General features: G+C 40.4%; 8 protein-coding genes across 15 annotated transcripts; 7 read left to right on the top strand and 1 right to left on the bottom strand.

The window, feature by feature from the left end:
• Positions 1 to 3191: 3191 nt before the first annotated feature.
• LOC134225122 (protein stum) lies at positions 3192 to 234288 on the bottom strand. 4 transcript variants are annotated; one of them, XM_062704922.1, is made up of 11 exons: positions 233661 to 234288; positions 209798 to 210238; positions 112807 to 113378; positions 97711 to 98175; positions 95049 to 97649; positions 24569 to 24902; positions 4494 to 4726; positions 4314 to 4428; positions 4150 to 4248; positions 3864 to 4086; positions 3192 to 3799 (listed from the first exon to the last, which is right to left on the bottom strand). In XM_062704922.1, exons 3-11 carry the CDS (start codon positions 113280 to 113282, stop codon positions 3654 to 3656), a joined length of 4692 nt encoding a protein of 1563 aa, XP_062560906.1. In that variant the 5' UTR covers positions 113283 to 113378; positions 209798 to 210238; positions 233661 to 234288; the 3' UTR covers positions 3192 to 3653. The 4 variants fall into 4 exon arrangements, with proteins under 4 accessions (XP_062560906.1, XP_062560905.1, XP_062560904.1 ...); XM_062704921.1 differs by having other exon boundaries at positions 209798 to 210332; positions 233445 to 234288; XM_062704920.1 differs by lacking the exons at positions 209798 to 210238; positions 233661 to 234288 and adding exons at positions 153770 to 153836; positions 153907 to 155474.
• LOC134220645 (uncharacterized) lies at positions 28600 to 30027 on the top strand. The gene is made up of 3 exons (XM_062699747.1): positions 28600 to 28922; positions 28987 to 29616; positions 29679 to 30027. Exons 1-3 carry the CDS (start codon positions 28716 to 28718, stop codon positions 29883 to 29885), a joined length of 1044 nt encoding a protein of 347 aa, XP_062555731.1. The 5' UTR covers positions 28600 to 28715; the 3' UTR covers positions 29886 to 30027.
• On the top strand, positions 72478 to 78907 carry LOC134220646 (uncharacterized). Of its 2 annotated transcripts, XM_062699748.1 has the most exons (4): positions 72478 to 72628; positions 72694 to 72762; positions 72825 to 75345; positions 78837 to 78907. In XM_062699748.1, the coding sequence occupies exons 3-4, from the start codon at positions 72927 to 72929 to the stop codon at positions 78893 to 78895; spliced, it is 2478 nt and encodes an 825-aa protein (XP_062555732.1). In that variant the 5' UTR covers positions 72478 to 72628; positions 72694 to 72762; positions 72825 to 72926; the 3' UTR covers positions 78896 to 78907. The 2 variants fall into 2 exon arrangements, with proteins under 2 accessions (XP_062555732.1, XP_062555733.1); XM_062699749.1 differs by having other exon boundaries at positions 72478 to 72762.
• On the top strand, positions 136603 to 139993 carry LOC134220647 (uncharacterized). 2 transcript variants are annotated; one of them, XR_009981988.1, is made up of 3 exons: positions 136603 to 137068; positions 138435 to 139629; positions 139865 to 139993. XR_009981988.1 is itself a non-coding variant. In XM_062699750.1 (2 exons), exons 1-2 carry the CDS (start codon positions 137013 to 137015, stop codon positions 139552 to 139554), a joined length of 1176 nt encoding a protein of 391 aa, XP_062555734.1. In that variant the 5' UTR covers positions 136603 to 137012; the 3' UTR covers positions 139555 to 139913. The 2 variants fall into 2 exon arrangements, 1 of the variants encoding a protein (XP_062555734.1); XM_062699750.1 differs by having other exon boundaries at positions 138435 to 139913.
• LOC134220648 (uncharacterized) lies at positions 142616 to 143419 on the top strand. Its single transcript, XM_062699751.1, has 3 exons — positions 142616 to 143064; positions 143136 to 143216; positions 143276 to 143419. The coding sequence occupies exons 1-3, from the start codon at positions 142713 to 142715 to the stop codon at positions 143404 to 143406; spliced, it is 564 nt and encodes a 187-aa protein (XP_062555735.1). The 5' UTR covers positions 142616 to 142712; the 3' UTR covers positions 143407 to 143419.
• Positions 148223 to 153432, top strand: LOC134225123 (uncharacterized). The gene is made up of 2 exons (XM_062704923.1): positions 148223 to 148587; positions 148781 to 153432. Exon 2 carries the CDS (start codon positions 148787 to 148789, stop codon positions 153290 to 153292), a length of 4506 nt encoding a protein of 1501 aa, XP_062560907.1. The 5' UTR covers positions 148223 to 148587; positions 148781 to 148786; the 3' UTR covers positions 153293 to 153432.
• Positions 160923 to 162380, top strand: LOC134222627 (uncharacterized protein K02A2.6-like). The gene is made up of 2 exons (XM_062701788.1): positions 160923 to 161199; positions 161611 to 162380. The coding sequence occupies exons 1-2, from the start codon at positions 160923 to 160925 to the stop codon at positions 162378 to 162380; spliced, it is 1047 nt and encodes a 348-aa protein (XP_062557772.1).
• LOC134225121 (uncharacterized) lies at positions 176713 to 183157 on the top strand. 3 transcript variants are annotated; one of them, XM_062704916.1, is made up of 2 exons: positions 176713 to 176964; positions 177036 to 183156. In XM_062704916.1, the coding sequence occupies exon 2, from the start codon at positions 177044 to 177046 to the stop codon at positions 181814 to 181816; it is 4773 nt and encodes a 1590-aa protein (XP_062560900.1). In that variant the 5' UTR covers positions 176713 to 176964; positions 177036 to 177043; the 3' UTR covers positions 181817 to 183156. The 3 variants fall into 3 exon arrangements, with proteins under 3 accessions (XP_062560900.1, XP_062560902.1, XP_062560901.1); XM_062704918.1 differs by having other exon boundaries at positions 177039 to 183156; XM_062704917.1 differs by having other exon boundaries at positions 176954 to 176964; positions 177019 to 183157.
• Positions 234289 to 281295: the final 47007 nt, after the last annotated feature.

Below are 281295 nucleotides of genomic sequence, written 5' to 3' on the forward strand. Positions count from 1 at the left end.
GGGCGAAAGGGTCATTTGGTCAAAAGGGTCGTTTGGCCGAAAGGGTCATTTGGGCGAAAGGGTCATTTGGTCAAAAGGGTCGTTTGGCCGAAAGGGTAATTTGGTCGAAAGGGTCATTAGGCCGAATAAGAAGTAAGAAGAGAGACTTTTAAATTCTCATTCCTCATTTCTCACTTCTCACTGTAAAAAGTGAGTAGTGCAAAGTGGATAGGGAGATGTCTCACTACTCACTTCTCGCTTCTCACTTTTTACAGCAAGAAGAGATAAATGAGGAGTGAGAAATGAGACGTTTCGCTTCTTACTTCCAATTTCTCACTTTTCAAATGACCTATTCAGCCAAATGATCTATTCGACCAAATGTCCTATTCAGCCAAATGACCTTTTCGGCCAAATAACCCTTTCGGCCTAATGACCCTTTCGGCCAAACGACCCTTTCGGCCAAATTACCTTTTCGGCCAAATAACCCTTTCGGCCGAATGACCTTTTCGTCCAAATGACTCTTTCAGCCAAATGACCTTTTCGGCCAAATAACCCTTTCGGCCAAACAACCCTTTTGGCCAAATGGCATTTTCGGCCAAATGACCCTTTCGGCCGAATGACCCTTTCGTCCAAATGACTATTTCAGCCAAATGACCCATTCGGCCACTTGACTTTCGGCCTAATGGTCTGTTCGGCCAAATGGTATATTCGGCCTCGTGGCATTCGGCCAAATCACCATTCCTTATTTCGTAGACTCACAAAAGCAGTCCTAGCCTACTTGATGCGTGCTTATATGTTGATCTTTGTTCCACCGTCCGGCGCTAGCTGGCTGTCTAGATGTTGAGTCTCCACTGTTCACCCGGCGATCGTAAAAGTGAGGGAGTGTTTCGTGTGGCCATCCAACGATTTGGTCGAGTTGACGTTGATGGTAAGACCCGTCATAAAGGAGCGTTCGGCCAGGTCGTTCAGCTTACTCTGCATATCAGAGCACCGTTGCGCTAGTAGAGCGATACCATCAACCCAATAGAAGTCGTTTAAATGCTCCATAGTAATATGCTGCCAGAGCAGCTCGCGGTTTGGTACACGGTCAACCGCACCTACCAAGATCTCGTCGATTACGATGCGGAACAGTAGCGGTGATAGAAAACAGCGACACTCAGACAAACCTCCGTTATGCAGGACTCTGCACGTAAAAGCTTCGTACTGCGCTTCGATAAGGCAGACGATTTTGTCCGAAACTCACCAAGGGCGCCCACAGGTTTTCGTGGTTCAGACGATCGAAAGCTTTTTAGTAGTCAATGAATACCAAATTGGAATTCGTTGACCTGCTCCAGGACGATACGGAGTGTGACAATATGGTCCACACAAAATCTTCCGGGGCGGAATCCTACTTGCTGTCGTCGGAGAGTCTAGTCTATTTTCTCTTGTATCCGATTTAGGATAACTTTGCATAGAACTTTGAGAACAATGAACAGTAACATGATGCCCCACCAATTGTTGCACACAGTCAGATCCCCTCTTTTGGATGCATCATTTACGTAGATAACATGAGGTCAGCTTTGAGCATCTCTGTTGAAATCCGATAGACCCCGGGAGCCTTGTTGGATTTCACGCTTCGGATAGCTGCCTCAATCTCCTGCAATGATGGAGCTTCGGAGGTTACGCGGGTAATGTGTTGCACCCTACACGGAACCGCGAAACAACTCACTTTATGGTTCCTTTCACTCAAATCCGCCCTTGCGTGGAAAAAGCCAAAAATAAGTAAAACGCGAAAAAATCCGGTGAGTACTTTGCCTTTACTCCCGTGTTGAATTTTCACCCACTATGAAGTTTCACCAACTCAAATTTATGTTATTTTCACTCACTCAAGACTATGGTGAAAACAACTCAAATTTGGCTTCTTCCACGGAACAGCACACGTTGGGTCGATGCAGCTCTCTTTGTTTATAATAACATTCATGAGAGGGAGTGAGAAAACTACTTACTTTTGAGTTAAAAATTTGAACTTCGTACTCATAGTTAATTTTATTTTTTCTGTGTAGGTGGTTCATGCCGAGATGTTGATGGTTGGTTTGGTGGGCGTCGAAACTTGAAGAAGTTGTTTGAAGTGCTCGAACCAACGTTGAAGCTGGTCAGTCAGTGAGTAACTAACCTGTTGCGTTTTTCACCGGCATCCTCGGATTCATCCTTGCTGCACTCATGCGTGGAGATATCTTAGAGAAGGCGAATATTGTCAGTTGTTGCAGATTTCTTCCCTTCGTCGGCCCGGGATTCCACCCACGCTCGCTTGTCCCGTCTGCAACTTCCTTCTCTAGAGCCGAAACTGCTCTGGTTCTTGTCCGCTCTATCGCGTTTTTTGTTTCTCTTTCTTCTTTCTTATTGGCATTACATACCCAACTGGGACATTGGCGCCTCGTAGCTTGAATACGAGATTTTTAAGCCAATTTACCATACGTATTTCATGACGCTAACACGATGATACTTTTATGCCCAGGGAAATCAAAAAAATTCTAGATCGGACCGGGAATCAAACCTAGCTACCTTTATCATGATCTTACTTTGCAGCCGCGCATCTTACCGCATGGCTAAGGAAGGCCACTTTTTGTTTCTTCCTGCCAGGTTGCATCTGTCACCCACTCTTTCCGCTGAGTGCGAAGCTCACCTAGGTTGTTCTCGCTTGTTTCGATAAAGGCATTCTTGATAGCCGTCCACTGTTCTTCTACGCTGTCAGCTTCCAGAACATCCGCTGCCCGAGTTCTTCAACGAACAATCTTTTAGTCGGCATGTCGCCATCCGTATCCCTCCTACGGCCACTGAATCCGAGAAAATCAAAACGTTCTGTCTCCATTTTCGGCTAATGCAGATGTGGCCGATTTGATTTTTAGTGTGTCCATCTTGAGACACCACTGGATGGGTAAAAATCGATTCACCAATCACCATGTCGTTATTGTAACATACTTATGCTAAAAGCTCGCCGTTTTCGCTCATTTCTCCAAAACCATGACACGCTCATAGTCTGCGTTGTTAGAGCCGATCGTCGCGTTTAAGTCGGCCGTGAAGATCTTGAAGTCAAATTTCGGAACTTTAACCACGATGGTTCACTGTAAACATTCTCATTGTCTTGTAACTACATCGGGAGCACGTAAGCATCTTATGGGACAACGGCGTTCGGATCAATAAAATGATTTTTATTGTCAATTTGCAATGTAAAATGTGAAAAGACATAACTTTATTTTCCCTTTTTTTCATTTCAACAAACTCTCGTTAGTTCGCTCATCAACTATTGGAAATAGACATAAGTTCAACGGTAGAAAGTTGCGTATAAAATCGACATCCGAAGCTCTGCTCCTTACAAATTGTTACAGGTGCCGATCGTTTGGACTCCGCCCAGAGTATTGCGGAGTCGTCCCTTTTTAAAAATATGATACAAAAGTTGTGTGATTTTGCACAATCAACGGCGATCAACATCCATTAGGGCTGAATGAGATTCGGGTTTACTTTCTCCAAGGTTCGTAGATAGAGTAAGTAAGGTGGTGTTTCGTGCTGGTTTTAGTAAAAGTGTGTTTTGGTGTGGTTCGATTGCGGTTGTGAGTTTTAGGAATTTCATAGGTAGTTAGGGTTCAGGGGTTGGATGGAAGGCTGTGGAAGTAAGCTGAATGACCTTCCTTTGTTGCTTATCGACCCGTTTCGACGTCTCTCCGGTGATTTTGTGAAACCAGTGCAACAGGCGGATTGGATCCTCCCGTTTGCTGGGACAAAGTGGTTTGTTCTTCGCCTTCCTGTTGGGCGGCTTCCATCTCCAAAATTTGTTGGTGTTGTTCTGAAATATCGGAGTCAAGAGATTGATGTTCTTCGGTCCGTGATTTGATTCTGCGGATACTTACTTGCCAACCGCACCATGATGGTGCCCCACCAGATGGCCCAGCCCCATCCGACGACGCAAAAGATGATGGTGAAGCATTGGGACACGCCCACTATGCAATTGATGATGAACGATCCGATGCGACCCTTTATCGAGTCATGTTGGGAAAAGCGTGGTTTTCCAATGCAAAGGCACAGCCCACCGGACAGGATGGTTCCCGAGCCGGGTATCACAACGTTGAGTACCTGCAGACATCGAATTTAGAGAATTATTTCTTGAACAGATTTCGTAAAGTCATCGTCTTCTACCAAACAAAAGTAAGCCAGACAAATTGGAAGTACAGGAATAGCCCCTCGCATCATAGATGAGTGTTCTACCAAAGACATATCGATTTTCGGTCGCAGGTCCTGGAATCAAACTGACATGTTTAGAACAGAGATAACATGAGTGTTAAAAGCAACGTATCGCATACCTCAGGTGGTATCGTTGGAGCTATGCTTTGCTTTTTGCTGAAATTGCTCGTCCTCCGACTCCCATTAGCGTCCTTCTTAGGACAGCACATCATGCAACAGCTCAGACAATTGAAACTGTAAAAAAATACCCAAATTAGTGACAAATTTACCCCACAAACCACGTCACCTTTAGCACCAACCTGGACTTAACCTTCGGTTTCGGTTTTTTCGGTTTCTCCTGCTTTATGGGCCGCGTTCGTTTGCAACAAAAACAACACTTGACCGTCTCCATTTCGGCCGGTTCCGATTGCATCTTGTGTCGTTGGACCACTTTGTTGCCCTTGCGGAATCGGCTACAGCACAGAAGTCGGCTCCAGCAGGACCGACATCGGGACGGCTTCTCCTCAGGTTCGCTGTCGATCGATGAACGGGGCTGCGAAGAAGACGAAATAAATTACATATGTTAATGTTGCTTAATGCTGAAGGTTTAAAACGTATCACCGAGAAGACTAATATATGACATAACGAACCTTCACACCTTTTATCAAACGTTCGTTTTTTATGTGATTCTATAATCTCTACGTACAATTATGTTAAGCGTTGATTATGCAAGCAAATTGAACAACTCAATTACATTTAATTGGCTCTGAATTCACTCTGAGACCAGCTATCTCTCTAAAGAAGAACATAAGAATAAAACCGATTTCTTGGTGGTCATATACTGTCTCACCAAGTATGGGCCCTGAGAGCAGTCTGAAGATCTGAACAATGGATACTACACTATCCTGAGCCCGGATTCTACCACCGGCTGACCCGATTCAGTGGCAGGGTCGATTCCCGGTGGCGGTCTAGGCATTTTTCCGTTTGGAAATTGTCTCGTCTTCCCTGGGCATAAAAGTATCATCGTGTTAGCCTCATGATATACGAATGCAAAAATAATAAATTGGCTCGATTAATAACTGTTGAAGTGTTAAATGAACACTAAGCAGCGATGCGGTAATGTCCCAGTGACGGATGTAATGTCAATAAGAAGAAGAAGAAGAAGTTGGCCTTATTTCGAAGATACCTCGTGGAACTATCTCGGAAATTCCTTCATGAATTCTATCGGAAATTCCTCGAGATATTCACTCGAAAAATCGTTTAAAATTTCTTTGGAATTGCCTCCAATATTTTTTAGAATTTCCACCAGGATTGCTTTCGGAAATACTTTTATTAATTTCTTTGGAAGTTTCTTCAGGAGAAATCCTAATTTCTTTGGAAATTGTTTTACGAAATACTTTATTTATTTGTAATTTAATTCATCTGACATAAATAGTCTTAATGAATATGCCAAGGTTACATAATATTCAATTTTCTTATTCTGTAAGCGAATTGAGATGCCGACATACCAAAGTCAAACATATGTTCAACGGAAGTAAACATGCGGATTATTGCACAAATTGGCTGGCTCAATCCATAAAGAGTGCGATGAAAGTTCGGTTGCAACAGAGATCGCTGTCTTAGCATTCCTCCTGAAGTCATAAAGTTAAGCTGCGACAAAAGACAGGGGCCATTGATGTCAGCGTTGACCATTTTGACAACAAATGTTGCTTGCTGCACCTTACGCCTCCGATCGTGGGTTTCTAGCAGGGTTTCGACTTTTCGTTTCAATGAGACCAAAGCAAGCGTTTTTAGGGCCAAGGGAAAATCTTGTTTCGTTGTTTATGTTGAGGATCATCTTCCACCCATCAATCTTTTCTCTAGAATTAGCATTGGAAGATGAATGAAAATCTTGCCTATTAGGTGAAAATCCTTTTTCGTTTCATTACTTTTACCTCTCACTCACTTTTCGCGAGAATTATCGCAGAACAATTACAAAATTGTATGGCCGCGCTGGAATTCGAACCCAGAATAGTAACAATAATAGCCATGTGAAAGCGTTAAGCTATTTGTTCCACATAAGCTACTACCATTTGCATTGATGATGCCACGAAAAGACTCGAATATGAAAGAAAAAGAGCAAACCAACGTTTAGCGGCAATCGAAGTGAGCGAAAAATTGTTATCACTCTCCAAGTTGTTTTTTTCCCCGAAAAGCGATCTCCCCGAAAACTTTCGTGAGGGAAAATCATGTGCTCTTGAGATTGAGTGAGCATTACGAACCCTGGTTTCTAGGCCAAGTAGATGACATCTGTCGATATACGCTGGAAGGTTTGCGGGAGCACGCCACGGTAGATGTTTGAGAGCTATCCTTTTCTGGACCCGCTCAATTCGTAAGTTTTCCACGTTACGTCGTTCGGCGCCCAAACAATAGAAGCCGTTTTCAGAATTGGTCGCACGAGAGCACAATAAAGTGTTTTAAATAGTGCGGATCCGTGAAATCCTTGGATATTCTTGAGATGAATCCAAGCTGTCGGTCATCTTTACTGAGTCTAATACAGTCGGAAAGGAAATGCGAAAATGCGCTCCGTTCGAACGATCGATTGAAAATTAAGGCTAGAGGCTCCTCGAATGCATTAGCACATCGATGGAATACGACAGCAGAAACGCCATCAGGCTCAGGTGAAAAAGAATTCTTCATCCGTTTAAAAGAATTCAAAATCATCGCTGGCGTTATTTCGAACATATCAAAATCCACTGCATTCAGAACAACATTTGAAGCCGTCAAATTAGCCTCGATGTCAGTAGATGATTCTGGTTCAAAAACGGATGCAAAATACTTAGCGAAGAAGTCACATGCTTCTTTCGCGCTAGTTGACTCACTGTTATCAAAAACCACTTTATTCGGAACGGACGGGTTTTTTCTCTTACTGTTTACAAAGCTCCAGAAAGATTTCGGGTCCCGCCGTAAACCAAACTGGACTCTAGAGACATGTGTTCGCACCTATTCGCGAAGTTTTTATGCCTTTAGACAGATTTAGAATATTCTTCTCGCGCTCTTTTTTACACACATACACTGCCTAGATAGTCGTGTGGTGTCGGCAGTTGGTTTTCTGGCCAAGAATAACGCTACGGATTGCCTGTTCCAGTGGTAAATGTCCACCATACAGGTGACCCCCAGTTTTCGGTGTGATGCGGCTTTATGCTTACCGTGCCTACGAATAAATGGTTAGGGGGGTTTAATAAGAACCTAACCGTAAACGGAGCTTGTGAAGCACCAGGGCCCCCTTCACAGTATTTTAGCCCTCGCTGCGCTAACCGGAGCTATGGCGTAGTTGACTTTTTACTTCTCCTTCTCCGAGATAATCGGCTACTCTTATACAACCTCATCGTGAGGTTAAATAAGAGTAGGGTTATGAATATGTATTTTAATTAGTTTTCAATAAATTGTCGCCTATATGGATTCGCATTATGCGTTTTTCTACAATGTGCATTGTGTATGTTACCTATATGGATTCGCATTATGCGTTTTTTCACAGTGTACTCTGTGTCTCGTCCTTGACGTTTGGCTTCGGCTACTCTTGTTCAATCTCAACGTGAGGTTAAATAAGAGTGGGGTTATGAATATGTGTTTTACTTAGTTTTCAACAAATTGTCACCTATATGGATTCGCATTATGCGTCTTTCACAGTGTACTCTGTGTCTCGTCTTTGACGTTCGGCTTTGGCTACTCTTGTTCAATCTCAACGTGAGTGTGGGGTTATGAATATGTGGTTTACTTAGTTTTTCAACAAACTTCCACCTATATGGATTCGCATTAGAGTAGAGTGGGGCAAGAGTGCGCGTGGGGTAAGAGTACGTTTTCGATTTTTTGAAGTTATAAAAAAAGATAAACTAGCAGCACTGCATCAGTTTGACAGGTATTCTGGCCAACTATTATCATGTGTAATTGTGAACGATTTGAATAAACAACAAGGGAGATATGGAGTTAGATGACTTTTTGGTCATTTTGCTAAAAATAAATGGATTTCCGCAACTAGTATTTCATTACCATATATACGTTCAATCAGGTGAACATTATGCCATTTCGATAACCTATTGTATAGAGTACTTTATGGTACAGAACACCAATCCGGTTGGTTTTCCAAGAAGTCAAAACCATTACTTGAATACTTTTTGGCACTGTGGGGTAAAAGTACGCAGGAACCAGTACGGCAAGAGTACGCATATGAATGTTCAAGTTATGATGTCAAACCCGTATCTCCGGCCGAAACAAGACTTCTTCCAAAGCGTAAAGATCCACGACTAAGAAAAAAGGGACAGAATTCGAAATTATCACAAGTTTTTAGGATAAGTTGAAGTAATTCGGTGTTAGAAAGGACTTCAAAGGCGATCAAAGCACTGAAGCGAAATAATGAAATTGCATTAGGACTTGTTGTACACCTAAACATAGTACGAAAACACTATTTCTCGCGCTTAGTTTCATAGGGGCGTAACTGTATTGATCGATTTCTCTTAATCGATTTCATGTTTTGTTAATAACTCAATTGTTTCAAAAGCTACAATCCTGATTATTGATTCCGGTGCAAGATACAATCATCCTTTATCCCACCAAACCATGAAATTATCGACAAACTAGCGCAATTCGGTACAATAATAAAAAGAAAACGTCGACGAAGAGAAATCGATCAATACAGTTACGCCCCTATGAAACTAAGCGCGAGATTTCATCTAAATGATAATTTCATTTCATCAAAAGAAACATTCATAAATTACGCAACGTTTAGCTGGGAGGGGTTGCGAGATGTGTGACGATCCATATATTTTTTAGAGGATTCATACAAATAGTGTAAGATAGGGGAGAGGGGTGATGAAATAGCAAAATTTTACGTTACGTGATTGGTGGTCTTTCTTTAAGGAAAATGCCTTTGTATACGCCACGCGAAACCTGATATATATTTTTACCTCTGTAGTTTTTTGTATATATAAAAAACCCTGATCAATCCACCTAGCGGTGATGATGCCTTTCTCGCTCGTTCAAAAGGGTTGACAAACATATTCTACAAGTCTAATATAACACTAAATAGGGCTTATTTTTCACATTTGTTTATGGCAGCCCTTACTTTGTACCGTTAAATGCACAACAACGATCCATAAATAACATCTGAATGTTCCATAAAACGCTACTTTAAATCCATAAAATAGTTAGGGCTTATCCATAAAGAATAATTTTAAGATCTATAACTAAGCATAACTAAGTGAAAAAAAAAATCAAATAATTGGAAAATAGGTATGTACCTTTAAACATGATCAAGAAAAACAATATCATTCCTGCTATTTTCCCATGAGCGTATGACAAATGATCTATAAATGTTTTAAAAATTATCCATAGAAAACTACATTTAATAAAAAATACAATTTTGCGCAATTTTTATCGTGATTATGATCCATAACTTCGGTAATATGATCCATAATTTTGGTCAAATGACAAATTTTCGAGTGTTTCCCGTTTTGAAGTCAGAATCCAGCTTAGGCTTCTGGCACCTTCTGGAATAGTTCGATTCTTCATCATATAGATAAGAACTCATTTTTTGCTGATGAGCAGTTCCGTTTTTGTCATTGATATTTAACCACTTTTCAACTAAAATTTACGAATTTGATCAGACTTAATAAAATCTTCTCTTCAGATTTTATTAAGTCGGATCAAATTCGATACGTTTCTTCATATGGAGAAAATTTCGAAGTGATTAACCGAAGGTTTGATTAAAGCTGATTAATTTTAATTTGCTTTTGTATATATTATACTGAACAGAACTAAACTTATTTATCAGATCACTCAGATCTACAGGTAAACTCCTGTACAAAATTTGATAAATTACTCGTGACAGAGCTGGTGTTACCTAAATCAGCATACTTGTGCCAATAATGTGTCAGGGAATCAAAAATCGTTGTTTACCTTAGTGTAATTTGTAATGGATTATAGCAAGGATGTTTTCGATCATTTAGTAAAATATGTTCGATAATTTAGTAGTTTGTCAATAACTCATTCCAGAGGTTAAATGTCGAAAAATATTCACACCAGAAGTTCACCATAAAACACGTTTTAAAATTTAACTTCTGGTATGAGTCATCGACAAACTAAATGATCAAACTTAGATTACTACATGATCCAAAACATGCTTGGATTGTAGAAAAGTTTGGATACATTTTCCATTGACTTGCCAAAAAGAAAAATTTTCTCCGAATCCTTCCGAAACTCAGCTTCTCCCACATAATCCGAGTGCTATTTGAAATCTTCAAACAGATATGTTGTCACTATGAATGGGGTTCCAATTAATTGGTCTAGCGAAGTACAAGATTTAGGACTTATGTATAGCATGAATTAATTAACTATCAAATACCACACAGAAGGTATGCAAGCGAAAAGTTACGAATATAGTAAGTTAATATTTATTAAAAACAAAACCATTTACTAAAATAAATTGTTTGATTTACAAACTAATTGTTAGGCCAGCCATGTATTACATATACTGTGCCAATATGAATTATTTGTTGCAACGCCAGGAAGAATGCATTACAGTGGATTCGAATCAAATGTTGAAATTGAGTCTGAAGTTGCTTCCCTGCACACCAAAACATTATGAATATTAGGTGACATATCTGAATGAATTGACACAAAAGCACACGTAACGTAAACTTAATCGTATATGTTTTTCAACGTCAGATGATTTAAATATGCCACGGAACCTAAACACAGCACCAGATACATTGCCGCACGAATGCACAAGCAGCCGATGATCAGTGCAAATTGCGTATAACCTGTTATACTTCGATCACCTCTCATCTAAGAAGTAAAGATAGCTGAGGGATATCGTTCTAGGCTCTCACTCAGAGAGTATATGTTCGACGCTCGTTCGGTTAACTTTTTTTTTCAAAAACATATTTATAAACAATTTTTATTTTCTATAACTCAATATAAATTTTTTAAAACGACTTCTCTGCGTTTAAGATTAAAACACCGATTTGTCAAATCTGAGAGCCGAGAGCACTCGGCACTCATCCTGACCCTCTTTTTTTAACATATTTTTTTGGTATAATACAAATAAATTTTATACAATTTTTATTTTACAAAATGCCAAATTTTTAAAACGACTTCTCTGCGTTTGTAAACAAAGATTAAAACATCGATTTGTCAAATCTGACAGGCGAGAGCACTCCCACGCAATCCAACACCACCAAAAGGTAACCGAAGAATTTACCTATATGTTAGACTACATATCTACACTACACAAGTCTTTTAATCGAAATAATTAGACTTTCATGTTGCCAATCTAAATGAAAATTAAATTTCGAACCCGAAAAATCAAATCACTTTCGGCTAAAATGTGTTTTAACGTTTTACCAATCATTTATAAATTGACGCCCTATATCCCTTGCCGGGTGAAATAAAAAAGCATCATCCGGTCCCCATTTTGTTTACTTATACTGACTAATAATGACCAATAAAAAAATAATGTTGTTATCATTTAGTATAAGTTATTACACACTAGTGCTTTAACTCTGTTATTAGGTAAATTAAAAAAAAACTGTTGGGCAGAGCTGTCGAAAAATATTCGCACCAGAAGTCCACCATAAAACACGTTTTGAAATTTAACCTCCGGAATGAGTCATCGGCAAACTAAATGATCGAACTTAGATTACTACATGATCCAAAACATGCGTGGATTGTAGAAAAGTTTGGATACATTTCCATTGATTTGCAAGAATGAAAAATTTTCTCCGAATCCTTCCGAAACTCAGCTTCTTCCACATAATCCGAGTGCTATTTGAAATCTTCAAACAGATATGTTGTCACCATGAATGTTCCAATTAATTGGTCTAGCGAAGTCCAAGATTTAGGACTTATACTAATGACACACTGGTGGTATTCGTACCATGGTACAAGTTGTACCACTAGTGTGTCACCTTGTACCATGCTGGTACAACGTGGAAAACCATGGTACAATATGTACTAGGGTATATAACCGTGGTACTTGTACCATCAGTGTGTCTTTAGTATTATGTATAGCATGAATTGATTAACTATCAAAAACCACACAGAAGGTATGCAAGCGAAAAGGTACGAATATAGTAAATTAATATTTATAGAAAAATCAAAACCATTTACTAAAATAAATTGTTTGATTTACAAACTAATTGTTAGGCCAGCCATGTATTACATATACTGTGCCAATATGAATTATTTGTTGCAACGCCAGGAAGAATGCCTACAGAGGATTCAAATTAAATGTTGAAATTGATTCTGAAGTTGCTTCCCTGCACACCAAAACATTATGAATAATAAGTGATATATTTAAATGAATTGACCGAATTGACACAAAAGCACATGATGTAAACTCAATCGTAATGTTTTTCAACGTCAGATGATTTAAATATGCCACGGAACCTAAACACAGCACCCGCGCGTTGCCGCACGAATGCACAAGCAGCCGATGATCAGTGCAAATTGCGTATAACTTGTTCTACTCCGATCACCTCGCTTCCAAGAAGCAAAGATAGCTAGGGGTATCGTTCTAGGCTCTCACTCAGAGAGTGTATGTTCGACGCTCGTTCGATCTACTTTTTTTCAAACACATATTTATAAACAATTTTATTTTCTATAACTCAATATAAAATTTTTAAAACGACTTCTCTGCGTTTAAGATTAAAACATCGATTTGTCAAATCTGAGAGCCGAGAGCACTCCACGCAATCCAACACCACCAACAGATAGCCGAAATCTTCACCTATATGTTAGGCTACATATCTACACATGTTTTTAAATCGAGATAATTAGACTTTCGTGTTGCTAATCTAAAAGTAAATTAAATTTCGAACCCGAAAAATTAAACTATTTTCGGCTAACATGTGTTTTAACGTTTTACCAATCATTTTAAAATTGACGCCCTATATCCCTTGCCGGGCGAAATAAAAAAGCATCATCCAGCTCCCATTTTGTTTACTCGCTTTCGTCAGGGCCAATGCGGTGTGTTGGTGATGCTTCCTTCTGCGATATTCATCCGATGGCAAGCGACTGAAGGGAATGCAGTGCCGTTCGCTCCCGCCGAAATGTGCTTGCATAGCGTCCTCACGCAAACCAACTGCGCTCCCATACGCTTATTGCACGCCACAAAAAAGATACCACTTGAGAAGTTCACTCGTATATAGGGTATGCGAGCGCATGATAGCAAAATAATAGAAAAAATGGGCCTGATTACGCTTAGTAAAGAGAAACATTATTAATTGTTGAACAGATTTCTCTTCGTTAAAGGTTACCCAAATAAACACTTATAGGGCGATCATGCCCTCAGTGGAGACAATGGGTTCTTAATAATATTGTTCATCATTGCATTACTGAACGTTTTCTTTACTTGAAACGACACGTTGTAATTATGCCATTATAAACACTAATTGAAAACAATAATTTCCCCAACAAATTGGCTTTCCTACCTATATACTGCCGCCGTAAGCGTTACTGTTCTATATTTTCTTCCAAGCAAAATCAATATTGGACTATTATGCTTGCGACGGCAGTATAGTGGAGCTCATTTTACCTCCAAGAAATTTAGATGAATTATCAAGACGAAATTAATCCAATTTCATTTCTAGCTAATTCAAAGTTTGTCTATTAGTTAATGCATTAAAACTACCAATTTCGAATTATCAAATACATATTTTCTTTCATTGATTCAATAATACTTCCAATATTGGTACCGTCACCCTAGCAGAGTGAACTCTGTGGCTTTGAAAAGAAATGAACATATACCAATTTGATGAATACTGTACGACTTATATTTACTCATACCAAGAGTGATCCGATGGTTATGTGGTACAGCAAGCGCTTTCCACCCCTGAGGTCAGAAGTTCGAATCTTGGTGTCAGTATAGAACATTTTGCTATTTTTTTTTACGCAAATACAGTTTTTTGGCCATGACTCCAGATTGCGATGAGCTATTGATCTAATTTTTAATTGCAAACAAAGGGACTGAATTCCGCGTCGACTGCAACTTGTTGCGAGCCAATCGGACAACGGGAAGTTCAAAAAAGTGTGTCTACAAAATTTGTACACATACACACATACACACACACACACACATACATACATACACACATACAGACATCACCTCAGTTCGTCGAGCTGAGTCGATCGGTATATAAAAATCGGCCCTCCGGGCCTCCTATCAAAATTTTGTTTTTGAAGCAATATTATAGCCTTTACGTACACTTAGTGTACGAGAAAGGCAAAACAATGGTTTTTCGTATGAAAGTGCACATTTTTAGAACCCCCTACCCCTTTAAGAGTTACGTAATCTTTAAACATTCTGTAATATATCTTCTATATAATAAAAATGAAATGGTCTGTTGTCGTATCCGCATAACTCAAAAACGGCAGGATGGATTTTATTCATTCCTTCAGCAGTTATTGCAAATTTTGCGCCGTGTTCGACTCCCATGCAAAAAATATTGTCCCACCAAAATATGTTCCCACCAGTTTCTCCATATATGGATGACGTCTGCACTGCAAGAAAGAGCTGTTTGGGGTGTGAGATAAGGTGCAAGAATGATGTTTTGGATTGTGCTTTCGCTGATTTCTATACAATTGGACGTGTGAGCATTTGTTTTGGTACTTCGACAAATTTGCACGGTAGTCTATTCTTCGGTGAGAAAAGCAATACATTCGTTATAGTTTCCGACGGGTTTATATATTTCGTCTGTAGAAAATCATTAGTTAAGTTGAGTAATCATGAAATACTAAAATGAAGATTTGTATGGAAATTTAGCAAAGGAACTTCTCAACGCGCATTTTCGCCTACTATGCAGGACAACGTCTGCCGGCTCGACTAGTGCTCATTAAACATCAATTAAATGTTATCAACTCTTATTTGTGTTAATATATACTTAAAGTACATGATTGGATAAATGCGTACTCTTACCCCACCCGATGCGCACTTTTACCCCACCGGTGGGGTAAGAGTGCGTTTTTCACTTGTCTTGCAATAAGGGTTCTACTAGAACGAATCTCAATAATTTCAATATTTTTTCCACTGGGTAACATCTGAGAGAGAGAAGACAGCTCGCTTTATTTACGTTCATCCTAATGTCACCGCGATCCAGTCACTGCGAACCGAAAAAGTAAACACTGCGATGCCACTTCAAATGGTCGTAACCAAAATTATTTATTTGGAAATTTATGTTTGCAAGTTTTCTTATATCTAGCTACAGTGAATTGAACTCGTAATTATCCATGTGAATGATCCCGTATTATGAGAAATCGGTTTTATTCCACGTTAGGAAGTTCATAACCATTAAAATCAGCTAATTCCAACAAGTTTTTATTGGAGTGAAAAATGTTGCTTCCGACGTTATGAAATGTTACTTTCATTTGTTGAGTTTCCACGTTTTCCACACAAATAAAGAAGAAGAAGACATAGTAAATAAACGATCTGTCAGTGAGCTGGCTTCTCTCTCTCAGGGTAACATAAAGGAAGAGTATATGAATCATCGACACTGATTTGATATGCAGAAGCTTGCTTCATAAGGGCCACATGATCGATTAAAAACTAAGTGCGTACTCTTGCCCCACTCTACTCTACATGTACAATAGCGCCGTCCTCATCGTGAGAGTTAGGCACGCTGGTTTGGCTTGGCTTGGGTTTGCTTTGTGCTGCCTAAAGGTACAATAGGACGACGGTCAAAAAAGGTCAGCAGCAGTGTTGTAAAATGTCATTTGCATTCGTTTGTATAATTTTCCCAGAACTTTTTTCAGAAGGTAGCTATCAATTCATAATGTATGACGAACTTATAGCGCTCAAATGTGCCTACAACTTTGTCTAACAAAACATTGCTGTAAATATGTAATCTGGGGCGTGGGAGGCAAAATGTCATTCAAATGACATTATGTCAAATGACACGTGACATTTTGTAGAGTTTTCACTCTCCAGCCTCAGATGTTATATTTAGAGCCAAAAATATAGCCCTACTCAAGCGTTATGAGTACATCTAAAATTATGGAATAAATTTGGTTTCTAAAGAAAGTTATGAACAAATTAGTCAAATGACATGCAGATGACATTTTACAAGCCTGGTCAGCAGACAACAATTGTGAGTAGATGCTTTCTGGTACCTTGATGGTACAATTGATTTGAATTGGTCGCGTTGCAAGATTATTCATAGCATCAAAAGGCTTCGCTTGCTTTCATCCTGATCGAGTTCTGTTCGGTAGTAAGGTGGTACTTAGGTAAGTAGTTGAGTCGAGCTAATATTGATAAATTGTGTGTGGAAGATGTCGCCTAGTTTGAGGACACTTTCCCGCCAAGAGCGGTTTTATTTGGACACCATGACCAACATAAAGCGTTTCGTGGAGAATTTTAATGTCGAGCGCGATGTAGGACAGCTTGAGGGATGGAAGCAACGAGCGGAAGTATTGTATGCCGATTTTCAGGCAAATCGCTTACAGATTGAATTGTTCGGCGAAGATACCGATAAGAAAGATACGGATGAAGAGGATGCAAAGATTGCAGAAGAAGCTAATCGTCTAATTCGTCAGGGGTTCGAAAATGATTTTGTACGGGTTCATAGTTTTTTCACTAGTGAATACCGTAAACAGAGCCGTAGCGTGAACTCCCGGCGCCCTTGGCGAAGTGTTTTTGGAGCGCCCCTCTCTTATCAAGGAAAAATGTGCAATATTCTACAATCAAATAACATTTTAAATCCCATTTTAAAGTTTTATAAATTTGTATTATCGAGGTTTTCTTCATTATTTTTGCTCATCTTGTAGAACAGTAAGATTAAAAAGTTTAGTGGATTGAAGATGCTTCATATAACAAGCAGTATATTAGGCGGTATGTCTCTGGAAAGTTTTTAAATGTTGTGAGCTTTTACACTAATTTGCAAAATATGGTAAGATATGTTAGGAACTTGGCAGAGTCTTGGGCATTTCTGGATCCTCGTATGGAATCTGTTGGAACATCCAGGCTCAAAGATCATTAAAATTGCTGAAAGTTTTTTACTTACAGCTCATAGTGTCCTAACGGCTGTTTCTTGCTCTTAATGGAAGGAACTGACTTACTTGCAAGTATATCGCAGAGAAAAGGGATTTGAAAATCGTGACAAATCATATACAAATTTCAAATGGTTGGAACAAGAAAATCCAACTTTGAAGTGGATCGGTCGATAAACGAAATCGCTATCGGATTTCGGATCAAGAAAGATACAACATAAGAATGGGTCTGTCAGTGGTTTGGAGGTACTTTGTTGGGTCAATAACATCCAACTCTGAAGTGGTCGGAATCGACATCGGAAGCAGGAAGGCCATGTGGTGAAATGAGGCTATGAATGCTTTGATAGCACATGCCTTGGCACATGTTGTATGTATTGCGGATAAATTTTGCTAAACTACGAGAGCTTTGAGAAATGATAACCAAAGTAGTCATTTAAGCATGCACATTATCACTGCTTATCGTAATGCCGCCAGGTCAAATGCGGCCATGATGATAATTTTTCGAACTAAATGAAATTTTTCTGAATGAAATGAGCAAATTTGTCTTAAATCTACACCATCCTTATCCTTACCCCTATACCCGATATAAGTCATTAGCGCAATAGGTCTTTTAGAATTTTGGTCAACACCTGTGGCTTTTGAATATACGTTTTCTATACTTTTTCTTAGCCCCTTGTAGCCGGTTCCAAAAAGCTCAGAGAAACCGAAATGGCAGTCAAAGTCAAAACCAAATCATTCGACTTGTTTATTTGAGATAGAAGAAAGATTTGAGTTCTTGAGCTTGAAATATCTCCGCCATAGACCTTCGGACTTTGTCGGTTTGTTATTATTTGTATAATAAATTGTAGAATAAAATTGTTCTGTATTCCATACCGTAGTTCTCGATTCCGGCGCCCCCTGAAGGCTGGCGCCCTTGGCGGGGGCCAACCCGGCCAACCCCACGCTACGGGGCTGACCGTAAATTTACCACACCACAATCAATATAGGGTACGACGGTATAATGCGCCCCACCTGGCCAAAACGCCCCCCTTTGATTTCTAGGAAACTATAACTAATTAAGGGTCAAAATCAGTTGGTACCTATAAGTATTTGTAAACCCATTATACTATGTGAATTTGGAAGTATTTTTGTATTACACAATGAAAATAATAGCAAAATACAAAAAGTTACAGTTTTGATGTAACTTTTTATGTTTGTTAGCTCAACATTCTGGAGCGACTCTGACATACTGTCCACAAAAGTTGCACTGGAACACTCAGTAGGGCAACAAAATAACTTTTCTCAGTGGTTAATATGATAACAAATTGCTTCCATCTTCAAAAATGTAACGATTTTCGAAAACATGTTTCACTGGCCAAAACGCCCCAGTGTAGGCAGGACGATATGCCCTTACCTATTGGACACAAGCGCAGCGAGCCTGCAGTAGTTGCTTCCAAATTGTTTGGAAAATATTGAAATGTTATTTACACCTGCTTAAATGGACCTATGTTGGTTTTTTAATGTCAAGCGCATAAGGATTTGTAACCTTTTTATTATGGGATTGATAAAATACTAATGAAGGTCTGTGGAACGTCTTTGGCTAAGGTGGGGCGTATTGCCCAGGCACTTGTTGAAATCCATTTTTTCGCGACTTTTCGAAAAAGCTTTATTACGTGTTATCTGTAATATTTTAATATGAATACTCACGGGCAATGCATTTGCGACTTCCTGGACTACCAAATAACACAAAGTTTTCATAAATTGCGTTAAAAAGTAAAAAGTTATCAAAGAGTTGCCTTAGGGGGGGCATATTATACCGTCTTACCCTATAGTTCCTGCTACTACCAGTGCACTATTTTTTTTATTTCTTGGAATATTGACATGTTATGTTTTACAAAGTTGTAGCGTAGCTTATTCCAATCAATTTTGCTAAAAAAAACTTTTTCTGTAGCTCTTAAGTTGGCTGATTTAGAGCAATTTTACCTAATTGGATTAGGGTGTGCTTCAAAAAAACAGTATTTTTGATCTAATTTTTTTGTTTTAGATTTCTCGAAAAAGTCGTCTTCAGGTGACTTTTAGAGCTCAAAAAAATGCAACTTTTGATGGGTAAATATGCACAATATCTTTTTCCGATCAAAAGTTATAATCGTTTTTCTGTCAAAATTACATTTTTTTCATAAGTTGATGTCTCTGGTTAGGGCAGACCAAAAAAATATGTTTACACGGCATTTGAAAGATAAATTAATATTCTTTATTGTGTCAAAAAATTGGGGATATGTTATTTTTTTATCTCAAGTTTTACCAGTTTTACTAAAATCATGTTTTTTCAAATAAATTAATATAACTCGACAACGGAAAAAGATACAGACGATATTCTTATAGCAAAACACGCGTTTTGAAAAGCCCCAAAAGTCTTCAGAAGATGACATTCGTGAGAAATGAAAAATAAAAAATCTACAGCTCTAACACTTTTTATAAGTTTTATCATTATCATCGTATTGCAAGATTTACGAGAAAAGATGCATTTTCGGTCTGAAGCATACTTTTAAGAAACAAAATTTGTTCTACAAAGTTGTTCTGGATACTTGGGCCCTTATTATAGAGTTACCGAAAAATAAGGTGTGCCATTTTATAAAAATGTAAAATTTTAATTTTTTTTATTTTGCGGAATATTGATGTAAAATGTTCTACAAAGTTGTAGCGCAGCTTTTTCCAATCAATTTTGCTATATAAACTTTTTATGTAGCTCTTAAGCTCACTTGTTTAGAGTAATTTTACTTACCAGGATTAGGGTGTCCCTCAAAAAACATGATTTATGATCTGCTCATTTCATTTTTTATTTTTCACGGATGTCACCTTCTGAAGACTTTTGGGGCTTTTCAAAACGCGTGTTTTGCTATAAGAATATTGTCTGTATCTTCTTCCGTTGTCGAGTTATATCAATTTATTTGAAAAAACATGATTTTAGTAAAATTGGTGAAACTTGAGATAAAAAAATAACATATTTCCAATTTTTTCACATAATGAAGAATATTAATTTCTCTTTTAGATGCCATGTGAACATATTTTTTTGGTCTGCCCTAACCGGAGATATCAACTTATGAAAAAAATGTAATTTTGACAGAAAAAAGATTATAACTTTTGATCGTAAAAAGATATTGTGCATATTTACCCATCAAAAGTTGCTTTTTTTTGTGCTCTAAAAGTCACCTGAAGACGACTTTTTCGAGAAATCTGAAACAAAAAAATTAGATCAAAAATACTGTTTTTTTTTGAGGTACACCCTAATCCAATTAGGTAAAATTTCTCTAAATCAGCCAACTTAAGAGATACAGAAAAAGTTTTTTTAGAAAAATTGATTGGAATTAGCTGCGCTACAACTTTGAAGAACATAACATGTCAATATTCTGAGAAATAAAAAAAATATTTTCTAATTTTTTTTATATGATGGGCCACCCTATTTTTTGTTAGAACCACAATGATGGCCTTACTATTTCGAACAATTTTGTAGAACAACAGTTTTTTCTAAAAAATATAGTTTTGGCGTAAAATTCATCTTTCCGCGTAAATCTGTATCCTGGACCATAGTGCAGTGATGCAGGAAACCTATTCAATCACCCTTATTCCCGTATAAAGCTCCCCGAAGTAAAACTTCTCACGTTTTCTGGGTGCGTATCGGAGTGGATATCGTTTCGTGACACGTTTAAGTCCCTAATTGACTACAATCCCCAACTTTCGCCTATCGATAAATTGTCGTTCCTCGTTGCTTCCCTTTGCAAAGATGCTAGGAAGGTGGTCGATTCCGTCGAGCACACACATTATCCAGTCGCCTGGAACCTACTAGTGAAGCGATTCAACAACAAAAAGTTAGTCGTCAGAACGTTGATTGATGCTCTATTTTCGATTGGGCCCCTCAAAAGGGAGTGTTATGAGTCGCTTATGCATCTTGTCGATGATTTTGAACGGAACCTGTGTATGATCGACAAGATGGGCATTCCCACGAAAGACTGGAGTGTGTTGATAGCGCACATGGTTTGTAGTAAACTCGATTCGTCCGCGCTGAAGCAGTGGGAAACGTACCACAAATCGACAGAGGTTCCCAAATACGAAGACGTCATCACCTTCGTACCCATCTAACGGTGCTCCAATCGCTGACTCCGTCGAAACCACGCTTGTTAGATACACACAAACCGGAGTCGTACCGGTCACAGAAGTCGAAAATAAATACAGTTCACACAGTTACTAGTACATACTATTTCGTTAAGAAAATTATTTTGAGCTTTTTAGTGGAATGTCTTCACTTGTCATAAGACGAGTTTGTACATCCCCACCACTTTTTTTTTATTGTCTTTATTAATGAGGTTTTCGGCCCTTGACATCCCCACCACTTAATTGTACCTTGACAGATACGTATTTCGACCTCAACAGTAAGGTCGTCTTCAGTGTCTCGTACGAGTCGAGTCAAGTACGAGACACTGAAGACGACCTTACTGTTGAGGTCGAAATACGTATCTGTCAAGGTACAATTAAGTGGTGGAATTAAATGGGATTGTACAAACTCGTCTTATGACAAGTACTAGTACTAGTTCATCGCCAAGTTCTTGCCCGTTCTGCTCTACGTCTCCTCGTTCTCCATTCAAGTGTGAAGCATTCCCGAAACTTTCGGTCGTCCAACGTTTCGAGCAGGTGAAAAAGAAAGGTTTGTGTATCAACTGCTTCTAATCCAACTAGTCAGAAATTGCTCATCCGGTGTTTGCAGAGTATGTGGCCAGAAACATCACACAATGCTACATCAGTCGCAAGAGCGTTCGTCCACTCTATCAAAGCCAACCAATTCTGCTGCTATTTCGCTACCTTCGGCATCGAATTCGTCAATGCAACCAGCACAGTTCCGTCAATCATCGACAGCAGAATCTCAATCGCCATCAAATGCCAGCCAATGCCACAAGCCTCATTTCCATCACGCTCGTCGGAAGTTTTCGAACTGTTCCCAGCTACTGTGCTGCTACAAACCGCCATCGTCAAGATCTTCGATTCACACGGACACACCGATTGTGCCCGAGCATTACTCGATCCCGCTTCACAGCTAAGCTTGGTTACGGAAAATGTCGTCCAGAAACTCCAGTTACGCCGCTATTCTGATCGCCAAGAGATGGCGTGGAGGAAGCAGACAATACAACCACTAAGCTTCGAGTAGTTTTTGAAAATGTGCTTTGAAAAAAGAGAAATAAATTTACCGAAAAATGAAAACAAAATGAGCTGTTGATGCCAATCATGATAAGAATGACCACCAAATATTATTTTTTCAGTACTTTCAGTATTTTTCGATGTACTTCAATCGAAATGAAGTGCGCGTTCGATTCTATGGTGAAAGCTAGTGAAAAAATTAGCTTAAACACCACGCGCCAGCGAAATAATGTAGTTCTGGGCAATAAATTAAAAATAGTTACAATAACAATATCATACAAGTCTACTGAAACTATTGATATTCCACTACAAAATATTTGTAATTTATATCAATTAACTAGAAAATGCTTAACGAGGTGGAAATATAGTTTAATCGTGAATTCCAGTGATAAATTTAACCGGCTTGTAAATGCTTCTCCATTTTCAACATGGCCATCATGATTTTCGATCAGAAAAATATTGCTCTTATTTTACACCGTTATAAACTCTTTGCAATGCAAATATTCTTATTGGGGTTGTTCATTTGACCACATTATGACTTGAAATTCTAGCTGTGATCGAGCTTTAAAAATAGGATTTATTAAGCTCTTCATTACAATCGCAGAGCTGCTTATAAGATCAATTGGCATTTGACATTTGAAGTTTTTTTCAGCGGATTTATGAATAATTTATTAATGGCAATAAGATCGCCGATAAAACTAAGCAACTAGCCGCGATGATTGCTGTCATAAATCCGTTATAAGCATTAAATAAATTCAACCAGAATGGAAATTGTTACTTGGGCAAGGATGGGTCGGAAGAATATCCCCTCGCTGCGTTCACATTAGCAAAGGATTTTTACATGGACGACATGTTGACCGGTGTCGACGATGTGGACGAAGGTGTAGAACTCTGCCAGCAGTTTCTACAATTGATGCAGTCGGCCGGCATGAGCTTGCGTAAATGGACATCGAATTCTCCAGCAATTACCGCCCACATACCAGCAGAGCTCCGCGATGAACGAACTACATTTTCGCTGGACTCGTCTTCTGCTCCAATCAAAACATTGGGGCTCCAATGGCAACTGGTGGACGACGTGTTTCGATACTCTGATCTCAAATGGTGCAATGAAGGGCAAATTCCTCGACGAATCGTGCTATCGGATACGGCTCGTCTTTACGATCCTCTCGGTCTTATCGGCCCGGTTGTGGTGCTCGCTAAATTTTTCGTTCAGGCTCTCTGGCGAGCTATGAGGAATTGGGACGACCCGTTAGACGAAGCCGGACAACATCACTGGTTGGAGTTCCGTAACAGTTTAGATGGGCTATCGGCGATTAGCATTCCTAGATAGGCGATGCCTGCTTTAGTTCTCGTGTCCACTGAAGTGCATGGTTTCTGCGATGCCTCGGAGAAGGCATATGGAGCCTGCATCTATATACGCACAGTTTCGACAGACGGAATGATCGCCGTTCGATTGCTGGCTGCCAAATCCAAGGTGGCCCCTATCGGCGATTACAAAAGGCAGAAGCGCATCTGTTTACCACGCCTTGGGCACTCATCAACCCTTCTCCCGAGCCCTTTGTACTACAAGGTTCAAACAAGTACAGCGTTGAAAGTCAAGGCAATTTTTTGGACAGATCGCAAATCGAGTCTCCGAGGTGCAACATCTCACCGCCGCACCGGTGTGAACACACAGGCGCCCCTAGCTATCGGAGACGGACAGTCAATCTAAGAGAAAATCCTTATTTTGTTTTAAAAACATGAATGCCCCGGGTGATGATGGTCTTTTTTACAAGTTATAAAAAAAAATTCCTGAGAGCTCTTTATCCTTTTTGGTTAATTTATTTAACAAATGTTTCCAAGTGGCACACTTCTTTGATAAATGGAGAAACGCCAAAAGTATTCCAATTTTGAAGCCAGAGCTGAGGCTTCTTGTTATCGCTCATTCATTTTGTTTTTTTTTTCAGTATCAAGCAGTGCAATATTTGCTGAAGAGGAATTTAATTTTCACTATGGGCCAATAGCTCATCAGCTATTAAGAGTTACAAGTTGAATTCTACTTAACAAATCTGAAACATACAAGATTGAGGTTGCTCTTCATGCTATTGGTGTTCGCATGAAGGTTTGAATGTAAAATTGATAACTTTACTAGAATACAACTCTTTTCAAACTCTGTCGAAAAATATAGTACTACAGCATCAATCGTGTCCCTGTTTTTCATTGCAATACTCACCACCAGCTCCCTGGATTTGTTCCGCCGGCAGCCGGCGCAGCAGCTCAGCGACTGCCAGCAAGATTTCTTCGGTGTGGCCGCCGGAGGTTGCGCTTCCGCCGGGGACGTCTTCGACCGTCGACAGCTGCGGCAGCAGTTCAACCGCTTCCAGAAGGAACCACCGCCCGCCGCTTTGGGCTTGGCTTTCGGCTTCGGCTTCGCGTGGTCCTTGCCGCGACACCGGCCACAGCAGGAACTGCAGCTGAAGCAGCGCTTAAACGGCAGGCACGTCTTGGTCCAGCACGGCCCGCAGCAGGTACAACATTTCGATTTTCCAGTCTCGTTAAATTCGTCACTGAGGATGGGAGGAAATAGCGAATGGAAATTGATAATTAGCTCTGGGTAATAAACTAAACCGTAGAAGATTCATCCGTAGAAGCTTATCCGAACAAACCACCATGCTGCTCCATTAGTTTTCACTTCACCCAAAGAGATTTGCGAGTAGGTAACATTGATGCATCAATGCCATGCGGGTTGTTATCCTCGCGGTTGATCTCCCACTTTACTTCTGTGCAAAATAGTTCTGCAAAGTTTCGCAATGAAATTGTTGTCACGCTATCTGACAGGGACATATCCTCCTGTTAACTATTTGTCCGCGTCAGAGTTCCGGTGTCCTTTGACTCCCAGATCAAGGAGAACGGTAAGGTGCGTGATAAATTCGCCAGGTTTTCTTTCGCCGCTTATGCATGGAAAAGTTGCATACGAGCAATGTGTGCCTTTACAGGACAAAGGAAATGAACTCGTAACCGTTGGCGATTTATTTTCCCGTTTTCTTAATGACATTATAACACGCAAGGAAGTTGAGAGTTCACAGTGCAATTGATACTTGGAGTGTCATTCAAGGAACCGTTTTCTTTGAAATATGCTGCTGAGTATTATTTACTAATCGTGTTCTAATTTATGCAAGGGATTTTTTTCTGGATCAGTGTTTGAATATTGTGCCTGGCAGAGGAGTTTAGCATGCGCTGGTTTCTATTCTAAATGTAGCTTAACTTGGCGAAAAACGGCACGGAAGGGTTGCCAAGGTATTTAATAATGTATCAAATGAGCTGAACCATTCTAAAGTTTTTTAAAACATAGTCTCTTAAAATCCATTTGTCCACAAAAGGTGTTATAAACATTGTCTCAACATAATTTGGTCCACACCACATACTGTCGCTATTTCATGATATACATTTCCTTACACCCTAGTCACTTTTGAATAACTCGTTCTATTTTAAGACAAATCAAACGATCAAGCAACCCTTCCCGTTTTCTTGAGCCATCTGTCAAAACAATAGAAATAATTGTTCGTCACCGCAGAACGCCAATAGTGAAAAGTAAGTTGTTTTTATATTTTGGGATATTAATCTTAATGAAAGAACTTATTGAAATTATATTTTGTTTTCCTCGCATAAAGGCGATAATGGATTACGAGTCGTTCGAATTGAACCCAACATCACTAGCTTTATGTGTCGAACCAGCTGGCCAAGATTTAAACGATGACACCGGCGAAAGATTTGACGAGGAAACGTTTGAAGAACGATTGATTGAAACCGATGAAGAACTGGCCATTAATGATTTAGCCGACGCCGACTTCAACGACGACATTATTGAAGAGCTACTAACCGACGACGAAGCGTCTCCATCAAAGAATCCCAAAACACAGCTCTCTTGTTGTCTGGAGATTCATCAGCGACTGTTCAAGCAAAAAAAGAAAACAGAGGCAGTGGAGACCTGTACCATTGACGCGGATGATGTTGATCATTTTTTCCGTAAAGTATGGAGAAAGTGCGTCAAACATGTTCGAAAAGAAATAGCGTATCAACCTGCTTGTAACGGTGAAGATGCGATCGCAGAGTGGGTGACAAACCAGCCAACGTTTTCGGATAAAAACAGGTTCATTGTTTTCCACGATAAAGATCAGAAGAAATCGTTCGCTTGTGATCAGATTACTGAAAAGCTGCTCAGCAAGTGGCGAGGAAGAACGATCCACGTATTGGTGCACCCATACTCTCTAAGCATTGTGAGCCAGAAGGATTACGATTTCGTCTGCAATCGTTTGCTAAATACAGGGGCAAAAGATAGAGCAGGAGCAGATACAAATCTTAGCTTGATGACATTGGTTGCGAAGCTCAAGAGGATTAATAACCACCGATATGAAGCGACAGAGAGTGCGTATGTTCAATGGGCAAATTATATTCAGCATGCACCAGCTCATACGCGTGAGGAACTTTTGGATGGGGAACCTCCAAAGCAGTATGCAAATCTATTCACCGAGATCAACGGTCCCACTGCTTCCAAATGTTTAAATGCAGTGAAAAGTGACGCGGGAATCGCCGAAAACATGTTGGATCGCTTCGATACTGATTTTGTCGCTTTAAAACAACAGTTCGACAAAATCGTTGACGCAGTGGATGATTTCCGGAAGCTTCTAACTGAAATGGATCAACGACGAGATGAAAGAAAGGCGATGCTGACAATGATGAAGAACGCAGTAGCAGTACAGGAAACTGACTTCTCAAGATCGGTCGCCGAGCTGGTAACTGATGTGCCTAATATATATTATAATAAACAAGATCTGTACATAAGCACATCTATTCTCATCATTTATTGCCTTAGTAGGATCAAAAAGGCCCCCAGGAAAATATCCGCACTTTTGAAAAAGTTTTTTCGATGGGTATTTTGTAAACCTTTTAATGGCGTGTTCAATACCTAATGGAACATCCTGTGGGTTGTTCATTTGTTGTTTAATGAAGCGTTTAATCAATCCGAATATGATTTCAATTGGGTTTAGCATCGGGCAGTAAGGGGGAAGAAAAATAATCATAATTCCCAGTGATCGGAAATAACGGACTATGTTTGGGTCAAGATGAATCTTGGCGCCATCCATTATCCAAACAGAGTTTTCTCCGGGGTACTATAAACTTTTCCGCTCAATGCAAATCGACGACATGCTTCAAAAAACAGCTTCCGAGTGAATGTTCCTTCAACACTACAAGATTCCAAAACACCTTCTTGTCCATGGAAACAGAGCAATGACACGCGTGGACGTCTACAGAATTTAGCTCTCTCTACAAGAGGTTTTCCAACTGGGGAGTATCCCATGTTCCTCTGCAAATCGCGGTTGTCGAAGCTAACCTCATCGATGAAAACCAAATTGTGTATGTCCCACTGGAAGGACTCCATCTCCACTTGATACTTTATTATTTTGGAACGCCTAATTTGGATTGCCCGTTTCTCCAACACTTTTCGTGTGAATCCGATATGCTTTAGGATTTGACAAATAGTTGCGGTACTAATGTTCTGCTTGAATACATCGCGATATAATTGCTGCGCTTCGTCCAGATACAGTGTAGGCTGCTTATGATACAGATTTCTCACCCATTCTATGTCACTAGGACCAAATTTTCGGGTACCGGCCTTCGAAGGTTCCAAAAACAGCCATACTCTTCGTATTCATCAATCCAGTTAGAGATCGTGCTGTGGTGTTTTCCGTAGATTCTTGCCAGTTCCAACCGTGAATATCCAAGGATGTAAAATCCATACATACAATGATGTTTAGTATCCGTTGATGCGTGTTTAGAAATTATTTCTTTTCTCAACTGCGTCGCGATTCGAAACATTCTTCAACAAAATATTTCTTTAATGTGAAAAAAGAACTAATGTTATTGCTTTGTGTTTGACACATTCATTAGAATGACAGTTTCGCTATCTTGATTTTATTTTGTCGCCAACTTGGCGGAGCGCTATCTTTGCTAATCTTCGCTGCAAGGCACAATAACATTTTATTAGTTACACAGATGTCAATTCCGAATTACTTTGCAATTTGAGTGCACATAATACACGATAAAACATTTCTCGGGCACTGGTAATGCTTTCGATTGTGGACATTTGCATTTACGCAAGAATCAAGGCTAAATAATTATCGGCATCAATGGCTTTTCTCATGTGAACAAGTTTTGAATGTTTGAAAGGTGTGAAACACAGTTTTTATAAAAGTTTTATATAAATAATTATTAAACTTGGATCGTAGCAGCCTTATAGGCTGTTTTCGTTATTTTTGACACGTAATTTTACCGGAGTTCTGTACACTAAATTTGTCGTATAACGGTAGAACTTTTTAAAAATGGCCTTTTCGTCCCAGCGAATGTTTTTAACTGTACCGTTTCGTAATGAAGAGCCCCCTTTGCCTGATAGGAAGCGTAGCGATTGTCAGCTAAAATCCTACGAATCATGCTCCGATGTGAGGGCATGGTCCTTAGACCCAATGGTTACTTCAAAATTCTTGTTGGACGTTACGCACAAAGCACGCTTCCAGAGAAAATTACCACGGGTAACAACAAAAATCTGTAGCTCCCAATTACCGTAGATCGATTACTATGAACGCATATTTTCAGCCAAGCGGTGACTACCGGCTAACAAGGGCATACCTTCAACATCTAACCGTTGAAGAGCTAGTCGATTACGTCATGAGTCTCATGTTAGAACTCAAGAAACTGAAATCCCTAGTCCAACAAATCGAAGTTGAACGCAAGGATCTTGGCGAACAGCTGGTGTCCGTTCAGCAGATGGCCGAGACATGCGAACAGCAAAAGGAGGAACTGATTCTCGTCCAGCAGCGCTCGACAGTTTTCGATCCGAATCAGATGGATCAGGAGATGGTCGAATTGCGAAACATGATTCTAGCTTTAAAGGACAAAGCCGAACAGTACGATAGTGTGGCGAAAGAGAACGCCTGCTTGAAGCAGAAGTTCCAGGAGTATTGCGGCGAGAAGCAGCGTGAACCGAGGTCCAGTTTTGACGAAGGTGCTTGCGGCGATTCGATTCCGGAGACTTGCGAGAAGCTGAAAGCTGAGCTTAGGCATTATAAGCAAATTTATGGTGAGATGAAGGTGCAGAAGCGGTGCCTGATGGAGCAACTGCAGGTGGCAAAATTGAGAGAGTCAAGATTTTGCGAGATGAAAAAAAGATTAGATGACGAAGAAAGCAAGCGGATTGCTTTGCAGAGTCAATTAGACGACTTATTGGTAAATTATTTTTAGATTTTATAATAAGTAATACTTTAAACAACCAAAGAAATTTATGGCAGATCGAACGTGATTGTCAAAATCTAGAGCTGAACCGGAAGAATGAATACATAGTTTTATGCAATAGGAGGTTGGAAAAGGTGGAACTCGGTACTAGGCGACCATCAAGTGCTCCTATAGCACAAACTTATCAACGACAAAGTATCCAGAGGGTTTCAAGGCGGTCAACGGTACAAGAAGCGTCTAGTAGGAAAGGAAGCTTTGAGTAATCTTTCTAGTAGGATGTTGTACGGTATTGCGTGTCTTATCAGTAAAGTTAATGTTTTGTAGAGTATCCAGTATTACTAAATAAATAAACAAAATATGGTTGTACATAGTGCAGTCATATTGGTAATTGATTTAAATAAGAGTTTGGTGAGTAATCTTGGAAATAGAAAATGTATAAAATCTGCATTCATTCATTTATTTAAGCATGCTGAAGCAGCCTGTGCCGTACAAAAAAGATTTCTACTTTTCACTCGGTACACGGTTACACCACAGACAAACAGACGTAACACTAGAAAAATTACCATCGACCATGACTTCAACGATCCATTTGAATTTGATTGATTGCGCAATTCACAACTAGAGGCGTTAGTGTCGTAATCCTTCTGGTTTGACATTTCACTCCAGCGCCTTCTGGTGACGATGTCATACGAAGCATCGTTTCGTGTAACATGCTCGCAAGATGGTGGTAGAGTAGTTTAACGATGGATTTTTCAGAAAAATGTTCAAGCTGTTACGTCTGTTTGTCTGTGGTTACGCGTTGCCAACCACATAGTCTACAGAGGGTTCGCAAATCATCTTCATTCGTTCGCTGCGCACTTTGCCTGCCCTTAGGATCGCTTTAGAGAACTATTTTTAGTGATATACTGTCTGACGGGTTTTCCACGAAAGGCTGAATCACATAATGCTGAAAACTCATAAGGCTGAACACGAAATGCTGAAAAGTAAAAATCTCACATAAGGCTGAAATAACAAAAGGCTGAAACTCAAAAGGCTGAAAAATAGTGAGAATCAATTTTAGTGGATGAATTCACATTTGTCGTTAATAGGGGCACAAACTAAAATGATCCGCAACTTTGCGACTTCTTGCTGTCTTTCATTTTGTATACGGAATTCTTATTTTTTAGCCTTTATAGCTCAAAAATTTTTGAAGTAACATAGAAAGGAACAAGATTTTATTGTTCTTGGTTCTTGTATTTGGTTTTTGATTCTTGCCAACATTAGGGTTTCTTACCCCATTCCCGGCCTAACATGCGTACGACTGCATTATTTCATTGATATTTATGACAGGAAGCAACTTTTCCTGAATTTTGTGGGCTGTATATTACTGCATTGGATTTCACTTCTGCTTAAACAATAGCTATAGCTAAATATTGTTCAAAAAAGCTTTTATTTGATTTAAATTAACGAGGTGCAGCACTCATTTCAGTCATAGCGATTGCCATTCTGGCATACATAAAACTAGTTCCCGGCCTAAGCAAACTTTCACTCAATCTCTCAACATTTTACTCTCATTCTCTCTCGGGACGCTAGAAAATGCGACGTAAACAAAAATATGCACGTTCCACGACAACATGATGCATAATCATTTTTATTTGGTTGAGAATATATATTTACTCATCCAAATACATAAAAACAATATTTTTTTCACCTTTTGAAATCGAGAGAATTATAAATAACATGATAGCGTCAACGTAGACATTTCTATTTTTCTATTACAGATGAAGGATCATATTCATAATGGTGGTGGTTGATCCCTAGAAGTTATGCCTACCTCCGTTCTGCTCATGATCTTAAGTATCTTGAGTTGTCAGCACTCATTATTATATAATGTGGGGGGCTTGCGTGAAATAGAACTTGAAACAAATGAGTGTTTAGAACAGGTATCCACCGGTTGACACTAAACGGATCAACTTAAAATATAAACTTTTGCTTATGCAATCTGATAACTTTTATTTATTTTTCACGCATCAATTTCTTAGGAGCTTTATTTTAGTGGATATTACATAACGCAAGAGAGGGTTTAAACTCTGCGTTATATTGCATGAATTCCCCGATTCGATGCGTTATTACTACAGTAATAGCTGTTTCGGGGTAGTTGGGATCGAGTTTGGATAACTAAAGTAAACATGATTTATTAAAGCATGTGCACGTAAATGTTGTAGTGTACTTCTTAAATACTTTACGAACTACCGAAACGTTCCATTCATATGACAGCTGATTCTTTTAGAAACGAATGTGCTGCTTCAAATATGTTTCAATTCTCGTCAAAATTGATAAAATTACGTCCAATCCTTTGGATATAACATAAGTGTTTAATATAGACAGTTTTTGGTGATGTTTAGGCAAATAATCTGGTAGCGACACGGCAAGTATTTCCGTCCATCGTCGTAGGTGCTAAAACCAATGAAAGCAACGTTCATTTGCTGGAACTCCACTGTAGCAGAACGTTTCTCCTGAGCTTACGATTTGGTACGGATGAGTTTGGGAAAAGGTGTCTCTTATATTGGTTTTCAAGACTATGACGAAAAGACGAAAATGCTTGCCTTAACCCTATAGAATAAGACTGTGTGAAAACTAATAGTAATAACAATAATAGGAGTGACAAAAGTTTATACTTGTTAAGGGGGTCAATTATGTGACGAGTAATTTTATATTTATATTACAGAGAAACAGATGATGCGTGGAATTGGGTGAAAATTTTCGAGAAACTGATTTAATTTTATTTTGTTTTAAATGTAACGTATCTTTGGAGCAGTTGTCCAGTGTTTGGAATGTTTCTTTAGTGACTTTAATATCAACAAGAACTTTATTTGGACAATTACTAATATTCCAGGGTCAATTGGCGGAGGCCCTTTTTATTATTTTTGTTACAGACGACCGGCATTTGAAGAAAACAAAAATCCATATGAACAGAAAAATTATACTCCCACCAAACATAGACGGAGCTACAGATATCGGTTGAAAGAAAGGCGTGGAATCGAACATCTAGGGATGCAAGGACTAGCATCCATCCGTGGTGCACAATTACCATACTAATCATAATTCATTTGTCTCGTTTCAGCAAACGCAACTCTTCTCCACTAATATTTCCCTTTCCTGTCAACTCTCTTTTCTTTAATGTATCCGACACTTGTGGGACTGGTTAAGCCCAGCGCCTGCTTGTGGTTGGAAACCGGTGTACTATACGGTCTAGCGCATGCTAACGGTGAAGGCTTGGTAGGTCTTCACCTAACTTAAGTGTAGATGGGCGGACAGTGTCTGCCAGGGTGAAGGCTGATAAATTACAATTACAATTACAATTACAGATGAAGGATCATATTCATAATCCTGGCCTTTTGGCAGCACGGTGCGGCTAGAAGTTCTTGGGCCGAGGTAAATTTTTGTTTGGTTTGAGAATACATTTTCAAATGTATTCTAGTATGTTTAAATAAGTTCTAGTGATATGTTCTAGTGATAAAATTGAAGTGCGTTGTCTAGCATTATGGTGTAGTGAATAAAAGCTTGAAGCAATGATTGTATCGAGCACTGTGACGATTTTCAAGTAGGTGTTTATTTGATGATACCGCTTTGTAAAAGTGGAAAGAATCACTCCGGCTCAGTGGTGTGGCATCGGAGAGCGAAATTTTGAAATCTACATTTTTATTTTCTACAATTGGATCAATTAGGAATGAAACAAGTGATTGAAAAATATTGAGTATTGTGAAAAATAAATGGGAGACCTTTTAAAAATTATCAATCATAAGCTTACGGCTTCCAAACAGTATAAATCATTAGTTTTCTGTGCAGTGAGCCGGGAACCGGGTCCATAGGCCCAAGTAGTGATTTACCCTACTTTCTTTTTTTTATTCTTTATTATTTTTTATTCTTTATTCTTCTCTCTTCTTCCTTCTTCTTTTTCCTTCTTTTTTCCTATTTCCTTCTCCCTTTTTTCTTCTTCCTTCCTTTTTATTCCATTTTTTCTTCCTTTTTCCTGTCCTTCCTTTTCTTCCTGTTTCTTTCTTCCTTCTTCGTTCTACCTTCTTTCTTCTTAGTTCTTCCTCCATAGTTCTTACTTCTTAAATCCTCCTTCCTTGTTCCTATTCCCTTCTTCCTTCTTCTGCCTTCCTTGTTCCTTCTTTCTTCTTCATACTTCTTCTTTCTGGTTTCTTCTTCCTTAATTTTTCTTTGTTCTTCTTCCTTCTCCATTTTTTCCTTTTGCTTTTTTATTTCTTTCTTCTTCCTTTTCCTTGTTTTTTCTTCTTCTTTCTTTCTTCTTTCATTTCCTTGTTTTTTCTTCCTTTCTGTCTTCTTTCTTCTACCTTCTTCCTTTTCCTAGTTTCTTATTTCTTTTTCCTTATTCCTTTTTCTCTATTCTTTCTTCGTCCTACCTTCTTCTTTCTTCCTTTTCAAACTTTTATCATGTTCCTAAATTCGTCCTTTCTTCTTCTTTCTTTTCTTTCTCGTCCCTTGTTTCTTCATCTTCTTTCTTCTTTCGTCTTGTTCTCTTCTTCCTTCATTTTCCTTCTTTTTTCCTTCTTCCTTCTTTTTTCTTTTACCTTCTTCCTTTTCTTTTTTTCTTCATTCTTGTCCCTTCTTCTTTCTTCCTTCTTCATTCTTCCATTTTATCCTTCCTTCTTCTGTCTTCCTTCCTCCTTGTTACTTCTTGTTTCATCATTATTCCTTCTTCCATCTTTAGCTTATTTTTTCCTTCTTCCTTCTTCTATGTTCTTTCTTCAATCTTTCAAATTTTTTACTGTGCAATTTTTATCTTTGTGCAATTTTTATACTTTATTCTTTTTTTATTATTTATTCTTCATTTTTTATTCTTTATTCTTTATTCTTTATTCTTTATTCTTTATTCTTTATTCTTTATTATTTATTATTTCTTCCTTATTCTTTATTTTTTTCTTCTTTATTCTTAAGTCTTTATTTTTTATTCTTTATTTATCATTCTTTATTCTTTAATTACTATCCAACCCTTTATCCAACTACTCAACATAGTTGTACAACATATCGTATGGTTGGGATTCATTTCATCCCATCAATTTCAGCCTTTCGATACATTTCAGCCTTCTGATACTTTCAGCTTTTCGGGATTTCAGCTTTTTCAATTCAGCCTTATGAGTATTCAGCCTTATGTGTTTCAGCCTTTCGTAGGACACCCTGTCTGACATTTTGACTATCTGCACGTTCGACTTTTGTGACGTGATCGAAGGATGGTTTTCCCAACAAGCTGATGCAATTCGTGGCTCATTCGCCACCTTCTCTACTCAACCATAGATAGGTCTAGAAGGTCCAGAAGAAATTCGGAAGAAATAATCTTCGAAATTAATAATAATCACCTTTAAAATTCATTTCCAGCAAAATGCAGAAGAATTTCTCGAGGAAACGCAGAACAATTTCCCACGGAAATGCAAAACAATTTCCCGCTGAAATGCAGAAGTATGTTCCATGGAAATGCAGAAGAATTTCTCGAGGAAATTTAGAATAACTTTCCGCGGAAATTCTAAAAAAATCCGCGTTGTGGTAATGAGATATTCATCTGATATTTATATCTGTGCCTATGCACGTGTGTGATGACAGATCGATATTATGGGGTGGAAGGAGTTGGAGAACAACCATGATTGATAGCGTCTGGAACTACGGATACTTACTTACTTACTTACGGATCCTGTACACCTCCGGTGGTGCAAAGGGCCGACTTGAAAGATCTCCATCCTGAGCGTTGCCCGGCTATCGCTTCAACCTGTTGCCAGGTTAGATTTCGGTCGACTTCTTTTATTTCTTTATTGAGGCTTCGCCGCCATGAGCCTCTGGGTCTGCCTCTGCTGCGATGTCCCGCTGGGTTCCGGTCTAATGCTTGTTTACAGATTTCGTTTCCGCCCCTACGTAGAGTGTGGCCGACCCAGCCCCACTTCCGATCCTGAATTTCTGTTGCTATCGGCCTCTGGTGACAACGACGATGGAGCTCATTGTTTGAGATCCAGTTGTGAGGCCACCAGGCCCGAATTATATACCGCAGGCATCTGTTAATGAACACCTGCAGCCGTTGAGTGTTCTCCACTGATACACACCATGTTTCGCTAGCGTATAACAGCACAGATTTCACGTTAGAGTTGAAAATTCGTATTTTGGTGCGTTCACTTATCTGCCTGTTTTTCCAGATATTTCTTAAACTCGCAAAGGCAGCCCTTGCTTTCTTGATCCGTGCGCCTATGTCGATCTTAGTACCGCCGTCCGACGCCATTTGGGTACCAAGATATTGGAAGCTTTCAACATTCTCCTCTGGTTGCCCGGCTACTGTGAAACTAGAAGGAGTCGCCGTGTTTACATCCAACGATTTGGTTTTGTTGACGTTGATGACTAAACCTGCCGAAGAGGAGCGCTCGGCAAGGTCGTTGAGCTTACTCTGCATATCAGAGCGCCGTTGTGCGAGGAGTGCAACGTCATCAGCCAATTCGAAGTCGTTTAGATGCTCCATGGTTATAGGCTGCCATAACAGCCCGCGGTTTGGTTCACGGTCAATCGCACCTACCAGAATCTCATCGATTACGATGAGGAACAGTAACGGTGATAGGATACATCCTTGCCTCACACCAGCTACGACCCGGATAGGGTCGGACAGGACCCCATTGTGCAGCACTCTACACGAAAAGGCCTCGTACTGTGCTTCGATGAGGCCGATGATTTTCTCAGGAACTCCCTTGCGTCTCAGGGCGCCCCACATATTCTCGTGGTTGAGACGGTCGAAAGCTTTTTCGTAGTCAATGAATACCAAGTAAAGGGACTCTTGGAATTCGTTGACCTGCTCCAGAATGATGCGGAGCGTGACAATATGGTCCACACAGGATCTTCCGGCACGGAATCCGGCCTGCTGCCGCCGGAGAGTCGCATCGATCTTCTCCTGAATCCGGGCTAGGATAATTTTGCACAGAACTTTGAAAACGGTACACAGCAACATAATGCCTCGCCAGTTATCGCATACAGTCAGGTCACCCTTTTTGGGCACCTTTACTAAGATACCTTGCATCCAGTCGACCGGGAAAGTTGCGGTGTCCCAGATATTATGAAATAAACGATGCAGTAGTTGAGCGGATGTCATGGGGTCAGCTTTGAGCATCTCGGCTGATATGCGGTCGACCCCTGGGGCTTTATTCGATTTCATGCTTTGGATGGCTGTTTGAATCTCTAGCAGTGATGGAGCTTCGGTATTGACGCGTGTTATACGTCGGATCCTAGGCAGACCATGCCGAGGTGGTGATGGCCTGGCTGGCACTTGAAAAGTTGTTCGAAGTGCTCGAACCAGCGTTTCAGCTGGTCAGTTGGGTCGGTCAATAACTGATCATTCGCGTCTTTCACAGGCATCGTTGCATTCATCTTCGCCCCGCTTAAGCGTCGTGAGATATCGTAGAGGAGGCGAATGTCCCCGGTTGCGGCGGCTCTCTCTCCTTCGTCGGCCAGAGAGTCTGCCCACGCTCGCTTGTCCCGTCGACATGAGCGTTTTACTTCCTTCTCTAGAGCCGCGTATCGTTGGCGGGCTAGAACTTTGGCTCCTCTGGTTTTTGATCGCTCTATCGCGGCTTTGGCTTCTCTTCGCTCCTCTATCTTTCTCCAGGTCTCATCGGTGATCCATTGTTTTCTCTGGGTGCGTAGTTCGCCCAGATTGTTCTCGCTGGTGGCGATGAAGGCATTCTTGATGGCGGTCCATTGGTCTTCCACGCTGCCACCTTCCGGAATATCTGCAGCACGCGTCTCCAGTTCTTCAACGAAGGACCGTTTCACCGTGGCATCTTCCAGTCGGCGTGTGTTGAATCGTCGTCCAACTCTGTCCTCCTGCCGACGAATCCGCGCAATGCGCAGGCGTATTTCGCCGATGAGGAGGTGATGATCAGACGCGATATCGGCACTACGTTTATTCCGTACATCAAGAAGGCTCCGTTTCCATTTTCGGCTGATGCAGATGTGGTCGATTTGATTTTCTGTAAAGCCGTCACGGGAGACCCACGTGACCTTGTGAACCGGTCGATGAGGGAAGAGCGATCCCCGATCACCATGTCGTTATTACCACAAAATTCTGCGAACAGCTCTCCGTTTTCGCTCATTTCTCCGAGACCATGGCGTCCCATAATGCGCTCATGGTTCGAGTTGTCGGATCCGATCTTCGCATTGAAGTCGCCCAAACAGATCTTGATATCACCCTTCGAATTCTATCTACGACGGCATTGAGTTGACTGTAAAGTTCTCTTTGTCTTGCAGATCGGCAGCATCGGTTGGCGCATAACATTGGATTATAGTAAGGTTTCGGACCCGTGTTCTAAATCTGGCAACGATTATCCTTTCACTTATAGGTTCCCACTTCATAAGCGCAGAGTGTGCCTGAGCGCTTAGTAGGAAGCCAACTCCGCGTTGCCGGGGAGCGTGTTCACCTCGTAAACCAGAGTATAGCAGAACTTGTCCCGACGGCGTTCTGTGTTCTCCAAAGTTTGGCCAACGGACTTCACTCAGTCCCAGGATCTCAAGCTTCATGCGGCGTGCCTCATTGGCAAGTTGTGCCAATTTACCCTGCTGGGCTAGGGTTAAAACGTTCCATGTTCCTATTCGTGTCCGTTGTTTCGCGCTAAGAGTCGTCGCCGTAAAATCAGTCCGTATTCTTTCATTATCGGATTCTCGAACAAATTGATGTTTCGGGAACAGTAGGTTGTTGGCCCAAGGTTCCCTACCCCAGCAGCACACATGTTCTGCACAGGGTACTGCAACTCATATGTGACCAGATTCAGTCACAATTAAGTTGCTGTAACATTTTTTGTCTGACTTGTGCTGCTCGGGTATCCACCGGGATGGGGCTGCCATCTTAGGTATAGCTTCCGGGGAATAGCATTTCATACTCAGCCGCTGGATGCCAGAATAGACGCTGTTGGAGCCGCACCTCCTTGGTGGACAGACGCTCGATCAGTCGGGTCAAATTTGTTTAAAGTCCTACCCAACACCAGGACTAGGCTAGTGCGCTTTGAGCGGCACACGGTCGCTTTGATAGGGCCTGCTTGGGGACACATGCAGCTTTTTATAGAAGTTCAACAGAGCCCACTGTCGAACCCCACCACATCCTAGGCAGACCCCACAGGACGCACCCTCTCACTCTAGCTGATGTCAGAAGGACAACAGTGCCCAGGCTGCACTACCAGCTAAGTACGCAACCCTTAGCTGGCGGTCAATTGTCATCGGAAGACCCGTGGAAGCGTGAGTATTGGAACTTGTGAGGACCAGAGCTATGTTAGGCGCCCCTTCCCGGATGTCAACTCACCATTTCGCAGCCCGGAACTACGGATAGTTGTTACAAATTGGCGACGAGGATTGAGGAAAATTCTATTTAATATTGTATTTTGAACAAATTGACGAAGAATCAGAAGTGAGAGGTAGGTAGCTATTGTGGAAAGGTAAAAAATACGAATAATTTACATTTAATCAATAGTTCACAGGGGATTTCGGATCCTTTGTTCGTGAAATTTGTGAAATTTAAAGGCTCCGCGACACGACAGCGGCGAATTCCGCGACAAGAAAGCGGCGAATATCGCGACAAGTAAGCGACGCAATCTTCGACAAGACAGAGGCAATGTAAATATTTTACACGAGTAAACAAACAAAAAATCACCTCTGACAGAGAGAAGGAACAAATGGTATACCTGGAAGCGGGGTTTCGAGATTTGTGTCCGTGCAGCAAAGGTAACGGTTGCTGCTGAGAAGAAGGATCTTCTTTTAGCTCAAGGCGGATTTGAGTTGCAAGAAATATTTTTCAATATTCCTGGTGCGGGGGCTGCAAAATGGTGGGTTGACATCAAAGAAGGAGCGCCCAACAGAGTTCTGGTCCCCACAAGTCCCTATCTCACGCTTCCACGGGTCGTCCGATGACAAAAAACCGCCAGCTAAGGATTGTGTACTTAGCTGGTAGTGCAGCCTGGGCACTGTTGTCCTTCTGACATCAGCTAGAGTGAGAAGGTACGCCTCGAGCGTCTGTTCACCAGGAGGTGCGGCTCAAACAGCGTCTGCCTGGTACCCAGCGGCTGATTAACGAAATGCTGTATCGCGTCAGCTATACCTACCCGAGCAACACACATGTTGTAAATCAGTCTATTTTACACATATACGACTAAATTTGGTCATATATGAGTTATTTCAACCAAATCAACGTGAATTGTGCTGCTAGGGAAGGTGGCAGCCCCATCATCGCGATGTAGGTAACGCGACCCCGGTAAGGTAGCTTACTGAAGCCTCTCAAATACCACGAAAAATGGAGATAGAAGAAAAAGAGAACGTTATTTTTGGCAACCGACCCGACAACGAAATAAGAACTATAATCGGAAAGTCGGTACCTGTCGGAATGTCAGGACCCTAAATGAACCTGGACGAGTCAGCCTTCTGGCTCGTGAACTGCAGAAGGTTGAAGTGAACGTGGACGCTATTCAAGAAATCAGATGGCCTAGATCCGGAAAACGTGAATTCTGAGCCGTTGACCCCACGCCCATCACTGCATTCAAGTATAACATCTGTCACAGCGGCGGCGAAAAAGCAGAGCATGGAGTTGGTTTCGTAGTGATGGGCAAGCAGATGAAGTGAGTGATGCGGTGGAAACCCATTAGCGAACGCATCTGTGTGTTGAGGATACGGGGCAAATTCTTCAATTACAGCCTAATCAACGTTTACGCACCGACAAACGATGAATCCGACGACGTGAAGGACACGTTTTATGAATGTCTTGATAAAGCCTATGGAGAGTGCCCAAAGCATGACGTGAAAATTGTTATCGATGTTCTTTGCACGAAAGAACATCCGAAAGCACACCTGGAGACACCCAAATGGTGAAACTTGCAACCAGATAGACCGTGTTCTGGTGGATGGGCGCCATTCCTCGGATGTTATCGATGTGCGAACATTCAAAGGTCCGAATATTGACTCTGATCACTACCTCGTTGTCAGTAAAATTCGATCACGGTTGTCAACTATATCGAACGACAGATCACAGCGAACGATGCGTTACAATATCCAGCGATTGTCGGCGGAAGGAGTATCGGCTGAGTACCGCCAGAAGCTCGACGAATGGATAAGTGCATTCAACGTTAGCGACAACATCAACGATCTATGGGAGTCGATCCATGGAGCGGTGAGCACAACAGCACGAGAAGTGGTAGGCACTGCACAGAGGCGACCCAGGACGGGTTGGTTCGATGTGGAGTGTCAAAGAGTGACAGACGAGAAGAACGTTGCCAAAAGCCGGATGTTGGTGTCGGGTACCCGATCGAATAGAGATCGGTACAAGGAAGCAAGAGCAGCCGAAAAACGAACCCACCGCAGGAAGAAAAAAGAGTACGAAGAACAAGTTATAAGTGAGGCGCAGGAAAAAATGGAGCAGAACGATATGCGGAGGTTTTATGAGTCTGTCAATGGCGTGCGGAGAAAGACAGCGCCATTTCTCGTCATGTGCAACGACCATCAAGGAAATTTTCTGACAGATGAAACCGAAGTGGCTGCCAGGTAGAAGCAAAACTTCGAGACTTTGTTGAATAGAGGAAGTGACGGTGCATCGGTGAACACAATAAATATTAGCGACGATGGACAAGCAGACAAGTGGAGTCACCTACACTAGATGAGGTTAAAAAAGCTGTTAAAGAGCTGCAAAACAGTAAGGCTGCGGGGAAGGACCAGCTCCCGGCTGAACTTCTCAAACATGGCAGTGAGCAGCTTTATGAAGTTCTGCACCATATTATGTCAAAAATATGGGAAGACGAGGAAATGTCTGCTAGCTGGTTGGACGGCCTCATTTGCCCACTCTTTAAGAAAGGACACAGACTGGAGTGCGCCAATTACCGAGGAATAACCCTCCTTAATTCGGCGTACAAAATTATGTCCCGTATTCTGCTCAACAGATTGAGTCCGCTTGAAGAGTTCTTCGTCGGCGAATACCAAGCAGGTTTTCGTGAGGGACCATTAACGACGGATCAAATGTTTACGTTGAGACAATTCCTCGATAAATTCCCAGCGTACAACTTCAAGATACATCATCTGGTTATTTATTTCGAGGCGGCTGCCGATTCAGTGAAACGGAATGAATTATGGCAAATTATGCTTGAACATGGTTTTCCGGCGAAACTGATACGGCTGATTCGTATAACGTTGGACGGATCGAAATCAAGTGTAAAGCCCCAAACGCAATACAACGGAACGGCGACGGAAACGGCAAATTTGACAGAAAATATATGTTCTAACTGTCAAATTTTCCGTTTCCGTCGCCGTTCCGTTTGGGGCTTAAGGGTTGCGGATGAAATATCGACGTCATTTGTTACCTTAGATGGATTAAAGCGGGGTGATGCACTGTCTGAAAGTTCCTCCATGAATTCCTCCGGAAGTTCTTCCTGGAATTCCTCAGGAAGTTCCTCCAAGAATTCCTCCGGAAGTTTCTTCAGGGATTCCCTCAGAAGTTCCTTCAGAAATTCCTCTGGAAGTTCCTCCACGAATTCCTCCGGAAGTTCTTCCAGAGAGGAACTTCTGGGGGAACTTTAGGGGGAATTTCTGGAGGATCTTCTGGAGGAATTCCTGATGGAACCTCTGGGGGAATTCCTGAAGGAACTTTTGGAAGAATTTCTGAAGGAACTTCTGGGGGAATTCCTGGATGAACTTCCGGAGGAATTCCTGGAGAAACTTCCGGAGGAATTCTTGGCGGAACTTTCGGAGGAATTCCTAGAGGAACTTCAGGAGGAATTCCTGGAGGAACTTTCGAAGGAATTTCTGGAGGACCTTTGGAAGGAATTCCTGGAGGAACTTCCGAATGAATTTCTGGAGAAACTTCCCAAGGAATTCCTGAAGAAACTTTCGAAGAATTCCAGAAGGGACTTTGGGAGAAATTCTTGAAGGAACTTCTGAGGGAATTCCTGAAGGAACTTCCAGAGGAATTGCTAGAGGAACTTTCGAATTCTTGGAGAAACTTCCTAAGAAATTCCTGGAGAAACTTCCGAAGGAATCCCGAGAGAAACTTCCGGAGAAATTTCAAGAGGAACTTTCGTAGGAATTCCACCGTAAGTTCCTTCTGGAATTTCTTTGAATGTTCTTTCAGCAATTACTTCGGAGATCCCTTCAGAAATTCGTCCGGAAGATCGTCTCACAATTCTTTCGGAAGTTCTTTCAGTAGTTACTTGAAAAACTCTACGGGAATTCCTTGGGAAGCTTCTCCAAGCATTTCTGGGGAAATCCATCCAGGAACTCCTAGGGAAGAAATGGATTCCTTTAGGAATTCCTCCAGGACATCAACCAAAAATTCTTTCTACAAGGAATACCTCGGAAAGTTTCTCCAAGAATTCACCCAGAAGTTCCTGCAGGAATTCCTCTAGACGTGTTTTCAGTAATTCCGCGGGTTGTTTCTCCAGGAATTCCCCCGGAAGTTTATATAACAATTCTTCCGAAAAATCTTCCAGGAATTCCTCGGAAAGTTCAGGAACTACTTAGGAAGCTGCTTTAGTAGTTTTTCCTGAAGATCGACCAGAAATTCTTTCGTGAGTTTCTCCAGAAACTGCTCGGGTAGTTCCTTCAATAGTTTCTAGCAGCACAATATGAACCGATTTTGTTGCTGTTACTCAAATGTGATATGGAGACTGTAGAGGTAACATAAACCTTCGTGTCACATGTGTGCTGCTCGGGATAGAAAGATCTTCCAGAAAATCCTTAAAGCGTTCCTCAACCGAATTCCCGAATTCACCCAGCATGTGCGGCTCACATTGATGTGTATCTAAATTAAACTAAACTGCACTTTCAGTGCAGCTGCTATAAATAAATGTTTATAGCAGAAGGATGATACCGATACCCAACCTAATAAACGGTCCGGCGTTTGTCGGCCTCTTTTGATCGCAACCCTCCAAGCGTTAACACGCATTTCTACAGAACTCCGAAAACCCTTATTCTACTGTCCTCCGCTGGTGATTAATACTTATCAACATCAGCATCTGTTCGCCTGATCATCGTCCGAATTTTTGCGAAAATTTTGAACCTGTGAACTCTCAGAACGTCGGCTCAGGAGGCACGAGACAACACGGACCGGAACAATCGCAGAAACCACAGTGACGATTAGGGACCAGTTTTTAGAAGATCGGTACGTACAATTGCAAATCGCTTAACTTCATTATGTGGAAAGCACATTTGCTGATGTTATGAAGAAATGCGGATTCGTCATCGTACCACTGCAGGAAGTGTGTTGGAAGGGATCGATGGTGTTAATGTTTGAAGCAATCATACCATTTACCAGAGACTACGACAACACATGCGAGCTGGGCTGGGAACAGCTTCCATTAGTGATATGCAGGTACACTGTGGAAGCACTGATGATCATAGAGCATTGTACACGCAGCTCAAACGCGGGTACGGCAGTGGCTACAAGCTACACCATCAAAATTTCCATGGGTATTCGAACGTTCAAGTTTGCCATGTGAGCCGACTTGAAAGATCTCCATCCTGCGCGTTGCCCGGCTATCGCTTTAACCTGTTGCCAGGTTAGATTTCGGTCGACTTCTTTTATTTCTTTATTGAGGCTTCGCCGCCATGAGCCTCTGGGTCTGCCTCTGCTGCGATGTCCCGCTGGGTTCCAGTCTAATGCTTGTTTACAGATTTCGTTTCCGCCCCTACGTAGAGTGTGGCCAACCCAGCCCCACTCCCGATCCCGAATTTCTGTTGCTATCGGCCTCTGGTGACAACAACGATGGAGCTCGTTGTTTGAGATCCAGTTGTGAGGCCACCAGGCCCGAATTATATACCGTAGGCATCTGTTAATAAACACCTGCAGCCGTTGACTGTTCTCCACTGATACACACCTTGTTTCGCTAGCGTATAGCAGCACAGATTTCACGTTAGAGTTGAAAATTCGTATTTTGGTGCGTTCACTTATCTGCCTGTTTTTTCCAGATATTTCTTAAACTCGCAAAGGCAGCCCTTGCTTTCTTGATCCGTGCGCCTATGTCGATCTTGGTACCGCTGTCTGACGCCATTTGGCCACCAAGATATTGGAAGCTTTCAACATTCTCCACTGGTTGCCCGGCTACTGTGAAACTGGAAGGAGTCACCGTGTTTACATCCAACGATTTGGTTTTGTTGACGTTGATGACTAAACCTGCCGAAGAGGAGCGCTCGGCAAGGTCATTGAGCTTACTCTGCATATCAGAGCGCCGTTGCGCGAGGAGTGCAACATCATCCGCCAATTCGAAGTCATTTAGATGCTCCATGGTTATAGGTTGCCATAACAGCCCGCGGTTTGGTTCACGGTCAATCGCATCTACCAGAATCTCGTCGATTACGATGAGGAACAGTAACGGTGATAGAATACATCCTTGCCTCACACCAGCTACGACCCGGATAGACCCCATTGTGCAGCACAAGACAAGACAAGGACAAGTGGACAAGACCCCATTGTGCAGCACTCTACACGAGAAGGCCTCGTACTGTGCCTCGATGAGGCCGATGATTTTCTCAGGAACCCCCTTGCGTCTCAGGGCGCCCCACATATTATCGTGATTGAGACGGTCGAAAGCTTTTTCGTAGTCAATGAATACCAAGTAAAGGGACTCTCGGAATTCGTTGACCTGCTCCAGAATGATGCGGAGCGTGACAATATGGTCCACACAGGATCTTCCGGCACGGAATCCGGCTTGCTGCCGCCGGAGAGTCGCATCGATCTTCTCCTGAATCCGGGCTAGGATAATTTTGCATAGAACTTTGAGAATGGTACACAGCAACATAATGCCTCGCCAGTTATCGCATACAGTCAGGTCACCCTTTTTGGGCACCTTCACTAAGATACCTTGCATCCAGTCGACCGGGAAAGTTGCGGTGTCCCAGATATTACGAAATAAACGATGCAGTAGTTGAGCGGATGTCATGGGGTCAGCTTTGAGCTTCTCGGCTGATATGCGGTCGACCCCTGGGGCTTTATTCGATTTCATGCTTTGGATGGCTGTTTGAATCTCTAGCAGTGATGGAGCTTCGGTATTGATGCGTGTTATACGTCGGATCCTAGGCAGATCATGCCGAGGTGGTGATGGCCTGGCTAGCACTTGAAAAAGTTGTTCGAAGTGCTCGAACCAGCGTTTCAGCTGGTCAGTTGGGTCGGTCAATAACTGATCATTCGCGGCTTTCACAGGCATCGTTGCATTCATCTTCGCCCCGCTTAAGCGTCGTGAGATATCGTAGAGGAGGCGAATGTCCCCGGTTGCGGCGGCTCTCTCTCCTTCGTCGGCCAGAGAGTCTGCCCACGCTCGCTTGTCCCGTCGACATGAGCGTTTTACTTCCTTCTCAAGAGCCGCGTATCGTTGACGGGCCACGACTTTGGCTCCTCTGGTTTTCGATCGCTCTATTGCGGCTTTGGCTTCTCTTCGCTCCTCTATCTTTCTCCAGGTCTCATCGGTGATCCATTGTTTTCTCTGGGTGCGTAGTTCGCCCAGATTGTTTTCGCTGGTGGCGATGAAGGCATTCTTGATGGCGGTCCGTTGGTCTTCCACGCTGCCACCTTCCGGAATATCTGCAGCACGCGTCTCCAGTTCTTCAACGAAGGACCGTTTCACCGTGGCATCTTCCAGTCAGCGTGTGTTGAATCGTCGTCCAACTCTTTCCTCCTGCCGACGAATCCGCGCAATGCGCAGGCGTATTTCGCCGATGAGGAGGTGATGATCAGACGTGATATCGGCACTACGTTTATTCCGTACATCAAGAAGGCTCCGTTTCCATTTTCGGCTGATGCAGATGTGGTCGATTTGATTTTCTGTAAAGCCGTCACGGGAGACCCACATGACCTTGTGAACCGTGGAGCGATCCCCCGATCATCATGTCGTTATTACCACAAAATTCTGCGAACAGCTCTCCGTTTTCGCTCATTTCTCCGAGACCATGGCGTCCCATAATGCGCTCATGGTTCGAGTTGTCGGATCCGATCTTCGCATTGAAGTCGCCCAAACAGATCTTGATATCACCCTTCGGAATTCTATCTACGACGGCATTGAGTTGACTGTAGAAGTTCTCTTTGTCTTGCAGGTCGGCAGCATCGGTTGGCGCATAACATTGGATTATAGTAAGGTTTCGGACCCGTGTTCTGAATCTGGCAACGATTATCCTTTCACTTATAGGTATTTTAAGTGTGTCTTGGTAAATGCTTGAAGAAACATTCCTTTTTTATACAAAAAAGCAGTAATATAATCAAGTGCTTTGTCATTCAATTCGATGCCAGTTTTCCTCCACAATTAGAATTTGCTTATTCCGATTCCCGCTATAACATCTTCTGAAAGTAATCTGAATTGTCATTCGAATTCATCCAGCAATTCATTTGGTCATCGCGTGATGCTCATACGGATGGTAATCATCCATCGGAAAATCAATTGAATGATCATCATCCGAAATATGGAAGATAATCGTTAAGGGGCATAGACAAATTACTTTACAGTCGTTTTAAGGAGGATGTTTTGGTTCAGTGTAGTAAAAATGAAATTAATCGCAAACAAAAATAAACAAAATGGAGAAAAGTTATCAAAACGTCATTCTACTTGCGGAATAATGCATCTCAGTGCATTGTTCCGCAAGGGAAGACGTTAGTCTGTGTTTTCTTTACTGAAATACGCCCGCTATTGCCTAATTATTCGATTTCCTTGTGAGCTCCGTACTGTTCAAGGAATTTCAGTAGCGTAATCATTTCTTGGCCACTACTTGTCCTATCCTGGGAGCTGCGGATAGAGTCGAAACGAATGTCAAAGAATCTCCAAAGTAAGATGTCAAAAAGTATCCATCGCATGGAGAGAGGTTTTGTGCATTTTGAGCGAAGACGAGAGAGTACACGTATAAATCAACTCATACTAAATATAGCTCATTTTCAACTAATTTCAATTTACTGGCGTCATTTTAAATATATCGACGGATTTAACATAACTGGAGGGTATGAATTAATTTAACATTCGACACGTTAATATATACGATGCGGTAAATTGACGAAATCTTTGTAATTTAATTTTATAAAGATAAACATAATGATAATTCAATGTGAGAAAATCGTAACGTGTACGGTGAACACTGGGAGGAAATTTGCGAGTTTCAAGCAAAATATCTTGAACAAATGATTCGATCGAGTCCGCAGCTCTCAGGTCCTATCTATTTGCACAGTATTTTAGAAGTCTATACCACCCTTAAGAAACATGGCATGGAAAACTTATCGAGTCCAACCGATGGGCATCGATGGCGTTATCTGCTAAACTAAACAACATCTTCCTGGATGAAAATTTGGATTTTGAACTGACCCGAGTCAATAACATTTTCAGTCGAAACACGTTGAAGTAAAAAAATGAGCCATGGCAAAGGATTCCACCAAAAACGCTGGTTCGATGGTTTGGTGTTCAAGATCTATTAGTGCGCAAATTTTCCAGTTGTTTGTTGAAAATCATACCCAGGTTGATTAGGGCCTCTAATATATGACAATGGCATCAAGTCGATACCAATTAAAATGTTGAATCTCTGTAGTTGCTGATGTGTACATTTTAGGGTCTTTGTCATTACATACATTAACAGTTTAACGATTTATAGTTTTAAAACTTATATCACTAGACCGTAATACTATACCTACTACATGTAATAGATTTAACTTTTAATATATATCATACTAAACACCATTAGGAAACTATATGTCTGTTGGTATACTGCCAAATAAACAAGCTCTAACTGCAATTTATATTCATCATTCTTGTGAATCACTCAACTCATCCCACGCTCTTCTCAATTTGTCAGACATTTTTGCAGGAATCGGACGTTTTAGTGCTTATCACACATCGCATAATTGACCAATACACAATGCTTTTAATTATCCAAATTTCACTTTTCCTCTTTGTAACGACCGAAACCTTTTACTGCCTCGAGCTTTTACTCGTCAACCGGGGGATTTTCTACTGACTTACCTTCAAAATTTCAGTCACTGGGAAATTTGTTGTCCCCGAATAGAAACGAAAAGCCACCCACTATGTTGTACATTCACGATTGCAATCGAAAGCTAGGCGCCACTCATACACGCACTCCCACAAACGCCCACTCAAATCCGTGTCGCCAGCTGCCCGTTGAAAACGACGAATTTATAAAAAAAATCAACCTACACATAGGACCGGGATTAACCGACTAATCGCGAAATTGGAGTACTAAATCCGGCGGTGAGATTTTACCTGTTCCACACCTGAATTAATTCGCTCTGGCTGTCGTGTAGCGAAATGCTGTAGACGGTCCTGCTGTCGCTGTTGAAGCCGTTCATAGCGTGGCTGCGATCCGTTTCGCCTTCGTCCTTTCGGTCGCTTGTGGCGTGTTCTTTTCTATGTGTGTACGCCCGCCTTCTTACTGTGGTGGGTTGCAATTGTTGGAGGCGAGCAACCAGCTTCGCATTCGGAATCTGCCCTCGTTGGAACCGCGCGCGTCGCGGACTACAATATTTTAAAAAGCACTAAACTCCCAACTCGAACCGGCACGATAGCGCACAACTGAATGGCCTTTCGATGGGCAGTAAAATGTTGGTGGTGGCTTTCTGGGGGTGAAGAAACCAAATGCCAGGCGACTATGACCGACCGACCAGGCAGCTGCTGTGTGGTTTGTCGTTATTGCAGATTTGTGGTCGGTATTTCTTTCAACAACCCGAGAATTTTTATTCGCGAGTATAATGAATGGAGTACCGTAAAGTTGCACAGTGGGAGAAATTTGAATAGAAAACTATTTTAGGCTTTTATTGTGGATTGTCTTCGCTTGTTATAAGACGTTTCATTCATTTTATTGCACCACTTGATCTAGGGGTGAAGTGCTAGACAATTATCCCGTTACTAGAGGATAGAGAGTGGTTCTTCACGGAGTAAATTTGTTCATATCATTAGGCTCAGTGACTCAATCCTAAGGTGTCAGGCGATTCGTACCAAGGAGACGCATGGTCTGAGGGGCTAAATAAATGACAGGCTACTGACGGAACCTGTAGGGTACCTGGGTACCCCCACGATAGTGTCCCTTACCGCGTTATACGCAGATCCCTAGCGTGGAGAACCCCCTGTCTCGTGAGACTTGTGAAAATCAAAATGATGCACAAAATTTATTTAAAAATAACCAACAATTTTGTGAAGAAGAAGAGGCTAGCGATAAGGTGGACCCTTTCGCTAGAAGAAGTGGCCTTAACAAGGTCACCCCTGCGATCGCCAAGGCTAGGACACTAAGATGTATAGCGCCACTCTGAGCAAGATCATCAAAGAAGTGATGACCGACCATGGGGAGGGTGGTGGCCCAAAATGGATCTGATCCCAGACATTCCGGATATGATCATGTCTCTTTTGGGTAAACGCCGCCCTTATGACCTAGTCGTGGTGGCGAAGCAGGAGTCTATTTAAGCTGGAGGAGGCGGAGAGAAAAATCCGACTCTTTACCGAAGAAAGGGAATTGGCCGTGAGCCAGGCTGAGAAGGCTGACAAGGAGGCGGAACGTAAGATCCGTCTCCTTACAGAAGAAAAATAGCTGGCGGATAGTATGAGTTACAGTACCTCCGAAACGGAAGGTGGGTGTAGAACGCAACAGGTCTTTCTGGTCGCCGATTCTAACGAAAACAAAAAATAGCATCTTCGAAGAGAATTTTCTAAATTGATTCAAAATAGGTCGTGCGACACTTCAAACTTCATGATTTTACAAAGCAATAATGGGAATGATATTTTTAGGGTTCCTAGCCCACTCGGATTAATTCCGGCCACAATCCGGAGAACCTACGGAATGGCCATTTTAAATGGCCTCCAGTTCCAGTAGACCAATTAATACAAACTCCAGAACAAGAAAACATCTGGTTTGGGCAAAACTGGGTGGAATATCGTACGCATGGTCTCTAGAGAACGTTATGGACATGAATGGTTGTTCTTTTTCTTCTTCTTCTTCAATGGCTCTATATTCGAACTGGAACTTGGTCTGCTTTTCATCTTAGTATTCTATTAGCATTTCCTCAGTTATTAATTGAAAGCTTTTCTATGCCCTCTATAGCATGTGTATGTATATTGTGTGACAAGAATAATGGATACACTATATCCAGGGAGTCGAGGATATTTTCAACCCGAAAGCATTCTAGATTGGACCGAGAATCGGTTACTGGAGACCCCATCGGTTATCGGTTTTATATTGGCCAATTAGACTGAACGAAGAACAGTTTGGTAATCCTAGAGCGTCTGGTTTGGGTATAACTTTGATGTAAAATACGCCACGCCGCTACCGTCAAAAATGAGAAGGCGCGCAGCCGCATGAAAATTCTACACGCCGCCGAATATTTTTCACCACGCCAATGACTATTGAAAGACTATTAAACCAATGTGTTCCTGGAAGAGCTTCCGGAGGAACCTCTGGATATATTCCGAGAGGCTTCCTGAAGAATTTCTGAAGAAAATTTCTGAACTATTTCGTGGAATGAAATTCCGGAGGAATTCCTGGAGAACCTTCTGAAAGAATTCCTTGAGGACGTTTCGAAGGAATTCTTGGAGAAACTACCTGAGGAATTCTTGGAGGGACTACCGAATGAATTCCTGGAGGGACTACCGAATGAATTCCTGGAGGAACTACCGGAGGAATTCCTGGAAGAACTATCGAAGGAACTTCCGGAGAAAGTCTTTGAGGAACTTCCGGAGAAATTGCTGGGGGAATTTTAATATTTTTTTTAGGAATTCCTGTAAAAGCTTCCCGAAGAATTCTTTGCTCACTTGCAGCATATACGAAAAAATGGTTTCCAGATGTGCGAATTGCCCAAAAACTTACATTTGCGCGAGGAAAAACGCGAGGTGAGGCTGTCATTTTTGGACCCTGTCGCAATTCACCTTAAAATCAATTTGTGTGGTACATTTAATAAATTTTGCTTTATGAATTCCTTAAGCTTCTAGATTTTTTTTCGATTTTTTTTCGGAATCACTGGAAATGGATTGCGAGTGTTTCGACTATGCGTCCAATTTGGGAATCTCGACCTCATTCAGTAGCCGCTAGGTTGCGAAGGCCGACGGAGGTCCTTCAAAGCTTAGTTGGTGAAAGCACCAGTCTAGTGTACTGAGGGTCGTGGATTTAAGTCCCATTGAAGGGAAAGTGGATACCTCCAATACATTTTTCAAATCAATATCTTCCACATAATGTACATATTCACATATGAGTTTTCAGATCACCTAACAAACAAATCTATGTAGGATTAATTCCAAAACACTCCCAAAGATTTGCTTCAGGATCCCTTGACAGATTGCTTTGAAATCCTTCTACGATTTGCTTCTACATCCTCGGAACATTGTCTACGAAATCTCTAAAACATGCACATTGGAATTCATGGAGGATTTCCGAAGGAATCTCTGGAACATTCCCGTTGGAACTCCTGGAACATTTCTCTAGAACAGCGGTTCTCAACCTGGGGTACATATACCCCTGGGGGTACCTTCGCTGGTTTTTAAAAAAGGGGTACCTTGAATCAGTGGCGTAGCCAGAAAATTGGTCTGGGGGGAGTTTTCTGAACTTTTTTTTTTCGAAAAAAAAAATTCTTCTGAAAATTTTGTCTCTGTGGGGGGGGGGCGGGTATTATGTCCAAAACCACCCCAGTGGCTACGCCACTGCCTTGAATAAAAATGCGTAATGGCGGATGTATTACAATAAGCCTCCTTTCAAAAGGCTCGGAAGCCTCCTTTCATGAGGCTCGGAAGCCTCCTTTCAAGAGGCTCGGAAGCCTCCTTTCAAGAGGCTCGGAAGCCTCCTTTCAAGAGGCTCGGAAGCCTCCTTTCAAGAGGCTCGGAAGCCTCCTTTCAAGAGGCTCGGAAGCCTCCTTTCAAGAGGCTCAGAAGCCTCCTTTCAAGAGGCTCAGAAGCCTCCTTTCAAGAGACTCAGAAGCCTTCTTCCAAACAGCTCAAAGGCCTCCTTTCAAGAGGCTCGGAAGCCTCCTTTCAAGAGGCTCGGAAGCCTCCTTTCAAGAGGCTCGGAAGCCTCCTTTCAAGAGGCTCAGAAGCCTCCTTTCTAGAGGCTCGGAAGCCTCCTTTCAAGAGGCTCAGAAGCCTCCTTTCAAGAGGCTCAGAAGCCTCCTTTCTAGAGGCTCGGAAGCCTCCTTTCAAGAGGCTCGGAAGCCTCCTTTCAAGAGGCTCGGAAGCCTCCTTTCAAGAGGCTCGGAAGCCTTCCTTCCAAGAGGCTCGGAAGCCTCCTTGCAAGAGGCCCGGAAGCTTCCTTGCAAGAGGCCCGGAAGCCTCCTTGCAAGAGGCCCGGAAGCCTCCTTGCAAGAGGCTCGGAAGCCTCCTTGCAAGAGGCTCGGAAGCCTCCTTGCAAGAGGCTCGGAAGCCTCCTTGCAAGAGGCTCGGAAGCCTCCTTGCAAGAGGCTCGGAAGCCTCCTTCCAAGAGGCTCGGAAGCCTCCTTCCAAGAGGCTCGGAAGCCTCCTTCCATGAGGCTCGGAAGCCTCCTTCCAAGAGGCGTCATCCTTCACGGAGGCTTGGAAGCGTCCTGTCAAGAGTTTCAGAAGCTTCTCCTTCCATGAGACTGGAAAGCTTTCCATCAAGAGACACGGAATCCTACTTTCAGGAGATTTGGAATCCTTTTAGGATGCTCGAATGCCTCCAAAAGTCCTTAAAGTCTTGTAAGAAACTGGATGCATAACTTGTATAAATTTGAATTGAAAAGTTCAACGGAATACCGAAGATCATTATTGATTTATTGGCATTTATCGGTAAGTACAACATCTAAAGCTCAAAGTAAGAGGGAGCGCAACAATAAAGAACAGTATGGATAGGTGTCACAAGCGAGCGCCGAGTATGAAGCGAACAGAAATTGAAATTTTAGTAGAGGGCCAGTTGTGAGAACAGCATTGTTGAAATCGCTGTTATTCTGCCTAACGTCCACCCAGGAACGGCTTGGATAGTAGCATGGTGACTACTCTTACCAAGACAGCATGGTGCTTATTCTACTCGTATCACCCATTGCTATCCCTGTTACCCTTCCACTTGTCACATCCGCATAGCATGAAACGTGGATTATGATTGCCTTTGGTCGCGTTGTTCCCCATTTGGTAAATAGTCCAGATGGTTAGCGCGTCAGTCGAGACGTGTGGAGGGTCCGGGTTCAATTCCCGTCTTTGACCGAAGTTTTTTGTATGGTTGCTGAGGTAGTCGAAGTATACAGCATTTCACTCCTCGATGAGGGCAGTGTAAAATTAGATTCAATGTAGACAATACTAACACATAATCAGTTCTTATTTTCTCGTGACCGGAGACCTAATACAAGGGCCTGCCGTTTACTTAATACAATCTGTGCATATGTCGCAAATTATGACAAACTGTACGCGAAACTAATGTGAGATTGCAATAAAATGTTGCAATCTCTGGTTGGGTGTACGAGCCATGGTATATGACTGACCATATGTTATGTTGTTGTTGGTACTAAACGACACGTACATTAAAACATGGTTATAGTTCAGATTTCCCAGCAAAAAAAAAATCAACTGCACTGATGAAAATAAAAATTTGATTAAAATAATTACTTTCATTCATTCGCATAAGGCTTTAGCAATTTAAGATGCATAATCAGCATTAGCAATTGAAGATGCATAATCAACATCAGTGTTAATATCCATTTTAGATTAGAAAATTTCGCCATATTATATAAGATGAGATGGATAAGACATCCGTAAAGAACTATGAAAATCGGTCGAAAGACGCCTCACGGTGTCCTAGTAGACCGTTATTCTAAAATAAAAATGTCCATCAAAACCAAGTACAGGGCTCGATTCCTGTGGTAATTCTGCACCTCTGTACCAATTTAAAAAAAAATCCCTTGGAGGAATCTCGAGAAATCTTGATTTGAAGTTAAGAAATTTTAAAAGAATCCATATAAGAATCCAAAAATATCACCAAAAACCCTGATTAATCCACCTAGATAGATATCTCTCAATTCTTCTTGTACCTGCCGGTCGGAAGTAACCACCAGCTTTGCAGGGTTGCTGTCCGGCATTTTTGAAATATGCCCTGCCCATTATTCATATGTACAACATGTGATAGATTTAGTTCGGAAAAGGTATTGGGGGGTAACCGCCCCTTCGGTGGGGTTTGATCCCACGACCCCAGTTCGCATGACAGGTGCTTTCCCTACTAAGCTACGAAGGACCTCCGTCGTCCACCGCAGCTTAGTGGGTACTGATGAAACCAAATTCCCAGCACCAGGTACCAGCCGATCTCTCGCAATACATTTTCAGAACTAACTCTCTCATATGTATTTTTGTACACATGCCAACCAAGTAGGATGAGTATTAAGTATTGTCCGGCTCCTACACACTTGCTTCATCAGCAATGGCGCTCAATGAAGTAGGGTTGTGTGAGGTTGTGCCAGTTTGGTCGTCAGATCCCGACCCGACCATTAATTTAGTGTTTATGTTCATAATGGAGAGAAGTAAGACCAGAGTTCGTGTAGAATAATAGTAGTTAGAAGCTGTTATACTCGATCACAGCACTTATTAACCGATCTTTGCTGCCAACTCTCGTCAAAGTTCTAATCAACGGACTAGAAAAAGCATGTTGGTAAGCCAAAACCTATTCCGGTACCTCTACAGAACTCTGAAACATGATAATTCAATATATGGTACTTTGACGTGAATGGAAGCTGCTAGCAAAGCCATCAATTGCTTCCTCAAAACCATGTTCGAGTTTCAAAGAGCTGTATTTTGCGTACACTTTTTTGAAATCAATCAGAACCTGCTGATGGAAATATTAATTAGAAAATTGTTAATGTTTAAGCAGAGGGATGACGATAAGCAAAGGTTGATTTTGTTTCTTTATTAAAGTGTTCTTAAATTGAATATTTTATCTTCGTCGTAACCGAAAACCCAAAAGAATATGCTCAAAGCTTGTAAATTTTTGCCTTTCTCGTATACTAAGTATACGTAAAGGCTATATGTTCGCTCCAAAAATGAACTTTTTACAGGAGGCCCGGAGACCCATAGTGTTATATACCAATCAACTCAGCTCGACGAATTGAGGTGATGTCTGTTTGTGTGTGCGAGAGAGTGTGTGTGTGTGTGTATGTGTGTGTGTGTGCGCACCAAAAAGCAAAAAGTTTAGCTCACTTTTTTTGCACTTACCCTCAACCAATAGGTTGCATTCGACCGAAGACCACTTTATCAAGAAGACTGGCAGCTCTGGCATTTTTCCATACAAGCGGTCAACTTCATTGCCGACAGAGCCTCTTCTGAGTTGAAGTGGTAGCTTGTTATCTGTGTGGTAGTGATCTTAGCTGACAAAAGTAAATGGGATCTAATAAAGGTGCGGAGGAAGTCGATGTGTTAGTTAACTGTCAACAAATAACTTTTAGAAGGAATTTTCCACAGTAGGTAAAAGTAGAATTCTACTCTAAATTGTGTCGACATCGCGAATACGATACAATACTTGCAATCGCAATATGATAAAAAAAATTGTCATGAAGCGTGTATACTAACTAACTATTTTCGCAAATCGCCAGTACAAATCAATTAATATTGGCCATCCACGATTATGCCTTCATTTAATTGCCTAGTTCTGGCTATTAGTCAACCGGCACCACGAAGCCTCGCCGCTTGGTTCGCCGGGTTACAAAATTCCTCTTTTATGTTTATTTTGCTGAAGAACTACCAACACAAGCAAACGTAGATGAACCCCGCACCTTTATTATTTGCAATGGAATATAGCTGTCAATTCACAAAACAAACCACACGGAATCACAAATCAGCTCAGTTTTGTACAGGCAGAAAAATTCCTCGTGAAAATGAGTTTGAAACAAAAAGATTATTATTATTATTTTTATTAATGAGGTTTTCGGCCCTGGGCCTGTTCACATCGCATAAAACAAAAAGAGTTTTTCGTGGCAATTCAAAAAAAACACAAGGGACTAATTCGGAATTATTATTTATATGAAAATCTCGCATGGGCAGTTCCTTAATACTTAACACCAATCAAGAGAGAGAGAGTCAGAGTGTAAGTTTAAAGTTGAGGCTGTTTACTTAGTTTTGCATGCTTTAAACTTATTTCTTTGGGGTTTTTTTTTGAGTTCTTATCCGTTTGTCTACAAAATAAAGTGTTGTTTTTAAAGTGTTGTTGTTGTTTTAAAAACGAATTTGAACCTATTGGAACGGTTGAAACATCAAAACAAAACCTGAAAAGCGATAAAATGAGTTTTATTTGCATCGGAAAATTATTAATCTGTCAAAATTCTGGCTTGCTCCAAGGTAGCATAATCAAGGCTAGTGAATTAACATTCTCAATATTTGCCGTTTTTTCTATATATTACCATCTAGTTTTGTTATCTATCATCTGAATTTTCTCAATGAATTAGTAGCAAAGACTGGTTTCCTTCCGGTTTCCTGGTTTCCTTCTGCTAATGTATATGTGCAAACAGCCAGCATGAGTTAACCGCCGGAAATTTGTATGGCGAAAAACATCTAACGCGGGTTTTCTCAAAGTTAGGGATTTTCAAGGAAAACTATTTGGTACTATTTCTGTACACGCCCGTTTCAAATTACTCAAAGACTAAGTGAAATTGACGTCTTTTTTCTGACGGAAATCTTTCTCATTTTTTCGTAAAAAGTGGAACTAATCAAAATTTGAGTAGTTCCACTTTTTAAGAAAAATTTAGTAAGATTTTCGTGAGATAAAAAGATACGGCAATACAATTTCACTCAGTCTCTGAGTGAAGAGTTCATTTTCTACTATGTCTAGGATAGCATAACCTTTTCGAACTTTTGGGTTTTTAGGCAAGGTAATGAAAAAAATTAAGAAAAATCTAGAGAGTAAATTGTTTCAAATCAAATCATGAAAACAGTCTTCAGTCGAAATGTGAAGAAAATTAGCAGGTCCGTACGGAAATTGATATAGAGTCGGCATTTTAATCGTCAGCTCAAGACAAAACTCCGAATATTATTCGGCTTGAAGTTATGTTGATCTCATAAAATTGAAATACGTTTAATCTCAGTGTACTTCTCGAGAGTTTTTTTTAAGCATAATTTAAATGTGGTTTTGATATATTTTGATTGATCGTGTAACTGAGGATACAGTGTCAATTCACTCACACAAACTAACATAGTACCACCTCGGCTCACCGACAGCGCTGCTAACAGTGTCGCCCGATTTCAGGCTGTGTTGCCAGTCTTCTTGATAATGTGGTCTTCGATTCGACGCAGTATACTGCCCCATTGTTTCCTATTGAAAATTGGCCAGATCGGATTATGGGCTTGGAAGTTATGGCCAAAATACTTTTTCTCATAAAAAAGCGCGTGAAAAAGTCTAGCTCGCGTTTAATGCACTTACCCTGAACGGATTCCCTCACAACAGGCTGCATTCGACGCAGTATCCTACCCCATTGTTTCCTATTGAAAATTGGCCCGATCGGACGATGGGATCAGAAGTAATGCCCAAGATCTTGCCCAAAATACTATTTTTTATATGCAAAAGACATCAAGACATCACCACCGCTAGGTGGATCAATCTGGGTTTTTTCTGTCTCTTGTGCATTGTGTTTGCATGCCGAGCTCACTCTTGAAAATCGTAGCTTTTCCTTACCGCCACCTTTGGAGTCATTATCAGTCTGATGATCCTTTTGCGGGGAAATTTCAGAATATGATAAAGCTCCATCAATTCAATTGTTAAAGCATCTGACGAAGATCTTCATTTCATTTATTTAGTTAACATCTAAACAGATAACACTGAATCAACAATTTGACGCCACAATGCACGGTTCGAGGCCGCATCTTTCCATCCTCGGATACGCCCCACGCTCGCCAAGTCGTTCTGCACCTGGTCTGCCCATCTCGCTCGCTGCGCTCCACGCCGTCTCGTACCTGCCGGATCGGAAGCGAACACCATCTTTGCAGGGTTGCTGTCCGGCATTCTTGCAACATGTCCTGCCCATCGTATCCTTCCGGCTTTAGCTACCTTCTGGATACTGGGTTCGCCGTAGAGTTGGGCGAGCTCATGGTTCATTCTTCGCCGCCACACACCGTCTTCTTGCACACCGCCAGAAATGGTCCTAAGCACCCGTCTCTCGAATACTCCGAGTGCTTGCAAGTCCTCCTCGAGCATTGTCCATGTTTCATGTCCGTAGAGGACAACCGGTCTTATTAACGTCTTGTACATGACACATTTGGTGCGGTGGCGAATCTTTTTCGACCGCAGTTTCTTCTGGAGCCCGTAGTAGGCCCGACTTCCACAGATGATGCGCCTTCGTATTTCACGACTAACGTTGTTGTCAGCCGTTAGCAAGGATCCGAGGTAGACGAATTCCTCGACCACCTCGAAGGTATCCCCGTCTATCGTAACACTGCTTCCCAGGCGGGCCCTGTCGCGCTCGGTTCCACCCACAAGCATGTACTTTGTCTTTGACGCATTCACCACCAGTCCAACTTTTGTTGCTTCACGTTTCAGGCGGGTGTACAGTTCTGCCACCTTTGCAAATGTTCGGCCGACAATGTTCATGTCATCCGCGAAGCAAATAAATTGGCTGGATCTGTTGAAAATCGTACCCCGGCTGTTACACCCGGCTCTCCGCATGACACCTTCTAGTGCAATGTTGAACAACAGGCACGAAAGTCCATCACCTTGTCTTAGTCCCCGGCGCGATTCGAACGAAGTGGAGTGTTCGCCCGAAATCTTCACACAGTTTTGCACACCATCCACCGTTGCTTTGATCAGTCTGGTAAGCTTCCCAGGGAACCTGTTCTCGTCCATAATTTTCCATAGCTCTACGCGGTCTATACTGTCGTATGCCGCCTTGAAATCAACGAACAGATGGTGCGTTGGGACCTGGTATTCGCGGCATTTTTGAAGGATTTGCCGTACAGTAAAGATCTGGTCCGTTGTCGAGCGGCCGTCAACGAAGCCGGCTTGATAACTTCCCACAAACTCGTTCACTAATGGTGACAGACGACGGAAGATGATCTGGGATATCACTTTGTAGGCGGCATTAAGGATGGTGATCGCTCGAAAGTTCTCACACTCCAGTTTGTCGCCTTTCTTGTAGATGGGGCATATAACCCCTTCCTTCCACTCCTCCGGTAGCTGTTCGGTTTCCCAGATTCTGACTATCAGTTTGTGCAGGCAAGTGGCCAGCTTCTCCGGGCCCATCTTGATGAGCTCAGCTCCGATACCATCCTTACCAGCGGCTTTGTTGGTCTTTAGCTGTTGAATGGCATCCTTAACTTCCCTCAAGGTGGGGGCTGGTTGGCTTCCATCGTCCGCTGAACTGACGTAGTCATCTCCTCCGCTGCCTTGACTTTCACTGCCTGTACTCTCAGCGCCATTCAGATGTTCCTCGTAGTGCTGCTTCCACCTTTCGATCACGATCACACGTTCATCCGTCAAGATGCTCCCATCCTTATCCCGGCACATTTCGGCTCGCGGCACGAAGCCTTTGCGGGATGCGTTGAGCTTCTGATAGAATTTGCGTGTATCTTGAGAACGGCACAGCTGTTCCATCTCCTCGCACTCCGCTTCTTCCAGGCGGCGTTTCTTCTCCTGAAAAAGGCGGGTCTGCTGTCTCCGCTTCCGTCTATAACGTTCCACGTTCTGCCGGGTACCTTGCTGCAGCGCGACCGCCCGCGCTGCGTCCTTCTCCTCCAGAATCTGTCTGCACTCTTCGTCGAACCAATCGTTCCGTCGACTTCGACCCATATACCCGACGTTGTTCTCCGCTGCGTCGTTAATGGCTGCTTTGACTGTATTCCAGCAGTCCTCAAGAGGGGCCCCATCGAGCTCACCCTCTTCCGGCAACGCTGCCTCGAGATGCTGCGCGTATGCAGTGGCGACATCAGGTTGCTTCAGTCGCTCTAGGTCGTACCGCGGCGGTCGTCGGTACCGAACATTGTTGATGACGGATAGTTTTGGGCGCAGTTTAACCATCACCAGATAGTGGTCAGAGTCGATGTTAGCGCCACGATATGTCCTGACGTCGATAATGTCGGAGAAGTGCCGTCCATCAATCAGAACGTGGTCGATTTGTGATTCTGTCTGCAGTGGTGATCTCCAGGTGTACCGATACGGGAGGCTGTGTTGGAAGTAGGTGCTGCGAATGGCCATATTCTTGGAGGCGGCGAAATCAATTAGTCGTAGGCCGTTTTCGTTCGTCAGCCGGTGAGCGCTGAGCTTTCCAATAGTCGGTCTAAACTCCTCCTCTTGGCCAACCTGAGCGTTCAAATCTCCTATGATGATTTTGACGTCGTGGCTTGCGCAGCTGTCGTACTCACGTTCCAGCTGCGCGTAGAATGCGTCCTTATCATCATCAGTGCTTCCGGTGTGTGGGCTATGGACGTTGATTATGCTGAAGTTGAAGAACCGGCCTTTGATCCTCAACCTGCACATTCTTTCATTGATCGGCCACCACCCGATCACGCGCCTTTGCATATCGCCCATCACAGCTCGTGTGTGTTGCCGCAGCTCTGGTAGATGGTATGATTACACAGGGGAACAAAATTTAACCTTTTGCGGGTCCTCAGAGCCAATTGATGTGTCTTCAGTAGATTTTGGCTCGCTGAATCCGAATCTGCCCTCAGATATGCTCTAACACGTCCAAATTTCGAGATATAGCTAAATTAATACCGCTAATTTTAAGAAATTGGCATTTGTCGAAGGACTTCCATGAAGTATATTAATATAATTTTAGGTCAATCAATACCCGAAACGATAAAAGCATATCTGATCTAATGAATTTCCATCAGATTTGCACGTTACAATTGTTTTCAATTGTTTTACTTGAATTTAAGTTCAGTGAATTTAATTTAAAAATATTCCATGCAAGTCGGTTTCAAAAACTTGCATGCAATCGCCATCACCACCAGTTCGAAGCCACCAAAAATTCAACAACATGCGGCCAGAGGAACTGGGATATGAAAATGTTGAATGAAGTATAGAGATACTAGTCAGTTTGTAAATATATGTTTCATTCGACTTTTAATAAAATATACTTTTTTTTTATGCTCAACATTTCTCCTATTCCTAAAATGTTATTCTGCTCGATTTCTAGTTGTTTTTTTTTTCGATCGATCAACTTCCAATAACCACACGTAATCTATTAACATGTTGCAATTGTGTTGTGCTCAAGGAATGTAAAATAACAACATTGCCAATGACAACAACATTGTCCTCTCTTGTAAATGTTGAGACGAACTCAACTCGCAATAAGCGTTTGTCCCAAACTGCAACAGAATAGGACAATGATCGCCTGCCGTGCATTTTGAGAAGCAGTCGGTTTCCGATGATGTTTTTGGTTAAATAAGTATCAGTTATCATAGTTTAGACATTAATTTAACCATATGTTGACATGATTTGTGTTTTACTTCTGAAATATACAAGTTATCGCAGTTTGAAAAGTTCACAACAATTACCTCTCCATGTTTGTTACAAATTAAACGGAACGCAACAATGTCTTTATCCTCTGCAGATGAGGACAAAGAGTTATCGCTTTTCTCTTTTGTCGCTTGTTTTTTTTGCATTTTTCAGCGACAATTACATTCCTTGGTTATGCTAGAATATAGTGAGAACATGATGATCCATAAAGCTCCTTTCTTTTAATCAACAAGGAAAAAGATCGGAGTGTAATTTTAACGTATTCAAATCATCTACTAGAAACTAGATCCCCTACCAGAGCATTCAAGCCACATTGACTAATAAAATACATTTCAGCACTCGGAAAATAAGTTGAAACTTAACCATTTTGTAACTTCATCATAAATTCTCTCATTCATGCCGTTGTTTTGTTAAATTAGAGAAATATCAGAGTGCTGAATTGGCGGATCATCCAACCATATGCTAACATGTTGAACAGCACACAAGTGGAGCGGAGCCCAAGTTTTTTTTTCTGGCGCATAACTTTGCGTCTTAGCACATAACAAAGCTTGATAAAACTTGTGAACTTTTTCTTTTTTCAATGTTATAAGCTGATCATAGTTTAAAGAAATTGCATTGGGATTATTGCAACATCCACGCAGCATTTTCAACGCGAATCAAATACAAAGTCCCCCACGCACGAGTAGGTTGTTGACGTTTTCCGGTTTCTGTTGCGTAGCCGTCAACATCGCTTCAGCTTGTATGCAATCATACACAAGAACGATCGAAAACCAACTTATCGATTCGTTGATTGATTTTGCTAATTCCGCCCAAATTTCTATCATAGGAATATTGGAATGATCATAAATAGCAGGAATAATCAAAATACCTATATAGAACTGCGTACAGTTCTCGTACTTGCTTTATTCGAATGAACATAATAAAGGAGCATAAATTGACATAAAATGAATAATTAAATACACCATATCACTTGTGCAATAATCGAAAATTTATTTTTTTTATTAAAATTATTAAATTTATTAAAAAATACAATATCATATTTATATTCAATAGAAGTTACTTCAATGAAAACATATTATTTTTTTCCTTGGGCAAACTATTATATTGAATTCTTGTTACTTTCCTCTCAAAACCGTTCACAGGAAATAACCAGGCTTGTATACAAGGTGGCTTGCATAAAACATATTTTTAAATAACTTTCACTAGCTAAAATTGCAGATAAATCACACTTATTATGTTTAACTTGTTCAAAATGCACCACATTTCGAAAGATTATATATTTGTGATCCATTTTGGACCTTGATTGACTAGTAATTCTTTCTATAGGGTTAACGATGGTTGTTCCAAAATGCCCAAAATCATTGATTTTACGACATTTGTTGAGGTATATCTTAAAATCTCGACGTGTTAGAGCAAATCTGAAGTCAGATTCGGATTCAGCGAGCAAAAATCTACTAGGGACACATTATTTGGTGTTAGGGACAAAATCTTGTTGAGCTGTGTTACCTCTAAACGTTCGCACCATTGATCCCTTCCAACAAACCTCCTGCAGCGCTACGATGCCGAATCCACGGTCCTTGAGCACATCGGCGAGTATGCGTGTGCTCCCGATGAAGTTGAGAGATTTGCAGTTCCACGAACCGAGTTTCCAATCGCTAGTCCCTTTTCGTCGCAGTGGTCTTCGCCGATGGTTCCGGTCCGTACTCTCTTGTTGATTGTTCGTTGCTTATGATTTTTAAAGGCTGGCTTGCAGGGCCTGACACCAAACCCCCTAAATTTCCGGAGGACCATTCCTCCTTATTTCCGGTGGACCATGGTGCACAGTTTCACTTAGAGTCCCTCGCTGACACTCGGACGATGATCAGCCGCCCCTAACATGTTGTGAGCCGATCCTGACATGGAGAACAGACGCTCAATAAGATTTGCACCTCCGGAGAGGAGCAAACCCCCCCTTCCCTGTCAGCATACGACCATAGTTCCCACCGGGGTTGGTTACCCGATCTTCCCTAAGGTTGCTCTATCCCGGCCAGCACCGCGGGGAGGTAGGGATAGGAGTTGCTGGGTAAGAGGCTAAGGACCGCGAGATGGGGTCTATTTTATTCATTCAGGTACGCGAAGTGCCAATGGTACGCTTTACCCAGCATTTGCCGTGCTCTTGCGAAGATCTAACCTGTTATATAATGCTAAGCAACTACACTACTTAAAATAAATCTTTTAGCTATTAGTTTTTTCATCATTTTTTTTCCGAACTCCAATCTTTACTTCTGATGCTCGAATACATTTTTGAATACAATAAAAAAATACAAACTTTAATCTGAATGGCATTCAATAAAGAATCTGCAGCCTGCACGTGAATTCATGAATGGTTCTGAACGAGAGGTAGTATTCTTGAAGATAGACGGCTTCAAGGCATACAAATAAAAAAATACCTTAGTCAGTTGGGTGAGCTTAATCAGTTGTAAAAATTTATAATGGTAATAAAGGCAACAAATGCAAACTGGTTGAAAACAACTTGGATCACTTTTTGGACGGCTTTGAAGGTATTTTGGGGATATTATGTATTGAATTAAAATATTTCTCGAGATTCCTCCTAGGGATTTTTTTAAAAATTGGTTCAGAGGTGCAGAATTACCACAGGAATCGAGCCATGTACTTGGTTTTGATGGACATTTTTATTTGATAATAATAATTTTATTTTATAATAAGCAGTTTGAAAATTGAGTTCCCATGATTTTCTTTTTTTTTTAACTCTTTATTAAAGTTTTTTTAAATTTTAAAATCAAGTTCAACACATAAACCCATGATTTTCTGATCACGGTGTTCGACGTATTGAAGGAACATTAGAAAATATTCTTGAAAAAAGTTCTAGATTATTCCTAAAAAAAAGGGATGGATCTTTAAAGTTATTCTTAGGAAAACGCACGGAGGGCCAATTAAAAAGAACAAGAGCGATTCCTAGAGCACAATAATAATTTTGAGGAATATTAAGTGACTACAAAAAGAAACTTAAAAAAACGTTTCGGAACAACTTCATCTGCTTTTTCAAAACTCTATTAGAAGTTTTATAAGAATTTCACCAAAATGATCAGAACTATTGGAAAAAAATTGTGAATCTTATTACCTACTTACTACTTAAGTTTTTGATGTGGCAAACATGCTTGTTAGAGTAATTCAAATTTAGACTGTTTTCGCTTCCCTACATACTTCCTACCCAAAAGATTTTATTTTCCATTTAAAAAGTCCTCTTAACTTGAGTTTATTTGGTTGCGTCTTTTGAAGTTTTGTATGAAAACTAATTTAGGAATCGTCATTTATGGAAAAGACAGTACCTTGAGGAGCCCCATGAACTATTTTAATAAAATCAACACGTTGGCTTCATAGAATACTTCCTAACCTGACAGACAGTAAACATTGCTCAAATAACTTATAAAACTAAATATTTCTTAGGCAAACATAGTTTCCACGAAACTGACACCCACTGTGCATTGCGGAGTTTTCGAACCACGAACTACGGTCAACCTTATCTGGCTAGGTGAGCATAAAAATTTCTCATTAGAAAAACCCGTTAGCCAATAGCAACGGAGGTCGGTCAGTACACGAACAAAGACTTTTCTCACTTGGTAATGCCTTCTCCTAGCAGAAAAATTACTTGTACAACTTTTTCAAACCACTACTGCACGTAAATTCTTTCATTTCAATTTTCTTTTCACGAAAAACGCACACATGCCACTTCCCGTCCACGTGATTCAGGAAAATGCCAGACACGAGAAGGTGGTCCCGCGCGCGCAAAACTGGGTGACCTCGGCCCCGACCACCCACAGACCATGCCCACACGAAGCGAACCGGCTCGAGTGAACGAACAAATAAGCGTGCTGGTAAAATGCGGTCAATGGAAGGTGCCTTCCGCTGGACGAGTGCCGCCGGCCCAATGGACACGGACACGGGGAAATGGAAACGACCGGAATATCGATTCGTGACACTTTTGGGGACTCGAACGCGCGCCGCGAATTCCGGCTGCACCGAAACGCCTGCGTTTCTACGATTTGCAGCCAGCTCCGAAGATGGTCAAACGATGAGTGGCCGTCGCACGGTGTCCTCATGTGGCGCGCGGTTCGTCCTCCGGGGAGCGCTGCTTTGCTGCATGGGTGGTTGGTGAGTATTGCGATAATTTGAGGGTGCTTGAAGGAAGCAGGTGGAGATGGACGATGGGGGGTAGGTATCCTTACCGAAAGGAGGTCGCATATGGGCTAGTAAGTATTGGGGAAGATAGCCATAGAATGTTTAGTGAGAGTTATTGTGGAAGAATTCCGAATCAGTTTAACCTCAAAGCTAAAATGCCTTAATAAAGAAAACTCTTAGATATCTGCAAAATTACATAAAATTTCACGTGGAAGCATCTTGTAGATTTTATTTTGCGTGTAAAAAGCGAGCCTGTTTTGGCAAATATTCCATTCTTGACCACATTCCCCTATTGCCTTGCTACCAGGTATAGTTAATTTATGCGACCAAGAATGGGGCTGCTGGTTGTTGAAAGGATTGTAAATTAGGGGAAAATAATAGCGAAATTGTGAGCAACCAACTAGGAAAAAAACGACTGTTAAATTAATCTCGACTTCAACGATGGATCCAGCGTGACTTTGCGATTGTGATCAATACGTTCAATATAATCTTTAGTATAGTGAGTCACAAAAATAGATTAGCCCCATCCAATCAAACTGCCTTTGAAAAACGTAATCATCGTCTGCAGTCAGATGTCGCATTAACACATTAGAATTACATAATAGATAGAACATTTGCCAAAAAGAAAACAGTGGCGGAATCTATTCTTAGAACATGCGCCAAGACTGACACCACTAACCGAACGACAACGTATCATGTCAATAGTGCTTCCACGATCCGCTATATGATTTTTTTGCAAACCGGCGTTTAGCCGCCGTGATAATAAAAATGTGATTTTATACCGTGTGATTTATATATATATATATATTCGCTATATTTGTTAACATCATTAAGAACATGCAAAATTAAGGTGGTTGCTCTCTATACCCTTATGATAATACTTACCTGGTATAGGGGTTACCGTGATCACCCTTATGATAAGAGATCATTTTCTAATTACAATACTTCCTGTTAACTGGTTCCTTATCGGGTCAGTGAAAAACCTCCGGTTTGGTGTAACTGAACAAAATTTCCATGCAAGCATAAGACTCGCATGATCGAATACAGAAGTGCCATTCTGAAGAGCCCCTTTTTACTTTTTCGTAAGCCAATATGCATTCAGAAAAGCCATACAATCGAGCATAAAACGGTTTTCTAAGTTAAAAAGGCTGTAGGTATCAATTGAACCCCTTTGCCAAACCCAGGGGCACCGTTTAGTCTGAGTTTGTGATCTTGTACTCTCAGGATCGACCACGAGTGCTGTTCAAGAGTTTCTTCGCTTGAATTGTCCTTTCCCGTCAAAAATTGTATCTCGTTTTATTGTCTCAGTCGATTCTTTTGCTTATTTAAGGTCAACTTTCCCAAAGAACACATATTTTTTAAAACCTGAAAACCCAGGACGAACGGATTTTTTTCAAATGGCCGCATTCAGCACCTGATCGTCGGAATTCCTCGCGTTTTTTTTCCTGTTCGGGTGTTGCACTGCGACCTGTTATTAGATCTATTGTAGCGTTATACCCGTACCCTTAGTGTTTAAGTGCATGTCGAATTACTTCATTACTATCGATAAGCAATGCAGTATCGGTTTCGATACAGTTGTTTTTTTGTTTTCTCAAGAGCACCATGACAAGGTCCCGCTATTTACACCCTTCACAGAGAGCAATCCCATTGAAGGCGCGCCCCTTATCAATAGTAAATCAATCCGTGTTCACGCCCGAAACTTATCAAATCAACCATCAAACCATCAAACCATCTCACAAATATATGGTAATTTAATCTTATCAGCAATATATGTACAGTAAAGGTCATATTACATTTTTCTACTTCCAAGTATGCAGAAATTATTGTATGGCTTCCCATAACTGTAACTTGCATTGAGCTAATTTTGATAAAAAAAACCCAACTTAATTCACCGAGTGGTGACACTGCCTTTCTCGCATTTAGCCAAGACACCAACCTTATATGGCGCTTACATAGTTCGATACCATTTTCTTAATAACTTTTAAACGCAATGGTTGATCGTTATCAAATTCAATAGTGATCAACTAGAGTTTGACCCCCGTAGAATGCAACTTGTTGCGAGAAAATCGATTAAGAATTACTATATGAAAAAGTGGCTAATGTTTTTCAGTTTTCGTGTGCACACACACACATACACACGGACAGACAGACATTTGTTCAGCTCGACGAGCTGAGTCGATTGGTATATAACATCATGTATCTCCGAGACTTCTATAAAAAGTTCGATTTTGGAGTGAAATGATAGCCTTTCGGTACAACTTTGTTGTACGAGAAAGGCAAAAAGTATGCTCGGTAAACATCAGAATATTTTCTTTAAGGCTGCGTCTTATTACACGAAATTAACATTACTCAAAAGTGACAAGATTATTCTTGACAGACATCAAATAATTTTTGACAGATGTCTTATTGGAAAGCTTCCACAGATGGTGCGCCTTCGTATTTCACGACTAACATTGTTGTCAGCCGTTAGCAAGGATCCGAGGTAGACGAATTCCTCGACCACCTCAAAGGTATCCCCGTCTATCGTAGCGAACATCACAAGCATGTACTTTGTCTTTGAGGCATTCACCACCAGTCCAACTTTTGTTGCTTCACGTTTCAGGCGGGTGTACAGTTCTGCCACCTTTGCAAATGTTCGGCCGACAATGTCCATGTCATCCGCGAAACAAATAAATTGACTGGATCTGTTGAAAATCGTACCCCGGCCGTTACACCCAGCTCTCCGCATGACACCTTCTAGCGCAATGTTGAACAACAGGCACGAAGGTCCATCACCTTGTCTTAGTCCCCGGCGCGAATCGAACGAACTGGAGTGTTCGCCCGAAATCTTCACACAGTTTTGCACACCATCCATCGTTGCTTTGATCAGTCTGGTAATCTTCCCAGCTGTTCTCAGAAAGCTGTTCTCGTCCATAATTTTCCATAGCTCTGCGCGGTCAACACTGTCGTAAGCCGCCTTGAAATCAATGAACAAATGGTGCGTTGGGACCTGGTATTCACGGCATTTTTAAAGGATTTGCCGTACAGTAAAGATTTGGCCCGTTGTCGAGCGGCCGTCAACGAAGGCGGCTTGATAACTTCCCACGAACTCATTCACTAATGGTGATCGTTTTTAAGAACTCCTTTGAATAATTCCACAGAAACTTCATCTGGAGGAATATACCGAAGCCGTTCCAGCATTTTTTGGAGTATACCTTTAGTATATCTGGGGGAATTTCGAAATAAATTTCCGAAGCAATTTTTCGAGAAATAGAATGATTTATAAAATTATTCTTGAAGTAATTTCCACGGAAACTTGTCGGCTCGAATATACCTGAATTACCTAAGAGACTTCCGGATAAACTCCCTGCGGAACTTCTGGAGGAATTCCTGGAGAAACAACCGAAAAAAATCTTGAAGAAACTTGCTGAAAAAAATTGATGGATCTTTTGTAGGAATTCTGGGAAGATTTCTTGGAGGAAATTTCCGAGGAATTCCTGGAGAAGCTTCCTGAAAAACTCCAGGAGAAACTTCCCAACTTATTTCTGGTGAAACCTTTGGAAGAATTTCTGAAGGGACTTCCGGATGAATTTATGTAAGAACTTCTAAAGAAAATCATAGCGGAGCTTCCGAAGAATTTTCTGGATGAACTGCCGGAGCAATTCTCGGAGGAACTTTTGGATGAGTTTCCGAAGAAATTTACTGAGTAATTGCTGGAGGCATTTGGATGGAATTCATTTGGAATTCCAGGAAAATTTTTTGGAGAAACATTCTGAGAAATTCCTGGAGAAGCTTCCCGAAAATTTCCTAAAGGAGCTCCCGGAGGCATTCTTGGAAAAATTTCAGAAGAAATTTTCAAAGAATTTCGGAAATAATTCTTGGAGAAACTTCACGAGGATTCCCTGGAGAAGCTTTCCAAAAAATTCCTGAAGGAGTTTCCAAAATAATTCCTGGAGAAACTTTCGGAGGGACTTCCAAAGGAACTCCTGGAAGACCTTCGGAGGGACTTCTTTGAGAACCTTCGGAAGAAATGTGTTGAGGACCTTCCGGAGGAATTCCCGGAGGAACTTCCGGAGGAATTCCTGGAGGAACTTCCGGAAGAATTCATGGAGGAACTTCCGGAGGGATTCCTGGAAGAACTTCCGGAGGGATTCCCGGAGGAACTTCCGGAGGATTTCTTGGATGAACTTCCAGAGGAATTCCTGGAAGAACTTCCGGGGGAAATCCTGGAGGAACTTCCGGAGGAATCCCTGGAGGAACTTCCGGAGGAATCCCTGGAGGAACTTCCGGAGGAATCCCTGGAGGAACTTCCGGAGGAATTCCTGGAGGAACTTCTGGAGGATTTTCTGGAGAAAAACGAGATTCCTGGATGAACTTCCGGAGAAAATTCCTGGAGGAACTCCCGGAAGAATTCCTGGAGGAACTTCCGGAGGAATTCCAGGGGGAACTTCCGGAGGAATTCCTGGAGCAACTTCCGGAGGAATTCCTGGAGGAACTTCCGGAGTAATTCCTGGATGAACTTCCGGAGTAATTCCTGGAGGAACTTCTGGAGGAATTCCTGGATGAACTTCCGGAGGAATTCCTGGAGGAACTTCCGGAGGAATTCATGGAGGAACTTCCGGAGGGATTCCTGGAAGAACTTCCGGAGGGATTCCCGGAGGAACTTCCGGAGGATTTCTTGGATGAACTTCCGGAGGAATTCCTGGAGGAATTCCTGGAGGAACTTCCGGGGGAAATCCTGGAGGAACTTCCGGAGGAATCCCTGGAGGAACGTCCGGAGGAATCCCTGGAGGAACTTCCGGAGTAATCCCTGGAGGAACTTCCGGAGGAATTCCTGGAGGAACTTCTGGAGGATTTTCTGGAGAAAAACGAGATTCCTGGATGAACTTCCGGAGGAATTCCTGAAGGAACTTCCGGAAGAATTCCTGGATGAACTTCCGGAGGTATTCCTAGAGGAATTCCTGGAGGAACTTCCGGAGAAAATTCCTGGAGGAACTCCCGGAAGAATTCCTGGAGGAACTTCCGGAGGAATTCCAGGGGGAACTTCCGGAGGAATTCCTGGAGCAACTTCCGGAGGAATTTCTGGCCCAACTTCCGGAGGAATTCCTGGATGAACTACCGGAAAAAATCCTGAAGAAACTACGGAGGAAATCCTGGAGGATTTGCCGGAGGAACTCCTGGAGAACCGTCCGGAGGAATTCCTGGCGGAATTTCCGGAGGGATTCCTGGAGGAACTTCCGGAGAAAATTCCTGGAGGAACTCCCGGAAGAATTCCTGGAGGAACTTCCGGAGGAATTCCAGGGGGAACTTTCGGAGGAATTCCTGGAGCAACTTCCGGAGGAATTCCTGGAGGAACTTCCGGAGGAATTCCTGGATGAACTTCCGGAGTAATTCCTGGAGGAACTTCCGGAGGGATTCCTGGAGGAACTTCCGGAGGATTTCTTGGATGAACTTCCGGAGGATTTCTTGGATGAACTTCCGGGGGAATTTCTTGAGGAACTTCCGGGGGAATTCCTGGAGGAACTTCCGGGGGAATTCCCGGAGGAATTCCTGGAGGAACTTCCGGAGGAATCCCTGACTGCCCAGGTGTTGAGAAAACTGCAGAGCACATACTGTTCGTATGTCTTCGTTTCGACGTCGAAAAAAGAGCTATGCTAGACGTTTGCGGTCGGGCTCGGGACACAATCCCGGATACCCTTATCCAGAGGATGTGCAAGCGGTGGAGAAGTGGAACGCAGTTTTGACTGCAACCACTCAGATTGCTTGCAGCTTGCAAAGAATCTGGCGCGCCGAGCAGCAGTCGACAAGCATGACTAACTTGTGATTAGTTAGTTAGAGAGGTTTGCACATGTCGAGGTAAGAGTGTCGCAGCGGGTGGCAACCGCAGTCGCCACCACGAGGCATGGCTGCACATGCCGTGGTAGGAGGGTCGTAGCGTAGAACTGTTGGTACCTATCGCTATCGACACCTCGAGGCATGGCAGAGGAGAGTAGAGTGAACACCCAATTCAGACTCGCATGGCATGTCAGAAGTGGGAACCTAAGTAAGTCCCACATGGTGTGTCAGAGCGTGTGTCAGGAGGAGTGGCAGGGTGTGTCAGGGGGTATGTTAGAGAGAGCACCCAAGTAAGCCTCATACGGGATGAGTGTCTGTGTGAGCGTGAATGAGCGAGTACGTTAAGTACTGCCCATCCCCCAGAAGTAATGCTGGGAGGCAGTTCCTGGGGGAACCATGGTATTAGTAGAGAGGGTAACTCATGTAACTTCCTGAGTAACCTAACTGTTGCCGAACTCTCTGGGCACATGTAAGGTGATGCTACCGACCACTCCCTCGAACGCCCGTGACTGAAATAATTTGAGCAAACGTCAAAGTAGCAAAACGAAGTTTGTGAAGCTAGTTTAAAATTAAGTAACTTGATTATTTGCAGTTTAAGTACGCTATATCTCGATCGTAATAACTTTATTTTATCGAGGTGAACGATTGTTACGTTCAAAATACGTTAATTTCAAATCTATAATACTATGTCTAATTTTACAGAATATTCTCACCCGAGGGAGCAAAACATAACCTCGATTAATGCCCGCTTAACGTGGTGAACACTGAAATGTATACTTCCGTATTTGTGAACATTGTTAAACCTATAATAATCCATAATAATAAATTTACAGCTTTGAAGCTGCCGCACTGGCAACTGCAGAACGGTGTTTGAATCGAAGGGCCACCTCGGGTACGAGAACAATCTTCAAAGATTTCATTTCCGAGACGCCACGATGGAAGATTCCTCGGAAAACAGACACTGCAAGAAGTGTACTAGACCAGACGATGCCGACAACATGGTCGGATGTGACGCTTGTGATGCGTGGGAGCACTACGGATGCGCAGGTGTCTCCGATTCCATAGCTGGATCGAACCGCTCTTGGACCTGTGAAGCTTGTAAACTTAAGGCTCAAGCAGCTGCCGGATCCAGCTCGACAGCTTCAGCCTACACATCTGCATCAAGCAAAAGGTCGAGACAGGCGCAGCTCCGTCTAGAATTACTAGAACAACAAAATAGAGTCAGGATGAAGAAGCTAGAAGAAGAGGAACGGTACTTGAAGGAGAAATTTGAATTGCTAATGCAACTCGAAGAGGAAGATGACCTGATCAGCAACAGAAGCGAAGTAGATTCAAGATCAAAACGTGATAGACTGGAAAAATGGCTAGAACAAGAAAATATAGCAGTGTCGGATGTTGGAAACGAAGTCGGACTCGGTGCAGGGGAAGCAGTAGAAAGTTCAAACATAATAAAGTCGGTCCCCGGAGGATTACCTATGGCAATTCCTGCCTTCGAAACACAGTCAGTTTTAAGGAAGTTGGATAAACAGGTCTCCATTGGACGCGAATCGCTAACCGAATCTTCCTCACCGATAAAAAACACGACAACGGTCAAATCTCGCATTAATCACGAAAATCAAGCACTGACGTCCAATGCTAATGGTACTTCACCAGCTAATGTAACGCAGCAATTCAAATCGATTAGTTCCAACGCACCGGTCAAGCATAGTGCCGCACCGTTACCGATTTCAGACAAATTGGATGCGGCAGACTTGCAGCGAAATGAGTCACAACTGCCACCGTTTACAACATTTCCGAAACCTCATCCAGCGATGTCATCGATAGAACACACATCACCGGATAACTATCATGTGAACCCCGGAGCGTACGGACCAACACCGTCACAGCTCGCCGCTCGACAAGTCATGCCAAGAGACCTACCAACTTTTTCTGGAGACCCCGAGGAATGGCCTATATTTTATAGTAGCTTCCTCAACTCCACGCAAGTCTGTGGCTACAGTGACGCAGAAAATTTAGCCCGACTTCAACGATGCCTCCGTGGAAATGCACTGGAGTCCGTGAGGAGCCGCTTGTTGCTTCCTTCCTCGGTGGACAGTGTGATGGGAACACTTCGAATGCTATATGGAAGACCAGAAATCCTCATCAACTCGCTCTTAAGACGCGTGCGGACTACGCCTGGTCCAAAGGCGGAAAATCTGAAGACAATAGTTGATTACGGACTTCAAGTACAGAATCTCATAGACCACATGATCGTTTCACAACAACACAAACATCTAGAGAATCCGCTACTACTCAACGAGCTGGTGGAAAAGCTACCGACTAGCTTTAAGCTGCAGTGGAGCGGCTTCAAGCAAGCACATACGGATGTCAACTTGGTGACTTTCAACAGCTTTATATCAAATTTAGTGTGTTTGGCTTCAGACCTGTTGGTAAATTCAGATGCATACCAAAACCACCCGAAAGGCAATCGTCCAGATAAACAAAGGGAGAAGCTATTTGTTCATGCACAGGATCCACCGCACGGGTCCGACGATCAAGAAAAGTATTCTGAAACCGCACCACAAGAGCGGATGGATAAAGGTTGTTCATATTGCGACGCAACCACACATTACATTTTTGATTGCCAACCCTTTAAAGCCATGACCGTCGAAGCTCGATGGAAAGTTATTCATCTGAAGAATCTCTGCAGAACTTGTTTGGTGACGCATCGGAGATGGCCGTGCAGATCAAAAAGAGAATGTGGCATTCAAGGTTGTCGAGCGCGCCACAATCAACTACTGCATGCTCCGCAGCTAGAACAGAACCCCATCGCTAGTAACGACGTGCAAATCCATCAGAACCATCACCAAAGTCACACATTCTCACTGTTCCGATACGTACCTGTGAAACTATTCGGGAATGGCAAGACTGTCAATATATTTGCATTTTTGGATGAAGGGTCAAGTTCAACTCTACTCGATGCCGAAGTCGCCGGGCATCTAGGCATGGATGGACCGTCTTCATCCCTTTGGCTTTCATGGACGGGAAACGTTTCGAGAGAAGAGAAGGAATCCAAGTGCATAAGTTTAACGATCGCGGGAGAAAACTTGCAACAAAAATACACCATCGATAATGTGCTGACCGTCGGCGAGCTGAATTTACCGAAGCAATCCTTCAACTACGAAATTCTGTCTGTTCAATATCCACACTTGATTGGGCTACCATTGCAAAGTTATTCCGATGTCGCACCTCGTATGATAATCGGACTTGAACACGTACGTCTGCTAACTTCACTGAAAACACGAGAAGGACGAAACGAAGGACCTATCGCCGTCAAAACCAGGTTGGGCTGGTCCGTATTCGGGAAACAATCAGGTAAACCAAAACAAACGAAAAAATCGATCGTTCATCACCATGAAATAATGACCAACCAGTCGTTACACGACGCTATGAGATGCTACTTCGCAGTTGAGGAGAGCGCTGTTACTATCAGACCTGCAGCTGAAGAAGAAAAGCGCGCACTGCAAATTCTAGAACGGACAACCGTTCGACATGGTAATCCGGTAAACCGCTATGAGACCGGACTGCTCTGGAAAATAGACAACCCAACGCTTCCAGACAGTTTTTCCATGGCAAAGGGTCGTTTGAAAAGTCTGGAAAGGCGCATGGAACGTCACCCAGAACTTTCCCTAAATGTACAGCAACAGATAGCGGCTTACATAGAAAAGGGATATGCGCACAAAGCGACGTCTGAAGAACTTCGACGAACAGACCCCCGACACGTGTGGTATCTTCCACTGGGTGTGGTAACTAGTCCAAAAAAGCCTGGAAAACTTAGACTGATTTGGGATGCAGCAGCAAAGGTGCAAGGTGTTTGCATAAATGACATGCTACTCAAAGGACCCGATCTTCACGTGTCGTTGATAGCAGTAATCCTTAGATTCCGGGAACGCAGTATCGCAGTTTGTGGCGACATCTGCGAAATGTTCCACCAAATTATGATTCGACCAGCTGATAAACAATACCAACGTTTTTTGTGGAGAAACAATCCTGCCGAAGAAATCGGCATATACATAATGGATGTCGCCACGTTCGGTGCCACATGTTCACCCTGTTCGGCACAGTTTATTAAAAACAGAAATGCTGAAGAACATGCCGCGGCCTACCCACGAGCTGCCAAAGCTATCATTGAAAACCACTATGTGGATGATTTTCTTGATAGCACAGATACGGTGAAGGAAGCAATTCAGCTCGTAGATCAAGTCAAAACTATACATGCAGCCGCTGGGTTCGAAGTAAAGAAGTTCAAATCGAATTCACCGGAGGTTCTACATGCAATCGGAGAAACAGGTGTTTCGTCTGGAAAGCCAATCAACTGCGACAAGCATATGACGGCCGATCGAGTATTGGGATTGGTATGGGATCCAGTAAATGACATATTCACATTCGACGTATCATGTCTAAACAACCAAATGTTGATTAGTGGGTGTATAACGCCAACGAAGAGGCAGGTGCTTCAGCTAGTTATGAGATTATTCGACCCGCTAAGATTTATTTCCCATTATACCATCCACGGAAAAGTTATTATGCAGGAAATCTGGAAATCTTAGATTGTATCGGAGGGCGACGATGCACGTTAATAGCTTCCAAAACTAAAGTGTCGCCACTTAAGCCACTCTCAATCCCTCGATTGGAACTGCAAGCGGCTATGATGGGATCCCGCCTTATGCAATCCATCTGCTCATCAATGACGCTCCCGATAGACAAGAGATTCTGTCTGACAAGAGATTCGAGCACTGTGCTGGCCTGGCTTCGTTCAGATAGCCGAAAATATCATCAATTTGTCGGATTTCGCGTTGGAGAAATACTCTCGTCTAGTAACATCGATGAATGGAGGTATGTACCCAACTGTCTAAATGTCGCTGATGAGGCCACGAAATGGAATTCTGGGCCAACATTCCACGCCGGCAATCGCTGGTTCTCCGGGCCGGAGTTCCTGTTGAAAAATGAGAAGGACTGGCCTACTGATACTGTCCTGTGTTCCTGCACCACGTTACCGTAATGCTACAACTCATTGATGTGTCCCGGTTTTCTAACTGGAATCGGCTGTTAAGAGCTACTGCATACGTGCATCGTGCAATTAGTATTCTGCAAAAGAAGTTAACCTACAACGAAAGATGTTCAGTATTGCATACACGTGAAATTCAAGCAGCTGAAAGTACGCTATTACGACAAGCGCAGGCTCAAATCTATACCGACGAATTGGCTATAATGATGAATGACGGGACAATTAGTAAATCTAGTCCCCTTTATCGTTTGAATCCCTTTCTCGATGCAGATGGTGTTATCCGGATGGGAAGCCGAATAGAAGCTGCTCCAGAGGCGTCATATTCTGCTAAATTTCCTGTAATTTTGCATAAGCAACATCCCATCACTATACTTATCACGGATAGCTTCCATCGACGCCTACTTCACGGAAATAACGAAACTGTGCACAATGAAATGCGACAGTCATTTTACATAGCTGGACTTCGAAATCTAATCAAGAAAATAACAAGAAACTGTCAACGGTGCAAGGTGAGAAATGCAACTCCGAGGGCACCAATGATGGCGCCACTGCCTAAAATACGGCTCACTCCTTTTATACGTGCGTTTACATTTGTCGGAGTGGATTACTTTGGGCCACTAGAAGTAAAGGTAGGACGAAGTGTTGTGAAACGGTGGATAGCCCTTTTTACGTGCCTCACAGTGAGGGCCGTTCACTTGGAGATTACACATAGCCTCTCTACACAGTCGTGCATTATGGCATTCAGAAGATTCATTGCACGTAGGTGCACCAGTTGAAGTGTATTCCGATAATGGTACCAACTTTGTTGGAGCCAATCGCCAGCTAACGGAGGAACAACAGATAATGCAACACAATAACCGTGAGTGCGCTACTACTTTCACGAATGCATACACCACCTGGCACTTCAATGTTCCAGCTGCTCCACATATGGGTGGACCGTGGGAGCGCTTGGTGAGGTCCGTGAAAACGGCTATGAAGGTAATATCTGACAACACAGTATACGCCAGTGACGAGATTCTGGAGACGATACTTTTGGAGGCAGAGGGGGTTATCAACTCAAGACCCCTGACGTACGTGCCATTGGACGACGCAGATGATGAGGCTCTAACGCCAAATCATTTTCTTTTGTATGGATCAAGTGGAATAAATCAACCGGAAACAGCTCTGGTAGATGAGAACAGTAGCCTACGAGATCGCTACAAACTCACGCAGAATATGGTGGATAAATTTTGGCGAAGATGGATACTTGAGTATCTTCCTATGTTGACGCGACGTACTAAGTGGTTCGAGAGTGTCAAACCGATTGAACCTGGAGATCTCGTAATTATCATCAATGAGAAAGCAAGAAATACCTGGACGAGAGGACGAGTTCTAGAGGCAACTAAGGGAGTAGACGGCCAAGTTAGGCGGGCGAAGATACTGACAGCTAATGGAATCATCTCACGGCCGGCAGTCAAGCTGGCGATACTGGATGTGAAGCCGAGAAAACAGGAAAACCTGGATGGACATTCAGGAGCTGGGGAAGCTCACGGGGTGGGGGATGTTGCCGAACTCTCTGGGCACATGTAAGGTGATGCTACCGACCACTCCCTCGAACGCCCGTGACTGAAATAATTTGAGCAAACGTCAAAGTAGCAAAACGAAGTTTGTGAAGCTAGTTTAAAATTAAGTAACTTGATTATTTGCAGTTTAAGAACGCTATATCTCGATCGTAATAACTTTATTTTATCGAGGTGAACGATTGTTACGTTCAAAATACGTTAATTTCAAATCTATAATACTATGTCTAATTTTACAGAATATTCTCACCCGAGGGAGCAAAACATAACCTCGATTAATGCCCGCTTAACGTGGTGAACACTGAAATGTATACTTCCGTATTTGTGAACATTGTTAAACCTATAATCTTATATATAAAAATGAAATGGTCTGTGTTCGTATCCGCATAACTCGAAAACGACTGGATGGATTTTTTCATTTCTTCAGCAGAAACATTCGTTATAGTTTCCGACGGGTTTATATGATATTTCCTAATGCGAAAATTACGAGTAAAGTTGAGCAAATCGTGAAAAACTAAAATAAAGATTCGTATGGATATTTCGCATGGGCAGTTCACAATGCGTATTTTTGCCTACTATGCAGGACAACGTCTGCCGGGTCGACTAGTAATCCATAATAATAAATTTACAGCTTTGAAGCTGCCGCACTGGCAACTGCAGAACGGTGTTTGAATCGAAGGGCCACCTCGGGTACGAGAACACTAACTGAGTGATAATTTCAGGTGTCTGTTTGCAGATTTGCCTTCATCCCTCTATAAAAAAAAATGTAAATAATGTCCATGTCGAGTGGTCAATACCCGGAAAATAGGCAATTAACTTTGATTGAACTAGTTACTTTTGTTATGCATACGTTAGAGCACTTGAGGGTATAAAAAGCCTTGGCTGTTATTGCACTTATCAGTATGGACCCAGACCCAGCGGTACCTTCTCATTACTTTCTTTTTCGTGAGAAAAGCACCTTCACAATTAGCTGATTTGATATAGTGTTTTTTTATGCTTCACATGCCGCCACGACACCATATTCTATAACTACAGATGGCAGTGGCACGTAACACAGCTTACCGCGGCCGCCACCAGGAAAGAACGAATAAGCATAAACAAAATGTTGTGGCACATGTGAGTTTTAGTTCGGTTGTAACCACTAGAGGGGAAGTGATGGTGGCAAAAGCTTCAACGATTTTAAAGACCTCCTTGGTCGCCTTGATTGCTGCATAAAATTTGTCGGTCATTTATATTCCTTCTCCGAGAAAACAATATGCTATATAATATGGATCAGCAGAGGAAGCGATCGATACCACACAGGAAAGTGGACAAACAATTTGGAAAGTTTAAAGTTTGACCAGGGAGGCACAATTGGAAATTACGTCGCAACATGTGGGGGCAATCCTATCCAAATATTGATTTTAATTTATTTTGTTATTTTAAAGTTAGTTGACTGACGCTCAGCACGGAATAAACATGTACGCAAATTGTTTCATGCATGAAGGTAGTAGTAACATTAATTACCTCCAGTTTGGTTGGTTCGGATCAAAAATGATGATGAACTAACATTCCTTTGAAAAGTTTACCGAAAAGCTTAACTCATGGTCATCAACTAAATGACCGGAACAGAACAACAATATCTAAAGCAGAAGCCAGTCAAAGTTAATCATCGCGTGTTCTGCTTTGGTAAATTATGTTTGCGGTGCAATTTTCCCGCCGCGTCGAGTTGATGTCGGTTGAGCCTAATTATGATTGAGTAGTTTTCGAAAGCATGATGCTGTATTTTCTTCATTTAGTGGAAGAACGATAGCTGAAGTATTTTTTGATCCACTTCGCTTAAATATTTCTTCAAGGTTACTTCTATTGGAAAATCAGACAAGCGTTGCAAGGCTCTGTATTATAAGATAGAATATAATGCTTTTATCCTCTAAATTAGAAGATAAAGTACGTGCTACTATACAATATGTGCATGTTTTGACGTTTTTAATGCTTTTGTGCAGATATGGAAAATCGGTTTATCATGCATCAATCAGGTAAATGGAATCACTCCATATGACATAAAATGACGAACCAAACTTTCGAACAAATACGATTCGTTCAAATCGTTTTCCCATTTGATTTTGCTGGTGTAAACCAGAATGCTCATCGGCTTTCGTTACAAAGCACGTTCGTACGTAAACAAGAATAAGGGTGAATACGAATCGATCCAATTGGCGTCGAATAAAGGAGCATGGTAGGAATCTTGGAATCTTGGACCATGGAACTGCCGTAAGTCGCTAGGTTTTGCAGATTGCGACAGGATAATCTACGGAAGCCTCCTTTCAAGAGGCTCGGAAGCCTCCTTTCAAGAGGCTCGGAAGCCTCCTTTCAAGAGGCTCGGAAGCCTCCTTTCAAGAGGCTCGGAAGCCTCCTTTCAAGAGGCTCGGAAGCCTCCTTTCAAGAGGCTCGGAAGCCTCCTTTCAAGAGGCTCGGAAGCCTCCTTTCAAGAGGCTCGTTAGCCTCCTTTCAAGAGGCTCGGAAGCCTCCTTTCAAGAGGCTCGGAAGCCTCCTTTCAAGAGGCTCGGAAGCCTCCGCGCCCGCCGAGCGCTACCCTCCTTCCCAGAGGCTCGGACGCCCCCTTTCAAGAGGCTCGGAAGCCTCCTTTCAAGAGGCTCGGAAGCCTCCTTTCAAGAGGCCTCGGAAGCCTCCTTTCAAGAGGCTCAGCCTCCTTTCAAGAGAGCTCAAAGCCTCCTTTCAAGAGGCTCCAGCCTCCTTTCAAGAGGCTCAGAAGCCTCCTTTCAAGAGGCTCAGGCCTCCTTTCAAGAGGCCCGGAAGCCTCCTTTCAAGAGGCTCAGAGCCTCCTTCAAGAGGCTCAGAAGCCTCCTTTCAAGAGGCTCAGCCTCCTTTCAAGAGGCCTGGAAGCCTCCTTTCAAGAGGCCTGGAAGCCTCCTTTCAAGAGGCCTCCAAGCCTCCTTTCAAGAGGCTCAAAGCCTCCTTTCAAGAGGCCTGAAAGCCTCCTTTCAAGAGGCCTGAAAGCCTCCTTTCAAGAGGCCTGAAAGCCTCCTTTCAAGAGGCCTCAAAGCCTCCCTTCAAGAGGCTCAGCCTCCTTTCAAGAGGCCTCAAGCCTCCTTTCAAGAGGCCTCGGAAGCCTCCTTTCAAGAGGCCTCAGGCCTCCTTTCAAGAGGCTCAAGCCTCCTTTCAAGAGGCTCGGAAGCCTCCTTTCAAGAGGCTCAAGCCTCCTTCAAGAGGCCCAGCCTCCTTTCAAGAGGCCTGGAAGCCTCCTTTCAAGAGGCCTCAAGCCTCCTTTCAAGAGGCCCGAAAGCCTCCTTTCAAGAGGCCTGAAAGCCTCCTTCAAGAGGCCTGAAAGCCTCCTTTCAAGAGGCTCCAGCCTCCTTTCAAGAGGCCTGGAAGCCTCCTTCAAGAGGCTCAGAAGCCTCCTTTCAAGAGGCTCGGAAGCCTCCTTTCAAGAGGCCTCAGAAGCCTCCTTTCAAGAGGCCTGGAAGCCTCCTTTCAAGAGGCTCAGCCTCCTTTCAAGAGGCCTGGAAGCCTCCTTTCAAGAGGCTCAAGCCTCCTTTCAAGAGGCTCAGGCCTCCTTTCAAGAGGCCTGGAAGCCTCCTTTCAAGAGGCTCAGCCTCCTTTCAAGAGGCCTGGAAGCCTCCTTTCAAGAGGCTGGAAGCCTCCTTCAAGAGGCCTCAGGCCTCCTTTCAAGAGGCCTCAAGCCTCCTTTCAAGAGGCTCAGAAGCCTCCTTTCAAGAGGCTCGAGCCTCCTTTCAAGAGGCTCAGAGCCTCCTTTCAAGAGGCTCGGAAGCCTCCTTTCAAGAGGCTCGGAAGCCTCCTTTCAAGAGGCTCGGAAGCCTCCTTTCAAGAGGCTCGGAAGCCTCCTTTCAAGAGGCTCGGAAGCCTCCTTTCAAGAGACTCGGAAGCCTCCTTTCGAGAGGCTCGGAAGCCTCCTTTCAAGAGGCTCGGAAGCCTCTTTTCAAGAGGCTGGGAAGCCTCCTTTCAAGAGGCAGAAGTGTGACCGGCGACGAGAAAGACCGCATTGTGCTTTCGTGCTGTGCGGTTCTTTTTTCTATTTGCTGAAAGAAGTTTTCAATATTACCCGAAGCTATTTTAATTTCTACAGTGTTTCTCGGCGCTATTTGTACCTACCAGGGTGTTGCTAGCTCATTCACTCACCTGTCCACAGATGAAATTTTCTCCACCATTCACTTTATCCAGAGAAATTACAGTGCGGTGCGATACACTCCGGCACAAGCGATGATGCAAAAAAAAAATATTATCCTTCTTCCCATGTTTCGCGAAAATCAAATGCTGCTTACTTTGCCTCTTCAAACTGATTGCATACGACGATGCCCCACGATAAGTAGTAAGTTCAATACAGCAGTTTTTCTATTTGCCCTCAATCAGTTCGTGTGGTGGTGCGGTGGTAGTGAGTGCCATAAACGTTTTAAAATTGTTTTGGGTTCGAATCCCGTCGCGAAACTCTCGACGGTGTACAACACGTGTCGGAGTCGTCCGCCGCGGCTAAACATTGGGCGGCTACAAGACGGTAGGCTAGCCCAAGACTACACGCAGCAGCTGGAAGTGGCACTCCCAACGGAAGAGCAGCTAGGCGCAGCATTTCTTGAAGATGGCTGGAGAGATATTCGATCCGCCATTGGAAGCACCGCAACCACTGCACTAGGCACTTCTTCTTCTTCTTCTTATTGGCATTACATCCCCACACTGGGACAGAGCCGCCTCGCAGCTTAGTGTTCGTTAAGCAATTCCACAGTTATTAACTGCGAGGTTTCTAAGCCAGGTTACCATTTTTGCATTCGTATATCATGAGGCTAACACGATGATACTTTTATGGGAAGTCGAGACAATTTCCAATCCGAAAATTGCCTAGACCGGCACTGGGAATCGAACCCAGCCACCCTCAGCATGGTCTTGCTTTGTAGCCGCGCGTCTTACCGCGCGGCTAAGGAGGGCCCCTAAGGAGGGCACTAGGCACGGTGGCTCCGGATCAGAGAAACGACTGTGTTACCGAATAAGCCAACAATAAGCCCACTGACGCGTCTTAGTTTTTTTAAATACTAAAATCCCCGGATGTGAGACTATGCATGAAGTACCCAAAGGCGGAACACACAGGTAAATTGCCGACTATCTGTGTATTCCGTCTTCAGAGTGTAAACGACTAACGCTACGGCAGCCCTGATCCAGCGGGCGAACTTGAGACGTCAGAGAGATATCCGGGGCGAGGAAAAAGAGGAGAAGGAGAGGAAAACGAAAAAGCGGAAGAGAACGAGGCTTTTGGGGTTTGACCGTTCAAGAAGAAGGACGTTTTTTTGAAGAAGGAGTGAGGAAAGTTTCCCCAGGAATCGCGGCTCCTAGTGCAACCCAAAAAAGAAGCCTGACGGCAAGTGTCCTCAGCGAAGAAACGTTAGTGTTCCCGGTAATCGCGAGTTAGCTTTGTGCTGCGAAGACGCCGTGCTCATTCGCGTGGTTTTCAGCCTGTGCATACGGCACAGAGTGCCCTAGGGAACCGACGACAAGTGCGATCACTCCAACGGGAGGAGAACCAGCCCACAAACCGTGGCCTCTTGCTTCCGCGGCTCTATGCCATCGTCCTTTCGGTTGGCACTGCGAAAACCACAATCTGTTCCTTGCGGGGTAAACGCCAATCCCCTTGCTCACCCACACGAAAACCTCCAAGCAACCCGTTTCGACCCCAGGAACCTAGTACTCTCCAAGGTTCCATGTTTCTCGGTTGGGGCGGTGACGGTAGGTGGTCGAGAACCGGCGCAGTGACAATCCTTGGTCATTCTCTCGGCTAGAGAGAGCAAAACCCACCCCGAGTGACCAACACACCCACGACCACGTGTCCATCTGGCTGGTCACGTTCAACGCGACGGAATACCATAACATTTGCAGTTGGACGGCACAATTTACGATCAAGAACCATGATACTCATTCTTGTAAAATAAAATACAGAATGTTATGCTGAAAACCGCGAGAAGATTAGAGTTTATTACGCAAAGATATTGGCATTTTACTGGAGTGTTGTAGGGGTGAATTTATTTCTTTTCAAAGGTAAAAGAAACGAAATTTGCTCAAACCCCACTGCAGAGAAATGCTAATAACTTAGCCGGGCAAACTCGAATCTTCTCGCGGTTTTCTGCATAACATTCTGTATTAAATTCTCTAAGATCTGAATGAGTATCATAGTTCTTCATCGTAAGTTGTGTAGTCCAGCTGCAATTTACTGTTTTTGGATGTTTCTGCATACATTTTTCCATATAAACTTCCAACGAGTTTAGCACTGGCCAAACGTTGACCGATTTGGCTGAAATTTTGTCCAGAGCATCAGGCCATCAAATAGAATCGAATAAGAGGGCGGCCCATCACAAAAATTGAACAAAGTTTTTCCCATACTAATTTGAGCCACCCTAGTGCCCACACATCATCTATTTATCGACTTCAAAGCCGCATATGATACAATCGATCGGGACCAGCTATGGCAGCTAATGCACGAAAATGGATTTCCGGATAAACTGATACGGTTGATCAAGGCGACGATGGATCGGGTGATGTGCGTAGTTCGGGTTTCAGGGGCGTTCTCGAGTCCCTTCGAAACGCGTAGAGGGTTACGGCAAGGTGATGGTCTTTCGTGTCTGCTATTCAACATCGCTTTGGAGGGAGTAATACGAAGGGCAGGGATTGACACGAGTGGTACGATTTTCACGAAGTCCGTCCAGTTATTTGGTTTCGCCGACGACATTGATATCATGGCACGTAACTTTGAGAGGATGGAGGAAGCCTACACGGATATTTAAATTCAAAAAAGCTAGTTAGTTTACTATTCAATCCTTCTGAAGTTTTCTCTAATTTTAATTATTACAAGGATTATGAATAAATCTAGCTTTGCTTACTTTTTAAGCATCGCAATTATTTACTGATATATAATCTTTCAAATGCATTACCGGCGTAACCTTGGCGCTTGGGAGTTGAGAAAAAAAAACTCATTGCGCTTTTATCATTCAGCAAGGTAGGTCAAATCGCATCAGCCACATAAATACTTTTGTTTTTTCAGGTTTTTTCCTGCTTTTTGGTCTGTTTATTTATCTATAGTTCAGTCCGGTTCCCCACAGGCAGCAATAAGACTGAAAAATTAAACCGTTCACCAAAACTCATTTTGCGCACTTGTTCCGGAGTCGCACCAAACCGATAATGAGATCCCACAAATAGTTGCATAAAGTCAACTGCTTTTTTCCATGACACCCAAGTTAAAACGCGTTCAAACTAATCAACGAAAAGTCTAGACCAACATTTGAAAAGGGCGTAACAGCCAAAAATTATTCCTTCTGATTCTTCGTCTACATATAAAGCTATGTATATGGACGAAAAATCAGAAGGAATAAATTTTGGCTGTTACGCCCTTTTCAAATGTTGGTCTAGAAGTCTGCAAAATATCGAACTGTGATCAAGAGGAACGGCACAAATTTGCCATGCCGAAATCCCCCACAAATACGACACATAGGGACACGGCAGGTATTTTCGTCTGTTCGTCATAGTCTCGAAAACCAATAAAAGAGACGCTTTTTTGTAAAACTCATACGTACCAAATCGTAAGCTCAGGAGAAACGTTCTGCTATAGTGGAGTTCTAGCAAATGTACGTTGCTTTCGTTGGTTTTAGCCCCTACGACGATGGACGGAAATACCTGCCGTGTCCCAAACGCTCTCAAAAAACATGCCGTTTTTCCTGTGAAATTTGCCATCTATTTCGGAGTTTCACTGCTTGGAAAACTTGCATCATTCCACTTGACCGTAATCACCCCATATTTAACAATTCCACAATGTTGCCCACTTTTCGCACCAGTTTTGTTAATGATTTAATTGAGGTTTCAATCCCGCGAAGATCCCACCTTTTACATTAAATTGTAGCCGCAACAAGCTACCTCGACCGAACGGCGAATTTTTGCAAAATGCGATGATTTTTACTCTTATCAGAATGTTGGGTTGGCGAATAACGTCAGATTCACAATTGTTTTTCTTGATATTTTGTTTTGAATTGTTGACATTTTGTTTTCATTATGATGCGTCGCGACGCGTCGCTTGAAAATCATATCATATACCCTTCCAATGATTAAATCAATTTTAATCATCAAAAAATTAAATAAAAAATAATCCTTGCAATGAGTGGATAGACCAAATATGGTTTTTGATTAAAGTTTAATTTATTTAGCTTTTTTTTATTTTATCCGGAGTAAAGATTCCCCCAAACACACGCGATGTGACAGTCGCGACGCGATTCTATCGCTTGGCGACAGCGATTCCGTCGCCGTTGGTATGGAAGCGTAAATAGAACATTGCCTGCAGCGACCCAACGATAGAATCGCGGCGACTAGTTGTCGCCGTCGCGGCGATGAAAACGCTTATGTCTGGGGGAGCCTTATGACTGAAAAGCGTCAGACCGCATCGTGCTTTCGTGCTGTGCGGTTCTATTTTCTCTCTTTGCGGAAGGAAGTTTTTAATACTACCCGAAGCTATTTTAATTTCAACAGTGCTTCTCTGCGCTATTTGTACCCACTGATCCCGTTACGATCTTTGCAAGGACCCGCGCCTTCGTTTTACGTTGGACTCGTTTGCGGAAGTAAAATTCCGGCAAGCGGTGGTAATCCTGCAGGGACACCGTTCTGGGAAAAAAACCTCTTAGAAGGTCACGTCTCCACGCTCAGCAATGAGCATTAATAAAAACAAGAGGAAGGGAGAGTCTCTGAATTCTCCACTTCCTTCAAAGAAACAAGGTTTCCAGACCGTCCTGCCAAAGCGCGGAAAAAATAGAAGGAAGCTGGAGAATTCAGATATTCCTTCTAACTCTAATATCGGAAATAATTCTTCCCCTATCGAACTGAGCAATCAGTTCGATTTGATTAATGATGATATTGAGCAAATCGAATCTACCTCTAGCCCAGGTGATTCGATTCATGCGAAAAAGCAAAGGATTCCGCCAATTGTGGTATCTGTTGCCGAGTTTTCTGGCTTTAGGAATGAGATTTTGAGTAACCTTCAGGGGATCAAGGTTTCATTTCAGATTGCTAGAAAGGGTGACTGTCGCGTTTTGCCGGGATCCTTTGACGATTGCAAACGTCTTCTTCAGTATTTAACTGAAAAGCGCCATAAATTTTTCACATACGACGACAAAACTGAGCGATTGTTCAAAGTCGTTTTGAAAGGTCTCCCTAGTGACGACAAATCACTGGATGAGATTAAAATTAAAATTTCTGAATTACTTGGATTTTCACCAGTCCAAGTAATTAAGATGAAAAAGAAATCTCGCTCTGGTACTTCCCAGAAGGGTATTTCTCAAGAATTTTATTTAGTTCACTTTAACAAAAATGAACTCAACCGTCTAAGACGATTCCACTAAAAGAGCTTTATATATTTTTCCGAAAAATGAACTAAATAATATGAAAAGTTTCGAAAAGGCCTGTATTATGTCCCATGTCCGTGTTACATGGGAACATTTCCGCAGGCCTGAAGGAAATTTCCAAATCCCCACTCAGTGCCGTAAGTGCCAAAAGTGGGGTCATGGAACCAAACATTGTCACATGGATGCTAAATGCATGATTTGTGGTGGAACCTCTCACGCCAAGGACGCATGTCCTGTGAGAGAAGATTCCAATCAATTTAAATGTGCAAATTGTGGGGGCAATCATAAATCCAATTTCTGGGAATGCCCTTCACGCAAAAAAGTTTTGAATTCCCTTGCAAAATTGATGACGGGAAATTCCAATCGGATCCCAGATTCGACGGGTAGAAATTTTTCAAACGCTCAAATTTCGAAACCAGTTACCGGTCGAGCAATTCATACCCACCACAATTCACTAACAAATTTTGCCGCTCGTCAACGGGTAGCAAGCACTTCAGCAATTTTTCCAATGTAGCTAAGTATGCAAACATCGCTGCTGGTAGACAAAATATTTCTTCTCAAAATGAGGTTTATACCCATGTCCCAACGGAAAATAATGGCAATGTTGCCGATTCAGGTAGCATGACTGCTTCCGATTTTGATTTTTTAACTGAACAATTGCATCACATGATTGATGCAATGTTCAAAGCAAATACCATACCAAAAGCTGTTCAGGTTGGTATAAAGTACACACAAAAAATTGTTATCGGACTCCGTTTCAATGGATCCAAATAATTGTGTGAAAGTTCTAAATTGGAATGCCCGCTCTCTAAAGGGTAAGGAAGATGAATTATTCAACTTCCTAACAGTTCATAATGTGCATATTGCCATTATAACAGAAACTTATTTAAAACCAGGACTCTCCATTAAAAGAGATCCAAATTATTTTAGCTACAGAAATGATCGTCTTGACAGCGCCTGTGGTGGGGTCGCCATTGTCATCAATAGACGTATCAAACATAAATTATTTTCTTCGTTTGAAACCAAAGTTTTTGAAACCTTGGGAGTTTCTGTTGAAACAAATTTTGGTCAATTTTCCTTCATTGCAGCCTATTTGCCTTTTCAATGCAATGGGCAGCAAAATAATTTGTTGAAAGCTGATCTTCAAATTCTGACTCGCAACAAATCAAAATTCTTCGTAATTGGTGACTTCAATGCCAAACACCGTTCATGGAATAATGCTCAAAGCAATTCCAACGGCAAAATTTTATTTGAAGATTGTTCTGCGGGATATTATACTATTCAATATCCCAATGGCTCAACTTGTTTTTCATCCACTCGAAATCCTTCGACAATTGATTTGGTTTTAACGGATTCAAGTCAGCTGTGTGGCCAATTGGTAACTCATGCTGACTTTGACTCTGATCACCTTCCTGTGACATTTGAAATCTCACAAGAAGCCATTTATAATCCAATCAGCTCTACTTTTAATTATCATAGAGCTGATTGAGATTTATATGAAACGTATATCGATAGGAATTTTAATGTTGATATTCCTCTCGATACCAAAAGTTATATTGATAATGCTCTCGTATCTTTGACAAATTTAATTGTCGAAACCAGAGGCATTGCAATTCCAAAATGTGAAATTAAATTCAACTCCATTATTATTGACGACGATCTTCAGCTACTGATCCGAGGCGAAGGCAATACCAAAGAACTCGCGATCCCGCGTTGAAAGTTATTTGGCGAGATTTGCAAAATGACATTAAAAAACGTTCCGCTATTCTGAGAAATACCAACTTTGAGAATAATGTCTCGAAGTTGGATCCCAGTTCGAAACCCTTTTGGAAATTAACGAAAATTCTTAAAAAACCTCAAAAGCCAATTCCAGCGCTTAAAGAGGGAAGTAAAATTTTATTAACAAATGGCGAAAAGGCTCAAAAACTTGCTCAGCAGTTCGAGAGTGCCCATAATTTTAGTCTAGGTCTCACTAGTCCAATTGAGGATCAGGTTACACGAAGCTTCGAAGACATTCTCAACCAAGATAATGTTTTTGACCCTTCGTTGGGAACTAATTTGGATGAAGTGAGATCTATTACTAGAAAATTTAAAAATATGAAAGCCCCGGGTGATGATGGCATTTTCTACATACTTATCAAAAAATTTCCTGAGAGCTCTTTGTCCTTTTTGGTTAATTTATTTAACAAATGTTTTCAATTGGCATACTTTCCCGATAAATGGAAAAACGCCAAAGTTGTTCCAATTTTGAAGCCGGACAAAAATCCAGCTGAGGCTTCTAGTTATCGCCCTATCAGTTTGCTTTCTTCAATAAGCAAACTGTTTGAAAAGATTATTTTAAATAGAATGATGGTTCATATTAATGACAATTCTATTTTTGCTGATGAGCAATTTGGTTTTCGCCATGGGCATTCAACCACTCATCAGTTATTAAGAGTTACGAACTTAATTCGGCTCAACAAATCTGAAGGATATTCGACTGGAGTTGCTCTTCTTGATATAGAGAAAGCATTTGACAGTGTTTGGCATGAAGGTTTGATTGTAAAATTGATGAATTTTAATTTTCCTCTGTACATTATTAAACTGATCCAAAATTATTTATCAGATCGCTCACTGCAGGTAAACTATCAGAATTCTAAATCTGATAGATTACCTGTAAGGGCTGGTGTCCCCCAAGGCAGCATACTGGGGCCCATTTTGTATAACATTTTTACTTCTGACTTACCTGATTTACCACCAGGGTGTCAAAAATCTTTGTTTGCAGATGACACGGGTCTCTCTGCCAAAGGGCGTAGCCTTCGTGTCATTTGTAGTAGATTGCAAAAAAGTTTGGATATTTTCTCAACTTATTTGCAAAAATGGAAAATTTCCCCGAATGCTTCCAAAACTCAGCTTATAATTTTCCCACATATCCTATCCACTTATAAACTATATCCACTTATAAACAGAAAATCAAAACGTTGTCTTAATAACAAACTTTTGATTTACAAACAAATTTTTAGACCAGCCATGTTGTATGCTGTGCCAATATGGACTAGTTGCTGCAATACCAGAAAGAAGGCACTTCAGAGGATTCAAAATAAAATTTTGAAAATGATTCTGAAGTTGCCTCCGTGGTATAGTACCAATGAACTTCATAGAATTTCTAATATTGAGACATTGCAACAAATATCCAACAAAATAATTTCCAATTTTAGACAAAAATCGTTGCAATCTTCTATTGCAACGATTAACTCCTTGTACCCTTAGTATAAAATAGGTTAAGATTAGTTTAAGTTGAAAACATTGTAATTCCTACATGGTTCAATTCAACCAGAGGAAAAATTCTAACTGCCAGAGGCAATTGAAATGTATTAATAATAACTAAAAAATAACATAGCAAATAAGGATGATAGTGTTAAGAAAACACGGAACACCTAGTCTAATGGAACGTACACACGGTCAAGCAGTTTGACCAACATTGACTCCACCTCTCGTTTATTCAAACATCCATCAAGTTTTGCCAACAGCGGCACGAACAATCAGTTTATTCGACCAACAATATCATACACGAACGACCGAAGCGCCAACTTGAACACCAACCATCAAAAAATATATGGGGGTTTGTGCAACTTCACTACAAATGTTCAAACATGTTCGGCGAACCTTGACTCCACCCCCGACAACTCAAACCAAAATCAAACCGTTTTAATTTTTTCCAACCGAGCCGCCAACTGTCAAATGGTTGTTCGAACAACTTCACACACGTTCAAACAAAGCAGCAACCGAAGCGTTTTCTTGGGGGCGGAGTCAATGTTCGTCAAACTGCTTGACTGGTGTGTACGTTGCATAAAATATGAATGTATGTATTAGATAATTAGCAAATAAAATTAGTTAAAAAAAAAAAAAAATCTCTCATTTCTTTACAACTTTGTTTAATATACATAGGGGAAATGACGGTTTTGGCAGGTTTTGTTTTATTATTGTCAGGGGGGTTTTCTATAACGAATTATGCTCAAATCTGGGCAAAAAAAAATTTTGCACGTCAAAGAATATTGTGGCCGAATTTCATAAAATTTTATTTCCCTCAGATGAATTTTTCCTAGATGATCAAAATTTTGAAATTCCATGCAAATTGTACGAAAAACCATTTCATCGAAAAGATTGAATTTTCATTTTCGAAGCATTTCAATTTCATCATGACGTTTTGACTCGTAAAAAGAAGAAGAAAACGAATATAAATTAGCAAAAATTGGGCTGTCTATTCCTGTGTGATGCGCGGTCGTACAAATTCCAACTTTGTTTATATATATATATATATATATATATATATATATATATATATATATATATATTAGACCTCTTCATGTTTTCAAAAAGTATCAAAACATCAATCGGTCAGCTCAGCATCACAATTCTTATGCTAAAATAAGTCTCCTGTCAAATTTCAGGGCTAATTCGGATAAACTTTCGAGGTGGCTCAAGTCGATTTAGTGTTTTTGGGCTATTTTCAATTTTGGAAAAAATCTAACAAGAGATATAAACGTCGAAAACCATCGCAACAACCTCTATACGAAAGCTTTAGGTGTGCTCTACAAGTCTTGTGAACATTGCGATTCGTTTCGTTCACGTTTTGTCCATGTTAAAGTGATTTTCAAGCTTTTAAGTGTACAAAAATACTGTTTCCCCCCAAAAGTCGTTGTTCTACAAAATTCTTGAGTTTATGACAAATGATTGCTAATTTATTATATTATTATTCCTCTTTTTTCCCTGGAAATTTGAGTAATATAATTGCCCATGTGCGATTTACCGTTAAAATCTTAAAATTCAGAAGCTGAACATTTGTAATTAATTTGCACGTTAGGATTTCTTCAAGCAAGTTGTTCGAACAAAACATAAATTAAATTTTATGATATTTGATGCTTACAACAAACGACTTCCAAATTTTGTTAAATTCATCATATGTCTGCATGCATTTAACATTGAGTGCATTGTAGTAACAAGTGAAATCGAAGCTTCTTTGTTCGAACAACTTGTTTGAAGAAATCTCAGCGTGCAAATTTATGACAAATGTTCTGCTTCTGATTTTTAAGAATTTAACGGTAAATCGCACATGGGCAATTATATTACTCAAATTTCCAGGGAAAAAAGAGGAATAATAATATAATAAATTAGCAATCATTTGTCATAAACTCAAGAATTTTGTAGAACAACGACTTTTGGGGGAAACAGTATTTTTATGCACTTAAAAGCTTGAAAATCACTTTAACATGGACAAAACGTGAACGAAACGAATCGCAATGTTCACAAGACTCGTAGAGCACACCAAAAGCTTCCGTATAGAGGTTGTTGCGATAGTTTTCGACGTTTATATCTCTTGTTAGATTTTTTCAAAAATTGAAAATAGCCCAAAAACACTAAATCGACTTGAGCCACCTCGAAATTTTGTCCGAATTAGCTGAAAATTTGACAGGAGACTTATTTTAGCATAAACATTGTGATTCTTGGCTGACCGGTTAAATTTTTGATACTTTTTGAAAACATGAAGAGGTCTAATATATATATATATATATATATATATATAGATAGATAGATTTCTACATTATTTTATTTGATCTCTATGTTTAGTATTATTTACTTTAAGGATCAAGGAAAATTGGGCAAAGAAAACAGCTTTCTGAATGATTCACCACCGGCGGTGAGTCGTCTGTCTCTTTCCGTCCTTCGTAAAATTGTGATTGTGCTAGTGCAAAACCGTGCAATATGACAAACAATCATTAAAAAAAATACGGATTTATGTGTGGTGTGTTGCCAATCTTCTTTTTCCCTTAAAGAAAGGAAGTTGTGGTAGTGTGTATGATTATTTTTGAGTGTTATTATCGAGTAAGAGCCAATGTCATAATTAAGTTGAGTATCAAAGAGTACAAATCTGGAGACCAACATTTCAAAAGGGCGTAACAGCCAAAAGTTATTCCTTTTGATTCTTCGTCTACATATATAGCAATATATGTGGACGAAGAATCTTAAGGAATAAATTTTGGCTCTTACGTCCTTTTCAAATGTTAGTCTACAATGTATTATGTAATTCTTGTAACACCATGGTCAAACATAGAATTTTTTGCATTATTGGCAGTTACTGCAAAGTGTCCAACAAAACTGTTGATGAAGTGAGTTTATCGTATCGTAAAATCAAGCCTATATTACCAATTTCCAAACGATGATGATTGATTCATATAGGGAGAATGACGGCTTTGGCAAGTTTTGTTCTATTATTGTCAGGGGTTTTTTATTACTGATTATGCTCAAATTTGGCCCAAACATTCTTTCAAGACAAAATTTTCAAAACGACTTATCTGCTTTTGTAAACAAAGATTCAAGCAACGATTTGACGAATCTGATAGCTCTCCCTCGCATACCAACACCACCAAAAGGTAGATGAAGGTTTCCGCTACCTGTTGATGGTGTTGGTTTGCGTGGGAGAGCTATCATATTCGTCAAATCGTCGTTTGAATCTTTGTTTACAAAAGCAGATAAGTCGTTTTGAAAATTTAGTCTTGCTTTGCATATCAAAGAATATTGTGGCCAAATTTCATAAAATTCGGTCGGCAAAAACCCCCTGACAATAATAGAACAAAACCTGCCAAAGCCGTCTGTTCCCCTAACTGTATTTTAATAGCAATCTCCAAATATTTTTGCAATCGTGACTCCACTATAGCAAAACTTACCTCCTAAGCTTACGATTTGGTACGGATGAGTTTGACAAAAAAGTGTCTCTTTTATTGGTTTTTGAGACTATGAAGAAAAGACAATAATGGCTGCCCTAATTCTACAGGTGGCTGCAAGGTCCAAGTAAACTGGATGTTGGTCACGCGAATAGGAGCGACAATAGCAATTTTATACTTTTGCATCAACTTCTCGCACGCAATCAAACATCTCACCGTGCATTGCAACAGAGACGTCTGCATTTACTTTGCATCTTTCGTCGCTCATAAAACCAACGCAATGATGCCTCTCTCACAAGAAGACAAGACATCAACTCCACCGAAAGCGACGAACTGTCTGACATCCATATTCACTATGGGGGTGGGTACTCACCTATTTTCCTCCTCGCCCTGATGTCGTTGCATCATCATCGAGTCGGTATTGGCACTTGGTTCGTTTCCCTTTACGTTCGAACTGCCACCCTTCGGATCCGCGTCCGGCGACTGCCCTTTGGCCCGCTGTTCGTTGTACTCGTTGGAAACCTTCTCCCCTTCCCCTACTCCGGCCACCCTCATCGTATGCGTTGCCGAAGCCGTTGTTACCGCTCCTATGGCTCCCTTCATCGATAAACCGTGGTCGGTTTCCTCGTGTTCTTGGGAACCTTCCTGCACTTTGCCCATCTGAGGCATCGAGTCGATCTTTTTCATTTCGCTACCATTCGACGACGGCCGGATATTGATAAACGACCGCGCGTGCACAATGCTTTTCATCGAGATGGAGCTGTTGTTCTTGCTCAGCATACCGCGACGCTGCGGTTTGGTACTGCCCGGTTTCTCCTTGATACTTCCGTCCGAACCGAACTCGCCATCCGCTCCTGTGGGTGTTCCAGGTTTTGCCGACATGTTTTTCACCGACGCTGACTTCAATCGGCCCATACCGGTACCGGGTCGGGAATCTCTGCCCCCGGAATCATCGGCGTCCTGCGGCTTACGAGTTGCGCTCTTCATACTGAGTAAACTAAGCAAGGATCCTTTGCTATGCAATTTCTTACTGAGTGTGGGCGTCGGTTTGGTAGATCTTTTTCCACTATCTGTGGGTGCTTCATTCGTGGAATCATGAGTGTTTTTTGTCGATTCCACATCAGACTTGTGGCCGCCACCACTACCAGGGGTATCCGCGGCAGCTGCTGATGAACTGCCAACCTTCGATGCCATCGCTTCAATCTGATGAAGACTAGTCTTCGATTCGGAACGTTTCCCATGGAGAGACCCCTTCGAGTCGCTCTTTTTTCCCAGCTTTAGAATAGACTTACTGCTGTCACTCTTCTTCAAGGACTTTTCCGAGTCCCGTTTTTCTATCACTTTTTCCGTAGCAGATTTCGCCCCAGTCTTTTGCTTTAATTCTCCTCTACTATCAGCCTTCTTAAGCAGATTTTCTGTTGATTGTCGGGTTTTCTTGTCTCCCTTAAGCATTTTACCATTTCGATCTCCTGCTTTTGCATTCTTCTCATACAATCGATTCATTTTTTTAATGCTATCTACATTCAAAGCGCTAGTTGAGCTGCTTCGCCTTAGTTGTTTTCCCTTCGGCCCAGATGCTGATTTTGGAGTTGTTTTGGCACCTGCCTTTGCACTTTTCTCCGCAGCTCGTTGACTAATCCTTTCACTAGCTTTTCCGCTTTTGACTCCACCTGCTGTCCTACTCCCGGTACCCGGTTTTGCACTTTTTTCGCCGCCTTTCTTCGCACTTACCACTCGGCTGACCTTTGTCGGTTCCTTCGTCGTTCCTTTTTTGCTTCCGCCTCTGAGGCTCGAAGCGAGATTCAACGCACCCCTCAACATACCTCGTTTCGGTTTCTCATCTTCCTCGTAATAGTCGTCGTAGTCATCTTTAGCTCCGCCTTTTTTCGACTTTGTTTTCGTCGGCACACTTTTTTTCTTTGGGGTTTTCTTCTTTGGACTGTCCTTCTTATCTTTCACACGATTTCCTTCCGAGTCTTTTCGTCGACCATCACGTTTAACGTCCGGTTTCGGTTGGGCTGGCTCTTCTTTGGCTTTCTTCTCCTCTTCCTGGTCAGACTTTTTGCCGTAATCGATAATGGCTTTGGCCAGATTGAATCCCCTCCGCTTGGGAGGTTCTGGACGCTCTTTGCTATCCTCACGCTTGGCGTCTCCTACAGCTACTGCCGCTATGGCTGCCCCCATTGCTGCACCGACAGACGCCAAACCACCCTTCTCCGCCCTCGTAGGTGATACGCTCTTGCCTTTCAATCGTCCTGGGGATAATAAACCGCGTATGTTGAACACTGGCGTCCGTAAGTAGCTGGCCTTCTCTTTCGTTGGTGAGCTTTCTTTCTCCAAGTCGATTTGCGAATTTTCCATAGAGCTTTTGTCTGGCACGGGAGAAAGCGTTGGTCGTACTGAAAAAGGTCTGTAGAACATTTTCAGGTTCCGAAGTTGATGTTCTGGAATGTCGATCGTGTCGGTTGTTTCGGTCATCGTTGTTGACGATTGTCCGTCGTCGTACACTCCGGTAACTGCTAGTTTGGCACTTTTGTCATTATTTGGTTGTTTCGTAGGGGATGGAGTTTCTCGGTTTAATATGCCAAGAACTCCCCTCTGCTTTCGGTTGGGGTTTGGAACGTTGATGGTGGCTGTTTTACTCTTAGACTTTTTGCCGGCTCCAGCACTCTTTTTAGAAACTGATTTTCTCCGCTTCCCCAACGACTTTGGGGAAACCTGTGAAGTGGTACTGAATCGACGTTGGTATGATAGAAAAGGGTCATCCGACGTGAGATTCAGCTGATGACCTCGGCTGTTTAGGAAGGCACTATTTCCAACAGAGCTGGCCGACATTATTCGTGGGCCGACCATCTGTTGTTTGGCTGAGTATGGCAGGAACAGTCCCGACGAGGTGTCGAACGAGTTCGACTTGGGCAGACTTTCGTTAATGATTGTAAATGAAGGCTTCTTGTGTTGGCGTCCTTCGGGAACCCTAAAACGAAAAGCTTTATAGTATCGACCTTCGTTATATAAATATGTCGTGCTGTTCTCACCTGAAATTAGACCCGGTGGTGATCTTATCCGTGAGAATAGGTTTCGTTGCATCGAGTTTGTGATAGCGCAACATTCGTTCGTACACGCTCATGGCATCTGCTGAATTGGTAACATCCGAACCTCCTAAATAGATTGCGGATCCATCATACGAACGGGGCTCCATCATTCCGTGACCCAGGATGGTAAAAGTGGATGGTTTCAGCTTGTCGACCACCTCATACCCACTGAAGGTTGACGGGGCATACAAGTTGTCACTCATCGAATTACGACGAGCTTTCAGTGCAGCTGCCCGAGGATTTTGGAAGACACCATTCTCGATCGTACGATTCAGGTTGTTGTTGGTGAACTGTTGGACATCGACCACTGCTTGTGACGTTTTAGGAATTAGACTATCATTGTACTCGTACTCTGAGAAGTTTATCCAATCGTTGTGCTTCAACAGATCCATGTCCTGTAGAATAGGTCTGAAAAAGAAGCAGAGGAAATGATTCATTATTGAAAAATAGAATACCATGAATTTTGCAAAAAAAAAAACAAATTTCAACACGCCGACGGCATAAACAAGGATTGAAACCCGAACCACTCAAAATCCAATCGAATACCAATCCTAATCCAAATCAAACACAAAAAATAATTAAGGCTGAATGAGCTAGCCTTTGAACCGAAGAAAACTATTTTTGGCCATATAAGCGCTTTACCAATCTACTATGTTTTTCGGGAATCCAATCCAAATCCAATTCAAATCCAATCCAAATACAATCCAAATCCAATCCAAATCCAATCCAAATCCAATACAAATCCAAATCCAATCCAAATCAAATCCAAATCCAATACAAATCCAATCCAAATCCAATCCAAATCCAATCCAAATCCAATCCAAATCCAATCCAAATCCAATCCAAATCCAAATCCAATCCAAATCCAATCCAAATCCAATCCAATCCAATCCAAATCCAATCCAAATCCAATCCAATACAATCCAAATCCAATCCAAATCCAATCCAAATCCAATCCAAACCAATCAAACCAATCCAAATCCAATCCAAACCAATCCAAACCAATCCAAACCAATCCAAACCAATCCAAACCAATCCAAACCAATCAAACCAATCCAAACCAATCAAATCCAATCCAAACCAATCCAAACCAATCCAAACCAATCAAACCAATCCAAATCAAACCAAATCCAATCCAAACCAATCCAAACCAATCCAAACCAATCCAAACCAATCCGAGTCCAATCCAAATCAAACCAAACCAATCCGAATCCAACCAAACCAATCCAAACCAATCCAAACCAATACAACCAAACCAATACAAATCCAAACCAATCCAAATGCAATCCAAATCCAATCCAAACCAATACAAACCAATCCAAACCAATCCAAACCAATTCAAACCAAACCAATCCAATCCAAACCAATCCAAACCAATCCAAACCAATCCAAACCAATCCAAACCAATCCAAACCAACCAAACCAATCCAAACCAATCCAAACCAACCAAACCAATCCAAACCAATCCAAACCAACCAAACCAAACCAAATCCAAACCAACCAACCAAACCAATCCAACCAATCCAAACCAATCCAAACCAATCCAAACCAATCCAAACCAATCCAAACCAATCCAAACCAATCCAAACCAATCCAAACCAATCCAAACCAATCCAAACCAATCCAAACCAATCCAAACCAATCCAAACCAATCCAAACCAATCCAAACCAATCCAAACCAATCCAAACCAATCCAAACCAATCCAAACCAATCAAACCAATCCAAACCAATCCAAACCAATCCAAATCCAATCCAAACCAATCCAAACCAATCCAAACCAATCCAAACCAATCCAAACCAATCCAAACCAATCCAAACCAATCCAAACCAATCCAAACCAATCCAAACCAATCCAAACCAATCCAAACCAATCCAAACCAATCCAAACCAATCCAAACCAATCCAAATCCAAACCAATCCAAACCAACCAAACCAATCCAAACCAATCCAAACCAATCCAAACCAATCCAAACCAATCCAAACCAATCCAAACCAATCCAAACCAATCCAAACCAATCCAAACCAATCCAAACCAATCCAAACCAATCCAAACCAACCAAACCAATCCAAACCAATCCAAACCAATCCAAACCAACCAAACCAATCCAAACCAATCCAAACCAATCCAAACCAATCCAAACCAATCCAAACCAATCCAAACCAATCCAAACCAATCCAAACCAATCAAACCAATCCAAACCAATCCAAACCAACCAAACCAATCCAAACCAATCCAAACCAATCCAAACCAATCCAAATCCAATCCAAACCAATCCAAATCCAATCCAAACCAATCCAACCAATCCAAACCAACCAAACCAATCCAAACCAATCCAAACCAATCCAAACCAAACCAAACCAAACCAAATCCAAACCAAACCAAACCAAATCCAACCAAACCAATCCAAACCAATCCAAACCAATCCAAACCAATCCAAACCAAACCAACCAATCCAAACCAATCCAAACCAATCCAAACCAATCCAAACCAATCCAAACCAATCCAAACCAATCCAAACCAACCAAACCAATCCAAACCAATCCAAACCAATCCAAACCAATCCAAACCAATCCAAACCAATCCAAACCAATCCAAACCAATCCAAACCAATCCAAACCAATCCAAACCAATCCAAACCAATCCAAACCAATCCAAACCAATCCAAACCAATCCAAACCAATCCAAACCAATCCAAACCAATCCAAACCAACCAAACCAATCCAAACCAATCCAAACCAATCCAAACCAATCCAAACCAATCCAAACCAATCCAAACCAATCCAATCCAAATCCAACCAATCCAAACCAATCCAAACCAATCCAAACCAATCCAAACCAATCCAAACCAATCCAAACCAATCAAACCAATCCAAACCAATCCAAACCAATCCAAACCAATCCAAACCAATCCAAACCAATCCAAACCAATCCAAACCAATCCAAACCAATCCAAACCAATCCAAACCAATCCAAACCAATCCAAACCAATCCAAACCAATCCAAACCAATCCAAACCAATCCAAACCAATCCAAACCAATCCAAACCAATCCAAACCAATCCAAACCAATCCAAACCAATCCAAACCAATCCAAACCAACCAAACCAATCCAAACCAATCCAAACCAACCAAAACCAATCCAAACCAATCCAAACCAATCCAAACCAATCCAAACCAATCCAAACCAATCCAAACCAATCCAACCAATCCAAACCAATCCAAACCAACCAAACCAATCCAAACCAACCAAACCAATCCAAACCAAATCCAAACCAATCCAAACCAATCCAAACCAATCCAAACCAATCCAAACCAATCCAACCAATCCAAACCAATCCAAACCAATCCAAACCAATCCAAATCCAATCCAAACCAATCCAAACCAATCCAAACCAATCCAAACCAATCCAAACCAATCCAAACCAATCCAAACCAATCCAAACCAATCCAAACCAATCCAAACCAACCAAACCAATCCAAACCAATCCAAACCAATCCAAACCAATCCAAACCAATCCAAACCAATCCAAACCAATCCAAACCAATCCAAACCAATCCAAACCAATCCAAACCAATCCAAACCAATCCAAACCAACCAAACCAATCCAAACCAATCCAAACCAATCCAAACCAATCCAAACCAATCCAAACCAATCCAAACCAATCAAACCAATCCAAACCAATCCAAACCAATCCAAACCAATCCAAATCCAATCCAAACCAATCCAAACCAATCCAAACCAATCCAAACCAATCCAAACCAATCCAAACCAATCCAAACCAATCCAAACCAATCCAAACCAATCCAAACCAATCCAAACCAATCCAAACCAATCCAACCAATCCAAACCAATCCAAACCAATCCAAACCAATCCAAACCAATCCAAACCAATCCAAACCAATCCAAACCAATCCAAACCAATCCAAACCAATCCAAACCAATCCAAACCAATCCAAACCAATCCAAACCAATCCAAACCAATCCAAACCAATCCAAACCAACCAAACCAATCCAAACCAATCCAAACCAATCCAAACCAATCCAAACCAATCAAACCAATCCAAACCAATCCAAACCAATCCAAACCAATCCAAACCAATCCAAACCAACCAAACCAATCCAAACCAATCCAAACCAATCCAAACCAATCCAAACCAATCCAAACCAATCCAAACCAATCCAAACCAATCCAAACCAACCAAACCAATCCAAACCAACCAAACCAATCCAAACCAATCCAAACCAATCCAAACCAATCCAAACCAATCCAAACCAATCCAAACCAATCCAAACCAATCCAAACCAATCCAAACCAATCCAAACCAATCCAAACCAATCCAACCAATCCAATCCAAACCAATCCAAACCAATCCAAACCAATCCAAACCAATCCAAACCAACCAAACCAATCCAAACCAATCCAAACCAATCCAAACCAATCCCAAACCAATCCAAATCCAATCCAAACCAATCCAAACCAATCCAAACCAACCAAACCAACCAAACCAACCAAACCAATCCAACCAATCCAAACCAAACCAATCCAAACCAATCCAAACCAATCCAAACCAATCCAAACCAATCAAACCAAATCCAACCAAACCAATCCAAACCAATCCAAACCAATCCAAACCAATCCAAACCAATCCAAACCAAACCAAACCAATCCAAACCAATCCAAACCAATCCAAACCAATCCAAACCAATCCAAACCAATCCAAACCAATCCAAACCAATCCAAACCAATCCAAATCCAATCCAAACCAATCCAAACCAATCCAAACCAACCAAACCAATCCAAACCAATCCAAACCAATCCAAACCAATCCAAACCAATCCAAACCAATCCAAACCAATCCAAACCAATCCAAACCAATCCAAACCAATCCAAACCAATCCAAACCAATCCAAACCAATCCAAACCAATCCAAACCAATCCAAACCAATCCAAACCAATCCAAACCAATCCAAACCAATCCAAACCAATCCAAACCAACCAACCAATCCAAACCAATCCAAACCAATCCAAACCAATCCAAACCAATCCAAACCAATCCAAACCAATCCAAACCAATCCAAACCAATCCAAACCAATCCAAATCCAATCCAAATCCAGTCCAATCCAAAACCAATCCAATCCAATCCAATCCAATCCAATCCAATCCAAATCCAATCCAAATCCAATCCAAATCCAATCCAAATCCAATCCAAATCCAATCCAAAACCAATCCAAATCCAATCCAAATCCAATCCAAATCCAATCCAAATCCAATCCAAATCCAATCCAAATCCAATCCAAATCCAATCCAAATCCAATCCAAATCCAATCCAAATCCAATCCAAATCCAATCCAAATCCAATCCAAATCCAATCCAAATCCAATCCAAATTCAATTCAAAAACTCATTGAACTGCTCAACAATCAAAGATATATCTTCAACTCACCGATACGAAAATTCAGTTTTTGGAACTGAATAACTGATAGTTGATTTCATTTTCGATGCCAACCGTCGTTTTGCTTAGTGACCGACTTTTTCCCAGCCCAGAAATCTAAATCTATTGGTAAACAAGCGAATCGGCGGCGCTTTTCTTCCTTCATTCTTCCTCAAGAAACTTCCCCAACAAAAATGCCTACTCTCAGTCAGTCTTATGACAAGGCAGTTGGCGCTGTTGATCCTACTCGTCATTGGTGGTGGCCGCCTAACCAAAGCAAAAGTCCGAAGTACACCACCAGGTTCTCATTCAACTAGATGACCAGTGTGGCGTTAGTAAAAAAGGAGGTCGACGGTGATTAAAGGATATCTAAGGTAACATTTTTTCCATGTCTCCCCTTCTCCACTACAGCTGCTATGCCTCCGTGCGTTCGTCCAGTTTTCACGCAACCACACAACACAATTTTCATTCGGTTTATGCAAATGAGCAAATGAGCAAATACTTAATTTGAAATATGCCGTTCCCAACATTTGTCGTTTTCTTTGTATGTTTACATCTGTTTTCATAATTTACCGACTGAATTTTCCCAAATTTATCGTATGTCTCGCTCGATTTCGATTATCTATCATATATAAGACACGATGCCGGTGAAATCCATATCTTAAAGCATCTATTTTGCCCAGCAGCATTAAATTGTTAAATAGCATTGTTTATACATCTTACTTGTTCGCCATTTTGATTAAAACATGGTTTAATTTCGAAACATTGAATGTTTAAGTAGCGGATGTTTATTATTATAAATATAATCATGAAAAAACAATGTTAAAATACATTAATCGTGTTTATAATAAGAAATTTCATAGAAAAACATTAGCTGTACGCTCAATTTTGTCACATCTAATAGGCGTATTTTGAGATTATTTTCAAATAAATGAACTTTAGAGAAAAAATTTCAACCATTTTATGTACGCATGCATTGAAGGAAGGGATAAATATTGAAATGCATTAAAAACAACCGAGCCAACAATTAAATTTCCTTTGGAATTTTTGAATATATTCATCTAATCCATGCTGTACGCTCAATTTTGAGAGTGACTGTAAAAAAAATCATTAGTTATGATTAAAATTACTCCAATTCGTCAATTTTTCTAGTTTCTGAATTTTTATTTTATTTCTAAAAGAGTGACTATAGAGATTTTATAACAACCTTTATCTAATCACTTAAAAAACAATCCACACGAGAAAACTGTTCGTCTAATTTTATAAAATTGCTTAATTCTTCCATGTTGCTTATTTTTCTAAATTGTCTTATTTGTTCAGATTAATCCATTGGCGTAAAAAGGTGGGTTTTGAAAAGGTCAATTAAAACAAGTTGCAAAAAATATTAAATGAAATAGATCTACGGTACTAGTGCAATAAAGTAGGGGAGGTGGTTCAGTTGTGGGCACCCCCACGTATCTTTTGACAGACAGCAGATACTGTTATTCTGACATCTTTCATTCATTTGCTATCGAAACACGATGTTTTGTGCAGAATACCGAACTAGATAGACACCTCTACTTTGAACTATAAACAAATAAATTCTTCGCGTGCTAGCGAAGACGGTGATGCCAAAGTCTACCCAGACTGAGGCTCAAGTATTCGCGGGCACGTCGGGGGTGACTGCTCCAACGGAGCGGACACTCAAACGGGGGAAACAGTCTCCAGGGGATGAGCTCTCTGAGGGCCGCTCCAAAACGCAGAGGGTTACTACACCGAAAAAGGGTAGTGGGGCTGGGAAGCTGAACCCCGGCCAGGTACCTCCAAAACCGGGGGACCTGGACCTGGGACCTGGGAAGGACCTGGAAAGTTCCGTCCACCCAGGAAAGACGGTGGTAAGGGGTTACGGCAGGCTGAGAGATCTCAGCCGCCAAAGACCAGGTAAATGGAGAGGGATGACGCCTCCTGGGTCCTGGTCAAGAACAAGAGGAAATCAAAGACGTCAAGGGCTGAAAAGAAGGCCCAGGCGAATGAGGGTAGCAAGAAGTCTAGGGTAGGCGCCAATCGCTCCAGGGGCGATGCCATAGTCATCAAGACGGACGCGGCTAAGTACTTGGACGTCTTGAAGGCGATGAGGAGTGCAAGCTCGGTGAACCAAATGTTTCCAATTTGAGTGAAGCCAGTCGATTGAATAAAATTCTTGCGAGGTCCAAGGATTTCCAAGTTGGCGAAATTCGCAAGCCAAATGGCGACTACACTTCTTCTGAAGAAGAATCGTTAGAGCACTTATTTGATACGCACTTCCCTGGATGTGTCGATATAACATCTTCGGATGATCCTGATGTCTTTTCATGTAGCTATGGGTCTTGGGCTCAAGCACGTAGAATCATAAATACTGAATCGATTCAATGGGCACTTAACAGTTTTGCTCCTTACAAATCTCCAGGGGAGGATGGGATTTATCCCGTTCTACTTCAGAGAGGTTTTGAACATATCAAACATGTTTTGAAAAAGCTTTTAGTATGCAGTTTTGCTACTGGGTATATTCCCATATCCTGGCGGGATGTCACTGTAAAGTTTATCCCAAAAGGAGGACGTGCTTCGTATGAAGAAGCAAAGAGTTTTAGACCCATCAGTCTGACCTCATTTCTTCTGAAATGCTTAGAACGTATTATCGATCATCACATTCGTGATGACTGTTTGGCAAACATGCCTCTTCATGTTAATCAACATGCTTACCAATCTGGAAAGTCCACCGTGACTCTTCTACACAAGGTTGTGTACGATATCGAGAAAGCATTCGCTCAAAAGCAATCGTGCTTGGGTGCTTTCTTAGATATTGAAGGTGCTTTTGACAACGTGTCTTTCGATGCAATATTGGAAGCCGCACGTTGTCATGGGCTACCTAATATTATTACCAAATGGATTCACCAGATGCTTAAAAACCGACATCTCTACTCGACATTACGTCAAGCAGCGATTAGGAAATTAAGTGTCTGCGGATGCCCTCAAGGGGGAGTATTATCTCCACTTTTGTGGAATCTCGTTGCAGATACGCTATTGAGGTTACTCAATAATGGCGGTTTTCGTACCTATGGATTTGCCGACGACTATCTTACATTGATAGTGGGTGTGTGCATTACTACCTTATTCGACCTGATGCAAAATGCGCTTCAGGTAGTTGAAAGTTGGTGTCGCCAAAATGGCCTTTCGGTCAATCCGAATAAAACATCTATTGTTCTTTTCACGGAAAAACGTAATCGTAATGGTATTCGTCCATTACATCTTTTTGGTTCTGAAATCGATGTAACTGATCAAGTAAAGTATGTGGGTCTAATTTTGGATTGAAAGCTTTCCTGGACACCTAACATTGAGTTCAGAATCAAAAAGGCGTGTATGGCTTTCGGTCAATGCCGACGAACCTTTGGTAAAACTTGGGGTCTTAAACCCAAATATATCAAATGGATTTACACAACAGTTGTACGACCAATTTTGGCTTATGGATGTCTTGTGTGGTGGCAAAAGGGGGAAGTGAGCACAATTCAGTCTAAATTATGCCATCTTCAAAGGATGTGCCTAATGGCAATGACTGGTGCGTTCTCTTCAACTCCCACGGCTGCTCTCGAAGTTCTCTTCGACGTGGCCCCACTACACATACATCTCAAACAAGAAGCATTTTCTTGTACTTACCGACTATGGGTACTCGGTTTTATGGAAGAGAATTCTGTAAACTTCGTTGTTACCGCTTATGGTTAATTGGGACAAAATTTTCCTTGCTCCAAGTGATCTCACACACGTTAGTAGTTTTCCTTATAGGACATTTTCAACACAATTCCCCTCGCGGGATGAGTGGACATCTGGCTATTTAGAGAGAAGTATGTCGGACAGCATTGTTTGTTACACTGACGGCTCCCTCCTCGAAGGTAGAGCAGGTGCATGCGTCTATTCGCGTGAGCTGAGATTGGAACACACTCACTGGGTACACACTGCACTGTCTTTCAAGCGGAAATATTTGCCATCATGTGTGGAGTGCAATCTGCACTGCAGCAACGCATTATGGGCAAAGTAATATACTTCTGTTCAGATAGCCAAGCAGCTATTAAAGCTCTCGCCTCGGCCAACTCAAGGTCGAAGTTAGTAATCGCATGTCGAACTCAAATTGAGGAACTGAATTCAGTAAATACTTTACACCTTATATGGGTACCTGGCCATTCTTCCATAGCTGGAAACGAATTGGCTGATGAGTTAGCTCGTAATGGAGCATCGCATGACTTTAGTGGTCCTGAGCCAGCTATTCCAATATCCAAGTGTTGGGTGAAGCTTTTGATCAACTCCTGGGCTGTCACTCAGCACAAATGGCATTGGAGTAGTCTGGATTCATGTCATCAAACAAAATTGTACATCCGGGAGCCATCTCCAGTAGTAGCAAGCTATTTAGCTAATCTGTCTAAACAGAATTGCAGTGTCTTAGTCAAGGCCTTGACAGGTCACTGCCGACTGAACTATCACATGGCAAATATTCAACGCGTTGAATCATCTGTTTGTGATAGTTGTGAATCCGATTATGGAACTTCTTATCATCTAATATGTAACTGCCCACTGCCCAGTCTATGCACAATTGCGCTTCCAAATATTTGGTAAACACTTACTTAGTGAAATTGACTTCAGACACCTGAACCTTCAGAGTATTTTGTTGTTCATAACCCGTTGTGGTAAGGAGCTATAAGCTCTTTTACACATATGTGTTGTATACCTTCTTCAAGGGCCCTTTTCCAAACATTCCCTTTGTTCTCCCGTCCACATTCCTTTCCTTTTTGTTCACTTCATTTTCCGTCAGGTGTGTGATGAAAAAGGCTGTGAAGGCGATGGCACAAATCTCCCAAATTGAGGTGAACGTGCCCCTGGAGCCGACGTTCTGATACTTGATACCTAGTTCCGTCCTGAGCTACAAGTCCCTGGCCTCCTGCACCGCAAGGCAATATGGATGCGGCCGAAATGGTGACTCCGGTGACGAACGAAGAGTTACTCGCGGTGGCCAAATCCCTGGTAACGAACAAAGCTCCAAGGCCTGATGGAGTTCAGAACAGCGATCTCAAGGCAGCAATCATAGCGAACCCGAACATGTTCAGGATAGTTATGCAAAGATGCCTAGATGAGTGTAGATTCCCTGAAAGATGGAAAAGACAGAAACTGGTGTTGTTGCCGAAGGCCGGGAAGCCGCCGGGCGACCCATCGGCGCATAGACCAATCTGTCTTATAGACACGACGGGCAAGTTGCTAGAGAGGATCATCCTCAACAGGCTGACCCCGTACTCAGAGGGTACGAACGGCCTGTCAAGCAATCAGTTCGGTTTTCGCAAGGGTAAGTCCACGTTGGACGCTATTAACTCGGTGGTAAAGACCGCCGAGATAGCGATCCAACAAAAAAGGCGAGGTATTCGATACTGTGCGTTAGTGACACTTGATGTGAAGAACGTATTCAACAGCGCAAGCTGGGATGCCATCGCGCTCTCGTTACACCGGCACGCGGTGAGCCCCGTATGCCCTGAATGCCCAGGTGTTGACGAAACTGCAGAGCACATACTGTTCGTATGTCCTCGTTTCGACGTCGAAAGAAGAGCTATGCTAGACGTTTGCGGTCGGGACACAACCCCGGATACCCTTATCCAGTTTCGACTGCAACCACTCAGATTGCCTGCAGCTTGCAGAGAATCTGGCGCGCCGAGCAGCAGTCGACAAGCATAACTAACTTGTGATTGGTTAGTTAGAGCGAAAACAGGCTGAGCGCGGGGAAGTGAAAGAGAGGTTTGCACATGTCGAGGTAAGAGTGTCGCAGCGGGTGGCACCCGCAATCGCCACCACGAGGCATGGCAGAAGAGTGAACGCATAGGTGTTAGTATGGACTGCACATGCCGAGATAGGAGGGTCGTAGCGTAGAACTGTTGGTACGTATCGCTATCGATACCCTCGAGCAGCACAAGTCAGGCAAATCTGTGTCAGGTGTCAGGGTGTGTCAGAGGGTGTGTTAGAGAGAGCACCCAAATAAGACTCATATGGGATGAGTACCTGTGTGAGCGTGAATGAACGAGTACATTAAGTACTGCCTATCCCCCAGAAGTAATGCTGGGAGGCAGTTCCTGGGGGAACCAGGGTATTAGTAGAGAGGGTAACTCAAGTAACCTTCCGTTGCTTGGGTGGGTTTAGTGGGTCCGGCGTTCCGTCAACCCCACTCCCTGAGTGATAATTTCAGGTGTCTGTTTGCAGATTTGCCTTCATCCCTCTATAAAAAAAACACAAACACACATACACGTGAAAAGCCAGCGGGAGAAGAGGAAGAAGCAGAAGGAGAATCTGGAAAAAAAAGAAGAAGAAACAAGAAAAACGTCAAGGGTGATGCCTGATCATAAAAGCGTGCGATAAAACGTTGTACGTAGCGATCCTAAAGAAGGTGAGAGAGGACTCGGAGCTAAAAGACTTGGGTGAGAAAGTGGTGAGAACTAGGCGTACCCAGATGGGGGATCCTACGATCAAGACCTCGGCCATCCGGGAGCTCATTGCCAATTCATTGGGCAGTGACGGTAACGTAAGAACTCTAACGCAAGAAGCAGTGGTCGAGTGCAGAGACCTGGATGAGATCATGACGGAAGATGAATTGAGGGATGCACTGGCCTCACAATGTAAGCTGGGAGAAGTGCAAATGACGATTTGACTGAGGAGAGCGTACGGTGGTTCACAAGTAGCAGCAATTCGATTGCCAGCAGAGACTGCCAACAAAATGGTGGAGGCGGGCAAGGTCGGTGTGCCCGTTGAGATTCGCCTCACGAGCCATCAAACAGATGGAGCGATGCTTTAAATGCATGGCGTTTGGCCACCAGATGCAAAACTGCAAAGGCCCGGACAGATCCGGTCTATGTCGATTTACAATGTTGTGAAAACTTATATGTGAATATGTACATTATGCGGAAGATATTGATTTGAAAAATGTATTGGAGGTAACCACTTTCCCTTCGATGGGACTCGAACCCATGACCCTACACGGAAGAAATAATGGGGTCGAAGTAGTTTGCCTTTACTCCCATGGTAAAAAAGTACCCAACGGAAAATTGATTTACCCAAATGGAGGTTTATTTCACTCAATTTCGACCTCAGGTAATAAAACTCAAAATTGGCTTCCCGTATTGAACTGGCGTCATTGGATTGTTTCGCTCTTTTGTTTTTGACAACAGAAGAAAGAGTGGATGATAGAGAAGAGAAAAAATAACTCAAAAGTAAGTTTAAAAAAACTCAACGCTGGGTACTTTTTTTCTTCCGTGTACAGTACGCTAGACTGGTGCTTAACCAACTAAGCTACGAAGGACCTCCGTCGGCCTTCGCAACCTCACCTTCGCTCAAAAATTCCCAAATTGGACGCATAGTCAAAACACTCGCAATCCAACGCAACTTTATCATGCGGTCGGGTCGAAACTTGACGACCGAGTGGCAAATAGCTCACACAATCTCACTTGATCAGTACAGTGGATGATTACGAATGTGTGTAGCCACCAGACATTCTAAATACTCACGCTCCTCTAATGTGAACGTGTACTATACACATGTGGAAGTGTTGGCTTGACAAATGGATTGCGAGTGATTTGACTATGCGTCGAATTTAGGAATTTCGAGCTCATTCAGTAGCCGCTAGATTGCGACGGCCCGCGGAGGACCTTCGTAGCTAAGTTGGCTAAAGCACCAGTTTAGCGTACTGTAGGGTCATGGGTTCGAGTCCCATCGAAGGTAAAGTTGTTATCCCCAATACATTTTTCAAATCAATATCTTCCACATAATGTACATATTCACATATGAGTTTTCACAACATTGTAAATTAATGTCCAAGTCGGGTGTTTGATCTCCGGAAATAGACAATTAACTTTGATTGAACTATGCCAATTTCCAAAAGAGTTTCGAACTGGGATCCAACTTTCAGACATTTATTATCCATGGCAATATCAACATCAAAATTTTGTTATCGATACGTGGTTTATATAAATCCGAATCAGCTCTATGATAATTGAAAGTTGAGCTGTATGAATGGTTTCCTGTGAGATTTCGAACGTCACAGGAAGGTTAAGGGGGGTCCCGTAGCGTAGTTGGCTACACGTTCGCCTTTCAAGCGAATGGTCATGGGTTCGATTCCCAGCCCCTCCACCAAAACCCTGGTCAGTCGCCGGATGCGCAGCCTATGCGGTGGCATATTGGGGTGCACGCTTCACCGTCACGGCTGCCTGATGACGACTGACAACTTGTTCTTCTCGGAGGCATTCCTCCAACGTTACCCGGATAAATGGCAACCGGACAATGCAACGATCATTGGATACACGACATGGACAAAACGAACACAATGGACTCACGACGAGATGGACCAGCAACGACAACAACAATGAATAATGTAAAAATCTAAAAATAGATTCTGTGTGGATTCTGGCTGCAGAATACCACAGTAGATCTCGGCACAGTAGCGGTTAAGTAACACAGAGTGCCTATCAAATAAATAAAGGAATAAAAAAAAAGGAAGGTTAACCCTTCCGTTACCAACCCCTCTTTTGAAAATAAAAATAAAAATCTTTTTATGTAACCTTTTTGTCTTTTATTATTTTTTATCGCAACTTTCACCAAAAGAAGCGGAATTTATTCAAGTTTTAGGAATTTTATAGATTTTTAGGATTGGCCACTCGGTTCCGGATTTATTCCAGATTTAAAATTGGTTTTAGCCAGTGGCGTAGCCAGAAAATTGGTCTGGGGGGGGTTTTCTGACCATTTTTTAATTTCGAGAAGGTTCGAAAAAAATTTTTTCTTCTAAAAATTTTGTCTCTGGGAGGGGGGGGGGTTATGTCCAAAACCACCCCCGTGGCTACGCCACTGGTTTTAGCTTTTGGCCAATTCTCCAATGATTATTTTAGATATTTTGATTGGAAACGGCGCATAAACTATACCAAATATGATCAGGAATTTGATTGGTCCAAAATATGACCTGAATTCTGAATTCCGGACGTTCCGCCGGAACCTGTTACGGGGTCACTTCACGGAAATAGGCGAATACCATCATGCGGCACATCAAACTTCATGATTTCAATAGTTATGGCATTCTATGATAGTTTTGGACGTCCTGGACCCTCCTGTACAGCATGATGGTATTCGCCTATTTCCGTGAAGTGACCCCGTAACAGGTTCCGGCGGAACGTCCGGAATCCCGAATACAGGCCATATTTTGGACCTATCTAATTTCCAATCATATTTGGCATAGTTTATGCGGCGTTACCAATCAAAATACTCATAAAACTTGAATAAATTCCGCTTCTTTTCATGAAAGTTGCGATAAAAAATGTTAAAAGACAAAAAAGTTACAGCCAAATTTTTTTTTTGTTTTCAAAAAGGGGGTTGGTAACGGAAGGATTAATATTGGATTGCAACGATCCTTTTCGTGACCTCGAAGCTCCTTTCTGGTTATCAATCTTCGATTGTTCAGAAAACATAAATGTATGTAATGTATTTAATTCAGTACTGCCAGTTTCTTCTAAATGAATGCGTCCAACAGTTCAAAATTGTTTTCAAGGATTTTAGTCGCTCTCCAGATGCAAATGGCACTCACCTGTTCCCAATTGCATCCAATCCCAAGTTGGCGGACCGCGTCCGCTGGAACCTCCGGCTCGGGTCGACTCCATAGTTGGTCACGGTGGTATTTCCGAGTGAAGCTTTCGCCCCACTGCTGCTCGTTGTGGCCGACGAAGACCCTCGCTGAGCCGTGTACTCGTTGAACAACCGATCGCGCTCAGCTTGCCGTTGCTTCTCCTGCTCGTTGTACAGCTTCGAGTGGTACAGTTCGATGTTGTTCTTGAGGCTTTGATACAGATCGCCTCCCTCGAGCAGATCCGAATGGCGTGTGGCCGGCAGAACGGGATCACCGAACAGGCTGGTCTGGGTGTCATCCGTGGATCTTTGATTTTCCACCGATGATGACGGTGATGAGGTGGTATTGTAGTAGTAGTCGAACCGCGATCGCGACGGTCCAGCTGATGCAGTTGCATTGGAGTGGTCATCATTCCGGCCGAACATATTCATACTCATCGCATGGCGCTGAGGCGCAAAGTTGCCGGCGGGTGGCGTCCGTTTTCGGTTGGGGACTGGTGTGGTGCGTTGCTAATCTCTGACGTCGTCAGCCATCTGGAAGCAAGGCAGAGAAAGAAAGATGTGATGTGATTTCCATCCAGAACTCAAATCCCCATAATCTAATTCTAAACATTGTTTAAATTAAATATAGTTCCTACGCATCCTACCACTTCTCCCTAAGCCCCAAACGCAATACAACGGAACGGCGACGGAAACGGAAAATTTGACAGCTGGCCCATATATTTTCTGTCAAATTTGCCGTTTCCGTCGCCGTTCCGTTGAATTGCGTTTGTGGCTTTAATGTAACAAAAGGGTAAATCAGGGTGAGCTGCCACACCTTTTAAAAAATCAATATTTTTCCAAAGCAATACGTTTTCTCATTGTTTTTGATAGTTTAGGGAGGTTGTATACTATTTCGCCGAAAACCACTTCGCGGAAATTTTTTTCGTGGTACGACATTTCGCGGAATGTATCAACTCTCCGAAACACATTTCGCGGAATGCACCTTTTTTCCGAAAGACATTTCGCGGAATGTACCTTTTCACCGAAAGTCATTTCGCGGAATGCCATTTGGCGGAATTCAGTTAGAATAATTATCTTTGAAATATTTACAGATTTTTGTTTAATTACATGCAATTCTTTTGAATTGTGATTTAAATAATGAAAGATGATAATTCTTTCTTTGAATGACCGCATCCGGTCGATATAACACAAAGTGAGAAAACAATGCCTTATTGAAATGGACATGTTTGCTCGGTATAAAGAAACGAAAGAAGGTAGTCCCTTTTATGGATTAACGCATCTGTCCAGTATAAAGCAAAGGGAAAGGTTATGCCTATTTTGAATAGATGCATCTGCACTAGAGATAGTCGGGTTTCATATTTTGCAAACCCGAACCCGATTTGTAAATATCCTTCAAACCCGGACCCGGCCCGAACCCGGAATAGTTTTCACTTGAGTACCCGAGAAGTTTGGTATTCGTAAACTTGTACTTAACCCGAACCCGACATAATTTAATTATTCAAGCTCGCACTAAAGTTTTGCCAGGAAAATTCAAACTTGATATTTACTGGTTCTTTTTAAATCGAAAAAAAAAATGTAAGCCCAAACAACGAACAAGCTTAACAATTAACAAAACTGAATAAAATAATATTCAGTATTTTATTTCTTAAACCCGTACCCGACCCGAACCCGATATTGTACTAATTTTCAAACTTGAATCCGACTCAAACTCGTCGGGTACGGGTTCGATTCGAGTTTCGGGTTTCAAAACCCGAAACCCGACCATCTCTAGTCTGCCCCGTATAAGGCAAAATCAGTTGATAATGTCTTCTTTAAAAGAACGCGTCTGCCCGGTATAAGGCGAAGGGAAGAGTAACGACTACTTTAAATGAATGCATCTGCTTGGTATAAGGCGAAAGGCGTTGATAATGCCTTCTAAAAAAGAACGCGTCTGTCCAGTGTCAGGCGACGGTAAGAGTAACGTCTACTTTAAATGAACGCATCTGCTTGGTATAAGGCGAAGGGAGGGGCAATGCTTTCTTTAAGTGGATGCATCTGCCCGGTATAAGGCGAAAGGAGGAGTAACGCCTTCTTTAAATGGATGCACCTGCCCGGTATAAGGCGAAAAAAGTTGATAATGCATTCTTTGAATAGATGGGTCTGTCCGGTATAAGGCGAAAGGATGGGTAATGCTTTCTTCAAGTGGATGCATCTGCCCGGTATAAAGCGAAGGTAGGGGTAACGCCTTCTTTAAATGGGCGCATCTGCTCAGTATAAGGCGAAAGGAGTTGATAATGTCTTCTTTAAAAGAACGCGTCTGCCCGGTATAAGGCGATGGGAAGAGTAACGTCTACTTCAAATGAACGCATCTGCTTGGTATAAGGCGAAGGGAGCGGTAATGCTTTCTTTAAGTGGATGCATCTGCCCGGTATAAGGCGAAGAGAGGGGTAGCGCCTTCTTTAAATGGATGCATCTACCCGGTATAAGGGGAAAGTAGTTTATAATGCTTTCTTCAAAAGAATGCGTCTACCCGGCATAAGGCGAAGGGAGGGGTAATGCCTTCTTTAAAAGAACGCGTCTGTCCAGTATCAGGCGAAGGGAGGGGTAACGCCTCCTTTAAATGGATGCATCTGCCAAGTTAAAGGTGAAAAGAGTTGATAATGCTTTCTTTGAATAGATGCGTCTGCCCAGTATAAGGCGAAAGGAGGGGTAATGCTTTCTTTAAGTGAATGCATCTGTCCGGTATAAGGCGAAAGGAGTTGATAATGCTTTCTTCAAAAGAACGCGTCTGCCGGTATAATGCAAAGGGAGGGGTAACGCCTTCTTTAAATGGGTGAATCTGCTCAGTATAAGGCGAAAGGAGTTGAAAACATCTCTTTAAAAGAACAAATGTACCCGGTATAAGGGGAATGAGTAAGTAATGCCTTCTTTAAATGGTAGCGTCTGCCCAGTTCAAAGCTGGCAGACGCTACCATTTTTCGGTATTAAGTGAAAGGAAGAAATAAATGAATATTCATAAAAACGTCTATCTGTAACAAAGTAAAGAGAGGAGATAATCCCTTCATTATATCTGGCCCGTCTAGCAGATGTAATAAAGGATTTGTAAGAGGCAATTGAAATTTTGAAAACTACTTCTACATATTCTGGGAAGACTTCCTTATGCATGTAACTCGGCTTAGCAGGTAAGCAGGTAATAATTGTGGACGTACTGAGTGAACACTAAGCTACTATTATCAATATTCCGCGAAATGGTGCATTCCGCGAAATGGTACATTCCACCAAAAGTCATTCGGCGAAAAGGTACAAACCGCCAAATGTCGTACCGCGAAAAGTTACAAACTGCCAAATGTTATTCCGCGAAATGTTCAACCGCAAAAATGAATTCCGCGAAATAGTTTTCGGTGAAATGTTATACAATCGTTTAGGGATCCTACAACATTGTGTAGACGTTATTTGCAAAACAAATAAAATCGGACTGTACTAGGTATTTATATTTTAATAAAAAAGTCAAATCCGGGTGAGACGCCACACCTCAGGGGAAGAGGGAAGGGTCATTTGGCCGAAACCCATTCTACCGACTCTTTCGGTCGTTTGGCCGAAAGGATCATTTAGCCGAAAGGGTAATTTGGCCAAAAGGGTCATTTGGCCAAAAGGGTCATTTGGCCAAAAGGGTCATTTGGCCGAAAAGGTCATTTGACCGAAAGGGTCATTTGGCCGAAAGGGTCGTTTGGCTGAAAGGATCTTTTAGCCGAAAGGGTAATTTGGCCGAAAAGGTCATTTGGCCGTAAGGGTCATTTGGCCACAAGGGTCGTTTGGCCGAAAGGGTCATTTGGCCGAAACCCATTCGGCCGACTCTTTCGGTCGTTTGGCCGAAAGGATCATTTAGCCGAAAGGGTAATTTGGCCAAAAGGGTCATTTGGCCGAAAAGGTCATTTGACCGAAAGGGTCATTTGGCCGAAAGGGTCGTTTGGCTGAAAGGATCTTTTAGCCGAAAGGATCATTTAGCCGAAAGGGTAATTTGGCCAAAAGGGTCATTTGGCCGTAAGGGTCATTTGGCCGAAAGGGTCATTTGGCCACAAGGGTCGTTTGGCCGAAAGGGTCATTTGGCCGAAAGGGTCGTTTGGCCGAAAGGGTCGTTTGGCCGAAAGGATCATCTAGCCTGAAGGGTCATTTGGCTGAAAGGGTCGTTTGGCAGAATGGGTCGTTTGGCCGAATAGGACATTTTCCCGAATAGAAGTCAGGCCGAGCGTTACGATCCATACAAAATAATTAAACCTTCCATACAAAAAGTGTTACGTGGGGGAGGGAGGGGCTCCAACATTATCAAATTTAGCGTTACGTAATGTGTGAAAAAAAGCCCTAAGATGACCTAATATTCTTCAGATGCTGGGTCATTAGGCCGACGGCAGATACCCCACGAAGGAGAAGCAGACATAAAAAAGCATTGCAATTAAGAATAGGTGTCAGGCCATTAGGCCGAAGGCCATTTGGCCGAATGGTCATTAGGCCGAACGGTCATTAGGCCAAACGGTCATTAGGCCGAACGGTCATTAGGTCGAATGAACATTAGGCCGAATAAGAACTGAGGAGTGAGAAGTGAGTAGTGCGAAGTAAGGAAGAAGTAGAGTGGAAGAAGAAAAAAGGATAAAGGAAAAAGAAGGAAGAAGAAAGAACGAAGAAGAAATATGAAACAAAGAAGAAGGAAGAAGGAATAAAGAAGGAAGAAATCGGAAGAAAGAAGAAGGAAGAAGAAAGATGAAAGAAGGAAGAAGGAAGATGAAAGAAGGGAGAAGGAAGAAGGAAGAAGGATGACAAAAGAAGGAAGAAGGAAGGAGAAGGAAGAAGAAAGAAGTAAGAAGGAAGAAGCAAGGATGAAGAAGTAAGAAGGAAGAAGGAAGAATGAAAAAGGAAGAAGAAAGAAGGAAGAGGGGTGAAGGAAAAATGAAGAAGAAACAAAGAAGAAGAAATAAGGAAGAAGGAAGAAAGGGGGAAAGAAGAAGGAAGAAGGGAGAAGGAAGAAGAAAAAAGGAAGAAGGAAGAAAGAAGAAGGTAGAAGTAAAAATGAAGAATGAAGAAGGAAAAAGGAAGAAGGAAAAAAGAAGAAGGAAGAAGGAAGAAGAAAGCAGGAAAAAGGAAGAAAGAAGAAGGAAGAAATAAGAAGAATGAAGAAAAACGGGAGACAGAAGGAAAAATCGGATGAAGGAAGAAAGCAGAAGGAAAAAGGAAGAAAACGAAAGAAGAAGGAAAAAGGATTAAGAGAAAAGGAAGAAGGAAGAAGGAAGGAGGAAGAAGGAAGGAAGAAGGAAGAAATAAGAAGGAAGACGATAGAAGGAAGAAGGAAGAAGGAAGAAGGTAGAAGGAAGAAGGAAAAAGGAAGAAGGAAGAAGCAAGTAGGAAGTAGGAGAAAGAAAGAAGGAAGAAAGAAGAAAGAAGGCGATAGAAGAAGGAAGATGCAAGAAGGGAGAAGGAAGAAGGGGTAAGGTGAAGAAAGAACTTTTCATTTTTTGTTTCTTTTTGTTAATTCGGCCTAATGGCCATTCGGCCTAATGACCGTTTGGCCTAATGATCGTTCGGCCTAATGACCATTCGGCCAAATGGCCTTCGGCCTAATGGCCTGACACCTATTCTTAATTGCAATGCTCTTTTATGTCTGCTTCTCCTTCGTGGGGTATCTGTTCTTGCAATTCATTACATGTAGCTATATTAATAGCAACCAAAAAAGAAGAAAAGGGGCACAAATTTGATTTGTTTCTCATTATTGTGATGTTTTTAGTAGTGAACAGCATGATGACAATAAAAACAATTGAGTCAAAATCGTTCCTTGTGCAATTATCATTGATTTCGGAGCATGTTAGGGAGCAATATAGGGACAAAAATCCCAGGATGTCTGGATATTTTAGGGAGGATTTTCCTCCCAGTCCCTTGCAATATATTCGTCTTCGTATTTTACATGATTTTCTCACTTAATAATAATATCTCAATGAAGTGCTGATAGTGAGTAGGTGCGATGATTTTTTGCGGCATATACCGATTGTAAGGGATGATGCCACATCACTATAATTTTTACTCAAAACGTAAATTGCTTTCAAACATAACTTACAGGGTTTTTGGAGGATTCAAATAATGGAATAAACATGTGGATTCGTAAGAATTTTCGTAAAACTGCACAAAAAATTATTACAATTATTATTTGCTTGGTTATGACATACCTGAGCATGTTATGCCGTGAATATTCTGCATATAAGTTTTTGGTATTATTTTTTCGGATTTTACCTCTTATGCAAGGCTAGAAGTCATCGCTCCTGCTCGGGTATACTTCGCAGGTTGCAATTCGAGTAATCTTTTCCCTTCAAAGGGGATGTCTCATTTCCCCTACAAATTATAAAAAATAAATTTTCTTTGGCATTGGCACTGCTTATCTTTAAGGATATCACTGCATTCAAAAAAATTAGCAATTTGTAACTAGAATTTGAAGCTCAGAAAACACCGTGGTCTGTCTGTATGCAAAGTGTCCACTTGCCTCCCACGCTTCTATCTGACCGCAACAGTTTTTTCCGCCCTTATGCGAAGCGAATACGACGGAACGGAATACAGCAGTCGGTCGGTGGTGGTCAGTTTGCTTTATGGTAGAAGCTAGGGCGAAAACTTGAAACGAGGTCATTTTTATGGAGCGTTTTGTTGGGTTTTTCCTTTGTCCATGCTGGCTGAGGGGTTGAGGACTCGCACAGAACACGATCAATATGGACTAGAAAAGGTGAAATAGGTTCGTTAACCTAAAATAGAGGTTAGTAAGAAAGTCTCACTGCTGGTGACTTTACCGACAAGTAGCAATCAGTGATGGGAGCGGGTAGCCCGACCAGTTTCAATGGAAGAAAAAAAAATGCGACAAGAAATTAGGTTTAATATTTATGCTTCTTCGATCTGGGAGTTTTAAGCTTTGTGAATTATATTTTCCTGATGTTGATTTCAACGTTTTGAAAAAAAAGTTCATATACTTTCGGATTGGCCAGTCGATGTTTTAACAAAAATACTGCACTAAGTCAGTGATTTTATTACACGTGCATGAGCATGATTGGGGGAAGGGTCGTTTGGTCGAAACCCATTTGGCTTAAAGCCATCTGGCCGAATGCCACTAGGCCGAACAAACCATTAGGCCGAAACTCAACCCAGCAGAATAGGTCGTTCGGCCGAATGTGTCATATGACGTCTCACATCTCACTGTGAAAAGTGAGTGATAAGAAGTTAGAAGTGACGAGTGAGCAGAGATGCGTCTCCCTTCTCAATTTACCCAGGGCGAAATGATAAGTGAGAAATGAGGAGTGAGAAGTGAGACGTCTCACTTCTCCCTCCCAAACTCATACTTCTCACTGTGAAAAATGAGTAGTGCGAAGTGAGCAGTGAGATGTCTAACTTCTAACTTCGCACTGCTCAGTTTTCACAGTGAAGAGATGCATGGTCTGAGGGGTGAAATAAATAACAAGCCGCTAACGGTGCATGTAGGGTTGCAACATGGGTCGCAACATGCAACATGGTTGTAGAGGCAAAGCAGAAGTGGAAGTCCTTGCTGCAGGCAAGTAAGGGGGTGGAACGAAAAATGAGCCAAGCGGTGGAGGCCAGGAAGGAAGCCGCTTCGAAGATTTGAGTCCTTAATGATGAAAAGCAGTTGGCAGAAAGCCAGACTGCAGAACTCCACAGACGCATATGCGTGGTTGTAGCATGACTGTCACTAAAGCAACTCCTAGCCGGTATAGGGCACTGCACGGAAAAATCTCTTTCTCTTTCGTTCTTCATAAATTTTGACATTCACTGGCCTTGTTGTTTTTTAATTTCTTTGCAGCGAGAAAGACACAAAGCAGTCCGTGTAGTGCCCTATTGCACAAGAGGAAGGCTACTATGATCCGTCAGGAGAAGGTTGAGCAGGTTGCCGACCGTAAGGAACGACGAGGACTACCGAAGTTCGCCTGGAGGAAGGCCTGCCCTGGATAGAAGCTGTGAACCCCAAAAGGACGAGGAAGGAGCGAAAAGCGGCAGAGGAGGCGAAGGCGCCTTCCAATGGTCATGGCAGGAAGGACAGAGGCAAAACAATGAATTATTGGCAGTGGCTGATTTTCTACCCGCCGCTTCCACACCCAGGCGCTATCGTATATGCGCAAAATAGCCAGCATGAGTTAACCGCCAGAAATTTGTATGGCGAAAGACATCTAACGCAGGTTTTCTCAACAGCAGGAACTTTTCACGAAAAACTATTTGGTACCGGTTATGAAGGATGGTGTCCGTTACTACGCCTACCAAATATTTTTTCGATTAAGGTGCTCAATTTTGAGAAATCGAACCTTAGATGCCTTTCGCCATACTGATTTCAGAAAGTTTACTCCTAGTGTGCCGCTGTAAGCACGCTCAAAGCAGGCGATTCATTATCGTCAAGGCTGATGGTAAGAGCTATGCTGACGTTCTGAAGGCTTGCGGGCGATAAAAAGCTCACAGGCCTAGGGGATGATGTCAACTGCATCCGTAGAACGCAGAAGGGCGAGATGATCCTCGTCCTGCAGCGTGATGCTGCGCGGAAGAGTTCCGCGTGTAAAAAGTTGGCAGAAGAGGTCTGCCGTAATCTGAAAAAGTGACGTATACGCCATTTTCCAAAAATGGTGGTAACGAGTAGAGATGTCGCAAATTAATCGATTACTTCGATTAATCAATTCATCGTTGTGATAATTGATTAATTTTGAATCGATTATTACCAAACGATTAATCGATTCAATAATCGAGAGGAATCGAGAGTAATCGATTAGTTACTAATCGATTAATCAGGATTTTACGACATCATAAGGATGTCGAAATTTAATTGATTACCTCGATTAATCGATTCATCGTTGTGATAATCGATTTATTTTGAATCGATTACTATCCAACGATTAATCGATTCAATAATCGACAAGGATCGAGAGTAATCGATTAGTAAAATCGATTAATCGGAATTTTACGACATCTCTAGTAACGAGTACTACCGTCAATTTGGTTCCAAAAGATTGAGAATCGGTTCGAAAATAAACTTTTTTGAGTGAATTCAAGTTGGGGTCATTTTTGACCCGCTAATGCACAATGTGTCGCTTTTTTTGGTTGCGGCGTTCGTAGAAGTCGCTGAAAGCTAGTTATCACCCGAAAATGTTCTATTCTAAAAGTTAGAAAAGTTCAAAACCCTATCTCATTTGGTTACACAGCTGTAACGTTTTTAAATCATCTCTGGGGAAAAATAGACCCCACTGCATGGTCTAGGAAGGTTAAGGAGACGACACGATAGGGAGGGTGGGGTGCACTGTGGAAAAGATGGTCACTGAACCCCTTGGCGATTATGAATTTGATCCCTTCTCCACAATCAGTCAATGTTTTCAAATGTAACCTGCCTTCTTTTAATCAAATGATGAAATATCAATAAGAAAACACAATTACCATGTTGACCAATCGGTTTATTTATGGGAAGTCGAGACAATTTCCAATTCGAAAATTGTTTAGACCGGCACCGGGAATCGAACCCAGCCACTCAGGATGGTCTTGCTTTGTAGCTGTGCGTCTTACCGCACGGCTAAGGAGGGCCCCAAGACGTTGCCCAACGTTAAAAAGTAAAGTCAATGTTGTGTCACCCACCACACTGAAATATTTATAATTGTAAATACCTATAGAGGCATTCCAAGGGGGCATGTCAGTCGATCCTGAGCGACCATTTCGAAAATATTTGAAACTCTGCACAGTTTTTCAATTTCATCTAAATCGTCATTTTTCGATATCAAATCTTCATATTGAGTCACGACTAACTTTTCAAAAGGGTGTATGTGAAAATGGTTCAAAAATATTTAAAAAGCTGCACAGCAAAAACGGAATGTTCGATTGTTATGATTTTTTCAGCAAAGTTAGACAACTAAATGGTGATTCTTAAGAAAATGTGCACAGTAAAAAAAAAAAATTTTTTTTGCCTTTAAAAATATCATTTTTGTCACAAAAACTCAAATATCTCAAAACCCTATCTTACCAAGGTTTGAATCGCGCTACATAGGGGATGCATGATGCATAAAATAACTAAAATTTTCAATAGTTTTGCGTTGATACTCAAAAATTTCAATACCACTGGCAAATTGGTGGATAGTTTGCGTTTGGATCTTCAAAATCCATTGTAAGATAAAGGATTAATAGGTCAAATTAAGGATTAATATTACAAAAAGGATTAATATTACAAATCTTACATGATATCGTGACGGTCCCCAATTTTGAAATTTTCATTTTACACCCAGTATTCGATTCTTCCCCTTAGACGTACTTTACGTCAAAAATGTATTTTTCCGGGTTGGCCAAATTAGGCACTAAGTTGGCCAAAACCGGTGCACTTCCCCTTCATTTATTTAGTCTACATGTAAACAGATAACACTGAATCAACAATTTGACGCCACAATACACGGTTCGAGGCCGCATCTCTCCATCCTCGGATACGCCCCACGCTCGCCAAGTCGTTTTGCACATGGTCTGCCCATCTCGCTCGCTGCGCTCCACACCGTCTCGTACCTGCCGGATCGGAAGCGAACACCATCTTTGCAGGGTTGCTGTCCGGCATTCTTGCAACATGTCCTGCCCATCGTACCCTTCCGGCTTTAGCTACCTTCAGGATACTGGGTTCGCCGTAGAGTTGGGCGAGCTCATGGTTCATTCTTCGCCGCCACACACCGTCTTCTTGCACACCGCCAAATATGGTCCTAAGCACCCGTCTCTCGAATACTCAGAGTGCTTGCAAGTCCTCCTCGAGCATTGTCCATGTTTCATGTCCGTAGAGGACAACCGGTCTTATTAGGGTCTTGTACATGACACATTTGGTGCGGTAGCGAATCTTTTTCGATCTCAGTTTCTTCTGGAGCCCGTAGTAGGCCCGACTTCCACAGATGATGCGCCTTCGTATTTCACGACTAATGTTGTTGTCAGCCGTTTGCAAGGATCCGAGGTAGACGAATTCCTCGACCACCTCGAAGGTATCCCCGTCTATCGTAAAGGGTGGTATGGACTTCTAAAGTACTGTACAAATAGATAGGGCAAGTAGAGGTCAAGTAATGATTCTGCTGCTGACATTCCTTGAGTAGTACGGAGTTCGCAAGGAAAAGGAATAATTAGGCAATAGCAGGCGTATTGCAGTGAAGAAAACACAAACTGACGTCTTCACTTGCGGAATAATGTACTGATGTATTATTCCGCAAGTAAAGTGACTTTTCGTCAAGTTTTCTTCAAACAGCTTTTGTTTTTTTTTCGATTCATTACAGGTCTTCTATTTTCTGGTGTGGTGAACTTCAAGTGTAGCGAAACGGAAAGCCATGGAAGCAGGTGCTGCAAATGGCCATGTTCGTGGAAGCGGCGAAACTAATAATTGATTCGTCAATCGAAGGGCACCCTTTTTTCAATACTGAACTTTTCATCTTGGCCAACCTGAGCGTTTGGATATTCTATGAAGATTTTATTGACGTATTTTGAGCAGCCGCCGTGTATAATGCTGTGTTTGAGCTGCGTATAGAATGCGAAATAAACATCAGTGAATCCTAGCTCTGAATATCGTCCATCACAAATGAAAGCTGTTCCCAGCTCATGTGTATTGTATCAACTCTGGTAAATGGAATAATTACCTCAAAACGTTTGCACTATTGATTCCTTCCAACACACTTCCAGTACTATGATTTCGAATCAGCTGCCTTTCAACACATCGGCAATTATACGTGTGCTTTCAATGAAGTTGAGGGATTTTAAGTTGAACTTACCGAGCTTCCAATGACTAGTTCCTTATCGTTGCTGTTGTCTTCTGCGATGTTCAGCCGCCGCTTAGAAGGGGAACAGTCGCCTGCCAGTAAATGGCCATCAGAGTTGGTTATCCGATTGACCAGTACCACGGGACATGTAGCCATAAATGTTGCTTGGCAGGAAGCATGACCTCTCAAAGAAATCAATGCGTTTTCCTGGGATTAAGATTAATCGACAACGGGGTGTACGGTAGCTTTTTAAGTTATTTATTGGATTGAATTACTACACATTTTTATGATTTTCATCATAGTTTTGATATCTTCAATATGAGTATTTTATTATACATATATGAAATAATAACAAAATGGAAAGATGCTCATCGCAAAATTCAAAGCATAACTAGCTTGAATGTCATACTAATTATATTCTACTATTTCTTTCAAATTGAATGAAACCTGCTCATTGTTTATAATTTGCGTAACCTATAGAACAATGAATCTGCATATTAACACGTACGTCCCCAACCCCCATTTTACGACAAAACTCAAAATTCAAATCCACGCAGCTCAGGAACCGAGGTCAATTTTTGTGCAATGGCCATGGTTCCGGATATATTCCGGGGAGTACTGGGGTTACCTCCCTCCCGGAAAAAATGGTCACTGGCAGATCGGCTTCGAAATCTATCGTGCGACATGTCAAACTTCATGATTTTTCAAAACAAGTACACTGGAGTAAATTTCGGCGATTTCAGATCGAATTGACCACACTCCGGGTACTTCCAGGGCCTGGTTTCCTTGGGGAAGTGGCCAATTTACGTTCAATCTTGGAACCCATCTTGCGACATGTCAAACTTCATGATTTTGCAAAACAAGTACACTGGAGTACATTTCGGCGACTTTCTATCGAATTGGCCACGCTCCGGGTACTTCCAGGGCCTGGGTCCCTTGGGGAAGTGGCCAATTTTCGTTCAATCTTGGAACCCATCTTGCGACATGTCAAACTTCATGATTTTGCAAAACAAGTACACTGGAGTACATTTCGGCGACTTTCGATCGAATTGGCCACGCTCCGGGTACTTCCAGGGCCTGGTTCCCTTGGGAAAGTGGCCAATTTTCGTTCAATCTTCTAACCCATCTTGCGACATGTCAAACTTCATGATTTTGCAAAACAAGTACACTGGAGTATATTTCGGCGACTTTCGATCGAATTGGCCACCGGGTAATTGGCCGGGTACTTCCAGGTAGACCTATGCGCTGATTGTTCCTCTAGGAATTCCTCCGGAAGATCCTCCAGCAATTCCTCCGGAAGTTCCTCCAGCAATCCCTCCGGAAGTTCCTCCAGCAATTCCTTCGGAAATTCCTCCAGGAATTCCTCCGGAAGTTCCTCCAGGAATTCCTCCGGAAGTTCCTCCAGGAATTCCTCCGGAAGTTCCTCCAGGAATTCCTCCGGAAGTTCCTCCAGCAATCCCTCCGGAAGTTTCTCCAGGAATTCCTCCGGAAGTTCCTCCAGCAACTCCTCCGGAAGTTCCTCCAGGAATTCCTCCGGAAGTTCCTCCAGGAATTCCTCCGGAAGTTCCTCCAGGAATTCCTCCAGAAGTTCCTCCAGGAATTCCTCCGGAAGTTCTTCCAGGAATTCCTCCGGAAGTTCATCCAGGAATTCCTCCGGAAGTTCCTCCAGGAATTCCTCCGGAAGTTCCTCCAGGAATTCCTCCGGAAGTTCCTCCAGGAATTCCTCCGGAAGTTCCTCCAGGAATTCCTCCGGAAGTTCCTCCAGGAATTCCTCCGGAAGTTCCTCCAGGAATTCCTCCGGAAGTTCCTGCAGTTATTCCTCCGGAAGTTCAATCAGTAATTCCTCCGGAAATTCCTCCAGTACTTCCTCCGGAAGTTTTTCTAGTAATTCCTCTGGAAGTTCCTCCAGTAATTCCTCCGGAAGTTCCTCCGGAAATTCCTACCGGAATTTTTCTGGAAGTTCCTCCAGGAATTCCTCCGGAAGCTCCTCCAGGAATTCCTCCGGAAGCTCCTCCAGGAATTCCTCCGGAAGCTCCTCCAGGAATTCCTCCGAAAGTTCCTCCAGGAATTCATCCAGAAGATCCTCCGGAAGTTCCTCAAGGAATTTCTCCGGAAGCTCCTCCAGGAATTCCTCCGGAAGCTCCTCCAGGAATTCCTCCGGAAGCTCCTTCAGGAGTTCCTCCTCCAGGAATTCCTCCGGAAGCTCCTCCAGTAATTCCTCCAGAAGTTTCTTCAATAATTTATCCGGAAGTTCCTACGGAAGTTCCTCCGGAAGTTCCTCCGGAAGTTCCTACGGAAGTTCCTCCGGAAGTTCCTACGGAAGTTCCTCCGGAAGTTCCTACGGAAGTTCCTCCGGAAGTTCCTACGGAAGTTCCTCCGGAAGTTCCTACGGAAGTTCCTCCGGAAGTTCCTCCGGAAGTTCCTACGGAAGTTCCTCCGGAAGTTCCTACGGAAGTTCCTCCGGAAGTTCCTACGGAAGTTCCTCCGGAAGTTCCTACGGAAGTTCTTCCAGAAATTCCTCAGGAGTTCCTACGGAAGTTCCTCCGGAAGTTCCTACGGAAGTTCCTCCGGAAGTTCCTACGGAAGTTCCTCCGGAAGTTCCTGCAAGTTCCTCCGGAAGTTCCTACGGAAGTTCCTCCGGAAGTTCCTACGGAAGTTCCTCCGGAAGTTCCTACGGAAGTTCCTCCGGAAGTTCCTCCGGAAGTTCCTACGGAAGTTCCTCCGGAAGTTCCTACGGAAGTTCCTCCGGAAGTTCCTACGGAAGTTCCTCCGGAAGTTCCTACGGAAGTTCCTCCGGAAGTTCCTACGGAAGTTCCTCCGAAAGTTCCTACGGAAGTTCCTCCGGAAGTTCTACGGAAGTTCCTCCGGAAGTTCCTACGGAAGTTCCTCCGGAAGTTCCTACGGAAGTTCCTCCGGAAGTTCCTACGGAAGTTCCTCCGAAGTTCCTACGGAAGTTCCTCCGGAAGTTCCTACGGAAGTTCCTCCGGAAGTTCCTGGAAGTTCCTCCGGAAGTTCCTACGGAAGTTCCTCCGGAAGTTCCTACGGAAGTTCCTCCGGAAGTTCCTACGGAAGTTCCTCCGGAAGTTCCTACGGAAGTTCCTCCGGAAGTTCCTGGAAGTTCCTCCGAAGTTCCTACGGAAGTTCCTCCGGAAGTTCCTACGGAAGTTCCTCCGGAAGTTCTACGGAAGTTCCTCCGGAAGTTCCTCCGGAAGCTCCTACGGAAGCTCCTCCGAAGGTTCCTACGGAAGTTCCTCCGAAGGTTCCTACGGAAGTTCCTCCGGAAGTTCCTCCGAAGTTCCTCCGGAAGTTCCTACGGAAGTTCCTCTGGAAGTTCCTCCGGAAGTTCCTCCGAAGTTCCTACGGAAGTTGCTCCGGAAGTTCCTCCGGAAGTTCCTCCGAAAGTTCCTACGGAAGTTCCTCCGGAAGATCCTACTGAAGTTCTTACGGAAGTTTCTCCGGAAGTTCCTACGGAAGTTCCTCCGGAAGTTCCTACGGAAGTTCCTCCGGAAGTTCCTACGGAAGTTCCTCCGGAAGTTCCTACGGAAGTTCCTCCAGAAGTTCCTACGGAAGTTCCTCCGGAAGTTCCTACGGAAGTTCCTCCGGAAGTTCCTACGGAAGTTCCTCCGGAAGTTCCTACGGAAGTTCCTCCGGAAGTTCCTACGGAAGTTCCTCCGGAAGTTCCTACGGAAGTTCCTCCGGAAGTTCATACGGAAGTTCCTCCGGAAGTTCCTACTTCCTCCGGAAGTTCCTACGGAAGTTCCTCCGGAAGTTCCTACGGAAGTTCCTCCGGAAGTTCCTACGGAAGTTCCTCCGGAAGTTCCTACGGAAGTTCCTCCGGAAGTTCCTACGGAAGTTCCTCCGGAAGTTCCTACGGAAGTTCCTCCGGAAGTTCCTCCGGAAGTTCCTCCGGAAGTTCCTCCGGAAGTTCCTCCGGAAGTTCCTACGGAAGTTCCTCCGGAAGTTCCTACGGAAGTTCCTCCGGAAGTTCCTACGGAAGTTCCTCCGGAAGTTCCTACGGAAGTTCCTCCGGAAGTTCCTACGGAAGTTCCTCCGGAAGTTCCTACGGAAGTTCCTCCGGAAGTTCCTACGGAAGTTCCTCCGGAAGTTCCTACGGAAGTTCCTCCGAAGTTCCTACGGAAGTTCCTCCGGAAGTTCCTACGGAAGTTCCTCCGGAAGTTCCTACGGAAGTTCCTCCGGAAGTTCCTACGGAAGTTCCTCCGGAAGTTCCTCCGGAAGTTCCTACGGAAGTTCCTCCGGAAGTTCCTACGGAAGTTCCTCCGGAAGTTCCTCCGGAAGTTCCTACGGAAGTTCCTCCGGAAGTTCCTACGGAAGTTCCTCCGGAAGTTCCTACGGAAGTTCCTCCGGAAGTTCTTCCGGAAGTTCCTCCGAAAGTTCCTACGGAAGTTCCTCCGGAAGTTCCTCCGGAAGTTCCTCCGGAAGTTCCTCCGGAAGTTCCTCCGGAAGTTCCTCCGGAAGTTCCTCCGGAAGTTCCTCCGGAAGTTCCTCCGGAAGTTCCTCCGGAAGTTCCTCCGGAAGTTCCTCCGGAAGTTCCTCCGGAAGTTCCTACGGAAGTTCCTACGGAAGTTCCTCCGGAAGTTCCTACGGAAGTTCCTCCGGAAGTTCCTACGGAAGTTCCTCCGGAAGTTCCTACGGAAGTTCCTCCGGAAGTTCCTACGGAAGTTCCTCCGGAAGTTCCTACGGAAGTTCCTCTGGAAGCTCCTAAAGAAGTTCCTCCGGAAATTCCTACGGAAGTTTCTCCACGAATTCCTCCCGCCTGCACGAATTCCTCCGGTAGTTTCTCTAGGAATTCTCTCGCAGGGATTTTTGGAGGAATTTCCGGAACGATCCGTGGAGGAATTCCTGAAGGAACTTCCAGAAGAATTTCTGGATGAACTTCGAGAGGAATTCCTGGAAGATCTTCTGGAGGAACTTCCGAGAGAAATTCTCAGGGGAACTTTCGAAGGAATTCCCGAAGGTTTCGAAGGAATTCCCGAAGGAACTTTCAAAGACATTCCCAAGGGAATTTCCGAAGTAATTCCTGAAAAACTTCCGAAGAAATTCCTGGACATCCGACTTCCTTCGGAGGTTCCTCCGGAAAATTCCTTCGAAAGTTTCTTTAGTAAATCCTTCAGATGTTCCTCTAGAAATTCCTTCGGCAAAAATTCATTTAGGAATTACTCCGAAAGTTCCTCAAGGAAATCCTCAGTAAGTTCTTACAAGAATTCTTCTGTAAGTTAATCCAGTAATGAATGGTGAAATTTCAAGAGGGATTCCCGGAAAAACTTTCAGAGAAATTCCCAAAAATAAAATTTCGAAGGTATACCGCATTTCCCAAAGGAACTTTCTGAGCAATTTCCGGACGATGTTTCGAAAGAATTCTCGAAGTACCTTCTGGTGGACTTTTCGCAGGAATACTCGGAGGATCTTCTGCAGGCATTCTCGTAGGATCTTTCGGAAGAATTCCTGGAGGAACTGCCGAAGGAATTACTGAAGGTATTTGCGAAGGAACTTTCGTAGAAACTTCCGGAGAATCCCGTTTGGAACTTCCGGGAGAAATCACGTAGAAACTTACTGAGAAAGTCATGGAGTGAATTCCTGAATGATCTCCCAGATGAATTTCCACAGAAACTAGCAATTGCAACTAGCAATTCCTGGAGGATCTTACTGAGTAGCTTTCGGAGGAATCTCCAGAAGAACTTACGGAGAAATTCTCGGAGCAACTTCTGGAGGAGTTCCTGGATGATTTTCTGGAAGAATGCCATGATAAACTTCCGGAAGCATTCCTGGCGGATTTTCCGGAGGATTCATTTCAACTTCCGGAGGAATTCCTGGCGGGACTTGAAGAAGAATTCCTGGACGAATTTCTAGAACTCGGAAAATCCTCCAGGAACTCCTTCAAAAGTTCATTCAGGAATTCCTTTGGATTTTCCTCCAGCAAACCATCCCGAAATTCCTCCAGGTATTCCTTCGGGAAAACTTCTGCATATTCCCGGATAAACTTCTGGAGGAAATTCCGGTGGACCTTTCGGAAGAACTTTTGGAGGAACTTTCGGAGGAAATTCCTGGGGAATTCAAAAAAGAATTTCAAAATGAATTCCCGGAGGATTTTCCAGAGGAACTTACCAAGAAATTGCTGAAGAAACTTCCGAAGCAATTCCCGGAGTATCCTTCGGAAAAAAAATCCCGGAGGAACTTCCACAGGAATTCTCGTAAGAACTTTCGGAGGAATTTCTGGAGGAGCTTTCGATTGAACTTCCAGAGGAACTCATGGAAGATCTTCCGAACGAATTCCTTCGATAGGAATTATCCTGGAAGCTCATTATGGAAGTATTCTGGATCCGGAGTTGGATTCTGAAGTTCCTCCAGGAATTGCTCCGGAAGTTCATCCAGAAATTCTTCTTGAAATGAATCATTCCTCCAGGTATTTATCCCAAAATTTCTCCAAAAATTTACACTGAAGTTACTTAGAACTGGAAATTTGGAATTTTGGTTAACCCTCCAGAAATTCCTTCTGAACATTTCTCCCAAAATTCCTTTGGAAATTGATCCAATAATCCGCACGGAAATTATTCTGGATATTATGAAAGAGATTCTTTCGCCAATGCTTACGGAAACTCCAGAAATACTACAAAAGATAGCAGCCGAAAACCCCTAAGGCCCTTGCAACTACTCCCCCCAAAATTTCTCCAAGAATTTATCCATTTTAAGTTTCAGGATTTTCTGCAGATTTTATTCAACAATTCCCCTAGAATCGCCCAAAAATCCTGTGGAAACTACTCAGAATTTTCAGTGGTTATTTTGTTTGGGAATTTTCTAAGGAATTCTTTTAAAGTTTCCCATGGGAATTCTTCAGAATTCTTTATGGGAATTCCTGAGAATTTCCTAAAGAATTCATTATAAAACCATTTACATGAATTTTGTAAATTTATTATCTTTCTATGCGTTTCTATATTAAATGCTTGAAAAATCCTATTTGAGATTTGCCGGAATTCGCTAATCCAATCAATCCAATATAAAATAAAGAACAACGAATACTGAAATTTTTCGAATCTTATCATCACATCTAATTTTAAGTAGGGTAAAATATAGCTTTTCATCTTATTTCCCGTCCGTAAATAAATAATTTTTTTCTTTTTCCATACAAGATTTTGAAAAAGTAAAAATAATTCACTGATTCCGTGTGGTTTGTCTACTTTTTGACGCAAACCTGTCCGCAAAGTTTGAGAATGTTCAAATGTTCCGGAAAGGATTGCGGTTGACTTTGCGTTTAGTACAGTTTAGAATTTAGATTATGAACGAATGGTGAACTGCGGCATTTCGAGTAAGAGTAAATGACGGTATAGACGTTTTCTTGCCTGAACTATCTGGAAGCAATGCAGGTAGTGTGGCTGCGTAGGGGTTCAACAGCGTGAACTCGGGCCAACTCGAAAGTCACGATTAGGACCGACAGTCAAGACAGACTTGTGGACACATTGTCCATATAAAAGGACGACTGTTACATGTTCTAGGGTAGCTATTTAATGACAATGCGACTGTTACTATGTGGTTACAAAAATACGTTAAACTTACAATAATAATTCGCGGGCGATAATGATCTATACATATTTGAAAAAACTAAAATGCCTCAATACCCCTTGTGTAAACGAGCGAGAATGCAAAAAATAAATTACTATGGACATACTAAGTAACCAATCGGAAATTGACGCGTCGCGAGATATTGTATGATATGCGGATCAATAGATAAACATCCATCTTATAATGTTGAAATTCGATAGTCCAGTTAAGCCAGTGCTAAAGAGAGGAGGGATAAACTTTGAAACACAATGAAAGCTTAAAAATAAAGATTGTTAAAGGATTTAGAAGCTAATTATTGTAAATGGCTGGTGAATTATAAATGGCGGTGTTTAATTAACTTGAGTACTTTTAAAATCTAACATTATATAAAATAAAATAATAAATTAATAAAACAGTTATTGGAGATTTTAACGCTATGAAGGTATTTGGTTGGTTCAAACGCTATTCCCGATCCGAATAACGACCTGTTCATTGCGTGAACGGTATAATCTCTAGCTATTGGACTGTAAAGTTGACTACTCGATTCCGATCGGTCTGACTTTTCTCATTACTCAGTTATCGTCAGACGGGTTGTAGATTTTGGACTTGATTCTCGACGGAAACGTCGCGGTGAAAATCATAAATGTACATTCCTGTGAAGGCGAGTTTTTCCTGTGATTAATATTGTACAAAATCGTACCGTTCCGAATCAATAGGTTTTTAAATTTGAATTATTTCTTCATTTTCATTTGATTTGATTGACCGTTGTGAATTAGAAATGAACCACCTTTGAGTCTCATCGGGCATTTAAAGTACGGCTTCGTGACAGCCTCGTTGTATAGCATTGTTTCTTTTGTAAACTTCCGCACACATTTCGAAACGTGTATAGTACCTGGAAAGACGAAGAGGCAGAATGTACTAAGTCCCATGAAACCGCCCAAGAACGAAATTTTGTTCATCACGATGCTGCTCAAGGGGTCAGATCTGCTTAGGGCTTCGCATATATTTTTCCCGGTGTTTTATAAAAGGCTTATCGCTGTCTCTGTCCGGTTATATATTTGATAAACTTGACCAAATTTTGAGCGACGTGCTCGTCGTGTTCAGTACGCTATACTGCGGGTCCTGAAAAATTTAAACCATGAGGAGCATTCTTTGTAGTTACTTAAATTTATTTCTTTCGATTGCTTACCTGTTTGATGACATTTCGCCACATAGAAATACTGATGTCAATAAATACAAAACTTTTTTTTTTCCGCCTACTTTTTCAATTATGTTCATCAATTGTCAAATTTACTTTGGTAATTTGATCAAATTTTCCTTGACCTTTTTCCTTGAGAACTGCGTACTAGGCTTAACACTGCTTCCCAGGCGGGCCCTGTCGCGCTCGGTTCCGCCCACAAGCATGTACTTTGTCTTTGACGCATTCACCACCAGTCCAACTTTTGTTGCTTCACGTTTCAGGCGGGTGTACAGCTCTGCCACCTTTGCAATTGTTCGGCCGACAATATCCATGTCATCCGCGAAGCAAATAAATTGACTGGATCTGTTGAAAATCGTACCCCGGCTGTTACACCCGGCTCTCCGCATGATAACTTCTAGCGCAATGTTGAACAACAGGCACGAAAGTCCATCACCTTGTCTTAGTCCCCGGAGCGATTCGAACGAACTGGAGTGTTCGTCCGAAATCTTCACACAGTTTTGCACACCATCCACCGTTGCTTTGATCAGTCTGGTAAGCTTCCCAGGGAAGCTGTTCTCGTTCATAATTTTCCTTAACTCTACGCGGTCTATACTGTCGTATGCCGCCTTGAAATCAACGAACAGATGGTGCGTTGGGACCTGGTATTCACGGCATTTTTGAAGGATTTGCCGTACAGTAAAGATCTGGTCCGTTGTCGAGCGGCCGTCAACGAAGCCGGCTTGATAACTTCCCACGAACTCATTCACTAATGGTGACAGACGACATGATCTGGGATATCACTTTGTAGACAGCATTAAGGATGGTGATCGCTCGAAAGTTCTCACACTCCAGTTTGTTGCCTTTCTTGTAGATGGGGCATATAACCCCTTCCTTCCACTCCTCCGGTAGCTGTTCGGTTTCCCAGATTCTGACTATCAGTTTGTGCAGGCAAGTGGCCAGCTTTTCCGGGGCCATCTTGATGAGCTCAGCTCCGATACCATCCTTACCAGCTGCTTTATTGGTCTTTAGCTGTTGAATGGCATCCTTAACTTCCCTCAAGGTGGGGGCTGGTTGGCTTCCATCGTCCGCTGAACTGACGTAGTCATCTCCTCCGCTGCCTTGACTTTTACTGCCTGTACTCTCAGCGCCATTCAGATGTTCCTCGTAGTGCTGCTTCCACCTTTCGATCACCACACGTTTGTCCGTCAAGATGCTCCCATCCTTATCCCGGCACATTTCGGCTCGCGGCACGAAGCCTTTGCGGGATGCGTTGAGCTTCTGATAGAACTTGCGTGTATCTTGAGAACGGCACAGCTGTTCCATCTCCTCGCACTCCGCTTCTTCCAGGCGGCGTTTCTTCTCCTGAAAAAGGCGGGTCTGCTGTCTCCGCTTCCGTCTATAACGGTTCACGTTCTGTCGGGTACCCTGCTGCAGCGCTGCGTCCTTCTCCTCCAGAATCTGTCTGCACTCTTCGTCGAACCAATCGTTCCGTCGACTTCGTCCCATAGCGACGTTGTTCTCCGCTGCGTCGTTCATGGCTGCTTTGACTGTATTCCAGCAGTCCTCAAGAGGGGCCCCATCGAGCTCACCCTCGAGATGCTGCGCGTATGCAGTGGCGACATCAGGTTGCTTCAGTCGCTCTAGGTCGTACCGCGGCGGTCGTCGGTACCGAACATTGTTGATGACGGATAGTTTTGGGCGCAGTTTAACCATCACCAGATAGTGGTCAAAGTCGATGTTAGCGCCACGATATGTCCTGACGTCGATAATGTCGGAGAATTGCCGTCCATCAATCAGAACGTGGTCGATTTATGATTCTGTTTGCAGTGGTGATCTCCAAGTGTACCGATACGGGAGGCTGTGTTGGAAGTAGGTGCTGCGAATGGCCATATTCATGGAGGCAGCGAAATCAATTAGTCGTAGGCCGTTTTCGCTCGTCAGCCGGTGAGCGCTGAACTTCCCAATAGTCGGTCTAAACTCACCTCTTGGTCAACCTGAGCGTTCAAATCTCCTATGATGATTTTGACGTCGTGGCTTGGGCAGCTGTCGTACTCACGTTCCAGCTGCGCGTAGAATGCGTCATTATCATCATCAGTGCTTCCGGAGTGTGGGCTATGGACGTTGATTATGCTGAAGTTGAAGAACCGGCATTTGATCCTCAACCTGCACATTCTTTCGTTGATCGGCCACCACCCGATCACGCGCCTTTGCATATCGCCCATCACTATGAAAGCTGTTCCCAGCTCGTGTGTGTTGCCGCAGCTCTGGTAGATGGTATGATTACCTCTAAACGTTCGCACCATTGATCCCTTCCAACAAACCTCCTGCAGCGCAACGATGCCGAATCCACGGTCCTTGAGCACATCGGCGAGTATGCGTGTGCTCCCGATGAAGTTGAGAGATTTGCAGTTCCACGAACCGAGTTTCCAATCGCTAGTCCCTTTTCGTCGCATCTAGAAGATTATTAACTAATTATCTAGAAGAAGAAACTAAGATAAGGGGCACGGGACTTCACCACAGTAAATCTAAAATGCTTGTGAGCCAAATTCCATCGAAAATTTGGCAATAGATGTGACAATAAAATTGCCATGATTTTAAAACTTTCCCCTAAACTCATGACCGGGATGTGTAATGTAGCTGAAGTGAGTATGAAAAATTATAAAATGGTATGAACTTCATATAATGCAACATGCCCCTAAATACTTGCCTTTGAGTTTCAATGGCTTCAACCTCTGTTCTTTACTTTTATTTTCTTCTGAGAACATGCGTACGTGATAAACGAGTTTCTATATGACAATATTGTAGACATGTTCTTTATTTATAGGTGCACAATTTTGCTATCCCTTTTCTGCAACAGATGTGGTCCACAAGATAAGTGCCATCATTCGGTTGTATACTATAAATTACCCAGGACTACTTCTATGTTGTAGAGAAGCAGATAAAAAAGATAAAAAGAAAATACAAAACAAATTTTATGTTATTGAATAAAAGAATAAAAAAAAGAAAAAATAAATTAATAGCATTCATTTGTCCCCTAAGTACACCCCTAAATGATTGAAAGAAATATCCGAAGCTTTGTTCAACAAAAAAGCTTACATTTGCAATTGGCATACAAAATAGATTTCTCCACCCGTTCTCTCTTGCTCTCGTCTTCTTGATATGCTCACCGCTCAGTTTCTGAAGTTCTAGCTTACGCATCGATAGGGATCCATGTCTGAGAAATATAAAACTGATTTCTTGTGACGCATTTTACAAGGCGGTAATTCCGGCACCGAAGCGAAGCAGCATCGAGGCGGAGCGGCACCGAGACGAAGCAGCACCGAAGCGAAGCAGCACCGAGGCGAAGCGGCACCGAAGCAAACCAGCACCGAGGCGAAGCGGCACCGAAGCAAAGCAGCACCGAAGCAAATCGGCACCGGAGCGAACCAGCTCCGAGGTGAGGCAGTACTGAGAGGCAGCATTATCGAGACGCACCAACACCAAGACAGCGGCTTAGCGGTGAATAATTCGTTTCCATCCGGAACGAATTGGTCGACGGAGCGATTAGGAGTATTCGATTCCAACCCGGAACGAATCGGGTAGCCGGACGAAGCTAGACCAGACAACACGTAAGAAAGCGGCCTTGACTCGAGCCAACCGGATCGAGTTGTACGAAAAGGGCACGGACTGACGGCGGTGGCGATGGAGTCCAGTTCGACACTAGATGACGACAATGGCGCAGTCATCCATGTTGTGAGGTGAGTAGAAGATACGTAGTGGGAGATTCTGGTTGAGATAGACAGAATGTCCTATCCATATATAATTGGTGTTTGATAGAAAAGGACGATCACCTAAAAGTTTCAATTGATTTGACTCCGATGGACATAGGCGGAATCATTTGTAAGCATTTGGTGTTTCGGTGGAGAAAGACGATCACCATCAATTAGATTTTTTTAAATCTATTGGCTTAAACGAAGTTTGTGATTCTCAAGTGAAAGATTTCGATGGCAAAAGATGAAATCTAACTAAATCAATTGATTGCGATGGACATAGACGAAATCATTTGTAAACATTTGGTGTTTCGGTAGAAAAGGACGATTACCTAAAAGTTTAAATTGCCTTGATTCCGATGAACATAGGCGGAATCATTTGTAAGCGTTTGGTGTTTCGGTGGAGAAAGACGATCACCATTAATTACTTTTTTTTTTAATCCATTGGCTTATTGAGACGAAGTTTGTGATTCTCAAGTAAAAGATTTCGATGGCAAAAGATGAAATCTAACTAAGTCAATTGATTGCGATGGACATAGACGAAATCATTTGTAAACATTTAGTGTTTCGGTAGAAAAGGACGATCACCTAAAAGTTTAAATGGCTTTGATTCCGATGAACATAGGCGGAATCATTTGTAAGCGTTTGGTGTTTCGGTGGAGAAAGACGATCACCATTAATTACTTTTTTTTTGGAATCCATTGGCTTATTGAGACGAAGTTTGTGATTCTCAAGTGGAAGATTTTGATGGAAAAAGATGAAATCTAACTAAGTTATTTGATTTTTATGGACATAGACGAAATCATTTGTAAACATTTGGTGTTTCGGTAGAAAAGGACGATCACCTAAAAGTTTAAATGGCTTTGATTCCAATGGACAGAGATGGAATCATTTATAAACATTTGGTGTTTCCGGTCATGGTTAGTCGATCACCATAAATTCGAATTTCGTTAGTAATAGACGAAACATATTATCATATATAGTCAGAAATAGCAATAGTTGTTTTTTTGCCTGAAAGATTTCGGTGGCAGAGGACGAAATCTAGCTAAGTGATATGATTCCGAGGAACATAGACAGAATCAATAATGAACAATTTGGTTTTCGATTAGCAAAGACGATCGCCATGAATAATATTTTCGTTAGCAATAAATGGAATTGATCTAAAAAGTTTTGAAATCAGATGGAAAAGAGACATAGATTCCGGCGGAAACGAAGATTCCAAATAGACTTTTTCGGTTGGAAAGATTTCCGTAAAGCAAGACTGAATCTTTTTGCTTTAATAAAACATTGATAATGCTTGAAGTTTAAAAAAAAAACTGAAAGGACGTTTTCTTGTTTCTGGATTTATTTACAGAGAATCGAAGAAAGTAGTCAAGAAGCGATTGAAAGCAGCTCTGGAAGAAAATGACGCATTAAGAGCACGTCTTGCTCAACTCGAGCAAGCATCAGTTTGCAATAAGCCTGAGAATGATGAAGACAATCATCAACAGGATATTCAGAATAGTCCTGTTGCCTTGAGAGATGATTCGAATTTGCTCGCTGCAATGAATAATTGGACTTTGAGTACAATTAACATACCAGAGTGTACTCCTTCGGATGGAGAGACTGATATCGATAAGAGTGCCTTTGAGTATTGGAAAGACACATTCATATCGTCCATAAAGTTGGTTAATTCCACTGAGGAAGACACGTTGTTCGGACTTTTTAAAGTCAAGGCTGGACCCAAATTGCGGGAAATCTACCAAACGACAGTAACAACCATCGGAATGTCAAGTGAGATCACGAGCCCTTTTTCCAATGCTATGGAACGACTCGATGAATATTTCGGCTCTCGGACGTATATCCTTGCGCAGAGAGGGAAACTTATGAACATGACCCAAACAAGAACAGAGACCAGCATACAGTTTGTAAGACGTGTGGGAACTGCAGCCAAACTGTGCAATTACACAGAGGACGAGGAAATGGAAGCCGTCGTGAGAGTGCTTTCCAAAGGAGCATTAGACGGAAGGGTTCGTGTTTTGGCCCATAGGAATTGGGTGAAGGAGGGATCGATGAAGGATCTCATCGATCTAGTTAGAGATCGTGAACTGGAAAAAGCGAATGAAGACGAATTTCAAAGAAGTCACACTCACAAGGAAATGAAAACGATTGCTGCTTTCTCGCAGTATACTAACGAAGCGCCGAATCAGTTCCGTGGCAACTGGCATCAAAATTCTGAACACTGGCGTTACGGGGTTAGAGGACGTCAGGGATCAAACCGTGGAAGAGGACGTGGAATGTCGAATTGTGGATCGCTCAACAACCGACCAAGTGGATCTGTCGGTAATTGCTGGAGATGTGGCAGTGTTTACCACCAGCCCAGTAGTTGTCCGGTGATTCAGAAAGTATGTCGTAACTGTGGGGGGTTAGGCCATATCGCACGAGTGTGTTTGAAGGTTTCAGAGCAGGTATTACAGTCGGGACCTCGTAAGTGAAGAAATGAACATAAAGAAGAGGTTAACGATTTGAAAATTGCTGTTATCGAGAAAAATGGAGAGATGAAAGATGAGGTACGGGAACATATTGATGACTTATCTTGATTTATTTTTTCTTTAGTGTTTTCAAACATCAAGAATACTTGGTAATAAATGGATTATTGAAATAATATCACTTTTTTGAAGATGTTTCTTTTCAAATGAATTGTTTAACAAGTCTTACTGTATTCAAAGATGTTGTGAAAATACATAAATATAGCACTAAGTCATAGAAAAAAAATTAAAATAAACTACAATTCATTGATTACAGGCTACTATTGTGTTGTTGCCTGAATCTTCATCCTCAGAACAGAATATGAATTATGAGGGAAAATACAGTCAAGCTCTCTATGAGGAGCAGAAAGAGAAGACCAATGAAATTCAGAGTATAGTTGCCAAAAACAAAGCGTACATAAGAGCTTACGTAGTGAAGACACCCATCAAGTTGTTCATAGACTCGGGTGCCCAGGTCAACACCGTAACCAAACATGATTTTGAAAACATTCTGGATAACGCACATAGCAAGGACAGTCTACTAGCTTTGGAATATTCTTCGGATAAACGGCTGAAGGCCTACGCTTCGGAAGTCGATATTAATGTGATTGCAAACTTTTCGGCTGAGTTGTTTATTTCAGAAGACAGGCCCGCTACGATTGAAAAGTTCTATGTTGTCGACGAAATTCGATCTCTTCTGGGATTCAATACGGCAGTCCGGTACAGTGTGCTTGCCGTGGGATTAGATGTTCCTGTGGGTCCTCATATTAATTCGCCATGGAAATGTGAACTAAACACAGGCTTCTGTTATCAAATTCAAGACTGTACGGCTGAGTTTCCGAAATTTAATGTATCCCCGATTTCGTTGAAGTGCGATAAAAGCATGCCACCATCACGAAATGTATATACTCATATACCAGCTGTGTTCAAGGAACTGACGAAAAGAAATTGAATGATCTTCTATAGGCTGGCATTATTGAGAAAGTTACTACGGATATGGATCGATCTTTCTGTTCGTCTTTACTTGTTGTCCCTAAAGGTAGAAATGACATCCGTTTAGTCACAGATCTCCGTGGTCCTAATCGATGCATTCACAGGACGCCATTTAAAATGCCGACTTTTGAGTCAATTTTGCTGGAGCTCCATGGTGCACAGTGGTTTTCGACCATTGACCTGTGTAGTGCCTTTTTCATGTAGAGCTGCATGAAGATTCTCGCCATCTGACCAATTTTTTTGCTGGTGATCAAATGTACCGTTACCGACGTCTCCCATTCGGGCTATGCAATGCCCCTGATATCTTCCAGGAGACGCTACAAACCGTAGTGCTGGCCGAATGTGAGGGCACGGTTAACTATCTGGATGATATTATGGTCTCAGGAAAAACCAAAGAGGAACATGACAAGAACCTATCGAAGGTCATGGCTTGCTTAAAAAATCATAACGTTCGGATAAACGATGAAAAATGCAGGGTTTGTATTCACCTTGGAAAAATGTGTTTTCGGGAAGCAGTCCGTTACTTTCATAGGGTTCACGGTTTCTTCAGATGGATGGAAAATAACGGAAGATAAAATCAAGGCTATTAAAGATTTCAGGAATCCTGAAACAATAGCCGAAGTTAAAAGCTTCTTGGGCCTGATAAACTTCGTGGATCGCTTCATCCATAACCGGGCAGATGAGACACAAAAACTCCGAGAGCTGGCAAAATCAGATCGTTTTTATTGGAATCATGATCTGGAGGACGAATTTGAACATCTAAAGACGGGAGCATTGGATGCCATTAGTAAGTTGGGGTATTTCAACAAAGATGATCGAACGGAAATATACGTGGACGCATCTTTTTATGGCTTAGGTGCAGTATTAGTTCAATTTGATGCATGTTCTGTACCAAGAGTGATTGGATGCGCCTCTAAAACGTTGTCGGAAACGGAACAAAAATACCCGCAGACACAACGGGAAGCTCTGGCTATGGTATGGGGTATTGAGCGATTCTCCATGTACTTGATGAGTTTGAATTTCACTGTACGAACCGATGCTGAGTCCAACGAATTCATTTTCGGAGGACTACATAGAATCGGTAGGAGGGCGGTATCCAGAGCCGAAGCCTGGGCATTAAGGCTCCAGCCATACAGGTTTGATGTGAAACGAATACCGGGAGAATTAAACGTGGCTGATGCCCTTTCGAGACTAGTTGCGAAATCTCAAGCAGCAGAATCTTTTGACGACACAGATGAAAAACATCTGCTGTATTTTTTGGATACAGGTATGATGGAAATATCATTGAACGACATCGAAGTAAACGCACAAGAAAATGATGAGCTACTTCGAGTTAAAAAATCAATTGAAACTGGATTATGGGAGCCAGACTTACGACACTATGAAAGTCAGTCAAAGGAACTGCACATTTTTGGATCTCTGCTGTACAAAGGCAATCAAATAGTACTTCCAAGTACTTTGCGGCAAAAGGCCATCGATTCCGCCCATCGAGGTCATTTGGGAGTCGGCTCAACTAAAAGAATATTGAGAGATCACTTTTGGTGGCCAAGAATGACAAAGAATGTGGAAACCCGTTTGAAGCAATGTGAAACATGTCTGCGTTTGTCGAAATCGAATCGACCTATCCCTTTGAGTAGCAGATAGCTCCCAAGCGGTCCCTGGGAAATCTTACAAATAGATTTTTTCACGGATAAAAGCTTTGGCACTGGAGAATTCCTTGTAATAGTAGATACGTATTCTCGCTACATACATGTAATTGAAATGTCACGCATGGATGCTGATACTACTAACGCAGCTCTCAACAAAGTATTTCTGGTTTGGGGGTACCCGTTGATATTGCAAAGTGACAACGGCCCTCTTTCCAAAGTTCAAGATTCGTGAAAACTTGGGAAGACAAAGGAATAAAAGTCCGAAAGTCGATTCCGCTCTGCCCACAGTCCAACGGGGCAGTGGAAAGGCAAAACGAAGGCATCAAAAGAGCACTAGCAGCATCTAAGCTAGATAATATGGATTGGAAGCAAGCATTAGAACAATACGTACATGTTCACAACAAAGTTAGACCGCTATCAAGATTGGGAGTAACCCCATTTGAGCTTCTGGTGGGAAGGAAATTCAGAGGCACGTTTCCTTGTATGTGGACGAGCACACCCGAAGCTTTGGATCGAGATGAAATTGCTGAAAAAGATGCTTTATCTAAATTGGTAAGCAAACACTATGCTGATTCGAAGCGGGGTGCCAAGATTTCCAATTTGAACGTGGGAGATAAAGTTATTTTGACTCAACTGAAACGATTTAAATCCGACCCAATGTTCGGTAGCGAGAGGTTCACTATTGTAGCAAGAGACGGAGCCAAAATAGTGGTACGTAGCGACCGAGGGGTGCTGTTCACCAGAAACGTAGCAGATGCTAAACGGATTACGGAAGATGTTGATAATGATGGTGAAATTCGGGCAGGTGAAATAACAGAAAAGCAGATAGCGACAGGTAAGAAATTGAATGTTTGTCATTACGTACGATCGTAAAACTATGTTTTTTTTCCAATATTATGAATACAGAACTCAATGCGGACAACGATCAGGCGATCAATCCAACAAATGATGTCGAAAATCAGATAACTGGTTATGATTTTCTACCAGGTATTGTTGTGTCCTTCTTATTTATTTTGTTTATTGAAAATACTAATTATTTCCTACAGAAGATCGATTCGATAAGGCTATGGATCGGGATAGTTCGACGAGTAGTGATGGCCGTAATGAAAGATCCAAACGTGCACATCAAAAACCACGGAAGTTTGATGATATGGTGCTGTATACAATTTTTGAATGAGAGTAGAGGTGGGGTGACATGTAGAGAAGCAGATAAAAAAGATAAGAAGAAAATACAAAACAAATTTTATGTTATTGAATAAAAGAATAAAAAAAAAAGAAAAAATAAATTAATAGCATTCATTTGTCCCCTAAGTACACCCCTGAATGATTGAAAGAAATATCCGAAGCTTTGTTCAACAAAAAAGCTTACATTTGCAATTGGCATACAAAATAGATTACTCCACCCGTATTCTTTTGCTCTCGTCTTCTTGATATGCTCACTGCTCAGTTTCTGAAGTTCTAGCTTACGCATCGATAGGGATCCATGTCTGAGAAATATAAAACTGGCGTATTTGCCTCACTAGGACCGATTTCTTGTGACGCATTTTACAAGGCGGTAATTCCGGCACCGAAGCGAAGCAGCATCGAGGCGAAGCGGCACCGAGGCGAAGCAGCACCGAAGCGAAGCAGCACCGAAGCGAAGCAGCACCGAGGCGAAGCGGCACCGAAGCAAACCAGCACCGAGGCGAAGCGGCACCGAAGCAAAGCAGCACCGAAGCAAATCGGCACCGGAGCGAACCAGCTCCGAGGTGAGGCAGTACTGAGAGGCAGCATTATCGAGACGCACCAACACCAAGACAGCGGCTTAGCGGTGAATCATTCGTTTCCATCCAGAACGAATTGGTCGACGGAGCGATTAGGAGTATTCGATTCCAACCCGGAATGAAACGGGTAGCCGGACGAAGCTAGACCAGACAACACGTAAGAAAGCGGCCTTGACTCGAACCAACCGGATCGAGTTGTACGAAAAGGGCACGGACAGACGGCGGTGGCGATGGAGTCCAGTTCGACACTAGATGACGACATATGTCACCTTGCAATCTGTTTTGTGAATAAAAAACCCTTTTCAATGTTCAGCTCTTTAAAATAATAAGTTGAGTTATTGATAATATAATACTCAGTACACTCAAAGTTAATTGCCTATTTGCCGGGTATTAAGCCACCCGGAGTGGAAATTAATTACTATGTCTGAAACTTGATTATGCATATGTACAACATGTGATAGAAAAGGAAAAGGAAAAGGTATTGGAGGTTAACCGCCCCTTCGGTGGAGTTTGATCCCACGACCCCAGTTCGCATGACAGGTGCTTTCCCTACTAAGCTACGAAGTATCAATGTCTCAAAAAATGCTGTCGTGATGGTGATACTGAGCAACTCTGCCAACAAATCATCCTTCCCCTTCCTCAACATTCGTAAGGACGTGGCCAGGACAGATCTCGACTATTGGAGAGTACATTGTTACCATTTAAGAGTTGGTGATTAGTCCCAAATCAATATCTGAGGTAATGGATGAAATTAATGCTACTCTCAAACAATAGTCTTGGCTTGTACCACCTACGAATTTGTGCGAACTGCTAAATGATAATGCTAATGAGCAAGCAGATCGCGCTGCAAAGGCAGCTCTTGAGATGCATCCGAGAGAGTTACTAATTCCTGCATGTGATGTACTGGGACCAATTAAGAGAAAACAAACTACGGCAGATCAAAAACAACACAATGGAATGGATCCCATTGGGTAATAAGCAGGAGCAAATCGCAATCACACGACTACGCAATGGGGACACAAGAGTTACAAACTCTTATCTTTTTGACAGAACCGATCCAGTTCGTGAAACATGCGGAACATATTTGTATGTTAAGCATCTTTTAATCGACTGTCGCGACGACAACATACAAGGATCTCTGCAAGAAATATTGAGCGAAGACCGTGCTAAAGAATCGGACCTAAGGAAATTTCTTCATGAATGTGGATTGCTCGAGCTAATATGAAGAACTAAAAACACCACGAGGGTGGCCATGCTGGTGTAGAAGTCATGACCGTCGCTATACCTATATTGGTTCACGTCTCACTGGGATCGAAACGTACGAGGGTGGCCGTGCGGATGAAGACGTTATGACCGTCTTTTCTTCTTTTCGGTAAACGTTTCGATGAGTAAGACACAATGGGAACTGATTAGAACGACAGATGAGCAGGAATAATCGGAAAAGATGGCACCAATGAACCAGTAGGAAGAAAATAGTAGATGTGTGTAACCTGATGTCGTTTTCGTTTATTCCGAACGGTGTACACCGGCGGTGTAACATTTGCCCCCGCAAATACGAACGGTTTGGGTGCAACTTTTTGACTGTCAACACATGTTTTCGATGGTGTTGGTGATGTCGTCAATCAAATTGATCGAACATCAAATAGCAAGCAAATATTATTAAGATTTATGCAAAGATTTATGTTATATTTTTGTCTTGTTTTAAATGTTTCTTAATATCTACTTTATATTGCACAAATTATTACACAGATCTTGTAATTTAATTTTGCAAATTGAAAAAGTAAAAAGTAGTTTCTTATGTGTTTTGTTTATTGTTGGTAACATATTTATTTGAATGTTGAACCTTTAACAAAAAAACAAAGGGCCCTTGTAGGATTTGATAAATTGTAAATGCTAGAAATTTATCAAATTTAGCCGTGAAAAAGTTACTGGATTCCAATCATATTATTTGTTTATATTTATTTGAAAACTAGTAAAATCGAAGAATGATTCAAATACCGCCATCGGGGGTGACGATGGGTTAAGAATGATTCTTTGCTGTTACTGACAGCCAAGAGGTCGATGACAAAATCATTTTAAAATAACTCTTATAATTAATTAGTTTTCTTGCTACTAAAAACATTCTAAGTTGTTGAAACAGTGACCCATTCCCAACTCCTAGGTACCAATAAAAATGCTGCCCTGGAGTTTCAAGAAGAAGCAAGAACCAATAATCCGGAGTGAGGAGAACGAAAGTGACCATAGCGGACGAAGTAGAAGCTGAAAGCGATCAACACGGCAAAACATCAGGACTAAATGGAGAAGGCGTTAGTAGGGCCAGAAAGGAAAGTACGGATATAAAGAAGAAACAGGATCAAGACAAATCGGGAGAAGCAAGAAGAAGAAAAGAAAATCATGAAGAAGGAGCCAAGGAAGCAACAAGATGAATTTAGGAAAAATCAACAAGAAGAAAGAAACCATTCAGAATTCAAAAGCAGAATAGAAACAGTGAAAAAGTGCGCGTAAGAAAACATTTAAACTCTATTCAAAGAAAAATCAGCCTTAAGGTAGTATGAATCAAAGATAGCAGAAGAAGACCCAAACTCAGAACAACGCAGTCGTTTACCAGATAAGTATACAATACTATAATTGCTTTTCATTTATATCGAAGGCCGCCCAAGGTGGTAAAGATTCAATAAACAACAACAACAACAGTATATAAGTACATCACTGAAAATCTCAGAACGCACACAATCAGTTTTTGTCGAAATTGTGAATTCAAAACGCAGAATCTTCTCATTGATGCTTGCCAATCGAAGGATAAGACTTTGATTTTGCTCAATTGACAAAGAGACTAAATTGGGAGTGTCCAAAATCTGTACATCTGGGGGTCCAAAATATGTTGCACTGTCCAAAACGAAGAATATTTCTATCTCAGAAAGTTACAATTCTCAACGATTTATCTTGATACCAATTTCAAATTTCTATTTCATAAATGAGACATCCATCAATGAAATGGTGTGATATCCGCCTATATCAAATGTGCCATATAACAGATATCGGTAAGCACTTCCTCTAGGGGTCCAAAATGGAACATTTATCCTAGTACAAAAAATGTTGTGATCGAAATTGAAAGGTTGATTAATTCCGCCTTATCGTATTTTAAAGCATATGCTTCACCATATTCTATGTTATTTCATCATTTGGTAAATATATTCCACAATACAGCTCAATAGTGCACACTAACAATGCAACTCCAGAAGGTTCCGAACAAAGATACAACTGGCACTTTTTCCGTCTGTGTTCGTCGGGTGTTGAGGGCCGAATGAGCAAAATATTTTTCTTCCAATGGCATTTTTTAGCATATGACGCAAATTGGTCACCGAGCGAAAATACCTACCACAACCCAAATGCAATGGTAGAAGCCTGTAGAACAGAGGTTCCCAAACTTTTAGATATGCGACCCACCTAGCAGAATCCCATATTGCTTGCGACCCACCAGGTACCAAATGCATTGATTTTTGTGAAATAAGATAAAAATGGGTTCGCGTTAGATTGGACAAATCATAATAAATTGCTTTATATTCCATCATTGTATTTGTCACAAATTTCGTAATTTTTTTTTGGATTGGATGTGGATTGGATTTGGGTGGGATTTGAATTGAATTTGGGTTGGATTTGGATTGAATTTGAAATTTATTGAGATTGGATTTGAATTCGGTTTCGATTTGATTAGGATTGGATTTGAATTAGATTTGGATTGGATTTGAATAAGATTTTTATTGGATTTTAAAAAGATTTGGATTTGATTTAGATTGGATTCTAATTGGATTAGGATTGGTTTTGGATTGGGTTCGGGGTTTAGATTTATATTGTCTAGGACTTCTTTCTACTTGCCCAAATATTGTATAACAAAAAAGGCCGTTGACGTCGTCAGGTTTGTTGTTCTTTAATCATCAAATCATTACTTGGATCCTTATTCAAAATATATAATATATTTGTGGGACAAAATAGAAACAAAATTGTGAATTAAGATTTGTTTTTCGCGACCCACCACTAAACAGCCCACGACCCCCCTGGGGGTCGCGACCCACAGTTTGGGAACCTCTGCTGTAGAAGCTTCTCGCAACCACGATTAGGTGAAAAGACTATATATTCATCAAAAGGGAAACCAGGATAGTACGCCCCGTCGAGGCACATACACTTTGTAACGTTATCCGTTGCAGTGTCATAATTAGGATTGCGATGTATCTGAAATTCGCTGCAATCCGATACGAAGTGTGTTTGGGGCAGAGCAGTGTCTGATAGACGCGAGGTGACATTTTGGGGCACGTTCCCCAAGAATAAAGATTCTCGCAAACGCTGCTGGCTGGTGTGAACCAAACGCGCAAACTCTCCCGGCGCAGTTCATTACTGCGAGTGGAGCGAACCAGACATTCAATTACACCCAATCATAAGCGAACGCTGGGATTCCCCCCGATTGCTATACTGAAACGAGTTGGTTTGTGTTTTTAGTGTGGTGCGTCTTTCGTGCATGTTTTTTTTTGCCGCATCAATTCTGCGAAACCTGAAAAGTTGGTGACTAACGTGCTTTGTTTTGGTTTGACATTCGATAGGTACGAACGACTTTGATATTGGTTTGCGATAAGGTTGCATACTTTTTATATATACCTAGATGATGTCATTGATAAACATGTTTTGTTCTCTGCAACTGATTTGCAACCGGGTTTGATCGTATATCCATTGATGTAGCTTCCTTGAAACAAACGGTGCAAGTGCGGAAATTATTACGTTTTCATTCATTACCAGATTGCGATGGACGATTCAGGAGCGTACAGGAAAGCGGGAGATCTGGGAGGAGCCCGTCATGGAGACGCGTACCAGGTACATGTTCTGATGATGATGTTCGAGCGGGTGGTGTCGGACAGGATGAATCGAAGCTACGTGGACTTCCGGTTGGCAACGGAGATGGAAGCGGCTGGAAAGTTTGACGACGCTGTGCTAAAGTGGAAAGAAGGGGAGGAAGATTCGAGAAATAATTGGCTGTTCGTGCAAGTGAAGTACAAGCTGGTGCCGGTACAGTTGAACGAGAAACATTTTTTTCCTGATACTGACGAGAATAAGGCGAAAGGAGAATTTTCGATGTTTAAGTATTTGATCTCGTTTTGGGACATTTTGCATCGCTGTGAGTTTGACGGCAGTAAGCAGTTTGTTATATTCACGAATTGTGATTTAGCGGAAAGTATTCATGATTGGTTTATAGACAGTGAGTCTGAGATTGAGCCAATTCTGAAACCCGCAATGGGAAAAGAACGGTTTTTGAAAATGCGCGCGAACGAAGATCAGTACGAGCAACTCCTCAGATGGGTAAATAAAGATTTCCTAGAGCTAGTCGAGACAATGCGATCAATTTTCATCGACAGGAAAAATGAAGTGAGCTTAGATCTAGTAAAATTGTACCGCGGTGCCCTGAATCATAAAATTTTAGTCGTTGAGGAAAAAGAAGTAAAATTTGCACCGCGCTTCATAAAACGAAAAAAGTTAGAGCATGGAGAACTGGCAATGCGAAGCATGATTTTCCAAGACGATGCCACATTAGAGCAGCTTGAGTCTTATGCAATATCAAATGATGCATTAATGCAAATTCTTAAGTCAAAATCGAAGTCATTGAACACATTACCTCCAAACATCACTAACCAGGAAGTGCAAGAGTTTTTCAATACATTTATTTTGGCAATAAAGCAGCCCAACAACGACGAGTTAAAAACTGTTATATTGAAGGACTTACGATCGCATCAACTATCGCCAATACATGCCAATAGATCTGGTGATCATTTTTCCTTATTAACCTACAGTAATCTGCAGTCCAAAGTCTATTCGTGTCTTGACTCTGTAGCTGGAAGGTCTCTTCGCAGAGAGCACCTTGAAGCCATATTTCATACCGTACAACGAACCATATCCAGCTCACGACTCACCGTACAGACCGATCTTTTTCGAGGCGAAATGCTTAATCTACGGATGGAATTTGAGGACCCTAAATTGATCTTTTCCGAATTTCTCACGGCTGTTATTTCCAGCACACGAGAAGGTTTAATGACTTGCCTTAAAGTTTTCCAGATATTGCAATGTTCCAATCTCCCCTTTCAATATTTTTCGCTAAAAGATCTACGACACCATTCCATATTGGAAGAGCTATGTTCAGCTGTTAACGAACCGCGTTGCAGTTTCAAATTGCTTCTACTCAAAGATGACTATTCGAACTTTGAGGATGCTTCGAAAATCCTCAATGCACTTCCAACTGATGGATCAATCCAACTCATTCTGGTAACTGACAGCCAAGAGTCTGCAGCTCGATTTTTCTGTGAACGACAATTCAACGTGCTAATAGAAGATGAAGTCACCTTGGGTCAGCTAACATCGGCCAGTCAGCAGAAACTTGAGCGCAAAACCGTGCTTTTTCAAGGAATCGAAATAGAGATAAATAAGCTTGTAACGGGTACGGATTTTGAAAACATTTTTAAAAATGAATCACTGGAACAACTTATCCAGGACAAGATTATATCAATCGGGCCGGACTTACCGGATATTGGAGTAAAATACTACATACCGAGGATCGTTGCTCTTTCTGACAGTGAAACGAGTGAAACCCCCGATACTGATGCAACCAATACCATGGAAGATGATTCTTGCGATAAGACTAGCTTTAGCGAGAATCAACTGCTGGAAGGTCTGCTAACTATATTTGGCGAACAAAGAGTTTTTGTACTGTCTTCAACCCCCGGTATGGGTAAAACGACACTCTGGAAGAAGTTGGCACAATTGGCAAAATCTAGATTCAAAACAAAATGGATTTTCTTTCTGAACTTGCAAGATCCCAGTGAGAAGCAATCGATGTTTTCAACGAACCGGGTATCCAGCGGCAAAATAAGCATTGCCGAATACCTCGCAGATCATTTCGAACTACCGCAGCTAGATAGATCATTGCTGGAAAGCTACGTCAAAAAATTGGACTCTGTTTTTCTTTTCATCGATGGATTCGATGAGCTACCTCAACAGGTAATGGGACCTGCAATCGGTTTGATACGAGCTCTTCAAGAAACCGTTAAGATTTTTGTGAACACTCGCACTCGAACGCAGTTAGAACTGAAACAGGCCCTTGGGGTTGATGTATACTGTTTGAATCCTCTCAGCAAGTCCGAGCAGACGGAACTGTTTCGAAATATCTGCCACGTTGTTAACGGTGTGCACGTTGACACTGAACCATTGTACGAATTTATTGACCGATTGATGGACAAAATCCACAGCAAGTCGATGCAGGTCGCCAGCAAATTTGTCGGTGGTCCCTTGATGGTCAACATGCTCGCTGAAATTTACAAATCAGATATTAAGCATTTCATGAAAACGAATAACCGAAACGTTTTCCAAAGAATTGATGTGGATGCGTTGGATATTATGGAATTATTTGAAAAGTTCGTCTACAGTTCATTTTTACGGCAAAACACTGATAAGCAAAATCTTTTTATCGACAATAGCCGCACGATGCGTCTGTTGGATCGCGAAAACTATTTTTATGCAGGTTTTGTCAAATTACACATTTTTTTGGGATTGTCGAGTCTCGTCACGGATAAAAAAATGTCCTTGGTTATTCGTAACAAACAGGAACTTGAATCCTTTCGGAAGCAGATTTCGCTCTTGGATTCTCCTATAGTTAGTAAGGTTAGTAAGGTTCCGATCTTCATCCACGGTTCGATCGCTGAGTTTTTCGCAGCGAAGTGTTTGTTCAAATATTTGAATCGCATGTCTGAAGATCGTATGAAGCAGATCTTCATGAGCAAAGATAAACGAATCGCTCGGAAAACGCTGTACATAGGCGATGTTTTTGACCTCTACTATCAAGTTTTAGGAAACTATCCAACAGTACGAAAATTTTTCTTCCTCACAGCACGCCTTCACAATGTTAAGCTGGAAAAGTTGGCAACACTGATGTGGTGCATGCGTCCTTACCCTCTATTGTGGGCTTCCGAAGAAAACTATGAGGCACTTGCGAAACATCTTATTGAAGAAGATCCCGCAGTCGTTAATTCCTGTTCCAAATATAAGGAAACAGCTCTTCACTGTGCGGCGGCGCAAGGTCACGTACAGCTATGCACACTATTGATCGACAACAAACTGGACGTCAACGCCCGAAACGTGCATAATCAAACAGCATTACACAAGGCAGCTGTCAACGGTTGCGACGATGTGGTGACTCTTTTAATGGAAAAACAGGCAGATGTTTCAGCGCTCGATAATCGAAAGCAAACCCCTTTGTTCATGGCAGCACTGGCTGGGCACGATAGCGTAGTGAAGTTGCTCACCAGCAAACATTCAAACATCAACGATTTGAACAACCGGAAATGGAGTGCTCTTCACATTGCAGCGATACATAACCATGCAGAAGTTGTTGAGATTTTGCTTTCTAAAAACGCAAAAACTAAATTGGGTAGAGCGCTGAAATGGCAAAGTTTTCTCCAAATGTTACTGTCCCGTGGACACCGTGATATGGTCACGCGATTGGTAATGCACGAAGTGAAATCTCTCAAACGTAACGCTGATGCAAACCAAACGCTATTCTGGGCCATCAGAAACAACATCATGGAAGTTGTGCAAGTAATGCACAAAGCTGGTGTCTCGATATCGGTAACGGATGATAGATCCGGGCAATGCACCTACCAGCTGGCACTGAAGCAAAGATCTTGGAAGATAGCCGAATACATCCTCGGCATTCAGAGTCGCTCCGAAAGGTATGAATATGCTTTACATGAAGCAGCCACAGCCGGAAGCGTTGGTTGTGTCTCCATGCTTTTGGAGCAGAAAGCAGAAGTGAATGCTAGAGATCAAGACGGCAATTCTCCTCTAGATCTCGCATTGCTGAAGGGTCACGTCATGGTGGTCCGAATGTTGCTGGAAAAGTCTGCGAAAATCGTTGAAGCCATGTTATTTAAAGTGATCAGGCTGAACGGTATAAGTTCTTTAGAATGCGTTAAAGAACTTCTACGTCACGGAGCGGACATTTTAGCAGTGGATAAACGTACCGGTCAGACGCTTCTGCACATGGCCGTTCTTGCCAACAATTATGGCTGTACCAAACTTTTGCTGCGAAAAGGTGCTACGATTCATGTGCAAGATAAACAAGGGAATACACCTCTTTACTATACGCGAAAGTATAAATGTTATCTGGCACTAAGAGCCATTAAGGAAGAAATAAGCGATTTTTCCACCATGGGTAATTTTTACGGAATACTTAGCATGGACGATGAATTAGATGAAGCCGTAGAGTAGAGTGGGGCAAGAGTACGCATTTAGTTTTCAATCGATCATGTGGCTCTTATGAAGCAAGCTTCTGCATATCAAATCAATGTCGATGATTCATATGCTCTTCCTATATGTTACCCAGCGGAAATAAAAATATTGTTATCGTTGAGATTCGTTTTAGTAGAACCCTTATTGCAAGACACGTGAAAAACGCACTCTTACCCCACCGGTGGGGTAAGAGTATGCATCAGGTGGGGTATGAGTACGCATTTTTCCAATCATATGATTTAAGTATATATTAGAACAAATAAGAATTAATAACATTTAATTGATGTTTATTGAAAGTATATTAGGGAATGTTTAAAGGTTATGTTACGGCGAGTGAACAAAACGGGGATTTCGGGACGCCTTTCTAGCAAACTCGAATTGAGGTAGAGAATGCTTTAAGCTACGGAATTTATTTAGGATAATATAACAAAGAGCTACAATTGATTGTGAACTTACGTATTTAGTCCTTCTATTATCGTGTATGTCCACTGTTCGCAACTATGTCCAATAACTTCATGTGTTTCTGTATAAACAGTTGATGTAATTTAGTTTAATACAATTTGGTTTAGTGCATTTCAGTATAGTATACTTACAAGTCAATCAATATAGTAGTTATAAATGTTTGCAATGTGTTTTAGTTTCGTTTTAGTCGTTTTAATCTGTACAATAAGGTATTTTATGAGACGTTTCGCGGTGGCCCGAAATTACCAAACAAACAGGCTCCCACTAATTGTCAAAGAAGATAAACACGAGAAAAACAGCTGTTTCGATCTGTCTCATAAAATGCCTTATAGTCTGTTTATGATTTTTTTTTATTGTTCTCCTTCAATCCCCACCAGTGACAGCTAAACCGATCGTGATACGCTTTCAAAGGTAGTACGCTTTATCAAGCGTGATAGTGGTAGTGCGCAAGGATTGCCTACTCAGCAGCACTCCCCGACCCTATGGAACTTTGATCATAGCAACATGTAATCATAGCACAATAATAATAGTTGTGTGACCCTAAATGGCCGGAACGAAGCTATGACAGCGACTCTCCGTGGATGCGTGTGCACGCCGCGGAGGTCTGACTAGAAGAGGCAAAGTCATGGCTTGCTGCTCGCCGATTGACACGCTGATGTGTGAATCTATTAACACACGCTGAAGGCATTTTACTCAAACCTCACATTTCCGTTCTTCTCTCACTAAAAACGAAAAAAAAAATATTCTAGCATAGGATGCAATGCTTGTTTTTCTCCTGGGTTATTTAAATGAGACGAAAGGCGAACATCGGTTGCAATTGAGCAACCGGTTAACTCCATTGAAAACTACAGAGTGTGGGTTCCCAAACTGTGGGTTGCGAAAGATAAAACGTGATTCATACTTTCGATGGATGATTAGAGAACAACAAATTTACGAAGCCAATGGCCTTCTTTTGTTTGTCAAATACAATGACAATTTATTCCAAAAACATTCAAGCTTACCCAAATGCAATCCAAAACTAAGCGGTATTGAACTTCATTTTCAATAAGATTTAAGAACAACCTAATAAAGATAAGAAAATCCATGCTAATCCAAATCGAATCCAATGCAAAATCTAAATCCAATCCAAATCCAAATCTAAAACCAATCCAATTTCCATCCAAATCCAAACCATCAACCATTTGCCATCAACTAGTACTGCTAGCCAATAATTCCAAACTAATCTTACGTATAATAAATTCCGAACAGTTTCGAACAGTACAGCATTGAATATTTCTCCATTTCTCTCAGATTTCGTTATATCATAGCTCAACTGGTAGTCTCAAGTACGTCGCCAAGTGGCTTCATGAAATCTAAATTTGTTTTAATCAAAATCAATGCTCGCAGGACTGAAAATTTCTAGATCGTAAACCATTTTCCGTTGGTCTTCCATACGCACCTTGTAGTTTCACAAACTACAATACAGTTTTTCAACCACAGCCATTTTCCGACGGTCTTCGAGCCGCGCCTTGTGATTTTGCAAACTGAAATATTTCACTCGTCACAATTTAGCCACTTGAATTCAACTCACCTCATGAAATCAGCGACAGGATCCAAAAAAATAGACTGACAGGATCGCCAAAACGTGTGACCCTAATGCTACGTTTAGACAAGGCAAGTGAATTGAGCAAGTCGCTTGAATCGAACGCGAACTGAACGTGTAAACTAGAGATGGGCGAACGCTCACGAGCCGTTCGTTTGAACCTGGGAGCTGCGGACTCGATTGAATCGAATTTTCAAGATATTTTGCTTGAAACTCGCAAATTTCCTCCCAGTGTTCACTGTACACGTTACGATTTTCTCAATTATCATTATGTTTATCTTTACAAAATTAATTGCAAAGATTTCGTCAATTTACCGCATCGTATATATTAACGAGTCGAATGTTAAATTAAATCATACCCTCCAGTTATATTGAATCCGTCGATATATTTAAAATGACGCCAGTAAATTGAAATTTGTTGAAAATGAGCTATATTTAGTATGAGTTGATTTATACGTGTACTCTCTCGTCTACGCTCATAATGCACAAAACCTCTCTCGATGCGATGGATACTTTTTGACAGCTTACTTTGGAGATTCTTTGACAGGGCTGACAATCGTCATCGTCATAGCACGAAATGCCACAGTAGCGACGAGTTGCATTGTCTTCATTGCTACTCTACACATCGTCAATGACGCGCACGACGTTAGCTTTCGTCGTGTAACCAAATCGTCATGACGACATCGAAGAATGAAGTCTTCATACCGTTATTCTTCAAGCGGCAGCTGCCATGCGAAGATTTTTACTAATCCTTCGTAATAATGAATTTGAAGCAACGTTTGAAAGCGTTATGGATGTTATCGGTACATTTATGTTACCAAAGTTCCTACTATTTGTTTATTTGAGACGCTATTATGTTTTTAACTAGTCCGTCTATAATGACGTGCAATCAATTGTGTGAAGAAGTGACGACGAAAATCGTCATAACTTTTGGCTGCGCGACTATCGTCGTGGTATGCATGCGGCGCGAAGAAAACGAATAGGTGTTGCGTCGTGCAATGTTATGACGAAGACTAATTTTTTTTCGCTTTCTTCATGCGACGAGAATGACTATTATCAGCCCTGTTCTTTGACACTCGTTTCGACTCTATCCGCAGCTCCCAGGTTTGAACCGGTTCGCAAGAAAAAGCGTTCAAACCATGGCTCTCTAAATTTGAGCCGCGGCTCTCAAATGAACCGCGACTCAAATAAAAAACACTGTGTCACTCGATCAGCCGCTTAATTTTGACATTTGCTGTTTGTTTGTTCGGGAGCCAGCACATATTCTCCTACTCTTTTACATACTCCTCAGCATTTTCTGGCCTTGAAATTAATGAGCTGGAAGCGCAGTCCGTATTTCTGGATCCTCGATTTGAAACAGGGATCGATAATTGACCTTTCCCGTCAAACATTGTATCTCGTTTTATTGTCTCAGTCAATTCTTTGATTCTTTTAAGGCCAACTTACCCAACTAACCCTTTTTCAAGTCTTTAGTTATTTTAAAAATCGAAAACAAAAACTGAAAAAAATGCTGCACGAGTAAAATGACTTGATGTTGATTTAAAATCGGGTGCCAAGGCCAAGCACTTATTTGATTTTTTATTTCTTATTTAAAAATAGTTGAAGGCGTCATAAAATATAGGTTTTTCGATTGAGCGAATATATTTTTTTTAACGGGAAAACACAATTCAAAAGCAGGTACAATTATTAAAACACCACCCAAAAATCAAATCTGGCTTATACAATACAAATTAAATAATACAAATCTGTTAGATTTCAATACAACAACTTGTGGGATTGTATACTTGAACAACACCCCTGTGTGTATGCATAAAGCAACAACACCTTTTTATAGCACATATCGAAGTGACACAACCCTGCGACTGCTACCAACCAAACAGCGTGAACGAGCGATCACGATCGTCTGCCCATCAAGCCTAGAAACGGCATCAGTAGTGATTGTGCGGCAGCACGGGTAAGTACTATATTTTCACAGCATTTGCAGTGGTATTCGGCGGAAGGCATGAAACGGCTGAGAAGCGACCTTTGCACAATGGCGACCGCGACAGGTTTGTGGTAGCGAGACCACAAATAAAACGATTCCTTTTTCGCTATTCTTCCTTTTGCAAAATGGATGAATAGAAAAGTGTTTTGCGGAAATATAAATGCCAACAGCGAACGGAAATCGCGCTGAAAAAGCTGTATAGATGTGAAAGTGCTACGATTTTTTTTTCTCGGCGTCGGTTTGCGAAAGGAAACAAAATGGCCGTAGAAAAAACGAAATAGTGCTATTTGCATACAGCGTCGGTTAGCGAAGAAAAACAAAATGACCGCAGAGAAGATGAGAAATAGTGTTTTTATTTTTATTTTTATTTTTTGCTTCGGTGTCAGCATTGGTTTTGTAAAATGACTAAAATTGTAAAACCGGTTCTAGTTTTTGCGCACTATTATTTTCCGAAGAATACAAAGCAGTGAACTTTTATTGTTGAATGCGTCGTGACGACCATGTGCCATTGAAGAAAGATGCTGTGGTGGAGATGAAGAGGAGTATAAGGCAATCCATAAGACAGCTGCGATCAGCTGACGATTTTTGTTTACCTTGATATTTTGACAGATTCTGACCGGACTGACAGAACAATCCAAAGGAAATTGTTAAAGGCAGTTTACACCAGAAGTGAGTTGCCTTCAACTGCATACACACTTTGTTTTGATTTCGATTGTCAGTCCCATCGCTGAATGTCTTCATGGATAGCCTAATTGCACTTTATTTGTATACATGTGACGCGTCGTGACGACCGTCGGTCATGGTGTGAGACTACCATTATCTCGTCAATTAGTTTTGGTTATCATATTGGAATATCATTGTTTTGGCTTGGGACAAGCCATGAATGAATGAATCTTATAAGCTGTAAACTTTTGTGATGTACCAATTCGATTTGATTGGATAATTAGTATCAAAACAACCATGAATCTTCTATCTCTGAATTCATCTCTACGACAGGAAACTCCAGAACTTTTCGTCACGACGCAAATCAGCAAACGTTTAGAAATAAGCACAAGTAAAAATGAATCAACTGAGGAAGTTATTTAAATGAAGATGACTTCATTGAGCGTATATAATTGTTTTATCATATTCGGTTTGTTGTTGCTTATTTAAATTTTTCAGGATCATTTTTTGAAAGGTGCCTAGTACGATTTGCCTTATAGTGATTTTTGTGATGGAAGCTGAAGGTTCAAGTGAAAATTTCATTCTGATGGAGTACCTCTGTGATGCAGAGAGTCATTCAGTTGATCCCGAAAATTGTGAAATTCTACAATCGGATCAACCACCGGAAGATAGCCCTCGGATTTCTGATCAAACACCAGTAGAAACGGAGGTTTTCCCGATGCAACCAACAATCGGATTCAACGCTACGGAAAATGATATTCCGAGTGATCCTCGCGAACCTAGGGCGACAGACGGAAGCTCCGAGGGTGGGCAAAAACAAGATACGGAAGTGGATCGTATTGGTCGACTAGAGACTGCGTTTACCGATCTGGTCAAGTTGGTCGCTCAAACTACCGGACCCTCGATCGAAAAGGATACTACAGAGGAATTAACATCTGGATCATTGAACTACGATTCAGGAAATAAGGCACCGCAACATGAAGGCACTAGTTTTCGGTGGGACCAGCTTAAACTATTCCCAAGAGACACCCCAGCAAGCAGAATGTGGGAAGCTTGGAGACGATTTTACGAAACGTTTGAGATCACCACGTCACTTTCAAATGTCAAAGATGATACACGTCGGTCACAGCTTCTTTTTCTCTCTCTTGGAGAGCAAATGCAAGGCATCGTTAGAGCAGCACAGTTGAAGCCAAACCTCAGCGAACCGGGGTGCTATAACAAATTCGTATCAAACATCGATGGTTACTTAAAGTCCATGACGGACACGGCGGCAGAACATGAGGCCTTTTCGCGTATGCGCCAGGAAAGAGAAGAGACGGCAATGGCATTTCATGCGCGCCTGACCGACAAGGTGAGATTGTGTGGATACGGAGACAGTGATCAGGTTCGTTTCGTTAGAGCACAATTGCTGAAGGGCATGAAAAACCAAGAGCTGGCTAAGGTGGCGCGAACTTTCGGTTATGACGCAAATTTCATTGTTCAGACGGCCACTCGAAGTGAAGCGTTTGAACCGGAACAGGATCGCTCAGAAATTGCGGAGATTTACGCTGTGGATCGAAACAAAAGAAGCTTTGAGCCGAGGCAATAGATCGACAGTTATAACAGGGGTCGGTTTTCTGCTGGACCACCAACGAAACGGTTCCGGGGCGGTGGATATTTCGGTGGAAACGGCTACGTGGGAAGACGTGGTCGGTGTTCGCGCTGTAATCATCTGGCTCATCATAACGATCAATGTCCTGCGCTCACTAGGCGGTGCAATACTTGTGGACAGCGTGGTCATTTTGCCGTAACCTGTCGCCAGCGTCGGGTGAATCGGGTGGGAGACACCAGACCAAATATTAACCGAGCTGACGCAGATAGGACTGCAGAAAAGGTATGAGTTTTTCCTATTATGATTTCTTAAACATTTGTCCGAATATTATATTATCTCCCAAATTAATTACCAAGCAATAAAATTGTTTCTTCTCAACATTTAAATAAATCAAAAATTTGAAATGTATTTCATATTTCCTTGTCCCATACCAATCCTTTTAAAGAATGTCAACTCATTGTCTCTCGATGATGTCTTAGTAGATTGTCACGTAGGCGGTTCTGATCCTATCACATTTTTAATCGATTCTGGCGCTGATGTTAACGTTATTGGGGGTGATGATTGGAATTCATTGAAAAAGCAGTACGAAGCGGGAATCGCAAAACTGATATGGGTAAACGATGAGCACATCACCGACGTTAGTGCTTATGCAGCGGACAAACCGATAGCAGTGTCGCATATTTTCAGGGCTGAAGTGTGGACCGAAGAAGGGCACAAGAAAACAGTCCAAGCTGAGTTCCTCGTTGTATCTGAAGGCCGTCGTTCTCTGCTCGGGAGATCTACCGCCAGCGAGATGAGCTTGTTGTCAGTAGGGTTGAAGATTAACCAATGTGACAAATCTAAAAAGACTGGTGTTTTCCCGAAAATGCCAAACGTCAAAGTGAAATTTAGCATAGACAGGTCAATCCCTCCAGAACGTAACGCATATTACAACGTTCCTGCGGCATTCAGGGAAAAAGCTAAACTTCGACTCCAAGAAATGGAGGCTCAGGGAATTATTGAAAAGGTTACCAGAGTTCCTGAATGGATAAGTGGATTGTCCGCCGTAGCCAAAGGGAAACATGTCTTTCGACTTGTAGTGAATATAAGAGCTCCTAATAAGGCGATAAAGCGTGAATATTTTCGCCTACCGTTGATCCAAGAAATGAAATCCAAATTACATGGAGCTAAGTTTTTTTCCAAACTTGATTTGACCAGTGCCTACTATCATCTTGAGCTCCACCCTGACTCCCGTGATATGACGACGTTCTTGTCCGAAAACGGCATGTACCGTTTTACAAGGCTCATGTTTGGTGTAAATTGTGCACCTGAAATATTTCAAAAAGAGATGATGCGCATATTGGGCCATATGAAGAATGTCATTGTTTATATCGATGATATTCTCGTATCTGCCACTTCGCTAGAGGAGCTACACATAACGGTAGCCCAGGTTCAGCAGATTTTGAAAAATAACAATCTAACCTTGAACATGGGAAAATGCGAGCTAGATAAAAGTCGCATAAAATTTCTGGGTCATGAACTAGATGAGTCTGGGTTCCACGTGGATGAGGAAAAGATAAAACACTTGCAACAATTCCGACAACCAGCCACAGTTTCAGAACTACGTAGCTTCCTCGGCTTGGCATCTTTCATCAGCCCGTATATCCGGAATTTTGCAGAGCTAACCAGTCCATTATGGTCCGTTTCATCTTCTAAAACATGGGACTGGGGTGCTAACCAGTCCAGAGCATTCGAAGATACAAAAAAGCAAATCACCCGATGCACGCTAGCACTTGGCTATTTTTCAGATAGTGACAAAACAATCCTATATACTGACGCACCCCCAAATGCACTGGGTGCAGTACTTGTCCAAGAAGATGAATCAAATAAAGCAAGAATTATCAGTTTTGCTTCAAAAGCATTAACTAGCACTGAGAAGAAGTATGCGCAAAACCAGCGAGAGGCTTTGGGTACCGTTTGGGCTGTAGAACATTTTTCCTATTTTCTTCTGGGGAGACATTTCACCCTGCGAACAGACGCCCAAGGAGTAATTTTTATCCTGAACAGATCACGTGAGGATTCGAAAAGAGCGCTAACCAGAGCTGATGGCTGGGCTTTAAGACTCAGCCCATATAGCTATGACATTGAATATGTCCGAGGCAGAGATAACATCGCTGACCCCTCATCTCGTCTGTACGTCGGTATTGATGAACCGTTTGAAGAAGACACAAGCCCATGGGAGATCGCATCGCTGGAGGTAAATACTGCTGGATTCCTTACTGAGGAAGAAATTCGCACTTCGACAAACAAGGACACTACCCTTCAAGAAGTGATACAGGCTCTGGAATACAATAACTGGCCCAAAAAGCTTCAAAACTACAAATCTGTTGCGAATTACCTTACAACAAAAGATGGCATACTGGTCAAACAGGGATGTGTAGTAATACCAGAAGATTTACGAAGCAAGACCTTGGAAGTTGCACACTTGGGTCATCCGATGACTGATAAACTCAAAAGCATATTGAGAAAACGCGTTTGGTGGCCTGGAATATCTAAGGATGCAGAGAATTGGGTTAAATCTTGTGAAGTGTGTGCAACCACTGGAAGACCCGAGAAACCAACACCAATGGAACGTGTGTTCGCGCCAAAGGAAGTTTGGGAAACCATAGCAATGGACTTCAATGGTCCCTACTCAAAGTTTGGTGGAATCTATATTCTACTGATCCGTGGACTACCGTTCAAGATTTTTAATCGCTCGCGTGGTGAAGTCAACAAACTTCGAATGCACGCGGAAAATAATAGATGATCTTTTTGAAAGAGAAGGGTTCCCGAAGAGTATCAAGACAGATAATGGACCACCATTCAATGGCGAGGAGTACAAAACCTTTTGCAGAGAGAGAGGAATTAGGTGCGTGTTCTCCACACCTTTGTTCCCACAACAAAATGGGTTAGTTGAGAACTATATGAAAGTGGTTAATAAAGCCATGGCGGCAGCGATTTCAACAGGTGATTTATTTTAAGCATTGAATGTGTATTATTTTTGTATTTTCCTCCTGTTATTTCTTTTACAATCAGGTTCAAGTTATACAGCAGAGCTACGAGCCGCGATTCAGGCACATAATTGCGCATCACACTCAATTACCGGTTTCCCTCCGGAGGAAGTGATGATGGGACGCAAAGTGAGGCGAAGACAGACAGCCGCCGACGAGCTAGACAGTGCCAAGTTCAGCCTGAAGACGCGGTCATCGTCGAACGAAATAATCGTGGTAAAGGAGATACCCGTTTCCACACCAAGCGTTTCACGGTCGTTGAACAGAACAATGGAAATCTTGTGCTAGCTGATGATAAAGGACAGATTTTGAAACGCCATGTTTCGCAAACTCGGAAAGTCTACGAATGGCGTAAACCATTGAGAGACAACGGAATCCTTGAGGAGAGGTCCTCGAATGAAGTTGACCCACTCCCGAACACAAGGCCTATTAGAGAAAAAAGGGTTCCGGGGTACTTGGGAAACTATATCAGGAGACTTGAAACTATTTTGTAAAATTTACGGATGGGATGATTAATAAATAATATTGGAAAGTAAACTTGAAAACTACTTTATCTGGATGAACATAAAAATCCGTATTACATAGTATTGAATAACCTACACGGGTGGAACGCATTTTTTTTCGTTTTTTATTAAGAAAGGAGTGAGATGTGGGATTGTATACTTGAACAACACCCCTGTGGGTATGCATAAAGCAACAACACCTTTTTATAGCACATATCGAAGTGACACAACCCTGCGACTGCTACCAACCAAACAGCGTGAACGAGCGATCACGATCGTCTGCCCATCAAGCCTAGAAACGGCATCAGTAGTGATTGTGCGGCAGCGCGGGTAAGTACTATATTTTCACAGCATTTGCAGTGGTATTCGGCGGAAGGCATGAAACGGCTGAGAAGCGACCTTTGCACACAACTGTATTAAAATCTTCCGAAATTGTATACGCCAAATTATTAAACAGTTTCTGCAAGGCTCTTATATAGAACTGTATTAAAATCAGACATCCGCTGGTTGGGTGAGGACATCGATGAATAAACCACTATTTCATTGTTGTTTTAATACCTACTTGGTATTTTGAATTTCTTTAAATGGATTTCTTGTTAATGATATTCAACATAAAATCGAATATAGCTGAATACGCAAGATATAAAAAAAGGCTTTAGAGTGTATTTTCTTCATTTGAAAGAAATATCAACAACATTAATTTTGCCTTTCTAATCTGAACACTTTTTAATTTAAACTCCGTTAATCTTCAAATCGTTCAAATTAAAATGGAGCACGAAGAACGAAATAAAACAAATCAGCAATAAAGCTAGTAGAAATGAGTGATTTATTTATATAATTTTTATAGTAGTTTCTAGAAGTTCAAATTAAAAATGATCTCCGATAATTTAAATGATGTATCGCTCAAACCGCCGGGAGTTCAGTTTATTTGAATGAACTAACGAACCGTTCAAATGAGTCGGCTGATTTAAGTGAACGCTTGGTTCAGAGCGGCTCACCTGAATGAACCATTTTGCCCATCACTAGTGTAAACACCTTAATTCAATTCGTTCAAGTGAATTGAATTAAGGTGTTTACACGTTCAGTTCGCGTTCGATTCAAGCGACTTGCTCAATTCACTTGCCTTGTCTAAACGTAGCAAAATGTGGTATAGTACCAATGAACTTCATAGAATTTCTAATATTGAGACATTGCAACAAATGTCCAACAAAACAGTTTCCAATTTTAGACAAAAATCGTTTTCTATTGCAACGATTAACTCCTTGTACCCTTGGTATAAAATAGGTTGAGTTTAGTTTAAGTTGAAAACATTGTAATTCCTACATGGTTCAATTCAACCAGAGGAAAAATCCTAACTGCCAGAGGCAATTTAAATGTATTAACAATAACTAAAAATGTAACACAGCAAATAAGGATGATAGTGTTAAGAAAACACGGAATACCTAGTCTAGGAGATGAATGCATGTATTAGATAATTAGAAAATAAAATTAGTTAAAAAAAGAGCAAATGATTCTTGTCGTATTGTTATTATTATTTATTCAGACTAAGGCCGAAGTGGCCTGTGTGGTATATAAGAGTCTTCTGCATTCGGCTCGGTCCATGGCTACACGTCGCCAACCACGCAGTCTACGGAGGGTCCGCAAGTCATCTTCCACCTGATCGATCCACCTTGCCCGCTGCACACCTCGCCTTCTTGTGCCCGTCGGATCGTTGTCGAGAACCATTTTCACCGGGTTATTGTCCGACATTCTGGCTACGTGCCCGGCCCAACGCAGTCGTCCGATTTTCGCGGTGTGAACGATGGATGGTTCTCCCAACAGCTGATGCAACTCGTGGTTCATTCGCCTCCTTCACGTACCGTCCGCCATCTGCACCCCATCATAGATGGTACGCAGCACTTTCCTTTCGAAAACTCCGAGAGCGCGTTGGTCCTCCACGAGCATCGTCCAGGTAGAGAACTACCGGTCTAATGAGCGTTTTGTAGATTGTCAGTTTGGTACGGCAGCGAACTCTATTCGATGCGTCTTGCGGAGTCCAAAGTATGTACGATTTCCAGCAACTATACGTCTCCGAATTTCTCTGCTGGTATCATTTTTGGCAGTCACCAGTGAGCCCAAGTACACAAATTCTTCTACCACCGATGCCAACTCGCGGTGGGTGGCTCACATTGTCTTCTTGAACCTCTTCCTATCATGTACTTCGTCTTCGACGTGTTGATGACTAGTCCGATCCGGTTGGCTTCCCTCTTCAGTCTGATGTAGGCTTCCTCCATCTTCTCAAAGTAACGTGTCATAATATCTATGTCGTCGGCGAAGCCAAATAGCTGGACGGACTTATTGAAAATTGTACCACTCGCGTGTGGTAGTAGCGGATTGTGTTAAAATAATAATCGGAGATACGAAATGAAAGCATGGATTATTTGAATGAGATTTGAATTTCTAAATCGAAGCAATCGGCGTTCAAATAGTAGGCGCCCATTAGCACACGAATATGAACTCGATTGACAGAACAAAACAAAGAACGAGACGATACTAATTCGAATATTGGGTACATCTTCTATGTATCACTAGAGCTAGAGCTCGTTCTGTCAGAGCATACATGTGAGTACACAGTCCATGATAATTCAGATATTCGACGGATGTCCTAAGGATATTCGCTCGGCCCCGACATGGCGCAGTCGGTCAACCATTTTGTCAACTTTCTCGAAATGCAAGGTATAAAAGTTATGAAAAGCCCTCCGTACAATCCTTCAAGCAATGGTCAAGCGGAAAGGTTAGTCAGAACAGTGAAAGAGGTATTAAAGAGTTTCCTACTGGAACCAGAAGTGGCAAAGTTGGATATGGAAGACCAGATTAGTTTATTTCTATTCAATTTTAGAAACAACCTGACAAATGACGGGTTCCTACCGTCTAAAAAAGTTTTTAATTATGCTCCTAAGACTATTTTAGATTTAATAAATCCAAAAAAACATTAAAAGTATAACATATCTGCGCCACAGTCACATCATGAGACCATTTTGGAGCCTTGTAGCGGGAGAATCCCAGAAGATAATGCAGATGACGCGAAGAATAATCTGATGGCTGGAGATGAAATATGGTATAAAAACCATAATCCTCATCTCCACGCGAGATGGATAAAAGCAATCTTCATTAAAAGGTATTCTCTCAACACTTTCCAGATACGGATTGGAAGCACAAACGTAATGGCGCATCTGGAGCAGATCAAGATCTGTAAGGACGCGGCATCCTGGCAAAGGCCGAACGTCTTAATACGTAGGCTAGACCCCAGCGTACAGACGAACCATATGCCAGAGGCGCCGACAGAACAAGAGGAAGGCCGTGAAGACGAAGAGCGTGGGCTTTCCAGGGGAAGCAGAAAGCGGAAGCACCAACACGTTGAGGAAAAAGCTTCAAGTGTTAGAAAATCTAAACGTAAAAAGAAATCGAACAAAAGTGATGATTATTGTTATTATAAATAATTTCGAAGGCCATACGATACAGATAAGTATATAGTTCAAAATTGAATTTCGAATTGATTATATGATTTTGTTATATGTTAAGCAACTCATTTTCTAGTTTATGAATTCGATCAAAGATTTGAAAAATGTCAAGATAAAGTAAGATAGAACTTCTCTGAAGGGGGGAGAATTGTTATGTACGACCCCTGCACATTCGATATGAACGAAATGTCAGAAATCTCGCCTGCGATGTTTACCTTCGGGTACAAGCGAGGCATCGGACCATGTAACACGGATTATTAGTTCTGGATAAAGGATTATTAGTTCTGTAGACTCGTAACCGAACAGTCGTTTCTTGCCTGAACTCCCCGATTTCACGGTTAATAGCAAGACTCCAAGCCTGACTCAAGGACATAAAAAGAAGATGTACCCAATATTCGAATTAGTATCGTCTCGTTCTTTGTTTTTTCTGTCAATCGAGTTCATATTCGTGTGCTAATGGGCGCCTACTATTTGAACGCCGATTGCTTCGATTTAGAAATTCAAATCTCATTCAAATAATCCATGCTTTCATTTCGTATCTCCGATTATTATTTTAACACAATCCGCTACTACCACATCGCGTTAATCCCTGCTCTTCGTATTACCCCTTCCTAAGCGATGTTGAATAGCAGACACGAAAGACCATCACCCTCTGCGGGTTTCGAAGGGACTCGAGAATGCCCCTGAAACTCGAACTACGCACATCACCCGATCCATCGTCGCTTTGATCAACCGTGTCAGTTTATCCGGAAATCCGTTTTCGTGCATTAGCTTCCATAGCTAGTCCCGATCGATTGTATCATATGCGGCTTTGAAGTCGATAAATAGATGATGTGTGGGCACGTTGTATTCGCGGCACTTCTGCAGTACTTGGCGAATGGCGAACACCTGGTCCGTGGTGGAGCGTTCGCCCATAAAACCCGCCTGGTACTGCCCCACGAACTCCCTTGCAATTGGTGCTAGTCGGCGGCATAAAATTTGGGAGAGTACCTTGTGTGTAGTGAGCCAGAGTGATGTTGAAAATACACCGAAAACAAGTTTTGCTGAAGTGTTAAAAATAAGGAAAAAATATTTCGGATGTATCGAAAGAAGTAAAGCGTAAACCGAATCCTGTTGTTATTGTTAAACCAAAATCGGGTGTTGCGGTAAAAGATGTTCGAGCAGAATTAAGAAAGAAAGTTGATGCCAGGCATCTGAATGTGAAACGGGTTACGAGTGGTAAGGATGGTAAAGTCGTGATTGCTCTAAAAGACGAACATAGCGTCAAACTTCTGAAAGAGAATGTAGAGAAAAATATGGGAGGACTGTATGATGTGAATGTACGTGAAAATCTAAAACCATCTATCAAAATGATCGGCATGAGTGATGAATTGAGTGAACAAGAGCTGAAAGATACTTTGTTTGACCAAAACGAAGCTTTTGCATGCCTGTCGCATTTTAAATTGTGCAAAACATACCGTAATGCAAAGTTGCAATTTAACAACGTGAGTGCAATTATTGAACTAGATGCAGTAACGTTCAATAAGGTGATGCAAGAAGGAAAGTTGAACTGTGGGTTGGTTCGCTGTCGAGTGATCGATGGCTTGCAGGTTACTAGATGCTTCCAGTGTTGTGCATTCATCTAAAAGAGTAAGGATTGTAAGGCCGAAGTACCCAAGTGCCCTATATGCAGTGAAAATCACACAGTGCAAGAGTGTAAATCTAACAATAAGGAATGCGCGAATTGTAAACAACTGAACGTGGAGCGGAAACTACGAATCGAGACGGTGCTGCATGAAGCGAAGCATGCCCGGTATACCAGAGACAACTGCTGAAGCGTAGAAGTTTCGTCGACTACTCAAAGTAGCAACCAACGGTCTTTGAATACCAGCTCAACCGACTGACTGGTCCAGGTAAAGCTCACTGTAGTATATGTCCGCCCGAAGCTATCCAAGATACTGCATCGTTCGTTCCACGCTCGAAACTGCAAGTGTGGTTTGGTGCCCATATGCTGATATCTGGATAAGGCGAATTGAAGCTATTCAAGCAAAGTTCACAAGATATGCTTTAAGATTACTACCGTGGAATGACATTGCAAATATGCCCTCGTATGAAACGCGTTGCAGTCTCCTTGCTATGGAATCATTACGAGATCGGCGAGCGTCCAGTAGAGCACTTTTTGCTGGGAAACTATTGTTAGCTGTGGTTGATGCTCCGTATATACTGGAAAAACTGAACTTTAACGCTCCATCAGTTACTCTACGACCGAGAGATCCATTGCGAACTGATTTTCGGAGAACATACTATGGACTCAACGAACCCATCACTGCGTTAACCAGAGAATTCAACAAAGTGTACTGGCTTTTTGACTACAACATCTCTGCATCTGTTTTCAAGAACCAACTTAAACAGCTGCATCTTCAACCTGACTCAATCCACGTCTGAAACAGTTACAGTAAGGTGAGTTTATGTCCATCCCTTTTCAATTGTCAGAGTTTTGCTACTTGGTCTATTTTTTTTTCTCGGTGGACTGGAAACACGCGACGAGTGACGACAGTTATCGTACCTTACGGACTGGATACCTGAATACTTGACCACACTTTAATTTGAGGAAACAAAATTTTGACTATGTTTATATTTGTTTTGATTTTATGTTTGTTGCATCTATGTAAGTAAGCGAGACTTTTTTTGTATTCTATATGTTATATGTTATTGGAAAAGATATGTGGTTTTTATGTCCTCTTCAGTACGTCATCAGTGACATGTTCAAAAGGACTTTTCCACATCTACGCCCTCATTAAGATCACTATCAGATGAGGTTTGAACAACAATAAACAAATAAACAAATTAACAAATTATGTCCTGCGCGCGTTCCCCCAGTAGAGTGGCCCAAGCTTATATGGAAAAAGTGAAAAGTCTGGAATTTCAAGCCTTGCACCCTTAAATGACCGTTTGGGGGTCCCAGAAGCTTCCCTGAAAATTTCAGCTCATTCGGTCCAGTGGTTGGCGTGCGCAAATGGTTCAAAGTTTGTATGGGAAAAGTGATCCAAATGTATGTGGAAACGCAACCGTTTCAGTTTTTTGCTTCTATGTGGCGCTGTAGTCGACGGATTCCTGTTGTGGACAAAATGTTTTTTATATAAGGAAGCGACTGGTAAAGACCGGATGTAAATCCCTTTGAAATTGGCCAAGTTATAAGCATCCAAAGTCGAGGGTGTCGAGCGTGAATTTTTTTCCGATTGGTAAATACTTGCCGTGCTCTGTACAGTAGTGTAGCTAGAGACGGAGGGGGTGACTTACCACTGAAGCCAACGAGCTGAAGTTTTTAAGGGGAGACAAAATTCATGAAATATTTGTAACGAGTTGTTTTCGGACATCGTGATGCCCGTTGCATCAATTTTAGAATGATATGATATAATCGTTACAGACAGAGGGACAGAAGGACAGAAAGACAGAGAGACCTGGGATATTATATAAGTTATATATTTTTCAAACAACAGTTTTAATGTTTATAGCATAATTTATTAACTGTATAAAACTACAAAGTTATCAACAAACAACACTTATACCCATATTAATTATTTATTTCAACTGCTAGGCCTTCCTTTATAACAGAGCGAGTGCAACCTGGAAAATTTGGCCTATGCTGTTGAACAACTTTGAGAAGATATTGAAGCTGTTCTTCATTTTTTGTCAGTTTTCCACAAAAATCTTGAACTAGTTTAACTCCTCTTTCAGCACAGTCATTCGCTACCAAAAATGAATTAATTTTATTTCTACTTTCAACAAATTCTTCCAATTCATCCCATATACTAGGATCTTCTTTGAGAAAATTTGCAGATATTCCAGAAATTTCAAAAAAATTCATCGTATTTTGAGAAACAAAATCCGAAAGCGTATAAGAAGTCAACTTATCGATCGTACATACTTTCAATTTTATTTTTCCTACTTCATCACCCTTACAAGATTTTAAATTGTGTGTCATTTCTTTTCTCTCATCAATAGATATTTCTGGGTCGAAAAAAGCCAGAGCGACTAGTTCTTCACTCAAGTACCATAGATGATTTGCAAATCTTGAAGCCGCAGCCATATACACATTTCTTGATTGATCAGGGAAAGCATCTCGTAAAGTTATCAATTTTTTTGCCAGGTTTAGATCATTTCGTGCTGCTGATGAGGGTAAAGGAGCTTTAAACCAAGACCAAATGTACACACGTAAAATAAAAGCACACATTACTGGAATGTTTCGCCTTTCATCATCGGTCATGTCAAATTGGCCTTTAAACAGCCATATTTTAAGACAATATATTGCTTTCGCCATCCATCTGGCATTGCTATGTGCTCCTGGTGGCGAAAATTTAATTCTTTTCACACCAAGAAATGCTAAAGATAAATTTAGCAACTCTTTATAGTCTTGTCGTTGCTGTTGAATATTGAGTTGGTTTTTCAAAAATTCAATCAAATGTTGTGTTTCATCACCAAGGATCTCAATAATGTTATCGTCTACCATATTTTCATCAAAGGATTGATCCATAGTAGGCCATGCCGATTTAAATTTTATAAAAATACTTGAAGAAGGGCCTTTTGAAGGAAATAGTTTTTCCCAAGCTGCTGTCATCAAAACTTCGGCAATATGATGCCTACACGCCAGCCCACTATGGGGGATCCCCATACAAGCGAGCGGTCAAAAATAAAATTGGACTTTTAAAGTGATTTTCCACTTAGTTTTAGCTGTGTATGGTCGAAATAGCATGAATATACAATTTCCAACCCCCCCCCCCTTTGGGGATCGTCTATGAATTACGTAATTATTTTTTTCATAGGTTCGATTAACGTGACAAAGCAAACCTATTTGGGAAGTTGAAATTTCGTGCGTTTTCTTAAGGAGAAGGAAGGGGCTGTACAAAAACTAAGTTCAGCAATTTATGGACATTATGGCGGCGATCATGTTAAATGACATTAATTTCATGACATTCCGTGATATTTTTTGTTCTCACTCTCATGCCTCACAATTTGTATTTAGAACAATTTGTTTGACAAAGTACTAGGATCTGAAGGATCATAAAGCATTAAATGTTAATCAAATAATCAGAATTGAAAATAACTTTTGAAAAAGGGTATTAGCAAATTAGAAATCGCAATCCCATGACATTTTTACGTGTACAAGTTATTCAAAAATGAGATTAATATATTCTCAAAAATGTGGACATTCATTGTGGAATGTAAGAATGCTCCATTCTTCCGAAAAGCAAAATTCTTTTAATTTAAATAACAACACTATTTGAATTACTTTTGATTTGTTTTCATGATTTCTACAAGTTATATACAGCATCATTCTTTTTCTGTGTCAAGGTTTAAGTCTTCAATGATATTTTCTTCAATTCCATCAACGATGGAAGATGAGATAAATTCATCTAAAGTATTAGAAGATAAAGAACTTTTGAAAATCTTCAAATATTACAAAATTACGCATGGCATAAGAATAACTAAGTGAAAAATTTTTTCCAACGTCTCCTCGTTATCCAAATCGAGCTTAAAATGGATCTGATTCATGTAAGGCACGAAGGAAAATGTCAACATTTGCCTCTCTTGATCATTTTCTTGCATTATGAGTTCTAAATTTCTTCAACTGTTTATATTGACTTTCCGCTGGTTGTTCAGCCAGTGAACCTCAAAGTGTAGATGAGTGAATAAATATTTCCCTACCATTAGCCAGACATTCATGAACACTAGCAGGAATTTCATACGCTCCGTTCTAACTAAGATATTGTTCGTCTTTACTTTTGCAATAAACATGTCGGGAATTATTGATTCCAGGAGATTTATAAATATTTACATATTATGAAATCTCATATTTAGTTCTCCATCAGTAGCTAATGAATAGCTCAGAAAATTAGGTTTAGAGAATGACTCAAACCACTCAAGCCCCAAACGCATTTCAGCGGAATGGCGACGGAAACGGTAAAATTTGACAGGAAATATATGAGCGAACTGTTAAATCCTTCCGTTACCGTTGTGCTGCATTGCATTGGGGGTTTTATTCATTTACTCCTTTGAAAAGTTAATTAAATGAGCTCAAATGGTTATAAATAAAGTCGAAGTTATTACCAATAAATGTATTTTGACCATACCCTTTGAGCGCATAGTTCAGTCTGACCCATTTTCAATAGGAAACGATGGGACTAGATTTCCCGTCGAATGAAACTTGTTGCGAGAAAATCGGACACAAATAAGTGTCTAAATGGCGATTGCGTTCTTTTGCGCACATACATACAGACGCGCATGCACACACATACAGACATCACCTCAATTCTTCGCGCTGAGTTAGTTGATATATACCACTAGGGGTCTCCGGGCCTTCTATCAAACATTCGTTTTTGGAATGAGCATTAACCTTGGAGTACGAGAGAGGCAAAACACGGTAAAAAAAACAAATGAAAAAAATTCAGAGTGACTTAACTCTGTTAATTGCAAATACTGGCAAGAAATTCTTTCGGGACATTTTAGTCGAAGCTTTGTCCTTGATGTGTATCATAAAAGAACCTGGGATTCCTGAGGAAAAAAGTTCTTCACTATCAAAGTTGAAAATAGCGTCGTTTTTGGAAAATATTGCTTCCGCATTTTTTCAATTTTTTCACAGTGTAACCATTAGTTTTGCACACCATTTAAAAGCTTATACAATAACCTTTGTAATGATGTATTAACATTGAAGAAAAAACATTTAAAAAATATTTCAATAAATAGTTGAAAATAAAATATTTTTTCAGAAAATTTGCTAACTTTTTTACCCATTTCTGACTTTGCCACCTTATATCTTTGGAACTAGTGCACCTAGAGACTTCAAATTCAGAATTTCTCTTAATTAGAGTATTGACAATGGAGAGAAAATATTTTAAAATAATTCGGAAGACATGACATTTTCGATTAATGACCGCCCGAAATCCTATAGTGGCAGCCATAAAAGATCTCTGCCAATCCGCTTCTCGATTAGGGTACAAGCGCCTTTTTTGATTCCTGTATTTGCTGCTATTGTATCAAATCCCATTGCACAGATGCGATTGCTTAGTTCCCATGCATTCATCAATTTGCAAACTTCGTTTGCCTGTCTTTCACCAGTTCCAGAAGACAATTTTGGGACTCCGAGCAGCTGAACATTTGCTCCAGAAGATACCAAAACTGGCAATCTTTCTACTTTGTCAGTACCTGAAAAGAAAAAAAATCAGATAGATTCTTTAAAAAAAAGTTAAAAATATGTTACAAATAGCTTCTTTAAAAAAAAACAAATATTTCCAAATGTAATCTAAAATTGTAGGAAAAAAAATTACAAATAACAAAAAAAACCTATCGATTACTTCAAATCATGCTTAGTTAGAAGATATCCAAAAATCATAACACATAATAACACATTTCAATGCTATAAAAAATACTCAAATATATTACCTGTGAGATCTTGAAGCAGCTTTTCATCCCAATGTACAACAAGTGGTCCATTTAGATCAAAATTGTTTTGGATATTTTGAGCAATCTCTTCGCGATATTCTGCACGGGCCCTTGAGATTGTTTGTCTGGTAACGGTAAAATCGTCGGAAAAATAGATAAAGTTGATAAAGATTTTGTTTTAGTTACAATATACGGATATAATAAAATTAAACTCAAGGAGAAAGAACAATACAATAAAAGTACTGTTAAGGAGAACTTACCTAAGTTTAGTCCAGCACTTGTTAAAACCGCAGAAATAACATACATTGCATTTCGGTCGCTTAGTCCAATACGGTCTAGGGTGGCAGCTAGTACCCGATCAGGAATGCATAACAAAATTATAACTCAATTCTATCAATTGTTGTTATTCAAAACAACATGTGTTATAATTAGATTATTCGATAAAAAAGGGGCCTTCGACCAGTTTTATTTCATATCAAAATAATAACAACATTAGTTATGTATTTTTTCACAAAATAATTGCCTACATTTTTTGTAGACATCGGAAAAAATATGAGGTAATCACCTTCAGCATAATTTGAATCCGCTCGATTTTAATACATAGTTGGAAGTTAATTGCCTACATTATGGATGGAAATCCGTCGTGGTAGCGTACCAGATTTCTATCCGTGATGTAGGCAATTACTTTGAAAGTGGATTTTTGTACAGAAAAATTATATTAACGTTTGTTATAATGTTGATATGAAAGTATCAATCTCTGTTTTAATTGCGTTACGGCTAGAGGTATTTATGATATATTTTTTGTTATTTTAACAACTAACCAGCCAATTTTGTATCACATTTTGTTACAATATTTTTCTGAAATAAATAACTCCCCTTGTTATTATTTTGTTATGCATTATTTATCGGGTACAGGAGTCATTATTTTTGATTTACTTCGCTCGGAAAACGCTCTACTAATGGAGGGGTTTCTCATCTGGAAGTTTTGGTCAAACCATTTTTGACCTGATAGCAGTTTCGGATAAACGTTCAATTTGGCTTAATGGGATTTGGTTAGATGGCTAGTAAACGGCGGTACAAAACGCAAATCAAACGGCCAGGATCCTTTTCGCAGCTTCCGTATTATATTTGGCAAACAATGCTTCAAAGCCAAAGTATAATCGTAATTTTAGATTTTGTGTTTTTGATAGTCATAAAGATCGTACTTACATCTCAGTGGCTCTAATCTACGACCTTTGCGTCTTAGATTGTATTAAAACAATTTCTAAGGCACAGCTAATATTATGTAATTTTAATAGAATTCAGAATAATTGCATGTTTTCCTACATTATCCGATCACTCGTGCATGCTTTTTGTTTACGGTTTTGTTCTTTCATCAGTTATCAACGATTTGGCAGCTAAACGACCTGTCAAGTCTTCAGCTTCCCTGTTGACCATTTCTACTGTATCGTTGACGGTTGCAACGCCTCCCGCAACATGGCTTTTGGCTTAAAGGCCAGTATCGACTTAAAAAGTAGATAGGTAACGAAATTTCGTTCAATGGTCGTATGACAAAAGGCCTTTTCAACATAAATAACATTAGGCCAAACGGATGGATATTTTGGACAAAACTACTTGTTCAGTTAGTGACATTTGGCTGTATGTACTCAACAGAAATAACACAGGAACCTTCCGTAAATTTCGGAAGTTTTTCCTGTAGAAGTTAAGAACATTTTTTTTGTGCAAAATCAGTAGTTTCTCATGTAAATTACGACAAATTTTCTGCTGAAATTCCAAACAATTTTATTTGGGAATTCCAAAGAGCTTCTCTTGGTAATTCCAAAGATAGCTCGAAACTTCAAAGTAGTTCCCGTGGAAAATCCGGAAACATTTTCCAAATTTTGGAAAAACTTATAGATCTTTCTGGAGAAGTTCATTGGATTTTATTTTTCATGCGAAATATAAAAGATTCTTCTTTTAATGTCTTGAAAATATCCCGAAAAAGTACAAAAAAAATCGTTATGAAAAAATCGTCACGCCGATTTACGCCGCCGTCGCTGACCAAATTTCTGACAAACGCCGCCGCCGACGAATATCGGACCGGCGCACACCTCTACCTGCACCCTATCATAATCACATGAGTTTGGACCGATGACATTACTTCCTATGCGTGCCAGACACTTTAGTTTAAGATTAAACTTAAGGCTTTGACTATCGTTCGAATATGCCGCTGAAGCTCAATTTACCTGCATACCCCATTATAATTGAATGTCTTTATCTTTTTTCAATGGCAAGAGAGAGAGAATGGCGACAGAGCAGAGAGAGGTTTACTGATCGACTGTGTTATAAGATTCACATTGTTGTTTCGTAAGGACGAAAGTCGCAAATGTATGCAATGACTTATCGAGCATATTTCCCAATAAGTAGGACCGCACCCAGCGACCTACCAACTCCTTTCCTTCTACTGAACACAAGTAGAAAATACCGTGGTGAGTCACTAATCTTTCTGAAATCAGCAAAGAAGTTCAATGTCCACTTTTGCGCCTTTCACCCTTATGAAACAATGTAAGTCAGTACGCACACAGTCGAACAGTAAACCTCTCTCTTGTGTGTTGCCATTCTCTCACGTCGCTTATCGTTGCGTTGCCACCGGCCGCTTCCATTTCGCCGATTTGCAAATACCAACATGGATATGTTGTTTTGTTCGTTTTGTTTGTGACAAGTTTGTTTTGCTCCGTTCTCGACATATTCATACGACACACGAAGCCATTCACGCAGTAATAGCCTCTAATCGATCTGTATACGCAGTCTGCATTGCAGTGCGCTGTGTTTCTCTTCAAGTGCAAGTGGCTCATCGCCCGGTCTTTGAATTTAAGCAGTGAAATTTTAAATCAGAAGTGATATCACCGCGGTGCATTAAACTGATAAAGAACACATATGTGAGTCATCTTGAAGCATCAATTTTTCAGTTTTGAAAAACCTGACGCTAACAGTTAAAACTACGTTCCAGAAGACAGAATGACACAATCAGGATACAAGAAAGGCGTTTTGGGAGGGCTCACGGGTTCCGATTACCAAATACACGTCCTGATGTGGCTTTACGAAAGGGCTGCGCGTCGTAAATATGCTGATTTTCGGCTGGCATCCGAGATGGAAGCTGCCGGGAAGTTCGACGATGCAGTTCTATCTTGGCGAGACGCAGATGGAGAAGCTCAACCGAACTGGTTGTTCGTTCAGATCAAACACCGACTGCGAGAGAATTTGAGCCAGAGTAATCTGCTTCCGACGGCGGAGGAAGAGAAACGGAATGGCAGCTTCTCTCTCTATAAATATCTTCTTACGTTTTGGAATATTGAAAGAAGTGAGGAGTTCTTGGGGAAGAAGCGTTACGTGATTTTCACAAATGGTACGATTGGTGGGCAAGTGCAAGACTGGTTTGAAGATGCCGCCGAAGAAGTGAACGAAATATTGAAAATACCTACCGAAGAAGCAAGGCTGCTGACAATGAAGTTCAACGAAAAGTTTTGCCAACAGCTTATCGACTACGTGAACCATGATTTCGTTGAGCTGATAACGACGATGCGGGCTATTTTTATCGATGAAAGCTCAGATTTGAAAATGGATGTCTTCCAAAAGTATAGAGCTGCGATATTACACAAGATTCTGGTGGTTGATAAGAATTGTGTTAGATTTGCACCGCGATTCATAAGAAAACGGGAACTAGATACATCAGAGCAGATACTTCGAGAACAACTATTGGGTAACAATAGTACACTGCATGAACTAACTGCGTTATCAATAACTAATGAGGAATTAATTGAAAATCTTTCATTGAAGGTTGTCAATGGTTGTCAACATACACTTCCTCCTATTATGGATCAAGAAATTGTAAAGAACTTTTTTAGTAGTATTGTGTTTGCGGTAAATCAGCCAAGTGACGCAGTGCTCGAGCATATTATCCGAAATGATCTTGCCTTCTGGTGTAAGTCACCTATTAAGGACCAGTTCTCTCATAATTGCTGGACTACGCTATGGTTCGCCAAATTGGAAAAGTTGATAAAAACGTGGTTGAATGCAAAGGAAGGAACCTTCCTCGACCATGATGAACTGGAAAAGGAACTTCGAGATGCACAACGTTCGTTTTCCAGTTCGAAATATGATGTACGTACCGACATTTTTAAAGCAAAAATGCAAAACCTATCAATTGAGTATAACGATGTAGAACTACCACCAATGAGCCAAACTCCTTTGGCAATCATATCCAATACTGAGGAAGGATTGCTTACAAGATTGAAAGTCTACCACGCACTAAAAAATACTGAATATCGGTATTTCACATTTGAAGACATGCAAGTTCCTGTTATTTTGGAATCACTACATGATATTCTGGATGACACGGTGTCAGACTCCTATCTAATACTTGAAGACACCAATCAGAATTCAGAAATCCAAACAGAATTACTTAAAAAAATTCACCCTAGTAATATCAAGAAAATGGTTCTCCTGACCCCTAGCCAAGATCGAGCAAATCGCTTCTTTGAAGGCAATCAGTTCACTCAAGTGAACGATAGTGATGTCAACATAACTCATCTAACCGAATCAAGCCGTACAATACTTGAACAACGAGACGTTATTTTTCAAGGCAATCAGTTGGCTCTTAAAGACTTTCCAGTTTATAGGTCGTGCAAGAGTTTCCTGAAAAACAATTTTCTGGAGAAGCTCATCCGATCTGAAACGATCGATATTGGGATTGATCTACCTATAACCGAACGGTACATACCACGTACCATTACCAGCACTAATCCAGATGATCTAAAGTTTGACTCTGCAATTGTGGAATACGGATCATCAAAATCCTGCCAGAATAATACCTATAGCGAGGAACAGTTCCTTGCAGATATTCCAGCTATATTTGAGAAGAGCAAAGTCGTTGTTCTGGCATCGACCATAGGTATGGGCAAATCGACGCTGTGGTCCCGTCTCGCAATGTTGTCGAACAAGCTTAATCCTCCTAGATGGGTGGCTGTGATAAAGCTTCAAAATTGTATAGATAAGTTCAAAGGCGTACCCATCATAGATGTGCTAACTGATTGCATCAAACTGTTGAAACATTTGATTCCTTTCAAATCCACCTTCGACCGAGATTTGTTTGCCACCTGTTTGAGTGAAAATCCACAAAGCGTCTTTCTGTTTTTCGACGGCTTTGACGAACTTCCATATGATGTGGCAAATCGTGCTCTTCGGTTATTCAAAGTGCTTCGTGATAACGTGCGATTATTTATCAACACTCGTGTACACCGACAAGAAATGCTGGAAAAGGAACTAGACGTTAAAGCTTACTATCTAACCCCAATGAGTCAAACTAACCAAAAAGATCTATTCCGCAACTTGATAGGCCTCAGCCGTTATAAGGGACCACTAGATGGCTTTCTGAATGTTTTGACTGCCAAAATACAGAGCAAATCACTTGAACTGGCCAGCAAATTCTTCGGTACGCCGCTGATCATCAAAATGCTGGCTGAGATCTACAAGCCAGAAGTAAAGCGTTACATTCGAAAGAAAATGACTAAATTTCTCAGTTCAATTGATCTTGACTCTCTGAACATTTTGCAATTATTCGAGAAATTTGTGTATGGCACATTTCGTGAACGCTGCATCGAAAAACTAAAGATCAACGAAGATAATTTGTATGTTCAGCAAATGTTCGATCCGGAAAGTTATGTTTTCAAAGGATTCGAAAAATTGCATAGCTTTCTCGGCTTTATAAGCTTGGTGGAGTCAGATAAACTGAGGATCTTTGGTGAGCAGGGACAGTTCTTAGAATTGCACCAGCAAGCTTCAATCTTAGACTCTCCAATTGTTACCAAATACGTTGAGCAAAAGCCTTTCTTCATCCACGCATCAATTGGTGAGCTTTATGCTGCGAAATGGCTGCTGCGGAACCTTCTTAGAATGTCTTTGGAGCAGATCACCGAAAGCTTCGCGAAAAATCGACCTTCTCGGAACACACCCAATAAGCGTGAAGCACAGGATATACGAGATTTGTATCAGCAGATCCTAAGAGACCAACCAAGCGTAAGGAAATTCTTTCTACTGCTGGTGCAGCAAGATGCAAGCTGCATAGAGAAAGTAGAACAGATGTTCTGCTTTATGCGTCCTTTTCCATTGCTGTGGGCTTGCGAAGAAAATATTCAAATCATTGCAAAGAGGTTGATCGAAGAAGACCCTAGCGTCATCACAGAAGCAATGGAGCAGAAGAGGAGCCCGTTGCACTACGTAGCTATTCAGGATGCTCACCAAATTTGTACGCTGTTGCTTGATCATGGAGCCGATCTCAATGCAATGAATGTATTTCAACAAGGAGCTCTCCATGTAGCCTGCATCAATGGCTGTTGGAACGTTGCCACTTTGCTGATAAATCATGGAGCAAAAATTGACTGTCCTGATCAAAACCTCTACACACCTCTTCATTTTGCTTCCCAAGCAGGCCACACCAAAATTGTCCAACTTTTACTTGATAATGACTGCAACATTCAGTTGCAAACCAAAAAGAAATGGAACGCACTGCACCTAGCGGCCTTCAATAACCAACCCGAAATAGTCTCACTGCTATCGAACAGAAATATCCAGTTGAAAGTTGGAGCGGCCAAGAATTGGTTGACGTTCTTTGGCCATCTCGTTGCAAAGGGCTTCGTTGAAGTTACTAACATCTTGGTTGCGTACGAAGTGCGATCAAGCGAAAACGTCAACGATACACTCGACTGGGCCGTTCGTAATGACCATGTATCAATCATCCGAGCATTAAACAACTCCGGTGTAAAGGTCGACTCCAAGGGTGAAAACTATCGAATAGCCTTGCGACAACGCAACCACAGCACTGCAGTGGAACTTCTGCGTCTAAGATCATCAACCGACATCTACGATCATCCTTTACATGCTGCCGCTGAAGCAGGTAGCATTGAATGTCTGAAGCTTCTACTTACTGAAGTCGACGCAGAGGTGAATGCTGTGAATAAATCCAAATTGACACCCGTAGACTTGGCCTTGAAGTTCTGCCACCCGGATGCGATTCAACTTTTGTTGGACCACCATGCAACGCTTAAGAACAACTCTCTCCATATGGCTGTGAAGTCGATCGATTGCCTTAAAGTGCTACTTCATCATGGTGTACCTGTAGACACCCTCAACGATACGAACAACACAGCGCTCCACGTTGCGGTGCTTCAGAAAAATTTTCTCAGCGCTCGATTACTACTCAAAAATGGAGCATCACCCCAAGCGAAAGGGAATGACGGTAGAACGGCTCTGCACATTGCCGCTTCGCAAAATTTCTTCCATTTGATTCCAACTTTACTGAGTCATCCCGCATTTACGCAGAAAGAAATCGTCGAACAGTACGTCAACGATCAGGATAAAAGAGGTCAAACGCCCATGCACCTGGCGTGTGCCAAAGATGGCATCGAAGTTGCGGAAGATCTGTTCAAATCTGGAGCCCAACTGAATATTTTGAACAACCGCAAACAGGCTCCAATCCACATGGCAGCTATTGAAGGCGCTTGGAATACTTCGATTTGGTTGATACGTCAGAAAGCGAACTACGATATCGTCGATGGGCAAGGAATGAACCACCTTGAACTGGCAGCCGCTGGTGGACATCTGCAGTATGTTGAGAATTTTCTATCCTATCTGCCTCCTACGGTGGGTGAAGTCGATGTAACGAATGCAATCGAAATTGCAAAACAAAAAGGACATTTTCAGCTGGTCGATAAGTTGAAGGCTTATAAGCGCTGAAGCAGATATAAGCACAGTCAATTGTAACAGAATTTTACCCTTTTGGACTAAAACCACGTCAAATGTAGTCCCTTTTATCTTGCGAATAAATGTGTTATCTATTAGAATTAGGTCACTTTTTTCCAGTTCGAAGTCCAGACCATAGCGGGAATGGTTTCCAATACTCAAGAGAAGAGGGTTTCTTGTATCGACGTGACCTCACTTTACAAATATCGTATTTCTGAGTCACTCTGTGTCAATATGATTTTGACTACCGTACTGTAAAACCTCTTTTTACGCTTCCTCTTTTTACGCCCTACAGGAGCGTAAAAAAGTATCAAGCCTATGAGGTAAATTTGGATTAGTTTCGGAGGTTGTATTTACATGATCTACAGTCAAGGTCTTCGGATCAATCTTCGTAAAGGAGGCAGTTATCGAAGAATGAACAAATTGTGTGACCTCTTCTTAGTATATGTTTGCATTCCAAGTAGTTCTTCATTCCCTGTTCTTCGTTAGAAGCGAGCAGTTCGTTTTTGCCTTTCTCGTATATAAAGTATACGTAAAGGCTATCCCAAGTAACATTTCAAGTTTTATTCCGCTCTAGGAATGGTTTTCAAGATCGAATTACAAGAACTGTCAATAAAACCCATTACTACAGGATTACCTTCTGATGACCACTATAAGTGTAAGATATGTCCAAATGGCCCTCTCTAGATTACCACTATAAACCTCTTATAAGAGTATATAAAAATCCGTTTCAAGCCGCCCGCAAAAAAGGGAATTTGGCTGCGGCAGCTGTCAAAAATGTTGCTTTGAAAAAAGAGAAACAAAACCTTGCAAACAAAAATAACAAACTAATGTGTTGATGAAAATCATGATGAGGATGAATACAAAATAATACTATTTCAAGTTTTTTTTTTTTAAATATACTTTCATGGAAATGAGGTGCGCGCTCGATTTCATGATGAAAGCTAGTGCAAAAATGAGATTAAGCACTACGCGCCCGCAAAATAATATAGTTTTGGGCAATAAATTTAAAATTATTATAACATCAATAACGTAAATCTTCACTGAATTTATTGATATTACACCCAAATATGTTTGTTTTTTTATAGCTTTTACCAAAAACGTGTCATTTGCGGCGAAAACACCGTCTAATCATAAATTCCAGTGATAAATTTCACTGACTTGAAGATGGTTCTCCATTTCCAATATGGCCATCATAAATTTCGATCAGAAAAATGTTGCTCTTATTGAACACCATTATAAACCCTTTGCAATGTAAATATTCTTATTGGGGTTATTCATTTGACCACATTATGACCAAAAATTATGGCTTTGATCAAGCTTTGAAAATTTGACTTATTACGCTCTTCGTTACAACCTTAGAGTTGTTAACAAGGCCAATCGGCATTTGACGTTTGAAGCTTTTCGTGCAGATTTATCAGAGGTTTAATGATATCAATAAGATCGCCAATAAATCTGAGCAACTAGCCATGGTGACTGCTGTCATAAATCCGCTATAAGAATTAATAAATCCAACAAGCATGAAAATTGTTACTTGGGATAGGATCACTCCAAAACCGAACTTTTGATAGAAGGCTCGGAGACCCATAGTATTATATACCAATCGACTCAGTTCGACGAATTGAGGTGATGTCTGTATGTGTGTATGTATGTATGTATGTGTGTGTACAAAAATGTGAGACACACTTTTTGGTACTTAGCATTATCCAATTTTCTCGCAACAAGTTGCGATCGACGCGGATTGCGGTCTAGTTGTTTCCTATTGAAAATTGGCTCGATCGGTCATTGCGTTCCAAAGTTATTAAAAAAACATTGTTTTTTGCCAAGGGTCCCCCCTTGGGAAAAAAAATTACAAAAACGGAAAAAAAATTTTTTTTCAAAAATTGCAGCAATGCATTTAAATGACCGTAAATGAATATGGATTGATAGAAAAAGTAAAATCTATCCTCCTAAAGGGCTATTTCGACCTCTCTTATGTGTTTTTCTTATTTTTTTAATGCGCGAGAAAGGCACCACCAACGCTAGGTGGATTGATCTGGTTTTTTTTGCTCTCATCTCGCGTGAAGTTTTCCTAGCGTTTTTCTTCAGTAGAAGTTTTTACACTAGGTTTTTCAAACGCGTTTTGTGCCCTGTGAATGGGAAGCATCCTGGCCGAGACCTCCGGTGTGTCTGTTAAAGGCACTTCCGGCTACGACAACCTGCCGGATCGCAAGTCGCAGCTTCCAAAAGCTGCATCACCATCAGCAGCAGAAAGTGCGGCAATCGTTTTGCTACAGAAGCCCCCATCCCCAATAGTTGCAGCGGGAGTTGAGCCGGTTTTGGTGCTATGTTCGCTTTGTGGTGGAAGATTTCGCTCATTAAATTGCTCGTATTCCGGGGATGGAATGTAATCATCGTCCGAAATTTCGAATTGCGAATCACCTCCGCGTTTGTCATCAGTTTTCATTGCGGAGAATGATCACCGCAACGAAAAATAAAATGATTCCAATATCGAAACAAAGAGCACGCAGAATATTGCGGTTATTCCAAAAACAAAGAGGAGAAAAGTGATAAGAAGTGCTGTAATAACACTAGCTGGTGTTAATAACCCAACTCGTAAAAAAAAGAAAAAAAAGTAGCGGTTAAATAAAATAAAAATAAAAAAGTTAGCGGGACAATGAATAAAAGATGAAAAAAAATATAACGAAAAAAATATATATATATAAAAATATAAGAATATATATATATATATATATATATATATATATATATATATAAGTTATCGAACACATTTCCTCCAACCCTGAACATCAATCAACATCGGACATTATCCAAGGATCATTAAATCAAATCAATAATATACAACAACAACAACAACAACTATCCCTGCAATTGGCAACATTGAAGCAGTCACAAGAACCCGCTGGCTCATCAACTTCCACATAGCACCAATTGCCCCACTTACCCGAGCAACACAAGACAGACATAAATGGTTGCAGCAACTTGTTTGAGACTTAATCTGGTCACATATAAGTTATAGTAACCTAAGTGGAACATGTGTGCTGCTAGGGTACGCATTCGGCACATCAGCACAAACGTCGACCACGAGGACCAGACGACGATATCTGTTTTTCATAAATAACTTAGCTAGGCACAATCCCTCTTCCAAGTCAGGCCTTTGTAACTTTTGGAATAAATAAATAAAGTTAGTCTTTTCCCAAGTGTGGAACTGTGAAGTTAAAAGTTGCTCTCTTTCTAAAAAGTCTATCCGGTAGTCCCAAATTATAACTGGCGCAGTCGATTCTGAGGGGGGAGTGATTTCAATGTTCTAGCCACCGCGTCGCGTTCGGAAAATCCAATGTGCCTGCCGTAGTGATCAGGAAAACCTAGTGATTCGTCCGGATTTAAGTGCAGTGCCAGGATCAGGAAGAAAAGTGATTATAGTGACTAGTTCAGCGGAAACACGTCACCACCCCCAGCGAACCACACGGACAGCTTCACCCGCCCTGGCGCATCATTGGCAGCATACCAGTTGATTCGAGGTAAGCGATTCCATTAGTAAAATTAAGTTAATTAATTAATTCAATTTATAAATTTACAACTATTTACTATTTTTTTTTGCAAGTGACTTGAAATTGATATAAGTGATTGATATAAGCAATAAGTGATACATTGATAAGTGAAATTTGTGTGCGCGACAGCAACTCAATTTTAGTTTTACAAGTGGAATGACTACAAGATCTCAATCAGCCAGCGATTTACAATCGCAGATTGACGATCTGACCGAACTAGTTGAACGGCAAGCTCAGCTGGCTCGCGATCAAACCGCACAAATTGCCGCTCTTCAAGCAACCAGTGCATCAACAGTACCCCTATCGCCTTCTCTATCATCTAATGCTGTACGGTTTGACGCATCAAAAGTCCCTGATGCAATTAAATTAATTGTCTCTTATAGTGGAGACCCTAAATTACTTTCTAACTGGATAACTTCTGTGGACAGTAAAATTGATTTTTCAAAGAAATTATGTCCGACGCCTAATGATGAGGCAACCGCTTTACCGCTATGGTACAGCATCATTAGGGATAAAATTGTTGGTGAAGCAAATGATGTGTTAGTCCAAAATCACACTCCCGTATTATGGGACGAAATTAAGAAAACGCTTGAAGATTATTTCGGCGATAAAAGGGATTTGGGGACCCTTGTTACGAAAATTCCATATTTACAACAGAACAGTAAATCTGTTGACGAATTTTTTAAGGAATGTCGCGAATTACTTGCAGACATTTCTGCAAAAATTATGCTGGACCAGGAAATGAGGAAATGTTCCAGAACTTTAACATCCAGTTACGAATGCATGATAAAGCTCGCATTCATAGATGGATTGAATGAACCGTACGCGACACTCACTAGAGCGTCGCGTCCCACTAATTTGAATGAGGCCCACCAAAGTGCAATGGAGCAATTTAATGCTTCTCAACGAAAAAGAGAGAGAAATCATAAACATTCACCTGATCCTCCGAAAGCTAAACCAACAACACACAATAACGGACCACAATTTGGTCGTTCACCAAACTTTACACCCACATATCAACATAAATTATACGCACCTCCACAGATGGCGTACAGACCGCCATTTCAAAGGTTTGTGCCCGCAGGATTCAACCCGGCATACCAACAGAATTCGAATTTTAATTATCAGCCCCAATTTCAAGCCAGACTAAACCAAAATCAAACAAATCCTATTTTGAATTACAGACCCCAAATTCAAGCTTTACCAAACATAAAACCCGACCCTTCAGGCCAAGCGGTTCGACAGAACTACAATCAGGTTGTCCCCTATAAGAAAACAGGACAAATAAACTGTCACGATATGCCTGCGGAAACGCAAGCAGCCGAAAATGTTCATGAATACCAACAATACCCAGAACCAGAAATAGAGCAAGGATATGGTTTAGCCACACTCCTTGATGTAGAAGAAGAACCCCAAGAAGAACTAAATTTTTGTACGGAGTTAGATCCGCAGGAAACCAAATAACAAACAACTTTCTTCCATACTTAGAGATACCGAGACAAAATAATAAAAGCTATAAGTTCCTAATTGATACAGGGGCTAATAAAAATTATATTGTCCCGGAAATCGTTCCGAAGACTTATATCCAAAGCGGACCCTCACAAAGTGTCAATAATATAAGTGGGACCTGTAAAATTGACCAATTCACCTTCCTAAATCCTTTTACTAATTTTGTGAAAGGACTGCCAAATCAAAAATTTTACCTGTTTCGATTTCACAATTTTTTCGATGGACTCATTGGATTTGAATCTCTCAGATCCATGGGCGCCGTGATTGACACAGCATCTAACACTGTTACCTTGAATAACATAACGATACCACTTCAAAAAAAATATCCTACTAAGGAACAGTTGACGTTTCAAGAAAAAGAAGTTCTTGTAAAAGAATTCCCTGTTAGAATTGACAACAAAGATTTCTTCATCGAAAAAGATATTTCAATCGCGGAACATGTAGTTATACCCTCCGGAGTATATAGTGCTAGAAACGGTCGAACTACATTTCCTCTAATAAATCTCAGTAATAAACAGGTAGATGTCAATATTGACAGAGAGGCCTTATTTACTGAGCTCTATAATTTTGAACAATATTCTCCCGAACCTGGTAAAGCCAGTAAAGAGAATATGCCTCCTAAAGCATCTGTAAAGGAGAAAATCAAGGTAGATCATCTGAATTCGGAAGAGGAAGAGAAACTCCTTGACCTCCTGAAACAATTCCCAGAAGTCATGCATGACAATGAAGGGAAACTTTCATTTTCAAATGCAATAAAACATCAGATCAATACCAGAGATGATCTGCCTGCCTATACCAAAAACTATCGCTACCCCTTCTGTCGCCAAGAAGAGGTTCAGCGGCAAATTGCTAAGATGTTAGACCAAGGGATTATCCGACCATCGAATAGCCCCTGGAATTCTCCAATATGGATTGTACCAAAGAAAGCTGATGCATCCGGTACAAGAAAATGGCGTCTTGTAGTCGATTATCGTAAGCTTAATCAGAAAACTACAGATGATCGTTATCCTATTCCCAACATAAACGATATCCTTGATAAGTTGGGAAGATGTCAATATTTTACAACCCTAGATCTCGCTTCAGGGTTCCATCAAATCCAAGTTCACAAAAAAGACATTCAGAAAACTGCTTTTAGTGTCGATGGAGGGCACTTCGAGTTCGTTCGGATGCCTTTTGGGCTAAAGAACGCCCCGGCGACATTCCAAAGAGTAATGGACAACGTGCTCAAGGAACATATTGGTGTCAGAAAATCAGAAAACGGCAGAAGACCAACACCTTTTGATCGAAGAAACGCACGAGAGGGCGCATAGAGGAGCCGATGAGAACCATGACGAAATCATCCGAAGCTACTTTTTTCCCAACATGCGTAAGAAAATTCAACTCTTCATAAATCTATGCCACACCTGTCTTCAAAATAAATATGAAAGGAACCCTTACAAAATTAAACTTGCAGAAACCCCAATCCCGAAGAAACCGCTCGACATTTTACACATAGACATTTTTAAATCATCACCTAACCTATTTTTATCTGCTGTCGATAAGTTTTCAAAATTTGCAATGCTCATCCCAATTAAGTCTAGATCAATTCCAGATGTCAAACGTGGCCTAGTAAAATTGATTTCGACTTATGGAACCCCTAAACTAATAGTTTGTGACAACGAAGTTGCATTTCGTTCTGTCGAAGTAAGAGGACTCCTTCAGAGACTCCAAGTAGAAACATACTTTACCCCATCTAATCATAGTGAAATAAATGGAATAGTGGAACGTTTTCATTCTACCCTTTCTGAAATATTTCTCTGCATTAAAGAAAAGTATAACGATCTCTCTAATAAAGAAATCTACAGATTAGCGACTACTCTTTACAATTCTACCATTCATGGAGTAACAAAAATAAAACCAATAGAGATATTTACAGGGATAAGAGATGGCGAAGAAAGACCAATAAATTTAGATCGGATCTTAGAACACAGGAACGAAATTTGTGATGATGTAATTGCCAGACTCGAGTATAATCAGGCCAGATCAGGCCAGATTCCAAAAATTGGAAAAGGGAAGACGATCCAGTATTCCAACCAGGAGATGAAATTTATAATAAAGTCCAAGGCATTGCGAACAAAAGGAGAATAAAGTTCAAAAATCAAATCGTGCAAACAAATAGGAGGAAAACTTTAGTGGACAGGAGAAATATAAAAATTCATAAATCTAAATTAAAACGGAAGAGGAAAACCTAGAATTAAATCTTCAGTAACTCATACTATAGAAATACCATTCTTACGACTCCTTTAACCATACTAAAAACCTGTTACAATTGTTAATTTACAGCTCGAAATAATTTTATTGCTTATGTGGACGATCGTGTCAAGTCAGGCCCAGAAACTTGCAATACGAAATTTACAAAACGACCCATTGCCATTACTACTCATAAAGGAAAGTGCGTGTAAAATCCAAATAGGTACAATAAAAATAATCCACCCTATAAACCTTACATCCATTGAAGAAGCAGCAGAACTTTGGTTAGATCGTCTCATCAAAATAATGTCAATACTAACCCATTAATAAGCACTCTAAAATACAAAACCAAAAAGCTGTACGCTAACCTTTATCAGCTGAAACCACAAGGACATCGCCGATCGAGAAGATGGAACTCTATCGGAACCGTATGGAAATGGATTGCCGGTACTCCAGATGCTTCTGATCTTCAAGCTATAAACACCACCATGAATGACTTAATAGACCAAAATAACCAACAATTTAGGATAAACCAGAATATCAACGATCGGATACAGCAACTAACCCATGCCATCAAAGATATTACAACACAAGCCAATCTAAACGATTTGATGATGAACGATGTGGAAATAATAACTTCAATCCTAAACGTTGACATTTTAAACAATATGCTCGAAGACATCCAGGATGCGGTCATGTTGTCGAAAATGTCCATCACCAGCAACAAAATACTTTCTATTCGGGAAATACTCACAATAAAAGGATTACTACATGACCAAGGAGTAAAACATAGACTTACCAGATGAGGCATTACAGTTCGTCATACCAAAATTTGCCACTAGCCCAGGAACCTTGCTATACTTCATGCACGTGCCATTACTAGAGAATAACACCGCATCAATTATCAAATTATATCCAATCACCAACGGAAATCACATCATTAACCAATATCCGGAATATATAGTAAAAAGCAGAAATCACATCTTTACAACTCAGAATCCAAAGGACTTCGTCCAGAAATCTTCGTACCTCAAGGATCTTAATGATGAATGTATCAACCCTCTAATCAACGGAAAGAAACCAAGATGCAATGTTACTTTCAACAATCAAACAAGCTACAAACTCATTTCTGATAACACCCTCCTGATAACCAACATTAGAAATCAAAACCTAGAATCAGATTGCGGACCAGATAATCGTAGTTTGGAAGGCAACGTACTGATTCACTTCGAAAACTGTACGATTCAAATCAATAACAATACTTTCACGAACAAGGAACAAATCAGTGAACCAGAGATCATACACAGCGCATTTTATAATCTCGAAACCGATTAGAAATTAAAAGAGGTATATGACATTGAAAAAATTCATGAAAACACTATCCAAAACCGCCGTCACCTAGAACATGTGGATCTAAAACAAAATGGACTAAGCTTCAAGTTTTGGAGCCTTTTTGGAGGATTTTCCATAACCGGAACAGCAACCGTAAATATCATCGTTGCAATCATTTTCAAATATACAAGAAACGGAACGGGACGTTCCTCACCTGAGGGGGGAGTAGTTATCGAACAGATTTCCTCCAACCCTGAACATCAATCAACATCGGACATTATCCAAGGATCATTAAATCAAATCAAGAATATACAACAACAACAACAACAACAACTATCCCTGCAATTGGCAACATTGAAGCAGAGCGATTCCAAGCAACAGCATCAAAATTTAAGAAAATTTTTAATTCATGATTTTCTATTGAGTTGAAACTTTGCACAGTTTTTCAATTTCATCTAAATCGTCATTTTTCGATATCAAATCTTCATATTGAGTCACGACTAACTTTTCAAAAGGGTGTATGTGAAAATGGTTCAAAAATATTTAAAAAGCTGCACAGCAAAAACGGAATGTTCGATTGTTATGATTTTTCAGCAAAGTTAGACAACTAAATGGTGATTCTTAAGAAAATGTGCACAGTAAAAAAATTTTTTTGCCTTTAAAAATATCATTTTGTCACAAAACTCAAATATCTCAAAACCCTATCTTTTTCGAACGTAATTTTTTAGGGAAAACGGTCCATTATATTAGCTATCTACCATAAAAATTTGGTGATGGTAAACTAATAAACAAAAAGTTATGACATTTCGAACATTTCACAATTTTCACATATAGTAAACAAAAAAATTTCCGTGTATTTTTTTTCAAGAATCGCAGTTTGATGCTGATTTTATTGTTAAGGGCCTTGCGTGAGTTAAACAAGTTGTTTGTATGATATTCCATATTTATGTATTCATCGATATTATGTATATTATATGTATAAATATTATATGTATAAATAAATAAAATGAATTAATATTATCCTAAGTATTAAATTAAATGTGGCAGTTACACAATGTTGTTATAGAAACTCTAAGAGTTTTGGGTTTGAATTTTGGTATGGGTTATGATATCATGAAAACAGTTTATTAATACTTATTTTTTATTTATTTTTATTCAAATTTTTTAAAATATCGAACACTTTTGAATTATTATCAGCACAGTTTGAGTATAGTTTTGCTTTAATTTTATTTTCCGACAATGGAATGAAACAGTGAAATTTTTGGGTTCCTTGGATCATTTTCGCGTTATTAAATTGCTCGCTGAGCTCTGAAGCCTTTATTTCGTACTCTTCAGTAGTAGTAAAACAAAATGATAATTTGGTTAAATCTTTTTCTTTTCTACGATTTGCCCAATCAAAAAGTTCTTTCGCAGTTTTAATTGGATGCTCACGTTCTTTGGCTAAACTTGCTCTTGTGGCCATGCGCTTTATTGTTCCTCCAATAGCATCACAAGGACCTTTGCCATGTGATGTAGCAAAAAAATGCCATACGTGCAATGAAAATTATGACACTATCAATACTTTTGATCACAACACTGGATCGTGTCTAAGTTTCTTATAGATGCTATGAATAATTAAATCAAAATATCATGAAAACAACTTGTTTAAATCACGTCCCTTAACAATAAAATCTGCATCAAACTGCAATTCTCGAAATAAGTTACACAGAAAAAAATTTTTTTTTACTTAATGTGAAAATTGTGAAATGTTTGAAATGTCATAACTTTTTTGTTTATTAGTTTACCATCACCAAATTTTCATGGTAGATAGCTAATATAATGGACCGTTTTCCCTAAAAAAATTACGTTCGAAAAAAGATAGGGTTTTGAGATATTTGAGTTTTTGTGACAAAAATGATATTTTTAAAGGCAAAAAATTTTTTTTACTGTGCACATTTTCTTAAGAATCACCATTTAGTTGTCTAACTTTGCTGAAAAAATCATAACAATCGAACATTCCGTTTTTGCTGTGCAGCTTTTTAAATATTTTTGAACCATTTTCACATACACCCTTTTGAAAAGTTAGTCGTGACTCAATATGAAGATTTGATATCGAAAAATGACGATTTAGATGAAATTGAAAAACTGTGCAGAGTTTCAAATATTTTCGAAATGGTCGCTCAGGATCGACTGACATGCCCCCGTGGAATGCCTCAGCAGTCACAAGAACCCGCTGGCTCATCAACTTCCACATAGCACCAATTGCCCCACTTACGCATTCGGCACATCAGCACAAACGTCGAAATAACTTAGCTAGGCACAATCCCTCTTCCAAGTCAGGCCTTTGTAACTTTTGGAATAAATAAATAAAGTTAGTCTTTTCCCAAGTGTGGAACTGTGAAGTTAAAAGTTGCTCTCTTTCTAAAAAGTCTATCCGGTAGTCCCAAATTATTTATTTTATCTTCTTCTTCTTCTATCTATATATATAAAAACCAATCTATGTATGTATGTTCGATAACTACTTCTGAACCACTTGGCCGATTTCAACCAAATTTGGTACAGACATTCTCTATCCTCAGAGGAAGTTAACAAAGGGGTGGGATGGTCATGTAGAAAAGGGGGAGGGGTGGTGGGAGGGTTTTGTTCAGAAAACGAACAATTCTGTGTAACTTTCAACTCCCAGGACCGATTTCAACCAAATTTTGTACACATATTCACTACGAGGAGGTAATCATATGGGAGGGGATTTGGGAAAGGGGGAGGGGTCTGGAGGGAGGGGGTTTGTTTAGAAAACGGGCAATTCAAAGTAAATCATGAACCCCTGTACCGATTTCAACCAAATTTGGTACACACATTCTACATCATAAGGAAAAGATAACAAAGGGGATGGGATGGTCATTGGAAAAAGGGAGGGTATAGGGGAGGTGTTGTCTTTCAAAAACGAGCATCTCAGTGTAACTCCCAACCCCCAGGACCGATTTCAATCAAATTTTGTACACATATTCACTATGAGGAGCCGATCGTACGGGAGGAAATTTGGATAAGGGGTAGGGGTCTGAAGGGAGGGTATTGTTCAGAAAACGGGCAATTTAGTGTAACTTCTGAACCCCTGTACCGATTTCAACCAAATTTGGTACACATTTTCTATCCCTAGGAGAAGATAACAAAGGGGGTGAAATGGCCGTTGAGAAAAGAGGAAGGGTAAAGGGAAAGCGGTTGTCTTTAGAAAACGGGCAATTCAGTGTAACTCCTGACCCCCAGGACCAATTCTAAGCAGATTAAATGATTAAATCATTCAACTCTATGATTAAAGATTATGATTAATGAATTATAATTTTTTGAAAATGATGACTGATAATGATTAATGATTAAATTCATTTTTGACAATAATTAACGATTATGAATAATGAAAAAACCGTTGGATTATGATTAACGATTACCGATCGTGATTAAATGTTGACACACTATGTGTATGGTTAATGATTAACGATCGATATGATTAATGATTGATGATTATGAATGATCAAATTGCATAGTGATCCATAATCGAGTAACCTTTATTCCAAATTTTAAAAGGTATGATAATTATATGATAATGATTCAAGATTAATAAATAAAAGCAAGGTATGCAATGATCCAATGTTCCAGCATAACTTCTGTACCCTTGCCCGATTTCAACCAAATTTGGAACAAACATTCTTTTTCTTAAGAAGGCGAAGATGACAGGGATCGATCAACTCAACACTTCATCGAAATCATGGTTTGCCCAGAGAAAAGCAATGATTAAAGTGTTTCCTTCTGGACGGTAAATGTGATCATTTCTTTAAAATAGACGTTTTTCCGGAATAAGGCATCGGTGTATGTTTTTCCTTCTTTAGAAATAGACGTTTGCCCGGAATAAAGCGATTTTGGGTTTGATCCCATTTTCAAAATCAGTCAATGTTTTCAAATGTAATCTACCTTCTTTTAATCAAATGATGAAATATCAATAAGAAAACACAATTATCCTTTTGACCTATTCCAATTCCGATGGTGAAAAAAACTGCGAATTAAACTGGCAACTCCGAGCAAGGCCGGGTTACGTTAGCCATCGCAACGAACCATCAGGCCATCAACACAACATCGGACTTTGCACCAAGCAAAGTCAGCAATTGTCAACCAGCACCCAGCAACAGACCACAGCAGTCAGCGGAATTCCTCAGTTACACTGGATCAGCAGTTTTACTTATTAAATAGAGCCCGAGGCTCGATTATCGATTCATTCTAAGTTTGTATTTCAATCAGTGCAGTTTAATCAATCGAATATAGTGTTTAAAATAAGAAATAATGTCAGTGTTAGTTTTTTAAAAAATCCGAACGTGACTTAGTATCGTAATTGGCGCAGCCGTCCGGGCTTCGAAAAAAGTGCGTGTGAAAACAGTGTAAAATTTTGGATTCGTAAATCCAAATTCAGTTGATCCGAAAGTACCTTGAGTTCTGAGAGAACAAGCGAAATCATCCAGCGTCATCGAGGGTGTGCTGGAGTCGAGGTCACGCTACCGACATCGAAGGAACCGCGACCCACCACGACAGCAATTAGGTGAGTACTTTTATCATTCATCTTTCGAATAATTTACCCGCGGGGTCTTAGCCGTTCTTAGAGAAGCTTCTTCCCCATCAGAAAATCAAAGTTCTTAGAGAATTGTTTTTCTGAACAATACACACGAGTTCTAAGAGAACGTGTGCATTATTTTAACCCCCCCTCAGTTAATGCCTAAAATTACAAACAAGGCCAAGAGTGCCTTGGATATCACAAAGGCACTTCTGAAAAATAGGATCAGAGCTCAATCTGATTCCGACTCAACTAGCGAATCTGATAACGATTCAATCGAATCTGCAGAAAATTCGCATATTCCAATTAAAAACCTAGACATCCCATTTCAAAACATAACGATGTCTGAAAGTAACCCACTGGAACACATTACGCAGCAGTTAACCGCAATGATGCAGGCGATAGAGAGAATAAACGCGAAACAAAACGAGCACGACGCAATCATACGAAATGTAACCGGACCGTCGCCCGGTTCAACTTCGTCAGCAAGTGCATCGTCCAGCGCACCGCTAGATGTTAATAGAACAAACTTGGATTATTTATTCAAAATACCTGACCCAATAAAATCACTTCCAATTTTTGAGGGTAATAGGAAGCAATTATCCGCCTGGATTCAGACAGCGGAAAACACTTTGAATCGATTCAAACCATATGTCAACGATACACTGTTTGACATGTACACCACCGCGGTGACGAATAAAATACAGGGTAAAGCAAAGGACATTCTATGCCTAGCTGGAAACCCGCAAGATTTTGATTCTATAAAGATATTTTAGTCAACGCTCTTGGCGACAGACAAGAGCTCTCGACTTATAAATGCCAACTCTGGCAGAATAAAATGGGAGATAACACACCGATACACAAATATTATCAACGTACCAAAGAAATTGTGCAAAGTATTAAAAATCTCGCCAAGCAAAACAAGTTTACAAGGACAACTGGAAAGCCATCAATTCGTTCATCGACGAAGACAGCCTTGCTGCCTTCATAGCCGGCTTGAAGGAACCCTACTTCGGGTACGCACAAGCTGCAAGACCCAGCGACATTGAGGATGCCTACGCATTCTTATGTAAATTCAAATCAAAAGAAATTACTGCTTCTTACATGTCCGAGACAAAACCCTCCAAACCATTCCGATAAAACTCCAAATTTGAAAGACAGGGTCCTTCAGAAAACAAATCAACTAATTCCACACAGTCAAATCAGCCTATCCCGATAGAAATAGACCCATCCATCAGTAGTAGATTAACGCTTAACAAAAAACTCATCAATAATCAAGAATTAGAAAACAGCGACTCAAAAGAAGAAAAAGAAGAAGATGAATTATCGATAAATTTTTTAGTGAACACCGGGACAGAGACAATCACATGAAGAACACGAATTACCTTCCATATTTAGAGATTTCACATCCATACTCGAAGACCAACCAAATTATTAAAATTTTAATCGACTCCGGCGCTAATAAAAATATAATCTCTCCAGGAATACTTACAAACCCTAAATCTATCCAGAGTTCAATAAAAAATGTTTCAGGAAATCACACTATCGAAAAGAAAGGAAAACTGAACCTATTTAAACACCTTCCACCTCTTACCTTCTATGAATTCCAATTCCATGATTTCTTTGACGGAATATTAGGCGCACAAACACTTGCAAAATTTAAAGCAAAACTCAACTTCCAATCCCAAACACTACTTTTGAATGGAGAAAAAAATAAATTTTCAAAATTTTACCCCTTGAAAGCCGCCACATATCACCACACAGTAACTCTAGACACACAAAATAATGGCGACTGGTTCGTTCCCAAATTTCAAAAATTAAGCGATGATTCCTTTGTCACACCAGGTTTATATAGAGCAGAAAATTTTAAAACAACTATTAACATTTTAAGTACCGAAAAGAAATCTCCCAAATTTCCGAGTCTTCAACTAACTATAAATAACTTCGAAACACTTGATCCTATCCCTATTGCACCCAATCATAAACTAACTACCGAGGAAATAGATAAAATCATACGAACAGGACACCTATCACCACTGGAAAAATCTTATTTATTAGACCTAATTCATGAAAACCAAGAAGTCCTTCTGCATAAAGACGAAAAATTATCAGCTACTACGGCTATCAAACATAAGATAATAACCAACAACGAGGCTCCTGTATATACCAAAAGCTACCGTTACCCACACCATTTCCGAAAAGATGTTGAAGAACAAATTCAAGAAATGCTGGACAACGGTATCATTTCTCATTCGGTTAGCCCATATTCTTCCCCGATATGGGTAGTACCAAAAAAATCAGATGCGTCTGGAAAACGCAAAGTGCGTGTCGTTATCGACTACAGGAAGCTAAATGAGAAGACTGTAGACGATAAATATCCGATGCCACAGATTGAGGACATCCTCGACCATCTTGGAAAGTCTGTTTACTTTACTACGCTGGACCTGAAATCTGGATTTCACCAGATAGAAATGGATCCTAAGCATAAGGAAAAAACAGCATTCTCCACAGACAAAGGTCACTTTGAATTCACCCGGATGCCATTTGGCTTAAAGAATGCCCCGGCCACGTTTCAGAGGGCTATGAACAATATTCTTGGTGAATACATTGGACATATTTGTTACGTGTACCTCGACGACATCGTTATCGTTGGAAGGAACCTAAAAGAACATCTAGAAAATCTAACTCTCGTTCTGAAACGTCTCTCTAAATTCAACTTAAAAATTCAACTCGACAAATGCGAATTTTTAAAAAAGGAAGCAGAATTTCTAGGACACATAATCTCTGAAAATGGTGTCAAGCCAAACCCAGAGAAAATTGATAAGATTATTAACTGGCCTATCCCAAAAACCGAAAAGCAAATAAAACAATTTTTAGGACTAGCTGGTTATTATCGCCGTTTCATCAAAGATTTTTCAAAGATCACGAGAAACATGACGAAATATTTAAAGAAAGACGCAGTTTTAAATCTTCAAGATGAGCAATATATTAACGCTTTCAACACATTGAAGAAGATAATTTCGACAGATCAAGTATTATCCTACCCTCAATTTGAGAATCCGTTTATTTTAACAACGGATGCGTCAGACTATCCCGAGCAAAGGCAGATAACTGAAATGATATCAAACTGATAACACGATTAGTTATCCTTATTATCATCTTGATATTTAGTTATCAATCATGTGATTAACTGATAACTGAATAATAACAAAATTTATTATCAATACAAATTTGGTATTTTCTTCTAAATTTCACGTCGTTCAGATATCGGGCCAAGCTATTCTTTCAAACATATTGTACCGCGCATAAAAAAATCTACTCATCCGCCTATTTTTCGACGCAATCAAAAATAAGCGCCAAATAGTCGCCTAAGAAAAACATACCTGTAGCAAAAAAGCTACTTTGATAATTTTGAAAATTTTACCGCCACGTGGTGGTTTGTAGCGATGAATGCTTTGATAGCACGTGCTGCGGATAAATTTTCCAGATCTGCGGAAGCCTTGAAAAATGATCATGAAAGTTGTCATTTTGTTCCAAGCACTATACTAACTTCTGCTAAATGAACCCGACCTATGCTATGAATATGTGTGACAAGAACTGTTTTCAAACACTAAACTGAAATTTTCGTCTAAGCAGACGGTGTCTTTCCCCGTTACAAACGATTTGTTTATTTCTCTGTCAACAAAGCAATTTGCACAAAAGTTGAAATTTTCTTATTTGTTTTATACTATGCTTATTGACTTAACTTTCATTTCAGGTGTCGTTGAATAATGAAACATGTATGGGAGCACCAAGCGTTGTAGTAGTACTTAAAATGGCCCTGCAGCTTCCGGAACATATGATCCAAGGGCATGAGCACATTCAGGCACGGTGAATAGTCTTGACTAACCGCAATATAATTTGTCTTGAGATTCACAGGGCGGATTGGAGATTGGAGAAGCGGAAAATTTAACTGGAAGTGTCGTTTAATCAGGAAATTACATCGATGTAGTGTGTTGTGGAGAAAACAATCACTATTGACAATTTAAACCTAGATTTGAAGGCAAAATATAAACCCGGGCAAGACCATCTGGAGTCAAACCTCCAATAGTCGATGTTGAAAGAACGGTCGACTCATGGGAATATCGAGTTGTGAAATAGAAAATCCTATGGAAGCTGTTTGAATGGACCATCACAGAGTAGCCCCAAAAATATTTTTTAACTAGCCGGCAGTGTTTATATGTGCATATGAAAACATGAAACGTTCCGCTGTGAAATTCAAGGTTGTGGTTTGGTTTGAATAAAACCTATTACCGAAATCGATTACACAGCATGGCGTTGCTAGCAACCTAATGATTGGCAATAAGAGAGAGAAACTGACCTAAGCCTATTATTTAATCGACCACAACTGAAACAAAATGTATTCAATGAAAGGATGATGAACCGTATTTATCCTAATTGATTGCCGATTCGCTATTTTGAATTAAATTTTTGTAGTTCGACCAAAATGATAACAATTCTAGTTATCAATATAACTGGATAATTAAGTTTGTTATTAATAAGTTATCCTGCTTTGCACCCAGCACGTGTCAAGCCTTGGTCATGGCATCATGATTTGATTATAAATAGTCTTCAGTAAATGCAAGATTGTAGAAAGCGTAGTGCTCTTCTCTTCTGCTCTTCAAGAAACCGCGATTGGGTGAATGCCTAGAGCCAACGCCGTACAATCACTCGATTCGAGTTCGATTCCAAGTGAATGCTAACATTTTTTTTCAATGCGTAACGAAGTCGGCAAAGAAGATTTAACTATTTTGGTCGATAAAACAGTGATGACTGATAACTAAATAATAACTAAATCAGTTATTTGAGTAAATAACATGTATAACAAAATGTGTTATCAATTTGGTATCAGTGATAACCTAATTTGTTTTCATGTAGTTATTTCAGGAACAAAATTCTGGTATCATTTTTGTTATGTTGGCTCTTAATTCAGCCAAAATGATAACAAGTTCAGTTATCAATATGTTCGATAACCGGATAATAGAATTTGTTATCAATTAGTTATTCATTTTTGCTCGGGTACGCGTTAGGAGCAGTACTTTCACAAATGCAACAAGGCACTGAAAGGCCTATAGCGTTTGCGTCAAGAACATTGACAGACACAGAGACACGCTACGCCACCAACGAAAAAGAAGCGTTAGCTATTAAATGGGCCATAAACAAATTCAAATCCTACTTATATGGCGCAAAATTTACTCTTATAACGGACAAGCCATTGACTTTCATAAACACATCCGACAAAACCCTATAATCCTCAGGTGGAGGTTAGACCTTGCAAACTACGACTACGACATTAAATATAGAGAAGGTAAAGCTAATGTTGTAGCCGACGCCTTAAGTCGACGACCTCCGGAAGTAAATAGTCATATAGAAATTAATACAAATTCTTCCATTTTAGGTAACAATCAGGATATTGAACATCAGAACCAATCAGATTTGGACGAGTCATCAGATTGCAATACACATTCCGGCGAAGATTCTAATGATTTTTATATACATTTTGTAGATCGGCCGATCAATTATTATAAGAACCAACTTATATTCCGGACATCAGGATTCACCACCACGATAGCAGAAACTCTCTTTGGCAACCACTATAGAACCATCGTGACCCAACCAAACTTTTCAAAGGAAGACGTAACAAACATTCTGAAAAGGCATCATAATGGTAAGCAAACAGCCATTTTGGCACCGGATAATGTTATGCTCCTTATACAAGAAGTATTTAAAGAAAATTTTAATGCGAAGGCCATTTTGTATTTGCTACAAAACTTGGATGGACGTTCAAAACATAGAAAGGCAAAACGATTTGATAATTAACGAACATGATAGAGCCCACCGAGGCATCACAGAAGTAATAGCTCAGTTAAAACGATCATACTATTTCCCAAAAATGCAAAAGCTAGTAAACATGTACATTAATTCTTGTAACATTTGTAATAAGCATAAGTACGAGCGGAAGCCGTACAATATCAAAATATCGCCCCGACCTATAACAGATAAACCTATGGAAAGAGTCCACATGGACATTTTCATAATAGCCTCTTGCAATTTCCTTTCACTTATCGACTCTTTTACCAAACATTTGCAACTATTCTATATGAAGACCAAGAATCTCACTGATGTACAAAAATCCCTAACAAAATACTTTGTATCATTTGGAATACCAAAATTGATTGTAACCGATCATGAAACTACCTTTCATTCAATTCAATTCAGAAACTTTGTAACTCAAGCAGGTTCTTCCATAGCATACGCCTCGTCATCCGAGACCAACGGTCAAGTAGAAAGAGCACATTCTACTGTTATAGAGATATTCAATAGTAACAAACACAAATTCGAACATCTTGGAACTAAATCAATGATTAAATTGTCAGTAGCATTATACAATAATTCGGTACACTCTGCCACCTCATTCACTCCGAATGAGCTCCTTTTCAATAATAATAATAATGTAAATCCGATAGATATTGTCAAAAAGCTAATAAGCTATTTACAGAAGCCAAAATAAACATGTATAAATCTCAAAGTAAACAAAGAAGCCAAAATGTAAACAAAGAAGACCCCCCTGAAATTGTCGAGAACGAAAAAGTATTTGTAATTCCAAACATTAGGTCTAAAAAGGAACCGCGAGCACAGGAAACTAGAGTACACGATGTACGGCATAAAACATTCAAGAATGAAAGGAATATAAAAAGACATAAAAATAAAATTAAAAGGTTAAAGAAAATGTAAATTACTTCTTTCAGATAATCATTCAACTGGTAACATTTATACTACTAACCGAAGCCAAAATGGAAATAAGAGACCTACATTCCAATCCAGTACTTCTGATAAAATTAGGAAATTGTGGCATACAAACTGGTACCACAGCGATAATTCACCCCATCAACCTAACGAATGTTGAAGAAAACATATTTACTTATAACAAATTAGCTAGACAACTCGATCCTAAATTGACGATTTCCAAGCTTGTATTAAAACGAAACAAAGACCTATTCAATACTTTTTATCAAATCAAGCCTATGAAGAGTAGAAGAGTTAGAAGGTATGATAAGATTGGTACAGCATTCAAATGGATAGCAGGAACTCCAGACGCGGACGACCTCAGGATCATCAATAGAACGTTAAACGAGCATGGCAACGAATCGATGGCAACAACCAACAGTTACAAATCAACAATAAGATCAACGACCGCATCCAGGACATTACAAGCACAGTCAATCAAATGATTCAAAGAAACGGAGTCCAAAACCAAATTTTACTAAAAGAAATAGATGCTCTTACGCTATTAGCATACATGGACAGCACCTACAATATCCTCAGAGACATAGAAGATACGATTCTAAAGTCACGATTATCACTCGCGAACAGCAAACTATTAACACTTAAAGAAATTCTGGCCATAGAAACGATCATCAACGAACAGGGCATAAAGACACAATTTCCAGAGGATGCTCTTAACTTCATTGAATCCAAAGTTGCAATCAAACAAGACATGTTATTGTACATTCTACGCATACCAAAAATCAAAGCGAATTCAGAAGTCATTCAAATAATACCAGTAATAATAAATAATACAATAATTACTGAAATCCCAACACATATCATCAAACATGGACATGATATCTTTTCAACAGAGAGACCAAACGAATTCATCCAACGATACCCCTTCATCAAACAACTAGAAAATGAATGCACTGAGTCATTATTTTTCAGCAAAAAGTCACTGTAGCGTACACATGGTACATCATGGCTTCATCAAAATGATTTCGGACGACAAAATCCTAATAAGTGGAATAGAAACAGTAACCCTATCATCAAACTGTGGTCCAGACAAAGAACTCTACATGGAAATTTCTTGATTTCCTTCTCAAATTGCACCGTTTGGATAAACAACAAAACATTTTCTAACACCGAAACCACGGTACACGCACCAGAAATATTGGGAGCATTCCCAGGACTTTACATAAATAGAACAATTATTCAACAGCACAACCTGTCATACATAGGAAACCAGACGATTGTCAATCGAAAACAAATTGATCATATCAAATTCAAACAATACAAAACTAATATTTGGTTATTTAGTTTTCTAGGAGGAATCACATCCACCACAAGTATCACCATAATAATCGTTATCTTGTGTCTCCGAAGGAAGAGAATAATCATCAAAGTTAAGCAACCATCTCAGAAGCGAAGTGCTAAGAGCTATTCAACAGACAAATCAAAAGATGCACCAGGACCCCAGGAAACTTCGAGAAATCATCCCATAAAGCAAACCACAAACATTAACATTCAGGCCGAGGACGACCTTTTTTCACCCCCGGAGGAGTTACGTTAGCCATCGCAACGAACCATCAGGCCATCAACCCAACATCGGACTTTGCACCAAGCAAAGTCAGCAATTGTCAACCAGCACCCAGCAACAGACCACAGCAGTCAGCGGAATTCCTCAGTTACACTGGATCAGCAGTTTTACTTATTAAATAGAGCCCGAGGCTCGATTATCGATTCATTCTAAGTTTGTATTTCAATCAGTGCAGTTTAATCAATCGAATATAGTGTTTAAAATAAGAAATAATGTCAGTGTTAGTTTTTAAAAAAATCCGAACGTGACTTAGTATCGTAATTATATATATTTTTTTTTCGTTATATTTTTTTCATCTTTTATTCATTGTCCCGCTAACTTTTTTATTTTTATTTTATTTATCCGCTACTTTTTTTTCTTTTTTTTACGAGTTGGGTTATTAACACCAGCTAGTGTTATTACAGCACTTCTTATCACTTTTCTCCTCTTTGTTTTTGGAATAACCGCAATATTCTGCGTGCTCTTTGTTTCGATATTGGAATCATTTTATTTTTCGTCGCGGTGATCATTCTCCGCAATGGAACTGATGACAAAGGCGGGGGTGATTCGCAATTCGAAAATTCGTACGATGATTACATTCCATCCCCGGAAAACGAGCAATTTAATGAGCGAAATTTTCCACCACAAAGCGAACATAGCACCGAAACCGGCTCAACTCCCGCTGCAACTGTTTTGCACAAACCGGTCAACAACTCAAATTCTCCTGGGACTTTTAACCTGCCTTCTCCTGATCCTATGGATACTAACCAGGCAAGTAGATCAACACCCCCGGCGACCCCCCGCCTAAAAGCGTACCCGCCCGGATCTAAGGGCCCATTTCTGGTTTTCTTTCGGCCCAAAGGTAAACCGCTAAACAAATTGCGAATCGAAAAAGATCTGGCAAAATCGTTTCAGGGTATTATTGAAGTGAATGCCCCAAGCCGTAATAAGTTACGAGTCACTGTAAGTCAGCGGTTCTCAACCTGGGGTACATGTACCCCTGGGGGTACCTTCGCTAGCCCTAGGGGTACCACGAACAAAAATGCGTAATGGCGGACATACTACAATTTCAATCAAAATTCATTGATAAAGTTTTGATAATTGTGTATTTTCTATTTAAAAAAATTATATTATACATAATATATAATGCGATCAATAAATCCCAATTGAATCCTGCCTCCCACAACCAGGACAATGTATGAAGGGTTGCGGAACAAAAGATCAAACGAACAAAACGTCAAATGAACAAAATGATTTTTTTCACTAAAACTCGGATGCTTCGTTGCAACAGGATTAGAAGAACCTTCTACACCTCTCGGAAGCCTTCTTCCAAGCAGCTCGAACGTCTCCTTTCAAGAGGCTCGGAAGCCTCCTTTCAAGAGACTCGGAAGCCTCCTTTCAAGAGACTCGGAAGCCTCCTTTCAAGAGGGTCGGAAGCCTCTCAAGAGGCTCGGAAGCCTCCTCTCTAGGAGGCTCGGAAGCCTCCTCTCTAGGAGGCTCGGAAGCCTCCTCTCAAGAGGCTCGGAAGCCTCCTCAAGAGGCTCGGAAGCATCCTCTCAAGAGGCTCGGAAGCCTCCTCAAGAGTCTCGGAAGCCTCCTCTCAAGAGGCCTGAAAGCCTCCTCAAGAGGCCTGGAAGCCTCCTCCTCAAGAGGCCTGAAGCCTCCTCAAGAGGCCCGGAAGCCTCCTCAAGAGGCCTGGAAGCCTCCTCAAGAGGCCTGGAAGCCCTCCTCAAGAGGCCCGGAAGCCTCCTCCTCAAGAGGCCTGAAGCCTCCTCCTCAAGAGGCCCGGAAGCCTCCTCAAGAGGCCTCAAGCCTCCTCAAGAGGCCTGAAGCCTCCTCCTCAAGAGGCCTCAAGCCTCCTCTCAAGAGGCTCGAAGCCTCCTCCTCAAGAGGCCTGAAAGCCTCCTCTCAAGAGGCCTGGAAGCCTCCTCTCAAGAGGCTCAGAAGCCTCCTCTCAAGAGGCCTGGAAGCCTCCTCTCAAGAGGCTCAAGCCTCCTCCTCAAGAGGCTCAGGAAGCCTCCTCTCAAGAGGCCTGGAAGCCTCCTCCTCAAGGGGCCTGGAAGCCTCCTCAAGAGGCTCAGAGCCTCCTCCTCAAGAGGCCTGGAAGCCTCCTCTCAAGAGGCTCAGAAGCCTCCTCTCAAGAGGCCTGGAAGCCTCCTCAAGAGGCTCGGAAGCCTCCTCTCAAGAGGCTCAGGAAGCCTCCTCAAGAGGCCTGAAGCCTCCTCCTCAAGAGGCCTGAAGCCTCCTCAAGAGGCCTGGAAGCCTCCTCTCAAGAGGCCTGGAAGCCTCCTCCTCAAGAGGCCTGCAAGCCTCCTCTCAAGAGGCCTGGAAGCCTCCTCTCAAGAGGCCTGGAAGCCTCCTCTCAAGAGGCCTCGGAAGCCTCCTCAAGAGGCTCAGAAGCCTCCTCCTCAAGAGGCCTCAAGCCTCCTCTCAAGAGGCCTGGAAGCCTCCTCCTCAAGAGGCCTGAAGCCTCCTCCTCAAGAGGCTCGGAAGCCTCCTCTCAAGAGGCTCGGAAGCCTCCTCTCAAGAGGCTCGGAAGCCTCCTCTCAAGAGGCTCGGAAGCCTTCTTTCAAGAGCCTTTCTAGAGGCTCGAATGCTTCTTTTCAAGAGGCTCAAAAACCTCCTTTCAAGAGGCCCCGAAGCCTCTTTCCAAGAGGCTTGGAAGGATCCTATCAAGAGGCTCGGAAGCCTCCTTCCAAGAGGCTCGGAAGCCTTCTTTCAAGAGGCTCGGAAGCCTCCTTTCAAGAAGCTCAAAAGCCTTCTTTTCTAGAGGCTCAAAAGCCTCCTTTTCTAGAGACTCAAAAACCTCCTTTCAAGATGCTCGGAAGCCTTCTTTCAAGAGGCTCGGAAGCCTTCTTTCAAGAAGCTCAAAAGCCTCCTTTCAAACGGCTCTGAAGCCTTTTTCCAAGTGGCTCGGATGGCTCCTTTCGAGAGGCTCGGAAGCTTTTTTTCAAGAGGTTCGGAAGCCTCCTTTCAAGTGGTTAGGTTGCCTGCTTTCAAGAGGCTCGTAAGCCTGCTTTCAAGAGGCTCGGAAGTCTGCTTTCAAGTGGCTCGGAAGCCTTCTTTCAAGGGGCTCGGCAGCCTCCTTTCAAGAGGATCGGAAGCCTCGCTTCAAGAAGCTCAGAATTCTTCTTTCAATAGGCTTGGAAGCATACTATCAAGAGGCTCAGAAGCGTTCTTTCAAGATGCAACGGAAGCTTCCTTTTAAGAGGCTCGGAAGCCTCTCTACAAGAGGCTCAGAAGCCTTTAATAAAGAGGCGTGGAAGCCTTCTCTAAAGGGACTAAAAAGCTTAAAAAAGCTCCCCTTTAAAAGTCTCGGAATTATGTTTTCAAGAGGATGGGAAGCCTTCTTTCGAGAGGGGGTACCTCAAATCATGCAAAAGTTTTCTCAAGAAAATGGTTGAGAACCGCTGCTGTAAGCGATCGTGAACAGGCCAACAGAATTGCTGCCTTCGAGCTCTTTCGATTGGAATATCACGTATACATCGCAAGCAGTGAAGTCGAGATTGCAGGAGTGGTCACCGAGCCGTTTCTTACATGTACTGACATCAATACTGGTACTGGGGGGTTTAAAAATCGAGCGGTCCCAACAGTTCAGATTCTTGATGTCAGACAAATGAATTACGTGTCAGAAGATGGCACCAAAAAACCGTCTGATTCGTATCGTGTGACCTTTTCTGGGTCTGCCCTTCCTGACCACGTTGTTCTAGGGAAACTTCGATTACCAGTGCGCCTCTATATACCGACCATAATGCACTGTAGAAAGTACTCTAGAAATCTCTCCCGCAGTGAGAAACATTATCAACATGATAATCTCACTGATGAAACCCTTATTGAAGCAATTGATTTCAAAATGGCCTGTTCTTGATTCAATCTTATCCCTCGATGGCCAATCTAACCAACGAGGTCGGGGATAAGATCGTAGTCCTGCGGTGGAACTGTAGGAGTATTTTTAAAAACCTGGATCCGTTTAAGTTTTTAGTTCACAGCTCATGCTGTGACGCATTTGCTCTTAGTGAAACATGGCTTTCTCCAGACTCTCTCTTTCCACGATTTCAACATTATTCGCCTAGATCGAGGAGATGGATATGGAGGGGTGCTCTTGGGGATCAACAAGCTCCACTCCTTTTACAGAATAGATCTTCCCTCGATGACAGGCACTGAGGTAGTCGTAACTAATCGATTAATCGGGATTTTACGACATCTCTAGTTCCAAGTGGGAGATTTATTTTCCAATGCCTACTATGATGTATCATATTTCTAACTTCGCCTACTGCGATGAATCATATTCAACCAACGCCTACTATGATGTTCCCATTCAAACTTAGCCTACTACAGTAATCACTAGCAACCCTATAACCAGAGACCGGCGGAGTGAAAAACTGTCGAAATGGCAACGTATGAAAATGCATGAAATCGTGAATATAATACTGGCAGCACTTGAACTTTTTGCTTGCTTCTTATGGAAGCAAAAAGTAAACAAGTCGAAATGGAACCGCTTTTGTCGGTTCGATTGGAAACAAGATGGCGTCTTCGCCGATCTCTTATTCTAGTATTTCTAGTAATCACATATTTTAAATAGTTCGTCAAGATATAAATAATATGGTTTGATCTCACCGGGATAATAAGGGTTCCAGACATTCCTCACACGATGTAGATGATTGTGCCCAATTTCTGCAACCGTCCTCCTGGTCTTCAACTCTACCGTGGGACATCGAAATCCGTACACTTAAGCACCTTAGTATATGAAAAAGTCATTAGAAAATAGGAATCGAATGTAAATAAAACGTTTGTCATTGACACAGGCGCATGAAGCCTTCTACTTTTGAAGTGTTTCACATTTACTCATTAAAAACTCCGAAAAACATGATAAAATAATGAATTAAATCAACTACTCCTGACTCGAAATCCGTCCACCGTGGACGGATTTCGAATCAAAGGATCAAAATCCGTACAGCTATTTCTTCACTAAATATTTAAATTGAAACAGTCTGATTGACTAAACTACCACTGTAAATAGTTTGATACGCACCTAGAGAAGCGATCCCTTCCATTTGTATTCCGCTTATCTTATGTAATGATTTGCAATTAGCAATTAAAACACAGTTGCTTTTGGTGCAATTATGCTCTACCTGAAAACAAAATGGCGGCACAAACTCCGCGTTTGGTGGGTGGAGATTTGTTGTTTTAAATTCAAAGCCTTTTTTCCAATTCTATGCCCTAGAAGCTTACTGTCAAGTATCTGAACAGGATAAGATTAATTATTCCTACATTAATTACCTTTAACCTCATTTAATTTATTGATATCTCATGAGGTGGACGGATTTCGGTGCTGTACGGATTTCGGTCCCGCACGGTATATGCAGTATTTTGTGGGATGATAAATCTTCGATCTCCAAGTATTGTGTTTGCGGATCCAGTACAGTAAACAATCTTCAACAATTCAAACAAAAAAAAATTTCCACTCAATTTTGATTTATTTTGATTAAAAAAAAACAAGCGTTCATTTTTCACGCCCTCGTCCAATCACGGCTAACTGCGATTCTTCGTATTACATCTATCTATATATAAATGAAATGGTCTGTGTTCGTATCCGCATAACTCGAAAAAGGCTGGATGGATTTTTTTCATTCCTTCGGCAAATATGTTCGTTATCGTTTCCGACGGGTTTATATGATATTTCCTAATAAGAAAATCACGAGTTAGGTTGAGTAAATCGTGAAAAGCCAAAATTAAGATTCGTATGGAAATTTCATATGGGCAGTTCACAACGCGCATTTACGCCTACTATGCAGGACAACGTCTGCCGGGTCGACTAGTTATAAATATAAACAAATAAGTTCTTTGCTACTATATTATCGTATTCCCTAACCTCGACCAACCCGTGAGTCTCCCGGTTCCCTAAACAATATGTATAAGAATCGAGAAATGTATTCATTACCTTCACCCAAAAAACAAATCTGACAATTATTGTATAAAATCTGGGCATATACAACTCTGTAAGCTTTTTATACAAATATTGTATTAAAATAATACAAATCTGTATTATTTCAATACAATAATTGTATTAAAATCTTCCGAAATTGTATATGCCCAATTATTATACAGTTTCTGTAAGATTCTTATGCAGAGCTGTATTAAAATCCGCCATCCGCTGGTTGGGTGTTGATTTCGGCTCCGTAACTCTTCACGGCAAATTAGCCTTCCAAATAAACATGTATATTTTTGAACCAAATGGATTAAATTTGTATCCGTGTAATTAATCCTGAAAGCGAAATCAACCGCACTTCTCCATCAAAGCAACAAATAAATCTTGACAGAACTCCAACCGTACGGACTAAAACTTATTCCATCGCGGTTTAATATGTATTAGATAAAACAGAATCTCTTCTTACCTCCTAAGTCCTGCTTCAGTCGTCCATCGTCGAGCGTCAGAGACTGCAACCCGGTTTACTGGAAGGCAAGGCCCACGCCCACCCGACGATGCTACTAACTAACCACTAAACCAGCACGGAAAAGTTATCACCCGCGAGCGCACTTCGGTTGCACTAATTCACGTTTTGAATTCTTGGCGTTGCACACAGGATTGATTGATGGTTTCCGCTTCGTCCGGTGCGGAGTGCCCCCTCCGGAGTGACCAGATTAAATGGTATTGTGGAAAATGTCGGATTTTTTTTTTCTCTATCTAATGTTACACTATCACTTACTGGGTGGAATCTTGAACCGCCAAGCACAATGCAGCCCGTCCCGGGCTTGCAAGGATTGCGTGTTCGGGTTGCATTCACTTTCGGCTTCTGGGTTTCTTTGGTTTTCAGTTTTTTTCTCCGTAGCCGCACCTGTTAGATTGATTGAAATTTTCCTTTCAACTAATTGCTGCGCTGGGCACTACTGGTTCCGTTTCGATGTAGGACACTAGGATCAGCCGCCATCCTATTTTTGTGAAAATGTGAGAGAAAGCCCCATATTAATACACCTAGACTTGATGATGCCTTTCTCGCTCATTATAAAATGAATCGATTTCTTTGCATTGGCGCACAGTGCTTCGAACGTATGGAACTACGGGACAAAAATCATAACTTACATTCAATGGTGTCTTTGGGAAAATGATTGTAAACTAGTTTTTTCTACTATTTGCATTATTGACCTATGTTAAATTGATAATTGCATTAGTGGCGTAAACGCCAAATTTCATAACATATAATACGCTTCGTATAATCGATATCATTTTGGGAAAATTGTCACTTATGATAAAAACTACTATTTGCGTAATTGACCTATGTTGAACAGATAATTGCATAAATGCCGTAAACGCCAGATTTTACGATATGCCTCAAAGAACCTTTTACGAACGATCTTTTTACGAAAAATATGTGATATGGTAATGTGATATGATAACAGTTTTTATTACAACAATTGACCAATTTCCAATTGATCATCTCATAAGTGACGTAAACGCCAACTCTCATGTTTTATACTATAGAATCAGAATATCCTTAGTAATGATTTGAGGATTGTTTTTTAACGACGGTATCGGAAATCATTGGAACTTGTTATATTTTTTTCCAAGTTCGTTTATTTGGTAGGCTCAGGCGTGTATAACTTTTTAGGGAGCCATGGCTCTTTGTGTACAATCATATCATCTTATTATGAAGTTAGTAACAGAGGGGTAGAAGCCAGCGTACTCGTGGTGACTGGGATCATCATCAGAATGAAGGATGTTGAACATGGCCGCGAATTTGACCAGAGGATAGTGTTGTTTTCAATGTCGATAATTTTCAATGGAACTAGACTGCCCATGATTTCATAGTTGACGTAACAACCATTGCACTTTCGCAAGTATTTCGAATAATTTAGGGACAAACATCGCAAATTTAAAACATTTTAACCCGTAAACACTTAAATGATGGTTGGAATAAGCAGCGGTTGAATATTCCTTATAAATGCGTAATGAGTTAAATTTGCTGACATTTCGAATGGTTGATACGTCAACTATGAAATCATGGGCAGTAGAGCAACAAGCAGACTCTCATCTGAGCTCTCATCCTCCAAAAATTTTCGTTTGTAGGTGCTATGCCCTATGCGTCCATCAAAACCCTATTTCCATACAAGTTTCACCGTCCTTGAGCTCTCTACCGAAAATTTCTGCATAATGCTTAGCGAGGTACAATTCATCAGGTCTTGCAAATTAACCTCAATGGACGTTTCAGACGCGGAAGCCTGTTTAAGAATGATTTTTTTCCTTTTTCTTTTTCAACGCTTAAAGGCTAGGAAGCAGATTTGCATGCACCTCGTTTAAAGTACTTTGAAGCAGATTTTACTTTCTGTCGGATAAACTCAATTCAATGTACATCGCCAGTACTTGTGTCGCTGTCATTACCTTTTCATGATTTGTGCTTGAGCTACTTGATATTTTGGTCCTCAGGTTCATTTTTATTGATGAGGTCTTCAACACGTAGTTTCTTGGTTTTATTCGAACCAGGCTTGTAAAATGTCATCTGCATGTCATTGGACTAATTTGTTCATAACTTTCTTTAAAAACCAAATTTATTCTATAATTTTGGATGTACTTATAGCGCTTGAGTAGGGCTATATTTTTGTCCAAGGGTACATCGCTCTAAATATAACATCTGAGGCTGGAGAGTGAAAACTCTCCAAAATGTCACGTGTCATTTGACATAATGTCATTTGAATGACATTTTGCCTCCCACGCCCCAGATTACATATTTACAGCAATGTCTTCTTAGACAAAGTTGTAGGCACATTTAAGCGCTATAAGTTCGTCATACATCATGAATAGATAACTACCTTCTGGAAAAAGTTCTGGAAAAATTATACTAACGAATGCAAATGACATTTTACAACACTGATTCGAACATACCTGAAACGATTTTTGAGAACTTCCCTTCGCAATGTTGAATGAAGACTCGGCAATTCCTTCAATATTTATTTTCGGATTGCGAGGAAGATTTACCAACGAAGACAATCAGAGAGTTTTGCTTCTCGAATTTCTCGGATGATCGAAAGCTCTTTACCCATTTTTGATCAATTCTCAAACAAAAGATTTTGCAAAACTGCTTTAGTTCTTTCTCAAGTTCATCGGAGAAATCTTCTGGATTATATAAATCCGACAGAAACTTCAACACACGATTTTTTCGTTAGGACGGATCAACGGAAAGCTATTGTTTGTCTATATTCATGTTATTGAGCGCAAGAGTATCATCTAGAAAATCGTTAACAGCTATTAATAGAGCAAATAAGAGCAGCTGGAATCACTTCCATTATCTTAAGAATACTATAAGTGAGATCTGGTGCGATTTTCAGAGATGTGTTTTGATGTACTTTTTTTTAAAAGCTGTTTAAAGTTGTAGATATTTTTTTCCTATATAACTTCATGTCCAAGACTTGGAAGCTTCACTTATCACAATGATCGAAATATGTCCCACTGAAACACATTGAATTGGATCTTACTTACTTGATTCTACGCTTCCGATATCGATTTTCACAGAGAAAGGTACCGTTCGAAAACTTAGGCAATGAAAAAGATGCTTTTCACTAACAGGTGATAAATCATCCACTTTCAGCGATGGACATGTTTACAAACATGAGTTGTTTTGATCGTCCTATTGACCTTACATAGATACAAATGCACATACAGCATAATTGAAACATATGTTAATATCATGGTCTACTTGATTCGACTAAATACGACACCCGATTTTTCCATTTTTGTCAGAGGGACACAGCACTGTGGAGCAGCGGTTCTCAACCTGGGGTACATGTACCCCTGGGGATACCTTCGCTGGGTCCAGGGGGTACCTCAGATAAAAATGCGTAATGGCGGATTAACTACAATTTTAATCAAAACTTATAGAACAAGTTTTAATAATTTAGTATTTTTTATTTCATGGCGATTAGTAAATCATGGCCTATTGAATCCTGCCCTCTACAACCAGCACACTGGATAAAGGGCTGTGGGATAAAATATCAAAAGAACAAAACCTTGATTGAACATGCAATCTACCTGATTGCCAGAATGTTGTACAATATATTGAGAATATGCTTCTCAAATAAAATCTAGAGCCTCCATTTGAACGACATCAAGACTTTTTCCCAAAAAAAGAACTCAGTTTCTTCGTTGCAAGAGAATTGGAAGCATCCTTCTACGCTTCTCGGAAGCTTCCTTCGAAGCATCTCGGAGGACTCCTTTCAAGAGGCTCGGAGGACGCCTTTCAAGATGTTCTAAACCCTTTTCTCAAGTGGTTCGAAAGCGTACTTTCAAGATGCCCGGATACCTTCTTTTAAAAGGCTCGGAAAGCATTTTTAACAGGCTTGGAAAGTTCCTTTCATGAGGCTCGGAGGCCTCATTCAAGAGGTTTGTCATCCTTTTTGAAATGGTTCGGAAGCCTCGTTCCAAAATACTCGGAAGCCCTCTTTTAAAGAAGCTCCTTATTCATTTTTCAAGAGGCTTGGAACCGTACTTTAAAAAGGCTCTGATGTGTCCTCAGAGACCTCCTTCAAAGTGGCTCGAATGCCGCCATTCAATAGGCTCGTAGGTCTCAGAAACCTCTTTCAAAGTGGTTCGGAAGCACTATTTCAAGAGGATCAAAAGCCTTCCCGACTAGAAGAGCATAACAGAAACTGAACACAATTTTAACATATTGTGATATTTATAACTTATTTTAATACAATTTTGTTCTTAGTAGCCACTTTCTTTCAAATGTTGTAACAGGATTTTATCATAATATGATTTAAAAAATGCTTAACACCAAACTGCCCGACAGTAGGCAATTCAAATAGATGTAGCAAAGTCTCCCAGCCATAGATATCACAACGCTGATATATTTTGAAAAGGTTGTCTAATTCGTAATGTTATTAATTTCATGTTCTTGAAAAACATTCTTGTTCAAACAAAAGCATATATAAATTTCTAGCAAAATGTTTTATGTTTATGATAAAATTGTAACAAAATTTGATACTGTTTTGTTTCCAGTAAGTGTAATTTTTGATAGAAATTTTGATATTTTAACAACATCCTGCACCATGTTTCTAACAAATTTTGTTATAAAAGTTTAGAATAACATAAAAACATATGTTGATATAATTTTGATACGACCTTCTAGTCGGGTTATTTTAAAAGGATTGGAAGACACTTTTCACAAGACTCGGAAGCCTCATTTCAAGAGGCTCAGTACTCTCCTTTCAACAGGCTCGGAATTCTTCTTTCAAGAGGCTTGGAAGCGTCCATTCAAGATACTCCGAAGCCTCCTTTTAAGTGGCTTGGAAGCGTATTTTCAAGAGGCTCAGAAGCGTCCTTTCAAGATATTCAGAAGCGTCCGTTCAAGATACTTAGAAGCCTCCTTTCAAGTGGCTCGGAAGCCTTCCATAAAAAAGCCCGGAAAATTTTTCAAGAGGCTCGGAAGCCTCCTTTGAAGAGACTTGGAAGCTTTCTTTATCAGAGGCGTCCTTTTAAGATGCTCAGAAGCCTCCTTTTAAGTGACTCGAAAACCGCCTTCTAAGAAGCTTAAAAGCCACTCTTCAAGGAGCTCGAAAGGTTCTTTTCAAGATACGCGAAATCCTACTTTCAAAAGGGCTTGGAAGCATCCATTCAATACTTTCGGTAGCCTTCAATAGTCAAAAAAGTTTTGTAGGAAGCCTGATTTGTGAACTTATTTTGAACTATGGAAATTGATTTACTCTCTGATTAGATCTCGAATTATGAGAGACCCGACAAACTTCGTTTCGACTAAAATTGATTTACTCTCTGATTAGATCTCGAATTATGCAGATATTGCTTTTTCATTTGCATGGGAGCCGACCTTTACAAAGCGGGAAGGGGTCTCGAACCATCTTCAGAACCTTCCCCGACCCCAAAAACCCCTGCATACTAATTTTTCAGCTTATCGGTTCAGTAGTTTTCGAGTCCATAAGGTTCAGACAGACAGAAATTCATTTTTATATATATAGATTGGAATGTTTCACGAAAAATGAAAATTACAAGAATGTTTATGGAAAACCATATAATCCGTTAGTCTACAGGTCCATTTTTTAAATATATTTTATGAGTTACGCTAAATTTCATTCACAGCAAAAAAACATAGGGGGTACCTCAATTAATGGAAATATTCGAAGGGGTACCTCTCAACAAAAAGGTTGAGAACCACTGCCCTAGAGGAAGAGAAAAAATATTTCTAGAGGAACTTCCGAAATCCCATTTCCCGTGAAATTCCTGCCAAATATCCTCCAGGAATTCCCTGTGAAGTTCCTGGAGGTATTACCGGAGAATTTGTTGGAAAAACTTCTGGAAGAACTCCCGGAGGAACTCCCTCAAGCACTTCCGGAGGAATTCCTACATGGAAGTCCTGAAATAATTCTTAGAGTAGTTCCTAAAGGCATTTCCGAAAAAATATCTGAAGGAATTCCCAGAAAAATACCAGGAGGAATGAATGCAGACATTCCCAGAAGAAATCCTGAAAGTGTTCCCAGATGAATTGCTGAAAAAAATCCCTGCGGATTGCTCCGAAAAAATTTCTGGAAAAACTCTTGGCAGATATCCGAGTAAGTTCCGAGTGAAGTCCGGAAGGAAATCTAGTACACTTCCCCGGAAAATCTCCAGGAGAAATTCCTGGAGAAGTACCTGAAGAAACCCGAAAAAATACCTGTAAGAATTTCTGGGGAAATACTTGGGCGAATTCCAGGAGAAATTCATGAAGATATTTCTAGAGGATTTCTTGAAGGATATTCTGAAGTAATTGCGAAAAGAATTCCAGATTGGAATGCTAAATGATTTCGCTATTGAATGTTTGGAAGTACTCCCGGAAAATTTCCTGGAAGTAATCCCGGAGGAATTAAAGGAAGAGTTCCGAGAGGAATGCCCGGAGAAGTTCCTAGAAGAATTTCCGAAGGAATTTCTTATAGATTTACAAGTGAAATTATGGAGCTAAATCGGAGGATTTCCATCATAAATTTTTGAAGAAACTTAATGGTAGAATTTTGGGAAGAAATTCCGTATGTATTCTTGACGGAACTCTCGAATGCATTCCTGAAGGAAATGCCGGATTCTTCCTGAAGAGAGTATAGCCGAAGAAATATCTAGAAGTAAATCTTGGAGAGAAGAAAAGAAATCTTCAAGGAATTTCCTCGTGAATTTTCTAAAAAAAGTTTAGTGGTGGGTTTCTAGATAAGGAGGAATTACAATTACACGAGGAAGATTTTTGAACGATTTTCAGAGGAATTTGTGGATAACTTTCCGGAGGAATTCAGAAGTTCCCAGGGGAGCTTCTAGAAGGATTTCAAATTTTTGAGCCCGAAATGTTTCGAGTTGTTTTGAACTTTCATATATTAGGGAAGGAGGTTCGTTTGTGGGCACCCTTTTGTCTTTGACCCATAACTTCGGCCCTAGTTGGTCTAATGTCGACATTTGTATACCAATGGAAAGCTATACTAATAACCTTACTACTAGCGAAAAAAATAGTTTGATTTCATCGGTTTGAAAAAAATATTTACAATTTTGAAAATTTAACATTTTGGGACATTTTAATTTTGTGGATCGGTTGTGGGCACCCTTGAAAACTCTGCTAAAAGAAAGAAACATGAATAGAAATTACCCAGATTCAAAGAAAAGAAATAATTTATTCATTCTAATAGCCAGGAGGCACTGTAAAAATCAAATCAATCTACCTAGCAGTGATGATGCCTCCATCGATGCATTAGGGAGGATATTGAAAAAATCACATAAGAAAAGTCTAAAATAGCACTTTAGGTAAATGGGTTCCGATTTTTCATTGATTTACGTTTCATTGATATACCTCACAGTCAAAAAAAATCCTTATTAATCACCCTAGCGGTAATAGTGCCTTTCTCGTTCATAACAAAAATTAATATTGTGGCCATAAATTTTGATCCCATAGACCGATTTGACCAATTTTTAATAGGAAACAATGGGACAGGATACCCCGTCGAATGCAACTTGTTGTGAGCAAATCAGTCAACGATTTGTTCCAAAAAGTGTGGATATAATAACTAGATATACCAGAAGAACAACAATATGAATTAAACTCATTATTTCAATCAATTATGTCTAAATAATTATAAAAACTGCATTAGAACGTCATTTGAAATAAGTTGGGGACAACTGAAACGATATTGAATGATTTGTCAATAAAATAAGGGTGCACATAACCGAACCAATAAAGGTGCCCACAACCGAATTTCGCAGCTTATTTGGAAAATGAAGAAAAAATATCTCCATCCGGTTTGATATTGAGCACAAAACATCATGTTACAATAGCAAACTAATAACGGTTGTCAGAATGACAGCATCTGTTATCTGTGAAAAGATACGTAGGTGTGCCCACAACCGAACCTCCTCCCCTATGGATCCTGGATGCCCTAATAAGTTTTGGGAATCTTTTGAATTTCAACCACCTATTTCTGTATATGATTGGATCGTAAAGTGCACATGTTTGAGGGAATTCATTTCAGTACCCGTTCAATCTTTCCACAAATTAGGGTTGGGGACCCCCCCCCCCTTGCCCCCCTCTGGTTACGCCCTTGGTTCTATGAGGAGGTCAAAGCAAAACATATTTTAGTTACTGCTTGGTACCCAACATGTTCTGGACAGCAGAACAAAGGAAACTGAATCGACAATCTTTATCTAGTAACTAAAATATCTTTTGTCAAAGCAGCACAAATATAAAACTATTAATGGTTTAGCGCTGGAAAATGTGTACAAGATGCATGTTTTAGTTTAGACATCCAAAATATTTGGAATAATTCTTCTTTTTATTTAAACTTACAAGTTCTTAAAATAAATCATGATAAGCAACAGACGACAAAAATCATTAGCAATGTTCAAAATTATTTTAAAAAAAACCTGATTAATCCACCTAGCGGTGATGATGCCTTTCTCGGTCGTTCAAAAGGGTTGATAAGCATACAAACACTAACAGTTGAATACGCCTTTTTTTCGCATTTGTTTATACGCATTGTAAAAATTTCTGCCGGATGCAATTGGTTGCAAGTAAATTGGATGAGGGTAAATGCCCGGAAAATGTGTGAGTATTTTGCACGAGTTTTGTTTATAAAAAATCAGTACAATCAAAGTAAATTGTCTGTGTTCCGGGTACAGGCCAGCCACTAGGAGTGAACATAATTACTATTCCTGAAACTCGATTTGTTCAATCGCACAACTTGTGAAAGATTTAGTTCGAACAATGTATTGGAGGGTAACTACTTCCTTTGGTGAGCTGCAATACATTTTTCGAAATAAATCTTTCCCATGTTGAGCTATTGCATAAATCGAGTTTCAGACATACACCCATATTTAAATATGGTTTAGGGTAAATGCGGATGAGATGCCCCGTCGGTATAGATGCCGCACTTCAGAGATATAGGAGACTTGACAGACTTGATTTATTGGCGCAAATGTATGTGCAAGGGTGTCTTTTGTAGCGAAAACAAAAACTTCAGTAGTAACTACTCATTAGACTGGCCAAGGAAACAAAAAATTGTCGAATTCCACGAGGCACCCCCCACGTCGATTATGCATGCCAGCGGGCATCATTGGCGCTAAAAACTTTATCACGAATGATGTCCACAAGATCGGCGGTGCATAGTCAGGTGCGTAGGTTGATAGCAAGGGTCCCGACTAGAAGAGCATAACAGAAACTAAACACAATTTTAACATATTGTGATTATTATAACTTATTTTGATACAATTTTGTTCTTAGTAGCCATTACCTTTCAAATGTTGTTACAGGATTTTATCACAATATGATTGAAAAATGCTTAACATCGAATTGCCCAACAGTAGGCAATTAAAATAGATGTAGCTAAGTCCCCAGATATCACAACGCCGATATAATTTGATAAGGTTGCCTGATTTGAAATGTTGTTAGTTCTCGGAAAATATTCTTGCACAGACAAAAACAAAAATTTCTCATCATCTCATCTCATCACAATCTGAAGACCTATCACGATCTGTAAAAATTTCCAACTGCACAACAATATATTTTGAATCTGATCCTGTTATAAATTTCTAACAAAACATGTTCTTTTTATGATAGAATTGTAACAAAATTTGATAGTTTTTTATTTCCAGTAGTGTAATTTTTGATAGAAATTTAGAAATTTTAACAACATCCTGCACCATGTTTGTAACATATTTTGTTATAAAAACTTAGTACAACATAATAACATATGTTGATATAATTTTGATATGATCTTCTAGTCGGGGTAGCATTGTCTATCATCCGCTATGACGTACCCACGGTGCCCCGGTAGACCGTTATTATAAAATAAAAATGTCCATCAAAACCAAGTACAGGGCTCGATTCCTGTGGTAATTCTGCACCTCTGGACCAATTTTTAAAAAAATCCCCAGGAGGAATCTCGAGAAATCTTGATTGGAAGTTTTTAGTTAAGAAATTTTAAAAGAATCCATATAAAAATCCAAAAATATCACCAAAAACCCTGATTAATCCACTTAGTTAGATGTCCTTCAATTCTTCTTGTACCGGGTCGGAAGTAACCACCAGATTTGTAGGGTTGCTTTCTGGCATTCTTGATATATGTCCTGCCCATCGTACCCTTCCAGCTTTAGCTACCTTCTGGGTACTGGGTTCGCCGTAGAGCTGGGCGAGCTCTTGTTTCATCATTCGTCGCCACAGCACCATTCTCTTGCATAACGCCAAATATGGCCCTAAGCACGCGTTGCCGTTATTAGAACCATAAATATTTACAACTGACTTATCTTATCTTAAGTATGTTTTTGTATTGCCAGAGTTTAGTATAAGTGTTGCTTTCAATATTTAATAGAATGAGAAGTAAAAATTATTTTAAATTAGGGTTTATGTTCACAATGGAGAGCAGTAAGACCAGAGTTCGTGTAGAATAATAGTAGTTAGAAGCTGTTATACTCGATCACAGCACTTATTACCCGATCTTTCAAAGCCAAATCTCGTCAAAGTTCTAATCAACGGACTAGAAAAAGCATGTTTGATATGTAAGCCAATACATATTCTGGTACCTCTACAGAACTCTGAAACATGATAATTCAAGATATGGTACTTTGACGTGAATGGAAGCAATGGCTTTTTCCAGCTGCTAGCAAAGTCATCAATTGCTTCCTCAAAACGATGCTCGAGTTTCAAAGAGCTGTATCTTGCGTACACTTGTTTGAAATCATTCAATTGTTAATGTTTAAGCAGAGTAACTTACCGTGACGCAATCCGAAAGATCGGGATTCTAGTGAAGTCTATGCAATTCGTTGATGCCTCATCTGCACTTGGTTTACCCATAAATTTACTCAACTTGGCGCTTCTCGAGCTTTAAAATCGTATTAATAATACCGTACTAGATGTGTAGTGGCGGAGATGAACAAAAGTTCATTTTGTTTCTTTATTAATGTGTTTTTAAAAGTTTGAAAATTGAATATTTTATCTTCGTCGTAACCGAAAACCCAAAAGAGTATGCACAAAGCTTGTAAAATCCTTTCTTTCTCTAGTGCATTTTTCCTGATGTTTTCCTTTGTTCTCGAGATCTCATTCTATATGCCGAGCTCACTCCTTGAAAATCGTAGCTTTTCCTTACCGCAATCTTTGGAGTCATTACCAGTCCGATGATCCTTTTGCGGGGAAATCTCAGAATTTGATAAAGCTCCGTCAATTCAATTGTTACAGCATCTGACGAAGATCTAACCTTATATACTGCTGAACAACTACACTACTTTAAACAAATCTTTTAGCTGTTGGTTTTTTCATCAATTTCTTCCGTACTCCAATCTTTACTTCTGATGCTCGAATACATTTGTGAATACAATAAAAAAATACAAACTTTAATCTGAATGGCATTCAACAAAGAATCTGCAGCCTGCACGTGAATTCATGAATGGTTCTGAACGAGAGGTAGCATTCTAGAAGACAGACGGCTTCAAGCCATACAAAAAACATACTTAAGTCAGTTTGGTGAGCTTAATCAGTTATAAAAAATTATAATTGTAATAAAGGCAACAAATGCAAACTGGTTGAAAACAACTTGGACCACTTTTTGGACGGCTTTGAAGGTATTTTGGGGATATTATTGAATTAAAATATAGTTTCTTTTGGAATTTCTTAATTAAAAACTTCAAATCAAGATTTCTCGAAATTCCGCCTAGGGATTTTTTTAAAAATTGGTCCAGAGGAGCAGAATTACCACAGGAATCGAGCCCTGTACTTGGTTTTGATGGACATTTTTATTTTATAATAACGGTCTGCCGGCGCACCGTGGTACCAGCACTAAATGCCGAGTACAATGTCAGGAAACTTGTGCCTACGAGTCGCGAGCACATATCGCACCATATCATATGGACTTAACCACGAGCGTCTTCTTTTTCCACGATTATTCTTCTTATCGGTCGGAAAAGTGACATCCGCTGCGGACCGATGAATCATTCAGTGAACTCGGAGCATTTTAGTTTACCGGATGTTCATGTCTAGGTTCATTTTTTTGTAAACATTGCCCGCAGCGGGGGTTTCCTTCTTACTGAAAATCGGCGCGTGACGTCATCGTGGTTTAGTCCATGATGGGGTGTGCGTGCGTGTGCAAAGAGCATGGGACATCGTAGTCAAAGGTCGTTTGACCCACAGACTAATTCCGGATGTGTCAAATTGGGTTAGTAGTTAGTTAGTAGAAAGGATGGACAGGACAGCTTCCACCTAACACAGGTGTTGTCTAAACATGGCTGTTTTAAAAAGTTCCTACACAGGTTTGGCTTCGCAGATTCTGCGGAGAGCCTTGAATGTGTAGGGGAGGTAGCAGGGCTGGATTTAACCGGAAGGGGCCTCCGGGGCCGACAGCTTGTGGGGGCCTCAAGATGTACAAAAAAAGGTTGGTTTTGGTACATAAGATTTGTGGGGTCCCGGGGCCACGGCCCTACCGCGGCATGGATACAACCCCGGACAACCTCGTCGAGAGGATGTGTCGGGATAAAGTTACACTGGATACTGTTTTTAAACGATTTATATTTTCTCAATTTTTCACTTATCTTAAATGTTTAACGCATAATAATTATCATGTGATTTTTCTTTGATTTATTCTGGATTTTTTGAAACATGTTCCGAAGAGTTTGGTGGTAAATTGAAGTCACACGATACGATATGTATATCTTTGCCTATTAAACTCTAATCTTCTCGCGTTTTTCAGCATATCTTTCTGTATTTAATTCTACAAGAACTGAATAAGTATCATGGTTCTTGATCGTAAATTGTGCCATCCAATTGCAAATCACTGTTTTTGGATGTTTCTGCATACATTTTTCCATACAAACTTTCAACGATTTTTTTTCCAGAGCATCAGGGCATCAAATAGAATCGAATAAAAGGGCGGCCCATCAAAAAATTGAAAAAGTGTTTTTTTGAGCCACCCTGCTGTAGAGTTGTAAGCGAATGTAAGGCATGTTTCATCAAAAAACATTTTCTGCTATGCAAAGCAAAATCAATCTCCCATCACAAGGAATTAATGAATCAGCACACCATGCGTCTCCATATGCTAGTATGCTTTAAGCTTGCTTTAATATTGCTTACATATATTGAAGCTGCTGGTTTCAGATTTAGGCACTGTCATATCAAAGTTGCATAGATGTTAAATTTGATAAGGTTTACCCGCCATCTCATCACTTAGTAATTTCACTATAGCTCGGTAGGCACTTAGGCACATGCGGCTCAGTATTCATTTGGAGCTTCAATACATATGAACAGAGAAGGGTTCGGCATGGTTCAGAGATTTTTTTTTTGTTGAAACAACTTGAACCTGACCACCACCGTAACAATTTTTTTCTGGATTTCCGAAATTTCCGTCATTCTTCTATACCTGTAATCACTGTAATGTAGTTTTTTGCTTACATTGAAAAACATTTTGAATCATGATTCTGTGATTTCATTTAATCTTGGCGTGTCCTTCATTTTAGATTTATTTTTAACATTTTCGTGAATTTAACCGAATGGTTCCAGTAGAACCAAAGAAGTTTGAAGGGAGTCCTTAGCATCGCATGTGGTACGAAGATACTGCAGGTCGCCGTTATCATCGTTACCTATCACCATACCTAGTTGCAGAAAGGATGAATTAATTAAAGTTTCTTCTGCGTAGCTTTTCAAAATTTTAATACGGAATTGCGGGAACAAGTGTCTTGGTTTATTTTTTGCAAAAAACTATACGATAAAAGATTGTGTGTTACATTTAGGGCATTTTTGTTTTCAGAAAGTTGTAGTCTTTACATGTTGTTTAAAATAAAGTTGTACAATTATCTCGCTAAGCCCAATCTATTATGCGCTCAATCCGGTAAATGTCAGCCTTGAATATTACTTTCTTTCACTCAGTTTGTACATTAGTACGCATGTTCGCGGTGATGTGACGTTCATGATGCACTACGTGTCTAGTTACATGTTTGAATCTCGCTCATTACAAAAACATATACAGATATCAATATTTCCCTAACAATTTCAATTAGAAACAAAAAGGGGGAAGGGATTTAAATATTTAACTTTCTTTCTCGTTTCAGAGAGCGATCAATGGCGCTTAAACCTAGGCTTATTAGCCAGGGCAAGTTTAATAGCTTCGCCCCATCCCAGCAAAATCATCAATGGAGTGACATAAATTTCTTAGCATGGTCATTCCCAACGTGTATTCAATCCTATCATATCATTTGCTTATGATGATACTCCTAAACTATATTCCCTTCCAACCATCCAACTCCTTGACATCTATGAGGGCGTCGGTGAGTCGCTGGCCTCTCTTTAAGTAGATGTCATATCATCATTTCCTTCCCTTCCCTAGTAACGGAGAAGATGGGCGTGGCCAGCAATGGTAGCTTTCATGCTTTATCATTTTGGACCTCCAATTGGGTTGCTATTAATTCCCAAATAGTAATCCATAAGCAGTTGGGGTAAGAAAGATAAAGAATATACATGACAGCTATCAGTATGCAATCTACGAAATACTCCGTTACAACGCAACGCAACGCAACGCAACGCAACGCTTTAATATTGCTTACATATATGTCGAACATGTTCGAAGCTTGATGACATGAAAAGCAATAAATCTCCAAAAGTAATAAAATTACGAAGTTGGTGTCATCGACAAAGTTTATCAGGAGAACTTTTGCTACAATTCTCGGGAAGACATATACCTTGCATGTTGTAAATTGGAAAATTTTCTTTCTTTTACTTCCACTTATTAATTTATTCGTGAATCATTATTCATCAAATTAATTAGTGGAAGTAAAAGGAAGAAAATAGTCGTTTAACCGTGTAAACATTTCCCCTAAGACGCTCGCAAATAACAATTCATCATAAATTTTCCATTTCACTTTTAGGGGGACGGCTGTTTGGCCACATTGAGTCAATGTCAACTTCTCTCTACGAACAGCCTAGATAGCCGTATGGTGTTGGCAGCTGGATCTCTGGCTAAGAATAACGCTACGGAATTGCCTGTTCCTGTGATAAAAGTCCACCATACAGGCTACCCCTAATTCTCGCATTATGCTTAACGTGCCTGCGAATGAATGGTTAGGGGGGGGGGGGGTCTTAAAAGAACCTAAGCGCTAACGGAGCCTGTGAAGCACCAGGGCACCCTTCACAGTATTGAGCCCTTACTGCGCTAACCAGAGCTACTCTGTGGTTCGTCTTTGACGTTTTTGATACGATACCAGTTTGATTTTATCGTTGCTGTTCATATTTATGCTGAAGTTGTGGAGTGTATTATCTTATTCGCAATGGCTTTAGTTAAGGTGACTCAAATCAATCTTCAGCATAAAAGAACAGCAGCGATTAATCTTTGTAGACTTATGCAAATTGGCAGATCCCAAGTGGCTTTGGTGCAGGAACCATATTTTCACAAGGGTACTTTCTTTCGTGAACCCGGTTTTTGCTACTTTCAGTAATGGAATGGCCAACTCTCGATCAATGCCGCGTGTTTGTGTACTTGTTAACAACGATATCGTTGCTACACTTATCTCTGAACTAACAACCAAAGATGTGTGTACTGTCACAATTGAGGCAACTGGCGGAACTCCCGTCAGGAAATAAGTCTATTCTTCGGCTTATTTACCACATGATGAATCATCCCCTATCAAACGAGCAAGATCATCTGTAGTCAAATCTCCAATACTCGATGTTGAAAGGACGATCGACTCATGGGAATATCGAGCTGTGAAATAGAAAATCCTTTAGAAGGTGTTTGAATGGACCATCACAGTAGCTTAAAAAATATGTTTAACTAGTCGACCCGGCAGACATTGTAAGCAGAGGTGCAATTTATCAACAATGCCTGCTGAGTGTGATTCTTTTGTTTTGTATTTTTCTCTGCTCCTCTTTGCCTATGACGGTGTCTTTCAGTCAGAACGACAAAGCAGGAGTAGCTTAGCAAACTCGGTCTGCCAACAGCGGGCTGAAGCTGATGATCATTCGGCACAAATTTCCTGTCATTGTCTTTCAAGTGATTCACCCATGCATTTATATAGGGCCGTCGCATTCACACAGCAGCGAGTGAACTGAATAGACTGTCAGTGCGGGCTGCGTGTGCAATGAGAAGAGAGGTCTTTTGTTTACTTTATCTTTGATTGTTGCTGCTAACCATTTTCAGTTTTCACTGCTAGGAAGTGAGTGTGAAGAGGGAATGGTATCAATATCCAACAAATTTCAGTCACTGAGATTGAGAATTCGCACCACTGATTGTAAGCGAAAATGCGCGTTGTGGACTAGGTACCCATACGAAATTTTCATACGAATTCCGCGTGGCCATGGCCCGGGCTTCCATTTAATCTTATGTACCAAAATCAACCTTTTTCGTACATTTAGGGCCCCCCGAAAACTGTCCGACCCTGGATCCACCGAATAGCAACATTTTTTCACGGATTTATTCGTCTTGGGATCAGCAGTGTTTATGTTTATGAAAATGAAAATGCATATGAAAACATGAAACGTTTAACTGTGAAATGCAAGGTTGTGGTTTAGTTTGAATAAAACCTATAACCGAAATCGATTTACAGCATGGTGCTGCTAGCAACCTAGTGATTGATAATATAAGAGAGAAAAACTAACCTAAGCCTATTATTTAATTGGTCACAACTGAAAACAAAATGTATTCAATAAAAGGACGATTAACCGTATTTATCCTAATTGATTGCCGATTCGCTATTTTGAATTAAATTCATTTCGGTTATTATTTTTGTTATGTTGACTTGTAATTTAACCAGAATGATAACAATTCTAGTTATCAATATAACTGGATAATTAACTTTGTTATTAATAAGTTATTCTGCTTTGCACTTAGTCCAGCCGACTGTACATAAATGGTTATATGGCATCATGATTTGATTATAAATAGTCTTCAGTAAATGCAAGATCGTAGAAAGCGTAGTGCTATTCTCTCCTGCTCCTCAAGAAAGCGTAATTGGGTGAGTCCCTAGAGATGACGCCGTACAATCATTCGATTCGAGTTCGAATCCCAGTGAATGCCAACATTTTTTTCAATGCGTAACGAAGTCGGCAAAGAAGATTTAACTATTTTGGTCGATACAACAGTGATGGCTGATAACTAAATAATAACTTAATTAGTTATTTGAGTGAATAACATGTATAACAAAATGTGTTATCAATTTGGTATCAGTGATAACCTAATTTGTTTTCAGGTAGTTATTTCAGGAACAAAATTTTGGTATCATTTTTGTTATGTTGGCTGTTAATTCAGCCAAAATGATAACAAGTTCAGTTATCAAAATGTCCGATAACCGGATAATAGAATTTGTTATCAATTAGTTATTCATTTTTGCTCGGGTTACAAGCAGCACATCGCATACGTCGTCGATAAGGCTTCAAGAGCTCTTGCAGTTGTGTTTCGAATCGCTAAAACTTTCTCTGACATATATTGCTTGAAATCGCTATATTGCTCTTTAGTGCGCCCCACTCTAGAGTATTGTTCAGCCGTTTGGAGCCCATACTACAACAATGGTGTGGAACGAATGGAATCCGTTCTGCGTCGTTTTCTTCGGTTCGCACTCCGAAGGCTACCCTGGGGTGACCCTTTCCAGTTACCAAGCTATGAGAGCCGCTGTCGCCTGATCAACCTTGACACTTTGCAAGTTAAAAGGAACGTCACCAGAGCATTGGACATTGCGGACGTCGTACAAGGCAGGGTTGATTCAAAGGTTCTTCTTGAGCTTATCAACCTGAACGCCCGTCCGAGAGCTCTTCGTAACTATGTAATGTTGAGGCCAAGACACCATCGATCAAATTATGGTCAGGAAGGAGCTTTAGGCGGTTTGCAGCGGATATTCAATCAAGTTTTCCAAGTGTTTGATTTCCATTTGTCCCGAGAGGTTCTCCGGCGTATATTTTATTGTTTTTTTTTAATGACCAAGCTTATTAGCTATATTAATGTGTGTTGCCATGACTTGACTATCTGTATGTTTTTATTATGAATATTGTATTTCATCTATAATATCATTGGGGCAGCAACAAGCCTGTTGATGTATAATAATAAATAAATAAATAAATAATAATAAATAAATAAATAAGTAATAACAGATACCATTTCTTTATCTTGTCTGCAGCAAAAACGCAAGGTAAATGCTGGACACTTTTAAGCGGGCCTGCCCAACCTTTTCACGCCACGCGCCAATTTTTAGAATTCACACTTGCTGGCGGGCATTCGCTACATTAATATTTTTTAAATTTTCAAAATTATCTGTTTTTTTTTTCATTATCTAAAAAAAACTAAACTCGATCGTTGCATGAGGAATCCATTAGAAACATTTCAGGTAAATCATTCCCATCGGTAAACGGTGTTGATAAAATAGGAATTTCGTTACTTCACCAGAATATTTGCATGAACTGTTTTCAACGGGATGAGAGAAATGTACCAGATTTCAGCAACCCACTGTGCCAAAGTACCGCCGTACCGCCCAACCATCGCTTTTCGGAGAGGAGAGGTGTTAAATCCATACTTTGCTGCTAACCATTCACGAACAACCAACGCAATATCTCCATAGCCGAGGCCCTGTGTCTGACAGTGTTTTTGCCAGAATTGACGAACTCCTTAGAGGAAAGCAATCGATGTACACGTTTAAATTGTAATATTTTTAGCATAAGTGACGATGGCAAAAATACTGATGTGGATGAAACTAAGGAACTGATGCACTCGGAGAATAGCAATAATCTGAATAACTCAAGTTTCCACAGCGGAGAGGTACTTAATAGTAGTGAAGGAAATGAAAAACTAACTTTTGAGGATAATAGTGTTAATAATAATCAGTTACAAGCTCAATTGAATCATAACCAAAATAGTTCTTCGCAAAATTTGCATGCATCAAAAGAAATATCAATCTATTTTCAAAACTTTAATCGCATGCGAAGTGCTTCTAAAATTAAGGAAATACAAAATAATATTTTGAGCTGCTCTTACTCAATAATTCTAGCAAACGAGACAAGCTGGGATATGAGTGTAAGAAGTGAGGAAACTTTTGGTAACAGTTATAATGTGTTTAGAGATGACAGAGATTGCGAATGGTCCGAAATGGAAATCAGGTGGTGGAGTTCTGGTGGCAGTTTCCACAAGTTATAATTCAGAAATCATTGCAGTAACAAAATTTAAAGAATTCGAGCACGTGTGGGTGAAAGTTCAAATGGCAAATGAGAATCATATTTTCTCTTCGGTATACTTTCCTCCAAACAGAGCCAATAAAGATTTATATGATAAGTTTTTTTCTGTAGCTGATCAAATTTTGTCAGGCCAAACTCCTGAAACAAAAATTCACATTTTCGGTGATTTCAACCAACGCAATGTAGATTTCATACCAGATATTGATAATGAAAACATTTTGCTTCCAATAGTTGGAGAAAGTGAAATTCTGCACTTTATTTTTGACAAAATTTCAAGCTTGGGACTTAATCAGGTCAACCATGTGAAAAATCAACAGAACTGTCATTTGGACCTATTGCTAACTAACATTTATGATGACTTTAGTGTGAACGAATCACTCACACCATTATCTTTGTTTCTACACGATGTTTCCCCACCTAATGACTATCAAATTGAGGAAGTTCTGGATTATCAAGCAGCTAATTACGAGAACATTAGAAATAAATTAAACATCAGTGATTGGCAAACAACTTTGAGGAATGAAGATAATATCGAAAATGTTGGTAATTTATTTCACAGTAAATTGTTCAAAATAATAAAATAAGAAGTTCCAGTTAAACAATGTAGACGCTGCTTATATACAAAAGAACCAATCTGGTTCAAAAGGCAAATAAAGAACTCAAAAAATCGAAAGCAAAAAGCGCATAGAAATGACAAAAAAATGAATAATTCAAGTAGTATGGAAAATTATTTGAACATTTGCGATCAACTTAATATGGCTATGCACACAGCATTTGATGAGTATAATGCAAAAACTGAAGCGGAAATTAAATCTCGTCCCAATTTTTTTTTTCCGATATATGAAAACACCAAACTGAAGACTGACAATTTTTCCTCAATAATGTACATAGACAACAAAGTGGGTACTAATTCTGATGAGATTTGCAATTTGTTTGCTGAGTATTTCCGTGAAATTTACTCTGAACACTCAGAGGAGGACCGTGATCGCGCGTTTTTTGATTTCTATCCTGAGTTCTCAAGCGATATAAGCGTCGACCAAATTAATGTTCTTGACATCTTGGACGCGTTAAAACAATTGGACGTAACAAAGAGTACCGGTCCAGATGGTGTTCCCCCCGTATTTTTGAAAACTATGGCAGCTGAGCTCACTGCTCCTTTGTTTTGGCTTTTCAATATGTCATTAAAATCTGGAGAATTTCCTAAACCGTGGAAAACTTCCTTTCTGGTGCCGATTTTCAAGTCTGGAAAAAAAATCCGACATCCGCAATTACCGCGGAATCGCTCTTCTCTCCACCATTCCAAAATTATTCGAAGCAATTGTTAATGAGAAAATATTCAACCAAATAAAAAATAGGATCACTACAAGGCAGCACGGATTCTTTAAAGGTCGGTCGACAGCTACGAACTTACTGGAATTTGTGAATTATTCTCTTGAAGCCATGGACAGAGGAAATCATGTTGAAGTTTTATATACGGATTTTAGTAAAGCGTTCGATAGAGTCGATATACCAATGCTTCTCTTTAAACTGCAAAAAATGGGAATCCAGCCTGGACTCCTTAAATGGCTTGAAGCATATCTGACCAGTCGCAATCAAATAGTTAGGTTTAAAGGAAAGCAATCTGTAGCTATTCATACCACTTCGGGAGTCCAGCAAGGCTCTCATTTAGGTCCGCTATTACGCTTTTACGCTGACGATATGAAACTTTTTATTGAGATCAAAGACGCTGAAGACATGAACACATTCAAACACGAGATCCAGATATTTCATAACTGGTGTATAAAAAGTTTGCTACAGCTCAATATAAAGAAATGCAACTTAATTACTATAAGCAGAAAACGAGATATTCCAAATATGACAATCACTTTAGGTAGCCAAAAGGTAACAAGATGTGATAGAGTTAGGGATCTTGGCATAGTTATAGACTCTAAGCTTCCGTTCATTGACCATTATAATACTATTGTAAACAAAGCTAATAATATGTTAGGATTCATAAAAAGGTTTGGCTACAACTTCCACAATCCATACACTATAAAAACATTATATATTGCTTATGTCAGATCGATACTTGAATATTGCAGCATAGTTTGGTCACCTTACACAGTCACGCATGAAACAAGAATTGAGTCGGTACAAAAGCAATTTTTATTATATGCACTACGCAAGTTAGGGTGGACTCAACTTCCACTCCCGTCTTATAAAGCACGATGCATGCTAATTAGTATACAAACATTGAAGGAACGACGGGAATATGCGATGCTATCTTTCATTAATGATGTTATCTCGAACAAGGTCGACTCAGAGGCAATATTAACTTAATTAAATTTTTATATCCCACAAAGACCTTTGCGAAATCGAACTTTATTTGCCTGTAGTAGTCATCGTACAAACTATGCGAAATTCGGACCCATAAATCAAATGATGGCTGCTTATAATAAAGATTGCAATGCTATTGATTTCACTACATCTAAGACTAAATTGAAACAATACTTGCGTACTCAGTAAATGCTTGGTGTGTAAAATTTTCATATCGGATAAAAGTGCTTAGTAATTTTAAGTAACGGAGAACTATATTATAAGATTAAATCTGTATCAAACGGTCTACAAACTTGATTGACGACAATAAACAACAAAGTGCTTCATGTTCAAGTCATTGAGATGTTTGGTGATATCTGCTGGAAAAGCCAAGCCAAGGGTCATTCATCTCGAGTAGTGGTTTGCCTTTATCTTGTAAAAATAGCCCCATTTTCCTTTAGAAAAAAAATCTCTCAAGCATGGTACCAAGGCGTAGGTAACGCACTTCGCAATAATACAGGAAGTCTTCGTATTCGTCATTTCCGTCAACATCATTTATAATTGGTGGTGGTTGAGATCCCTAACGTTGATAAAGTTGATTGTCTTGATAACAAACGTCAATACTTGAGGAATATTGATCGTTTTCGCATATCGATTCTATTGTTGAATATGCAGTATGGCAGGGAGTATCGCCATATCTTCGTGATTGCTTTTCCATGCTTAGAATTGTCACAACGCCATTGTTATTTCCTGTCATTGATTGCTGGTGCTGCATCAATCGTAAGGTCGCTTAAGTTTTCCTTGGAGAAAAATAGTTCCTTCGCATAGGTCTTATCAGCCCTCAGGGTTTCCCGTTAGTTGTTGCCTGCACAGGGTTCGAAGCTGCCAATTTAGCTGTCATTCGAAAATGACCATCCATTCCTCTTATGAACACAGCCAATTTTGCCACGTTTCTTTTTATTTTTATTAGAGAAGTTTCAACCCTGGGCTGGCTCACCTATATGCTACGTTTTTCACGTCGGTATTTTCATTGTTTGCGAGAGAGTTTCACGTACCGTAGCTTTCAAATCTTCTGCGAGAACTTTTACTCTTCATCGTTTTCCGTGCAAACTAATGCTTCTGAAGGAGGCTATTTCCTTGAGACTTACGATGGTGTAAACCAGAACCGAAATGCTTTCCTTAAGTTAATTAACACGCTCTCGGTCCTGGAAAAATTTTAACCGTTTTGCCAAAATCCTACTAACAGCAAAACTGGCCGGTACTGCATTTTCTGACTTCGTATTTTCTTGAGTGAAGAGAGTTGTTGTTTCTATAATCCATTGTACCAATAATTTAAATCAATGAATGTAAATTTAAATTGATTGAGCGCCCTACCTTTGAAGTTCTACCAACTTTTGGTTCGTACCTGAGCCTTCTCAAATATTATATTTCATAGAATGCTTGGATTCAGATTTTATTCTTTCAATATAGCAAAACTTTCTGAGCAAATTGAGCAAACCGGTCTTCCTTTTTTCAACGTGAACGTAAACTACCCATGCCAATCTTTATTTAAAATGTTTCAAGATTAGATTTAAAACTTAAGTATTAAATAATGAATAATAAAAAAGAGTTTCCCGAGCCAGCTAGAAAAACTGGCGGGCCGAATCTGAGTTTATTTTTCTTACGCGCCGCGGGCCACAAAAAATGGAGCCGTGGGCCGCATCCGGCCCGCCGGCCGTACGTTGGGCAGCCCTGCTTCTAAGAGTCCGTTACAATCGTCCTGCGAAACGCTGGGGATTGCGTCACTGGCTTGATCTGGATTGCGTCACTGGCTTGAAAATAAATCCTCCAAAAGTGCATTTCGCATAGATTTTGGCCCAAACTAAATTATAAACATATTTGTAAGGCTGTATAAATTGGAATAAATTTGTAAACCGACGTTGAAAAATGCACGTGGGACGTTTCAGTCACATTAAGCAAAAGTAAAAACAAATCGGGCGAATTTCCATGGCCTTTCAACCCTCAAACTAATCTTGAGCACCATCACTCATTACTACTGCCAGAGACAGAGATGAGGCACCATCTAATTATAAGAGTTTTCTCTTTTAACATTGTCCCTAATCCTAATACATACCTTTGGTTTAATATTACATCTTATCTATTAAAATTTTTGATCAAATAATTGATTTGATTACTTTTCGAACTACAAACAGTACCACGACTCTCCCAATAGTTCATACGGTTTCCTTCATATTCCTAGTCCTTCAGGTGACGGTGGCTGACCCTATTTCGACCACTATACATTTTCCAGCAAATCACCCAACTACATTCGATTCATTGCACCACTCACTCGATTGCTCCGCAAAATCAATCCATTAGGCTAATTGGAGTGCCCAAGCTTTATTGATTGCAGCTGATTTGCAGTTTATCACTTTCCGCCGCACTTGCACTTTCTTCCTCAACTGTTTTCACCACTGCTGGAAATTCTCTGCGCACTGTCGATAGTGAAATTTATGGCACGGCACCACAAAATGAGTTCGCGTTATTCGCGGAGAAAGCGAGAAATGCACACCCGAGCGATGACGCCCCCTGTCTGCATGCAAAAGCACAATTCACTGGACCACCATCCGTCGAAGTCCTTTTCAATAATCCAACAAAGTTATGAGCTACATAAAGGCAACCAGCAGAACGGCACTGGCTCAGTAGCAACAGCAGTAGCAGCACTTATTCAATTATGTAAGTTTCAGCTGACTTCCGGTCCGGAGGAGGGTTGATTGACTGTGCCTCAATCGGCTGCCTGTTGTGGCCCTGTTTCGTCACTTTCTCAAACGGCAATGAGTGTCAATTTTAATTTTCAAAACTGGCACCACGAATCTACGGCATTCGACTACGATGGCCTGGCAGTAATTCAGCTCGGAGGACCACAGAAAAACCAACAATATCCATCACAGAAAACCCCAACCAAAAGCTGCAACAACGCGCTAACACGGCCTCCGCGTCTTCCAAGGCGAATAATCCTCGCGGTCCGAGTCCAAAACAAGTACTAATCGACGCTAATAACGATTTTCCCAGTCGAAGGCACCTCCGAAGGAAAAGCGTGGCGTCATCGTGAGCCCCCCCTTAAGGAAATCCCGCCGAGCACACTTACACACACGTGTGCCTCCTGGCTGATACTCGTGTATCGAAATGGAGTAAAGACTGGACCGAGACGGCCACTAGCAACGATGTGTAACACGCGAACCCACTTCGCCAAGTCTTCCATAGGTTCCTTGCAGCTCATGGATTTATCCATCTATCAGATCAGAGTGCTTTTGCGGGTATTGGAATTCCACATTTAGTAATTAGTCATGGAACATATTCGGTATGTGACGATGAACTATCAAAATAGAGAACTGGAAACTTGCACCATGGATGATTTTTCCCGCTTTTCAATTTACCTGCAATACAATAAGAAAGTGATTGGATGCCTTTTCGAGCCGGCTTCGCTTTGAGGGAAACTCAAAACACAACAACGTTCATCGTAATCGGGCAGGTGGAGATTGATGGAGCTGCCTGGTTGTTCCCCCGGCAGGGAGAGCCAAGCAGCTTGCTAACGACCGCACACAACACTTACCATGCCCACCTAAACGGTTTCACATAATACTGTCTTGGGACTTTCATTCGCACACGGCATTCAAAATAACGAACGAAGTAGAAGCAATACCCACCACTGCGGCCGGACGGTTTGGAAAAGAAACCTCACGATCCAACCGCCGTTTCGTGCCACCAATAATGTAGGGCATTTCTTTTACAGCGGTACCTCGCGAAGGGAACCTCCCGTCCCGATCCGAACGTGTGTAAACGAATGAAGCCATGTTTCGCAAATCAGTCTTCACGTCAATCGCTAACACCTCTGGCCTCTGGCTCACCCAACGCGAAGGAACCAACATTTCGAACCATTGAACCAATACACGGATGGGGTGGAAAGGATGCTTTCCCTATTCGATTGGTAGCTAACCGGCCCTAGCGTAGGTGAGGCTACCAAAATCGTGGTGCCCAGGTGGGATCCATTCGACACCTTCTCTGTTCGGCCACTGAATATTAGGAGAGGTATTTTAGCATTTCTTACCTTCTTTGTTGTGAGTTTGGCGTGTTTCACTCTCACTCTTATCCATTCGTGCAAATGAAAGCAAAACTTTAGGCACTCGATTAGCATGAAATACCTACCAAGAGGACTACCTACGGAAGTTTTGAAAACATCTCAGCAAAGTTGTTTGAGGCCAGCAAAGACCGGTTATGGCGGTTGGTTAGTCAACCGATTCCATCGATGATGGAGTCGCATGGTACAAGACAGAGTTGTAAAATGTCGTTGGACGTTCAGTAATTTGGATTGTGGTTATTTTTCGATTTTATAACATACATTTTACAGTTTTGGTGATCTTAAATGAAAATTATGTTAGTTTTATAAAACTAATGCTAGTTATCAAATAATAAATTATTCAGAAATATAGAAATTTTGGCATTTCAAAACTGTCGTGACCCAGACGAGATTACAAGGCTCGTCCGTTCTTCGCAACAATATCCTTAATCATTTAAAAAGTTTAATCTAATGTAGCTTGCCAACCATTAGAAAGAAATACACACCAGAAAAGCGTATTCAAATTTGAAATTAACTGATTGTTAATACCAAAAGGCAGTACAGTGAATCACTTCTCTCCGATACTTTATAGACGTGATCGTATATATTACATTCTTCACTACATCTACTCTTCAAGTGTGTAAAAACGTAGAATGAATTAAGAACTTCTTATTCACCTGTCATAAGACGAGTTTATACAAGTCGAGTCAAGTACGAGACACTGAAGACGGCCTTACTTTTGAGGTCGAAATACGTATCTGTCAAGATACAATTAAGTGGTGGAATTCAATGGGATTGTATAAACTCGTCTTATGACAGGTGAAAACATTCCACTAAAAAGCTCAAAATAATTTTCTTATCAACTTCTTATTGGCAATCCCCGATTAAATATAATCCACATTAAATTATGTTTTTACTACTCTTTTATTTGACAATAATTTAAAAATCAAAACTACATTCTCAATTCTTCAAAAAGATTTATCATGTAATACAACCAAGCCGAAAACGTATTGGATTTCTAAATTAAATTTAATTCAAATCCAAACAAACATCAGTCCAATGCAAATCCAATTCGAATCCAATCCAGATCCAGTCTAAATCCAATCCAAATTCAATCAAAACCCAATTAAAATTCAATATCCAGTCCAAACCCAATTCAAATCCGATCCAAATCAAATCCAATCCAAATTATATCTAAATCCAATCCAAATTCAATCCAAATCCAATCAAAAGCGAATCCAAATCCAAATCCAACTCTAATAAAATTCAAAATCAATCCAATTCCAATCGAAATCCAATCCAAATCCAAACCAAATCCAATCCAAATCCAATCCAAATCCAATCCCAATCCCAATCCAATCCAAATCCAATCCAAATCCAATTCAAATCCAATCTAAATCCAATACAAATCAAAACAAAATCTAATTCAAATCCAATCCAAATCCAATCCAAATCCAATCCAAATCCAATCCAGATCCAGTCTAAATCCAATCCAAATTCAATCAAAACCCAATTAGAATTCAATATCCAGCCCAAACACAATTCAAATCCGATCCAAATCAAATCCAATCCAAATTATATCTAAATCCGATCTAAATCCAATCCAAATACAATCCAAATTCAATCCAATCCAATCAAAAGCGAATCCAAATCCAATCAAAAGCGAATCCTAATCTAAATCCAACCCTAATAAAATTCAAAATCAATCCAATTCCAATCCAAATCCAATCCAAATCCAAACCAAATCCAATCCAAATCCAATCCAAAGCCAGTCCCAATCCAATCAAAATCCAAATCCAATCCAAATCCAATCCAAATTCAATCCAAATCCAATCAAAACCCAATCAAAATCCAATCTAATCCAAATTCAATCCAAACCCACTCCAAGTCCAAATCCAATCCAAACCAAACCAATCCAAATACAATCCAAATCCAGTCAAAAGCGAATCCAAACCAAATCCAATCAAAAGCGAATCCAAACCAAACCAATCCTAATAAAACCAAAATCAATCCAATTCCAATCCAAACCAATGCAAACCAATCCAAACCAATCCAAACCAATGCAAAGCCAAACCAAATCCAAACCAAATCCAATCCAAACCAAACCAATCCAACCAGTCCCAATCCAAATCCAATCCAAATCCAATCCAAATCCAATCCAAATCCAATCAAAAGTCAATCCAAGCTCAAATCCAATCCAAATCAAAACAAAATCTAATTCAAATCCAATGCAAATTCAGTCCACATTAAATTCAAATCCAATCCAAATCCAATCCAAATCCAGTCTAAATCCAATCCAAATTTAATCAAAATCCAATCCAAATTCAATATCCAGTCCAAACCCAATTTAAATCCGATCCAAATCAAATCCAATCCAAATTATATCTAAATCCAATCCAAATTCAATCCAAATCCAATCAAAAGCGAATCCAAATCCAAATCCAATCCAAATAAAATTCAAAATCAATACAAATCCAAATCCAATGCAAATCCAATCCAAATCCAATCCAAATCCAATCCAAATCCAATTCAAATCCAAACCAAATCCAATCCAAGACCAAACCAATCCAAACCAGTCCCAATCCAAACCAATCCAAACCAATCCCAATCCCAATCCAATCCAAACCAATCCAAACCAATTCAAATCCAATCTAAATCCAATACAAATCAAAACAAAATCTAATTCAAATCCAATGCAAATCCAATCCAAATCCAATCCAAATCCAATCCAGATCCAGTCTAAATCCAATCCAAATTCAATCAAAACCCAATTAAAATTCAATATCCAGTCCAAACCCAATTCAAACCCGATCCAAATCAAATCCAATCCAAATTATATCTAAATCCAATCCAAATTCAATCCAAATCCAATCAAAAGCGAATCCAAATCCAAATCCAATCCTAATAAAATTCAAAATCAATCCAATTCCAATCCAAATCCAATCCAAATCCAAACCAAATCCAATCCAAATCCAATCCAAAGCCAGTCCCAATCCAATCAAAATCCAAATCCAATCCAAATCCAATCCAAATTCAATCCAAATCCAATCAAAACCCAATCAAAATCCAATCTAATCCAAATTCAATCCAAATCCAATCCAAATCCAAATCCAATCCAAATCCAAATCCAATCCAAATACAATCCAAATCCAATCAAAAGCGAATCCAAATCCAAATCCAATCAAAAGCGAATCCAAATCCAAATCCAACTCTAATAAAATTCAAAATCAATCCAATTCCAATCGAAATCCAATCCAAATCCAAACCAAATCCAATCCAAATCCAATCCAAATCCAATCCCAATCCCAATCCAATCCAAATCCAATCCAAATCCAATTCAAATCCAATCTAAATCCAATACAAATCAAAACAAAATCTAATTCAAATCCAATGCAAATCCAATCCAAACCCAACCCAACTCAAATTTAAATCCAATCCAAATCCAATCCCAATCCCAATCCAATCCAAATCCAATCCAAATCCAATTCAAATCCAATCTAAATCCAATACAAATCAAAACAAAATCTAATTCAAATCCAATGCAAATCCAATCCAAATCCAATCCAAATCCAATCCAGATCCAGTCTAAATCCAATCCAAATTCAATCAAAACCCAATTAAAATTCAATATCCAGTCCAAACCCAATTCAAACCCGATCCAAATCAAATCCAATCCAAATTATATCTAAATCCAATCCAAATTCAATCCAAATCCAATCAAAAGCGAATCCAAATCCAAATCCAATCCTAATAAAATTCAAAATCAATCCAATTCCAACCAAACCAATCCAAATCCAAACCAAACCAATCCAACCAATCCAAAGCCAGTCCCAATCCAATCAAAATCCAAACCAATCCAAACCAATCCAAATTCAATCCAAACCAATCAAACCCAATCAAAACCAATCTAATCCAAATTCAATCCAAACCAATCCAAACCAAACCAATCCAAATCCAAACCAATCCAAACACAATCCAAATCCAATCAAAAGCGAATCCAACCAAATCCAATCAAAAGCGAATCCAAATCCAACCAACTCTAATAAAATTCAAAATCAATCCAATTCCAATCGAAACCAATCCAATCCAAATCCAAATCCAATCCAAATCCAATCCAAATCCAATCCCAACCCCAATCCAATCCAAATCCAATCCAAATCCAATTCAAATCCAATCTAAATCCAATACAAATCAAAACAAAATCTAATTCAAATCCAATGCAAATCCAATCCAAATCCAATCCAAATCCAATCCAGATCCAGTCTAAATCCAATCCAAATTCAATCAAAACCCAATTAGAATTCAATATCCAGTCCAAACACAATTCAAATCCGATCCAAATCAAATCCAATCCAAATTATATCTAAATCCGATCTAAATCCAATCCAAATACAATCCAAATTCAATCCAAATCCAATCAAAAGCGAATCCAAATCCAAATCCAATCAAAAGCGAATCCAGATCTAAATCCAACCCTAATAAAATTCAAAATCAATCCAATTCCAATCCAAATCCAATCCAAATCCAAACCAAATCCAATCCAAATCCAATCCAAAGCCAGTCCCAATCCAATCAAAATCCAAATCCAATCCAAATCCAATCCAAATTCAATCCAAATCCAATCAAAACCCAATCAAAATCCAATCTAATCCAAATGCAATCCAAACCCAATCCAAATCCAAATCCAATCCAAATCCAAATCCAATCCAAATACAATCCAAATCCAGTCAAAAGCGAATCCAAATCCAAATCCAATCAAAAGCGAATCCAAATCCAAATCCAATCCTAATAAAATTCAAAATCAATCCAATTCCAATCCAAATCCAATGCAAATCCAATCCAAATCCAATCCAAATCCAATCCAAATCCAAACCAAATCCAAACCAAATCCAATCCAAATCCAAATCCAATCCAAATCCAGTCCCAATCCAAATCCAATCCAAATCCAATCCCAATCCCAATCCAATCCAAATCCAATCCAAATCCAATCCAAATCCAATCTAAACCAACACAAATCAAAACAAAATCTAATTCAAACCAATGCAACCAATCCAAACCAATCCAAACCAATCCAGATCCAGTCTAAACCAATCCAAATTCAATCAAAACCCAATTAAAATTCAATATCCAGTCCAAACCCAATTCAAATCCGATCCAAATCAAATCCAATCCAAATTTTATCTAAATCCAATCCAAATTCAATCCAAATCCAATCAAAAGCGAATCCAAATCCAAATCCAATCCTAATAAAATTCAAAATCAATCCAATTCCAATCCAAATCCAATGCAAATCCAATCCAAATCCAATCCAAATCCAATCCAAATCCAAACCAAATCCAAACCAAATCCAATCCAAATCCAAATCCAATCCAAATCCAGTCCCAATCCAAATCCAATCCAAATCCAATCCCAATCCCAATCCAATCCAAATCCAATCCAAATCCAATTCAAATCCAATCTAAATCCAATACAAATCAAAACAAAATCTAATTCAAATCCAATGCAAATCCAATCCAAATCCAATCCAAATCCAATCCAGATCCAGTCTAAATCCAATCCAAATTCAATCAAAACCCAATTAAAATTCAATATCCAGTCCAAACCCAATTCAAACCCGATCCAAATCAAATCCAATCCAAATTATATCTAAATCCAATCCAAATTCAATCCAAATCCAATCAAAAGCGAATCCAAATCCAAATCCAACTCTAATAAAATTCAAAATCAATCCAATTCCAATCGAAATCCAATCCAAATCCAAACCAAATCCAATCCAAATCCAATCCCAATCCCAATCCAATCCAAATCCAATCCAAATCCAATTCAAATCCAATCTAAATCCAATACAAATCAAAACAAAATCTAATTCAAATCCAATCCAAATACAATCCAAATTCAATCCAAATCCAATCAAAAGCGAATCCAAATCCAATCAAAAGCGAATCCTAATCTAAATCCAACCCTAATAAAATTCAAAATCAATCCAATTCCAATCCAAACCAATCCAAACCAAACCAAACCAATCCAAATCCAATCCAAAGCCAGTCCCAATCCAATCAAAACCAAACCAATCCAAACCAATCCAAATTCAATCCAAACCAATCAAAACCCAATCAAAATCCAATCTAATCCAAATTCAATCCAAACCAATCCAAACCAAACCAATCCAAATCCAAACCAATCCAAATACAATCCAAACCAGTCAAAAGCGAATCCAAACCAAATCCAATCAAAAGCGAATCCAAACCAAATCCAATCCCAACAAAACCAAAATCAATCCAATTCCAATCCAAACCAACGCAAACCAATCCAAACCAATCCAAACCAATCCAAACCAAACCAAACCAAACCAAATCCAATCCAAACCAAACCAATCCAAACCAGTCCCAATCCAAACCAATCCAAACCAATCCAAACTGAATCCAAACCAATCCAAACCAATCCAAACCAATCCAAACCAATCCAAACCAATCCAAACCAATCCAAACCAATCCACATCCAAATCAAACCAAACCAATCCAAACTGAATCCAAACCAACCAAACCAATCCAAACCAATCCAAACCAATCCAAACCAATCCAAACCAATCCAAACCAATCCAAACCAATCCAAATCGAACCAAACCAATCCAAACCAATCCAAACCAACCAAACCAATCCAAACCAATCCAAACCAACCAAACCAATCCAAACCAATCCAAACCAACCAAACCAATCCAAACCAATCCAAACCAATCCAAACCAACCAAACCAATCCAAACCAATCCAAACCAATCCAAACCAATCCAAACCAATCCAAACCAATCCAAACCAACCAAACCAATCCAAACCAACCAAACCAACCAAACCAATCCAAACCAATCCAAACCAATCCAAACCAACCAAACCAATCCAAACCAATCCAAACCAATCCAAACCAATCCAAACCAACCAAACCAATCCAAACCAATCCAAACCAATCCAATCCAAACCAATCCAAACCAATCCAAACCAATCCAAATCAAACCAAACCAATCCAAACCAATCCAAACCAATCCAAACCAATCCAAACCAATCCAAACCATCCAAACCATTCCAAACCAATCCAAACCAATCCAAACCAATCCAAACCAATCCAAACCAATCCAAACCAATCCAAACCAATCCAAACCAATCCAAACCAACCAAACCAATCCAAACCAATCCAAACCAATCCGAACCAACCAAACCAATCCAAACCAATCCAAACCAATCCAAACCAATCCAAACCAATCCAAACCAATCCAAACCAATCCAAACCAATCCAAACCAATCCAAACCAATCCAAACCAATCCAAACCAATCAAACCCAAACAAACCCCAACCAAACCCCAACCCAAACACAACCAAACCAACCAAACCAATCCAAACCAATCCACATCCAAACCAATCCAAACCAATCCAAACTGAATCCAAACCAATCCAAACCAATCCAAACCAATCCAAACCAATCCAAACCAATCCAAACCAATCCAAACCAATCCAAACCAATCCAAACCAACCAAACCAATCCAAACCAATCCAAACCAACCAAACCAATCCAAACCAACCAAACCAATCCAAACCAACCAAACCAATCCAAACCAATCCAAACCAACCAAACCAATCCAAACCAATCCAAACCAATCCAAACCAATCCAAACCAATCCAAACCAATCCAAACCAATCCAAACCAATCCAAACCAATCCAAACCAACCAAACCAACCAAACCAATCCAAACCAATCCAAACCAATCCAAACCAATCCAAACCAATCCAAACCAATCCAAACCAACCAAACCAATCCAAACCAATCCAAACCAATCCAAACCAACCAAACCAATCCAAACCAATCCAAACCAATCCAAACCAATCCAAACCAACCAAACCAATCCAAACCAATCCAAACCAATCCAATCCAAACCAATCCAAACCAATCCAAATCAAACCAAACCAATCCAAACCAATCCAAACCAATCCAAACCAATCCAAACCATCCAAACCATTCCAAACCAATCCAAACCAATCCAAACCAATCCAAACCAATCCAAACCAATCCAAACCAATCCAAACCAATCCAAACCAATCCAAACCAATCCGAACCAATCCAAACCAACCAAACCAACCAAACCAATCCAAACCAATCCAAACCAATCCAAACCAACCAAACCAACCAAACCAATCCAAACCAATCCAAACCAATCCAAACCAACCGAAACCAGATCCAATCCAAACCAATCCAAACCAATCCAAACCAAACCAATCCAAACCAATCCAAACCAATCCAAACCAATCCAAACCAACCAAACCCCATCCAAACCAATCCAAACCAACCAAACCAATCCAAACCAACCAAACCAATCCAAACCAATCCAAACCAATCCAAACCAATCCAATCCAAACCAATCCAAACCAATCCAAATCAAACCAAACCAATCCAAACCAATCCAAACCAATCCAAACCAATCCAAACCATTCCAAACCAATCCAAACCAATCCAAACCAATCCAAACCAATCCAAACCAACCAAACCAACCAAACCAATCCAAACCAATCCAAACCAACACAAACCAATCCAAACCAATCCGAATCCAATCCAAACCAATCCAAACCAATCCAAACCAATCCAAACCAATCCAAACCAACCAAACCAATCCAAACCAATCCAAACCAATCCACATCCAATCCAAACCAACCGAAACCAGATCCAATCCAAACCAATCCAAACCAATCCAAACCAAACCAATCCAAACCAATCCAAATCAAACCAAACCAATCCAAACCAATCCAAACCAATCCAAACCAATCCAACCAAACCAATCCAAACCAATCCAAATCAAACCAAACCAATCCAAACCAATCCAAACCAATCCAAACCAACCAAACCAAACCAATCCAAACCAATCCAAACCAATCCAAACCAATCCAAACCAATCCAAACCAATCCAAACCAATCCAAACCAATCCAAACCAATCCAAACCAACCCCAAACCAATCCAAACCAATCCAAACCAATCCAAACCAATCCAAACCAATCCAAACCAATCCAAACCAATCCAAACCAATCCAAACCAACCAAACCAATCCAAACCAACCAAACCAATCCAAACCAACCAAACCAATCCAAACCAACCAAACCAATCCAAACCAATCCAATCCAAACCAATCCAAACCAATCCAAACCAATCCAAACCAATCCACATCCAATCCAAACCAATCCAAACCAACCGAAACCAGATCCAATCCAAACCAATCCAAACCAAACCAAACCAACCAAACCAATCCAAACCAATCCAAACCAACCAAACCAATCCAAACCAATCCAAACCAATCCAAACCAATCCAAACCAATCCAAACCAATCCAAACCAACCAAACCAATCCAAACCAATCCAAACCAATCCAAACCAATCCAAACCAATCCAAACCAACCAAACCAATCCAAACCAACCAAACCAATCCAAACCAACCAAACCAATCCAAACCAATCCAAACCAATCCAAACCAATCCAAACCAATCCAAACCAAACCAATCCAAACCAAACCAATCAAAACCAACCAATCAACATCCAATCCAAATCACAATCCAACCAAACCAATCCAAACCAATCCAAACCAATCCAAACCAATCCAAACCAATCCAAACCAATCCAAACCAATCCAAACCAACCAAACCAATCCAAACCAATCCAAACCAATCCAAACCAACCAAACCAATCCAAACCAACCAAACCAATCCAAACCAATCCAAATCCAATCCAAATCCAATCCAAATCCAATCCAAATCCAATCCAAATCCAATCCAATCCAAATCCAATCCAAATCCAATCCAAATCAAAACCAAATCCAATCCAAATCCAATCCAAATCAAAACCAAATCAAAACCAAATCCAATCCAAATCAAATCCAAATCCAATCGAAATTCAAATCCAATCCAAATCCAATCCAAAACCAATCCAAATCCAAATCCAATCCAAATCCAATCCAAATCAAAACCAAATCCAATCCAAATCGAATCCAAATCGAATTCAAATCCAATCCAAATCCAATCCAAATCCAATCCAAATCCAATCCAAATCCAATCCAAATCCAATCCAAATCCAATCCAAATCCAATCCAAATCCAATCCAAATCCAATCCAAATCAAAACCAAATCCAACCCACATCCAATCCAAATCAAATCCAAATCCAATCCAAATCCAATCCAAATCCAATCCAAATTCAATCCAAATCCAATCCAAATTCAATCCAAATCCAATCCAAATCCAATACAAATGCAATCCACATCCAATTCAAATCCAATCCAAATCCAATCCAAATCCAATCCAAATTCAATCCAAATCCAATCCAAATCCAATCCAAATCCAATACAAATCCAATCTAAATCAAATCCAAATCCAATCGAAATCCAATCCAAATCCATTCCAAATTCAATCTAAATCCAATCCAAATCCAATCGCAATCCAATCCAAATCCAATCTAAATCCAATCCAAATCCAATCCAAATCCAATCCAAATCCAATCCAAATCCAATCGAAATCCAATCCAAATCAAGTCGAAATTCAATCCAAATCCAATCAAAAGCCAATCCAAATTCAAATCCAAATTTAAATCCAATCCAAATCCAATCCAAATCCAATCCAAGTCAAATCGAAATCCAATTCAAATCCAATGAAAAGCCAATCCAATCCAATCCAAATGCAATCCAAATCCAATCCAATCCAAATACAATCCAAATTCAATCCAAACACAAACCAAAATTAATCTAAATCCAATTCAAATCTACTCCAATCCAATTCAAATCCAATCCAAATCCAATTCAAATCCAATTCAAATCCAATCCAAATCCAATTCAAATCCAATCCAAATCCAATTCAAATCCAATCCAAATCCAATTCAAATCCAATCCAAATCCAATTCAAATCCAATCCAAATCCAATTCAAATCCAATCCAAATCCAATCCAAACCAAATCCAGATGCAATTAATATACAATCTTAGTCAACTTTAAATCCAATCGGAATCTAATTCAAATCCAATCTAAATTCAAAATTATTCCAAATCCAAACTAAATGTAATCTAAATTCAATCCAACAATTATAATCCAATCCGAATCGAATCCAAACCCATTTCAAGTAAGTCTGGATGCAATACAAATCTATTCCAAATCGAATCCAAATCAAATACAAATCCATTCCAAATGTCATTCATATGTAGGAACTTTTTCAAATAAGAGCTTTTTGTTCTAAAGTTCCACATTTGTATCATACAAACAATCCAACTCGTCATCTTGTTCTTATAACCTTTTTTCTTATTGTCATCTTTTTTTTTGGAAACGCATTATTCTTTACCTTTCCATCTTTCTTCAGCACTTTTTTTGTCATCAGGGAAATTTCTGTTCATATATATTTTTTATATTTTGCTCTCCTGTTATGAATTATACATCGATTATGTATTCTTCCGCTGTATCTTTATTTTTTTCCTTACCGTTACCTGATTCCACCATAAACTACACGGAAACACATGCATATAAAAATCATGTAAATCATGAACCAGGAATATTTTTTTATATTTTTTATTTTCCATCAGGAATTCATTCTGAATTCCATCAGGACTTCATTCTGAATTCCATCAGGAATTGATTCTGAATTCCATCAGGAATTTATCCCGAATTCCATCAGGAATTCATCCTGAATTCCTCCAGGAATTCGTTCTGAATTCCTCCAGGAATTCAATCTGAATTCCCTCAGGAATTCATTCTATATTCCCCCCGGCATTCATTCCAAACTCCCCCAGGAATTCATTTTGATATCCCCCAGGAATTCATTCTGAATTCCCCAGGAACTCATTCTGAAATCCTCCAGAAATTCATTTTATATTCCCCCAGGAATTCATTCCGAATTCCCCCAGGAGTTCATTCTGAACTCCCCCAGGAATTCATTCGGAATTCCTCATTCATGATTTCTCTAGGTCTTCATTCTAAATTTCCCCAGAGAAAGAAATTCCGAGAAAAATTCCTGGAAGGACTCCAGTAATAATTTCTGAAGGAACTTCAGGAGTAATTTCTGGAGGAGCAATAAGAATAATTTATGTAGAAACTCCAGGAAGAATACATGGATGAACTCAAGCAAGAATTCTTTGAGGAACTTCATGATGAATTCCTGATGGAATTCGAAGAATTTCCAAAGAGACGCTAGAAGGAATCCCTGGACAAATTCCTGAAAGAACTCCAGGAGGAATTCCTGAGGAAACTCCAGGAATGTCTACAGGAACTTCAGCAGGAATTGCTGGTGGAGCCTTAGGAGCCTTAGGAAGAGCTCCAGGAATAAATTCTGGGAAACTCCAGAAGTATTTTTAAGGGAATTCCAAGAAGATTTTTTGGAGAAACTCCAGGAAGGATTCCTGTAGGAACTCCAAAATGATATCCTGGATAAATCACAGGTAGAGCTCCTGGATGAACGCCAGGAGGAATCCCTGGAGAAATTACTGAAGGAACTCCAGGAGGAATTCCTGATGGAACTCAAAAAGGAATTCCTTGTGGAACTGCAGGAAGAGTTCTTGGAGGAAATCCCGGAGGAACTCCACAAGAAATTTCTGGTGGAGCTTCAAGAAGAATTTTTGGAGAAACTCCAGGAAGGATTCCTGTAGGAACACCAAAATGATATCCTGGATAAATCACAGGTAGAGCTCCTGGATGAACGCCAGGAGGAATCCCTGGAGAAATTACTGAAGGAACTCCAGGGGGAATTCCTGATGGAACTCAAAAAGAAATTCCTTGTGGAACTGCAGGAAGAGTTCTTGGATGAAATCCCGGAGGAACTCCACAAGAGATTTCTGGTGGAGCTTCAAGAAGAATTTTTGGAGAATAAAAATCTATGAAAGGAATTATAGGAAGAACTACAGAAGAAGTTTCTGCAGGATCTTTGGCGGATCTGCATGAGGCATTTCCAGCGAAAATTCAGGAGATATTCTGAGATATTTTTAGAAAGACTGCAGAAACTCTCTAAAATCGTTCGTTATAGTTCGTTTAGGATTCCAGACGAATTCCTAAATTATCAAATTTCTATATTCCTAGATTCTTACACCCAACCGGCGGTTGTTAGATTTTCCAACATTTCTGTATAAGAATCTACCAAAACCTGTATAAGAACTGGGCATATGCGAAATTGTTAGATTCTTATACAAAAAATGTAAGAAAAGCTTACAAAATTGTTAGATTCTTATACAATATTTGTATAAGAATCTAGTAATTTCGCATATGCCCAGTTCTTACACAGGTTTTGGTAGATTCTTATACAGAATTGTTTGAAAATCTGACAACCGCCGGTTGGGTGTAAATTTCTAATTTGAAACAGATTTTACGATCGGAATAATGATTGATTTGTTTATCGGCTCTATCACTAACCAAGCCGCCCACATCCAGGATGATAGGCAAGAAGATTTACGCTTCGATTGTGTGCAATTCACTAAATGATCTCTATGCCTCCCTTTCACATTCAGTCGCTTTAAGGTCACTCCTGACGGAATCCAAGTTTAAAAATGCTCGCGTTTTCGGGGTCACACCACTCGATACGGAGGCAACGCACAACCGCCATTTTTATTATTTCACGCATGCTGCGACGTAGCAAAGTTAAATCAACAAAAATGACAGTTGTGCGCCGCCTCTGAATCGATCGCCCCCGAAACCGCGAGCACTTTGGAACTTGGATTCCGTCAGGAATGACCTTAAACTTGTTCGCTCCCTAGCGAACGGCTTTCAATCTAGTTTCCGCGAAATATACATGTTGCCTAAAAGTGTCTGTGACTCATACAGTCACTCTCAAAATTGAGCGTACACCATGGATTAGATGACTACATTCGAAAATTTCAACGGAAATTAAATTGTTGGCTCGATTGTTTTTAATGCATTTCAATATTCATCCCTTCCTTCAATGTATGCGTACATAAAATGGTTGAAAAATTTTCTCTAAAGTTCACTTATTTGAAAATAATCTCAAAATACGCCTGTTAGATGTGACAAGATTGAGCGTACAGCGAATGTTTTTCTATAAAATTTCTTATTATAAAACCGATTAATGTAATTTAATGTTATTTTTTCATGGTTATTTTTATAATAATAAACATCCGCTACTTAAACATTCAATGTTTTGAAATGAAACCATGTTTTGGTCAAAATAGCGAACAAGTGAGAGGTAAGAACAATGCTATTTAACAATTCAATGTTGCTGGGCAAAATAGATGCTTTAAGTTGTAGGTTTCACTGGCATCGTATCTCATATATGATAGATAATCGAAATCGAGCGAGACATACGATTAATTTGGGAAAATTCAGTCGGTAAATGATGAAAACAGATGTAAACATGCAGAGAAAACGAAAAATGTTGGGAATGGCATAATTCAAATACTAGTTTGTCTTTAACATAAATTTGTTTTTAAGCTCGATATTGCTTCAGGTCTTTCATTAAAAGTAATATTATTGAATCCAATCATTCACAGTCAAATTCTAAAAGCATATGGTATATCTTAAGGTACCGAACATAAAAACAGCTTTTCGACCACGTAGAGCACTTCTACTTTAATATTCAAAAGATAGCTCAAAATCGTAATTTGATAATTAAATTTGGATTAAACTTCACGATCTGTTACCATAAGGCATAAAATTGGATAATTTCCATCTAGTGAGTAAAAATAAGCTTTTTTAAGAGTCCAGCAGCCTATTGAATGATTTCTTGATTCAACCAAATTTGTTTCTACGGTGACTGAGTGTTCAAATACAAAATGACATCTTTTAATATATCCGTATGCTGCTCTTTTATTAATATTATTATTAATGAGTGTCCTGAGCTTATAAGCTACCTATACAACGACTTTTAAGTAAAATTATACTTAATTTGAATTATGCCATTCCCAACATTTGTCGTTTTCTCTGCATGTTTACATCTGTTTTCATCGTTTACCGACTGATTTTGCCAAAATTAATCGCATGTCTCGCTCGATTTTGATTATCTATCATATATGAGATACGATGGCAGTGAAACCAACAACTTAAAGCATCTATTTTGCCCAGCAGCATTGAATTGTTAAATAGCATTGTTCTTACCTCTCACTTGTTCGCTATTTTGACCAAAACATGGTTTCATTTCAAAACATTTGTAGACGCGAGATAATTAATTTAGAAACGAAAATCAGAACGAACTGGCACGTTCTAGTCCGGACTAGATGCAGATACAGTTATTAAGAACATGAAATGAAAGGTAGAGGAAAAACGAACCTTCTCCTTTGCATAACATTTTCTATGCTTAGCAGATACTGGCTTAAGACAGCGCATGAGATAAGAAAAACACGCCCACGCTATACACACGCGTGCATAAATTATCCATCTCTCTTTATCCTTTAGCAAGGATATAGTAAGCTCTACAAATGTGTTGCAATCTTCTCCTGATCTGGAAACGCCATAAGCAAATAGGAAAATGGTAATAAGAATTTAGCCCTTATGAGGCCGTAGTGTTATTTTTAGATTACAGTAGGGAATTAGACTAAAAAGCTGGTATTGAAAGGGATTCGGAAAATTACCAGCTGAAATAGAACCATTATTTAAAATACATATCGATGTTACACCATGTAGGATTAAGACCCATATTGTACATACTGCCTGGAAATAAAAGTTCAAAACTCACTCCAGGGTTCTCGTAATTGAATCCGAACAACTCCCGACATCGTGAAGGTAAATATAGTTCAGTAATAATTGCTTTAGTGAAAACTTCTCTCCTTGACTGGAGAAAAAAGTAGCTAAAAGCAATTCAAAGGCCGTCGAGTAGCGAAAGTGTTCTCCTTTGGAAACCAAGTAACTACTCAAGATCATCGGCGGCAAAACGTTGGCCCAGGAGCTTCGATAGGCCTTGTCATCCACGGAGGAACAGAATCCAAGGCTTTAGGCGAACGGTGGCGTCAACAACATTGAATGTTTAAGTAGCGGATATTTATTATTATAAATATAACCATGAAAAAATAACATTAAATTACATTAATCGCTTTTATAATAAGAAATTTTATAGAAAAACATTCGCTGTACGCTCAATTTTGTCACATCTAACAGGCGTATTTTGAGATTATTTTCAAATAAGTGAACTTTAGAGAAAATTTTTCAACCATTTTATGTACGCATACATTGAAGGAAGAGATGAATATTGAAATGTTTTAAAAACAACCGAGACAACAATTTAATTTCCTTTGGAATTTTCGAATATATTCATCTAATCCCTACTGTACGCTCAATTTTGAGAGTGACTGTATGTAATCAAATTTATTTGCGAGACAACCCGGGCAGAAGCCATGAACAGAATAAAAAAAACATGATATGGTTTTGATTGATATAAGAGATAAAAGAACAGGCAACAATATCAAAAATTTGCAACGAAATATCATTTGAACGTCAAGATATGCGGATAAGAACAAACTAATGGCACATGATATTGATCACTTCTTACAAATAGCATAACTCGATCTTCTTATGATATTTTAGTGTAAAATTTTGATTTTGTCGTCTGATCTTTTATCTCTTATATCAATCATGTCAATATCTCATTTTGCTATCTTATCAACATTTGATATTAATGAGCTATTTTCATCTACTTGGGGAGCCAGCCTCGGGTTGAAAGTCTCGATAATAAAGACAAAAAAAATCAAATTTAGGGTCTGTCTCATTTGGAGAATTAAACTTAAAAGTGACAGTTCGCAATTCCAATAAGACATCGATGCATAATGATTCGATATCTGTCAAAAGTAATCTTGGTCTGTGGCCGTTTAAATAAATCAATCTAAATCCCTAAATAAACTCCTGAATCCTCAATTCCTAAATTCTAAAATTGGGTACATCGTCATTACTTGCCATTATTTATCAGCCCAGATTGCGGTTTTCAGCATGGCCTCGCACTTGCGCCGCAATCCAACTTCGTCTCCCCAGTGACCATAATCTTATCAATGGCACAAATCATCCAATTAACAAACCCGTTTTACGAAAAAAAAAATCTCGTCTTTTACAAACTGGAACACAGGAATTCAGAATGAATTCCTGGGGGATTTAGGAAAGATTTTCTGGGAGAATTCGAAATGAATTCCTGGGGGAAATCTGAATAAATTCCTGAGGGAATTCAGAATGAATGCCTGTCTGGCATAGCATAGCATTGTTACGGTGCACTTCGTAGATTGGGCACAAGTGATACTCATGTTTTTTCCTTTGAAATCTTTATTTAGATTACTATCAGAAATCAAGGTGGATGAGGTCCTTGAGCATGAGGATTACTACTCCTGGCCACGTCCATCTTCACCATAATTTGGGAGGAGAAGGAATTGTTGATGTAGTACTTATTTAATGAGAGGCCCCCTACTCAGCGACACCCTCATAAGTACCACGGAGTTGGAAACTGGGTAGATGGCTGCATTCTATTCTCCCTCAGGTATCGAAAAGATCATGGTTCAAAAATAAAAATAAATGCATTGGGCTTTCTGAAAACAATCTCTGAGTCTGCGGCAACCAACAGGATATCCGAGGAAAACAAATAAAATCCGTTTGGGAAGTGTTGGCGGGTCTTGATTTAGTGTATATGAACCTTATCTATCTGTTTTTGAAAGAGATTGATGTTAGAATTTGATTCTTTGTGTGTCCCCTGTCTTTCGCATTTCCCCAAAAATGTCCTCTTCTTTTCGTTGTCTCTTTTTTGTTTTTATTTGTCTTCCATTACAGATCAATGCCAAAATCCATCATCAAAATAAGTCAACAACAGCGCAACCAATAATTTTCAAACTTTAAAACCCCTCCTTTTCCTATTGTGTATTTGTGATCCCTAAACTCGAGTCAGTCGCGAGTATGTCGGCTACCCAAACTAACTCTAGTTACAAGTAGAATCGCAAAAATTGTAAAATGAATTGTACAAAAAAACATATATCCGGCTCCGTAACGCCAAATGAGCCTTCTATATAAACGCAATATTAAAATAAAAATAACAATGCAAACCATTTTTTTTTCTCTTTACCCCTGCAGTATCTTTGTCCTATTTGCCTCTGTAGTTTGAACTTACCGTGCGGTAAGACGCGCGGCTACAAAGTAAGACCATGCTGAGGATGGCTGGGTTCGATTCCCGGTGCCGGTCTAGGCAATTTTCGGATTGGAAATTGTCTCGACTTCCCTGGGCATAAAAGTATCATCGTGTTAGCCTCATGATATACGAATGCAAAAATGGTAACCTGGCTTAGAAACCTCGCAGTTAATAACTGTGGAAGTGCTTAATGAACACTAAGCTGCGAGGCGGCTCTGTCCCAGTGTGGGGATGTAATGCCAATAAGAAGAAGAAGAAGAAGAAGAAGTTTGAACTTACGTTTTCATGAACTTAAAATTACATCAGACCCAATGTTTACGTCCTGGTTTGATATTTTGGATAGATGTAGCTATTCGTTCGGTTTTTAAACCCAAATATTAGCAAGGTTAACATATGCCTAAATAGTGTTTCAATCTAAATATAGCCAACTGTTCATTTTACCTGCTTTTCAAAAAAGTTTTCATCCTCTTCATTTCCAACTTTATGTTCTACTACCAGACACGACGAACTTCGTCTCATCTATCATTGATTTATTCTCTGATTAGCTCTCGCGCTATGCAGAAATTTCTGTCTCATTTGTATTGGAGCACCCCTTTCCAAAAGGGGGAGGGGTCTCGAACCATCTTTCACGCTGATCGGTTCAGTAGTTTCGGAGTCTATAAGTTCAGACAGACAAAAATCCATTTTTATGTATATAGATTAGCTTTTTACAATAAATAATTGAAAACTTTTCTGTTCCTACCATTGCACAATGGTCGGAACCCGTGATTTGATGAACTTAATTGTTTTGTGCCCAAACGGCTGATATGATCTAAATAGAGTCTTCAGAGAAAAAAAATCAAAAAATAGTGCCCATATTTGAGCGGGTTTTATTTTTCAATAGTACCTACTATTGAAAAAGTTGAAAATTTAACTTTTTTCACAACCGTGATAAAAAAAGTTTCTTCGGCAAAGTTGTAGATGTAGCAAAAATATGACATTTTGCTATAGACATTTTTTTCCTACGACGAATACTTTTGGAGATATAAGCGTTTTTATGGAAATTCCCTTAAATTTAGTATTTTTTATATAACTTTTTTTCTAAACGAAATTCAGATTTGTGATATTCTACTATGTTACTTAGGTCCTTTTGAAAAGTTAAGCGAGTCTTCCATATACGCATACACCCACACAATATTAACGAAGTAGATGTGCTTAATCTGCGTCTCGAATGACCCGAGAATTGTCGATTTCGACACGTCTCACTTAAAACGATCACTTAAAACGAAACGACGAGGCAAGACACTGTTGTTACAATTCTAGTTATTTATGTGTGAATTGGCACTCACCAAACCTTACCTTTAAACTATAGAATGAAAATTTCCTAAAATGTGCCTGACATTGTGTCGCGGTGTGCCATTCTCTCCCCTATACGCATCTTATTGAAAAATAGTGTATTTTTCTAAAGAAAACTCCATATTTTTGAATTACGCCAATTCTTTGTTTATGAATTGGCACTCACGAAACTTTCACTACTTTATAGTATGAAGTCTGAACTTCCAGAAGAGTACTTGACATTGTGATTCGGTTTGCCACCTTCTCCCCTATACGCAATTGAAATCAGGGTGAAATTGACTTTTAAAGTTCCATAACTTTTGATATAATTGTCGTAGCAAAGTTTTATATTTATCAAAACGCGTAGTTTTTTAGTGCTCACATTTTTGTAGAATATCACAAATCTGAATTTTACTAAATTTCTCCAAAAGTTATATCTCCAAAAGTATTCATCGTAGGAAACAAGTTTCTATAGCAAAATGTCATATTTTTGGTAGACTTTGCCGAAGAAACTTTTTTTTTATCAAGTTTATGAAAAAGTTAGATTTTCAACTTTTTCAATAGTAGGAACTATTGAAAAATAAAATCCACGCAAATGTGGGCAATATTTTTTGTGATTTTTTTCTCTGAAGACATTATTTAGATCATATCAGCCGTTTAGGCACAAAACAATTAAGTTCATCAAATCACGGGTTCCGACCATTGTGCATTGCATGACTATGTATCTCGTGTGGCAAGCACAATTGATACACCATGCCCAGGGATTGCCCATGGATTGACAATGGCCTGTACTCGCAGGGAAATTTGTTGATCCAAGTTTCATCTCATATTGATTTATTTTCATCTAGGTTATTAAACCGACGGATGTGCAATCTACAATCTACAGATTTCTTATTTACATAATCACAACATTCATCATCAACCTAAGTACCGTGCTGAAACCAAAATCAAAAATTCACTTCTAATTACTCCGGCAATTGACCTCCTTAGCCCTAAGCTGCTCCTCAAACTAGAGCTTCACAGTGTTGAACTAGATTCTATTATCGCGTGTGTGCCGCATGTCACGCTGTAACACCCCGACGCCGGTGAATGGTTTTGCTAACAGCCCGCTCGATTGCCAACCACTTCGGTTGATCCGCATCAAATCCTGTCAAGAAAACAGTGCGTACTTTAATTTTAACACACTTCAACTCAGGGCACCATCTAAATTCGGAAAATGTAGGTCAGAGATTGATAAAAGAAAGTTCGGCACTACACTACCAACATGTAGCAGCACAATCTTCAATGGTGGTAGGATAACTGTGGTGTGGAAGTCACTTCCCACAACCAGAGCAAAAACAAACGATTTTCTAGCATGACGCGTTCAATTCTCTCCTTGTTATGTTTGTAATTTTTATTCCGGTTTGCCACCCACTTTCGGTTAACATCACCAATCCGTCACTAAGAAATGGCAGTTTTTGCTGTTCACGTGAAGAAATCCAACCCCATCTGTTGAAATAAATGAACCTTGTTATGAGGTCGAAAACGATAAGCGTTGCTGGCTGGACACCGATCGTTACTATCAAAGGGCTGTGGCATGTTGAGTGGAACCTATACTAGTTGCTCGTTCGATGATCTCTATGCATTCCTTTATGGCAGCGGTTCGCAACCTTTTTCAGAAACTGCTAACTGAAATTCATATAGATCCAATGAGTTCTATGTGGTTGCATAATTAAATTTACTTGCCACATAGATTTAATCTGATTTTTCTAAGGCAATTGATATTTGGTTTTCTGATGGAATTCATATAGGTTTTGTAATGGAAATTTTTCATTAGAGTTGTAATTTATTTTGGTGTACTACTTACTACTCGGTGACTAGTAGTTTTGTATTTCCTCTCTTTTGATGAGTACTTCAAATGAGTACAAATTCAATGAAAGAAACGAGAGGGAAGACAAAAGCTTTTAGTCATCAAGAAGATTCAGAATTCCATGCATAAGATACCTAAAAAAATAACTATTCTTAAACAAAAACTAACCGAAAAAGTAGCTAGGCTAGGTGTACCAGTTGTGGCTATAGCACCAGTTGTCGCACTAGTGCTTCTTATGCGAAATGGCCGATCAAATCACCGCAAACCAAGTTCAAATCGATAAAGCATATTCATATGATACGATAACACCTTTGATTTCCTCCCAAACAAGCAAAGCATAATTGTAAAAATTGATTTTGCTTAATTTTTGACGTCCTTTGCACCAGTTGTGGCACTAGTGGTCCCTATTTGGCCAGTCCCATAAGAAAACAATGGGATTTGCCAAATAAGGAACCAAAATTAAGATTAGTGCCACAACTGGTGCATGCGTTCCTATTATGGATTAATCAATTTTGAGGATAATAACAAATTTTATTGTGGTTTTCACAGCTGTACTAAGGAGCAGAAAGTAAAATCTTTCGCTTGATATATAAAGTCCACCCTCATGCCTTTTACTTATTTTTTTTAAAAATAGTTGTTCTTATGTATGGCGACAATTGGTACACCCACCCTAATTACTATACGCATGGTTTCTTTCTAAAAAGAAATTCAGCTTTCAGGATTTTTCAGCTTTGACAAATTTTGACAAATAATTCTAAAGCTTGCTTCCAGGTACCTTATTTGGACGATCTTTTTTAACTAATTTTATTTGCTAATTATCTAATTCATCTCTTAGACTAGGTGTTCCGCGTTTTATTAACACTATCATCCTTATTTGCTATGATACATTTTAAGTTATTATTAATACATTTTAATTGCCTCTGGCAGTTACGATTTTTCCTCTATTTGAATTGAACCATGTAGGAATTACAATGTTTTCAACTTAAACTTAACTTAACCTAATGTATACTAAAGGTACAAGGAGCTAATCGTTGCAATAGAAGATTGCAACGATTTTTGTCTAAAATTTGGAAAATATTTTATTGGACATTTATTGCAAAGTCGCAATATTAGAAATTCTATGAAGTTCATTGGCACTATACCACGGAGGCAACTTCAGAATCATTTTCAAAATTTAATTTTGAATCCTCTGAAGTGCCTTCTTTCTGGTATTGCAGCAAGTAGTCCATATTGACACATTTCCATTTTTTTCCCATATTGACACATTAATACATTTCAGAAGTTTTTCTCAAGGTGGTATTTTTCAGAATAGCGAAATGCATACGGTTTTTAGTTTCATTTTGCAAATCTCGCCAAATAACTTCCATCGCGAGCTCGCGATTTCTTTGGTATTGCCTTCGCCTCACATTTTTAAGACGGATCAGTAATAATGGAGTTGAATTTAATTTCACATTCAGGAATTGGAGTAAAGCTGATTGGATTTTTTTTAACTAATTTTATTTGCTAATTATCTAATACATGCATTCATCTCTTAGACTAGGTGTTCCGTGTTTTCTTAACACTATCATCCTTATTTGCTATGCTACTTTTTAGTTATTATTAATACATTTCAATTGCCTCTGGCAGTTGGAATTTTTCCTCTGGTTGTATTGAACCATGTAGGAATTTCAGAATCATTTTCAAAATTTTATTTTGAACCCTCTGGAGTGCCTTCTTCTGGTATTGCAGCAACTAGTCCATATTGGCACAGCATATAACATGGCAGGTCTAAAAATTTGGTTGTAAATCAAAATTTTGTTCTCAAGACAAAGTTTTGATTTTCTGTTTATAAGTGGATATAGACACTTAATATATTTGTTACATTTGGCTTGAAGGCCTTCAATGTGATTTTTAAAAGTTAATTTTTGGTCCAGCAGAAGTCCTAAATATTTGGCTTCGCTAGACCAATTAATTGGAACCCCATTCAAAGTGACAATATGTCTGCTACAAGGTATCAAATAAGAAGCTCTCGGCTCATGTGGGAAAATTATAAGCTGAGTTTTGGAAACATTCGAGGAAATTTTCCATTTTTGCAAGTAAGTGGAAAAAATATCCAAACTTTTTTGCAATCTACTACAAATGACACGAAGGTTTCGCCCTTCGGCTGAAAGGCCCGTGTCATATATAAATAAAGATTTTTGACACCCTGGTGGTAAATCAGGTAAGTCAGAAGTAAAAATGTTATACAATATGAGCCCAGTATGCTGCCTTAGGGAACACCAGCTCTTACAGATTTAGAATTCTGATAGTTTACCTGCAGTGATATGATAAATAATTTTGGATCAAATCAGATATCTATATCAAAAAGAGTAACTCCAGTCGAATATCCTTCAGATTTGTTGAGCCGAATTAAGTTCGTAACTCTTAATAACTGATGAGTGGTTGAATGCCCATGGCGAAAACCAAATTGCTCATCAGCAAAAATAGAATTGCCATTAATATGAACCATCATTCTATTTAAAATAATCTTTTCAAACAGTTTGCTTATTGAAGAAAGCAAACTGATTGGGCGATAACTAGAAGCCTCAGCTGGATTTTTGTCCATTTATCTGGAAAGTATGCCAATTGAAAACATTTGTTGAATAAATTAACCAAAAAGGATAAAGAGCTCTCAGGAAGTTTTTTGATAAGTATGTAGAAAATACCATCATCACCCGGGGCTTTCATATTTTTAAATATTCTAGTAATAGATCTCACTTCATCCAAATTAGTTCCCAACGAAGGGTCAAAAACATTCTCTTGGTTGAGAATGTCTTCGAAGCTCCGTGTAACCTGATCCTCAATTGGACTAGTGAGACCAGTGAGATTTTATTTCCCTCTTTAAGCACTGGAATTGGCTTTTGAGGTTTTTTAAGAATTTTCGTTAATTTCCAAAAGGGTTTCGAACTGGGATCCAACTTCGAGACATTATTCTCAAGTTGGTATTTCTTAGAATAGCGAAACGTTTTTTAATTTCATTTTGCAAATTTCGCCAAATAACTTTCAACGCGGGATCGCGAGTTCTTTGATATTGCCTTCGCCTCACATTTTTAAGACGGATCAGTAGCTGAAGATCGTCGTCAATAATAATGGAGGTGAATTTAATTTCACATTTAGGAATTGCAATGCCTCTAACTTCGACAATCAAATTTGTCGAAGATACAAGAGCATTATCAATATCACTTTTGGTGTCGAGAGGAATATCAACATCAAAATTCCTATCGATATACGTTTTATATAACTCCCAATCAGTTCTATGATAATTAAAAGTAGAGCTGATTGGATTATAAATGGCTTCTTGTGAGATTTCAAACGTCCCAGGAAGATGATCAGAGTCAAAGTCAGAATGAGTTACCTATTGGCCACACAGCTGACTTGAATCCGTTAGAACTAAATCAATTGTGGAAGGATTTCGACTGGAGGAAAAACAAGTAGGGCCATTGGAATATTGAATAGTATAATATCCCGCAGAACAATCTTCAAATAAATTTTTTCCGTTGGAATTGCTTTGAGCATTATTCCATGAACGGTGCTTGGCATTGAAGTCACCAATTACGAAGAATTTTGATTTGTTGCGAGTCAGAATTTGAAGATCAGCTTTCAACAAATTCTTTTGCTGCCCATTGCATTGAAAAGGCAAGTAGGCTGCAATGAAGGAAAATTGTCCAAAATTTGTTTCAACAGAAACTCCCAAGGTTTCAAAATCTTTGGTTTCGAACGAAGAATGGCGAACCCACCGCTGTCAAGACGATCATTTCTGTAGATAAACTAATCTGGATCTCTTTTAACGGAGAGTCCTGGTTTTAAATACGTTCCAGTTATAATGGCAATATGCACATTATGAACTGAAAGGAAGTTGAATAATTCACCTTCCTTACCCTTTAGAGAGCAGGCATTCCAATTTAGAACTTTCACAATGTAAACAATGCTAATTATGTGTTTTTCTGCATATAGTGACCACACTCAGTGACAGTCGAATGAATGAGTACGTGGAGTAGTCGTCTGACTATGTCATTCTATGTTTTGAATATTCATGCGATGTTTGTCAAAATTCGGACTGAAGTTGCTTCATGAAGATGAATATTTCAAGCTCTGGTCCATACAAATCTGGATTAAGCGTATTGAAAACGTTCAATCCAGGTTCACTAGATTTGCCCTCAGACTACTCCCATGGAATGACATAGCTAACAAGCCTCGGTATGAAATTCGCTGCCAGCTCCTTGGAATGAAAACTCTACGTAGCCGGAAAGTTGCTGTTAGACTCGACTGATGCGCCGCAAATTTTGGAATTTCAATGCACCGACAATTACCTTACGGCTCTTAGATTACTTACCCTCTGAGATTGGCCTTTAGGAGAACTCACTACGGACTAAATGAACCTATCACTGCTATTTGCCGAGAATTCAACAAGGTTTACCCACTTTTCGACTACAGCATCTCTGCAACTATCTTCAAGAATCGGCTCAAACAGCTTAATCTTCAACCAGAGCTAATTCTAGACAACATAGAAATGTGAGTTTGTTTCCAACTACTATAAACTGTAAAACATGTTGCTTCCTGGTCTTTTCTTTTGTTTCCGGTGAGTTGAAAAATGGATCAAGTGACGTCATCATTCATCCCTTCATGTGTGCTGCTATTTTTATCAGTTGACTATTTAATCATAGGAGAAAATATTGTATTAGTATACTATATTTTATATTTACTATGATTACTCAATTTATATAAACCTGCATTTAAGAAAAGATATGGGCTTTTCCCCATCCTTCATCCTCATTAAGATAATTTTCAGATGAGGTATAAATAAATAAACAAATAAACAAATGATAATAATCTGAACTATCTGCAATATTGTAATCAAACACTTGCTTCCATTTTTTTATTCGTCCGTTTTCACCCATGCTTATACAAGAATCTATAATTAAGCTAAATCATCCACCAAAATTAACTTTTGACCTCATTTCGCGAACAAGAAAATATATGGAAACCCCGTGAAATTAATTTCCGAATTGATTAGTTCCCAGCACCGGTTGATTAAGCAATAGGCAAACCTGCTGACACAGTTTTGCAAAGTAATCGCACATGCCGAACTTCTCACCACCGTATCGTTATGAATTTTGATTGTTCTCGGCAAGCCAATCCGAGCAGAAAAAAAAGTCTAATCCTTACCACAGCCGTCAGAGCTGACTGGTTGGCACCGTTGTTGTCGCCGGTCCGCGGCCGGCGACGCGGGCAATGGAGATTCAATAAATAACTTCTGCATCTATTAACACACTTCCCTCCGGCTGTTTGCCGGACCTGTGCTAAAAAGCGGAATGCTGTTGTTTAGTTTTCACTGTTTTCCCCATTCGACACGCCAGACATGTGTTCCGTCGGAAAGGACAAGGGGTGGCGGGTGGTTAGCTTGGACGGTCAAAAAAAAGCACTTAGTAACGCCGCGGCGCAACACAATCGAAAGAACCTCGAATGAGGTCTCCGAGCAAGTGTGACTGACCGAAAAATTTCATTCCACGCTTCGTTACCGGTGCAAAAATGAAAGCTTCGAGGGCAGGAGGGATTGAGTATGGCCTTTTTTTCGGGCCAAAGTTGATGTGGTTTGTGGGGGTGGAAAGTGTTCCATATATACGTTTCTACTGAATTCTAGAATGCTTAATTTAGCGATTCAGAATAATAAAGCTAGCCAGATGTTTCAAGCACTTTGTGAATGTTGGGGTCTGTATTATGTGTATCATTTTTATTAGTCAAAAGATTAAAATGTAACCAAGAAAGCTCCTACACAAATTCTTTTAAGCGCTCATTATTTTGTATGGCTGGAGCTGCACCAGAGACTCGTTTTTTATGACTCTCAAAAATTTATCACGCGAAATAAAGATGCTTAGAAATGGAGACGCATGGTGTAGCATTTTTGCACCAGACGCATTTTGCGCCAAATCGTATTCAAAGTTGGCAGCACCCTCTCAGCTTTCAATTATTTTTTTTGGAAACATGGACATGTGGTTTGGTTTGGTTTATTGGACTATATGCTGTAAGCACGTTACCCTACTAAAATATTGTAACCGTTTGCAAAATCTTATGAGGTTTTATATAACTTGTGTGGCATTAGCGCCACTCTGTTGGTTTGCCCGACTTTCTTGAGACAATACTTCAGGGGAAATCCTCGAACGGTTGCGGGCTGAATAATTCAAACCACTTGCCAAACCAACGAAAAACAAAACTCGCTCTGCTTATCCCTTATTGCCAGTTTGCCACTCCTACTCGCTTAAGGTGGTTATACAACAAAGCCACAAATCGGTCATCTTGGAAACCACGTGCTTTTACTAGTGATTTTTCAAGAGCACGAATTGAGAGAACCACAATGCCCATGGGGATAAAACATCCGTAGATCGTTTACTTACTCATGCTAAACAATCGACTTTAATTTCAGCATCGTACGAAAATTATTACGCTGGATTCAAACTTTTTATAATAGGAGTAGAAAACCGTGTGGTGAATTTGAAATTCACCACATGGCTTCATTGTATAATCACCTTAAGCTCGTTCAACCCAATACTCACTTACCGCAGAGGAATAGAATTCTGAAGAAACCAATCGAACTACTGGAAACGTAGGAGAACAGTGAGTTCTAAACGGAATTGCTGAAAATGAAATCAATTGGTACCCAGATCTTCTAATTCAATTCAATAATTTATTGCATGATAAGGTTCATTCGGGTTGGACGATAAACTAGACTGGGCTTAAGCTAAACCTGGGAAACTATTCATGGCCATGATTATAATGTTTCCACGTATCTGCGCAGGATCTTGGTAGTGATGACATGATTCCGGCGGGGTGCCGAAACGAATACTTTTCCGATGGGTTGATGGGGACGACGATTATTCGTCCGATCGTGTTGATGACATCGTTGTCCTCGGAGCGTTGAGTTACCGGCGGCTTGCCAGTCGGCCATCGCTGCTCCATAAGATGACGGTGAGAGCGTCCGGAATACCGTCCCCTCGAGCTCCAGACCGCATCGTGCTTTCGTGTTGTGCGGTTCCTTTCTCTTTTTGCTGGAGGAAGTTTTTAATACAAGGTGACCACTCTTGTCGACAAAATAAATTCCCGGGTTTTTCCCGGTTTTCCCGGTAGGTTTTCCAAAATTTTGCCGGAAAAACTAAAAAGTACCTGATAATGTTTTGAGCACTTTAGTCCATATAATGTAAAAATGTACATATTTTGACGTAGAACTACGTCTGTCTTTTCTATAGAGCGATTCCAAGCAACAGCATCAAAATTTAAGAAAATTTTTAATTCATGATTTTCTATTGAGTTGAAACTTTGCACAGTTTTTCAATTTCATCTAAATCGTAATTTTTCGATATCAAATCTTCATATTGAGTCACGACTAACTTTTCAAAAGGGTGTATGTGAAAATGGTTCAAAAATATTTAAAAAGCTGCACAGCAAAAACGGAATGTTCGATTGTTATGATTTTTTCAGCAAAGTTAGACAACTAAATGGTGATTCTTAAGAAAATGTGCACAGTAAAAAAAAATTTTTTTGCCTTTAAAAATATCATTTTGTCACAAAACTCAAATATCTCAAAACCCTATCTTTTTCGAACGTAATTTTTTAGGGAAAACGGTTATTATATTAGCTATCTACCATAAAAATTTGGTGATGGTAAACTAATAAACAAAAAAGTTATGACATTTCAAACATTTCACAATTTTCACATATAGTAAACAAAAAAATTTCCGTGTATTTTTTTCAAGAATCGCAGTTTGATGCTGATTTTATTGTTAAGGGCCTTGCGTGAGTTAAACAAGTTGTTTGTATGATATTCCATATTTATGTATTCATCGATATTATGTATATTATATGTATAAATATTATATGTATAAATAAATAAAAATTAATTAATATTATCCTAAGTATTAAATTAAATGTGGCAGTTACACAATGTTGTTATAGAAACTCTAAGAGTTTTGGGTTTGAATTTTGGTATGGGTTATGATATCATGAAAACAGTTTATTAATACTTATTTTTTATTTATTTTTATTCAAATTTTTAAAATATCGAACACTTTTGAATTATTATCAGCACAGTTTGAGTATAGTTTTGCTTTAATTTTATTTTCCGACAATGGAATGAAACAGTGAAATTTTTGGGTTCCTTGGATCGTTTTCGCGTTATTAAATTGCTCGCTGAGCTCTGAAGCCTTTATTTCGTACTCTTCAGTAGTAGTAAAACAAAATGATAATTTGGTTAAATCTTTTTCTTTTCTACGATTTGCCCAATCAAAAAGTTCTTTCGCAGTTTTAATTGGATGCTCACGTTCTTTGGCTAAACTTGCTCTTGTGGCCATGCGCTTTATTGTTCCTCCCATAGCATCACAAGGACCTTTGCCATGTGATGTAGCAAAAAAATGCCATTCTGCATCAATTCCGTACATTGATTTAAATTGACATAGGCTCGAAAAATTCTTACGATTTTTGTACTGCGACGCTGCTCCATCAGACATGAAATATATCTTTTGACTTCTTTATGCTTATCAACGCGTAAAAAGTTAATCATTTTTTCAATGAACAAGTTTACGGATACTGAATCGTGTCTTAAATCTTCGGAAATTATAATAAAACTTAAGTGTTCAATTTGCGTACTTCCATTAAAATAAATAACGAATGGATGAATTGTAGCTTGTTGTACGTTCCAGTGATGGGACTGCACTTCGTCTTGCAATACAAAGCTGTAATTTTCAGAAAATCACAAATGACTAAAAATTCACCATTTTGTAATGTATTTTTCGTATTTTTTAAAAGCTGGATTGTTCTGTTTTAATGAAATCGTGAGGGATTAAACTTTCTAATTTCAAGCAAAAATATGACACAAACTCATCTACAGGTTTTACAATAGTTTCTATGTCACACCTATCCGTGGTCACCCATTGCTCAAATGATAACTGATCAATATATTTTCTTCAAACTCAGCGAATAAAGTATTTTCCAATGATGAAGAATCTGGACAATCCGAACAAGATCGTAGATAGCAATTTGATGTTGTATTTTCACACAAAAGACTACCAGTTAACATTTTAATATCCTTTGTTAAATTGATTCTTTTCAAACTATGTAAAATAAGATTAATATTCTCATGGGTTGTGCACACACACATTATGTGTTCCTGAATTGGAAAGAAGCTTACATTGCCTTGGCCGAAGGCTTGCAAATGAGGAAAAACCTATTTTAATATTATCGTGAATTTCCTTGAAGCGTGTGTACGCTTCTTTCAAAGTCGTCATCATTAATCGTTTTTGGATTGCTTGACGCTTTCCATCTTTTTTTACTGATACATAATCTTTTTGACCAGGCATAGCTCGACTTACTTCATCATCTTCAAAATATTGAACTACTATTTCTTTTGTCTCATCTGTTAATGCAGTAGTATTTTTGGTTGAAAGACAGTTATTCTTCAATTGTTTTGCCTCTTTTACTGTATTTCTATTGGTTTTGAACTCATCAATGGCATCCTGAATAGACCACGAACTTGGCAGCATCGACAAAATCAATAATTTTTCTTTCCTTGTCGTGGCTGCATTCGAGAACCTTTCCTTCATATTTATAATTACCTCATCGTAGTCTGTATTTTCCACATCATCAGGTCCTAATTTGAAGAGGTTTCTTCGTACAGTTTCGTTTATTTCACGGTATTTTTTCTCCGGGTAATAAACGTAGTCCATCTTACTCCATTTAATCGGAGTCACTTTTATTCCAGCTATGCCCTCGTTAAAGCGTTCGATGTTGACCTTTTGGATACACTCATCTTCCGATTGATTTGTTGAAACAGATTTCGCTGATGGTACGGTGGCAAGGCTCTCAGTACTTAATACTTCTGGTAATTCCTCAGTTGTTGTCGATACATCTGGCAATTCCTCAGTTGCTGTCGTTTTCGAACTTCCTGCGCTCTGCTCAACCGATGATATACAGATTGCTCTTTTGTCAACGTTTAGACGGCAGGACGTGCAAATGCGTAAATTTGTATTCAATGTGGACATTGGAGCATAACCAGTCGCTTTCAGTTTATCTATGGTGCTTTCGGTGAGATTTCGTAACTCTTTTGAACACTTTTTTCCATCAAACGGCCTATAACAGTTGAGAAAGCGGCTACTCATGTTGTTCGTAATATTTCAATAAACAAAATCACTTTTAAGTTTTTACTGACTAGTTTGGTGTCATTTGCTTGACTGAAGAAAAAATTACTATAAGATCTTTAACAACCTTATTAGTAGTAATTTTTTTGCTTTTTCGTGAGCATTGTCATGGTATGTACCTATCATGCATTTGTTGTTGTTGAAGATACCCGTTTCCTCCCGATCATAAAGTCTATTCTCTAAGAGGTATATTTTTTGCAGGTAAACTATAGACGTACACGTGTATATAAATCTTTGATTTTGCAGCTTTTGTCTTAAAAATAACATTTCTGATATGTTTCTATCAACGTTATTATCAACAGGTTTCAACACTATTAAAAGAATTTTTCGCCAGTCACGTGCAATGAAAATTATGACACTATCAATACTTTTGATCACAACACTGGATCGTGTCTAAGTTTCTTATAGATGCTATGAATAATTAAATCCAAATATCATGAGAACAACTTGTTTAAATCACGTCCCTTAACAATAAAATCTGCATCAAACTGCAATTCTCGAAATAACTTACACAGAAAAAAATTTTTTTTTACTAAATGTGAAAATTGTGAAATGTTTGAAATGTCATAACTTTTTGTTTATTAGTTTACCATCACCAAATTTTTATGGTAGATAGCTAATATAATGGACCGTTTTCCCTAAAAAAAATACGTTTGAAAAAAGATAGGGTTTTGAGATATTTGAGTTTTTGTGACAAAAATGATATTTTTAAAGGCAAAAAAATTTTTTTTTACTGTGCACATTTTCTTAAGAATCACCATTTAGTTGTCTAACTTTGCTGAAAAAATCATAACAATCGAACATTCCGTTTTTGCTGTGCAGCTTTTTAAATATTTTTGAACCATTTTCACATACACCCTTTTGAAAAGTTAGTCGTGACTCAATATGAAGATTTGATATCGAAAAATGACGATTTAGATGAAATTGAAAAACTGTGCAGAGTTTCAAATATTTTCGAAATGGTCGCTCAGGATCGACTGACATGCCCCCGTGGAATGCCTCTATATTGGGGTACACTTTACGATTGCAAAAAATCGGAAAATGTCACGAAAATATGATAGACTTTCATCGTTAATATCTCAGACATTTCTTGATGGATTTCCAATTTTCTTGGACCATCCGATCAAGGAAGAGTCAACGCTTCATTCCCGATGTACACTGAAGTCGTTTTTTTACGCGTGTTATTTTTACACGAATCGCTTTTTATGCAATTTTTTTCACTAGAATTTCGGGATTAACGCGATTTATTTAGACATATTTTGGAATTTATGCGGTTTTTTACGTTGTTTTAATTTACGCGGCCCATATCCTCCGCGTAAAAGCTGACTCTAATGTGTTACAATATTTATGTATGATTATTTACTACTGAACACTTGTTAACAGTTTAGCAATCGTGGATATGTGTTCACTTGAGAGTGTTGTTCATCCTCGATTATTTGAAAATATTATTTTCATCATCCTTTTCAAAATTTGTTCTAAAAATTATATACATCACCATGGTTTGTAATGCTCACTCAATCTCAGCAGACAATCACGAAAACTACCAATACTACCACGAAGTTCAACGTCACCTTTGCGTACAACCCGATTGGGCTGCACCTTTGAGTTTTATTTTAAAGAAGAGAGTAGCTTCTTGGTATATAGGAAAACTGTTCCGTTTTCCTTCTCACTGAGCATATATTCATCTCATCGCGAAACAAATAAATACTACAACAATTTCGTCGCTTCTATTTGCTAACATGCGTGCTCACTACCAGGAGCAGTAACCCTACAATGTTCAACATCATTTGTATTGTAAGTATCAATTAAGTTATTTTATAATAAGCATTGCGCATATGCATTGTGGCAATGCATAATGATAATAATGAAAAGCGCACATATATGTAAAAAAATATAAAAATATTTCAATATGGTTTATTGATGAGTCATTTATCCATTTTTATGTAAATAATGTTCATATGTCTAATGGTTTCTCTACCTTCTCGCATTGATAGTCAAACAGTACCAGCCTGTTCGCTCTAACAGTCTTTTGCTGTGAAAAGGCAAGCTAGGAGGACTTCATTTGCATTAAACAGAGGCGTCGCGTGATCAATTCTTCAACCTGTGCACTATTTTAATATTTCGAGAAAAACACATAAAAGGTACCTGAAATGATAAACGAGTTATTTACCAGCGCGTTTCTCAATAAGTTTTGCTTATTTTGTTGCATCTAACTGGTTCTTAGCTACTTCTTATTTTCTGAATTCACTCAAACTAAACTAAGCTTAAAAATGATAGTTCGTAAAATTATAAAATTACTATCACAATAATCGTTTTCAATGTGACAAATAAGACATACATGTATTCGGAAATTATTGAGCTGGCACTTTCAATTCTAATTTGAGTTATTTCGTAAAACAAGACGAAGTCTTAAATAGAGAAAAGGAAATTGGACTATATCAATCATGCAAAGTTACTAATAATGACTTGTAATTAGCATGTCACATCAGAAAAATACAGTCTATACAATAAATAATGAAGTTCATAGCCTTAACTCTTCTCAATTAATAATTATTCTGTTTACAATTTATTTCTTTGATCAATATTCTGGACTGGACAGATGTCGAACAATTTTCCGTCCATCAGCATGGACATTTCCTCATATTTTTTTCTTAAATTTGTGTGGACCATTGACATTTGATGTACCTCCCTCCCTAACTAAATATATAGGATTTCTCGAAAAAAAACCTTCAGAAATAAATTTCTTTGAAAATGTTGACCCGTTTCATTTTCGGTAATTCTGATTTTCATCAGAAGATGAAATGTCTGCTTACATTATGTTAATATTGTCGGATACTTCAATGTCGAATATAATAAGCGTATTTGTAAACAGGCTTTACTGCAAACGTTTATTAGAGATGAAAATTTCTGTTTAATTTGAGCTAATGTCGCGCTAGTATTATCGGACAGTAAACTGCCACCAGGATTAGTGGATATGTAAACTGGCCATCCCATTTAATATCAAATACCAAAGCGCTTTTTCTTCGCGGTGCTTATTCAACGCGGAACTTTCGTTATGGAACGCTTTGAGGGAGCAGAAGCAGAAATGCGCGCGCTTTACTCTTCTCTTTCGATTTTTTTTCCGATTGCGCTCTCTTCACCGAATCGCGCATGCGCTGTTTGAAAGGGTTCTCGATAGGCACCAAACCGTGCACTGCAAGCAAAGAACGCTTTGACTACCTATACATCGCCGATTGCGGTTACAGCAGATGATCCACACATGCAAAATAATGCGTGTATGATGCATGACAAAGCGTTTTCGGCTGAAAGTTCCGTGTTGAATCAACATGTGGTGCCGGTGGGTCGGTTCGGTATCGTAAAGAAAAACATAACGCGCCCCCATTGCAGCATTTGGTTGCCTCACATTACATGCCGCTCATAAAAAAGCACCGTTTATGAATCTAATAGTCAAATTTGCATGACACATCTATCAAATGCACATAATTCAAATATATGTTTGGATTAGAAAGACAAGAAATCTATCGAGAGTTTAAATGTTGGAGATAGAATTGCCACATGTGCAGTGCACAGGTTGCACATGCGGACGCGACGCCTCTGGCATTAAACCTTGAGCTTGAGCTTCTTGAGCTTGATTGACTGCCCGTAGTTGCTACTCCATTATGACCAGATCAGCTGTTCTTGCACAGAGAACAACAGATGTTTTGCTTGGAACTAGCACTCATCTTCAATGTACAAGTACTGGTGATCTCATTTGTTAGGTCATGCTGGCGCCTGCCACGTCGGATATAGGAAATCAGCTTTCCGTTCATTCTCAATTCTAGCAGATACTGCTAGAATAGTCAATTTGAAGGTGTATGGTAGGAATGGAAACGGTATGGAAGTCCATTTTCTGTTCTAGCGATTGCTAGAACATGAGAAATTACTAAAGAAAGAATACAAAGTAAGAGGAATGAGACGAGCCTGGGATTGAACTCACGATCTCCTGCATATGAGGCAGAAGCGATAACCATATGACTACCAAGCTCGTCAAAACTTTATTTTCAGTAAACCTATCTTCTAAACCCAGATAGATTAATCCACCTTGTCGTTGGTGGTGCCTTTCTAGTACATAATTTGAAAAAAAATAAATAAAAAAGGCATAAAAAGGCAAAAATATCAATTTAGGAGAATCATTTTCACTATTTCCATCAATTCACATCTATTTGCGTCCAATTGAATGCATTGCAGCAATTTATGGATAAAAAAAACCGATGTTTCTAAATTTATTTCCTAAAAGCCCAAAAAAAGGATTTTCAATATCTCCGGAAGCAAAAAACTAAGCCGTGTTCCTCGTCGAATGCAACTTGATGAGAGCAAATCGGTTAATGCTTAATACCAAAAAGTGTCACACATTTTTGTGCACACACACATACATGCAAAAAATACCAAGAATGTATCATTTGGTTTGTAAACTGTTGATATGAAAAAACAAGAGGTTTTATGCCTTCGGGAGAAGAGAAATTCATTCTTAACTCCACTCCCGCCGGCTTTTCCCTCTAAAAAAAAGATAAAAGTAAAGTAAAGGATACATACATACATACAGACATCACTTCAATTCGTTAAGCTGATTCGATTGGTATATAACACTATGTGTCTCTGAGCTTTCTATCAGAAGTTCGGTTTTGGACCGGTTCAATAGCCTTTCCATTCCATATACTTAGTATTATAATACGAGAAATTATAAAATGTATGAGAAAGGCAAACTGTTCTGTACTCGCTACTGTCGAAAGATGTTATATTTTTGCAGTACCTTTGGCACATCTTTCTTAGGCGTACCAACTTAGTTGAGCTGTCTTTTTTCTAATTTCATATAGATTGTGAAATGATGATAGGAATGTTAAACAGTTTAGTGTGTCAACAATCAATTAATTGCGGTATTAAACGACAGTAAAGTGGTACCTGAAAATGTGCGTAAATTACAGGAAGCCCCACAGGAATTTCCAAAAAATCGCATGGACTTCACAAAATTTTCTGAAATTATGAAAGCAGTCTGTACACACTTATTTTCAATTTCTACAGCTCGACAAAAATCCGCACAGCCGTGTGCCCGCAAAATATACAACTGATATTCCGGCAAAAATGGCATTTGTTCGCTGATTTTCGGCCAATTATTTGCTGACTTTCAGCAATCTTGACAGAAATCTCGGAAATGGACATGTTTGCTGTGGCTTTGCGAATCTCAGTAAAAGTTTAACATTTTGCTGAGATCCTGGTAAAAAATTAAGTGTGTAGGAATTTTCGAAATTATGTCAGAATATTGTAAAAGCATTAAGGATGGCTGATAAAATTTAAGAAAAAAGTATTCAAAGTTCCTACGACTGAATTAACATATACTTTTGGAATATAAATTTAATATTAATTTGAAAGAATATAAATTTGAAGAAATTCCTGGTAGCTTGATCAAATTCCCGGATTTTCCCGGCCTTCCCGGATTCCCGGGTGAGTGGTCACCCTGTTACTCGAAGCTATTTAAATTTCAAGAGTGCTTCTCAGCGCTATTTGTACCTACTGATCCCGTTATGATCTTTGCTTGGACCCGTGCCTTCGTTTTACGTTGGACCCGTTTGCGGAAGTAAAATTCCGACAAGTGGTGGTAATTCATAGGTTCCCGAGCTTGTGTGTTAGTTGGAGAAGCCCTATGGAACATCATTACAGCAGTATATACAAAATACAACATTCCCAGACTATCTACGGTACTCCAAACAATTCTTGAGTTCAGATCTTAAAGCCCTACAAGACCAACGGAGTGATTGATAGGTTCCTGAGCTTGTGTGTTAGTTGTAGAAACCCCATGGGCGGTACTCCAAACGATTATTGAGTTCAGATATTGGAGGTCTACGAGGCCAACAGAGTGATTCATAGGATCCTGAGCGTGTGTGTCAGTTGCAGAAACTCCTTAGGACATCATTATACCAGTATACTTTATAATTTTTTTTTGTTCGGGATGAACCACCATTTCATTGAACTTTTGTAGTATACCCGTGTCATTTGTTTAATGCATGTCTTTCTGCTCCATTTCTATTGAGAAGAAATGAAGTAGTCGTTTTTTATTCAGATATTTTCTCAAGCTTAATGTAAGTCTCGGCTCAACAATAAGTGGGATAATACTGATTTTGACCATGCATCGGTACTGTAGTTCAAACATATTTTTGCTTCTTCTTATGAGTTCCGAATCGTTTTTGTACAGAGATCTGATTTCATTGCGTTTGTCATTTCTGAACCTCACCTTTACACAGAACTCTCATCAGTCAGAGGGTTCAGCAGATCCACCAAATTCGTATCCGCTTCTTTCCTAATTAATCAGCGCTCTGGAGCTTGAAGATTTATGTTGTCGGCTTCGAAACCAGCCTAAGATTGAGTTACGTTTTCATAATTTACTCCATTGACTCCATCCAAAAGGATCAAAATATGGGTCATCTAAAAGCAAATTATAGTCGTTCCATACTCTTCCGACCATCACTCATAAGTACTAACAAGAATAATAAGAACTAGAGCACAGTGTGGTAGATCTTTCTCCGTAATGCACCACGAAAAGGTGTCTACCTAGCATAACAGGCTCCGTTAACTGCCTGGCTAATTGTTTCACCCCCAGGTCATTCATCCCCTCGGCATGGGTCGCCTGAATATCTGAAGGATATTCGACTGGAGTTGCTCTTTTTGATATAGAGAAAGCATTTGACAGTGTTTGGCATGAAGGTTTAATTGTAAAATTGACGAATTTTAATTTTCCTCTGTACATAATTAACCTGATCCAAAATTATTTATCAGATCGCTCACTGCAGGTAAAAAAAATCGAAATCTGATAGATTACCTCTAAGAGCTGGTGTTCCCCAAGGCAGCATACTGGGGTCCATATTGTATAATATTTTTACTTCTGACTTACCTGATTTACCACCAGGGTGTCAAAAATCTTTGTTTGCAGATGACACGGGCCTTTCAGCCAAAGGGCGAAGCCTCCGAGTTACATAATACAATAATATAAATATATAAAAGCATGAAAATATGAAAATTTTATAATAAAAAATAAGAAACATAAAAATATAATGTAATAAAAGAATAAAAAATGCTATATGAAAATTTTAAAATATAAAAACTGATGTTAAAGTATAAAATTTTAAAAATATGACAATATGAAGATCTTAAAATAAGATAATATAAAAATACTAAAACACAAAAATATATAACAAGGAAATATGAAAGTATAAAAAGTTAAATAATAAAAAACAGAACGATTGGTTCGACGAAGAGTGCAGACAGATTCTGGAGGAGAAGGATGCAGCGCGGGCGGTCGCGCTGCAGCAAGGTACCCGGCAGAACGTGGAACGTTATAGACGGAAGGGGAGACAGCAGACCCACCTTTTCAGGAGAAGAAACGCCGGCTGAAAGAAGCGGAGTGTGAGGAGCTGGAACAGCTGTGTCGTTCTCAAGAAACACGCAAGTTCTCCTGTCATAAGACGAGTTAATACAATCCCATTGAATTCCACCACTTAATTGTATCTTGACAGATACGTATTTCGACCTCAACAGTAAGGCCGTCTTCAGTGTCTCGTACTTGACTCGACGAGTCGTATCTGTCAAGATACAATTAAGTGGTGGAATTCAATGGGATTTTATTAACTCGTCTTATGCCAGGTGAAAACATTCCACTAAAAAGCTCAAAATAATTTTCTTATCACGCAAGTTCTATCAGAAGCTCAACGCATCCCGCAAAGGCTTCGTGCCGCGATCCGAAATGTGCCGGGATAAGTATGGGAGCATCTTGACGGACAAACGTGTGGTGATCGAAAGGTGGAAGATGCACTACGAGGAACATTTGAATGGGGCTGAGAGTACTGGCAGTGAAAGTCAAGGCATCGGAGGAGATGACTACGTCAGTTCAGCAGACTATGGAAGCCAACCAGCCTCTTCTTGAGGAAAGTTAAGGATGTCATCCAACAGCTTAAGACCAATAAAGCAGCTGGTAAGGATAGTATCGGAGTTGAGCTCATCAAGATGGGCCCGGAAATGCTGACCACTTTCCGGCACAAACTGATAGTCAGAATCTGGGAAACTGAACAGCTACCAGAGGAGTGGAAGAAAAAAGTTATATGCCCCATCTACAAGAAAGGCGACAAGCTGGAGTGTGAGAACTCTCGAGCGATCACCATCCTTAATGCCGCCTACAAATTGATATCCCAGATCATCTTCCGACGTCTGTCACCATTAGTGAATGAGTTCGTGGGAAGTTATCAATCCGGTTTCGTTGACAACAGATCAGATCTTTACTATACGGCAAATCCTTCAAAAATGCCGTAAATACCAGGTCCCAACGCACCATCTGTTCATTGATTTCAAGGCGGCATACGACAGTACAGACCGCATAGAGCTATGGAAAATTATGGACTATAACATCTTCCCTGGGAAGCTTACCAGACTGATCAAAGCAACGGTGGATGGTATACAAAACTGTGTGAAGATTTCGGGTGAACGTTATGGAGTGTACGATTTTCAACAGATCCAGTCAATATATTCGGTTTGCGGATGACATGGACATTGTCGGCCAAACATTCGTAAAGGCGCCTGAAACGAAAAGTTGGACTGGTGGTGAATGCATCGAAGACAAAGTAAACGCTAGTGCATGGAACCGAGCGCGACAGGGCCCGCCTGGGAAGCAGTGTTACGATAGACGGGGATACCTTCGAGGTGGTCGAGGAATTCGTCTACCTTGGATCCTTGCTAACGGCTGATAACAATGTTATTCGTGAAATACGAAGGCGCATCATCTGTGGAAGTCGGTCCTACTACGGGCTCCAGAAGAAACTGCGGTCAAAAAAGATTCGCCACCGCACCAAATGTGTCATGTACAAGACGCTGATAAGACCGGTAGTCCTCTACGAACATGAAATATGGACAACGCTCGAGGAGGACTTGCAAGCACTCGGAGTATTCGAGAGACGGGTGCTTAGGAACATCTTTGGCCGTGTGCAAGAAGATGGTGTTCACTTCCGATCCGGCAGCTACGAGACGGCGCACAGTGATGCCAAGGCGGAAAAAAGTGAAAAATATGAGTTGAGCGTACAGCTTCGAAAGTATTTTTATAATTTTTCATAATGTTTGAAATATCTTTCCTCAAAATTTCACGAAGATTGGATAAAAATTGCACGGGCTGCATCATGTCGATCTAATGGTAAATCAAAGATGTTTTTTTTAATTCGCTTGTAACATGTATGGCGAAGACTTGATGTTGTTCAACCTGATTTTCAACACGCAATCGCACGCATGCCGAATTGGGCTTATTTCAAAGCTTATTTATTCAGCTTTTCGGGGATATGATGATTGTTTTGCGCAAATCTGCGCAAATAGCATTTTTCTTCATAGTGATCAGAAAATCGTGGGAACTAAATTTTCAAACAGCTGTATCTCAAGCGTCTTTTGACCGATTTTCACAATTCTTTTACGGATGTCTTACCTATCTCATCTAGTTTCACCATACTGCTGAGATATGTTTCTAGGGATGCTCAATTTTTCCCTAGAGGGGCGTGAGTAAGGATGTTTTTTTTTTTTTCAAAATATAGTAAATTTCAATTTACATGACATTATTCAGTCGGAACAACACTTACAGGTTCAAAACAAATTTTCATAACACTATTCTAGCATTGACTATACTATGTGTCAATAAAATGTTTCTTCTGGACATCCCTAGCGACTCCAAAATGACCTCTATACTGATGAAAGATGATATGCAAATGTTGACGATGAAAACTACGGAAACCCGTGCCAATGGAAACCCGTCAAGTCCATGTAGGTCAGTAGAGGCCAGGGGAATGATATTCTACTCAGTTTTGCCCGAATCAGATGTTCTAGGATCTCCAAACTGTTTAGGAGTTTGGATCAATTGGTCTACCAAGTCAACTGAGCTCGATAGCTATCTGAAATCGACCAATCATGTCCACATAAGTCCTTAGTGCCCACGCGTATGATTTGCAGCACAGCTATACCCATACCAGATGTTTCAGGTTCTCCAAACTGTTCGGGAGTTTGGATCAATCGGTCTACCTGGCCAACTGCGCTCGATAGCTATCTGAAATTGACAAGTCGTGTCCACACACATCCGAAGAGCCCACGTGTATAGTTTTCAACTCAGTTATACCGCAACCAGATGTTCTAGGTTCTCTAAAACTGTTCTGGAGTTCGGATGAATTGGTCTACCAGGTCAACAGCGCTCGGTACAAATCTGATAGCAATAAGATGTCCATACAAGTCAGTAGAGCCCATGCATACGATTTGCAACTCAATTATACCAATATCATGTTCGAAGTACTCCACACTGCTCTGGAGTCTATCAAGTCAACTGCGCTCAATATAACTTTGACATCAACCAGTCATGTCCATACAAGTTCGTAGAGCCTATATGTGTGATTTGTAACTCAGTTATATCCAAACCAGATGTTATGAGTTACCCAAAATGTTCTGGAATCAAACGATCTACAAGGTAAACTGCGCTCGATACAAACCATTTTTGCATCCATATATCATGAGGCACACGATGATACTTTTATGCCCAGGGAAGTCGAGACAATTTCCAATCCGAAAAGGGTCAGGTCAACTACGCTCGATAAAAATCTGACATTGACCAGTCATGGCCATACACGTCCGTAGAGCTCGCGTATATGATTCGCACCTCATCTTAACCAGAAGTTCAAAAATTTCAAAACTGTGTTGGAGTTTGTATAAATTGGTCTACCATGAATTCCTAGAGGAACTTCCAGAGGGATTCCTGGAAGAACTTCGGATTTTCCGATGCAACTTCCGCAGGAATTCCGAAAAAAAACTTCCGGAGGAGTTCTAGAAAGAACTTTCGGAGGAACTCCAGAAGGAACTTCCAAAGATATTCCAGAAGTAACTTCAAAGGTATTCAAAAAGGAACTTCCGGAGGAATTCCAGGAGGAATCTCCGAAAAAACTCCAGAAAGAACCTGGAGAATTCCTGGAAGAGTTTTCGGAGGAATTCCTGGAGAAAATTTCCAGAAATTTCTCCGGATATTGCTCCAGGAATTGCGTTGATTATTGTTCCAGGCAGTGTTGTAAAATGTCATTTGCATTCGTTTGTATAATTTTCCCAGAACTTTTTTCAGAAGGTAGCTATCAATTCATGTTGTATGACGAACTTATAGCGGTTAAATGGGCCTACAACTTTGTCTAACGAGACTTTGCTGTAAATATGTAATCTGGGGCGTGGGAGGCAAAATGTCATTCAAATGACATTATGTCAAATGACACGTGACATTTTGGAGAGTTTTCACTCTCCAGCCTTTGATGTTATACTTAGAGCAATGTACCCTTGGACAAAAATATAACCCTACTCAAGCGTTATGAGTACATTCAAAATTATGGAAGTAATTTTGCTTCTAAAGAAAGTTATGAACAAATTAGTCAAATGACATGCAGATGACATTTTACAAGCCTGGTTCCAGGAATTTGTTTTGGAAATTTCTTTAGTAATTTCACCGGATATTCCTCATGAAATTCCATTCAATATTTCCCCAGGAATTGCTCCATTCCTCCAATCATTCCTTCCAATATTTCACAAGGAATTGTTTCATTCCTCCGAATATTCCTCCAGGAGTTCATCCGGATATTCCTCCAGGAATTCCTCTGGATATTCCTCCAGGAGTTCCTCTGAATATTCCTCCAGGAATTCCTCTGGATATTCCTCCAGGAATTCCTCTAGAGATTCCTCCAGGATTCCTCTGGATATTCCTCCAGGAATTCCTCTGGATATTCCTCCAGGAATTCCTCTGAATATTTCTCCAGGAATTCCTCCAGTAATTCCTCCGGATACTCCTCCAGGAATTCCTTCGGATATTCCTCCAGGAATTCTACCGGATATTCCTTCAGGAATCCCTCCAGGAAATCTACCGGATATTCCTCCAGGAATTCTACCGGATATTCCTCCAGGAGTTCCTCCGGATATTCCTCCAGGAATTCCTCCAGATATTCCTCCAGGAAATCCTCCGGAGGTTCCTCCAGGAAGATCCTCTTGGAATTCCTCCGGGAATTCCTCCGGAAGTTCCTCGGGGATTTTCTCCGTAAGTTCCTCCGGGAATTTCTCCGGAAGTTCCTCCGGGTATTCCTCCGGGTATTCCTCCGGAAGTTCCTCTGGGAATTCCTCCGGAAGTTCCTCCGAGAATTCCTCCGGAAGATCCTTCGGGAATTCCTCCGGAAGTTCCTCCGGGAATTCCTCCGGAAGTTCCTCCGGGAATTCCTCCGGAAGTTCCTCCGGGAATTCCTCCGGAAGTTCCTCCGGGAATTCCTCCGGAAGTTCCTCCGGAAGTTCCTCCGGAAGTTCCTCCGGAAGTTCCTCCGGAAGTTCCTCCGGAAGTTCCTCCGGGAATTCCTCCGGAAGTTCCTCCGGGAATTCCTCCGGAAGTTCCTCCGGGAATTCCTCCGGAAGTTCCTCCGGGAATTCCTCCGGAAGTTCCTCCGGGAATTCCTCCGGAAGTTCCTCCGGGAATTCCTCCGGAAGTTCCTCCGAATTCCTCCGGAAGTTCCTCCGAATTCCTCCGGAAGTTCCTCCGAATTCCTCCGGGAATTCCTCCGAAGTTCCTCCGAATTCCTCCGGAAGTTCCTCCGGAATTCCTCCGGAAGTTCCTCCGGGAATTCCTCCGGAAGTTCCTCCAGGAATTCCTCCGGAAGTTCCTCCGAATTCCTCCGGAAGTTCCTCCAATTCCTCCGAAGTTCCTCCGAATTCCTCCGGAAGTTCCTCCGGAAATTCCTCCGGAAGTTCCTCCGAAATTCCCTCGGAAGATCCTCCGGGAATTCCTCCGGAAGTTCCTCCGGGAATTCCTCCTGAAGTTCCTCCGAATTCCTCCGGAAGTTCCTCCGGGAATTCCTTCGAAGTTCCTCCAGAATTCCTCCGGAAGTTCCTCCAATTCCTCCGAAGTTCCTCCGGGAATTCCTTCGGAAGTTCCTCCGGGAATTCCTCCGGAAGTTCCTCCGGGAATTCCTCCGGAAGTTCCTCCGGGAATTCCTCCGGAAGTTCCTCCGGGAATTCCTCCGGAAGTTCCTCCGGGAATTCCTCCGGAAGTTCCTCCGGGAATTCCTCCGGAAGTTCCTCCAAAAATTTCTGGAGGAATATCCGGAGGAATTCCTGGAGGAGTTCCGGAATAACCCCTGGAGAAAGATTTGTAGGAATATCCGGAAAAATTCCTAGAGGAATATCCAGAGGGATTCTTGGAGGAATATTCGGAGGAATTCCTGGAGGAATATCCGGAGGAATTCCTGGAGGAATATCCGGAGGCATTCCTGTAGAAATACTCGGATGAATTCTGGCGGAGTTTTTGGTGTTATATTTGAAGAAATTGTTCTATTTGTCTCATTTGTGTTATTTGTCTTATTTGTCTTGTTTGTCTTATTTGTTTTATTTTTCTTATTTGTCGTAGGGGCAGGGGGGGTTTTGTCGACCGAGTGTTATGAAATTTGGCCACAGTATTCTTTGATATGTGAGAATAATCAGTCATAAAAAAAACCCCTGACAATAATAGAACAAAACCTGCCAAAGCCGTCATTCCCCCTATTTGTCTTTTTTGTCTTATTTGTCTTATTCCTTATTTGTCTTGTTTGTATCTTCCACATATTTGTCTTATTATTCAATTCATTCAATTGCATGTTTGCAAATGTAAATACGCAGTTTTATAGTGTCACGCCACATTCATAAATTCACCGCTCTCTGTGCTCATTCCTTGCTGTTCGCAAGGGACAATGTGCTGTTAGTCGCTCTCCCAAAGTCCCAAAATGATAATTTTTGTATGCAATTTGGAAAACTTGATTGAAGTAAAAAGACATTTTTGCAAAATTTCATGCTGTAACATATAATTATTATTACATCAAAATGATCGTTGAAAAATTTAGAAACCTTTGTCAGTTGGGTTTTGCAAAATTCGGTTCCTTATATTTCAAATCAATCATTAGAGAAAGGTGTTGAGAAGCAAAAATTTCAGTTGTACAATAGTTCATTTTAGTTCGAAAAAAGCGCTCTACCGCGAGGGAGCTTACCTCAGTTCACAGTACATACAATACTTGCACAAATACCATATAATTGAATCATATTGAATAACTCTGATCATTCAGGCTACGTAGCTACGTAGCAATCTTAAGCACAAAAACCCTAATTAATCCACCTATCGGTGATGGTGCCTTTCTCGTTAGTTCAAACGGGTTAAGAAATACGTAAGAAAAGTTTAAAATAACACAAATATGTGGATAGGTCTTATTTTTCATATTTGTTTATATGCATTATACAATTTCTCGCCGAACGCAACTTGTTGCAAGCTAATCGGATGGACATAAGTGCCCAAAAGTGATTTTGTATTGTAATAATGAAATTAGTATTTTGGC

The sequence above is a fragment of the Armigeres subalbatus genome, chromosome 3 (genome assembly GCF_024139115.2).
Source record: "Armigeres subalbatus isolate Guangzhou_Male chromosome 3, GZ_Asu_2, whole genome shotgun sequence".
NCBI classification, from domain to species: domain Eukaryota; kingdom Metazoa; phylum Arthropoda; class Insecta; order Diptera; family Culicidae; genus Armigeres; species Armigeres subalbatus.

What these genes read in the sequence shown, in the direction of transcription:
- LOC134220647 (XM_062699750.1), top strand. Translation starts at nt 137,013, where the DNA reads ATGGAGTCCAGTTCGACACTAGATGACGACAATGGCGCAGTCATCCAT. An exon ending in GCAGTCATCCATGTTGTGAG is followed by an intron (nt 137,069 to 138,434) that starts GTGAGTAGAAGA and finishes ATTTATTTACAG; the next exon opens with AGAATCGAAGAAAGTAGTCA.
- LOC134225123 (XM_062704923.1), top strand. Translation starts at nt 148,787, where the DNA reads ATGGACGATTCAGGAGCGTACAGGAAAGCGGGAGATCTGGGAGGAGCC.
- LOC134220646 (XM_062699749.1), top strand. Translation starts at nt 72,927, where the DNA reads ATGGAAGATTCCTCGGAAAACAGACACTGCAAGAAGTGTACTAGACCA. An exon ending in CGTATTCGGGAAACAATCAG is followed by an intron (nt 75,346 to 78,836) that starts GTAAACCAAAAC and finishes CTAATTTTACAG; the next exon opens with AATATTCTCACCCGAGGGAG.
- LOC134225122 (XM_062704922.1), bottom strand. Translation starts at nt 113,282, where the DNA reads ATGAGTATGAATATGTTCGGCCGGAATGATGACCACTCCAATGCAACT. An exon ending in CAGGGCGAGGAGGAAAATAG is followed by an intron (nt 24,903 to 95,048) that starts GTGAGTACCCAC and finishes TCCCATCCTCAG; the next exon opens with TGACGAATTTAACGAGACTG. An exon ending in CATCATGGTGCGGTTGGCAA is followed by an intron (nt 3,800 to 3,863) that starts GTAAGTATCCGC and finishes CCGATATTTCAG; the next exon opens with AACAACACCAACAAATTTTG.
- LOC134225121 (XM_062704916.1), top strand. Translation starts at nt 177,044, where the DNA reads ATGACACAATCAGGATACAAGAAAGGCGTTTTGGGAGGGCTCACGGGT.
- LOC134222627 (XM_062701788.1), top strand. Translation starts at nt 160,923, where the DNA reads ATGATGCGCATATTGGGCCATATGAAGAATGTCATTGTTTATATCGAT. An exon ending in AGCCACAGTTTCAGAACTAC is followed by an intron (nt 161,200 to 161,610) that starts GTAGCTTCCTCG and finishes CCCTGCGAACAG; the next exon opens with ACGCCCAAGGAGTAATTTTT.
- LOC134220645 (XM_062699747.1), top strand. Translation starts at nt 28,716, where the DNA reads ATGGCCTTTTCGTCCCAGCGAATGTTTTTAACTGTACCGTTTCGTAAT. An exon ending in TCCAGAGAAAATTACCACGG is followed by an intron (nt 28,923 to 28,986) that starts GTAACAACAAAA and finishes GCATATTTTCAG; the next exon opens with CCAAGCGGTGACTACCGGCT. An exon ending in GTCAATTAGACGACTTATTG is followed by an intron (nt 29,617 to 29,678) that starts GTAAATTATTTT and finishes AATTTATGGCAG; the next exon opens with ATCGAACGTGATTGTCAAAA.
- LOC134220648 (XM_062699751.1), top strand. Translation starts at nt 142,713, where the DNA reads ATGTGGACGAGCACACCCGAAGCTTTGGATCGAGATGAAATTGCTGAA. An exon ending in AGAAAAGCAGATAGCGACAG is followed by an intron (nt 143,065 to 143,135) that starts GTAAGAAATTGA and finishes TTATGAATACAG; the next exon opens with AACTCAATGCGGACAACGAT. An exon ending in TGGTTATGATTTTCTACCAG is followed by an intron (nt 143,217 to 143,275) that starts GTATTGTTGTGT and finishes TATTTCCTACAG; the next exon opens with AAGATCGATTCGATAAGGCT.